The sequence below is a fragment of the Harpia harpyja genome, chromosome 11, assembly GCF_026419915.1.
Source record: "Harpia harpyja isolate bHarHar1 chromosome 11, bHarHar1 primary haplotype, whole genome shotgun sequence".
Taxonomy (NCBI): domain Eukaryota; kingdom Metazoa; phylum Chordata; class Aves; order Accipitriformes; family Accipitridae; genus Harpia; species Harpia harpyja.
In genome coordinates, this window is record NC_068950.1 from 6,241,573 (window position 1) to 6,473,883 (window position 232,311).

General features: G+C 44.8%; 9 protein-coding genes and 1 pseudogene across 23 annotated transcripts; 6 read left to right on the forward strand and 4 right to left on the reverse strand.

Annotated features, from left to right (window-relative positions):
- Positions 1–15,786: 15,786 nt before the first annotated feature.
- On the forward strand, positions 15,787–39,907 carry LOC128148233 (excitatory amino acid transporter 4-like). Of its 9 annotated transcripts, XM_052801812.1 has the most exons (12): positions 22,620–22,797; positions 26,487–26,744; positions 27,619–27,756; positions 28,564–28,768; positions 29,642–29,684; positions 30,300–30,640; positions 32,935–33,168; positions 34,230–34,424; positions 34,878–35,012; positions 36,449–36,552; positions 38,880–38,907; positions 39,582–39,907. In XM_052801812.1, exons 2-11 carry the CDS (start codon positions 26,531–26,533, stop codon positions 38,882–38,884), a joined length of 1,614 nt encoding a protein of 537 aa, XP_052657772.1. In that variant the 5' UTR covers positions 22,620–22,797; positions 26,487–26,530; the 3' UTR covers positions 38,885–38,907; positions 39,582–39,907. The 9 variants fall into 9 exon arrangements, 3 of the variants coding, with proteins under 3 accessions (XP_052657774.1, XP_052657772.1, XP_052657771.1); XR_008237220.1 differs by lacking the exons at positions 22,620–22,797; positions 38,880–38,907 and adding an exon at positions 15,787–15,944 and having other exon boundaries at positions 36,449–37,321; XR_008237223.1 differs by lacking the exons at positions 38,880–38,907; positions 39,582–39,907 and adding an exon at positions 35,651–35,812 and having other exon boundaries at positions 22,617–22,797; positions 36,449–36,537.
- A 4,849-nt stretch (positions 39,908–44,756) lies between these two features.
- Positions 44,757–69,613, forward strand: LONP1 (lon peptidase 1, mitochondrial). The gene is made up of 18 exons (XM_052800950.1): positions 44,757–45,163; positions 47,373–47,461; positions 47,866–47,985; positions 51,686–51,914; positions 52,464–52,525; positions 53,102–53,231; positions 53,619–53,702; positions 55,409–55,629; positions 58,160–58,298; positions 60,431–60,609; positions 61,781–61,868; positions 63,313–63,435; positions 64,194–64,310; positions 64,592–64,732; positions 64,818–64,983; positions 66,008–66,216; positions 67,536–67,700; positions 69,224–69,613. Exons 1-18 carry the CDS (start codon positions 44,774–44,776, stop codon positions 69,386–69,388), a joined length of 2,817 nt encoding a protein of 938 aa, XP_052656910.1. The 5' UTR covers positions 44,757–44,773; the 3' UTR covers positions 69,389–69,613.
- A 1,200-nt stretch (positions 69,614–70,813) lies between these two features.
- RPL36 (ribosomal protein L36) lies at positions 70,814–73,917 on the reverse strand. Its single transcript, XM_052800951.1, has 4 exons — positions 73,796–73,917; positions 73,623–73,717; positions 71,547–71,681; positions 70,814–70,943 (listed from the first exon to the last, which is right to left on the reverse strand). Exons 2-4 carry the CDS (start codon positions 73,713–73,715, stop codon positions 70,854–70,856), a joined length of 318 nt encoding a protein of 105 aa, XP_052656911.1. The 5' UTR covers positions 73,716–73,717; positions 73,796–73,917; the 3' UTR covers positions 70,814–70,853.
- A 15,651-nt stretch (positions 73,918–89,568) lies between these two features.
- LMNB2 (lamin B2) lies at positions 89,569–132,095 on the forward strand. Its single transcript, XM_052800949.1, has 12 exons — positions 89,569–89,876; positions 102,527–102,663; positions 114,246–114,402; positions 115,057–115,182; positions 117,658–117,828; positions 120,673–120,798; positions 120,997–121,217; positions 121,841–122,129; positions 122,874–122,981; positions 123,870–123,989; positions 125,396–125,497; positions 126,748–132,095. Exons 1-12 carry the CDS (start codon positions 89,676–89,678, stop codon positions 126,787–126,789), a joined length of 1,800 nt encoding a protein of 599 aa, XP_052656909.1. The 5' UTR covers positions 89,569–89,675; the 3' UTR covers positions 126,790–132,095.
- Positions 132,096–134,836: 2,741 nt separating this feature from the next.
- On the forward strand, positions 134,837–136,721 carry TIMM13 (translocase of inner mitochondrial membrane 13). Of its 2 annotated transcripts, XR_008237188.1 has the most exons (4): positions 134,837–135,072; positions 135,256–135,324; positions 135,401–135,560; positions 135,655–136,721. XR_008237188.1 is itself a non-coding variant. In XM_052801648.1 (3 exons), exons 1-3 carry the CDS (start codon positions 134,935–134,937, stop codon positions 135,497–135,499), a joined length of 306 nt encoding a protein of 101 aa, XP_052657608.1. In that variant the 5' UTR covers positions 134,838–134,934; the 3' UTR covers positions 135,500–136,166. The 2 variants fall into 2 exon arrangements, 1 of the variants encoding a protein (XP_052657608.1); XM_052801648.1 differs by having other exon boundaries at positions 134,838–135,072; positions 135,401–136,166.
- Positions 136,722–137,173: 452 nt separating this feature from the next.
- Positions 137,174–163,025, reverse strand: TMPRSS9 (transmembrane serine protease 9). Of its 2 annotated transcripts, XM_052801647.1 has the most exons (20): positions 162,972–163,025; positions 154,015–154,166; positions 152,393–152,520; positions 151,859–151,926; positions 151,258–151,433; positions 150,051–150,092; positions 149,604–149,717; positions 148,897–149,068; positions 148,364–148,638; positions 148,060–148,196; positions 146,547–146,865; positions 145,527–145,698; positions 142,714–142,985; positions 141,863–141,999; positions 140,922–141,282; positions 140,711–140,827; positions 139,883–140,054; positions 139,291–139,556; positions 138,597–138,733; positions 137,174–138,103 (listed from the first exon to the last, which is right to left on the reverse strand). In XM_052801647.1, exons 2-20 carry the CDS (start codon positions 154,136–154,138, stop codon positions 137,942–137,944), a joined length of 3,351 nt encoding a protein of 1,116 aa, XP_052657607.1. In that variant the 5' UTR covers positions 154,139–154,166; positions 162,972–163,025; the 3' UTR covers positions 137,174–137,941. The 2 variants fall into 2 exon arrangements, with proteins under 2 accessions (XP_052657607.1, XP_052657606.1); XM_052801646.1 differs by lacking the exon at positions 149,604–149,717.
- Positions 163,026–170,720: 7,695 nt separating this feature from the next.
- Positions 170,721–204,231, reverse strand: SPPL2B (signal peptide peptidase like 2B). 3 transcript variants are annotated; one of them, XR_008237059.1, is made up of 16 exons: positions 204,088–204,230; positions 194,083–194,202; positions 191,511–191,693; positions 190,717–190,806; positions 190,214–190,353; positions 189,243–189,385; positions 188,281–188,377; positions 188,008–188,124; positions 186,415–186,496; positions 185,469–185,543; positions 185,271–185,333; positions 184,109–184,208; positions 183,064–183,141; positions 178,975–179,135; positions 177,480–177,981; positions 170,721–177,073 (listed from the first exon to the last, which is right to left on the reverse strand). XR_008237059.1 is itself a non-coding variant. In XM_052800336.1 (15 exons), the coding sequence occupies exons 1-15, from the start codon at positions 204,142–204,144 to the stop codon at positions 177,694–177,696; spliced, it is 1,794 nt and encodes a 597-aa protein (XP_052656296.1). In that variant the 5' UTR covers positions 204,145–204,230; the 3' UTR covers positions 170,721–177,693. The 3 variants fall into 3 exon arrangements, 2 of the variants coding, with proteins under 2 accessions (XP_052656296.1, XP_052656297.1); XM_052800336.1 differs by having other exon boundaries at positions 170,721–177,981; XM_052800337.1 differs by lacking the exon at positions 170,721–177,073 and having other exon boundaries at positions 177,747–177,981; positions 178,907–179,135; positions 204,088–204,231.
- A 24-nt stretch (positions 204,232–204,255) lies between these two features.
- LSM7 (LSM7 homolog, U6 small nuclear RNA and mRNA degradation associated) lies at positions 204,256–209,314 on the forward strand. Its single transcript, XM_052800342.1, has 4 exons — positions 204,256–204,356; positions 204,728–204,818; positions 206,983–207,054; positions 208,222–209,314. The coding sequence occupies exons 1-4, from the start codon at positions 204,312–204,314 to the stop codon at positions 208,362–208,364; spliced, it is 351 nt and encodes a 116-aa protein (XP_052656302.1). The 5' UTR covers positions 204,256–204,311; the 3' UTR covers positions 208,365–209,314.
- Positions 209,315–209,371: 57 nt separating this feature from the next.
- On the forward strand, positions 209,372–214,609 carry LOC128147612 (kelch-like protein 23). Of its 3 annotated transcripts, none has more exons than XM_052800341.1 (4): positions 209,372–209,409; positions 212,013–212,637; positions 213,378–213,789; positions 214,011–214,609. In XM_052800341.1, the coding sequence occupies exons 1-4, from the start codon at positions 209,392–209,394 to the stop codon at positions 214,321–214,323; spliced, it is 1,368 nt and encodes a 455-aa protein (XP_052656301.1). In that variant the 5' UTR covers positions 209,372–209,391; the 3' UTR covers positions 214,324–214,609. The 3 variants fall into 3 exon arrangements, with proteins under 3 accessions (XP_052656301.1, XP_052656300.1, XP_052656298.1); XM_052800340.1 differs by lacking the exon at positions 209,372–209,409 and adding an exon at positions 209,439–211,805; XM_052800338.1 differs by lacking the exon at positions 209,372–209,409 and having other exon boundaries at positions 209,439–212,637.
- A 1,907-nt stretch (positions 214,610–216,516) lies between these two features.
- Positions 216,517–229,371, reverse strand: LOC128148197 (ceramide synthase 4-like; annotated as a pseudogene).
- Between the last annotated feature and the right edge of the window lie 2,940 nt (positions 229,372–232,311).

Sequence of the window (232,311 nt, forward strand, 5' to 3'; positions counted from 1 at the left end):
TACCTGTTTATCTGAGTCTGTTTTCTTCTGCATCACGTCTGCTGGGTGCCATCTTGGATTAAAGGAAGGTCAGTCACCCTTTTTCCAAGCTAAGTACTAGCATGCAGACTCGCACTGATGAAGTGCTGGGGTGGATGACACAAGTTTTCAGTTGCGAGTGTTATGCGGAGGAGGCAACTGTCTCTGTACAACAAAAAGAGTTTCCTGAAAGACAAAAACATGGATTTTGATGTAAACAAGGCCCAAAAGAACACACTTTTGCTGATCTTTTTTAATGAAAAACTTTCAGAACTTTTAAAGGTCAGTATAAACATGACCAAAATGTACTATCAGCCTCCTTCCTCAGTTTTGCAAAACAACCTTACACTGAGTTTCACAGCAATATTCTGTCCAAATCCAGTATCAGTCTCCACTAGCTAAACTTTTCTTGCTTTAAACCAGTAGAAGTGAGCATCTTTTACAAAGGGTATTCAGATCATTGTTGCCATTCTGCTTGATAAGGATGGTGAGGCACAAATAGGTCCTTCAGTAAGGTATTTATTATTTTGGCAGGGAAAAAAAAGAAAAACCATTTATCTATAAAGCTGTTTCTCAAAGGCATATTACAATAAAGGTAATTTCTCTGTTGAAACAGTGCTGGCGTCTTAGACCATTCTTGCATTTTTCTAAGGTGATCATTCACTGTAGGTATGGAAATGATCATTCTTACCCAAGGAGAAAAGGAACATTTGCTGAAAAGCATTTATACATGCAGCACCCTGTGATACTGTGCATGGGAATTTGTGCTGTGGCTGCTGGTTGCAGAGCCCATGTTTACACAGTTGTACAGGACACTCTGCTGGAGGTCAGATATACTGTCTGTCTCCACTGATGACCTGCTGCACAGCAAGACCTTTCTAGAAGGATCCCACCATAGCCTTCAGTGAGGACCTTGTGGTGCCAAGGCAGCCTGAGTTAAGGGAAGTGGTCAATCTCTTGAAAGAAAAATAAGCAACACTCTCATACATTGGTAAGTGGGATATATAAGCACCACATAATGTAGCATCACCTAAGCTGTCCGGGATTGCATTCCCAGTAAGGTAGTGCATCTGCAAGATGCCACACAGCACCATGTAAGAGCAAACACATGGTGAGCAGCTCTGCAGCTGGATCAGCCTGGGCCCGCAGACATGGTAGCAAGAATGGCGTTGGTGCCATCCCCATGCTGCAAGTCACAACCGTAGTGTTCAGGGCTCGGGATGGAGTTCATTTGGCCTTTCCCAGGGACCCCCATGCGCTCTGAGAAGATCCTCCTGTGTTTTGACTTTGCAAATGGTTCATTATTAATAGCAGAGAGCATTATTATCAGCTGTAGTCAATTTTATCCCCAGGACAAGTTCCGTCTCCCTCAGCTCTCAGCATTGCAAGACCTGACTTCAGGCTTCCTGGCTCCTTTCTGCTTCTCCCCTCCAGCAACTCCTGCTGCCGTCAGCCACCATTGCCCAACATCTCCTAGCAGCAAGTGAGTGGGATCTGAGCCCTGCCAGCCATCTGCTATCGCTGTGCTGCTATCTGTGCATAGCGCTCAGCTGGGAGATATCCATTCACCACCACAGCTTGTCCTGGCCCTGGCTCCCAGCCTGGCCCTGGGCAGCGGCCGGGTGCTGGAGGGGTGGCAGAGGGCCTCGCACATGGGGGCCAGCAGAAGTCACAGGCACAAGAAGGAATAAGGAGCAAGCTGTGGATGTGACGCTTGTGGCTAACTGCTCCTCTCCAAAGGATTTCTTTCCATCTTCAGAAGCTTGGTGCCTGGCTTTACTCTGCAGTTGGGAGTTTGCAGATGCTGTCATTCAACCTGAGCAGGCAGACATTGGTTCCTGAGCCAATTTGGGCTCTCCCCTGCCTCCTGAACCCTCCCCAGGCTTTACTCTACATCTACAGCGTGAAGGTATGGTGAGAACCCTGTAAAGGTAATACTCAGATTGCTGCTCAATTTTGCATAAAGACTTTGTTATTCATACAGGAGATCCCAAATGTGGGCAGGACTCCTGATCCAGGGAAGCATTAAAGGTGCTAAGGGACTTGCAAAGACCAGGAAATACTCCTTCTTATTTCTGGTTTACAGAGATTTTGTGTGATTTCCCATTGTCACAGGAATAGGTGATGAGGGTGTGGGATATCTCTAATATAATTTGTTCTTACAAAGTTTACACAAATCCAGGTTTTGTGAACAGAACCTCACACACTTCTAACCAAGAAGCAGCTTTGCTTTGGGGCTTCATGTAAATAAAGGCATGATATTGACTGTGTCACTTCACTCGGTCTAGTCTTTCACATTTTCTACCACAGCTATGCAAGATACGCATTTTAACCAGAACTCAAGAATTAATTTTTGTGCTAGATGCCTGGAAATGTTGGTTAGACTGAGCAAGCATCACTTCTTTAAATTTCAGTCTCTCTTCTGATACCGTATTTTAAATTAGCTGACCTGGAAAGTACTAACAGATCTCCCCCATCAACTCTTTTTTGAGGTAATGTTTTGAACATGTGGATGAAACTTATATATGCATCTAAAAACCTGTCTAAGGGGAAGCATATCATGGAATTGAAGCCTTATTAAATAACCTTGTTACTGAGTACCTAAGTAAAATCCTTCAGAGAGCGCTTCTTGCCTGTGCCTCGCTCCCCTTCAGCATCAAGAGCATGTTACTGCTGCAAGGTGGACGTTTGGTCCCTTGGATAATTGTGGACCCGCTTGCTCTGCATTTCCTTGTGCCTCCCATGATCAGAAGCAGCGGGGTGCCTTGTGACCATTAGCAAGTGAGACACGCCATGTTTTAGGAGTGTTAGGGGGAAAAGTCTGAATAAAGTTTATTTCTTTATTTGCTGCTTAAATCCATAGGTTTCTGTATTATTTCATTGCATAGTACTGCAAGAAAACCAGCAACAGTACATTCAAAGTGTGAAGCATAGTTTCCAGGATTTACAGCTGTGTAATTCCCATGAGATTTATTCCCATTGGTTAGCACTGGGTGTATGCTGGTGACCTGAGCGACATTGTAGCATGCGGCTTTCTGCCCAGACACTTGCAGGCTTTTCTCACCTCCTAACAGGGGATTAAACAAACCTACAGCAAGCACAGCCGCAAATTCAGAAGGTAAGAGCGTGTGTGTGCGTGTGAATGCACCAAGAAGAGGGAAAATGTGCACAAATAAGGCAGAGGGAGAGATGGGGGCTGGGAGCACATGAAAGCTTTCAGATCCTCAGCCAGTTGGGATTCCTTCAGTGTTGAAAGGGTAGCATTTATCAGCATTACCTTATCTTTCACAGTCTTCAAGTAAGAAGAGACCGTTGTAAATTGTTTGACCAATTTTACACAAGTTAGCAAGTTTTTAGTTTATCTGGGGCAAGGAGAGGTTGAAGAGGTGCAAGGAGTGAAAGCATCAGAGGAACTCGTTGCTGGTGCTCAGCTTAGCCAGAGCTGGAGGAGAGGTCGGGTCTGCTGGCGTCCCCATTCTGGAGCCTCACTCTTCATGTCACTCTGTATTGACTGTCAGTGCTAAAAAGAAACATTATAAAGCAGAGCAAAGTAGGCAGGACGCTGTTCCAGGGCTACTTCTTATCACAGTGCTAAAAGAGGGCTGAGCAGATAGCGCAGGTATCCTGGCAAATATGACACAATTCATGGGAGCAAAGCAGAGCAGCAGCCTGGTGAGGAGATAAACACACCGCTGGCAAGGTTTGCTTCCCAAGCACTTCAGCGTGGTCTGCTGCGACGAAGAGGAGTGGAATTTTCCAACTGATTAGTCAGACTGCATGTGCCATGCTCCTGGCTCCCCACCGTGGCTGCTTGCGGATGCCCGTTTAGCTGCAGGCTATGAACTGTGAGATTTCTCAGGGGCTTCTCCTAGGTCAGGAACAATCACTGGAAAAGTAGATCAGAGAGCTCACAGAGGAGGTGGCCTGATAAGCTGGGAACGTGCCTTCCCTTTGGCTCAGTTTCTGTAATGAGCTGTGAGACAGTTTGCGTTGCCTCTGTTGACAGCGTGCAGCCAGCACCACTCCAAGCTTCTCTGTGCAAGGACTTGGGCCCTGCGTGCCTGCCTGAGCTCAGCCTGACACCCACAGGCATGTGGGGCCACCGCTTCACCCGTCTGCTTTATGATCCATGATAGGGGATGGGGAGAAAAGTCCCTCTCTGGGAACTCGGCAAGGACACTGAGTTAGAGGCAGAAGGGATCCCTTACATGGCTATGCTGCGTGCTGGCAGGGCACAGCCAGCTCAGAGCACCCTCCACACGTACGTAGACCTTCTGAATCACAGCCCGGTACTGTGTGTGCATGCTGCCTGCATGCGCCAGGGAGACCCAGGCATCAAATCCGTGCAGTCTCAGTGGGTGAAGGATGCCCAGCAGATCCTACTGTAGCACCAAATGGGGCAAAACTATCACTGAGACACCAGCTCTGGAGAAATGTTTGAAGGGAAGGCCATACTTGCCCCTGAAATGGTTCAAAGTGATCAAAGATGTAACAGGAGGGGAAAAGCTTATGAAGCTCAACCTATTCAACTGTTAATCTGAAAGATGATTTATTGACTTAAGACTTCATTAATGTATTTACACCTATAAAAGAGTGATCTGGCAGAGATCTTGCTGACTGGACAAGATCCAAAGATAGGCGGATAGCTAAATACAATTTTGATATAAGATACCACTCTCTGACTACAAAGGCAGATAGGCAAAGAGATGCATTTAATATCACCTGCAGTCCTTAAGAGGAGATTCTGTATCTTTCTGATACCAGCTTCCAGGAGATGCTCCACAGTGGGGAAGATGAGAATATTCCTGCTGGATCTGGGAACCTTTGAGTTCTCCACCTGGGGGTCTTACAGCAAGGGTCTATCCCAAGGTGAACAGATGTTTTGTCAAATTAGGAGCCTAAGAAACATGACAGAAGGGTGTCATAAAAAGAGTGAAATAAAGTCTCTCAAGAAGAGAGAGGTAGAGTGTGCTTTTCCTAGAGAGAACTTGAGAGAATGAAAGACAAAGTCCATCAGGAGTGGCTGAAAGCAGCTGGTTTTAGAGGATTCTGCAATTCAGTGAAGGAAAGCCAAGGGTGTAGATTTCCTCTAGAGCCCTGCTTTCTCTGAAGTCCTGTAGTTTTGAATTCTTCTCCTTCCAGAAAGCCACTGAGTAACTGGATAGACTCCCAATGGAAAGCAAATTGCAAAGTCAGACCCCAGAAGTCAACGCAGCACTTGGGTCTGTAGTCTTAAGATCTCACTTGGGAGGAGGAACCACATGAATCTACACTGAGGGAAGCGATGATTTGAGGGGGCATCTGGAAGAAACTTGGAGGTGCTGCTGTCCCAGTGACTGCTGCAGGGTCATCCACCTTGACTAAGCTTTTCATGTGCCAGATCTCATTTGCATTTTAGCCTCTAAGACTGTGTCTGCAGGTGCTGTATACATGAGTGTTTGCATATCCACATTGATTAAGCTACAGCCTCTTGGTGTGTCAATGACAGTATTACCATTAACATTAGTAAGTTCATTTCAGCTCCTCTACAGCAGCAGCTGACTGCTTCTTCCTAATTATCATGCATAATTTCCAGGGTCAGGTAGACCCAGGCTTATATAATTTGCCTGGAATTGTGGTGAATTCATCGCCACCAGAAGAGAGTAATGCAGGTTCAGAATTTTTTCTAAATAGTATATTCTACTTAAAAGAAAATTAATTAACACAGGGCTATTCCTGTCCTGAAAAAGGAGGTCAGACTAGATGATCACAATTGGTCCCTTTTGTCCTTGTAATACATATACACACATACAGCGTTGGGAGCGTTGGAGAAGAGCAGAACGCTAATGGTAATACCAGGCAGAGAATGCCAAAGAAAATGGGCCAAGTTAAATTTGGACAAATATATCATCAGAGCAGCAGAAGTAAAGCATTTCCATCCTGTTTTCCCAGCTCAGAGAAGGCAGACTTAGCCCACAGTAGTATCAGAGAAAGCTAATTGAAGCAACAGTAGGGCTTTTCGACTTTCTCCAGTTTGTACAACTCACTAATACAGGATGCCCAAAAGAAAGTCACATGCTGGTGTTGGAAAGCCATGCAAGCCATTCCCCTGAAGTAATTAATTGCCAGTTCAGACATTTCAGGTTATTAATATGAAGCAGGGTGTACATGAAGGTGCTGTATCGCAGTGTCTCATGCGCCGAAACAAACCACACTCATAACAAATAATAATTGTGTCCACTAGTGTTTAGAGAACTGCTGCTGCTGCCAAGAAGTATTGTTTAATATTTTTGTATTGCTTGACTACATAAAAATGGCAGTCAAACGATATGGTATACCCTACATGCAGCTCTGCAGCTTCCTCTCAACACAGCTGCTCTTTCAGTTTTGGCCTTCCTGCTACCACGGCTGTCCTATGGGATGCCATTACCCTGCGCTGAAGATTAAATTTCCCCCTCCATGGCTTCCCAGGGACCTGCTAACATCACTCAAGCCAGAGGCTGTTCCACAGTGACTGCTTCCAACCTGTGTTTCCTGAGAGCCCAACTCTTATTCTGAAATTTGGTGGGATTCCCTTCTCCCCAGCCATTCTTGGTTGCCCCATCATCACTCAGCTGTGGTGGCAGGGAGGCTGGGGAGCTGGGGAAGAACAGCAGGAAAGAGCTGCTGTGGAGGGAACAGAGCAGAGAAAGAGCAAAATGAGAAAAACTCTGTAAAGGTGAATATCCCAGGCTCACTAGAGGTAAGCCTGGGGGCAGCATGGCAATGTTTGAGGGACAGCGTGCTAGCGACATGCTTCACTCTGCTGTCTCAGTGGAGGCAGGGGATGGAGTTCCATGTGGCAGCAAAGATGCAAGGGTTATTGATGTGTTAGAAACCATGGAAGCGCCTGAGAACAGTCACATAGGAATTAGGGCTTCTCCCTGCAAAAGGTGGTGGGATCAAAAGACCAACTGGAGTGCATCTACACCAACGCACACAGCATGGGCAACAAACAGGAGGAGCTGGAAGCCATTGTGCAGCAGGAAAACTATGATATAGTTGCCATCATGGAAACATGGTGGGATGACTTGCACAACTGGAGTGCTGCAATGGATGGTTTTAAACTCTTCAGAAGGGATAGGCAAGGAAGGAGAGGCGGTGGGGTAGCCCTGTATGTTAGGGAGTGTTTTGATTGTCTAGAGCTTAATGATGGTGATGATACGGTTGAGCGTTTATGGGTAAGAATCAGGGGAAGGCAGGTATGATAGTGGGAGCCTGTTATAGACCACCCAACCAGGATGAAGAGGCAGATAAAACATTCTATAAGCGGCTGGGAGAAGTCTCAGAATCGCTAGCCCTTGTTCTCGTGGGGGACTTCAACTTACTGGATGTCTGCTGGAAATACAATACAGCACAGAAGAAACAGTCTAGGAGGTTTCTGGAGTGTGTGGAAGATGACTTCCTAACACAGCTGGTGAGTGAGCCAGCTAGGGACGGTGCCCCACTGGACCTGTTGTTTGTGAACAGAGAAGGACTTGTGGGTGATGGGATGGTTGGAGGCCATCTTGGGGATAGTGATCAGGAAATGGCAGAGTTTTCGATTCTCTGAGAAGTAAGGAGTGGGGTCAGCAGAACTGCCACCCTGGACTTCTGGAGGACAGACTTTGGCCTGTTGAGGGGCCTGGTTGACAGAGTCCCTTGGGAGGCAGTCCTGAAGGGCAAAGGAGTCCAGGAAGGCTGGACATTCTTCAAGAAGAAAATCTTAAAGGCACAGGAGCAGGCCATTCCCATGTGCCGAAAGACGAGCTAGCAGGGAAGACCAGCCTGGCTGAACAGGGAGCTTTGGCTGGAACTCAGGAAAAAAAGGAGAGTTTATGACCTTTGGAAGAAGGGGCAAACAACTCAGGAGGACTACAAGGATGTCATGAGGTTATGCAGGGAGAAAATTAGACGTGCCAAAGCCCAACTAGAACTTAATCTGGCTACTGCTGTAAAAGACAATAAAAAATATTTCTAAAAATACATTAGCAACAAAAGGAGGGCTAAGGAGAATCTCCATCCTTTATTGGATGCAGGGGAAACATAGGTGACAAAGGATGAACAAAAGGCTGAGGTACTTAATGCCTTCTTTGCCTCAGTCTTTAATAGTAAGACCAGTTGTTCTGCAGGTACGCAGCCCCCAGAGCTGGAAGACAGGGATGGGGAGTAGAATAAAACCACCATAATCCAAGGGGAAATGGTTAGCAACCTGATACACCACTTAGACGCACACAAGTCCATGGGGCTGGATGGGATCCACCCAAGGGTACTGAGGGAGCTGATGGAAGTGCTCACCAAGACACTTTCAATCATTTATCAGCAGTCCTGGCTAACCAGGGAGGTCCCAGTTGACTGGAGGTTAGCAAATGGGACGCCCATCTACAAGAAGGGCTGGAAGGAGGATCCAGGGAACTATAGACCTGTCAGTCTGACCTTGGTGCTGGAGAAGGTTATGGAGCAGATCATCCCAAGTGCCATCATGTGGCATGTACCGGACAACCAGGTGATCAGGCCCAATCAGCATGGGTTTATGAAACGGCAGGTCCTGCTTGACCAACCTGATCTCCTTCTGTGACAGGGTGACCCACTTAGTGGATGAGGGAAAGGCTGTGGTTGCTGTCTACCTAGACTTTAGTAAAGCCTTTGACACCATTTCCCACAGTGTTCTCCTGGAGAAACTGGCTGCTCATGGCTTGGACGTGTGTATGCTTCACTGGGTAAAAAACTGGCTGGGTGGCCGGGCCCAAAGAGTTGTGGTGAACGGATTTAAATCCAGTTGGCGGCCAGTCACAAGTGGTGCTCCCCAGGGCCAGTTTTGGGGCCAGCTCTCTTTAATATCTTTATTAATGATCCGGATGAGAGGATTGAGTGCACCCTCAGCAAGTTTGCAGGTGACACCAAGTTGGGAGGCAGGGTCGATCTGCTTGAGGGTAGGAAGGCTCTACAGAGAGATCTGGACAGGCTGGATCAATGGGCCGAGGTCAACTGTATGAGGTTCAACAAGGCCAAGTGCCGGGTCCTGCACTTCGGTCACGGCAACCCCACGCAGCGCTACAGGCTTGGGGAAGAGTGGCTGGAAAGCTGCCCGGCAGAGAAAGACCTGGGGGTGCTGGTTGACAGCCGGCTGAATATGAGCCAGCAGTGTGCCCGGGTGGCCAAGAAGGCCAATCGCATCCTGGCCTGTATCAGAAACTGTGTGGCCAGCAGGAACAGGGAGGTGATTGTTCCCCTGTACTGGGCACTGGTGAGGCCGCACCTCGAGTCCTGTGTTCAGTTTTGGGCCCCTCACTACAGGAAAGACATGGAGGTGCTGAAGCGTGTCCAGAGAAGGGCAACCAAGTTGGTGAGGGGCCTGGAGCACAAGTCTTATGAGGAGCGGCTGAGGGAGCTGGGGTTGTTTAGCTTGGAGAAAAGGAGGCTGAGGGGAGACCTTATCACTCTCCACAACTACCTGAAAGGAGGTTGTAGCGAGGTGGGGGTCGGTCTCTTTTCCTTGGTAACAAGCGATAGGACAAGAGGAAACAGCCTCGAGTTGTGCCAGAGGAGGTTTAGACTGGACATTAGGAAAAATTTCTTTACTGAAAGGGTTGTCAGGGATTGGAACAGGCTGCCCAGGGAAGTGGTTGAGTCACCATCCCTGGAGGTATTTAAAAGATATAGATGTGGTGCTTAGGGACATGGTTTAGTGGGGGACTTGGCAGTGTTAGGTTAACAGTTGGACTTGGTGATCTTAAAGGTCTTTCCCAGCCTAAACAATTCTATGATTCTATCCCCAGAAAAGATCCTGGACCATGGAAGAAACCACCTCAGATTTGAGCCTCACTATTTGAAAAGCATCACTCAGAAGGAATGGAGTGGGATCAAAGGCAGGAGATGAAGAGATAAGAACAGATCACACTAATTTCATTCTATTACGGGCATTCAGATAACCTGCCAGTCTGAATTACCTCTTGCTGAGCAGATAGTAGTTTTCAGAAATAAGGGTGTGGAGAAAGGGACAGGGAATGGCCCAGCGATCATATCTACCCTGGCTTCTCCCCCCTCATGGTGCAGCTGTGGCAAGGCACATCCATCTTGTGTTGTATTGAACACTGCCCTTCTCCACAGCAGGAAATATTCTCATTGAATGAATTTGCATGTTAGAGTTTCGGTAAGAAATAGTATCTTTGTAAGGGAAATCCCTGGGAGTGATGCCATCCCTCATTCTGGCAGGATGTGTTTCATAGTGCTTCAAATGGTGTATGAAGATGGGCCCTGAGAAATGCTTCTACGTGCTGTGACTTCACTTGTGAGGTTGCGGTACGCATCTGTCCCCAGAGCAGCCAGAGCAATTGGGCGCATCTGGAATTCAGCTGTCAAAACTTGTGAGTAAGTGACTGTGAGAGAACTGCCTAGTGCAAAAAGAAGCATCTCATAGTATGTGTAAAAGAGTTGGTCAATAGCTAAAATGCCAGTAGGGCATAGAATCGACAGCTCTGGTACCCTGCTTTTGTGACTGATCTACTGCAGAAGCAGAAAGTGATTTTCTGTCCATCTCAACAAAGAACACAAACTCTGTGCTAATATACAAACAGGCAGCTGATGGCTGTTAGCATCTGTGCTGAAACTCTACTGCACACAGAAACTGGAACAGTGAACAGGGAGAGAGCTGCAAAACCTGGGAGTATGAGAACTGGGGAAGCTGTTTGTGCTGTACAAAGCACAGCCAAGCACAGACTGCAGGAGACAGAGCAGTGGTGGGAAGAAAGGATAGACGCAGTCTGCTCATGGGAAAAAAGAAATGAAAAAACAGTGCCACATTGCCGTTAGAACTGTCTCTGTGCTGCACAAACCATGGAAGAAAGCTGCATTCCCAAGTCATGGGTGAAATATAAAATAGGGTAGAGTTAAATGTACAAATACAATAAGGCAAGCCAAAAAAAAGGTCTTTAGAAAGAACTCGTTTATGGCATGAAACTTAAATCAAGCCTCTTTCAAATACATTGGGCAGAAAAACTGCTAGGCAGTTTGTAGTGCCAGTAGGAAAGTATGGGGCTGGAAGGAAGTGTCAGAGGTGGATTAGGGCAGGGAAGAAAAGCTAAATGACTCCTCACACCTATTGTCATGCTGGGGGAATCCGGGTGAGTTTCCACCAGGGAGGGAGCAGGGGATTCATTCTCCAGTGGAAGCGTCAGTAAAATTTGTTAAACACTTTGACAAAATGATGTTTTTAAGACTTCAGGCATCACCAGAGCAACCACCTTAGGCATCTGCAGTTTGCCCTGGCTGGGCCTGTATAGTGATATACAAAGATTTATAAAAAAATGGTACAAAACAAATCACACAAACTCCTGAAGCACAACTGCCCCCTAGAAGTGTGCAGCACAAGTTCCCTGTGCACCTGGTAGAAGCAGGGAACATGAGCTGCGATTCAAAATAGCTGAAACGTCTCAATCACATACACTCTTAGCAGAACCAAGGAGAAAATGAGGGCCCTTTTGAACAACAGAAACTTCAGGAGTTTGCCTCATTCATCAGTTGAAGCGACGCAGTCAAAAATTTAGGGTAATAATTTTTGTCATTGGATATACCATTTTTTAACTATCACTTTCTTTGTTTCGTTGTCCCATCAGAAATTCTAACCAAAATGTCCCGGTAGGTGCCATCAGTGAGAACTACCTCACATGCTCTTTCTCTTTTAGCCCTCCTGGTCCTGTTCTCCTTGGCCTTTGCTCTCTCTCCAGGCTGCATCAAGGATGATGCACCATAGCAGCTCGGCTACAGGGGGACACTGCAGAGTATCATGAGAGTTGCAGTCTATCCAAGGAGGTAAAAAAATTATCATGAGAGGCACTCACATTAAGAAATATTACAGCTCAGGTAGGAGTAGATGTACATCAGTCTGATCCAAAACATTTATTTACATTTCTGAATTTCCCTGAACTTCATGTGTTACAAGAGTTGAAATTTTGACTTTTTATTCCAAAATAGGGCAAAAATAAATGTTGAAATATTGGCATTTCCCATAGGAAGGAAATTCCATTATTTGAGCAGCTCTATGAAACACAGAGGAGATTCATTTGCAGAAACTCTGCTAACTTGGAATGAAGGTCACAGCTGCATAATTGGACTCTGCTCCCTGGGCCAAGCCAGCAGTGCAGGATACAAAATTAGTGCCAACCCCCAAATTAAGGTTACTGTAACAAGGAGAACAAGGCTACAGAATTGCAAAATCCAGGAAAGGAAGGGTTGAAGGATTGCTTAACATACAAGAAAATCACATCTTTCCCCACCACAATTAGCAACTGGGAATATCCCAGTAGCTTTCTGCACTCCAGCAGAAAACATCCATGTTCCTATGACACGTCCAGGTAAGGATGGTTCACATACATCCTCCCAGTCACCCGCATGTTCAGGTGACAGGGCTGCGCACACTTATACCTGCGATTCATTACAGCATGCTCCTTAATGTGGTTTTTTTTTTTCAGTAGTTCAGACAAATTAAGGCCTTTCAAAAGGCTAATGCAGTAAGTGCTTATTGGAAGACAGTGAAACCATGGGATGGTGGACACAGCCATCTGCTTGGGTTTTTCTAACCCAGCCCTGCAATGCCTCATCCAGGTTGTGTATAACAAACTGAATTTGCCATAGCTGCATGCTAACAGAGATTCATGTGTGGGTTTTTTCCTTATCATTACATTATAAATCAACCCTTAGCCCATCTTTAGGTGTTTTGCTTTTTAAAGATCCAATAGATAATCAATATCTTTCTTAAAAAACAAAGAGATGATAAACAAGTAGCTGTTCTACTGGACCTGCAAACCTCTCTTTTAGACACACAAACACTCTGTAAAAAACTGTCTCAAGAGTCCTTTGCCCAGAACTTCACTTGTTTAGGACTGAGGTCTTTCCAAGTTGGGCAGAGATACAGACTGAGGGCATGTTTAAAGAGGGAGTGGGTGAAAAACTGCCCTGTCCTTATGTAACATTTTTAGTCTACTTGTGAGATTAGCATAAATAATTTTGAAAGGTTCTTTCTGGAGAGAATCACCGGGGAGCTAATTTGGGAAAGCTATTCCAGGCTGTTTACCAACAAGCCCTTCCTTTATCTTCAAACGGCTGTGCAAGGATAGCATCAGAAGACCCTTTATAAGGTGCCTAAGGGACATGAGGCGCAGTTGTCATATCTTTTCTCATTGCCTCTCACAAGACTGACATTGTGAGTTTCCTTTTTACCCGTTGTTGATAACTTATGGTTATCACGTGGCCTCTGTGTGATGTGGATGATCAAGTCTGCCTGGCACTCGCAGAAAGAGGAGAGACCTGGGGGAGTTAGGTCACCGTGGGGTTTGTTCCCCAAGGACTGCTCCACCCTGGAAAGTCTTTGCCTGGGCATCAGGCATCTCCATCCCAAGGGAGCAGAGCTCTTCACCTCCTCCATAGCTTCAGACTGCTGCTCTGTGTCCTATTTAATAACTTGAAGGTGTCTGGAACTTGCCACAGGTGCAAGTCAAAATGAAACATGGAAAACGTTGCTGAAGGAGAAGGTTTAAGGCATTTGTCACTGTGAATTTATGGCTAAAAAAGTCCTAGGGGTATAAACCGGGGGATTAAAAAACTGGGTAGGAATTAGTACAGATTCTAGGAGCCAAGCTGGACTTCAGGCATAGAAAGTGGAGAAGGACAATTATTTACTGGTAGCCAACCATTTCTCCCTGAGGTAGATTCAGGGAGAAATGTGCAGCGGTCGGTCGAGGGATGGCCAAGTGCGTGGCAGCTCTGCCCCTCTCTGGGTAGTGTCAGAAATGCACTTGTCCAGGAAAAGAGCTCTCTCTGCTGCAGGTCACCCGAGCCTCCAGCAAACAGCTAAGAGTGAAGTCAGGTACCCTTCTGTAAGAAAAGCTGCTGGCTAAGCCACTGAGAGAAGCAAGGGAACAAGGAATCAGAGATGTCCTTTCTCTGGGACTGCCCCACCGGCAGCCGGTGTTGTGGACCCAGCAGAAGAGGCAAAGGAGATCAGCTGTGTACCGGGCTGCGCTGCCACGATCTGCCTCCTTTTCCCTCTGTGGCTGGACTGGCTCTCAGCCACGTTTCTGCAGGAGTGTTTTGGATAAATGGTGCAGGCAGAGCGCCGTAGTCTATTCGCTATAACCAGAGACATTAATTTTGGAATAAAATTATCTTCTTGAGTAGCCCATTCCAATATGTGCTTTGCTGGAAAGGTGACTGAAACTTTGCAAGGTACAGGGCTTGGGTTTCCAGTCCCCAGCTGACACTTGCATGACTGAGACCTCACTGAACTTGTACAGCCTTCAATAGGAAGATTAGTGACATTTCTTCCATTTACATGTGAGCAACCGAGTCGCGTGAAGACCAAGCAATTTGTCGGTTGCAGACAGTGTGTCCTTGTTTCCTGATGCGGTAATGGCCTGTGTCCATGCTGATTTGGCAGATGGAGCAAGTTAAAACAAGGGAGAATGACAGAGATAGTCAAGACCCCAGGCTCCAAATGGCCCATCCAGCAAAGTCCCATCTAATCACCATCCTGATTTACGGTTGGACTCAATGATCTTAAAGGTCTTTTCCAACCTAAATGATGCTATGATTCTATGATTAATGTCTGCAAAAAGCCAGTTGGTGTTGGGACCTGGTCTCTGTAACCTGGGCTGAAGAGGTCTAGCTCTCCTCCTCCCACAGAGTCTGATGGGGACATAGGGATTGGGGGGATTTCAGTTCCACGACTCTCTGTCAGATTAACCTGACACTTTGGCTTTGACCTACCCCTTGCTGGATGAGTTCAAACTCTGTGGCAAGTTCTAGCTGCAGACACAATGCATCGCTGTTAGTATGCTGAAGCTGGAGCATGCAGCAAAGCCTCTGTGCTGGTGCCACCTGAATTAAGGAGAAGGCTACTCTCAGGAAACAACTGTTATGTCCCCTGTGAGTCATGCAGAAACAGAGGTGCTGTTGTAACCTTGGTGCTGGGGCTTGTTTTTTGGACATAATTTTTCACTCTGCCCCATTCAGAGGCCAGCATGGGCTGTGTGGTGCTCACACCTGCAACCTGACTTGTGTTTTTAGCATAGTGCGTTAATGGAAATTTTGAAATGCAGGACTTCTATCAAAGAAACTGCAGCAGGAATCAATATTTAAAAGACCAGTGAGTAAAGACAGTGGAAGTTTTGCCTGCTTCCTTGCAAGCAGAGTCTGGCTCCCTGACAGACTGTATTGCTAACGTATTTCCTTTGCACACTCAATGAAATGATTCCTCCTTGTGACTTGCCTAATATACCAATGGGAAATTACAGTGATTCAGCTGAGGCACAGACACATGTCCCTACCCCTCGGACAAACCATAGGGGTATGTCTGGATCTCTGAGGTCTTGCTTACACAGACTGGACTTGTGAAGGACCTGCTCATTCAGGGTATCCAGCTGTTGCTGCTGGATGGATTTCTGCATGCAGCCACCCTCGTGGAAGGAACAGGCTGAGGGACAGGAGTGGGATGGGGATGAGGTCTGGTTCTCATTTAACAGCTTGCCCTGCTCTCTGTTACGGCTAACTCTCTTTGCAGCTTATGTGAGGAGGCAGAAGAGAGCGCAAAAACACTGGTAGTGTTAAATCCAGTATGGGCTGTATGCAACATCATGGTGACAGGTGCTTTCTGTCCTCTCGTCTCCTGCAATCATCGAAGATTTTTTCAGTCTCCTCCTACATGCCACTCCCCCACCCCCGACTGCCATGTATCCTGAGCATATTACAGTCTTCCTTTCCTCTCTCAGGAGGTACTGCTCAGAGCTCTCTGCTAATGCTGTACCTTTCTAAGGAGAAAATCCTGCATCCTGCCTTTGAGCTTAAAGAATTAAAGAACGAAACAACTCAGAATAATCCCCCAAGACGAAAAAGACCCGCTGCCCTTCCTGCTTGACAACCGGCACTTGTTCCAGGTGAGTGGTTTTGTCAGCAAATCTGAATGCATGAATAAGAGCAGTGCCAGGTCCAGGGGCTGAAGCAGGACAGGAGGATGGCAGGAGATTTCCCTGAGCATATGCATGAGAGAGCAACAGGGATAGCTCTCACCCTGCTTTAGGAGAGGGGACTGCCCAGAGGGGAGTGCTTTAGAAGTGGGACTGTATGTTCTGGGCTGGGGTGAAATGCCTGGTGGACAGCTAGAGAGAGACAACCTTATCAGAGGACCTTAGCATGAGTAGGGAGCAATGGGGAGAGCAGCACTTGTCCTCCGAGTATTGGACTTAGGCCCCAAACCAGCTGACCAGCTGGTGATCACTTTGTCACTCTAGAGCTTAGCTGGGCTGAAATTCCTGCCTGTTGCAGATTCCTCTCCCCTTAGCTGGTGCTCTCTTACAGAGATGGGTCAGTGGCTGGACCCTGGGCAGATCCGTTCTCCTCCTGGGTCCATTGTGGTGGTAGCAGTTGGCTGGGAGGGAGCTGGCTGCCAGGTAGCGAGTGGAAAACGCAGATGCCCTAGCACTTCACTGAGTAGAAAGCCCTGCCAGGGGCTGCTATAGCAACACAAAGATGGCTGAGTTCACCCCAGTTGGGCTTGTGAATGGAAATTTTCAGCATAGGCACTTTGGGTGCCTTGCTTTCAGCTTGTACTGCCCTTCCCAAGGGCAAGCAATGGGCCAGGCTGCAAAGGATCCAACAGCATAAGGGCTGAGGATGCCTCCAGGCAGGGGGTCTCTGAGGTCTCTCTATCCTGGTCCTCAGGACTGAAAAAACCCAGCTAACAGCACAGTGGCTGGATTCAATGCTCCTGACCACAGACAGTGAGCTACTGATGGGGGAAAGTGAGGTGGGAGCGGAGACATCCACTCGTCCTTTGCCATCCTTGCAAAGATGGTCCTTGCAAAGCACCTGTTTTACTCACCTGGTGGTGGAGGGGCTGGAGCTTCCTACTCTGAAGTGCCAACGATCTGCCCAAAAGCAAATAGGTCTTGATAGCTGCTAACTGCAATTGTCAGGCCACTGAGCAGAGTCCTGAGGGTGAAGCATGGCCCTGCCTGCCTTCCCTTGAACAGCCAGGCACATCCCTTCCTCGCAAGCACTGAGCCTTCCCTCCCTCCACGCAAGGATGGGCTATTTAACTTCTGCCCTCTCACTAGGCGACCCAACACCAGAAGCTGTCCACCTTGGAAAGACTAGTACAATTTTCTCAGTGACCCCATGCCTTGCCCCTCTGTGTCTGCCTAGCTTGTGCAAAGCTCTTCCCAACCCCTCTCCTCCTGCAGAGATTCCTCCTTTTTCTCCCCCTTAGGGTGCTTCCCTGCTGCTACCTGTGAAGACTTCCCTCCTTGAAAATCCTGCTGGTTTTGATATTGAGCATAATAGCAGAGTTTCCTTGGAGACAAGAGAAGCAGTGGGCTCAAAAGTGCTGAATATTTCACAGTCTCTGCCTGGCTTTCAGCAACGAAAAAAAACAAGAGAGTTGCATTAGTAGAGGGAAGAGGGAGCCTGGGGTAACCATTGTTGAGGGGGGGATGCCTGCCTCTGACATGCTTTCCCAGTGTCATCCCTTTAGCAGCAAGGCTTACCTGAGTGCCACACTCTGTGCCCATGGCAGTGGTGTGACAGTACATGTTGTACTAAACATCGCTGCTTTGGGATTTTATTGCCACTTTTCCCCCAGTCCCTGGAGGCTGGTAAACCTGGGAGAGACTTTGCGGTGGGCATTTCTAATTTGGCTAACTTCTGTTAGTCCCAGGAGTAAAACTGACTAATTAGATTAACCCCTTGTGTGTTCTTCTACGCAGATATCAGCAATAGTGGGACAATGATGTAAAGCACCAGCATTTCAATCACTGTCTCATCCATTTGTTCTGAGTAGTGACAGCTGGATTTGTCCCAGCCAAGAGCCTGAACCCTCTGTAGACTGGAGCTCTCCTCTGCTGTGTTGGCCACACAGTTTTTTGCCTTCCTTAGGGTTGGTTATGTGATAATCGGCTGACATCTCTTGGACACGATAACAATCAGAAAGCCATGCAAGTGCGCTATATGCAGGCAGAGGGAGCAGGGCATGGGCCGACTGCTGATGCTCTGCCTCATGAGAGAACAAAATGCAGGGCAAGAAGGCAGATTAAGTCGTCACTTGAACTTTTCATTTACTTTTTCCAACCCCGCACACCATGGCAAAAGTGCCCTATAATGCCATATCCTGCCAATGGGCAGGACCTTCCTTGTTCCAGAGGAGTATCTCACAGTGGAACCACTTGACCAATAGCTCCCCCTCTGCTGAGACACCCCTGGGGTCCTCATGATCTGTCCGACAACCACAAACAGCACTTGGCCATTTCTATGAAGTAGCATTTTCTTGTTTATCTTTCAGTGTGGTGCAAGAGTGCTGTGCAGGGGTTAGGGGGTGAGAGAAGAGTGGGGAACCAGACTGTGGCCGTGTACTAATTATACATGTAAATCAGCTCCAGGACACTGCCAGGGACAGGGTGTGTCAGTGCTGTCTGAAAAGTCCTGTAAAGCCTTGTCTCACAGGACATCAGCAGAAGGTGGAGGGATCACAGCATGGCTGAGGTTGGCAGGGACCTCTGGAGGTCATCTAGTCCAACGCCCCCTGCTCAAAGCAGAGTCAACCACAGCTGGTTGCTCAGGACCACGTCCAGTCAGCTTTTGAATTTCTCCAAGGAGGGAGACCCCACAACATCTCTGGGCAATCTGCTCCAGTGTTCAGTCTGCCTTACAGTTAAAAAGCCTTTCCTTATGCTTCAGAAGAATTTCCTGGTACTTCAATTCATGTCCACCACCTCTCATCTGGTCACTGGGCAGCACTGAGAAGGGTCTGGCACTGTCTTCTTTACACCCTCCCTTCAGGTATACATTGATAAGATCCCGCTGAGCCTTCTCTCTTCCAGGCTGAACAGTCCCAGCTCTCTCAGCCTCTCCTTGTCTGACAGATGCTCCAGTCCCCTCATCATCTTCATGGCCCTTCCTCGGACTCTCCAGTATGTCCATGTCTCTTGTACTGAGGAGCCCAGACCTGGACACAGCACACCAGGTGTGGCCTCACCAGTGCTGAGCAGAGGGGAAGGATCACCTCCTTTGACCTGCTGGCCACAAACAGAGCAGAGTTTCTGGACCCTGGTGCTGGTCCCACCTGGGACCTCCAGGCTGCACTGTTGTTAGTGGTTTGCAAGCATTTAGTTTCATCTGGACCATGTAAAGTAGTCAAATGCATTTCCTTTCCACCAAGCACAGCCTAACCCTGACTGTTGCCTGAACAAAACCAGACCAAAGATCTTCTGCATTTTCCCCTCATGCTCAGAAAGTTTGCAGCCCCATGACCCCAGAGGCTGCTGCATGTGACTGGAGTGAGGGCAGAGCTGTGCACAGGCATGGAGTAGGTTTATTTTCCGTAGGCTTAAATGTAGTTTCTGTTCCGGTTGTGAAGGAGTGCTAAGGCATGTGAAGCTCTGTTTGGACAGTGAGTTTCCCCTGCTGGTTACAAACATAACAGTGAAATGGGTTCTCTGGGCAGCACAAACTCTGTCTGTTCTCCCTGGCAGAAACTCAGAAACTGCCACACAGAACTGACCTTCTCTGGCCAGCACCACTGCCCTGACCTCTTGGGAGCTGTTTTCCACATGGAACTGGGCCCTCTCTCACCTGTGTAGCTCTGCATAAGCAGATGCAGCCCAGCTCCCCCCACAATCCTGCCCTCAGGTGCAGCCCTACAGATGTATAGCATTGGGCACTACACTGCACCAAACCTCAGTTTTAGACACCATTCCCATAGGGCTCTGCAGGGCTACCCCAGACACCATGAAACAGGTAGACAGAAAGTCTACATGCCTGCCCAGTGCACAGACCAGATTTATGGCTCATGCATTCCTGCGGAAAGACTCCCCTTAACCCCTGCTGACAGTCTGACACGTGCACAGCTCAGGAGGAACTTGCTTGTGGGCTCCCATGGATGCAAACTGCCTCAATACAGAAGTACAAAATCTTTCATCACATGAAAAAAAACCCCAAGAAGTACTTACAGCCTGCTTCTTGATGCTGCTGTTCGAATAACTGAGTGTAGGAACATTTCAGTGATGGCAGCTCTATAACAGTCAAACATCAGTTTCTGAAGCTCAGCCTGCACAAAAAACAAAGTAAGAAGAAAATGAAGGCTTTCACAATTGCTTTCTTAGCATGTGAGATAAATGCAAAATTCCTTCAGCAAACAAGTTAAATTTTTCCCCAATAATTTCATTTTTTTCTGTTGTTGTGACATAGCAATATTTAAGATGAGCATATGGGTTTCTGAATACTAAAAAAAAAAAAGAAAAAACCAGTTTTGAGCATTTCATGTTGCAACATGAAAGCTGTATTATTCCCCACAAGCATAATTCATGCCTGGGCACTTCCACTTTATTGCAAGACAAAGTCTGAAATGTCAACACTACACCCTCAGGGGTCAACTCCAAATATCTGGCCTCCAAGAAAGCCTTGTCAGGGAGCAGCATGGGCTCGTAGCTCCCAAAGGGACTGGGAGCCAAGCACAAATAGGTGGCGGCAGGGCAGGGTCTGGCCAGCAAGGACATAGCCACATGGTGTCGGAGCAAGTCAAGCAGGGCAGGCCTGGGGATGCCACTTATCCTCTCAGAGGTGGAGTATGCTCTATATTTGTAGGTCATCATACGACTGTTTTCTTTTCTGTCCCCTAATTTCTTCCATAATAATTTCTAACACTGTTTTGCTGTCAGCCTGTGCTTTCATGTGATATTTCCAATATCTTTTTGAATCACTAGAGTATACATTTAAGAGTTATCCTTCCTGTGTTTACTGCTTTTCACTTATTCGCAGAGCAGTTCATCTTCCACGTCACTTGTGAGCAGATTAATAGCTCTGCGCTCTGCAGAGTTTCTTATTGGACCTCACAACTGAAATCTCTCTATTGGCATAAATAGCCATGAAATTCTGCCCATTTTGGTTTTGTCTGTCACCACGAGTGATCATAAGGGAATCTTCCCTTTCATCCCATGAGATATCCATTGCTTTCATATGGGATCCTTGCCAAAATTTTTTTTTTTAAATCTGGTTGATCTGACACTGAGGTTATATCCTTACTGATGTGGTTTTTTCTTCAATTAGATGCATTTGAAGATCGTCTTTTACTTCTACTGCTCTCCCTAGTTCTCAATTTTAACAAGCTGGCCTTTTCTCTGGGTGAGGGGCATGGATAAGGATGTGGGGGGCTGTGTGCCTTTAAAAAGTCTGTAGTCAAAGCATACAGTCAAGATAATATTTCAAGAAGTTTCTCTGCTGTGTGCAATATTTTACTCTCAGTTTCTAAGTTTGGAGCTGTTCAGTTCCTGGTGTTTCAGGGGATGAGACTCTCCCCATGTGCCACCAGGCTGCAGCGGGATGATGGATGCAGAGCAGAGAGCTCAGCCCATCTCCCAGGGCTGTTCCATCACTGTCCTTACCACCACGGTGGATGGGCAGACTCAGGTTTGTGCCTAGCATTCCCCATTGTGCAAATCTCAGACAAACTTGCAAAAAACCACTCAGTAGGTTGTAGCATATGGGCATATTTGCATCCCCTTGTCACAGATCTGAGAAGAGCTAGGATACCCTTCGGAAAACGAAATTATTTTCATGTCCTGACATTGCTTATGTCCTTTTTACGATAAAGCGGTATTTAAGGACAAGGGTGCATGTGGGGGCCAAAAGTATGCAATTTGTGACAAGGGGATGCAAATCTGCCCTGACGCTACCACACTTAGCCCTCCAGCGAAACTGCCTCCTGGCGAGTGTGCAATGGCTAGCTCCTCTTTCCCTTCAGCCAGGATTTTATTACCTTCTGTCTTTAAAAAATGCTCATGGGAAGGTGCTGCACACTGGATGGTTTCAGCTTTTTTGATGTTGGCTGCTTTAGCAGAGACAAGGCATAAAGAGGAGAGGTGTTCTTCAACATACAGTACAAGTTGGAACAGATACATCTCAGCTGATTCAGAGATTTCCTGTTTCCTAGCTCTTTATAGGGCCTTAAGCACTATTGCCATCCTCCCCCCATGTTGGAAATCTTCTCTGTGTAGATGGGAAGATAACAACACAAAAATCTGCAAAGAGCAAGACAAAAAAATATAGTGCAAAAGTCTTCCTTCCCCATTTTTTACTTTCACCATCTTCTGACTGATGTCACTAAAATAGCCAAAATTCCACTGTTTATGTGAAACCTCATTGCCAGGAACTAGGCATTAGTTTTGCAACACTGAACTTTCTTGCAAAATATCCTGTGCTTCCTGGTCCAACCTTGAAGTTACCTCCAAAAATGCGGTCCCTGAGTGTTTCTGGCAGAGTGGAGCCTGGAGAAGCAGCCATAAATAGGAGAACCTTCACCAAGAGAGCCAAGCCACCTTCTTCCTCAGAAGAAGGAAAATCCAAACCATTGACAGACTGTTAATCTGCAAGAGTATTTTGATGACTTACTGTGGCAGTCTGAGAACTTCCAGCTGATGCAATAGAAAATATTTATGCAATTTCAGGCAAGCGATGCAGAGGGAATGTGCTGTGGAGGGGGCCGCTGTATTGCAAAATATGCAGATGGAGAAAGGGAGCAAGTCAGCAAGAGGGTGGGGACATCACAGGAGCAAGTTCTGCTGGTGAGTTCCTTCTGTGCAATAAGTTGTGCTCTGAGAAGGCTGCTGAGCACATGGAGGAACATGGGATCTAATGACTAATCCTGAACTTTCCCATATCAAAATAGAAATTTCATTTTGTTTGCACAAGAATACATTTTCCAGTGCATGTGGATGGGGAGACATCTGGAGAAAAGAGCAGGTGAGTGTGGGTTCTGCTCCCACCTTCCCCGTACAGGAATTCATGCCGTTGCGGTGGTATGGTCCAACTCTAAGAAAGAGAAGGTTTGGAGGAGAGGTGAGTCTCCATTTCCATAGTCCTGGTTCAACGCGGGTCTCCTCAGGTCACCATAGGGAATGGGAAGCCTGGTTTGCATGTAGCAAGCCCGTGATGGGTGATTTCAGAGCCATCAGAGCGACTGTTTTCACTTCACTAAAGAGATGGGAACTTTGCATGTCAAAGTAAGGTAGCACTTCACCTTACCAAGGTGTGCTGGGTTGTTTGATGAAGCGTGAGTGGTTTGGGAGTAAGAAAGAGAGTCTTTGGGGTTTGAAACTTTCTTTGATGGTTCTGCTTTTAGAAGTGATTGCTGGGTGATAATCCATTCTGCTGTAGGAAGTTGCACCGCATCCCTGCTGACTGGAAGCTAGCCAATGTTATTCCAATCTACAAAAAGGAAAACCCAGGGAATTACAGACCTGGGAGTCTAACCTCAGTTCCTGGAAAAATTATGGAGAAGATTATACTGAGTACTACTGAAAGGCATTTAAAGGATAATGCAATAATCAGGCACAGTCAACATGGGTTCACAAAGGAAAATTATATCCTTCTACAATAAGGTCTCCCACCCAGTGGATGAAGGGAAGGCAGTGGATGTAGTTTTTCTGGATTTTAGTAAGGCTTTTGATACTGTCCCTCACAGCATCCTTCTGGACAAGTTGTCCAGCTGTGGGGTGAGCAGGTTCATGGTGCACTGGCTGAAGAACTAGCTGGATGGCAGAGCTCAAAGGGTTGCAGTGAATGGGGCTACATCTGGCTGGCCAGTGTTCCTCAGGGCTCAATCCTAGGGCCAGAGCTGTTCAATATTTTAATCAATGATCTGGATGCAGGAGTTGAATGCCCCATTAGCAAGCTGCTGACGATACCAAACTGGGAGGTGCTGTTGACTTTTTTGAGGGACAAGGGGCCTTGCAGAGGGATCTAGATAGAGTCGAGCATTGGGCCACATCCCAGCATTCATGGGATGAAATTGAACCATATCCTGGGGTACATCAAACACAGCATAACCAGCTGGTCAAGAGAGGTTATTTTTGGTGTTGGTGCAGCCTCACCTGGAGTACTGTGTGCAGTGCTGGGTCCCACCATTTGAGAAGGACATGAAGGTCCTTGAATGTGTCCAGAGGAGGGCCACAATGCTGGTGATGGGGCTGGAAGGCATGTCCTATGAGGAGGGGCTAAGGACTTTGGGCTTGTGTAGTTTGGAGAAAAGGAGGCTGAGGGGTGACCTCGTTGCTCTCTGCAGCTTCCTGGGGAGGAGACATGGAGAAGGAGGTACTGATCTCTTCTCCCTGGGATGCAGTGGTAGGACGCGTGGGAATGGTTCAAAGCTGTGCCAGGGGAGGTTCAGGCTTGACATTAGGGAGCATTTCTTTACCAAGAGGGTATTCAAACACTGGAACAGGCTTCCTCGAGAGGTGGTCGATGCCCCATGCCTGTCAGTGTTTGAGAGACATTTGGATAATGCTCTTAATAACACGCTTTAACTTGGTCAGCACTGAATTGGTCAGGCAGTTGGACTAGATGATCGTTGTAGGTCCTTTCTAACTGAAAGAGTCTATTCTATTCTATTCTATCCCTCCAGCCGCTGACAGTGCAGACAATTACTTTTCTCACCATAAGGGCAGTAAGCTCTGGGACAGACTTCTGGAAATCCTGCAGACAAAAGAATATAAGATGGATCACAAAAGGGATTATTCAGTGAGTCTGTGATAGTAAAGGGTGAGATCTGAGAGGTGTCCTCTTCCTTGTAGGGCCAGTGATGCCAGTAACTGGCAAGACAGGAGGATACGAGATGTGTGAAAGTCCTGGCTCATTGGAACCCGACAGCTAATAATTTTGTTTGTCCAACTCTGTATCTGGGAGGCTACTAAATAAATAATACAAGTCTATTCTGGGCCACAGGGGATTGAATCCACAGTTTCTTAAACTACTGTGGAGTTCAGGAGGCACAAACTTAATGAACTGAAGCAATATGTACTTTGCAGGTTTTTTTCTCTCATATGTGGCTGTGAAAAGTAGGACTGGCAGTGAAAAGGAGGAAGACAGGCAAAGTTTTCACCTAGTCTGATGTATATTGGCTCCATCAACAGATAATAGCAAGGCGGTGTAATAAGAAAGGGAATGCGTGGTCAAGCTGGAATCAGCAGACCAAAATCCACAGAATGCTGTTTGCTAGTCCAAAAGCTTGGGTGACCACAGCAGCACTGTAAGTTTCCTGCAGCAAAAGCCCAGAATCTTTGCCAGTGGTCTTCACACATCTTAGCCTTGGGAGGGCTTAGAGTGACTTGGCTGGGCCACCTCAGGTGTCTCTCCACTGCTCTGAACCTCATGAAGGCATTAGCATCTGTGCAAACAAATCTTCTATCAGAATGGAGGTTTTCCTCCATCTGTCTGTTGGAAATGACCTTGAATGTTGTACCATGAACCAATTCCTCTTTAAGGTGATGTCTTCAGTTCATGATAGGCATTTATCTGGGTCCAAATGGCAGACACTAGATGTGTACTTTATAGAGAATGTAATCCCAGCTGTGATGGTTTCTTTGACTTAAATTTAGGATTGCAAATGACTTGCAACACCAAAGAAAGGTCTTTCAGCACCTGCTGATGTGCTAAGGTGACTTTGTTCTTCTTTGGTTTCTTCTAGTCTTGTATTATCTTTGCAAACTCCTGGGAACAAGAATCATTTTCAGACCTTGTATCTGTCAAGGCACAGTGACAGTAGGAAAACGGCACCTGCATAGTTGGGCAATAATCCTCCTAATGATAAGAACTGTTGGATTGCTGGTGCCTTCCAGCACTTGAGTGGACTGCTATGCCTGTGTAGCCCCCTTGTTCTTTTGTTCTGAGGAATATGGGAATAATAGTAAAAAATAAACAGTTAAAGAACAGTAGGCTGCTCCAGGTCTTGCAGCCTGGTAATGGTAATGGAGCAGAACTGGTTCTTTATTTACCTCTTTGGAGTAGGTTTGAACTCAACCTTAGTATTTGTGAAGACAGGACAGCAAGTTAACCCCATCAGCGGAGTTTGACAAGAGATACTACTTGAAAGTCCTGTTGTGCTTCAAAGGAAAATCAGTAAAGCATTATTCTCAGGCTGCACAGAAGGCAAAGGGATTATGTTCCTTTCTGCAGAAACAGCCGGTGCCACTTGCTGTCATGGGGATAGCAGCTTTGGTAGGGGCCTGTCCTTCTAGGAGGTATGTCAGAAGTGTTGTTTGCTGCTTGGTCTTGTTTGGAACTGTTTGTGTACAGGAACTGGTTTTATTGCCAAATGATAAAAAGTCATTCCTGTCCAAACTGATAAAACTCCTGCGAACAAGCCTGGGTGGCTGTGGAGCCTTTTCTGTCTGCCCAGGCCACCACAAGCCACTCCTCAGTGCAGGCTGTGTGCTACAGAGGCCAGAGCCTCTCCAGAGACACCAGAGCAGTTGTGACAAGACCCTGGCAGCCCTCTAGATGCCTTGCCCCAGGGTCTGCTCCTTGCAGAGCAGCAGAGGAGCTCATTAATCAACACTAAACCTGCTTAGGGCCCCAGGGAAATGACCTAAAAATGAAGACAAGGTGCGGGTGCTGCAGCTTATGCTTTCCTGCCTGTGCTTCTCCCTGCCCAGCGTAGGCAGAGCCGTGCCTTGGGGACTGAGCAGCTGTGCTGACCATGAGCGAGCAGAGCCATGTCAACAGCCTGTTCCTCAACGAGGACGCAGCCAAGCGGCTCAATGCCGAGAGTCGGGTGCAGCGCTTACGGCAGGCGGTGCAGAAGCGGGCAGCACGGGCCAAGAAGCGGATGCACAGCATCACTGCCGACAGCGCTAAAAGCTTCTTCAGGAGAAATGCCTTCGTCCTCTTCACCATTGCTGCAGTCTTATTAGGTATGGAGCTGGTGGCAACACTGGGCACCATTTATAAATGTGGGGAAAAGTTTGTTTATTCTACAAAGATTTTATTTTATCATAACGATTTGGCTGGGAAGGTGAAGCTGATGAGCTGACAGCTCAAAGTGCTGTTCACATCAGGAGTACCTTTGTATGCAAGAGCAACAGACCTTGCAGAGGGTGCGTGTGAAGAAGTCCTTGTTGATCCTTTCTGGCTGCAGCTTACAAACAGCCTACAACAGAAAGGGTTTGATGATCCAGCTCTACCTAACCTCAAAAAAATCATCCAGATTTTTTCAGAGGCTTCTTGTGAGTGCAGCTACAGGCATAAGGGCTCTTCAGATTCAGCCCACAGCTTTAGCCTGACAGGACCAGAAGGGTAACTGATGCAAAGGGCTGTGATACAATGCAAACTAAATCTGCCCAGCAGCGAGTGGATTGTCCCTAGCTTTTGGTCCAGGCTATATGTCTCTAACTCACTGGCTGAACTCAGCTTTAAGAAGTGGGGGGACAAAGTCTCTGAACTGTGTAGTCACACTTAGGTTAGGCTGGCAGATCATATCTCTGGTCACAGCATTTTTGTGTTCATGAACTTCCTGGGAACAGACCCTGAAGGAGCAGCAGACAGAGCAACGAGGAAACCTGTGGTTTAGCACAAGGCTCATGTGCATATAAATATGTCAGAGGGAGAGAGAGAGCATACAGTAAAAACTGGATCATAGCCTTTTAGAAAAAGAAAGAGCATTTGCTCCTTTGGGGAGAGGAGGAGCTGAAAGGAGATGAGAAAGAGAAAAGCCACACTGTAGGACTGAGGGACAGACCACTGGATCACACTGTCCCATTTCCATTCTCATCCCTTGCTGATCCACAGGGATCATCCTGGCATTTTCCCTTCGGCCGTACCAGCTGACCTATCGCCAGATCAAGTATTTCTCCTTCCCCGGCGAGCTGCTGATGCGTATGCTCCAGATGTTGGTTCTTCCTCTCATTGTCTCTAGCTTGATTACAGGTGAGGATGCTTTCTGCTGCTTTCAGCCAAGGCAATAATCAGCAAAGACAGATGCTAGCTATTGTTGGAGTACTCCTTTGTGCCCCAGCTGGAGGTGCTTGGATTAGCTTGGCTAATAGTGACAAGCCTGAACCTACAGCTGTAGTGAACATGATTTGCACTCCTACTCCTGCTGGCTCAGTAGTGGGGAAGAGAAGCAGAAGGCCTTGTGCTTTCTCGGAAGACTGGGGAGGACACAATGTGGTGTTTCCAATGCCCAACACTTGAGCACTAACAAGGATTTCATCCTATGTAACCTCAAACATCAACAAGTTTGTTGCCCAACTCAGCTTCAGGTTTCCTCCAGCCTAGGGAAGGTTAATTCGTGTCAGTCCAAAAGAGCTGGAGTTGATCACTGACTGGAGAGCTTGTTTCATCTAGGTCTTCATAGAAGACATGCCAGCCATCCAAGCTTTCAGACAGCAGAAGGTACTGCAAGGCATTCCACCTGCTGAAACATCCCACCAGTGGGGACTTAAAGGCCCAGTGCACTGAGAGGGGATTATTTCCCTTCTGAGAGCTTTAGGAGCTGCTCAAATGCAGCCTAAGACCAGTGCTATGCTTCTTCGTAACCACAAGCCACATTCTCCCATATTGACATCACCCCGGAGCTCCAAAGTCTGCCCCTTGTATGTTGTGCTTCCTAGAGACCCCAGCTCCCTGTCCAACTCACACATGTGCCCTGCACACTTTGAATCTTTCTCAGGCTTTCCCCTTCCTTCTAAGACAATAGACCTTCTCACCTTGTGTCTCTATGTGACTCCCCAGGAATGGCCTCGCTGGATGGCAGAGCCTCAGGGAAGATGGGGATGCGGGCTGTCGTCTACTACATGGTGACCACAATCATAGCAGTCTTCATTGGCATCCTCATGGTGATCATCATCCACCCAGGAAAAGGATCTAAGGACAAGCTTCACCGAGAAGGCAGAATTGAGCAGGTGCAGACCACAGATGCCTTCATGGACTTGGTGAGGTAGGTGAACAAGATGGTATCATGTTGAGACCATATCAGTGAGATTACATTCCTCCACGGAATGTCTTTTGGAAGTGTCACCTAGCTTTAGGCATACACTCCTAGGGAAAGAGTTTATGGCTGAGTCTTGCCCAGCCTACTACTTCTAGCTTAGTCTAGCTAACTGGCTTTGCCACTCTGAGATTGAGTGCTTGACCTAGAGCTCTGTAGTGCAGCTCTTCTGTTAGAGGTATTAATGCAAGAGGCCAAGGCGTGCTCAGCAAAACAAGTAATGAAAACTGTCCTTCAGAAATTCACCCAGAAAAGGCTACTCCAAATATCCATCTTCACCGATCCAAGGAAATCAAGGAAGTGGTTCCTGAGACATTGTCTCTCCCTCCCTTGCTGTGACCTTACACAGTGAATTGCAAAGCTGTACCATCTCAAGTGGTATGAAGCTATGTTTCTGAGGTACAAGGTAACAGAGCTCAAAGGACACCGGTAGACATGAGACTGAGAGCAGGGCAGTATATTAAAAATTGTAATATGGTATTGTTTCAAGGTTCGGTTGGGTTTGATGATGCTTTTACAATGGACCCATATCCCAGTGCTGTATGTATGTAGTCTCCTTCCACATACCTGAAATACAACTTTCTGAAAAGATGTGGCAGGAGTCTGAAAAGATGCAGGAGAGTGCCTGGCTCCAGATCAGCATATTCCCATCTTCTGTCTGTCAGTCAAACAGAAATGGCCCATCTGCTCTGTAGCCTGAGCTGGCATTGTGAGAGTTGTGACCTGAGACACTGCTCCAGGACAGAGGCATTGGCCAGGAAGCCCATGTTTTCTTGCTACTCAAACAGGACAATAACTCTTTCCTTGTTTTATCTACTGCAGGAATATGTTCCCGCCCAACCTGGTAGAAGCCTGCTTCAAACAGGTATGAAATCCTGCCTAGCCTATAACTTCCCTTTGCGCCCTGTGCCCTAGACCATGGTCCAACCTACTTCTCTGAGGGATGGAACAGCAATTGCTCTATACTGCCTTCACGCTTCCCCAAATCTGACTGCTCCAGGACGCATTGCAGTCATTAGTCTGTATTATATTATCCCCCACGAAAGCTTTTCAAGCTGTCTGTAGATGGAGGCTTCAACCTCTGCCTCATCCCACACTCAGAGTCAGGAAGGGTTTGTGTGATCTCAGGTAGCAGTCTTGGACTGGCAGTGAAATGGGAGCAGATTCTCCAAGTATATTTCACTTCTGTAGTGCTACTGCCCTTGGAAACAGCATAAAGGGTTATCAGAGAAGCCAGAATACCTCTGTCCTAGGGATTTGAGATGCTCCAATGGTCTCTTTTGACCTTCAGCTCTATGAACTTTTTGATGAAATCACTAAGCTAGGGAGCTTGAGAACAGGCAAGGCAAGTTTCCCACACAGGTCAGCAGGAACTTGCAGTACTCTCCTTTCTTTAGGAAGGGATGCAAGAGCCTAGCATGTTGTCCTGAGCTCCTGAACCAGCACTTGTGAGTGTATCTGATAATCTGTGTCTTTTCAGTACAAGACGCAGTACAGCACCAGGGTCTTCACCAGAACCGTCCTCCACAGCACCAATGTCACAGCAGGTGTGACAACCACTCAGATCCCTGTGCCTGAGAACTTCACCAGCATCCTGGAGAACGTCACTCATGCCCTGGGGACCATCTCCGAGGTGCTGACCTTTGAAGAAGTCATTCCCATCCCGGGCTCAGCCAATGGGGTGAACGCGCTGGGGCTGGTAGTGTTCTCCATGTGCTTCGGTTTGGTGATCGGCAGCATGAAGCAGAAGGGACGGGCCCTGCGGGAGTTCTTTAACTGCCTCAACGAAGCCATCATGAGGCTGGTGGCCATTATCATCTGGTGAGGAGCACGGCCGGTTGGAGCAGGAGGTCTGCAGGTGCAGTTTCTACTGACCTGATGAGAGTGGGGTAGCTTTAAGGATGACATGCACAGGAAAAGCAGATGGGCACAGCTCTCCTTTGGCTCCATCAGGCTGGAGGGAAAAGTCTGGATGGGATATTTGTTCACATTTCATTTCCTGTTTTTTGTTTTTACCTTAGAAGTATCAGGTACACCAGGACTTGCTTTCCTTGAGGCTGCTGGAAACATCCTTGGAAGACCACAGAGCTGGAGTGGAAGATCTCTTAGCCTTACCAACAGGGGTAGGGTGTGAGGCTTTCCCACCAAAAGCTTTCCTTCCAGCTGTGTTCCAGGAGTCTGACTTAGCTATGAAGCACAACAACCTATTGCCACTTTCCTGCTACTCAGGGTGGCATCTGTATGCATAAGCTCTGAGAGCTGAGCTGGGTTGACAAGGTCAACTCAAAGTTACTCCCTTTCAATATGAGGTTGCCCAGATCCCGACTCCTCTAGAGCTCAGCTGCTTGTTGCTTTCTGTGTAAGGCTGCCTGTGCTACGTGGTCCAGATAAACACGGCATTGCTGAGATGAGTCTTCTCTAGAAGGCAGCATTTTACCAAATCTTGTTACTTTAAGCTCTTTACCCATCTAGGGCTCAAGGTCTAAATAGCAGTTTGTGGTAGGTACCACGAGACAGGAGAGATGTGGGGCTGGCAGAATACATGGAAATGTCTGACAGGGAAGGGATCTGTCAGCCCCGCACTCCCTCCCATTTTAGACCACTCCAGCTTCCTTTCCCTGATTTTCTAGTCACAGAATGTATCTCAGAACAGCATCCTCAGCATAGGGGGACAGGCCTTACACAGAAAAACACAAAGGGAAAGAACAACCCTGAGCTCATAGCAGAGTGTTGGGGAGCCCCAGCCCCTCTGGGATCTTTTCCTCCACGGATGAGCCAGAACTTGGGGCCTTGCTTTTTTAAGAAGAGATAAGAGTTGCCCGAGGGCACAGAAGGGAGAACACAAGCACAGTGGAACAAGTAGACCTGCACACTATTCCCAGAGACAATTTCAAGGTGCCTTCAACATCCCCTCCTCAGCTCCCCCTTACAGTGAAAGAAGGCAGGGCATTGATGTATAGAACATTGGTTACACTCAGGAAACTGCCTGTGCGCATACAGTAGGTACTGTCTGGAGAGACCTCCTGACTTACAAAATCCAGCTGGTATAGGAGGTAGGACTGTCAGCTGCAGCCCAGCACTCCTTCCTGAAGCCACAGTCTGCAGAGCATCTCCCAGGAGCTTGTTTTTCCTAGGGACATCTGGTCACTAGCTGCAGCCAAGGATGTCTTCTAAGAGGAAGGTCAGAGGAAATGAAATATTTGTGAAATCCTTTCCTGAAACTTTTCCAAACCTCCCAGGCTAAGTTGGAGTTCGGCATGTGGACCTCTGAGCCTTGTGCATGAATTGCATGTGAGCTCCTGAGCTGTAGAGGCCCAGCCCTGAGAGGTGTGGCCGTGGAGCTGGGATTTTCCTTGGTCCAGTTATTTGTCCATGTTTAGTTTAGTGCCCATGATATTCTCCATGTCTGTGTTATGGCTTCCTTTCTGTGGAGCCTCACTGCTGCTCATGAGATGCATTGTTATGGAGGGGAAAAAAAACCATAAGGAATATAAAGGATAGCAGTGTACCTCAAAATGGGTTTTTATATAAGCCATGGCTGCTTTCACAGGTGTTGGTGTGCCTAGTCCTTGCTCCACCAGATGTGGATTCCCTATACGTTCCTATTCCCTAAATGTGAACATCTGAAGATAGCAAGGCTGATATCCCAGAGCCTATAGGACACTATTTCTTTTACTCCCCAATTGCCTGTTTATCCTGTACTTCCCTGTGCCTCTCAGTAAAAAAAATACTCTCAGCACAAGGTCTGTTAGGAAAGGAGGGGACTCTGAAGACTCGTCTATGTAACCTCCCCTATCAATTCTACAAGAAGTGTTGTAGAAACATGTAGGGAACCCAGAAGGAGGAGGAAACCTCCACCAGTGCCCAGGCTGTACACACAACAGTGCTGGGGTCCCTGACAATGCAACAAGAGCTGTTTTTTGACCATGTGGTGAACAAGTGCCAGCTCTCTCCAGGTTTCCAGAAAAGAAACCAGAAGTATCATCCAACAATTAGGCTCAATGAGCACTTCTGGTATGCTGTCTTATTGGGGATTTGTCCAGACAGCATGCATTAAAGCTGGTGTGAAAGTGTGAGTGCCAGTTCTGAGCATTGCCCTTGTGTTTCTGCCACAGGTACGCTCCAGTTGGAATCATGTTTTTAATTGCTGGCAAAATCCTGGAGATGGATGACCTAGCAGTGATGGGAGGTCAGCTGGGGATGTACACGCTCACTGTCATCGTTGGACTCCTCATTCATGCCCTCTGCATCCTGCCACTGCTTTACTTCATCGTCACTCACAGAAACCCCTGGGTATTCATTGCAGGGCTTCTGCAGGCCCTCATCACAGCCCTGGGCACCTCCTCAAGGTACGATGGCTACATAGGAATAGGGTTGGGGCTGGTGTGGATACTCTGGGGCTGCTTCTTAGCACTCCATTGCCCTCAGTGCAGCACTGTGGTCTCACAATTTCTAGCACTAGCAGCTTTTGCACTGGTCCAGCCAAGCTCATCTGAGAGTGGAAAGATTCCCATTCTCCTGCTCAGGAGCCCTAATCATGTGGCCACCTCTAACCATCAGTGCGTGGCCTGTATTCTTCCTTACCAAACATGGTGGTGACTCTGCTTGCAGCACTGAAATGCTGAGCTCAGGACAAATATCAAATCCCACTAAATTGCAGCATTATGCCACATGCACATACCTCACACGCATGTACTCACACATTTGCACATTTCTCTCTCCCAAGCACAAATACTGTATGCAGCTGGCATTAAACTCACCGGAGGCCTGGACAAAGGCATAAACACCCATATGTTCAATGACTCCCACTGCCATGCAACACAGCCAAAGCAAGGGATTTTAGGTAGCTGTCGTTTCACTAGATGCCATGTTTCTTGCTATATTCATTTCCTGGCAAGCACATAACAGTCTTTCCCACATGCGTTCTCATACTGAAACACACAGCATTTTTCCTGCTCATGTTCTCTTTCAGAAACAATTCTCTGCTTTCTCTGCGAGATATATTCTCTCACATGTGTTATTCTTGTCTTATGCACTGAGGGGGGTGAGAAAGGGCTCAAGTTTTTTAAATAGCTGGAAAAGGAGTTTTGGTCTTGAGGCTCTGTCCTATGTACCCTGAATCCTCCAGCATCACCTTCTTTTGGTGTTATACCAGCATCATCAGCCTCAGGGTTACACAGCCCCTGTCCCAGCCCCCTGAGGAAAGCCATGTCTGAATGTGCAACTGCAGCGTGCACCATATCTGAGGAAGCCTTGCTTAGACTGTTCTTTCTCCTAGCAGCTTCTGGCCTCTGGCTCACATGGCAGGGTGAAAAAGCAGGTGGGTAAGGTCATAAACCAGGCAGAGGCTTAGTCCCTCTTTCAAAGCCAGCATATACCGAATTCATGTTATTTTGTAAATTCCTTTCAGCTCAGCGACTCTACCCATCACCTTCAAGTGCCTGGAAGAAAATAATGGTGTGGACAGGCGCATCACGAGGTTTGTTCTGCCTGTGGGAGCTACAATTAACATGGATGGCACTGCTCTGTACGAGGCCCTTGCAGCCATCTTTATTGCACAAGTCAACAACTATGAACTTGACTTCGGGCAGATCATCACAATAAGGTGACTTTTGAAAGAGTTTTGGGACTACAGGAAGGGTTTCAGTTTTGTTGTCTTATCTGAAGTGTGGTCAGGTTCCTCTTTTGCTCAGAAGATACAATGAGAAAAAAAAAGTATGGAAAAGAAGGGTGCACTACACCTCTAGGTATAGAAGAACACATGATTTGGGCACCACAATTTTGAGGCTCCACTTGAGGCCTTATTGCATTTCCAGGTCTGGGCCATCCCTTAGCTAAAGCTGCAGTGTGCAGTCTGTTATGGATGGGTGCCTGGCAGGTGGGAGCTTGGCTGCTGTGTTGATGTCCCATGTGTCACCATCCTGCTTGGTGATCAGGGCAGAAAGGCTGCCAAGGTGTTTTGTAGACTATGAGTCTGAGCTACTTCCTGACATTTTTGCAAATGCGACTACCTCTTTTCTTCCCTTTGCTGATAGCTGTGCTTTCCTGTTCCCTCCAGCATCACTGCCACAGCAGCCAGCATTGGAGCTGCAGGTATTCCCCAAGCAGGACTGGTGACAATGGTTATAGTGTTGACATCAGTGGGGCTGCCTACTGAAGACATTACGCTGATCATCGCTGTGGACTGGTTTCTGTAAGTTCTCTGCTCAGCAGCATGCACTGCTGTGCGCTCCCTGCCAATGCTTACAGAGTTCACCTGTACTCCCAATGTCTCTGCTAAAAGCAGTCTCAGTAACCTGTATCATTAAGCTTAAAACACACCTGTATCCATGAGACCTCTGCACAGTAGCACATTCTGCCCATGCTGGAGACTTCACCACGTACTTTCATGACCCAAGGCATCAGAGGTCACTTGCAGATCAGCCTGGTCACCAGGCAGAATGTCCTTAGTTTGCTTTATCTTAAAAGGCACCTAGAAACTATCTCCAGAATGATAGGGGCAGGTTGTGCCAATAATAAGCAAATTCACACTGCAGAGTGATGGTTCTGTGCTACCAAACATGGAAAGTGGGATCAGACTGGGCTGTACAAAGTTGAGGAGTGTTTAGATGGGTGCAGCTAGACAGCTACTTTGCCCCATTTCAGCTTTCTTTCCTTTTTAAACCTTGGGACAAGTGATTTCACAGGAGTGCTCTTAGGAACTAGGTTGAAGAATGCATTTGTGCACAGTCCTCGCTCTCTCAGTCTTCTCAAACAGAACAAAATCCCGACTCAGGGACACACTGTCAGTGCTTCCTCTGTTCTTCTGTATCTTGTATTGCTGGTTTGTAGCCAAAGCAGCCGAAGTCTGCTCCCAGCCATGGCTGAGCAGTTGGAAACAGAGTCTTACCCAACACCTCCACTTCTCCTGTGAACTGTGCATAAGAACAGACTTGGCTGGAAAAAGCCCTGCCTCCTAAGATGCCAGGTTACCTCTTGTACTGACCCAGAAAGGTTGGTTTCAATCAGGTACCAAAAGTCTTATCTGTTGTTACCGCTGAAGTATATGATGGATTGCTGGACTGGTGATAGCTTCAGCTCTTACATACAGTTGTGGTTGTGGAGAATATCTCATTGCAAAGAGTGTTTTAGATTTGCTATTTTGCACAAAGAATCTGGCGCCTTGTCTTAGTGTATACTGTCCATCCTGAGGAAATTTGGCTCCACAGCAGCACTAAGTCATAGGTTTGCACCAGAATTTCTGCACTTCTTGTAAAACAAAATGCAGCTCAAGTGTAACAGAAGTAGCGAGGCTCATCTGAGTCTGCAGAAAGGCCTTAGCAGCCCTTTGGAAAGCAAACTGTCCATGTGGAACCACAATAACATTTCTCTCATTTTGTGGCAAGTCCAAAATTTTCAGTGAGAAACTAGGAATGCAATAGAGCAGGAATGAATGTGAAGCCTGTGCTCAGGGCTATCAATCAAGGAAGGCTTTCTGGGAGTTATTTTCCTGTCAGTGTTGAAGTGTCAATTATTAGAGTGACTTAAAAAGTAGAAAAAGTTTCATTGAAGATGTTTCTTGAAATAATCTTCATCCCCTTAGCTGTTGCTAAGAAGCTATATTTCGTATTTTTCTCTCTGATTTTTCAGGGACCGCCTTAGAACAACCACCAATGTCCTGGGGGATTCTCTGGGGGCTGGCATTGTGGAGCATCTCTCCCGGCGTGAGCTGGATGCGCAGGACTGCGAACTTGGTAATTCTGTGATAGAGGAGAAAGAGCAGCTCTCCCACCTGGTTTGCCCACAGAGTGACATCCACAGGCACCCCAGGAGTGAGACAGCACTGTGAAACTGGGCAGCAGAATGCAGATTAATGCTATAAAAGCCAAGACTTGAAACAGAAGTCCATAGTAGAGGACAGAGAAAGATCCACTCTCCAAGATGCACACTTTTCTCCCCACCTCTGCCACACGCAGTCTTCCCTGATCCCGTTTCTCCCCCATCTCTTTCTGACTGGCATTAAAGAGGAGGAAATTAAACTGCAAAGAAAGTTTTATTCCACAGAAGCCTGATTTAGTCATTCTTATGGTGTCCAAGAGTTATACCTGAGTAAAGAAGACTCAGTCAATGAGCTGGACTAGGAGCTCGTTCGTTTCTGAGCTAAAGTATGAGCACAGCTAAGTGGCAAGGTGGGTCGGGGACACCAAAACCTGTGGGCTGGCACCAAAATGTTGCCATGATGACTCCGCCCTGCAGGATACAGCTGCAAAGCCTTCACTTGGTCAGTGGCTTCCCCCAAGCACATAAAGCTTTTAGCATTGGCCATTTGGAGATCTCTGGAGAGCCCCAGCACTCCTGTTCAAGCTCTTCACTGCCAAGAGTGTTTATCATAAACACAGTGTCCTCCTTGCTCACAGTCCTGGTGTTTGCACAGATATGCGGATGACGCTTCCTGAGAGCTTCTCACTCCTCCAGCAACCCTTCTGGCTGCAGATACTGGAGTCACCCAGCTCCTGAAGGAATGTGAGACCATACAGCAGGGACAGGGCTTACTGTGCTGGCTGGTAGCACAAATAGGGGTCAATAGGCTTTTCAGTAGTGCAAGCTGCTAAAGGACTGTGAAAGCAGCGAACAATTAAAGAATTTATTATCTCCATTATGCAGCCTCTGAAACAGGTCTCCCCTCTACCAAACTCTGCCAAACACCAGTTAACTTCATTTCTCTTTAGCAAGCTGTTCTCCTCTTGGTGAAACCAGAAGGGGAAATGCAAAGTTTAAGAACAGTTTGCCCACCTGAGCAGCTGGGTGGTACCTCCATGCCAGGAATGACTCCCTGCTACCCCAGATTTGCTCAGAAAACGGTTTCACTCCTCATTATAAGACTCCTAAGGGAACTGTTCCTTTGCTCATCTTTGGCTATTTTCAGAAGTTACTTCCCTTCAGTCACATTGCTCCAGACTGTGCTTCCAAATACCTCTGTCTTTCTACAGCTCCTTATCTTTTATAGGCAGTACCCAGTCACTTCTCAGCACTTGTACAAGTTTGCCAGACACTAAACTTATAAATGCAGGATAAATTTCTCAGTTCCTACCAAATGGAGCTCAGCTTCTGTTTAACACACTTGGACATAAGCCCACACAACATCCAAAACATCTCAAGAGGCTCGAGCAAGAAGTAGAGACCTGCTTCATCCATGCTCTATCCCCTTTCCCTGGCGTGGCCAGGAACACAGCCTGTATCTCTCACTCCAGTGAACAGGACCAACAGGGCTTGCTCCATAGTATCCTGGTCCATGAACATCCAGTAAATGACTAGACACAAACAGGAGGATGTAAAGGATCCACAGTTCTTGGGCTACTACAGTGTAGCTGTCCTGCTTTAGAAATGGCTAAGCTCAGAAACAGCAGCAAGCAACTTCCTGTTGCACAGCCGATCTATCTAACCTGGGTAGCTTTTACTTGAGATCTGCTCATTATTCCAAACCCAGTATATCCCTTAAACCCCTCTACCCTGGCTTTCCATACTGATTCTTTTCATCCAGAAGGCCTAGCCATAAACTCAGAGGTGCACCTAAGTGGACCTCAGAGGCATCATCTGGAGTCAACTTTGCCAACCACAACTGCACAAGTGCCCATGCTTAGCTCCCAAGCACTAACAAAGCTTCCTAAAACACATTTCTGGAGATGTCCAAAGCCAGATCCTGAGGCTCTTTTTGGTCCTTCAGGAATTGCAGGATCATATATTGGTGCTGCCACATTCCACATCCTGTGGGCAGAGTATTCTATTTTTATGGGCTGGGCGATTGTTGGGAATCTGAGACAAATGGACAAATGCATCTCACATAAAAGTGGATAATAGAGCAGGGTAAATAGAAATGTATTGTAGCTCCATTTAGTAGTATTTGGTTCCAGACCCTAAGGCAGCAGGCTGTTTCCTGACTGTGGGAGGCAGGTTGCTTATCCTGACAAGAGATCTGCTCTAGCAGGGGGCAAGTGAGCAGGATAACAAATTATCCTCCTCTTTGCAGCATTTTTTTATCTTGTATGAATACAATTATAATGTCTGCTCTTCTCCTTTCTAGACTAAACAGACCCTGTATACCCTCACAGGTAATAATCATTCATGTTCCTCTCCTCTGGACTTTTTCCTCGCTGTTCCACATCTTTCTTAAAGTGGAGTAGCTAAAACTTGACACAACAATCCAACTAAAGATTTATTAGTGCTGAGCACTGAGGAAAGAATATTTCATGCACATTAAGATTTAGATCTTAGTCTCAAGTTGCCACAGTTTAACAGCATGCTGTGCATCAGCTGATCAGGATAACTGCCCATGATGCATACATACAAGGAATTCAAGTCTGTTCATCTTACCTTAAATCTTAGTGAGGTTAGACTCTTACTTTGATGAGACGGCTGTATCTAAAGACTGGATCTTAATCAAAGAGTTTTAAGATACTCTGCAGTAGCTTGTATCTATAGTGGGCTAAGACAGCACTAGCTTATCATTAACACAGCTCAGCTGATGTGAGTCTAAACCTTCATAAAGAACAGAACTGCTTATAAAACCCAATAAAGTGCCTTATTTTTTCACAACAGCATGATAGCATTGACTCCTCCACTCCAGTGGTAATACATGATAATTCGTACATTACTTTAAGCAGAACTCCTGCCTAGCCAGTAATTTCCCAGCCTGTGTTTGTGCAGTTGATTATTGTTACCTAAGTACAGTAATTTATATTTGTCCATACTGAACTGCATCTTTTTTTTTCTTTTTTTTTTCCAGACTATTTGTCCAACTTTTCAAGAAAGCATTGAATTCTAATCCTGAAGAGACTTCCTGTATATAAAGGGCAAACTGATGGATGAATTGGAAGAAAAGATTGTTGGATTGAACTCTAGCTCAAATGGGAATTAATTCTGGGAAGTCCTATGGCTTGGGTTATACAGACAGCCAAACTAGATGATCATAAGGGTCCCTTCTGGCTTTATAATATATGCACGTGCTTTCTGGTTTAGAGATATTGCAAAGGGTCCTTCCAGCCTGATCATTTTTAAAAGGTGTCTGGAAGGATCCTAATGATACTTTAATAAAACTCAGCAGGAGTCTAACCTGTTTTCAGTTGCTGTTAGCAGACATGTGAACATATCACAAAAGGGGCTCTCCATACCACATTGCATCAACATGATCTCAGATGTTCCCACAAAGTAGTACACTCCAAGCCTTGACATTTGTGATTTCCTGCTTTCAACACAAGATTAACGGAGCACAAACAAGTAGAGGCCTCATTTTCAAATACTACAAATGAGTCTCCCATGGGGAATTTCAGAATTCAGCTGATAGTTTTTAGCTCTGGTGTTTATCCATGTCATTAAGCAGTTTATGACTGGGATTATCTATCTGCTTACGGTACCCAAACAGTAAAGTATTGTCAGGAATTTGCATATATATATATATATTACATATATATATATGTAATATATATATATATTCACCTCTGTATATATATATGAAAGGGGCACATGTGCACAAACATACATATACACAGAGGGGTTTTTTTTTTTTGCTAATCCAAGAAGGAAAGGCAATACTAAACTCTCACTCTGTAAAGCTGCATACTTCATTTTGATGGCCACCTTGATTTACCCAACTAATCCCATCCTTAAAAAACCAGAGAATATTTTACTTTATTCCAGTAATAAGTCTTCCAAAGCAAGGTTTACCAGGAAGGAGCATAGTGCATGCTGATTTGAAGTTGTACCTGCTGGTGATATAAAGAGAACTTCTCAATGCATAGACAAAATTCTCCACTTTGTCTTTGACTTCCCAGCGCATATCCCAAGGACCCACATCCCCACTGCATCTGACTTGGCAAGGAGGCAGGCTTTAAGAGCTCAGCCAAGAATACAGAAGTGTTTGTACTCCTTCCAAACCCAACACTGACCTTGTACTAACTCAGCCTTCAAAACTGGATAACTGAAATTATTAAATCATTTTATCAACTGTCTTTTTAAATTACCAGATATTTGAGAGTTTATGCAGTCTTTTCTTTACTGCAGTCTTGCTGCTTCTACTTGCAGAAACTTTCCAGGTTTCTCCTATTTGCAAACAGATTTATTCCTAATGATTAGATGGGCAACATTTGGGATGAAATAGAGAGCTATCTCAATGCATACATAAATGAGGAGCTCTTGGATTAGGACACATCTCTTCAAAATTAATTTTAAGAGCGAAAATCCATGAAAAATATGGATTTTCGGATGATAGGCCATGTGTCACATTACGTATGTGATATGTGCACATTGTTTCAGGAGTCAGATCTGCCCATGAAAACTGCCCTGAAATTGTATGTACTTCTTTTCCTCTGCCCAAGGAAGAAAGAGATAGCTGGAAATCAGTGCTGTACAGTGTGTTCATAGCATTCTGACAGTTTGACTATGTTAATTCCCAAGGGCTTTTTTCTTCATGCTGTGAGTTTCAGTGTTAATAAAGATAGTTTGCATATTTGAAAAATAAAGGGAATTTTTTCCACGATGTTTTTTTCTATTTTTTTTTCCTCAGGACCATGACTTACAAAGTTAGGGACATTACTTTTAGCATTATGTATTACACTTCCTTATCTCCATGTGCCTATGTCATGGGTCAAATACCAAATTCATATTTTTACAAGGCCTTTCCCAAAAGCTTTTTCTTTGATGCCATCTTTTGCATATGTCCATGTCATGGTTTAACCCCAGCTGGCAACTAAGCACCACACAGCTGGCTGCTCACTCACTCCCCCCATGTCGGGATGTGGGAGAGAATCAGATGAGTAGAAGTGAGAAAACTCATGGGTTGAGATAAAGACAGTTTAATAGGTAAAGCAAAACCCATGCATGCAAGGAAAGCAAAATAAGGAATTCATTCACCACGTCCCATCGGCTGGCAGGTGTTCAGCCTTCTGCAGGAAAGCAGGGCTCCATCACTCATAATGGTTACTTGGGAAGACACAACGCCACAACTCCAAATGTCCCCCCGCCTCCTTCTTCTTCGCCCAGCTTTATATGCTGAGCATGACATCATATGGAATGGAATATCCCTGTCACAGCTGTATGCCCTCCCAACTTCTTATGCACCCCTAGCAATAACAAAAACATCTCTGTATTATCAGCACTGTTTTCAGCACAAATCCAAAACATAGCCCTATACCAGCTACACGAAGAAAATTAACTCTATCCCAGCCAAAACCAGCACATTCTCCGCCCCTAATTCCATAACATTTACATCATGCTCAGGTCCCACACTATCCAATACAACCTCATTAACCACCACCCCCTCTTCCCATCCTTTGATATAATACACAGATATCATTCCCTTAGTCTACGGACCACCCCTATAAAATGTCTTTAAAATGTCCACAAATGTCCACAAAATGTCCACTGAGTTCATTTAGTCCATGACTTTGGGCTCCATCTGTTATGGTGGTCACTCAGGACGGGATAGATGGTGTGTTGCATAGAGTTATGGGGCACCAAATCCAGTTTAGGTCAGGTCACCGCTGCACTTGCACAGCTTCTTATAAGGCTTGTCCTCCATTGTTTTGGGTGGTTCCTGCTATAGTAATTCCTCTAACAGGCAACTCAAATCATGGGTTACAACAATTTAAAGGTATTTCCATTACAATCTCTACCCCTGGTCCCTTCGGGCCAGGTTATAGGGAGTAACATTACAATGAACTCCTCCTCTTGCTCCTAGCCTGGCTAGGACTTATCCACAGACTGCAGTCCCTTAGGGTTGTAGCTGCTCCAAGTGGAGCCTTATCTATGAGCCACAGTCTCATCAGGAGTATACCTACCTGCTGTGGCATAGACATATCCACAGCCACAGTCACTTTGAGGTGCACTTGTTTCAGTGTGGCCTTATCCATGGGCCACAATGCCTTCAGAGATACACCTGCTCCAGTGTACCGGCAAAGCTGCATGAAGCTTGCTTCACATACACAGCACACAAGCACGTACTTCCATCTATGAAATCCACCCCAAACAAAGGTTGTATGGAAGACGTCTCTGAGGCTTAAACAATAATGAGTTTACATCACTCGCTGAAACATTGCATTAATGACGTGGTATTTGAGCAAAGTGAAAGCTGTTAGTTCTTCTCCCCTTGATATCCCTTTTTTTTCTCTTCTGTTCCCTAAGGGACAGGAACTGAGGTGAGTAACACGGCTGATGGGGCAAGGTCATCACCAGTCAGGGCCCAGGCCCACAGTACCCAAGAAAGGCAAGCAGCACAGACTCAGAGATGATGGCCAGGTCCAGCCAAGAGTCCAGACCATAAGACAATAGCATGGTGATGAAGCAGGTCTGAGGTAGGGGCCCTAAGTGAGGCTACCCAGGGCCATTAAGGCCTATTAGTGCACTTGGGGTGCATATGCAATCAAGTCCACACCTCCTGTCCTCCCAGCCATGCAGACTCTCCTGTGTGGTACAGGTAGTTTGGTTGAGGGATCTCTGAAGATCATCTAGTCAAAGCCCTCTGCTCAAAGCAGGGTCAACCAGAGCAGGTTGCTCAGGACTTTGTCCAGCTGAATTTTGAACATCTCCAAGGATGTAGGTTCCACAGCCTCCTGGGCAACCTGTTCCAGTGTTCAATCACTCTCACAGTAAAGAAGCTTTTCTTTGTTTAAATAGAATTTCTTGTATTTCAATTTGTGCCCATTGCGTCTTGTCCTTTCACCAGATACCACTGAGACAAGTCTCAAGGCTCCCTTGAATCTTTAAATTTCATTTAATCTTTCAACAGGCTGGAGAAATGGGCTGTCAGGAACCTCATGAAGTTCAGCAAAAAGAGATGCAAAGTCCTGCACCTGGGGAGGAATAACTCCATGCACCAGTACATGCTGAGGGCCACCCAGCTGGAAAGCAGCTTTGCAGAAAAGGACCTGGAAGTCCTGGTAGACACCAAGTTGAACACAAGACAGCAATGTGCTTTTGCCACAAAGGCGGCTAATGGGGGCTGCATTAGAAGGAGTGTTGCCAGCAGGTCAGAGAAGGTGATCCTTCCCCTCTGCTCGGCACTGGTGAGGCCACACCTGGTGTGCTGTGTCCAGTTCTGGGCTCCTCAGTACACGAGACATGGACATACTGGAGAGTCCAAGGAAGGGCCATGAAGATGATGAAGGGACTGGAGCATCTCCCATGAGGAAAGGCTGAGAGAGCTGGGACTGTTCAGCCTGGAGAAGAGAAGGTTCAAGGGGATCTTACCAATGTATATAAATACCTGAAGGGAGGGTGTAAAGAAGATGGAGCCAGGCTCTTCTCAGTAGAGCCCAGCGACAGGACAAGAGGCAACAGGCACAAACACAGGAGGTTACCTCTTAACACAAGGATACACTTTTTTACTGTGAGGGTGACTGAGCACTGGCACAGGTTGCCCAGAGAGGTTGTGGGGGTCTCCTTTCCTGGAGGTATTCAAAAGCTGCCTGGACATGGTCCTGGGCAACTGGCTCTAGGTGACCACTGAGGTCTTGGCCTACTGAGGAAAAGGATGGTGCAGTGGCCGAAGACACAATCACGGGATCCCCCGAGCAGGGCCCTTTCTCCAGTGGGAGCTGCTTTCATTTTTGGCTTTTTGGCTGCACACGCCTTTCCCTCCACGACTCTCCACTCGTTTCACCCGGGATGGTTCGGCTTCTGCACACCTGCTACCCCCAGCTGGGGAGCAGAGAGGCTCACCGGTGGCCGGGCTGACACAACGGCCGCGGTGAGGAGGCACCTCAGGAGGGCGCGGGCACTCGGCCGCCGTCCGTCCCCTCAGAAATCCCGCCCAGCCCCCGCCGCGCTCCCGCCCGCTCGGCCGGCGCCGGGGCGCGAACCCGCGACCCCCAGGTGAGCTCGGACGTGCGCGCCGCCACGCGCCCCTCGGCAAGGCGGGCCCTGGCGCTGCCGGCGCTTGCGCGCCGCGGCGGAGGAAGTGTCGCAGGCGCGCGCGCCGGCAGCATGGCGGCCGCCCGCTGCTTGCGGCTGTGCGGGCGCTGGCGGCCGGCGCTGCTGGGACCCGCGCGGCGCCGCCTCTTGGCGGCCGCCTCCTCCGCGGCCCCCCCGGCCCCGCTGGGCTCGGGGCCGCCGGCCCGCGCCGCCTTCAGCGTTGGCCCGCGATGGCACCAGCGGAGCCCCGGCGGTCTGGCGGGGGGCGACGCGCTGGAGGGCGGCGGCGGCGGCGGCGAGGACGGTAGCGGCGGTGGCGGCGGCGGCGGGGCGGACGCTGGCGGGGCCGGGCCGGTCATGACGGCGCTGACGCCCCTGCTCGTCCCGGAGCATTTCCCCAACGTCCCCCTCATCGCCGTGACGCGCAACCCCGTCTTCCCGCGCTTCATCAAGATCATCGAGGTGAGGGGCTGCCGAGCCCGGCCCGGCCCGGCCCGGCGGGGCGGCCCCGGGGCCGGGCGTTCGCTCTCGCCGCCCCGGCCGGCTCGGCTGGAAGGAGCGAGCCGACCGCCGCCAGGGGTGTCGGGGCCGTGGGGCGGGCGACGGCTCCGGGGCGGTTTTACAGCGGGTTGCCGAGCGTGGCTTTGCCTGGCCTTGGCTGAGAGCCCTTGAAGAGGGGCGGCAGCCCTTCGGCCGGGGTTTTCTGGTGGGCGGTGTAACCGTCCTTGACCATGCGCACAGGTGCATGAGCTATAGCCTCCCAGATTCTGGTAGTGCCAGGGCTGCTTGTCTCCTCAAAGCCACACTCTTCGTCTCTTCAGGTTTCTTTTAATCGTAGAGCGCTGAGGAGGGTGGAAAGGTGTGTAACACTCTACAGCCTTCTGCTTCTTAGTGTTTATTTCTAACTGTATAGCCTGCCCATACTGGAATAGTAGTTTGTTTTGGGATGGTTACAGACTTCGGGTTTCCTAAGTATTGCATCAGTCAGTAATGCTTCTAACGGGCAAGGGCAGTGATTCGTGCAGAAAGTCTTTCAGAGTTTGCTGTCTTCTTTGTGTTCTTTTGCTGAAGGTTAAGCAAATGTGTCCTTGGTTTAGCTTCGTGGGCTTGTGTCATAGCACCGAGAACAGTATTTGTGAAGGCAGTAAACTGTGAGCTGCAAGAAGAAAGCATGAATTCAGTATAGAACAACACTGCTACGGTGGGAGAGTGTGCTGAGAGATGGGGATGGTAATCTCAAAATTTCAGAGTGTGATCTTTCCCCTCTGCGCCCCTATATGTATATTTAAGAGCCATAAATTTGATCTTTAGTATGTGACTTGAGCTTACAGACCAGAAATACTTTTCCCTCCTGAAATGCAGCCATTTTGGAACAAGTACTCATATATTTGCGCCTCACTAATATTTTACCAATCTGATTTTGGAGTAAAGGTAACAAGAACTGAAGCAATATTTTCCTGTTCCAGTAGTGTTATTTATCATAATGTTATTTCTACTGTGGTATTTTTCTGCATGTCCCAATCTAATATGTGAAACTTTCAGTGTCTTCATAGATGTGTTGGGGGAAGGAGAAGATTTTATACTGTTATGATCTTTGGGCATGCAATCCTATGACACTTTTACGTACAAGTCATTAATTTCAATGCATAGGTCAACAGTGTCTTACATTAAGGTAACTGTTAAGTGCTCTCTCTTATCCTGCGAATTCATTGTCCTGCCATTTAATACTTGATTTCCTGACAATGTGAAGTCTCTATAGTGAATATGGAATTACTAATTTTCTTCTCTCTGTTAATGTCTGTGACACTGGCAAGCATAGTTTTGCTAGACATTGTGCAAAATTAAAATAGGTATGCCAAGATTAGAATAGGCCAACAACAGTGGTACTGCTCACGCTGCTCTATCAAGACTATGGTGTTTATTCTCAAAAGTGTTGAGCAATGCAGCTTATGTCCATCACTTTGAAAGAAGACTCAGTGGTCAGTAGTGTGACTTTGTGCAACAGTAAAATTTACGAGGAGGTATTTTCTCGGTCACTGAGGGTTCAGCCTGCTGTGATAACAGTTACAGTGGTGCTGGGAGATCTGCCAGGGGCAGATGTGTGGCATCCAGAGAGCAGAGGAGAATAAGAAAGTAAAACAGGGAGAAATACTGGCTGGGACTCAAAGCAGGGACTCAGGTAGTCTGGTGGGAGTAGGAGAGCAATTGAGCAGAGGGGGCTTTGGAGAAGAGGGTTTAAGCTAGGGTGGGTGGGCAGAATTCAGGCAATTGATAGGGAAGATTGGACTAGCTCCTCAGTAGGAGTGGAGAGCTGGGACATACAGGTATGGAAGGGGAAGGAAACAGTGATAGCAACAGAAACTCTTACAAAGTGTTGTTCAAGTGACTGAGAGGTTTCTTGCTCCTAAGACTTGTACAGATTAGGCCTAGTTTCTCCCCCAGCCTTCGAGCTTTTCTTAGGTATTCAGTGACTTGTTTTAAATACTCAAGTTTCATGCTTCTCTAATATTCTGCTTCCATATCACTGTCCCCTAATGAGGGCAAGAATAGAAAAATCCAAGATTAGACTTTATAATTCTGTTATAGGGTTTCACCATGCCTGGCCTTACACATTGAGGGTGCAAAGCTTATGGAAAATCCATCTCTGACTTCATACCTATTGTTGTCCTAGGTAAAAAATAAGAAGCTGGTTGAGCTGCTGAGGAGGAAAGTTCGTCTTGCCCAGCCTTATGCTGGTGTTTTTCTTAAAAAGGATGATAAGTAAGTTGTTTCTCTTGATCTTTTTAAAAATAAGCTATTTTTGTGACTAGGCTGCATTTACACTAAAAGCTATGATCTCAAATTCCCTGCCTTGGATAGTATTACAGAAATTGCATATAGGCTTGGACCATCCTCTTACTATGACAGTTTTCATTGCCACCACCAGCACTGCTAGGAGCTTGAGTCTTGTTTTAGAAAAGGCTGTTATTATTTGGGAGGGAGATGAACCATCCAGGTAGTTGGGTGATTTGGAAGGGGGCTACATGGTGGTAACAGTGGGGATGAAGTGTTTTAACTCCTGAGTCCAGTTTAAAGTTCTGCAACCAGTGGTTGTTTCTTTTTTTTTTAATATTACCTGCTTTCTCAAGATTCTGAATATCTACTCCAATTTTTTTCCTCAACAGCAATGAATCTGATGTGGTGGAAGATCTGAATGAAATCTACCAGATGGGAACTTTTGTACAGATCCATGAAATGCAGGACCTTGGAGACAAGTTGCGTATGATAGTCATGGGACACCGAAGGTAATTCCTTGTACTTCCACTGCATCTCACCAGCCTTTTTTATGAACAGATATATCCCTTTATTGTTTTCACTACATATATGCAATTTTGTACACAACTTGCGTATGGCAAGCTTTTGCTTTGTTACCACAATGTATCCTGATAGTGCTCTGGTGCTCCAGCCCCAATATTCTGTGTATTATTGCAGATGCAACAGGTTAGTCACAAAAAGGAGTAGCTAGTGCCTATCATTGTCATAAATTGTCATGTGATGCAAGCAAACATTCGTAAAGCTGAAGTTTGGCAGTTTCTTTGACAAGTACAGCAAGGTTTAGTAATGGTGAAAAAAATTCTCTGGCACTAATTCAAGCCAGTATTTTTGCTTTTTTAAAGAAAAAAAAAAAGGCGTTCCAGAACTGTAATTATGTCTTGTCCCAGAACTGAATTGAAGAGAATAGGATTATTTTGGGGAATATAGGTGTAGCTATTTGTGTGAAGTATTTTGACCTAAGACAATATAAAATTGTGGTTTTAAAAGTGTCAAATAATTAATTTCCATTATAAAGGAAAATACAAGGACAGAAACATGGCGGGGGAGACAGATTCAGGGTGGGTTTTGCTTTGAAGCATTGCTTTTTTACTCCCACTTGCTTTGCTTCAGTTGCATTTGTTCTGGACAGCAAAGAATGGGCAGTACTTCTTGAAGCTGAATTGGTGTGAGTTTGTAAGTCAACTCCTTTCCAAATGAAGTCTTAGACCTCCTGCTGCATTATCAAAGCACAACCTTGTTTGATTAGATTTTGGAAATAGGCAGCTATTGGGTTTAGTTTACTTGGAATAGAAATATTTCACTATAACTTGGAAGGTGTTGGAAATTGGTCTTTATTTATTTGATTGGGACACAGAACACTGGTAAGTCATGTCCATAGGAACCACACTGGGTATCAGATCTGAGAAGCATGCATTTACAGGATGAAAATATAGAAAGGAAACTCTTATATCAGCAGCCAAAATAATGAAATATGGTGTCCTGCAGGTGTGGGTCCTCTCATTTCTAAATCCCTCCCTTGGCTCTCCCCATAAACAGCAGCTTCTGTAGTCAATCTGGAGCTATTTACATGCTGACTGGCCTGCTGGCTGCCGCCAAACTCTGGGAAAGGCTGTCGATGTTATTTTCCTAGACTCCAGCAAGGCCTTTGACACTGTCTCTCATGGCATACTCCTTGAGAAACTGGCGTCTCGTGGCCTGGCTAAGTGCACTCTTCACTGGGTGAAAAACTGGCTGGATGGCCGAGCCCAGAGGGTCGTGGTGAATGGGGTGAAATCCAGTTGGCGGCGGGTCACGAGTGGTGTTCCCCAGGGCTCGGTGTTGGGCCCTGTTCTGTTTAATATCTTTATTGATGATTTGGATGAGGGGATTGAGTGCACCCTCAGCAAGTTTGCAGACGACACCAAGTTGGGAGGCAGGGTCGATCTGCTTGAGGGTAGGGAGGCTCTACAAAGAGATCTGGACAGGCTGGATCGATGGGCTGAGGCCAATTGTATGAAGTTTAACACGGCCAAGTGCCGGGTCCTGCACTTCGGTCACGGCAACCCCATGCAGCGCTACAGGCTTGGGGAAGAGTGGCTGGAAAGCTGCCTGGCAGAGAAAGACCTGGGGGTGCTGGTTGACAGCCGGCTGAATATGAGCCAGCAGTGTGCCCAGGTGGCCAAGAAGGCCAATCGCATCCTAGCCTGTATCAGGAACAGTGTGGCCAACAGGAACAGGGAGGTGGTTGTTCCCCTGTACTCGGCACTGGTGAGGCCGCACCTCGAGTCCTGTGTTCAGTTTTGGGCCCCTCACTACAGGAAAGACATTGAGCTGCTTGAGCGTGTCCAGAGAAGGGCAACCAAGTTGGTGAGGGGCCTGGAGCACAAGTCTTATGAGGAGCGGCTGAGGGAACTGGGGCTGTTTAGTCTGGAGAAGAGGAGGCTGAGGGGAGACCTTATCGCTCTCTACAACTACCTGAAAGGGGGTTGTAGTGAGGTGGGTGTTGGTCTCTTCTGTCAGGTGTCTGGAGATAGGACAAGAGGAAATGGCCTCAAGTTGAGGCAAGGGAGATTTAGGTTAGATATTAGGAAAAATTTTTTTACTGAGAGGGTTGTCAAACATTGGAATGGGCTGCCCAGGGAGGTGGTTGAGTCACCATCCCTGGAGGTATTCAAAAAGCGAGTGGACAGGGTACTCCAGGGCATGGTTTAGGGGGCATGGTTAATGGTTGGACTTGATGATCTTGAAGGTCTTTTCCAACCGAAATGATTCTATGATTCCAGTTGCACTGCAAGGGGATGTTCTTCTACCCAGGAACTGATTTCCACCACCAGCAACCCCATCCTCCAGAAAACGTTTTTGAACTTAATTGTTTGTGACTCTATTCTGTTGACAAGAGTAGTCAAAAGTTGCTAGTGGCAGACAGTTGGAGTAGTTGAGGAGGTCTTATTTTTTGAAGGAGATCACATGGAAAATAAGACCTACACCCTGTGCATAATTGCAATTATCCCGTGAGCTGGGAGTCTGCTACACCACAAGATTTTTTTGGACTCCATATTCACAGCCTAGAAAGACAACTTTGTCAAAGGCTATTGCAGTTCCTGAGTGTTTGTCTAGCACTCATCTTTGGTGGGGAAACCTTTTAAGCCAGTGGAGGGGGCAAGATTTGGATCCCTTTCTGGAGAACTGTAGGTCATAATCTGTATTGAAAACATCTGACATGAGGTTCTATGCACAGCAGGCAAAATTCAGAGAAGTTTAAAAACAGTAACAGGGAAACTAGTTTTTTTGGAAGGTGATTATGCTGTGTGATCTAGCCTGTCCCTTTTAGGGATTAATACTCAATTAATTGTTGTGGAATATATTGTGGGTTTGATCTCTTTAAAAATCATAATCTAGGAAATCTCTTTGTGTAATAGACTAAAATTTCAAATGTCTAGGTATGGAATGACTTCAAGGTCCATTATACACATGGTATATAATTAGTATTACAGTAGATAATGCAGCAGATGTGGTTTAAAGCAGAGAGACTGATTGTTGAGAATCAGAAAACTGAAAAAGCAGACATTATATTCAGAATTAAAGTGAAACAGTGAACTTGCTTTTCACGAGAGACAGGAAGAGGGTATGAATCCACATCAGAGTTACTGGTTCATGTAGCTAGAGAAACTAGCTCCTGAGCAGACATACTAACCGTGATGCTTTATTAATTGTTCTGCCCTTGTGCTGCAACTTGTCACTGAGAAGTGTGCATGTGTATATTCACCAACGTTATTTAGATTATTTTTCTTTTAATCATTAGAAATCTGGTTTTGTAGTTCTGCAAAAAAGCTAACACAGTTTATGATAAAGGTGCTGTCAGCTGCCCTTGGCCTCTCATTCACGCACCAATAGGCTAATTCAATGGTCAGTTAACTTTTTTGTGTGGCAACTTACTCATTGTAAATTTACTTAGTAAGTCCTATCAGTATCTACCACTTTATTATTACTGTTTTACTAAATCAAGCCTTATTTTGACAAAATGAACCAAAAGCTAAACCTTGTCAAAACACGTACAATCAGTCACCTTTGTCAAAGTTTGAAATTTTGATTTACTCAAAATACAATTTAGACTCTTTCCTTTTCATGCTGAAGAGCTGAAATCACATAACAGAGGGCAGTTGACTGTAGCTGGTTTCTTCTGGCTTTCAGGATTCGTATAAGCAAGCAACTAGAGGTTGAGCCTGAGGAGCCTGAGAACAAACAGAAAATTAGAAGGAAACAGAAGCGCTCTAAGAAAGAGGCTGAAGAGGAGCCTGGAGCAAAGGACCAACCTGTGGAAGTGGTACTAGATCCTGTAGCTGCTTCCTCGCAGGAAGTGCTCATGGTAGAAGTAGAGAATGTGGTTCATGAAGATTTTCAGATTACAGAAGAGGTTAAAGTGAGTGAATTAATCATACAACCCTGGACTTGTCCTGTAGAGTTGCACCTACATTTCATGCTTAAAAGGAAGAGTTCTAAAATCGGGCTTTAATTTCAGGCTTCAGAAACCAGCTCCTTCTCACAGTCACAGAGGGGATTATATGAAAATAATGATTTTTCATTACAACAGCTCAATTCCTTAGAATTGGTCACTTCAAAAAGTTGCTGAATGAGGAGGTTGGGCTGTGCTTAAATCTGTGTAATATCCTCTATCAAACTGCTCCAAGGTGACTTGAGTGGTCAACCTGATCATATCTTCTGGCCAAGAACCAGTTAAGTTTTGTGCATGCAGGAAGCCAGCCTATAGCCGTTCTTACATTTCCTTGCCTCCCAGGAGGAATAACTGCCCCAACACCAAGTACCGTTACAGCACACTGTTGCAGATGGGTGACCAGGGGTTGTAGTTCTGTGCTCCCATGCTGGAGAGGTTGGGGAATGTCATGTTTGTACTGAGGCCTTGTCTGTCCTTTTCCAGTCTTTGTTGATTAAATTTTTATTGTGTTTATAGGCACTTACTGCAGAAATTGTCAAAACAATCCGGGATATCATTGCCTTGAACCCCTTGTACAGGTATGTTTTCCCGTGCTGTCCTGCTTTGGGAGCATCGTGTTCTCAGGTTGGAGTATGCCTTGTCCTTTTGCTGTAATGAAGAAGAGATATTTGATGAATTGTCACCTAGAATTTTGTCTTGGGATGTAAGATTTATTATCCATTGTTGGAAACAGAGGGGAAGTTGTGAAAACCTGATGTGAAACTTAAAATACAAGGTAGGATGATAAGTCCTATGGCAGGTGATCTGGGTCTAAGTGAAGGTCATTGCAATAAGTGTCATGGTCTGATCCATGTAATATGAGCATAGTAAGAGTCTTAGCATCCTAACACAAAAAATGTTACATAACTTTTAAGAGAGCTTTTCATATATTTGGTTTTATTTATCAGCAATCGTTCCTTTCATCGAGTGATTGATGTGTTTGTTACTGAGTACTGGCTTAGTCAAATTTTTAAAAAAAGAGTTATTTTGCTATGAAACTGAGCCGTGTTTAATTTCTTTACTCTGTCATAACAAGTAAATCACTCCATAAGGGTACTCCCTTGTGAATGTAAAAGTTCACAGAGCATTTTGGGTTTTATTATCATTTTTTTCAGAGAGTCTGTACTTCAGATGATGCAGGCTGGACAACGTGTGGTAGATAACCCTATCTATCTGAGTGACATGGGTGCAGCACTAACAGGGGCAGAGTCGCACGAACTTCAAGACATCTTGGAAGAAACCAGCGTAAGATGAAGCTTTTAACTAAAGCTATGCTAACTGAATCAAAAGTATGTCTGTTATACGTTCTTTACCAGCCTCAGTACAGGGACTTCAGTGCTATGTTTGATGATAGATTAATACCAGTGACTAGGTTCCTGTTGAACAATATAGTAAGTCATTAATAACTTGACTTAAGGGAAAGGCTGGATGCTCTGCATCTTTGGTGGCAAATCATTTTCTTTTGCACATTGGTTGCATGCTGTGGAATTGCTACACGTTTCATCTTTCCACATCTGCAGGTGCTGGAGAGTTCTCCCAGACAACCTGTTGGAGCTTTTTATTCTCCCTTTCTCACTGGGAGTTGACAAGAATATTGTGTCTGAAAACTCATTTTGTGTCTATCTTTTCCAGATTCCCAAACGGCTTTACAAAGCCCTGTCCCTTCTAAAGAAGGAGTATGAGCTGAGCAAACTTCAGCAGCGTCTTGGAAGGGAGGTAAGTTTTCCAAGTAGCACATACCTTGTATGTATTTATATCATGTCCACCACTGTGATGCTTAGTATGGCCAGTGATGAATTTTAAAGCAAGACAATGGTACACACTGTAAAGGGAGGTCATTTTAGAGTTAAGATTTTATGTTCTTCTTCCATTAGAAATGCGACTTTTCATGCACATTGTAAAAGTAACAAGACGTGAGGCTATAGCATCTGCTGTTAAATTGTGTCCAGGTTGTAATTTCATGCAAGCAGGTAAATCCTAGAGGACTGCAGTTTACCAAACATCTATGTAAAAATACACAGCATCATACTGTATATAGCACATAATAGTGTAAATAGCACAATGTTATTTTAAAAGACCCTCTGCTAACCACTGTGAACTGCAGTAGTTCCAGACTGTTTTAAGTTTTAATCAGAATACAATAACTGCATCAAAATGGTAACAAAGTATAAGTAGTACAAAGATTTGTGTATACTGAGCTAAAAGTTCCTGGGTTTATTAACTCCCAATAATTGGGGCTTTTAAAATTCATGTTAAGTGCAAAATGCTTTTGGACTGGGGTAGGAATTGTTGGAGACTTCTTAAGCAAATTGGACACATGCAGTCTGTGGGTCCAGATGGGATGCATCCAAGGATACTGAGAGGGCTTATCAATGTCATTTTGTTGCCTCAATCATTTTTAAAACACTGTGGTGATTGGGGAGGTTCCTGCTAAGTGAAAAAAGGTAAATGCTGTGCCCATCTTCAAGAAGGAGAATCAGGGAGACTACAGACATGTCGGCCTGCCCTCAATCCCTGGGAAGATTATGAGGAAAATCCTCCTGGAAGCCCTGTACAGGCAAATGAAGGAGGACATGATTTGGAAGAGCCAGAAGGGATTTTTCCAAGAGCAAACTGTGCCTCATCAACCTTCTTGACTTCTCTAATAAGAAGGCCTAGAGCACAAAGGGAGAACAATGACTGTTGTATACCTTGACATTAGCAAGCCTTTGTTGTGGTCAGCCATAGTATTCTTACAACCAAATTAGGATGTTACAGACTGGAAGGAAGTAGTATAAGGTGGGTGAAAAAATTGGCTAGACTACTGGGCAGAAAAGGTTATGATCGACACTGTAAAGTCTAACTGCAACTAGCTACTAGTGGTCCCCCTCAGGGAGTCAGTAAGAACCTCCTCAAGTTCAGCAAAGAGAAATTCATAATCCCACACCTGGGTTGGAATAACCCAGTGCAACAGGAGAGGCTGGGTGCCAACCAAATAGAAAATAGCTTTGCAGAAAAGGACTTTGAGGCCCTGATGTACAGGAAGCTGACCGTGAATTAGCAGTCTGTCCTTGTGGCAAGGAAGGCCAGCTGCATACTGGGCTCTATTTGCAGTTGGGTAGACAGCAGGTCAAGAGAAGTGGTTATTCCCCTCTATTTGGTGCTAGGGAGATCACGTCTGGCTTACTCTGCCCAGCTTTTGGTCTCCCCAGCGTAAACAAAACATTGAAGTACTGAATCATGGCCAGTGGAGGCCACTGAGATGTGGAGGGAGTTAGAGTATGTCACAGAGTCATTTTTTATATTAGAACATGCTGCAAATTATTTCCAAGTAGTATTTTCAGTTGCTGAGAAGGTCATAACGGAGAAGTATTTGGAAGTATTTCATGTTCGATGGGTTGTACCAGGAACAGAATAGTTACTGTATTTGTTGCTTTGTCTAGGTTGAAGAGAAGATCAAGCAAACACATCGCAAATATCTTCTCCAAGAGCAATTGAAGATCATTAAGAAAGAGCTAGGTCTGGAAAAAGAGGACAAGGATGCTATAGAAGAGAAATTCCGTGAGCGACTAAAGGAGCTGGTAGTGCCAAAACATGTCATGGATGTGATTGATGAAGAGTTGAACAAGTTGGGCTTGCTGGATAATCACTCCTCAGAATTCAAGTGAGTGCATGACTGTGTCCTCTGCTGTCAGGGTTAGTTGGGAGAATGAGAGAAATCAATACAATTCTGTGAAGCTCTTACCTTAATAGTTTCTTTTCTCTTTTTGTCATAGTTGTTTTCCCTGAATGTAGCATGTGATCACATCCTAGCTATAGGATTGTTCTCCAAATCTCCTGTTTTATCGTAGTTTATCTCTGTGGACTTCCGGAGGGCAAACTTTGGCCTGTTCAGGACACTGGTTGAGAGAGTCCCTTGGGAGACAGTCCTGAAGGGCAAAGGGGTCCAGGAAGGCTGGACCATTCTTCAGGAAGGAAGTCTTAAAGGCTCAGGAGCAGGCTATTCCCATGCGCTGCAAGATCAACCGTTGGGGAAGACGACTGGCCTGGCTGAACAGGGAGCTTTTGTTGGGACTCAGGAAAAAAAGGAGAGCTTACCATCTTTGGAAGAAAGGGCAGGCAGCTCAGGAAGAGTACAGGGATCTTGTTAGGTCATGCAGAGAGAAAATTAGAAAGGCAAAAGCTCAGCTAGAACTCAATCTGGCCACTGTCGTAAGAGTATATCTGGCCTGTATCAGAGATAGTGTGGCCAGCAGGAGCAGGGAAGTGATTGTCCCCCTGTACTCAGCATTGGTGAGGCTGCACCTTGAGTACTATGTTCAGTTTTGGGCCCCTCGCTACAGGAAAGACATTGAGTTGCTGGAGCGTGTCCATAGAAGGACAACAAAGCTGGTGAAGGGCCTGGAGCACAAGTCTTATGAGGAGCAGCTGAGGGAACTGGAATTGTTTAGTCTGGAGAAAAGGAGGCTGAGGGGAGACCTTATCGTGCTGAAAGGAGGTTGTAGCGAGGTGAGCGTTGGTCTCCTCTTCCAAGTAACAAGTGATAGGACGAGAGGAAATGGCCTCAAGTTGCGCCAGGGGAGGTTTAGATTGGATATTAGAAAAAATTTCTTTACTGAAAGGTTTATCAAGCATTGGAACAGGCTGCCCAGGAAAGTGGTGGAGTCACCATCCCTGGAGGTGTTTAAAACACATGTAGACATGGCACTTCAGGACATGGTTTAGTGGGCATGGTTTAGTGGCGTTGGGTTGACAGTTGGACTCGGATGATCTTAAAGGTCTTTTCCAACCTAAACGATTCTGTGATTCTTTTGATCGTTTTAGGTCTTCTCTTGCAGCCTAACGCTGTAGATAGGAACTGTGCAGTCCGTTCCACCTCAAGAAATGTGCAGTGATTCCTTCAGCCCTGAATTTTGGCTCTTCTCTCTTGTACTTAAGTGTTTTCATTAGATGTGAGAGAAGAGAAGCTAGTTGTTAACACATGACATTGGCTAAGCTACCTGAGGTGGTCCTTGAAGTGTTGGGGCAGGGCTGGAATTGCAAAGGAGTGATTAGCTTTTGCCACATAATCCATGACAGATTGTCAGAACCTGAGCTTTCTTTGAATGTTTGTCTGTTGGGGTGGTTTGTGCTACAGCAGTCAGTGTAGTCATCAGCAGTTTAATGTCCTGGATCTTTATTCAGAATTCTTCTTCATGGATTCTTTATTCTAGAATAAAGTATCTTTTATGGAGTAAAAGACTGTGTTTGAGAGCAGACGTGATTTGGATGAGAAACATCTTGATAATCATACACGAGGAGGAGGAGGGAAGAAGCTAGGAAGGACACACTGGGCTTCACAGCCAGCATAGTACCTTTCCCTCCAAGTAGTAACAGTGGTAGGAAGTTTGCAAAGGAAGTACTTGGGAGAAAAAAGCCAAAGCTCTTGGTGTGGCAATTGCCCTAGAGTGAATCCTGGGACCAGCCAGCCAAGCACGAGGAGGCTGTGCTTCTCTGTGTTCATGACTGCGCACAATTTACTGTTTAGTGCATCTTGCAGACCTCCCTGTACATTTGAATCGCTGATCTGGGTGTGCAGTTTTAGAACAGATGAGTGCTGCTTTTACACACTTGTGTTCTCAGTAGCAGTCTGTTTAAACTGATTATCTCTACTGTTAGCTTCCGCACGAACATCCTTATCCCCCAGTCTTAAATCTTTCTCTGTCATGTTGTACATCCAGCTGTGTTTCCCTGCTTCTGAGCCAGGAATCTTTCTTTCTTTACGTTTTCTTGGTCCACTGCGGAAACAAGAGGAAACTGGTTTTCTACCTTTTAAGTTTCATGACCTGATCCAAACAGTTGACAGTAGTGCAGAGCTTACAAACAATCCTGCTCATCTTCAGACAGGAACCAGCCCAAGACCAAAAAATCATACAGGGAATTTGTGTGCAGAAATCTAGGTCTTTGCATGGTATGTTGGAGGTTCTTTGTCTTGGGAAAGCAAAAGCTGTGAAAAAAAGCTTTGATTTTGGAGGGGGGCAGGGATGGATGGACAAGGGAATGAAGACCATAACGAAAGGTTAGCAATGGCTGCCCAGATAATGACAGGTATAGTTCATATCTGACTTGTTCTGGATGAGATTATTTTGGAAGGCAGTGGAGGAAGTCGTGAGCTGGTTGTTGTCAAATCACTCTCACTTGTGTATTTCTTTTAGTGTTACACGGAACTACTTGGACTGGCTGACTTCCATCCCGTGGGGTAAGTGTAGTGAGGAGAACCTGGAGCTGACCAGAGCCCGAGCAGTTCTGGAGGAGGATCATTATGGAATGGATGATGTCAAGAAGCGAATTCTGGTAAGGCAGGAATAGGCAGTGTGTCCCATTTGACACTCTGCTTAGCGTTGAGCATTTTGCATGTGTTTCACATTGCAGCTCTCCATTGAATTGTGTTAATTCATGGATCAAACAGAAAGCTGCATGAAAGAACAGAATGTTCTGATGTTCACTTAATGTCTTTAATTACTTGAGGCAATGAAGGTCATATTCTGATTTTGAACTGCAATATACTGTTCTGCTACTTAATGCTGAGCAAGTGAGGAAGTGTGCAAGGGAAGCAGTCTCTGAATTTTAATCAATTTGTTCAGAGACTATTAAAATTGTTCTGCTTGACTGGCAAAGGTACTGCCTTTCCAAAACATACTGAACCTCTACTCAACTCTAAAATTAAGAGGGTGTAAGTTAACTAAGATGCATGTTTGCCTCACAACCTTTACCTATCCCTCAGAGTTGTGTTCAATGCTGAAGGGTTTATAGTCTGTGCAATACAGCCCTCATAATAAGCAGACAGGGTAGTTTTCAGTGTTGCCTTGTTCCACAACTTGTGTCACTTTTGCCTGAGGATGTCCTGCCTGTGCTTACTGTGGTTAGGGAAGCTATTTTAGATAAGACTAGATACTTGCAACAGGTTGCAGCGACTTCAGTGACTTTCTGTGGGAACTGCCTTCATTTCCAGGGGACAGGAATAGGCTTCTCCTTGTAGCCAGCTAACGCATTCAAGCAGTGAAAGACAATCCCAGTGCTGGCAGGATTTGTATCATACTGGGCAAGTGCATGAAAGTGCCCAGGGGAGGGGAGACCGGTGCAGTAACTGACTTTGCATTAACAAATCGTGGCGAGAGCTTAGCAGATTTGGTGAAGCTGTTGAGTGTAGCTAGCCTTCAACTGGGGCATTTCCTTCCAAAGAGTGTAATAAGGCAGTTTCTCTTACTGTTCCCACATGCTATATGTAGCAGAGCTTTGTGTTACCTTGGGGACAGCACTTAGGCCTCTTCAGTAATTATTGTGCACAGAAGCCATATAGGCATCTCCTAAGGTAACAGTACGATGTCATTTATATATAATGAATGGTAAATTCTTAGACATCCTGGAATTCTGCTTTTATTAAATTGTTTTGTTCCAGTCTCTTCTAGAAAAAGATAAAGGTTGTGAAGTATCTCCTCGCTGACAGCCAAAGGGGGCTTCTTTCCCTAGTAGTGCCCAAGACTTGTGACTAAATCCCTCTATCTGATTTATTGTTCTGAATGATTTGTGGTAAGGCTGTTGTTGAACACTTGCAAGCAGATAACCCCTTTTGAGTATCAGTCTCTTAGGTTGCTTGTCAGCACTATTCATGCTGACTAGGCCCAGCCTTTATACAGAAATAGATAGAGTTGCATCATACAGGTCTGTGGCTTTGATTATTGATGTGATTAATTCAACACACAGGAGATTCCCCAGTTGTAGCAATGCAAGCAAGGTTGATGATTTTAAGGTACTGAGAAATACCTACACAGGTTTGAGCCTTCATTAGATTAGTGCTATTGTCCTTGTATAGTATTGCTGTGGAGTTCAGTGCTGTAGAGGGAAGAGATCAAGGCTCATCTTTGCTAAATAGTTGGCTTGTTACAGGGGAATCACATCTCTGCTCACTTGCACAGTGATTTTGTCACTGTAAGCACATGAGCAGTTGAGACTTCAGTTCTGAACCATGATCTTTTCATTTCTCAACTGCTGAGTGTTATTTGAGGGTTGCCTAGCATAGGGGTGTGAAAAGATGCAAGCTTAACTTGGCAAAGAAGTGGTACAGTAGGAGATGATCACTTGTAGGTTTAGAGACTCAGGTGAGAACTAGGGAAGCTGGGAGAAGAACTAGAAGTCTGTCTTCCCACTCCAAGACAGTGGAGAGAGAGCGAGACTACTTCTCCTGGTGAGATGAGTACAGAGCACAAAACCCAGGGACAACCAAGTGTGTAAATAACCAGAGGGAAAAGAGGTGCACCAGTACAGTATCCTTACTTAGCTTCTCCCTTTGCCCTCCCCAACAAATTTGAGGACCAGTTTTGTATGTGATGCTCATTTTGTAATCATTGCTTGACCTGATAACAAATGTGTTTTGGTGTTGCTGCAGTTGCCCTTTGTTCACTACTGGTGTTTCGTCTGTTCTGCAGGAATTTATAGCAGTCAGCCAGCTGCGAGGATCCACCCAAGGGAAGATCCTGTGTTTTTATGGACCCCCTGGGGTCGGCAAAACCAGCATTGCCCGCTCCATTGCCAGAGCCCTAAACAGAGAGTACTTCCGCTTCAGTGTTGGAGGGATGACTGATGTAGCAGAAATAAAAGGACACAGGTCAGTGTAACTTGAGCAGTTTCTCTATCCAGCAATTTTTACTAATGTTGTCAAAATAGGAACCTAACTGAAGTTGGACTATGTCTGTAATTTTCATCTCTGTTCTGCCAACCCTTGCTGACAGGAGTTGGGATATAGGAAGAGGTGAAAAGGATAGCAAAGGGCAGAGTTTGGAACATAATCATATTCTAAGTGCAGTCACTTCCTGCTTCTTTTGTATGCTTATGGGAGGTCTTTGAAAAACTGCATGAGCTACCCAAAAGCATTGGACTGATGCCAAATGCTAATTCATGTCTGTCTATAAATGCCAGCGCTAGGGAATGGTGACAGTTTGGACAGGGCCATTCACATGTTCAGGTGTGATTGAGACTTGGTTTCTGAATAACAAGGAGCGAGGTGCTGCATGAGGAAAACTTGGGAACAAGAATATTCATGGGGAGAACAAGATGACGTGAATACAAAAATCAGTAGATCAGACCCTGCCACAGGTTTATTTTCCTTCCACATACACCTTAAAACAAAACTAGCAGTGTTTTCAAACTAGTAAGAGTAGCTGTTCTGTGGTGTTAATTGAACTTGTGAGGTTCTGCCCTATATGATGCAGAAGCAAAGGCTTTTATATACTTCTCAGGGTGTTCTCTGCTCTGTGTTTCTTGGCATTCACTCTGTTGTTACTCTCTTGTTCTGCTTCTGCATGTTGCTGGATGCCGGTTCCCTCTAGCAGAAAGATTGTGTTTTGCTGTTAGCAGTTTGTTCCTTCAGTGTATCTTTTGATTTACACTGATCTTCTGTTTTTTGTCCCTATCAAGTGAGGGAATGCAACGTTCCCTTTTCTAATGTTTCTTTACCCAAAACCCAAGAAGTCACTATTCAAACATCTCTGTTCTCAGCCGTACCTCTTTGCTTCCCTCTAATATAAAAGTGGTTAAAACTAAAGATAAAAACTGCAGTCCAGGAGTATTCTGCCAAAATGCATGTCTGATCTCTACTAGAAACAGACTAGATGGGTCTTGTTGGTTTGTATGGTGATAGAGAATCTTTTTGATATATGTAGAAGAAATAGAGACTTGCTTCCCAGCAGGATATACCTGTTCCATCAGCTGCATGCTCTGTTGTCTGATGTGTGCTGTAGTTTACAGTGTTTCCCTAAATACAGTCTCTGGTAAAACAGGAGGACATATGTTGGAGCCATGCCAGGAAAAATCATCCAGTGTCTGAAGAAGACCAAGACAGAGAATCCACTTATACTGATCGATGAGGTGATGTACCTGGTCTTTCTTCTAGTTTTTGCTCTTAAAAACATGTATCAATTCTTGACCCCAATAGGAAAGGTGAAGCAGTAACTCTCCTAAAAATCCCAGGGTTTTTTTATTTAAATGAGGCTGGGCTCTCAAGTTCTTTGGATGACAGTGATACCGTAGACCCTTTGTTTTCTCTTCCTATAACGGACTTCAGCTTTAATATCTCAGTTGTGCCCTTCTCATTAAATTGTAGCTATTTGGATTGCAAGGATCCTAATGGAGCTGGCTGGATATTCAGAGGCTTCAGTAGCTCTTGTGTTCCTACCTAGGTGTGGGAACATCATTGTGTAAAAAAACATTATTGCTTATGTGATTATTAGAAAGAGTCACTCTCTCAGCACATCTAAAGCAAGACTGTAAGGAGTAGATGCTTACAGTCAATTTGTGGTCTGATCTGAGAATAAAGTGAGTCAGGGCTACCAGCCTACTGCTTTGTGGAAAAGCAAATAAGGACAGGATATAATGGCAGGTGTTCAGAACAGACGAAAGGTCTCTCTAGCCTCCTTGTGTGCCATGCCTGGGAAAGACCAGCAGCACCTGCCTTGGGAATGGTATGGGGGACCAAGAAACTGGGTAATGAGTCGCAGTGTAATGTAACCAACGAGTATCCTGATTAAAAAGGTAATGAAAGCTGTAGGTCATGGCACTTTTACTTAAGTGGTGTTGGTGAGAAGCCTTGCGTTTGCTGTATTAGCAAATTGCATTATGTTCACCTAGTTAACACTACTCTTTAGGGAGAAAAAGCAGTGGAGAGTGGCCCTGTTGTGACCTCTCCTTCTGAGGGACATGAACGTGCTGAAAGAGACAACAACCTTGGACATGGTCCCAGGCAGCCAGCTCTTAAGTGGCCCTGCTTGAGCAGTGGGGTTGGACAAGATGACCTCCAAGTCCCTACCAGCCTCACTCAGCCTATGATTCTGTGAAAGCAGCAAAGGTCACTAGCTGAGCTGTGATGAGTGGCTGTGTATAGGCACTTTGCACTTTGGGCAGAGTAAGGAGAGTGTCTTAGCTTACCTGTTAGGGAAGTGGTACAAGCTAGCACCCTGTAGTCCTCCCACTGTGGAATAAGTATTTTGGTCTGTGAATACAGCTTATCTTAGCCTAACATGTAGTAGCCCACTAATCCATGATAACTCACTTGCTTTTGATTGTATGCACATTCCCTGAGACTTCACAGTGCTTCTCTACAACACTGTTAGTCCTGTGTCTTGTCAGGTGTGTCATGAGCTCACACGGTAGGATAGTGGGGACTTGGGTGAATGCACAGAAAACTGATAGACTGGTGGTGGCTGTTTATGAACAAACACATGAAGATTTTCAGATGGAGCCTGGAAAGAATCTTTGAGTGAGAATTTATTGTGGTGAGAAACTTTTTAGAGTATTTAAAGTTCTTCTCCCATAGGTGGATAAAATAGGAAGAGGATATCAAGGGGATCCATCCTCAGCCCTTCTAGAGCTGTTGGACCCAGAACAGAACTCTAACTTCTTGGATCATTACCTTGATGTTCCTGTGGATTTATCAAAGGTATTTCTCTCTTCTGCAGAGGTTGTAGAGCTGGAATTTATGAATGTGTATCAATGCAGAGATTTCCTGTCCATGAAAAGATGTTGATATTTTAGTCAGTTGGAAAGTCAGACAGGTGGGATTGAGACACGAGTGGTATAGTTTTGTCTTTGCAGGAGTTGGCTTTAACTGAAGTGTCTGTACGTGCTTAACAGAACACAATGACCAGCGTATGTCCTATAGCCCTAACTCCCTGTAGAGCTAGGGACACAAAGATGTGTGGTATCAGGTAGAAAAGGCAGGAGCTTTTCTTCTACATAATGATTGGCAGAGTTGCTATAAAGTGAGGTAGCCTCATGCTGCTGTCAAGCTTTTGAAATTGGTTGTCTTTGCACACTGTTGCACTTCTTGTGCAGCTTACATTAATTGCAGAATTGATGGATTAGAAATATATATATATAATTTGGTCACTTCTGTGCTAACTTCGTAGAAGGTAGAAATAACTTAGAAGTGAGACCTAGATCTCCCTAGGCAAATAGTTTCCTGGTCCATATCGGACCATTCCGATTCCACAGTTTGTGCTGTGTGTATTTCTAAACATTTATTTTGGGGGTAAGGAACATCCTACTACATAGTTCTAAAATCCAAACCCTTTCCTGTAATAAAAACTAGATTCCACAGAGATGATCTTGCTCCAGCCCTTCAGGCAGAGGAACTATTGTTTGGAGTAAAGCAGCAGGTTAATGAAAATGCTTAATAGGATCTTGTAATACTTCCAGGTACTTTTTATTTGTACTGCCAATGTAACAGAAACCATTCCAGAGCCACTGCGGGACAGAATGGAAGTGATCAATGTATCGGGATACGTAGCAGAAGAGAAACTTGCAATTGCAGAGGTAAGAGAAACCACTGGTGTGCTGTGAATTACATCTGATAAAATTTTTTTGGCAGATTCAGGCTTACATATTTACAACCATGTCCAAAAAAAATTAGGCACATTGCATTTTGGACAGAGTTCCTCTGATTTGAACAGCCAGTTAAAGTAACGCGGGTGTTCCTTAGGCTGTGGACTCCAGAAAATGGCATTGAGCTAACAGTAGAATGAAGTTGAGTGAATTGGGACCACCAGGCTTTTGTCACAAATACTAACAGAAGTGTGGGGGATTATTTCTTTCAGAGGTACTTGGTCCCTCAAGCACGAGTTCTGTGTGGCTTGGATGAAAACAAAGCCAAAATCACATCAGATGTCCTGACTGTTCTCATCAAGCAGTACTGCAGAGAGAGTGGGGTGAGGAATCTGCAGAAACAAGTAGAAAAGGTGAGGGAAAGTTGTGTGTAACCATGACCACTGTGCTTCAGCCTTCTCAGCTTTTTCTACAGAAACAAATTACTGTCTCACTCAGGTATTGAGGAAATCTGCCTATAAAATTGTGAGTGGAGAAGCAGAGATGGTCCAAGTAACACCTGAAAACCTGCAGGACTTCGTAGGAAAGCCAATCTTCACTGTGGATCGCATGTATGAAACCACTCCTCCAGGAGTGGTGATGGGTCTGGCCTGGACAGCTATGGGTGAGACAGAATGACTTTTGGGTTAATGTCTACACTTCCGTATAATTTTCAGAAATTGGATGTGATAGTCAAACTGAATTTTCCCTGCTGAGTCCAGTGAAGTTCTTCCACTGGCACCAGTAAAATTAACTTCTGTGGCTTTTTAGATCCTGACTACTTCTTCTTGAAGAAAGGACCCTTTCTTATTCCCTTACCCAGGCTCATTTTAGCTTCAGGCTAGCATGTTTTCTCTTTATATTCCATATCCCGTATGAACCGCCCTGCCTACATTAGGAACAGCAATAACTAAAAGCACAAGCCTTTTCAGAGAGGACAAGACCTTGTCTGCTTCCTTAACAGCAGGAGGTGCCGTTCTGACTTATGGCACAGCTGAGGCATGCTATACCTCTTCAGTGATGTTGCACCGCTGACTTGGCTTTCCATGTCAAGGGCAGATACAGGTATTCTAGCACTCTGTTGGGGTGGGTGCAGTTGGCTAGTTTACCATTCATTGGATTACTCCCCTAGTAACTTGGGGGCTTATATGCACCACAGTATGGAAATACAGCACACAGCAAAGGATATGACCCCTGCATACCCTAATTGACCTTGGGTAGAACTAAAGTAGTTAAGAGGGAAATTATCAGTGTGGTGGAGAGGTTGAATAGCTGTCTTAATACTGGAAGGCTGAACTGGCTAGAAGGGTGTTACGGTATGAGCTCATCTTACTTTTTAGTTATGAAGAGCCTGAAACCATTACAAGAACTGATTAATTCCACTAAGTAGGGGTTGCATCCATATTGGTGGAGAGTGAAGTCCAAAAGAGCAATGAATGGAGACTGTCAGTGCAGTGCTGTTGAGATTCCTAGCTAGCCTTCCTGAAGGGATTCAGAGAGCAGGTTTCAACTGCTCTTTACCCAAGAGCTAGTGTCTCATCGGAGAGCCCCAGTTCCAAATTCCTGACATTGCTTCTGCATCACCAAAACCTCCTGGTTTGATTTTTCCTTTAACTTTTCTCAGGATGTTGTTTTTCTCTTCTTCTTAGGAGGTTCCACTCTGTTTGTTGAAACATCCCTGAGGCGACCCAAAGACAAGGAGAACAAGGATGGGTCCCTTGAAGTAACAGGGCAACTGGGAGATGTAATGAAAGAGAGTGCCAAAATAGCTTACACGTTTGCAAGAGCCTTTCTGATGCAGAAGGACCCCAACAATGACTTTCTCATGTCTTCCCATATCCACTTGCATGTGCCAGAGGTAAACTGATGCAGAATTCACAGAGCATGCATAGCAGCTAGGCTGGTTTGCTCCGCCTAGACATGAAGCTGGAAAGCACTTCATTTGTCCATATGTTGTGCAGAATGCCCTTTTAGCAGTAAAACCTAGAAAAGACAACACTTTCCTCAGGATCTTGTGAAAGCATTCTTAGGAGCTATGTTTCCATTCCTTTCTGCAGCAAGCATGTGGCAAGAATACAGGGGCTTGGATAATGCTGTAAGGAATCCTAGACTTTTGTTGTAGCTGTTTGGCCCTGCCGTGCTGGTGGGGAAACCATGGCATAGAGATAAGCAATTTGAATAAAAGCTTGCATGCAGCTACAAGGAAACCAAAGTTTAGGTCTCTCTTACCAGGCCTTCACAAAGGCTTCAGGTCATTTACACTTAACTGAAAATACTACTCTTGGCCTCTGTACCATGGTTTCCAGTCCATATAATGGCAGTGATTGCGTTTTCCCAGTGTTTGGGACTGAAAATAAATGCTCACAATGCTCAGAGGGGCTCATACACTGTAACAGGCTTTGGGCAGGTGCATTACCTTAGACAGGTTTTGCATTATGATTGTGCCCAAGCTTTGCTTCTGACCTATTGCATGCTTTAACCTAGTCCACAGTCTCCTTGTCGCAGCTTGCTCTGTGTCTGTCCAAGTACTTCATGTTATCTGTGTGTTCATTTCCTGGAGGATCAGAAAACATCAGACATTATCTTTGCCTCTAATCCCTCTCAAACATTCATTTCTTCTGCTCTTACCTCAAAGATCTGTTTGGTCTCAGATAAATCCAGACTTGTAACTAGTTTAGGCCTGGATTTTGTTGGGTTTTCTAAACTGAATGATCTTCTCTGCCTTGAATGATTTTCAGTATTGTCCTCCACTATTTTGTAACTCTTGATGCTCACTTCCCTTGTGATGCTGACCTCTGTTCCTTGTTTCCATGGTTGACTTAAGTCAACAAAAAGCTTCAAAGCATTCATGCTCTGTTTTTTTGCTCATGTTGCTTATTCAAAGTCCTGAGCTTGATGAGTATTGTGGTGGCATTGGGCTAGAAACCAAACTGTAGACTCATGGACTATTCCTCACGAATAAGGTGAGGATTGACATAGTTGTTAATAGATCAGCCAATTCAAATAGCAGGATTCCATCAGTGACACTTTGCAAAAAACCTTCATGAGACCCCATGAAATTGGGGCCATGTTCAAACAGCAGTGACAAAGGTAGCATCTGGCTTTGCTACTCCTTGAATGAGCTAAAGGTAGGGGGTTTGTGCTTTTTTTTTTTTTTTTTTTTTTTTTTTTAAACAGGGAGCAACACCGAAGGATGGACCAAGTGCAGGATGTACTATAGTAACAGCTTTGCTATCGCTGGCCATGAATTGCCCAGTGAGGCAGAACGTGGCCATGACTGGAGAGGTGTCATTAACTGGAAAAATTCTTCCTGTTGGTGGAATCAAGGAGAAAACTATTGCGGTAAGAGCTCTTCTCTTGTCTCTGTGCCATCTTCTGTGGGAGAGAGCCCTGGACTGGGCTCAGCAGTGATTGGGACACCCGGAGTGATTGCTCCTGTAGTGGGAGAGGCAGTGATTCAATACACACTGTGGAAAAGCCTGCTGGGGGAACATGGGGATCTTGCCTGTGTCTCTGGCTGTGAGGAAGGAGATGGGACCCCAGGCTTTGTGCCAGGGCATCTGTGTTGATCTAGTTACTAGACTGGTAGAATTAAGGGTAGAAGGTATCATCTGGCTGTTAAAGCTGTCTTCTCTAACACAGACTGGCATGGTCCAATAATCTGTGCTGGGTTGAAGTACCTGTTTAAGCAGGGCATCCAGTGTAGATTTGACGGTGTCCCTAAGGTATCGTCCTTAACATTAAGGCTGTGTTGCCTAGTTCCAGCTTGAATTTGTCTGACTTAAATTTTCACATAGATATCCCTATGTTTTTCTGGTTTTAGATGGAAGGAACTTTTAATGTCTTGCATTTTCCCCTGTGAAGTTTGTTTGTTTTAGTAAGCTATACAGATCGAGTTCTCTGAAGCACTCTTGCAAGCACTGGATTTATAGTGGTGCTTGTTTTTTTGGTTTCAACTGTTTGCAGTTTTCAGAATTCTTTTCCAAGCATTGCATATCTCTCTGTACTTTTCATCTGCACAGCTCTTGCCTACATAAGCCTTGCATCACACACATTTTTGTGTCTTCAAGAATGGTATTAGCTCTTTCAGTAGCCTGTTGATCTGGGGCTTCACATTAGTGTTCTGTCCCCAAATCTGTTTGGGCTACAGCCTTGTGCAATGGGATTCCTTTTCCTCATGTGGCTTTAAAATGGGCGATTCTGCATTTTGTTCTGTGGTAGTCATTAAAGAAGGACTAACATGTGGTAGGGATGTCTGTGGCACTGATGACTGGCTGCACTTGCGCGAGTGCGAGTGGCCACACAGGGATAAATGCAGGATCACCCACAAAGGGAGTGGGTACAAACCTGCCACTTCATGAGTGGGCTCCACTTTCTGTCCTCCTTCCAATGCAGATGTCCATATCAAAAGGTTCTGTAGAAAGGTGCTATGGGCCATGCATGTTGATGTGGTAGGTTGGTCCGATAAGCTGTTTCTAATTCCTCCTTTGATTCTACGGTTTATCCTCACCCAAGTTGGAAAAGACTTTTGAATTGTTCTAAACAATCCCCCAATGTGCTGACACAGCCCTTCTAAAATACCTGCTGCCACTTCAGCTGTCCCTGCTGAAGTGTCCCAGCTGTCCCAGCTGAGAAGGTGGGACTAGAGGGTGTGTGTTTTGGGGGGCCTGGGGAGATCTAGAACATGATCCATCCTTAGTGACATCTGCTGTAAGTAATGCCCTTGCTGCTCTCCAAAGTAAAGCCAGATCATGCTCCTAAATAACTGTTCTTGTTCTTGGTTTCTAAAGCGGGAAGAGTGTGTTTCTAGTAGTTTGATGGATTTCTAGGACTCAACAAACTGCATAACTTTCTTTTCCCCATAGGCGAAGAGGGCAGGTGTTAACTGCATCATTCTGCCATCAGAGAATAAAAAGGATTATTACGACCTTGCTGGATTCATTACAGAAGGACTAGAAGTGCATTTTGTTGAGCACTACAAAGAGGTATTTGATATAGCATTTTCAAAGCTGGATTCCACTGGAGGATGACATTCAACAACTTGATGGCTGGAAGGTGGTCTGTCCCTTAATGCTCAGCCCCCACCCAGAAATGGGGTGACCTGGGGCAATCCTGAAGTGGGACATAGAGCTATTGCTGCTGCGCAGCTGCTGAAATGAATTATGGCTTTGCTAGAATAAAGTATTTCTCACTCTTTAATATTGAATTATGATCCACATTAAGTATTTCCAATAAAATTGTGAAATTTTACCTAAGGAATGTGCATGTTACCTGCTACCAGCAGTGGAGCTAGTCTAGTCTTTTCTAATTAAAGATGTTTCAGTCACTTCACTGTAATTCTAAACAACGCTTATGCAAAAACATTTAACTCTACAGAGCTAGGGCTATGATTGACATAGTGTTCCTGATGTGCCGGTAGATGAGTAGCTCTCAGAAGCCTCTCCCTGTCTCGGCTTATAAGCCTGTACTAGGCTGGAGGGGAAACTCTGAAATTTTAGGACAGTTCAGCAGAGCTAGCACATTCAGCTCCTGAGGGACATGGTTCTCCAGATTAAATCACAGGTCAATACCATCAGAAACAACTCCAGGCTTAAAGAGAGCAGGCACAGACAGAAGAGCCATGTGCTCAGTAGCAGCAGGTAGCACTGCACTCTACCATAGCCTATATTTGCTGCTGCAGCAGCAGCTGTATTATGTTCACCGAGTGAAAAAAGGAACTAAATGTCAGCATGACTGTTGTACATCAGTGAGCACAGGCTTGGGCCACACAACTTGAGTACTTCATCTTGAGGCAAATACTAGAAAAACTGAATTTAAATAGGGGGAGAGGAGTTACATGAAGTCTACTTGAAAGGCATGTCCTTGTGCAGGAAGAACAGCACTCATCCTGTCTCGCAGCAAGGTAGCCCTCAGTGGAGAATAAAGAATCATCCCACTGAAATTCAGGGAGCTCTTACTGAATGCAATTTTCCACGATTTGATAACATACTGCAGAAAGTAGGGCACAAATGGAGGGTACACAGGGAAACGCATGAGCAAGAAAAGCTGCACAAGGAACAGGATGAAGTGCCATGGGGAAGGAGTGCAAAGTTACTACTATTTTCAACAGCAATTTTCGTCCACTGACTTCTCTCCTACCAGCATCTAGGTTTGGAGATGGACTGGGAGGGGGAGGTATCGCAGCCTTCACAAGCTTTAGCTATTGCAGAGGCTTCCACATTCTGAGAAAGGCTAGCTCCGCAAGGTCTGGAGGAGGAGGATTCCCCCTCTAGAACGTACCACAGGCTAGTACCAGCAACTCTAATATTGGCAACTCCAGCAGCAGGTAAAATAGAATAGCAATGCAAGTTCTGGATTACTGCAGTTCAGGGCCTTGTCAGCACAGTTCCTCAGCAGCCCCAGGAGCACCCCATTCCTACAGGCTGAAGCAGATGTGCCATCAAGTCACTACACTGTTTTTGTGAGAAAGGACTTTATTGTTACAGCCTGTACAACTTAATCCTTCTTTGCAGCAGCTTTCCTCATGGCTGCCAGGACGTTACTGAGTTCTTCCCGCTTTCGCTTGGCCCGAATGTGAGTGCCAACCTGCAGGGCAGAGAGCAGTGCAGTCAGCATTCATCCCAGCAGAGGACAGCTAACACTTCTTGGCTGCTTCACGCATTCACTGAAGGCTGCTTTACTCAAAAAGCAGGCAGGATGGTAAAGTTCTGGTAAACATGGACTCAAACCCCATCTACCTTGACCGGCCAGCCAGGAACTACATACCATCACATCTCAGTAGTAGTTCTACTCAATTATTTTGGGAAAGGTAGAAGCTGCTTTCAGCTCTCATGGCTGCCCTCAATGAACTCCATTTCAAGTTACCTGGTTAATGGTACCCAACCTCTGTCAGTATTGCCCTCCTCTTCCCCAGACCAGATTTGCAAATAACGCAAAAATAGCAAAGCAAGTCTGGCTTCGTGTAGCTCGGGGCCTTTTTGGCAAAGTACCTTTATGTCCTTCTCCTGCTCTCCCACCCAACCCAAGGAACATTCCCTCCACTCCCTCAGATTAGACCAGTACCTTCCCAAACAACTGAGAAAATAAGAGACTTAATTAAAAAGCAAAGTATCCCTAGTGAAGGACAGAAAACAAAGTTAACAATAGCAGAGTTTTTCCCAGCCTCGTTAAGATGGCAGATTGACCTACCCTTTTCTTTATGAACTTCAGAGCACGTTTATCTTTGGAAACTTTCAGCAATTCCATAGCACGTCTCTCATAGGGTGCAAAGCCGCAGACTTCCCTGATCATGTCTCGCACAAACTTGGTGTGTTTGGTCAGGCGCTATAAGAAGGGGGGGAGGGAAAAACATGTATGGATCACAACGAATGCAAGTGCTGCTTTACTCAGACAGGACCACAAAGGGTTGTGGCAAACTCTGGGCTAAGGCCCCCAAACCAGCTTATACTATTAGCATGTCCCAAGAAAGTACGATCCCCCGGTAGGTGCTACGCAGCGCAGTGATCGCGACAAGACCTGCTAATCTCTTTTCATTTTAGCCACAGTACTGGGTATTTTGCACATTTGCATGCACCAACATTTTTTAAAAAAGCAGGACCATTAGATAGCCAGGGTTTGCATTGCTACACATCTCAGACACCACGTCTAGACACAGCATTTAATCAAATGGGATAAAAGATGCAAACTGCATTAATCTCTTGTATTAACACACACGTTCATTAAACCTGGATAACTCCCAGTATTTGTCATTATGGGGCAGTTTTGTGGGGTACACCTGTTGTAACCAAGAGAACCAGACTAGGAGGGACTTCAGAAGTCACCCAGCCTATTTTCTATTTCACTGTGTGCTGGTTTTGGCTGGGATAGAGTTAATTTTCTTCATAGTAGCTAGTATGGGACTATGTTTTGGATTTGTGCTGAAAACAGTGTTGATGATAACACAGGCATGTTTTCGTTATTGCTAAGCAGTGCTTACACAGCATCAACACCTTTTCTGCTTCACACCAGCAAGTAGGCTGGGGGTGCACAAGAAGCTGTGAGGCGACACAGCTGGTACAGCTGACCCCAGCTGACCCAAGGGATGTTCCATACCATATGATGTCATGCTCAGCATATAAAGCTGGGGGAAGAAGAAGGAGGGGGGGACGTTTGGAATAATGGCGTTTGTCGTCCAAGTAACAGTTATGCATGATGGAGCCCTGCTTTCCTGGAGATGGCTGAACACCTGCCTGCCAATGGGAAGTGGTGAACGAATTCCTTGGTTTGCTTTGCTTTGCTTGTGTGCACACCTTTTGTTTTACTTATTAAACTGTCTTTATCTCAACCCATGAGTTTTCTCACTTTTACTTTTCTGATTCCGTCATCCATCTCACAGGGGGGGAGTGAGAGAGCGGCTGTGTGGTGCTTAGTTGCTGGCTGGGGTTAAACCACAACAAACTGCTAATTCAATTTAAGCTGTGGTTGAAACGCATCTATCTTATTCTTCCATTACAGACTGCTCTACTGCCAATTCTCCTATAACCAGCTCTTTCACTCCACACCCACCTTCCCAGATTCAATACTCTCCATAATTTAATCCCCTGCTCCATGTGTAACATCACCAGCTTTCTAAACCCTTTAAGCACTGTTTCCTGCAGGTCTTCTGTTGTTCCCAGTCACTGCAGTTCAGGGCCGAAGAGGGCTCTGCACCCCTGAGACCACGAAAGGAGAAGACCCACAAAGCACGTACTTCTGCAACCCACCAGAAAGACACGTTCAACTCCTACACCGACTGCTGCTGTAGGCAGACACCCACCCTGCACTGAGACAGTCTAGGCCTCCAGTTAGGTCTTAGACTGCTGGTTGCAGCCTTCACGGGCCCACCGCCCCTCCCAGCCCCGCACTGACAAGCCTACCACGGCCACGCCATCACCAGGTGCTGCGTGGGTTCGGAGCCTTCCCGTCTCTCCTCGGCAGCCGGAGAAGGAGCCGAGCTGCAGCACTGCACCTCTCCCTGACCGCGGTCCTGAGCTGCTGCGAACCGCAGCTCATCCCTTTCAGCCGGCCTGCCTCTCACCGCCGGGGAACGGGGACGGAGGCGGATCGGCGAGCCTTCGCCGGCGGCGCCCGGTTCCACGCCAGACGCGCCACAGCAAGACGAGGCGCGCACCCCAGCAGTAGCAGGCCCCTACCCGCAACCTCCGCCAGCCGGCAGGCTCCGGAGGGGCAGCGGACCTGCGCCGGTGCCGGCAGGCCCGGCCGGACCCTCGCTCGCCTCATACTCACCCCGCGGCGGCGGCACTGCCTGGGCTTGGACACGTTCTTCGTCACCTTGTAGCCCTTGTTGAGGCCAACGGCCATGGGGTAGCGGATCGCCATGCCTGCGGGGAGAGAGCGGTCAGCCCCGCCGCGGATGGCCGCGGATCCCCGGCCGCGGATCCCCGGGCCCCGGCCCTCACCTGCAGCTCCGCTGATGGCGCCGCACCGGAAGGAGGGAGCACCCGCAGAACGCTGGGAGAGCGCCTCTTCCGGCCCACCCACGCGGGGCCGAGGGCGCTCTATCTGGCGCCGTGACCACAGACGCGAGCCGGGAGGGCGCCCCCTGGGGGCGGGCGGTGCCCTCGCCGCCGCCGGCGGAGGGACCGAAGGCCGCGACCGCGCGCGGCGTCCCTGGCCTGTGGGGATCCCGGCGACACGGGGGGATCCCGGCGACACGGGGGGGTCCCGGCGACACGGGGGGGGGCCCGACGGAGCCTCGGGCTCAGTATCGGATGGGACAGACGGGGCCAAAGCCAGGACGGGCCTGGGCGGTGGGGGGTCCTCAGACGCCCGCCCCCAGCGCGGGAAGGACCTTACGGTTTGGCCACGTTTGACAGACAAAAGAAACAGGTTAAACGATTTTGTTGACATGAAGAAGGTTGCGATTTTCTTGCCCGGACAAATCCTTACCTCTGAAAAGGAGCTGAGGTGAACGTGCTGTTCAACCCAAAGAACTGTTTCCTGCTGTCAACGGCAATTCCATTTGATTTCTTAAAATTGAAAATACTTAACTGAAAATATAAATTTAATTGAAAATATAAATTTAATTGAAAAATTGAAGATCTTGAGTTTTTAAACAAATTACAGAATTTTACATCTTGCTGTTAGACACACCAGAGAACTAGTCTTCGCAGGACTTGTTCCTGCCGTACCAGGGCAGTTGTCCCAGCTAACACACAAAGTCTCGATGGACTCTGTCACCCACCTCAGGGCACAAATTCAAGCAGTGAGGAATATTCATCCCTTAGATCATAAAACAGGTCTCGCTCTAATGCTTTTCTCCACAGGAGGGCAGAATATGGACAGACACTTGCAGGGTGAAGGTGACTGTCCTACACAGACAAAAGGAACCCCCAATCTGCTCCCTTCTAACATTCCTGAAAGTCAAGCAAAAAAAATTAGGGATGCCAATTTGTTATTTGCACCTCTAAAATCAACCCAAGTTTGATATCATCTTTACTGATGAGAACTATCATATGGGGCAGCTAATGGTCCTGCCATCCCCAAGCTCTGGTTTTCTTGCAGGAGAAGCTGCCACACACCCCAGGCTGGAGAAGGAGGTGTCACCTTTCCTGCCACTGCCGTTGTGCATGGAGCTATCTTAAGGTGGCTGCTTACATCAGCTCTGGGTATGCAGAAGAAGGGGATCCTACCTGCTTCGTCTCTGTGACCACCACCAGGTACGGTCGCCCTGAAATAAACACTTGCCCAGAGGAGGAGGCTGCTGCTTTCTGCTGCTTGGGCTGTGAGCACAAACCACCCAGCAGAGCGTGCTGCAGACACGGGGCTCTTCCCCAACTCGCCCTGGCTATTGCTATGTTCCACTCATGACACTTTCTTTTCCACTCAATGTGCAAACACATAGATGTACAGTTTCCAAACTCTCTTTAGGTTGCTCCTCATTTTACCTTCCTATTCTTCATTGAATGCCTGCAAAACACTGCCTTTCCCCCAAGAAAAGGTTCTTTCAGACCCTTTGCCTCCCATCATTGCCTTCACAAGTCCCTATTAGAAAATCCAGTTTTTCAGTTTCCAGAAGCTTTTGCCCCATTCCGACAGTGGTAAATGCCTTCTCCCACATTCCCAGCATTTGCAAATGGTTTGCATCTCATCTGAATTTCCCCCTTTCTTTGTATTCTGCATTAAGTCCCCATGCTCTTTGCCTTATTACTTTCCCAGAACTGTTATGAGTCAAGACCCCAACAGGTGGGCATGGGAGGGAGAAAAAAGGGAGATAAGGTAAAGGAAACCACCTGATTGAGGCTGAATCAGAAGCCCCAGGTTGGGACTGACTGGCTCTTCTGAGAAGGACATGGGGGTCCTGGCAGACAATAGGCTGAACGTCTGCAGTGTGTCCTGGCTGTGGTGAACATGCTGGGCTTTATTAACAGAAGTGCACCTGGTAGATTAAAGGAAGTGATTGTTCCCTTTACTCAGCACTCATTAGATCACATCTGGAGTACTTTGTCTAGGTTCAGGCCTCACAGTGTAAGAAAAATGTTGATAAACTAGATTGAGTTCAGAGGGGGGCCATGAAGATGTTTGAGGCCTGGAGAACATGTCCTGTGAGGAGTGGTGGAAGGAATGAGGCTTTTTCAGCCTAGAGGAGAAGCAGAAGTGAGCTGAGGTAGATATGAAGCAGCCACCTGAATTTCTGATTAACCAATGGAGAAGAACGAGTATGAGAACGATCCACTCCGGTGTGCCAGAAGTCGAGCAAGTACAGCAGGAGGCCAGACTGGTTGAATGGGGAATTCTGGATTGAGTTTAAATGCAAAAATGCAGAGCATGGAAGATGGAAGCAGCATCGAACTACCCAAGAGACATACACAAACATCGCATGGACATGCAGGGGCAGAACTGGAAAAGCCAGAGTTCAGCTGGACTCGGCTGGAGACCAAAGGAAGAAGGAAAAGTTTAGCACGTGAACACCTTGCCCTTCTCTTATCTGCTCCAGGTTTATAAAGAGAGCGCCATTCTCTGCCACAAGACAGATGAGGCTCATCTTAGTGTCCCTCCTCTTTTCCAAGTATAGAATCAGCACAATCCATGGTCTACCTCACAGAGGCACAGGATGCACCGCTGAATGATGATGCTTTAGATCCCATCGTCTTCTGAAGCTGAAGCTCATCCTGCTCACTGCAGAGGTACGGGCCAAGGCAGGCAGCCAAGTCAGGTCCAAACTCATCTCAACCCGCTTATTTCATTGCATCCCTCTTTCAGGCAGCCCCCTGCATGCTGTCATGGCCAAAAAGCCACACACACTTTCTGAGATCCACCACTTGCAACCATGGAAAGGCAGAGGTCCCTTCCCTCCTGCTAGGGGAGCCAGAATTCCCAGAGGGTCACTGTGGAGCCTATACCCACCAACAAGCTGTTGTGTAACATCACATTAAAGATGTTCTCACAGGATGCACTCCCATAGCTGGCACAATGGTGGAGGCCCTTTACCCAGTAATTCCAAGCATGAACTTAACCACCTCCCTGGAAGTGAGGAGGACAGTCAGGAAGCTGTAGCCTGCTGCTGTCCAGCATAGCTCCACCTTCCTCTCTTACCCCTCCTTGGCCAAGGCCTTGCAAGATGCAGGTGTTTGCATTTGCCAAGATCCAGCCATGTTTTTCTGCCAGATGTCTTCTAGCAAGCGACGTGGGTCACCCTGCAAGCCAGCAGACCCAGGTAGGCTGGTAGGGCTGGGCATTGGGAAGGCAAGCAGAAGACAGGCTCAGCCTCATGCCTAAATCCAGGCTACTTTAAATTCAGAGGCTACTGTCTTATGTTAATTAACAAAAATATGCATAGCAGCCAATGTGAAAGCACTTCAGCACCAGTCCCATAGGTAGCCAGAGGCCTCCCCTTTGAGCTGAGACCTTGTTGCTCTCAGTGCACTGGTTTCTTCTGGAAATGCCCCTTCCCCAGTGCATCCTGGCTGTCCTACTAGAGGCTTCTGGACCTCAAACACCTGAAAGGCCCACTCACTTCTGCAAGGTTCGAGGCTGTTTGGTTCTGCACTGAGGTCTGCTCTGTGCTTCATTAGCTCAACTTCACATGTTCATGCAGGGTGTTTCCACACGTGATGGAGCCTCAGTGTCTTCCAGGAAATAATTACTCACAACAGCAACCAGCAAAAATCCCTGCACAGCGTTCATCATATGCAATATTTCTGCAACTGAGGACCAGTCAAGGATGGAAATACCCCCATGCTCTGAAAAGCTCTGAAAAGAGGATGTGGGAACAGCATAAGTGATAACATCTCTCTCTGCCAGCTAAGAAGTGGCTGTGGCTGTTAGACACAGAAGCTTGTGATTATGAGCAAGGCCCCTCTCACAGACATGCAGTGCTATGCTGGCACTGCTTGGGCACTTAGTAGTAGTTGCCACCAATGCTCCACTGTGCTCTTTTGAGGGGGCAGGAGAGAGCTAGGGAAGGGGTCCGTCCAGCCTCTCTGGGTGAGATGCTGGTGGTGGAGGAGTCCTTGTGTCCCTGTGTAACAGGGCTGTTCAGGGAGCAATCAGAGCCAAACCGAGGTGGCCTTTCCTTGCTTAAGCTTCTTGGGACGGAAGTGAAGGTTGCTGCAGAGTCCCCACTACCTCTTTTAATAAAAACAACCTTCTCCCACTGGAATGACTCTGCTGCCTTTGGATGCTTTGTCTCTCTCCTACGTAGTGTTTGCCAAGCTAGCCTCAGCACAGGGGAACGTGCTGCATCAGTCTAAGCCCAGCCAGGCTAACCTCTGGCTGCCTTCTGCCGGACAGTTACCGTGTTGCTCACTGTATCTCTCACGTAGTTTTAAAGCGCTGCTTTGAGGCAATCAGAGACTCTAACCACTTTCTTTGGTGGTGGTTTATTAGTTACGTTTAAGCATATTATTAAACAAAACACTGCTTTGCACATCATAGGGCAATTTTCACATTCATCCTTCGTTCTTCCAGCTGAAGTAGTTTGAAACTGACTTTAAAGAAAACTCTGGTCTTGGTAAGTAAACTGGGGTCCAGACAATACCCCCCAGAAGTATTTGGTAACTTGCAAGACTTTCCACAGCAGAAACCAACAGCCTCTACCACCAAAACCAGGAGAGGAAACAGTAGGCTAAATCCTTCTCCTACATCACCCCATAAGCAAAGGCACCAGCGGCTCCACTGAAGCCATGGTATCCCCTCTGATGCAGCACGTGTGCATGGGCATACAGACACGCACAGGGAAGCCACGAAAACTGCACTCCTGAGAGAGGAAAGGCAGACGACCCTGCAGCAGTTCCCCTATCATTATGTGTAACATCAATGAACAGGGAAGGATACGTGTATTTCTAATGTTATGTTTTGTGCAAAGGCTTCTTTTATAGCACAGGCTCACTGCTAAAACTGTCACCCATGCTGCCACAGACTGGCATCTGTTCCCAAGTCCACCTGCTCCAGGAAGAATTGGAAAACAACCCCTGCCTGTTCCTTGGAGCTTCTGCTGAATGATGGTTTTCATCCACCTGGCCAGTCCAACTGCCTGCTCTGCCTGAGCAGAGGCACCATCTGCAGCTGCGAGTTCAGGCAGGCTGCTTCCATCTGCTGAAGGAAAGGATTTAACCCTTCTGAGGCTGCACTGGGGCTTACAACGCTTGGATTTTACAGTCTGGGCTAATCTAATTCACCTCTGTTGCCATGCAATGGAATGCCTTAATTTTGTATCCACTTCTGCAATTATAGGTGCTTCAGCTTTGCTCTTCCTTGTAAGTTGCTCATCACTTCCAAGTGAAAAGGATGTTTGGGTAAATATATTATATTATTTCTGTCACTGAGAAGCATATTTCCTGCCTTCTTGTAGGGGACCACATAGAGAACCTCATTTTCTCCTGCAGCCGCTGTGCTGGTGTATCACATGCTGCTTCCCCGCTGTGCCAGCGCACCTTTCAGTAGAACCACAGTGACTCACCTTCCTTCCCTACCTGCTGCTGTTGCTGGGGTTGGAAAGGGTTCACCCTTATCAGGAGGGAAAGGCCATTTACAGCCCTACGGAATTCCCTCAGAATTAGCCACTTTGGACAAATGCAACCACCATTTGCGTTACTGCTGCCTTTTACAAGACAGCCAATGTTCTGCAATGGCCGAATGCCATATAGATATGCATGGCTTCCATGGAGATGAGCCCATGCCCCAGTCCCTTGGTGGGCCACCTGAGTGTCACTGCAGGCATAAGGGAGAAGGCTGGATGGTGTGGTTGGGGCAGCGAGGGTGCATTGCCCCTTTGGGCAGCGCTGGGAGGCCAGATGAGCTCGGCCCAATTGTCATTCTGTGCTGGTGGGATCTTGGGCTGAGAGGATGATGGTCCCATGGATGGTCCCAGCCATGAGAAGCCTCCTGGAGGGAGGCAGAAGCCCAGACTGGCATCTCAGTGGAGCCTGTGAGGAGCTCGAGGTTCAGATGGATGTTTGGAACTGGCTCTCGTTTCTAGTTCAGTGCGTACTTGGCCCTCCATGGCTCTCCTTTGCCTGGGCATGCTGTTCTGGACTGGGAGGAGCGCTGCTCCAGGCCCAGGGTGCAGCTCTTGCCTGTGCAGTAACAGGGCACAGGAGAAGGGGCTGCCAACACGGGAGCCTGCGGGGAGGCCCTTGGGGTGCCGAGGACCTGGCTGTTGAAGAGAAGGTTGAAGGGGAAGGAGGGGTGAGATGCTCAGTTTGTGGAATGGACAAGAGACATGGGCAGCAGTCACAGCCAGCAAATGGGACGATTGCTACGAACCGCTGTGCCCTGTGCAGGTGGATGCGTGTAGGTGCTGCAGGGGAAGGAGGCATGTCCCAAGCTGCAGAGTGCCTGTGTGAAGGATCCTTCACCACTCTGGCATAGGCTTTCCCGCAGCCCTGAGGTGACCTGTGCATTTACCCGAGCAGGCCCTGGTGCTTCTCGTAAGAGAAGCAAACTGGCACTATCTGTGGTTGGACACTACCTACCCAGACCTGGTCTCACTAAGCAAGGGCACGTCTCTTACCCACCCCAAGAGGGCTTTGACCGGCATGCCCCATTGGAGGCGAGAAGGACTCCCCAGCACAGAGCCTCCCCTTCATTTCTCCAGTGACACCATTCCAGAGGAGCAGCTGCGTGTGAGCTGGCTCTCAGCTGTGCTGTCTGCTTGCACTGTATGCCACCAGACAGCTACGAAGCGTTTTTACATGACTGATCTCATGACACAGTATGTTCAGCAAAGGCTTTGAGCTCTAACATTTCCCAGTCCTTGCTTGCATGGATGGGTTACCTGCCCACTCTTTATCCTTGGAGGCTGGGGACATCTGCAGAGTCTGGGGCATACCTGTGACCTCCTGCAGGGCAGGGAGCAGCCACTGGTCACCAAGGCCCTCAGGCCAAAGGAAGCCAGAAAAGCAGCAAGAATGATGCAAGGGTTGAGGAAGATGGGGGGACTGCAAAGGGGAGGTCCTTCCCAAAGTGAGTTATTTCGGAAGAAGACCCACCAAGAGGCCAAGGATTGCAGGGACAACCCTACAAGACTGTTTCCTGAGAAGAAGGGACTAATGGGGGTATCTACCTTCCAAGGAGGTGTCGGTCCTTCCTTGTAAGTATGCCAACACTAGAGTCCTGTAGAAAGCAAACATTGCTATTTCTTTTACATAAGAAGGCATTTTTGACAAGAACGAACAGGAAAATTGGTCATGAATTGGTTGGTGTGGCCAGGGTGCTGCCTGTTGTTGACACCAAAGGAGAAATGTGCAGGGCGGGAAGGAGAAAACTATTTGAATGAAAAAGCAAACAGAATTCAAGAGATTTGTGTAAAGAGAGAGCAAAGGCAAAGGGCTAAGCAGTCATAGCACCCATGGGTGGCCCATATAAATGTAGATTCTTCACACAGGATTTTCTCCTTGTGGGAGTCGTGCTTTCTGGTCATGCAGCCAAAGATGTCCTGAGGTTGGCTGAGCAGCTCTGGGCACCTGAGGTGCCCAGTCACTACACTGGAAGGACTCCCAGCTCCTTGCAGAGTGTAGGGCGGAGGTATTCTCCGCTCTGGCCTTAAGCCAGTCCTGCAGACCCAGCCCCTGCCACTGGGAAACTGGGTGGGGTGGCCACTGAACCAGAACCACTGAGTGAGGTATGATCAAAATATATTTGCTTAGCAGGAGGGGTATAGTGGGTGGATAGTGATTTCTATTCTGCAACACACAGACATGACAGGCTTGCACACACCGGAGCTTCTCTGCCTCCAAACCAGTTCAGACCAGCACGATACCGGCACAGGAAAGAGGATGCACACTTCCAGCATGCTGACTCCTGCAAGTGGCAGTTTATCTACACGATGTGGCGTTCCCCTACATGGATGCATCACTGACTTAACTCTTTACTGCTTTTTAAATTGTCAGTATAAGCTGCCAATGGCCTCACTAACCACGTAACCCCACACCAATCTCTCTGCCTTCCTACGTACCTGAGGTCATTTAGCAGTTCACAGTTTCCTAGCACTCATCGGCCTCCAACTCCAAACGTGTTATAAAAACGCAAACCCAGCAACAGTTGTGTAACGGTTTGTCAACTGCTTTTTTATTATCCAGCAGATACCAGATTAATCTCACTGGTTAAAGCTGAGCAGAGTCCAGGTCTCACGCATCAGGCAGGTGTTTTCAGGTAGACCACTCTCCAAGACAACCACCAAAGTGGTGCTAGACCCTAAGTAGGCATTAAGAACATATCCGCATGTGCCACGGGGGTTGCACACATCTGCACTGGGCTGTGTACGCTACAGCAGGGGGATTATGCCTGGGGCTAGCATCTCCGTTAATGGTGTGAGTAAATCCCCAGAGACTGATGAAGCCCTGAATCATTTATGATGGCAGTATCGCAGACCCCTTCAGAGAACCTGTCCACACTACTGGGAGTGACAGAGGTGGACACCTTGCAGGTAAACTGAGGCAATCTTTCCTGATGTACTGAGGGAGAACTGGCCGGGTCTCTTTGGTGCATGGGAAGAACTGTCAGCTAGTGAATTCATGTCATTTATTAGTTCTCTGCAGGTTGGGAAGCTCAATGCTTTGAACTCACCAGTTATTCCTCTGGATTCCATGGAGTTATGTATAATCTCTTGCACTTGAGGGAGCTCAGAGGTTCAGTCAGAGCAGGCCCAGCTTTGAAATTCCTGCACTTGGGCGGATTACCCACTGAGAAATGACATCTCTCCAGCTCCCACTGTGTAATGGCCCCAACCTTTCCAGTGGGCAAAACTGCATGCAACTCTGTCCACACTGCACCACACAGGGAAAAGCTGAAACTGATTTTCCTTTTACATGCAAGATTTCTGTAGACACTGTAAAACAATAAAGCCTACAAAGCTATGATAGTCTGATAGCCAGAAATGGAGTTTAGCAGTGTTGAGGTAGCCTGCAAATATCTCCATCAACCTAAAGCTTCTCCTCATTTGCTGTAGCTCCTGCTCATTTACTCCATCCAAGCAAATCTCTTTCACAGCTGCCCAAAACATCTGATTCTTGCACCTACCCACCCACACCCACCCACAGTGCGCTGGTGGTAGAGAAAGAAATGATGCGGTGCTGCTGGCCTTCAAAATTCAGTACCTAGCACAGGCTGCAGGAGAGCGGGGCAGGGCAAGGTATCTCCTGGTTTGTACAGTCAGGTACCAAACTCAAGACAGCGAATGGCTTCCTGTTGTAGGTTCATGGTTAGTCGGAGCTGTCCCTCATGTTAAGGGCATGCAGCTCCAACACAAGTGCTAACTGAGCCTGTGCCCCCGGCTGGCACTTTACTGTTGTTACCAGCTGGGGACTGGAAAAATGTTTTCCAATGAGACAGATGCATTGATAGGACCTGAAAGCCAGGTCCACCGAGCTACTCCATGAAGCTCAAGACATACAGACATTACCTAAGTAATCTTCACAGTCATCTTGATTTTGTCACAAAACTTGATAAATTATCCTTTGTAAAATACTTTTGAGATCTTGGGTGGAGTGTGCTTTGGAATTGCAGAAAGCATTCCTTTCATCTCCTTTATTAATCATGTAATATGCACAAGAGAGATTGATCCCATGCACATACCTCTTGATGTCCATAGACCTGTCTTCTCCCCTCTCACATACGTTTTACTCTGTAAACTTCACCTTCGACAGAGGCTTTGTCTTAAGGAATCTCAGCACTCCCAGATGTATGCAGCATTTCTCATGTTACAGTGCACAATGGGCTAATTATCTTTCAAAGGGGAGCCAAATGTTTCTGCTTTCACCTTTCTTTGCTAAAAACTGAGCTCCTAACACACTGGGGGTTTGTTTGTTTAACAGAATAAAATTGAAATCTTAACCCATCTCCAGTAAGAGCATGACAGAGGCTGACCCAGCCTGGCCAGACATGAGTACATAACAGGTTACTGCAGCTGCTGGAGGAAAATATGTAAATAGCTCTATGGTGATGGGCACCGAGCCAGCTGCAGTTGGTCTGCGGATTTGAAAATTAGGCGCCAAATGGTTGTTTTGAAAAAAACACTGGGTTTGTTTTCATTAGCTTGGAGATCAGTGCCAGGTTTTATATAATAACAGTGCGGGGATGTGAGCACTGCATACTCCCCTCCCACAGCTCCACTGGAGTAGCAATGATTCAAGTGATTCTCAGAGCAGAGCTGGGATTGCTTCTGGCTGATAAAGCAAGCTTTGTGAACTCAGAGGAACTGTATTTCAGAGCCAGTCCCCACCCTCCTCCACTACACTCTGCAAACTGCCAAATGGCTAAAAGATTAGGGGCTTGCTTGTGTTATGAGGGAACCTGAACTCCATGGAGCGCTGAGAACCTGGGGCTACCCTGACAGGCTGCATAGGAGTCTTTTATCTTGGGATCCCTGAAAGTATAACTAGAATAAAATTCAGTTCTGTATGTGAAAGTCAAAACTCATAATGTTAGAGATTATTGGCCCAATATTTCATTAAAGGTGATATGAATAACCCTTTCCTTCATCTTAGATTCATTTTGCTATTTAACTATATAAATAGCAGCTACTTATGCACACGAACACCTGTGGCTCCATCTCCACAGACTCCAGGGCTGCCAGCAGCCTGACTAGAAGGAAATGGTGATATTGTTCCTACCTGGCCACCTCATCTGTTTTCAGTGGTGTTTTCCCAGTATTTTATTGCCAAGAAGTCTGTCTTCCTATTACTTTGGAAGAATTCCTGAGCTATGGGGAAGCCAGTGAGGGGAAGACTCAGTAGCTAATACTACACTGAAGGCTGTGGTGTATCACACACTACAACACTTCCTTTGCCTGATAAAGGCTGTAAATGAAGTGTACTGTAGAAAGCCTCTCCATTGCTCTTGTGTTACAGACATGGCTCTTTTTAGCATGTGGTATTATAAGCAAATCACTGGGTGGAAAAGTGACGAAGGGGAATTGTGGAAAGTTGAGGAGCCCTGAGCACTGATCCCCCCAGCTTCTTCCTTTGCCACTTTGCTGTTGAGATGAGGGGGAAAATATGAGAGGGTTTTTTTAATGAAATTCTCATTTCTTTTTGGTCACATGAGACCAGGGTCTGATTCCAGTACAAGAGTCTAAAGGGCCACCCAGGCCCTCCTGACCGTGAAAGTCACTCACCTTCCTGCCACAAAGGAGTGAATAATCCCAAGCACAGACCTGAATTCTCCTCCTCAGGCTTGGTTAATGCTTCCCCCAGTGTGATACAGGTTGAATTCTGCCTCAGTAAGGAGGTGAATGCTGTAGCAGAAGAATATTATTGTTCAAGGCTCCTGCCAATCATTATATGTCTGGAATTAGAAATAAATACACCCTCTACACATTACAGCATAGTGTCTTGTCTTGAAAAAAATCCTTGTTCTACATACAGTCTGCTGTCTGTCTGCTTTAATCCCACAACTGTGCACTGTGTTCCTCTTTGCTCTTTTTTACATGTTTCTTAGCAAACTTTCTCAGAGCAGATGAAGAAGATCTCATCCATGACACATGACATACTATTAATTTTCTCTACTTCCTTTGGTGCTTCCTGTCCTGACACTGCTGGAAGCAATTTTATTCAATGAAAGCTGAAATTCTGCAGCAGAAATCTGTGGTGAGGTACGAGTGCTTCTTCCAGACTTGCAGTCATTGCTAGCAATGTTTTAAGCACTAATGCTGGATTGAATTTGGACTGATAGGAAAATGTTCTGTGCTATATGTACAATATGCCCCTTCCTGAAATTAATGAAAATATCTGAGACAATCGATTAAACATTGACAGGCTGTTCAGAGTGAGATAAGGAATATGAGGCAGAGGGGAACTTAGGTGAGTACAGAGAAGACAGAAATAATCCTGCTATTAAACACATACAAACAATAAAGTGTAGAATGAGAAAGGGGAGGGCATGGCAGCAGCTGCTGGAAAACTAAAGCAGTTGAGGCAACAAATAGCAGTGGAAATCCTGCATCCCCAAATCTGTGAAAATGTCAGAGTCATTATGAAATCCCAGACAGCATCAGAAAACATGTTACACCCAACTGTACAGGAAACTGGTCAACAACTGAGAAGATGCTTTGCATCAAAGGATACGCAAGGTTTTCCTCTGTCTTTATTACATACTGTAAGTAATCTCTTCATTTATCTGATAGGAGAAGCACTCCAGTGCTAGGCAGAGCCTATTACTGCTGTCTGTGTTCTCTGACATCCCAAAAATTTATTCTTACCCTACCCAGTCAGATATGTTGCAAGTACCTTTAAGCTAGAGCTCCAACACTGAGCCCACGGCACTTCCAAGTTTCTGACTTTTTATCAGGGTGGAACCTGTACATGCACCAGCTTTCTCCTGTGCTCTGCTTTCCACAAAAAGTAAACCTGTGGGAGTGGGTGAGGCAGGAGCCTTGATGTGCTCCGAACAGGTTGCCAATCTGAAAAGCCCAGGGAATGCAGCCCCAGGGATTGCCATGGCCCTCTGCCACCCCAGTCAGGTAAGGCTGACACATCCCTAGATCGTCCCTTTGTTAAACACTGAATGATTGTGTCCTGGGCTAACAAATCAATTCTACCTTCTGAAAGCACAGAGGGAGTTTATTATAAAATTGTTGTGGGTAGCACTGAACTGTCACGGTCCTTAATGAAAAATGAACTGCTAAATATTGAGAGACAAATGACAGCACTGACTCTGGTTCAATACTAACCTGTATCATCAGAGTGATCCAAGAGGACCCCTATTTGAACAGATGCCAATTCCACGACTAAAGCATGCATTGTACTCCCTGTAAAACACAGTTGTCTAGTGGGCTCTCAGCTTTTGCACTTCCCCTCCTCCCTTGATGCTTTCCTCTCCCCATCCCACCCCCAAACTGTTCTCTTCTTTTTCGCAGAGGTAGGAAAAGTGAACATACGTGTCCAGTTAACAAGGAGGGGAGACCAGTGCCAAGGTTGAAAGTGTGCAAGTGTTCTGGTTACTGCTAAAGAAAGGCACCTTCTAAAAAATGTGGAAAATATTAGGTATTATTGAGGCGTATTTCAGGAAGTATATTTAGAAAAAAATATTTTACTGCAACACAGTTGATATCAGCACTATGAAAATAACTGGTAACATTAGAAAGCACCCCCCCCAAACCCTTGAAACATTCAAAGTTTCTAAGCCATTATCTAAAAAATCTGAAAGAAAAAATAATGGGGGAGTTTGGGCTAAACTCCATGAACAAAGGGGATTGACATCTGGATTACATTATCAATCAAAATTAGGCAAAAGGTTTAAAAGAATTTCCAAAATATGACAGATGTGCAGAATATCACATCAAATCACAAGAGAAGACATGAGCTAACCCAAAAATGCTTACACAGAGGCTTTCAGCATTCCTTAAATATTTTTTTCTGGCTTAACGTAACCGAAGTTTATAACTGGTCTTCCACGAATTTGCTGGTGTTGGAAACTGCATGTTGAGAGAGAAAAAGTTCAATCTAAGTGCATGGCTCGATGCTCACAGGCACTTTTTTGCTTCGCTCGGGAGAAGGTGGCGATGTTTGAAATGATACAGATTGCGCACAGGCAGCTCCGGCAAGAGGCACAGGGCTGGGGGCTGGAGCCGATCCAGGAGCAGTTGGTTTACAGTTTGCAGACAGGCGCCAAAATTCAAAAAACGCACTGTACTTCAAATCCAGAGACGCGGATGAAAACAATGAGGAAGGAGGCGGCCCCAAGGGCTGCTGGGCTGTCCTTGGTGTAGCTCCCTGCCCGGAGCAGGCTAATGGAGCAGGATCTGACCGCCCTGCTGAGGAAAGAGGCCACAGCACTCTGGGATTTGTAGTCTCTTCTTTCTGCTTCCTTTTCCAGAAAATTCAAGTCAAAACCAACTTGGCTTCAGTCAGAACGCTGAGTTTCACACTGAGCTGTATAACATATTATCAGATCTCACTGATAAAGATCTGATAACTGTGACCTTCAAATATGGACGTTGTGTAAATGCCTACAGAAAGGGCACATGCAGTGATATATAGGCTTACTTTCATTTTAGCTATCACCCATAAACTCCCTCCAAGTAACCCACTGATACCCCCAGCTTTGCAGACTCCATGTGGAAATCCCTGTGCTCAGCTCTCTGTAGGAGATAGAGGTGAAGGAGCAGTCAATACTGTCCTAGGAGAGATGATGCCTAAGCCAGCTGGGATGAGCACTCTGTTAAGCCATGACAACTCTTTTCATATTGGATGCATATTTTGAAACAAATGCATTCAGGTGAAAACCTACTAGTTACATGGGTCAGCTGCTAAAGATATGCAGTGTTGCAAGAGGGACTTAGAGCTCTTTGGCATCAAGGGTATTGAGTATCCAGAATTCCTGGATTTATTCTGAGTTTTTCCAGTTTGAGGTGTGCTCGATATAAGGATCCGAGATCCTCTAATGAGGATTGTCTAGGTTGTGTTTTGAGGATAAAGCCATTTGCACCTATTTGTTCAGCCTGGCTCAGTAAGTTTCTTTTCATGTATCGCATGCAGTATATTCTTGCTCTCTTTCCTGTTTCTCTGTCTAGATCTGTCCTTCTTCTCATGCAGAGCCCTTCTTTGCATTATGCTCATGCTGCTTTTTTTCTTTGCTGTCCATGTATATGGACAACAGATTTTTAATGTTTTTTCTACTTCTCAGGCAGAAAATCTCACTTTTCTCAGCCTTCCCTGGTAGCCGAAAGGCACAATGGCAGTAAGAGCTTTTCAGCCTCCAAAGTTTTGGGACATGAGGAATTAGCTTATGGGAATGGTCATCCACTTTATACTGGCTAATGCACAAGAACTGACAGAAGTTGGGGCATATTCAGTAAAAATATGTTTTGGGAAAAATAATAATCCAAACCTTTAGGAAGGGACAACTTCTCAGTGGATTTTAGTTTGTACAAAACTTGGCTGTATTCTCTGGGACTGCAAAAGGATTTCAGGATAGGTTCCTTCTCGAATGGTCTGATCGGAGACTGGGAGGCATTGCAACCTCCCAGTAAAACTTTGACATTTCTAAAATCTACAAAACAGCACTCCTAAAAATTCACCCTTGGAAATAGCTGATCAGTATTTTTTCTGAGACTCTCCACCCCCAATTTCAGCAAAGAGCAGGTCCCTGGCCTATAAAACTTCAGCGCTAACAGCAAAGCATGGCAAATTCATAAACAGCTCAAAACAGGATTATGTAACAATGCCTTAGATAACTAGTGTGGAAATGTATCTGGTAAGTGAAATACGACACAGGTTTCAATACAATTGTGGCAATGAGCAGCACAACATCACTTCTGATCGGCGGGATGGCGGTCGATGTTTCAGGTGGGTTTGGTGAGCGCGGGGCGTGATGGACGGAAGGCCCCGGGAGCTCCTGGCAGGGTGGGGTGCGTGCTGTGGAGGGGGGACCCGTGGGGTGACCCGCACCCACCAACACCCGAACGGCTGCTGGGGCTGTGAGCAGGACCGGGAGCAGCCGCCGACAGCTGAGGAGCACGTGAGGAACAATCCTGGTCAGTAGCTCTGGTCCTTCCAGGTTTTATTGAAAAAAAAAAAAAATCTTGCCTTCAAGACTGGCCCCTCGCTCCCTGCGCTTTAGTCGCTCTCACGGCCGCCTAATTTTGTCTTTTAATACGCGGCACAAGCTACACTTCTGGACGAAAAGCAGACTCGGGCTCGCCGCGCGTCCCGCAACGCACAAAATGGAGGGCGGCCGGGACTGCACCTCCCAGCGCGCCCTGCGGCGCGGCGCCGAGACTTCATTTCCCAGGCGGCGCGGCGGCGGGGGAGGCGATGTCCGCCATCTTACCGCTCCCTCCTCCCCCGGTGCGGCTGGATTGAATGAGCCCGCTGCCCGCCTGCCCGCGAATTGAGCGCCATGTCAGGCACCCCGAGCCGCGGCACCCCCGGCGGGACCCCGCTGTCGCCGACTCGCATCTCCCGCCTGCAGGAGAAGGAGGAGCTGCGGCAGCTCAATGACCGCCTGGCGATTTATATCGACCGTGTGCGGGCGCTGGAGCTGGAGAATGACCGGCTGCTGCTGAAGATCTCCGAGAAAGAGGAGGTCACCACCCGGGAGGTACGGCCCGAGGCGGCCTGCTGGCCTTCGCCCGCGGCTCTGGGGCGGGAGGGCGAGCGGCGGCGGCCCGTTGGAGGCGTTTGCGCCGCTCCGTCCCGGGCCGAAGGTCCGCGGCCCAGGGCTTCGGCCGACCCGTTCCCGCGCGGCGCCTCCGCCCGCCCAGCGCGGGGCGCGCTGTGGCGGCTCCGCGCGGCCGCGGGCTCGGCGGCGCCATGCGCGTCCCGCCGCGCCGTTCCCGCCTGGCCCTGGCGGCGGGGCGAGGGTCGCCTCGGGGCAGGGAGTTCTGGCAGTGCCCGGCCGTGGGGCTCGGGGCTGAGGGCGAGAGCTGGGGGGGGGCCGGGCGGAGTTGTGTGTGTGTGGGGGGGGTGGAGATCCAGTTCCCGCCTGTTTCTGTGTGGTCCCTCGGGGGCTTGTCAGGAGCTCTCTGGCCGCGACGTTGGGCAAAGAGGCTGCCGGTAACACGTTAAAGGTGGCTTAGGCCGGGATCGTCACCCAGTGAAAAATCGACACCTGGAAGGACCTCGGTGGCGGGAGCGGGCCGGCGTGGCTGGCGGCGGCCGGCCGTGCCGGGAAGCGGCTCTGGGCGGCGGGGCGGGCGCGGCGCTCCTCTGGCGGTAGGGTGGCGGTTGAAGTCGCACGGTCCCCTTCAAGTTTCCTCCGTGTAGGGCTTGCAGCACTGAATACCGTTCTCGGGGTCCTCTGAGTCTGCGTGTAGGTCTCACCCGCTGCGGGCTGGTTCTCTGCTGTAGTTTGTAGTCTGTCCCCTGTGCAGGCTGAGCCTTCTCGGTGTGCTGGACCCCATGCTGAGCATATGCGTCCTGTGAATTGTACCAACCTGCGTGTTACTTTTTCTTTACGGTCCCTATCCTGACGGCTGATGTGATGAGATGAAAAATTTAAAGGGTTTAGACTAACTTTGCTTCTCACCAGAGGAAATCTTTCTTAGTCCCCGCAAATGCTAGGAATCAAATCCTTGTAGTGTGAGCTACTCTGATCTGCCTCCTGTGATCTTGGAGGCAAAACTGGTTGATCCTTTTTCCTAAGCCATGTTTTGCTTTTCCCTCTTCTGTTGTATCTGCTTTCCCCCAGGACTCTCCTTCCTATATGGAGGAAGGATGTAGTCAGTGACACAGCTGGGGACAGTCCCACCCATCCTGTACCAGTCCAAACCCCCTCTATTTCATCTGTTGGAGGCAATCTACAAAGGTGTCCCACCTCTGAGATGAAGTTAAACTTCTGTGGAAAGCCTGAAGATAACAGCCTTTACTGTAACTTGTGTGATGCAATGGATTGCTATGCCACTGTGTAGGCTCCCCCCACCCCCTTAAGGGTCTGGTTTGATGATGCTAGGGGTGGTAGGAGGAGGGTTTGAATTAATTTAGTTTAAGCAGACCAGATATGATAGTGTCTTGTTTGGGGAGTGGTTGGCCTACCTGCAATCAGTGTACATCTGGGACTGAAGTACCTTTAAAGTCCCTTTATACCACTTAATGATATAACTTTAATGTTTTCAAAGTAACTAGATATTTCTAAACATAAAACGTGGCTACAGCACTTGTCCTGTGTGAAATCATGCTATAAACAACATAACCATGTCTGGTTCAGGGAGCTTCTAAGTTGTAGATTGCTGGAGGCTAGAAGGAGTATGTGTTTTAAATGTAAGAGGCAGAATGTAATTCTATTGACAGCACACATGTAACAAGAGTAAGAACAGGACAAGCAGGCAACATAGATATAATCTCATTATATTTTTTAATATGAACATAAACCAACTCATAATAGCAGTTCTGTGTGTTATCATTTCTGGAAAAATACTCTGATGCAGTAGTGGGAAAATAAACTTGAGGATTTTGATACAAATATTTTGCTTACTTTGCTCTTGAGCTTTCCTTCTTAACTTTTCTTCTAGACTTCAAAAAAGTCCTAATTTTTAGGAAAAACTTTGTCAGGATTCCTCAAGCTGCTCTTTGACACTTCAGAGACAATATAAGATGCTTCAGCTAGTCTCTGGACCACATTTGTTAAATGCTTCCTCCATTGCTTTAAGACAGCTTATTTATTCTTTACATATGTCCAGAAAAGGAGACTTTGTAGTCTTATTGTTTTGATGCAGTATAGTGGACTGGTTTAGGACTCTGGGAGCAGTAAAACTTAAGATGACTGTCACATTTTCGGTTTACTGGAATGGGAGAATCCTGTCCTTTCACTTTCAGGACCAATCTAGTAAACTGGATTTTCTGCTGACAGTTCAGTTTCCTGTTACACTGTTAGAATTTTTGTTCATGAAATGATTAGGCTTAGCATGAAATAAGATATCAATTAAAAATAAACACTCCAAACCCCACAAAAAGCCAAGCAAACCCCAAAGCAACTCTAACTTCTGTGTAGAAGCACGGTTAAGTGTAGTCCAGTGATATTGGCTTACTGTGCTGGCTACATCATCATATCTTTATATTAGCTCTACATGCTTAAAATAGACTATTTTCTTTTCCCAGGGTGTTCAAGATGAAAATTCCCCTTGGTTATCCTCAACTGTGTGTAAATTTGACTCAGATTTTTAAAAAAATTTTTTTTTTTTAGCTGTCTAAATATTCTAATATTTTTGGCTTATCTCTGGTAGTGGCAGGGAACACCATCTGCCACTGTGGTAGATGGAATGATGCATGTTGTGGGATGGCAAGCAGGAGTGACTGCTCACCAGTGGGCTCTATGTTAACACCTGAGACTTTTGCCTTGAGAGCAGGTGATGGGTCCATAATCTAAGGCAAATGGGAGGTTGAGGATTGCTATGGCAAGCAGTAGACAAGAGCATTTATCATGAGAGAGTTTTGTCCATTGCTTGTCACTCCAGTAGCCCACAGTGACCATGTTTGAGAAAGGGGCTGGGGTGGGACCATTACTGACATCCCCTCCCCTCATCCCTGTATGCATGGGAACAAAGGGTTGGCATTTCTGATCTTCTTCTCAAAGCTCTGGTTTAGGGGAATATCTTCTAGATGAGAGAAGGTCTGCTGATGCTGTTCAGGCAAGGACCATAGTCACTGTTCTGCCAGAGGCTCTTTAATCTTTAGCTGATCAGGATGTTCTTTTTTCCTTGTTGTTTTAATCACCAATCTGCAGAAGATAGAAGAAAGCAGCCACTTTCTCCTCCTCTGTTGGGCAATCTCCTTAGTTTTACAGACCACGGCTGCATCATGGCCTTGGAACAAAATAACTCCTGTAGCTCTTTTTGAGGAACACAGGGCTGCCACCTCTTAGCAGTAGAGATAAGGAACTTTGCAGAACTTGAGATTCATCATTAGCCCTCTACTAATTATAGCCCTTTTCTCTGCTTTTCCTAACCCTGTCTAATGCTGTTCTACCTTTACTTGTTTGCAACAGGCCTCTAGAGAAGTAAAAATGTATACAGTAAGCCCTCAGAAAAATACAAAAAAATATTTTGCCTCTGTAGCTGGGGGAACCTATAATTGTCCTCATTCTTTGTTTGCTGTCTTGCATGAATCCCGTTGTGTAGCTTAGCTTATGACAGAAGAGAAATTTAGCTCATCCCCTTGTTTGTCTGCCTCCCTAGTGTATGACTGATGCTATTCTCACTGTGTTGGGGTCACTACTACAATAACCTAATTTGTGAGGCTGGGAGGGGGAATACTGGAAGGGCTAAGAGGAAGAGAGTCCTAGAGCTCTCCTCAATTCCCTTTCTACTAACTCCCTGCCCTCCCCTGCAGTGCTTATGATTGCAGCCTTCTAGAAAAGATGTTTTGATGGGCATGGGAGGGGTTGTTACATTGTTCTAAGGACATCCCACTGTTCTCACCCACAGAAAGAGGTAGGGGAAAAAAAAAAAGATAAGATCCCTGGGAGGCTCACCCACTGACAGCAATTGCCCTTGTGAGAAAAGCAGTATCTACAAGGGGTACCCTCTTCACCTATGTCTTTCACAGCTCTGTGGGTGTGATTGCAGGTGGCTGCAATCTCGTATGTCACAGCCATCAGAACTTTCACTGTGGTCTCACCTGGTTTCCACTTACCTGCCAGTACTGCAGCTACTGTGCCCTTCATGTGCACTGTGTGTAGTAACCAGAGCTACTGTCGTGACCAGGGTATGTAGGTCTGGTGTTGCCTAGTTGGCATCTGCAAAATACATGTTCAGATGCTCCTGTGGATGGTGGGTCACTCAAGAGTTGTAGCCCCCAAGACATGGGGTTAAATGGTCTTCTAGCACTATAGACATCATCTGGGAGGTGATATGCAACACGCATCTTCATTGTTCTTGAGAATTTGACTGATGGTCTTGGCAAGTCTGAGCCAAGGCTTACTGTCAGTCCACAACTGGTTGAATAAGAACATACGGAGCCACACCTGGTGGGAATACACTTATGTTTTGCACGGTAATGAGATTAACGGTTGTCGTGGTTTAACGATGTGAGCAGCCGCTCACTCACTCCACCCCCCACAGTGGGATGGGAGAGAGAATTGGAAAAAAAAAAAAAAGGTAACACTCGTGGGTTGAGATAAGGACAGTTTAATACAACAGAAAGGAAGAAACTAATAATGATAATAATAACAATAATAAAATGACAATAATAATAATAAAAGGATTGGAATATACAAGTGAATGCACAATGCAATTGCTCACCACCCGCTGACCAATGCCCAGTTAGTCCCCGAGCGGCGATCCCCCCATCCCCACTCCCCCCAGTTTATATACTAGATGTGACATCACATGCTATGGAATACCTGTTGGCCTCTTTGGGTCAGCTGCCCTGGCTGTGTGCCCTCCCAACTTCTTGTGCCCCTCCAGCCTTCTTGCTGGCTGGGCATGAGAAGCTGAAAAATCCTTGACTTTAGACTAAACATTACTTAGCAATAACTGGAAACAGTGTGTTATCAACATTCTTCTCATACTGAACCCAAAACATAACACTATACCAGCTACTAGGAAGGCAATTGACTATCCCAGCCAAAACCAGGACAATGTTTCATCATCAAATTTGTCTGGATTCACTTGTGGTTGGACAGGCATGCTTCTTGCCTAGCATGTAGGTTAATTGCCTTCTTGGCATGTTCCCTGTGTCTTCATTGAGTGATGTCCTGCAGCTTTTCTCAAGTGATTGCTGTGGGAGGGTCTGTGTTCATGTGTCTATCCTTGAACTGCTGCACAGGGGGCTTTGTTGAGTGCTCCTAGCCCAGGTTGGTAGGTTAAAGAGCATCCAGCAGTCCTGCCTGCCTTTCAGACTGTGGTATGGAAACATCTCTGTTTTATTGTTCTCCACATGCTCCCTTTCCTTGTCCCCTGTGTTGCCCAATTACAAACTTGCAGGCTCTTTTGCCAGCAAAAGAGGAAAAAAAGTGAAAGCACATTCATAGTGCTATTTGTAGGGTGTCCAACTCGGGTCTGTGCAGGAAGAGTTAGGCTTGGGTGCACATTGACAGGTAGTGGATCAGGCTGCAGCCTGTTTTCTGGTTCCTGCTGAACTCCATTTTGAGGTTTTATCTTTATTTATTTCTTCCATTGCCTTCAGATGGGGGGACAACACACTACGTTTTCAGAGTGGAGGGACCCATTTGCTGGCCTAACTTGTTATCTGGGGAGGTTTGCTGCTTCCCGGGGGCTTCCATTGTGGACATTGTAGAGAGGCTACTGAGGCTTACTTGTCTGTATGACTATTATCCCTGGTGCTCTTCCATGTAGGCACCAGCAATACTGGCAGGGGTGATCTGAAAAGTATCAAACGTGACTGCATGGCTCTGGATGATTGTTAATGGCATGGGGGCCTAGGGGGTGTGGGGAGGGGGAAGGGTTTGAGGATGGCTGAGCAGGTCTTGCAGAACAACTCTGGATTGCACAACTGCTGTTGGCAGCAGGATTTTGGTTTCTATGGCCATGGAACCGCCTTTCAGGATTGAAGACTGCTTCAAAGAGACAGGATCCACCTGGCTAAGCAGGGCAAATGTATCTTTGCCAACAGGGCTGATCAGCCTGCTAAGAAGAACTTTAAACTGGGAATGATGAGGCAGGGAGAGATTCCTCTCAGGTAAGATCAGGTGAGGAAGTGGTGGATGGGGTAAACAAGCAAAAGGCCTGGGGTTACGTGAACAGAAGAGAAAGCAACAGAAAAAGGATTAAATGGAAACACCCCAAGCATAGGTGCATAAAGAAGGAAGTGCCTACAGGACAGCCTTATGGGGAAAGCCCTCCTGCCCTTCCTGGGGAATCATCATGCTTGGGTGCCTCTCTGAAATGCCTGTAACACTAATATGTGCAGCATGGAGAACAAATGGGGAATGAGAAGTCTGTGGGCAGTTACAGAACTGTGACCTCATTGGGATCAGGGATGGCTCACATGACTAGAGTGGTATGATGGATGGATACAAGCTTTTCAGGAAGGTGAGGAGGGGGAGTTGCTGTTTACGTGAGAGAGCAGTGGGAATGCCTGGAGCTCTGCCTGAGGACAGGTTATGAGCTAGCTGAGAGCTTGTTGGTCAGGATTAGTGGGCAGACCAAGATGGGTGACATTGTGGTATGTGTCTGCTACTGACTTGATCAAGAAGAAGAGGTAAACAAGGCCTCCTTTAGTCAACTGGAAGAAGCCTCATATGCCCTTGTCTTTGTGCTCTGCTGGACCTAATACTTAATAATAAGGAAGAACTGGTCAGGGATGTTAAGGTCAGGGCAGTGACTATGAGATGGTGGAGTTCGGGATCTTTAGAGGATGGAGCAGAGCAAAAAGCAGGACCACAACCCTGGATATTGGGAGAGTAGACTAGCCTCTTCAGGGCTCTGCTTGGAAGAATCCCATGGGTTACAGCCCTGGAGAGAAAAGGGGTCCATGAGAGCTGAGTTGATATTCAAGGATAACCTCTTCCAAGCTCACGAGTCGTCCATCCCAACAATCAGGAAATGGAACAAAGGTGGCAGGAGACCCGTATGGATGAGCAAGGAGGTCCTGACTAAACTCGGATATAAGGAAGGCTGATGTACTCAATGCCTTCTTGTGGTCAGACCAGCCTTCAGGAATCCCAGGCCCCTGAGACCAGAGGGAAAGTCTGGAGCAAGGAAGACTTACTCTTGGTAGAGGAGGATCAGGATAGGGAACATCTAAACAAACTGGACATAATTCCATGGGACCTGATGGGTTGGACCCGTGAGTGCTGAGGGAACTGGCTGATATAGTTGTGAGGCCACTCTCAGTTATCTTTGAAAGATTGTGATGATTAGGAGAGGTTCCTGAAGACTGGAAGAAAGCTAATGTCATCTTCAGGAGGGGCAAGAAGGAAGATCCAGGGAACTACAGGCCAATCAACCACACCTCAGTTCCTGGAAGGTGATGTCTCTGTGTCTTTTTTTCTTCTTCATGCCTGCTTGGACTCTGCATGGCCTCTGTAGGGGCCTTTCATGGAGGATGTTGTTCAAGCCTTTTGGGAGTCCAGGCAGACTGACTTAGCTCCATCTTCCCTTTCTGAATGCTTGTTGACTTTTCAAACCCTTGTTCATGTGCTTGTTCCCTTGTCCACTGCTTCCCTTTAAAGAAAGCCATACTGTGTGACTGTTTTTTCTCCACTATATTGTGCTTATACGTGTACCCGCTACTTCTCTTCTTTTGTTTACCGGATCTGTCATGAATACCTGCTCACTGGTTGACTGAGCAAGTCCAGTAGGTTGCAAAACTTTTATTTTACACAAGTAATATTGATTCTTTATCAGTATGACTCTTAGTTGTGTGCCCTGTAATTCTTCTTCAGGTCAATGTCTACTGTACAGGCAGGGACGTCAGAGTTTAGTGACAAGTAGTTTCTGTTTTAGAAACTTGTATCGCATGAGCCATCTTCTAATTTTCTAGTACAAAGTGAACTCTAAATGAGAGCTTAAATAACATACTGATTGATTTAGTTCAAAAAGTGGGCTTTAGAAAGCTGTTAATACTTTCTAAACGTGATGGTTTGTTACTGCTTGTTTTGTTGATCTGTTCTATGATACTTTCAACTGATGGTTAAGTGCAGAAATCTCTTGAAGATTTCTCTAGTGCAAATATAAGTAAAAAAGAAAACACCAGAGGGTATGTTTTCACTGCATTATTTTAGGTGGTGGTTCTACATAAACTAATCGACTTACGGCCATAGACTCTCATGTATGCCTTTTTCATGAGCAGAGCAAGAGTAATTACTTTCTATGCCATTCATGAGTTGTTCTTCAAACTTTATTTTTTGGCTTGCCATGTTGTATTGTGATTAACAGAAGTCACAATCAATTTTATTTTTCTCATCTGTACATGACCAGCTTTTTGAAGAATGCTTTACTATGTCTCATATCCTTGTTTTGATTATCTTAAAATATTTTGTATATGTAGTCTTTTTAGCCTATGATGATGTGTTTATACAATATCTTGCTTTCTAGAAGGATTTTATTATTAACTGCTTTTTGTACTTGTTTTAACAAATACCTCAGTGTTCCGTAATTGCCATGCTGAAACAATTGCAAGTCTTAGATTTTATTTTTTTTTTTTTTTTTCTCTCTTCTTCTTTTGGCTTCTCTTGCTTCTGCAAGGATGCTGAAACCAAGTCAACTGAGGTTCTTGACAGTATCTTGGTAAATCCGTTCCTGTGTGCTGCTGAGAACCAGGTGAAGAGTTGCTTTCTCTCTTGTGGCTTCCTGGATTAGCCACTCCATGGCGCTCACTACTTAGCATATGAAAATATAGCTCAGGTATCACCTCCTGGATTACAGCTTGGGCTAATTGAAACCTGTTAGAATTGCTGCATTTTCTGCCTCTCGGATTTCCTGTAATGTCCCAGTTTTCCTTTGTAGCTGATGGTCAATAATCACTCTGTAAATCAATGTTGTTTCTGTGTTCTGAATACTGCTTGCAGTTCTCTTAACCCATTTTAAAACATCTAGAGCCTGGAAAAATTGTGTAAGCAAAAGGTGACAAAGATAAGCAGAGTGGCAGACTAATTTCTGACCAGGAGCAAATCTGGAAAAGAGATGAGAAGAAACCTGAGGTCTCATAAATCATGAGTCCAAACAAAGACATTTGTTCAGGAAGCAAATATGCGGCACTTCTCACAACACAAAAGCTAAAGGCATGAAATGAAATTATCAAGCAGTAGGTCTTAATCCACCAGTTGTGCTTGTATGATGCTCTCTGATGTTGTGGAAACCAAAAGCTAAAGAGATTTACAAAAGGATTAGACAAATTAACAGTATTGGTGACTACTGGGTTTTGGTGCCTGGAAGCAATTTTTGGCTCAGGATTTTTTTTTTTTTTTAAATTTTCAGAAGCTGGGAGTATATGTGAGTGAAGAATCATTGTATGTTTGCCTCGTTCTCTGTACTTGTTCCCTTCACCATTTGCTACCAGCTGCTCTTCTTACTGCCTTACACTGGAAGGATTGGCATAGGCTTCAAAGATGAGTTTGTATCTTTGTCTCCTGGTCCCCACATCTGAGAATGGGTTGTGGTAACCCAGGCAAAATGATGAGAAACAACAAATGAAGGAAGGAATTTGAATTGATAGATTCTACTGATAGAAGATGGCAAAAAATGGAAGACATAGACAGGTTATCTCTTGCCTCCAGTATTCTTTGGGAGTGTTCAAGGACAGGTAGACAGTGTCTGGTGGCACTCTGCTCAGAAGTATGGTGAGACAAAGAACCAGAGGCAGGCTTCACAGTTGCCAGATACATTTGTTCAACTTCTGTTGTTGCTGTGGATACTGGCTGTTGTTCCTATTGACTTTTTTTTTTTTTGGTCCAGAAGGGGTATGTGAGGCTTATCCCAGGAGGTCCTGCTTTAGTTTAGCAGCATCTTTTTAAGAATGGCTGGAAGTGTCACTGTACTAGAGACCAAACTGAGTAGCAGATGTAAAGTGATTAAAAAAGGGAGTGGGCAGAAGAGTGTCTGTAGAGTCAAAACAAAGCAAAATCATATGTGTACACAGAACAGAGGCACTTTTGGGACTGTACTTCTCTGGAGATTTTCAGAGAGTCAGTAGACTAAGTTAAGACTAAGTTACGTTCCTTCCACCAGAACAGAGTTTGAGGGATGACGGTTTCAGGGAACAGAAACACTTTCCAGAATTTCTCTCAGTGCTGGGGTAGAAGGGTGCTTTCAACGAGTAACTGTCTTGGGCTAGAGTATTGTCAGGCACATAATACCAGAATAGTTCAGCTGAGCTGGCACTACTTGCTTTCCTTTGAGTCTACTGCTGCATTTGGTTCTCTCTTCTCTGCTTGACCAGTGCTGAAAATAAACAGGATCTTATTTTTTATGATCTAGAAAGACCATCTTGAACTGTCCTCCAGTTCAGTTTGATCATCTAAAACTTTTATCAGTGTTAGCATGAATCCATATTCTCTTTGCCTCCTGTTGTTAGAGTTCTGGTGAGGTTGGCTTTTTGTTGGGTTTTAGGGTTTTTGTGTCTGTGGTGGTGTTTGGTTTTTGTGGTGGTTTTTTTTTTACCCCCCCCCCCCGACTGAAGGTGTTACAGCTCCCAGCTGTCTGCTGCCTCCCTGTGCTGAAATCTGTGTGTCCTTATGTCTCCGTTATTTCTGTCTGCTTAGTGCATTAGCTTAAAATTCTAGTGGAAGTGCTTTTTGACTAACACTTTGGATTGTGAATTGGACCTGTGTGTTTCCTTATGTTTGTTACTGGAGTAAGAGCAGAGAAGAGGTTAACATGCTGCAGGAGAAAAATACATACTAAGCTACCACAACTGGTTATGCCGTGAATGAATCCGTCCTTTCTAATTAAGAAGCACAATCTCTGGTTATCTTTTTACCAACAGGTTCTGAAATGGCTTTCATCATGCAATTTATCATGCAATTTTTAGTTCCATCTAGCTATTTCTCTACACAGGAATTGTATTAAGTGTTTATTCTCTGTTCAGAATATTGTTGTTTTGGTGGTGTTAAACTCTGTATTGTCTGTAACGCCTCAAAAGCATAAATTATTTTCTGCCTGTTGTATCACACCAGCAACACCTTTTTGTGACAGTATTCGCAAAAACCTAGGGAAAAAGGCTTTCTTCCTTAGTACCTTGACGTGCAATTCCAGTTTATGCCCTGGAATACTGGGAAGGGATTTGTCCTTGTGTCCTGCACTGTGATTTAGTGTGTCTCTCTGAACCTGCAGGGATACAGCCCCAAGTTCCTGGTAGATGTCCTAGGGCAAGGATTTTAGCATATTTAAGAGTTGAAGGGCAGATCGTCTAAAGAAGGGCCAGCATTAGAGAAGGAGTGTTGCAGGTGTAGTACCTGATGGTGCAGAATCAGTGCTTGACCTTTGGGCAATTGTATTTTATATTGCAATTTGCAAATACTGTAGTTTCACTCAAGGATCATCCATAATGAAAGGCTTTACAGACTTAAAGTCTCCAATTTTTTTTCTTGGCATTGTAGAGTGCTGTATGAAAGAGTTTAGCATAGTCATGGTACACTTCTTTGTAGAACTTCCTAAATTTTGTAACTGATAACATAGAGTTGTGTTGGCTTGTGCTGTAGACAGCCTCTGGCTATCGGCTATGGAGAAGAAACAAAACAAGTTGAATAAAGCTTGAAAGAATTAATTCTATAAAGAAAAGAAGTAAGATTGCATGGATAGACAGCCAAGTTGTTTCTGGTATGTGGTATACTTGTAAACTAAGGCTTCTCAGCCCTCATACTGTCATTTTAGTTAATTTCAGAAGTTTTATGAGAATATAGTCTATCAGGAACTTAATTATATCCTGACTGCTTTTAATCAGTCTTTTTGAAGACCAGATGGTTGAGTCTGTCATTGGTGCCACTCCGATGTTGAAATAGGCGCTCCTAGAAATAGCACAGTTTGCTTTCTTGTTTCTACGTTTTCTTAGGAAATTTCTCTTCCTAAAGTTGGTACATTCTGCTTTTGGCTCTTCTCACTCCCTGATTGCTCTGTTTCTGAATTTACATTAGTAATAGTTGTTCTGGTATTCTTTCATAGAAGCAATAGCAGCAATCTTATATGGTCTTGACATTTTAGCTATCTGATATACCTTTCAAATAATCTTGAATTCTAAAAAAAATAAAGGTCTGGAAGACTTTGAGGTGCCTTGCTGCAGTCTGAATGGCTGATTATGTAATATGTTGAGTTGGGACAGGGAGAGGTCTGTAGATCCTTGTCCTCTGAGGTAGGGGACAGGAGTGGAAGCTCATCTGAGCTGTTCACATTTCTGTAGTTCATCTAGTTTCAGATTCTTTTTAGCTTTGTAGAGCAAGAGCAGCAGAGTCAAATTGGACTTTGGACCTGTATTCCACAAAAGAAGTCTTTAAGTGTTTAAAAAAATCTCCCAAAGCAGCAGTATTGGAAATGAAGGCAAATAATTTAAGATGGGATTGTAGGGTGTACTAATCTGCTTCAGTACCTCTTTGGAAGACTTGCACACTTCAAATGTAGTATGTTTTGTTATGTCCTACTGGGAATAAAAATTAAATCTTGTCTTTGAGACTAGATCGCGTCTAATTGTAGGTGCATATTAATTGAAAATGTTCAATATAGAACATTCTTAAACAACAGAAATCATATCATACACCCTTTTTTCAAAGAAAGCTATGTGAAACCTGGTGCTGTGTTTCACTTCTTTGATAGTTAGTCTTTGGGGTGTTCTTATATCTGAATGCTTTTTTCCCCTTAGGTGAGTGGAATCAAGAGTCTCTATGAGTCTGAACTGGCTGATGCTCGAAGAGTTCTGGATGAAACTGCCAAAGAGAGGGCTAGGTTACAAATTGAAATAGGAAAACTGAGAGCGGAACTTGAGGAGTTCAATAAAAGGTAAGGGAAGTTCTCCATGGCATTTTTTTTTTTTTTTTATCAGAACGGGCAGTGGGAATGATACTATCGATGCTTCTTAAAAATGCATTTTGGAAGCACTGAGGTCAATGAGAAGACACAGGCTTGTCAGAGGGAAATTCCTCAGCTTTCTGGTACAGCTAGTCAGAGCAGATAATCTGACCAGTATATACCCAAATGTATTTGTTCATATAACATTAATATACTGTGATTTGAGCAATTCAGGCATCTAGAGGCTGAAACAATTGGTTGTGCCTGCTTCTGTCCTGTTGTACCTCTCCTTATGTGAGCATGCACGTGTGCAGCTGGTTGGTCAACTAGATTGAGAAACTGATTTAGATTAGAGTTGACCTATCCAAGGAAGGTTAGTTTTTAAACATTATCAGTTTTACTGTCTGGTTCACTGCATTGAATGATGGCAGAAATAAAGGAAAATGAAAAGGGTGACCCTGAGCAATTTGGGAATATGGAAGCAGTGTTGCCTTGAAAACACATGAAGCTACAATGTAAGTGTGCTGGAAAAAAAAACTTGTATCAACTACGTTTTTAAAACTGCTGTTCAGTCTGCATCAAAGAGAATTGGCCTAATAAACTGGCTACTGAAGCCAAGTGTAATTCATTATTTCTATTCCCACTAGGGAGTTTTTGTAATCAAACAGAGTTGAAACTTCATTTAAAAATTAATATATGTGGTGGCAAAATTATTTTATTGCTTCTGATTGAATTTTGGTACCTATTTTAGTAGATAAGATTTGGGAGTTACAGATTTTTGCTGAGCATGTCAGTATGTACATCACCTGTATATGAACAGTATTGGCCATAAAATTACTTCTAATCCAGCAGTGCCAGTAGAGGCCTACTGTAAGTCTCCCATCTCCCTTCATTTGCATCTAAGTGGTTATAAAAGGAATGAAGTGTTTCTCTCCCTCGTTTTTTTTTTTTTCTGACTAGCTAGTTGATTTATGATGAAGTATTTCTTGTTTTCTCTGTAAACTTTGCTATATCACTGGATCTTAATTTTCTGTGCTGGGCCCTCTTGTTAAAGTCAGCCTTTGGAGGTATTTTGTGGACTTTGCCCCCAAAATAACTGTCCAAATACGAAATAGCTATAGTGTAAGCATCTCTATTTGAGTAAGTCACTGTAAAGCCTATTGAACTTGGTGCACAGTTCATACCAGAAGATATGCCTGCATGTGGTCAGGAAACCTGTGCGCTAAAATTTACGGACTCAGTTAGTTTTTTGGTTTTCTGAGGCAAACTAAATATGAGGAAAATATATCTGGTTTTCTGTCTGATCTTGCAGTTTATAGGAGTAGAATTTAATTCTTCCTTGGCTCGAAAGTTTCTTCTACCAGATTGCTTCCAGTCCCTTGAGATGCTTGAAATGTACTTGGAGTGTTCTCAGGGTGCCTGGCTTGGGCCATGTGAAAAGTTATGCTTGTGATGTGGCCAGATTTTAAATGTGATTCTTGCAAACGCAGCTTTTAAAAGTCTGTTTGCCAGGTTTGCACAATGTCCACTTGACACCTAGCTCATGACTGAAGTCCTCCCTGCCCATGCTGACAGTCAGATGGTGCTTCTTGTAGGCCAGTCTTGCTTCAGTGCTTTGAGAACTGTGTATAGTGGAAGAGTAGGTTAGTGTGTAATTTTATGTTGACTATGACTACCTCAGTCTCTCTCTCAAGCTCATGACAGAGAGGCTTAAGGATGCCAGCACAGTCTGGCCAGGAGGGATCCCAGACATTGCCACTTCATTGTTTGCTTGGAATAGGTTGGGTTGCTGGGACAGGAGATGTTCTTGAGACATCTCTCCTCTAGTCTCCCGTGTGAGAAGAAAAGGGGTAGTTGGAGTAGCCAGAGTAGAAGAAAACATTAGCTTGAAAGGATATCTGGGAAATGTTTCCTCAGTATTAGACTGAACTGAATTTTAGTTGCTGAGCCACAGGCTAGCAGCGCTTTTCTAGCTATAGGATTCGAATATAGCTAACCTACTGCTTCAAGAGTTGACTTCCCCTTTCTTTTTTCTCCTAAAGCCTGGGTTTGTGACCATGGAAAGCCCTGAAGGCACTGACTGTGCTCCAGGGAGGCCACAGGGTGTGGTTGGGTCTGGTGACATCAGGCCTAGTTTGTGTCCAAAGGAGCCTGAGGCTTACCCTGCTCTTAGTTTGTTCCTGAGGCTGTCTACTTGCACAACTCCAATGGATTTGGGAAGCAGCTGACCAACCTGCAGCAAGACCCTTGGTTGGTACACAAGGATTTGTGGTGGGGCCTATGGTTTAGGAAAGAATGTGGTTTGTCTGTCAGTGTACTGGACTTCAGAGCAAGCACTTATGCTTAGGTCTTTCTGCAACTTGTTCAGATACTGACAAATGATACTACCCCGGTATTCTGTGTGAGTACAAATTCAAGTCTTGGGGTTTGGATGCCCTGGCACATATTTTGGTTATGTCGGATTTTTTTTTACTTACTTACCATGTTACTGATGTTCTAACATTTTCTGGTTTTTTTAGTGCTTGGGATAATTGGACATCATCTTGCCTAGTAAGTCAACAAGAAGCATCCCAAGGCATTTTCTAGAGCAGTTTGTATTAGATTGGACCAAAGGTCCATCTAGCCTGGTAATCTATCCAGAGGCTTCTAGAGAAGAGTATAAGAACAGAGCATGCATAACAACGCTTCTCTGGAATACTCTTCCAGTCTTCAGTGATTCCCTTCAGCTAAGGGACTTCCTGAGGTCCAGCTGGATGCTGTGTAGTAAGCCTTCATGGGTTTTCATTTCATAGTGTGACCAGTATCCCGTGACCATCTGTAGTGTTCTTAGACTTAGCAAGGGGATTCTGAGCTTACCTACATTTTGCATGAAGAAAAACATGTTTTTGAATGTCCCAGCCCAGTTCTGTTTGTTCATTTGTCTCCTAATTTTTGTGTTCTCCTTCTTCATATCTCCTAAGATTTTCTGTTTAATGATGTCCTTTTTCAAGTGGAAACATCTTAGTTGCTTCTACAGAAGCTGCTCTGTGCCTTCAGTCAACACTTTACCTCCCCTCTCTCTTATTTTTCCCATTTTCATGTATCCTCTTGGGGACAAAGGCTGCAGAACTGGAACTTCAGCCAGTATTCAAGATGTGGTTGTACTGTAACAGTGTTCAATGTCTCGTTCTGTATTTTATTTAATAGTAATTTCTTAAATACAGTTGCATTTTGAGTGCTCCTGAGCTGCTGATGTGTGAAGAAGGGTAAGCTGCAGGTAGTCTTTTACATCAGACTCGGAGATGTCTCCCAAGGCCCCTCTGAGCTGCATGGGTGCTACAGAACCTAGAGTGTTTTGTGGTAACCAGATCTGCCATGGCCTTTTTGGGCAGAGGTAAGGTAAGGCCCTCAAAGAGCCCTGCTATGAAGGGTTCTTACTCCTGCTTACCCCCCTTACCTTCTCTTTACAAAAGCCAAACTGACTCTGAATCTCCAATATGCCTGCTACTTCTCTTCATTGATGCCTTTGTCTAATTCTACCCGTACAAATATCAGGGTCTGAGTTTCTCCATTTGAAAAATTGGTATTTCATTCGTCATTTTCCTTCTTTTAACATATTGTCATTCTGGTCAGGTCCTGCTGAAGCTCCCTTACCTCCAGGCTGGTCAGACTTGGTTCTGTCAGCCTCTTTTAACAGGGCATGTACTCCAACTCTCTGACCACCCTGGTGGTCTCTGCTGAACTTGCTCCAATTTATCAACATCTTTATTGCATGGGGGGGTCCATAACTGGATGCAGTAATGGACACAGAAGTGATCTGCCGAATGCTGATCAGAAGGGGATAATCGCTTCCTGTGATTTACCAGCCATGTTCCTATTAATACAGTCCAGGATACCTTTAGCTGCCTTCGCTTCTGTGCCCTGCTGGTTCATAGAATGGTTTGGGTTCAAAGGGACTTCTAAAGGTCATCTAGGCCAATGCCCCTGCAATAAGCAGGGACATCTTCAACTAGATCAGGTTGCTCACAGCTTGTCTAACCTGACTGTGAATGTTTCCAGGGATGGGGCAAAAAATTTCTTCCTTATATGTAGCCTGAATCTACCCTCTTTCAGTTCAAAGCCATTACCCCTTGTCCTATTGCTACAGGCCCTACTAAAAGCTCTGTCCCTATCTTTCTTATAAGCCCCCTTTAAGTATTCAAAGGCTGCAATAAGGCCTCCCTGGAGCCTTCTCTCCTCCAAGCTGAACAACCCCAACTCTCTCAGCCTGTCCTCCTAGGAGAGGCTCTGATCCATCCCTCTGATCATTTTTGTGGTCCTCTGCTGGACCCACTCCATGTCTTTCCTGTGCTGAGGGCTCCAGAGCTGGATGCAGTACTGCAGGTGGGGTCGCACCAGAGCAGAGTAGAGGGGCAGAATCACCTCCCTCGACCTACTGGCCATGCTTCTTTTTATGCAGCTCAGGATACAGACGGCTTTCTGGGCTGCGAGTGCACATTGCCGATTCATGTCCAGCTTTTCATCCACCAGTACCCCCAAGTCCTTCTCCACCGGGCTGCTCTCAAGCCTTTCATCCCTCAGCCTGTATTGATACCGGGGGTTGCCCCAACCCAGGTGCAAGACTTTGCACTTGGCCTTGTTGAACCTCATGAAGTTCACATGCTCCCACTTTCTGAGCTTGTCCAGGTCTTTTTGGATGGCATCCTATCCCTCAGGTGTGTCAACCACACCTCTCAACTTGTTGTCACCTGCAAACTTGCTGAGGGTGTGCTTGATCCCACTGTCTATGTCACTGATGAAGATATTAAACAGTACTGGTCCCAATACAGACCCCTGAGGGACACCACTTGTCACTGATCTCCAACCAGACATTGAGCCGTTGACTACCCTCTGGATGCGACCATCCAACCAATTCCTCATCCACCGAACAGTCCATCCATGAAATTAATCTCTCTCCAGTTTAGAGAGAAGGATGTTGTGGGGGACTCTGTCAAAGGCCTTACAGAAGTCCAGACAGATGACATCTATAGCTCTTCCCTTGTCCACTGATGTAGTCACTCCATCATAGAAGGCCACTAGGTTGGTCAGGCAAGACTTGCCCTTGGTGAAGCCATGCTGGCTGTCTTGAATCACCCCCCTGTCCAACATGTGCCTTAGCATAGCTTCTAGGAGGATCTGTTCTGTGATCTTCCCAGGCTCAGAGGTGAGCCTGACAGGTCGGTAGTTCCCAGGGTCCTTCTTTCTACCCTTTTTAAAAATGGGTGCAATGTTTCCCTTTTTCCAGTCACTGGGGACTTTACTTGACTACCATGACTTTTCAAATATGGTGGAGAGTGGCTTGGCAGCTACATCAGCCAGTTCCCTCAGGACTCTGGGATGCATCTCGTCAGGTCCCATAGACTTATGTATGTTCAGATTCCTCAGGTGGTCATGAACCTGATTTTCTCTTATAGTGGGAGGGACTTTGCTTCCCCAGTCCCTGTCTTGCAGTCCATCCACTCCAGAGGTGTGGGAATAGAGGTTACCAGTGAAGACTGAGGCAAAAAAGTTGTTGAGTACCTCAGCCTTCTTGTCTGTTGTTACCAGTTTCCCAGTCCTGTTGATCGGGGCGGGGGGGGTACACTTTCTTCGACCTTCCTCTTCTGGCTGACATACTTATAGAAGCCCTTCCTATTATTCCTTGTGTCCCTTGCCAAGTTCAGCTCCAGCTGCACCTTGGCCTTCCTGACCCTGTCCCTACACAACTGGACAGTGTCCCTATACTCTTCCCAGGATACCTGTCCCTACTTCCACTGCCTGTACATTTCCTTCTTGTCCTTTCGTTTGACCAGCAGGTCTCAACTCATCCATGCCAGTCTCCTGCCTTCATTTCCTGACTTCTTAGACCTGGGGATCGAGAGCTCTTGTGCTCTATGGAAAGCATCCTTAAAGATTTGCCAGCTCTGTTCTGCTCCCTTGTCCATGAGGACAGTTTCCCAGAGAGTGCTATTGACTAACTCCTTGAACAGCTGGAAGTTTGCTTTCCTAAAATTTACGGTCCTGATTTTACTCTGCTCTTCAGCTGATCCATATCCCTCAGGACTGCAAACTCCACCAGTGCATGATCACTGCAGCCCAGGCTGCCTCTAATCATGACATCACCAATTAGCTCACTTGCATTGGTGACCATCAGGTCCGGTATCGCATCTCCTCTGATAGGGCTGTCTTTTATCTGGCTTAAGAAGTTACCCTCAATGCACTCCAGGAGTCTCCTGGATTGCCTGCAGCTCACCATGCTACTTTTCCAGCAAATGTCGGGGTGGTTGAAGTCCCCCAGCAGGACAAGAGCCTGCGAGCACGATGCCTCCTGTAGCTGGAGTAAGAAGGCTTCATCAGTAGCTCCCCTTGATCCGGCGGCCTGTAGTAAATACCAACCTCAAGGTTCCCTTTGTTGCCTCTGTTTCTAATTCTTACCCATAAGCTTTCAACCTGCTTGTAGTTATTCTTCAGAGACAGCTCTTCACAATCTATCCATTTCTTGATGTAGAGGGCAACCCCTCTGCCCCCTCCTTCCTCACCTGTCCCTTCTCAACAGCCTGTAGCCATTGATAACCGCGCTCCAGACACGGAATTCATCCCACCAAGTTTCAGTAATGGCAACTAGGTTGTAGCTTTCTAGCGGCATGGTGGCTTCCAAGTCCTCCTGTTTGTTGCCCACGCTGCGTGCATTGGTGTAGAGGTACTTCACCTGGGCTGTTGGCCATGTCACCTTCTTAGAGGAACACACCTTAATGCCCTTGAGGTATTTCACCTGTGTTTCCCTGTTGGGTCCTGTTACCTCAGGAGCCCCTGGCTCATCTCCGTAAGACTTCCAGAGTGCTCCAGTGTACCCGGCATGTCTCAGAGCAACAGGCTGAAGGCCCTTGCTGGCACCCCGTCCCTCTAACCTTGGCGTGTCATCCCACAGCTTGTTATCGGCAAGCCTGATATTATCTCCTTCCCCCTTAAAGTCTAGTTTAAGTCATGTTCAACTGTAATTTCTTTAGAGGGCGCTTTGTCATAGAGTTAAACTAGTTTTGGTTCCAAATTACGGATTCATCTGCAGAAGATAGGGAGGAGTTGTTTGTTAAGATGTTAGCATCCATATACATTTCAATTCAGTTTGCAAATGAATAAAGGGATATATGATTTCCTGACATTACAAGTAGGATTCAGATGGCTGAACAATGTCTCTTGTACTGTAGACATTGTCAGTTATCCTGTGCTATGGTATGAACCTCCCACAGGCCCTTTTTGTGTGATGTGTGCCAGTACAACGTGGATGTTGCAGATATCCCAGATGAAGCATCTAAATCTTATCTTAACTAAACTTAAAAGGGTTTCCTGTGAGGGACGTCTTCTGGGAAAATATCTTAATTTTCCAATCATTGCCTTCATTGTTGTTATAAAACTGCCTGTGTTTTTTATTTGTTTTTGTGTTTGGGGGGGGGGTTCGAGGGTGAGTTGGGGGGGGTTTTGGTCTTATTCACAATACACATATTTGTCATTATCCTTTACCATGTTATTTGATCAGCAGTCAAGTTACAATCAATGATCAGGTTTCAAATGTAAATTAAGAAACAGAAACCACGCTGAAGTAGGGGCCTTCACACTGCTTGGGACAATTATTTTGCAATGAAACCTAGTAGATGGAATTGTATGTGTTTGTTATTTACAGCTTTTACTTTTGTTGCAAGATGCCAGTAAAATAAGAAAGAAACATCCTGAAAAGAAATTGAACATCAGACTTTGGGGGGGGAGGAGCGCCTTTTTTTTTTTTTTTTTTTTTTTTTCTTCTAATTTGAAAAACCAACCAACCTAAACATGTGTGGTGTGATTGATACTCTAGAGGGAAGGGGTGCCATCCAGAAGGACCTTGACAGGCTAGAGAGGTGGGCCTGTGCAAACCTCATGAAGTTCAACGAGGCCAAGTGTAAGGTCCTGCACCTGGGTTGGGGCAATCCCAAACATGGATACAGGCTGGGCAATGAGTGGATTGAGAGCAGCCCTGCAGAGAAGGACTTAGGGGTATTGGTGGATGAAAAACTGAATATGAGCTGGCAATATGTGCTAGCAGCCCAGGAAGCTGATCGCATCCTGGGCTGCATCAAAAGAAGTGTAGCCAGCAGGTTGAGGGAGGTGATTCTCCCCCTCAGCTCTGGTGAGACCCCACCTGCAGTCCTGCATTCAGCTCTGGAGCCCCCAGCATAAGAAGGACATGGACCTGTTGGAGCAGGTCCAGAGGAGGGACATGAAGATGATCAGAGGGCTGGAGAACCTCTCCTATGAGGACAGGCTGAGAGAGTTGGGGTTTTTCAGCCTGGAGAAGAAAAGGCTCTGGGGAGGTCTTATAGCAGCCTTCCAGTACCCTAAAGGGGGCCTACAGGAAAGATGGGGAGGGACTCTATCAGGGAGCGTAGTGATAGGATGAAGGGTAACAGTTTTAAACTGAAAGAGGGTAGATTTAGATTAGATATTAGGAAGAAATTCTTTACCGTGAGGGTGGTGAGACGCTGGAACAGGTTGCCCGGAGAAGTTGTGGATGCCCCATCCCTGGAAGTGTTCAAGGCCAGGTTGGATGGGGCTTTGAGCACCCTGATCTAGTGGAAGGTGTCGCTGCCCATGGGAGAGGTGTTGGAACTAGATGATCTTGAAGGGACCTTCCAACCCAAACCATTCTAGGATTCTATGTATTTTACAACATGTACAATGCATACATGTATGTACAATTAGTACCTTGAACACAACTCATGAATTTAGAATTTTTTCTATTGAGCCAAGTTTCTAACTAGGTTCATAAAGCAGTTGGATAGTTTCACTTTATAAAAAGTGAAATATTTTTAGGATGTTCTTAGCACTGTTTATATGATATAAGGAACAGCTTAACTTTTTAGTTTAAAGATGTTTGTATCAGGAGTAGGGACATATTTTTAAATCTAGGATTAAAATATTGTAAAAATAAACATTCTGATATCATTCTGAAGCAAGTATGGTTCTTTCCTATATGTTATACAACAGCTTCCAGTGCTTTTGTGTGCATCTTTATCTGCTTGACAAAACTTTTGACTGCTTGACAGAGGGAGGGGATGAGTGGAGGAGGTATAGATGGGAACATTTAATTTACTAGTGAGGTGCACAAGACTGCTGAACCAGACCTGTGTAGTGATCAGGGTGCATTCAGTCATAGCAGAAGTAACTTTGATGGCCTGGTTAAGGAAAGTCTCCTGTCCTGATGTTCATGAAATGTCTGTTCATATCTTTACCAGTGTCACAGGTCCCCAGGTCAAGCAAAGCCTGGAGGTAGATGCATGTAGGCCTCATCCATCCGCTGCTTTTAGCGGTATTCCTGCTTGAGCTGCAAGATCCCAGCTCTGAGTTGTGTGACTGTCTTGCTGCGGCTTCCTCTGCCTGCTACCCCACATGGTCACTGAAATATTTCCCTTGAGCAAACTTGGCTGCCTTCTGGAAAAAAGAGCTCTAAAGAGTTACCCTAACCTGGTGTCTTCAAAGAACGTTGGCACACCTCAACAGGCACATTGACTGCTGTTTGTAACTTCCAGGCATCTCGGAGACCCCCAAAAGCAGGTTGCACCTTTGTAAAAACTTCTGTCAATTTTTTGCATGAAGACAATAAACCGGGCTGAAGTTATACATACAAATAAAAATGTGAATGAAGGCAGCTTGGAGTGTCTTCCAGTGTCAGTGTTCATGAAGGAGCAGAAGTTACTTAACACTGTCAGGAATTCTTTATGGTGCTTTGTCAAGCTGTACGTTGAACGCTTCTGTTCATTCCCGTCTCCCTGGGAATACTTGCATGCTGCCTGGTTTCTGCGGGTGGGAGGAATCTATGGGCTGTGTAAGCATACACTGCTGATCATACTTGGTGTGAAGTGGCATTTGACCTTTAGGTACTGCACAGACAGAAGGTTTCCAGATCTGATTGTCTGACACACATGCGTAATGGCTTGTTTTACTATGCGACACATGTGATGCAGGGGCATGTGTCTGGAGTCTATTTTGAAGACTTTCTAGTTGCTGCTAAATAACTGTCTTTTAAGTAGAAGTCATGTTTTGTCTGTATGTCTCCTGCAAGCTGCTGAGCTTGAAGACACTGCACATATGTTGCAGAACAGGATTCACAGTGACAGATTGGATAAATGATTAAGAAAAATTGGTTACAGTTAAAGGAAAACAAATTCCAAGACCTACACCAAGGAATGCAGAGAAAACACATGAGCCTCATAGCTAGAGCATATTACAAAATAAGTGTGTCTGTTTATTCTGTAGTTAGAAAAAGATGCACATCATGCTGAAGCATGTAAAGAAATACTGTCTGTAGGGCACACCAATAGCCCATAAAGCAGGATTTTTGTAAAATAATTCTGGGCACTGCGTTTTGTTAGAGTTATGGGCAAATTTGAAATTCAAGAGGACAGTACAAGTGATCAGAAGTTTGGGAACCAAGACTCAGGATTTGAGCAGGGGTGCAAAGTTTGTATAATCTAGAGCAGTGGTTTTTAGCTTTATTTTCCTTTGCAAATGTTTTTTCCATGTTTGGAGTTGCAGATGAAATAGAGAGCTTTTTAAAGCCTATAGGTAGTAGGACTCCTCTTCAGAGTTATTTCTGCAGGCCCTTAAAAACAGCTCACTTGACCATAGGTTGAAAACTTCAGATTTATAGAAGAGAAGTTTGAGGAAAGGGATGGAGAAAAATGAATTTGAAGATGGTTTAAGAGAAGAAGACAAAAAGTCATTCCCTGCATTCTTAGTGGTGTGAGACTAGAGTAGTGAGCTTAAACTGCAGCAAGGAAGGATTACTTCACATAAAACAGTTTTCTAATAACATAACGACATACACCTAGAGAAGCTGCAGAAAGTCAGTATGTTAGAAGAAAAGGTAGACAAATACTTGGTGGGCACGAGGAAGATGACCTTGATGATTTCTGTGAGTTGGATATAACAGCTGAAATAATCATATTTAAAGTGACGAGAGTTGCTTTGCTCATAATGAATACTGCTGAAGACATACTGGTTTATTCCTGAAAAGTGACCACATTTCCATGGTGGATTACTTTACTACTTTGTGTGGGAATACATCCTAGAGAATGGGCTTGGCCATGTCAAGTACAAAACACTGGGGTTGCTTATGGGCATCTTTGGGAGATGCATATGCTCTGCTTCTTGGGGGCTGTAGTCCAAAGTGATAGATCTCAGCAATTAATGTGCTGTGCAGCACTGAGATGAACAAATACGCTTTACGCCTTGTGTGTAAAGCAGCTTTATTGTCATCTCTTAGCTGTCAGAGTTGCCTTCTTGTTTTTCGCTTGCCTGCCCATGATGTATGTTCTTCTTTATTAGGCAATGCATTTAGAACACATTGGTACAAGCTGTGAGTTTCAAGAAGTGTTTATGATTACTTTTATTAGCCGCATTTGCAGGTTACTCTAGGAGCCACCTAGTGATACACTAACCCTAATAAAATGTGTATAAAACCAAAATATCTGTAGTTGTAACCAGGACATGCTCAAGATGTGTGTGCAGCCACGTATAAATATAATTAACTTTTGTTTTTTCAGCTACAAGAAGAAAGATGCAGATTTGTCTGTGGCTCAGGGTCGCATTAAGGATCTTGAAGTGCTGTTCCACAGAAGCGAAGCAGAACTCAATACTGTCCTCAATGAGAAACGCAGTCTGGAAGCAGAGGTGGCCGATTTGCGTGCCCAACTTGCTAAGGTATGGCAGTGAATGCTTCCTTGCTTTAGCACAGGAGAGGCTGCATATTGTGAAATTTGTTATTTTTCTTTGCAATTAGTTTATAGTCTGAACTTCATTGATGCAGCTTGCTTACTGCTGAAGCTTTGCCTGCCACTCTTGGATATGAAACTAAATTGTAAGAAATTTCTGTAAAACAACTAAAGCAACATGGTGTTTTAGAAATTTTGCTAGTCAAAAGCTTTTATTTAAACATTTCTGGTAAGTATTTCTATATTCATGAGATATCAGGTTACTAAATGTTGTCCTTTGTAAGGTCCTGCATAATTTTAAACTTATGCTGGAGTACGCAGTGGGGACTATGCTAGCAAGAAAAAGAACATGCAACATATTGTGCTTGAGGAATTAAAAATCCTTAGCTCCATTATACTGTATTGAAATAATACTATGTTTTAAATAACTGGTATACAAACATGAAAGCTTGTTTTAAATATTTGTAAGCGCACACACTTTTTTTCTTTTTTGTTGTTTTTTTAGGAAAATCAGTGGCTTGACATTAGATTTGTTGTTGTGAATAATTGGTCCAAAGATGTCAAATGAAGACCATAAAGGGATTATGGATGGAAAATAGGGATCCAGACAAAATTAAATCTTTTCTTTAAAATTCTTTACTAGGCTGAAGATGGTCATGCTGTGGCTAAGAAGCAGTTGGAGAAGGAGACACTTATGCGTGTGGACCTGGAGAATCGGTGCCAGAGCTTGCAAGAGGATCTGGATTTCAGGAAAAATGTGTTTGAGGAGGTATTATCAACCTAGTAATCTTATAGTCTGAGGTTTATGTAGCTTTTATTCAAACTGACTATAAGCAATTACTAACTAGTCCAGGTAGGGAAAATCAGTATTATCGTTGCTATAAATGGATTGAGTAATAAAATAGTTAAACGTTTTGCAAGAGTTACATGGTAAATCAGTGGCGGAGCTGGCATGAGAGCCAAGTGACAAGGGTATTGTTCCATGGGCAGGTGAGCTAATGTAGCAGCTGACTGCTGTGGGAAAGGAAGAGTCTTGTTCCCTCTCTCTGGACCTGGTTGCATGGCCCTGCTCCTTACTTGAACCAACTTTGGTGATTGTTGGACATGACTATAACCTGTTTTCATTGACAAGAACGGTATGCAATTACCTTGCTTTTTGGAGGGGTAGTTTTCTGCCTGTTTAGCGAGTTGAGTTGGCTCATGGTGGTTCTAGTAAGGCCCAAAGTTTTTATAAAGTAAATAGTGGGAATGCACAGGTGGCTATTAGGAAAGGGAAGCGTGACCTTCTCTCTGTACCAGATGAAAAGTGTTACATCAGTTTATTCCATCTTGGGAAAACCAACTTGGACCTTTGGTTCTTCTGCAAGCTCATTCAATTAGTGGCTGCTGAGCAATTGCTACATGCTTCTGCCCTCCATCTCACCTATGCTAGCTGTGATGTTTGGCTCACCATGTACCAAGCCATATCAGCCTGATTAACTAGTAAAATACTTAAGGTTTTTTTGTTGAGTTTCATTTTTGCTAGCTTAGTGGCTGAGTTATGTCTTACCACGGAATCAAATGAGTGCCCAGGCTGGATTAAGGGATGACGCAGGGCTGTGTGGCTAAGGACAGGGGCTGGACCAGGGCAAAGAAACCAACCAGGTAGGTTACCCTGAGTTGTACTGACCATTGTCTCACTTCCATGCCCTGGAGTAGTTGGATTGCTGCACAGGACTGCAATGACAGACCCTTGCTTGGTTGTAGGGCCTTAAAATAACTTTGCTTCCTGAGGAGAATTGTGTTGCTACTGACTAAAGGTGAAGGTAAATGAGACAGCAGAAGCTAATCTTAAAGCTTGCTATGCTGAAGTGGGGGTGTTCCTTTAGCCATCCCTGTAGCTCTTCGATCCTTGTATGAACCAATTCAACACATGAAGGAAAAAAGGAACTGGTTTCCTTTAGGTTAGTGAATTCATTTGGTTCACTAAAGGATCCAAAGCTCCATTAGAGTTAGAACATCGTGATTGGGAGTGTGGCAAGTGCTTATTCTAGTGGTGTTGAACTGCTAGATCAGCTCATCCCTTCACCTGATACTTTGTAGTCCCCCATGATATTTTTGCGGCCACGGGGTGGGGGGTCATTGTCTACACTTATGAGAGACTGCTGCTTGATAGTTTTCTTGGTGTAAAAATTCACCACAGAAGGGAAAGCTTCTTCTACATCACATCAGGGCACATTGCTGTGAGTAGGAGGGCATGTTTCTAAGAGTCTCTCTTTAGATGTATAGCATTTCTGCAAAGCAACTAGTGAAGTCACTCTGAATTTGTGTAAGTCTGCTATGACTCTAGTGTAGGCATGCAAAGTGAGCCTTGCTTCACTTGCCTGGTATTCCTTCTCATGGCTTTGCTGCTACCTTCAGGCCTCCTCCCAGTACTCAGAACTGCTCCCTTGTTGTTTGTCCTGCCCTGAAGGGAGAAATCGTTTGTTTCTCATGCCGTGCATTCAGACCTGGCCAGGTCTCTGTAGGGCTCAACATGAATAAGTGCATGAGTAAGTCTTACCTCACTAGTTTGGGACCAGTGTTCTAGGCACAGAGAACTCGTACTTCTCTAAAAATGAAAATTTCTTAGTACAAACTCTGACCAGAAAAAATCGTATTTGTGTCTTCAGGATTGTTTGGGTTGCTGCTTTATTACTAACATAATCAAAATCTAATGAGTAGAGGTCATCCAGTATATAGAAAAACAAAGATCTGCATATGTTTAAAAGTGAAATTTGAAGATGCAGTTTTTCTTCTATAATGATTATTTTTTCAAGATATATAATGATCACAAAAGGTGTTCATTTTTATCTGACTCCTTGTAGACTGCTATTGTAATGTAGGGATGTATATTGAGAAGGAAAGGGTTTGTAGTGCAGCACATGGAATCCCTCTTTGCTATGTAAAAATTAATGTTTTCTTCTCTCCCCCCCTTTTGACTTTTGTAGCATAAACCAGGTCCTTATTTAACCTGTATATGGATATTTCTAAACCTGTTTTTTAAGTCAGATCACTTTTAAGAATTGTATCCTGCCAAATGAGAACGGTAACTTGCATCTGTTAGTACGTGCAGCAATTCTTAGGCTTAAATGCCTTTAGTACTGCAGCTCCTATACACTAAATAATTAGTACTGAAATAGTTAATTGTTGTCTGAATGTAATTGCTTGTACTGTTTACCCTAAAGTGGGAATTTGTCCCCTTTTTTTCTGTGTGTGTGTGTAGGAAATAAGGGAAACAAGAAGACGACATGAACATCGTTTGGTTGAGGTGGACACTACTCGCCAACAGGAGTACGAATCCAAAATGACTCAGGCTCTGGAGGATCTGCGAAATCAACATGAGGAGCAAGTCAAACTGTACAAAATGGAGCTTGAGCAGACCTATCAGGCTAAGGTAATGACTGCTATCCACAGCACTGTCTGACAGGAAGTCCAGTTGGTGAGATAAAACCATTTCCATCAGCCCTACTGTCTTTAAGGAGACAAATAATTATAAATTGAAGAAGCTTTGTCCCAGTGTTCAAATGCCTCCTCTGGTGCTTGTGCGCAGATGCTTTTACAGGGAGGTTGCAGCCAGAGGTAATAGCTAGGAACAGCTTTAGCGAAGAAATGCCAGTTTGTGAGAAAACACAGGGAACTGTTGGTCACTGCAGAGGGGGCAGTGGGAATAGTGGATGTCACACAATAGCTGATTAGACAATGTCTTCTGCTCTAAGGGAGTTTTTTTCTACATGTCAGTAGATCCAGTTCTTCCTCCAAAATGGAGATGGTGGAGGAGGCTTGCAATAGGTGCAATATATTGGCTCTAGGAAGCTGGAGGGATGGGTGGGAGAGCTTGGGGAATGGGTGCATTTCAATATGGGCTTTTGCCTGGATGCAGTGAGCTTGCAAACTAGTAGGCACATACTGAGAAGGGCTCCATGTCCAAGGTTGCACTGTCATTTTACTCCTACTGTGGCCTTTACAATGTTCTTACTAGCCCCAATACTCTTTGAAATGTGCGTAAGCCTTATCACATTTCAATGATGTAAGTTAGTTCTGGATTGGAAAATTACTAGATGCAGTTGTGGTTTCATTGGTGGCCGGGAAACTTCAGGCAAGGTATTGGACCTTTCCTGACCAGCTTTGGTGATGAAAACCATGGTATATAAATGGGCAATTACAGAATCATGGAATGGTTTGGATTGCATGGGACCTTTCAAGGTCATCTAGTCCAACCCCCTGCAATGGGCAGGGTTGTCTCCAACTAGATCAGGTTGCTCGGAGCCCGTCTAACCTGACCCTGAATGTTTCCAGGGATGGGGCATTGACCACCTCTCTGGGCAACCTGTGCCAGTGTTCCACCACCCTCGTCGTAAAAAATTTCTTCCTTATATGTAGCCTGAATCTACCCTCTTTCAGTTTAAAGCATTACCCCTTGTCCTATTGCTACAGGCCCTACTAAAAAGCATGTCCCCATCTTTCTTACAAGCCCCCCTTAAGTATTCAAAGGCTGCAATAAGGCCTCCCTGGAGCCTTCTCTCCTCCAAGCTGAACAACCCCAACTCTCTCAGCCTGTCCTCCTAGGAGAGGCTCTGATCCACCCCTCTGATCGTTTCTGTGGTCCTCCTCCTCTGGACCTGCTCCATGTCTTTCCTGTGCTGAGGGCTCCAGAGCTGGACACAGTACTGCAGGTGGGGGTCTCACCCCTAGAGCAGAGTAGAGGGGAAATGTGAACATAGGAGTAATTTAATCCAGGAGAATGCTTCTTAAACCTATTTGCACTCTTTTGGTCTATCTGCCCGTTGTCGTGGATGAGTGGAATGCACCTCATCAAAAGAGAGAAGCAGCAATATTGTTTTATTGAGGTAAACCAATAATTTGACAGAGTCCAGTAAGTTCGATGGAATCTAACAAAGTTTAACAGCGGTTTGACAAGGTTTAGTAAGTTTGATGGCAAGGTTCACCTTATTAATTACTGCATGGAAGGAACATGCAAAGGAAGATTGCATTAGAATGATTCATGCAGAGACTGGAGACTCAAAGAGTAGGGAGAACCCTCCCGTTGAGTCACGAGGTTCAGAGTGGACCCCCTTGCTTTCTAAACTCTCTTTTGGAGCCTAGGTGCGTGTGGATCCAATTTTAGTCTCAGACTTGGTCAATGGTTTATGTCTAATGGAATTATCCATACAATGTTTTCAATAGGATTGAATAGCTACATGAATTAGTAATATTTCATAGTATTAATTCAGCATGCTATCAGTCACTGGATCTGTCATGTGTAAGGGATCTCTCTGTCTTAGGTAAGGAAGGATCTCTTAGTCTCAGGTAGGGAATCTCTAACCTTGAGAGGCATCCCTGGTCAAGGGGAGAGTCACCTGGTGTGCAGTCCAGCTGCCATTCAGGGAGAGCTCAAATTGGGCCCATCCTGATGGTAATATTTACAGGATGAAGTAGTTGGCTGCTAGTCAATAGTATAGACAAGATAGATGTCTTCATTTTAGCTCTGATATCCTGTTCTGTACTTTGGTTATCTTGGACTTTTTGGTTTCGAAACCACCTTTCAAAATATTTTTCAAGACACCTTCACTCCCTTGTACGTGAGGCAGGGGCTTTCCAGCTAGCAAGTTCATCCCAAGGATGTGAGGCCTGTTGCTCCTTAGTCAGCCTGAACCAAAGTACAGCTAGGAGTCAAGTGTATCTATCACACCTGTGCAAATACTGAGTTAGCAAATCCCAGTTCATCCAGCAGTGGAGACATGGGAGGAGTAGCAGCTTTGATAGTAAGCATCAAAATACTGTCTCTGGCTTAGGAAGTCCCTGAGTTGCAAATGGCCAGCTGAGACATAATACCCATGAAATATTTTATTGAGGTTAGTCCCTGGGCATCCAGGGAACTGTTAGACCAGGATGTGAACTAGGTAGCCTTCTCTGATCCAGTGTGATTGTTCTTATGACAAACAGGCAGATAGTGTGAACACATGAACCTCCGTTTTTGGAAACTATAAGGCTGCTTGTGTAACGGAAAGGCTAATAGACTATTTTTTTTAATAGCATAAGCAAATCCTGTAGGGATAGGACTGAAATAGATTTTCCTGGTCCTTAGGGCATTTCCTTCATGTTATGGAATTCTTATCTTAAACTTACCAGATTCCCATCTAAAATTATTTAACGTGAAATAGCTTCTATTTTTTACCAAAAGGATATTTGCAGGATATCTAACTCAATGCAAGTGACTTATATAAAACTTGCCTTCCAGCTGGAGAATGCCAAACTGTCCTCTGACCAAAATGACAAAGCTGCCGGTGCAGCTCGAGAGGAGTTGAAGGAAGCTCGCATGAGAATAGAAGCTCTCAGCTACCAGCTTTCTGGCCTTCAGAAACAGGTAAAGGGAATAAATTTTCTTTCATCTCTAAAACAGAGCACTGTATTGTTTGTATATATTAACATTTCTGTCCCTTCATATTTTCTGAATTTTACGGAGAGAAATCTTTGTGTTCATTTGGGAGGGAGATGAATTTTTAACTTTTTTACTGTACCCACATAGATGCCAACTGGGTTTTCCATTGTGGTGTCTACCTAGGCTAGTGCAGCAGAAGATCGCATTCGTGAATTGGAGGAAATGATGGCTGGTGAGCGGGAAAAGTTTAGGAAGATGCTAGATGCAAAGGAGAGGGAAATGACAGAAATGAGGGACCAGATGCAGCAGCAGCTTACAGAATACCAAGAACTGCTTGATGTTAAATTAGCACTGGACATGGAGATCAGTGCTTACCGAAAACTCCTGGAAGGAGAAGAGGAAAGGTACGTATAGATTCCACATTCTTTTCTTAGGACTAGCAGGTGTTATTTTCATTTCTTATCCTTTTTTTTTTTTTTTTTTTAAATAACCATTTGTGCAGGAATGCCCAGATTTTGTTTCACTGAAGTCATATTGGCTTCACACCACAATGTGTTGCATGGAACACTTGCAAGTGTTTTCATCTGAACCCTGTCTTTATTTTGGTTTTTATAATGGTCTCAGGGTACAGTGGAATATATCATTCTGTGCTTGACATTCATCTCCTCTTTTTATTTAAGTGCTTATACTTCTGCATTTTCCTGTTTTTAAATGATGTGATTTTAAATGATGTGGCCCAAGAATAGTGTGTTTAGCAGTAGATATACTGGAGGGGAGTGTTAAGTGATCTGTGTTGCTCTCATGAGCACTGCTTTCCATGTCACATAATCATGCTATCAGAAAATTTCTCAGGGATGGGTAGCCCCCCCCACCTTCTGTTCTAAGCAGTCCTCCCAACACACACAGTGAGGCTGCTTTCAGCCTTGGGGCATATTACAGTCTGGTTACTGAGCATATTGTAGCATTATTGCTTTGCGTGTAGTTCCTTGGATGAGTTTAATTAAAATGCTTGCTTCGTTGTGTTAAGGTTGAAGCTCTCTCCAAGTCCCTCCCGTGTTACAGTCTCTCGGGCTACCTCCAGCAGTAGCAGTAGCAGTACTTCACTTGTTCGCTCTTCCCGAGGCAAGAGAAAACGTATTGAAGCAGAGGAGCTTTCAGGCAGTGGAACAAGTGGAATTGGCACTGGAAGTATTAGCGGCAGCAGTAGTAGCAGTAGCTTCCAAATGTCCCAGCAAGCTTCAGCTACAGGAAGTATCAGCATAGAAGAGATAGACCTGGAGGGCAAATATGTTCAACTGAAGAACAACTCGGAGAAGGTAAGAGTCAGCAGAACTCCTAGAAAACAAGGAGGAGGAGCTAAATTGAAATGTTACACAGCATTTTGTAGCACAAGTAGGTGGAGTCACTTGGAGAGCAGGAGCAACATCTCAAGGTGCAGCATCCTGCAATAATTAACAGGGGCATTTGAAAGTTGAATCATAGAATCATAGAATCATTTCGGTTGGAAAAGACCTTCGAGATCGAGTCCAACCATTAACCATGCCCCCTAAACCATGCCCTGGAGTACCCTGTCCACTCGCTTTTTGAATACCTCCAGGGATGGTGAATCAACCACTTCCCTGGGCAGCCCATTCCAATGTTTGACAACCCTCTCAGTAAAAAAATTTTTCCTAATATCTAACCTAAATCTCCCTTGCATGTTACAGTGTACTAGCATGAGTGTAATGTTTGCTGCAGGAAGAGAACATAGTTTGTGTCCCAGATGTCTAAACAAGTGTGCTGGTACCTTGCTCATGTAAATAGCCTTTCTGGCTCTAGCAAAACTTTTTTGTGTGCAATTTGTATCTTTGTAAATTTTGCTGAATGACCTCATGGGATTTACATTTTAGACTATTCACGGGTATAGAAAAATACTTTCAGGTTAGAATGCAGATGTCTAACAACCATGTAAATAAATTTATATTCACATTATTTTAATAACAAAGAGACCTAGAGAAAGCTCTGATGCCTGTTTGCTCTGTTTTGCTCACCCTAAATAACTTTATGACTCTCTCCATTAGGATCAGTCTTTGGGTAACTGGAGACTGAAAAGACAAATTGGAGATGGAGAAGAAATTGCTTACAAGTTTACTCCTAAGTATGTCCTCAGAGCTGGGCAGACCGTAACAGTAAGTTATACTTAGAGTATGTCAACAACATACTCTTTTTTTGATGCTGTGGCAGTTGTAAATCTGACGTTTGGTACAGCCTGATTTGGTGTACAACTTTTGGTTTCTTGGATCTCACTTAAGAGGAGCAGGATTTCAGCTATAAAAATGCAGAACAGAAATTGAATTTCTATATTAGCACTTAAGTATTTAAGACCATTCCAGGCCCAGAGAAAGTTGAAGAAAAAGGTATTTTGGGGGGTGGGTCAAGGGCTGTTTGTTTTCAAACACCTTTGCCCAGGTTTGGAACACTAATCCTGCTCAACCTCTTAATAAAATAAATAACATTTCAGAGCATTTGTTCAGTCTAGTAGACTTGAGTTAAGACTAGACGTTCTCAGCCTTAACTGTAGTAGAACAGCTGCTTTTCTATAATTTTGTATTTTATTTTCCATCTGCAACAGATTTTATTTCAGAGGAAAAAAATGGCTTTCTTTTATCAGTTCCAGCTATTTCTACCTAAGTATCAATTGCTCCGATACATATAAAAGATTGAATTGATAAAATACAGCTTGCAGCGTATGTCTTGACTCCATACAGTATAGTCATTGAGACAGTGGTAGGAGAAATATGTATATTTCTCAGAAATAAATTCAGAAAAGAATTGATGACTGCAGTATTAGACAATTTTTTTAATCTTTTGTTTTGTTTTATGGCTAGTGTTACTTTTTGTTGTAGACTGAGAATAATATCTTACTACAGGTAATGGTGTAGGTAAAAGCAGGGTAAAAGTGCCATTGGAATTCAGAAACAACTGGTATGTAGAGAGGAGTAGGAGAATTAGGGGGTTCTGTGTATTTAAAATAAAATGTGCGTAAGTAGCTAATTACAGAATGTCTTTCTCACTAGATTTGGGGTGCAGATGCAGGTGTATCTCATAGCCCCCCTTCTGTTCTCGTGTGGAAGAATCAAGGCAGCTGGGGCACTGGAGGAAATATCCGCACATACCTCGTAAACTCTGAAGGAGAGGTAGGCTGTGTCTGTAGAAAAAAGGCTGTGGGTGGGGTTATCTCCCAAACTCTTTAATTTTGGGGGGTGGGGAATGGCAATGAAATCCTGATTTTAAGATGTCCCTAATTGTCTTCTAAAATAAGACAGTTTATAACACTGAAATAATTAAATATCTGTAAGTATCTCTGAGATTTCTGGGAAATTTTGGAAAACTGTGATGATCATCCTGATTACATCCATAGACTTTTTTTTTTTCCTATTTTAGAAAAATAACCTGCTAGTAGGATTTTTGTTTGGAATTTGAGTATGTATTTTCAGAATAGACAAAGAAAAAAAACATTGCTGGCAATTCAAAGTTACATTATGTAGTACCTACAATATTCTGGGGTGCAGTGTAGGAAGATAGCTGTCCTTGCAATGTTGGAAGTATATCAGGAGTTTTCATTTGGCACAGGTTCCTGTCTATTCTGCATTGTCCTACATCTGCCCACAACTGATTTTTTTTAAAACCATGCCTGCAGAAAACTTGCAAGGGAGGATTGTGCTTTGGCCGTTATTCATAAATATGCCATTATCCCAGTGATCTGATAGAAATAGGAAAGTAAAACAGACCACAGTTGTATCAGTTTTCATGCTGCCTTTCTTGTTGGCAATTCTGTGGAAGCACTTTGTGCAGGAAGAGCAGCACAAGACAAGGTAGGAGGGAGGGTAATTTGTACAAGTAGAAAGCTAAGTGGCTTAGTATTCAAATAGAAACAGTTAAACTAGTGTCTGAAAAAATTTCAAATCCATGTCTGTTACCACTGTGGTTACCTTTAGTATCCCCACTTAGAAGCGTATGTTTAGCGTGACTTTTTCCACAAGTAGAAATTTGCATATATGATTTCAAGGGTGTAAGTGTACAGAAGAATTTCTTACTACTAAGAAGTGTTAAAAATAATTCAGTAATAAAGGAAGCTTCCTGGGGTTTTAGAATTCTTTTTGGTCCCTGGTTTGGAAGACTGTCCTGATAATTGATATATGCAATTAATATAGAATATTTAGTAGAAATTAGGAATATTCTTAATGCTGTGTAATCATACTGAGAAACTTTAGTTTCTCATGGTATATTCAGACAACTCCTAGCTGAGTCTGCTGTAAGCTTGTATAAAATGGACTAATGACCTCGGCTGCTTCCTCTCAGATCCCTAGGTAATGAAAGAAAATTCCTGAAGCTAAATTACATTACCATGCCTTTTAGTGGATAGAAATAGGAATGTTGTTGTGGTTTGCAGGATATTACCAGTATTTGCTTGCAGAGCTAATGTTAAATCTAGGGCAAGTTGCTTTAAACCCTCCAAAATTTAATAGGGGTATTATATTGATGGTATAGCAAAAACTTGAGAGACACTACTGGCCATCTCCTTATCTGTCATTTTGTGTAGGAAGTTGCAGTGAGAAGTGTTACTAAATCAGTAGTCGTGCGAGAGAACGAAGAGGAAGAGGATGAAGCAGAGTTTGGAGAGGAAGACCTTTTCAACCAACAGGTAATAAGATGCGGACCAGATGTTTAAATTGTGCCTCATTGGCTAGATTAATCAGGCATAAGACTTAGGGGGTTGCCTTCAACTTTTGCTAGCTCTGAGCTTCCTGGTCCATTTCTCCAACGGATGCTTGCAGAGGATGATTTCAGAATGGCTTGCAACCCTGCAGCATTGCTACAATGCACAGAGAGTAAAATGTGAGTGATTCTTCCAGGAATTGCTGCTTGAATCAGTAGTGGTACAGCTCAAGCAGTGGCTAACGTCAGGTCAGGATGGCAGGGTATCTATGGAAGCATGCAACAGATCACAGATTTACAGCACTGCAATGACATAGACTATTTTTAGGGTTAGTAAGATTAGTTTTAGCAGTCGGTGTTCCTCCCATTCCAGTATTTGCTTCTTTATAAAAAAGAGTCTGTGGGATTCTTGCTGTAAGCAGAATATAACCATTGGGTATAACCATTGGGAAATACAACCACTAAAAACCAGGAAAGAGGGAGTGCTTCTGTTGCTGCAAGCTTCAGCTTATTGGTTTATTTCTGATAGTATATACCTGCTACATCTGAAATAAACTTGGCTTTTCTTAATAATACCACCTGTATGTTTTCATAACCCTTACTTAAGTACTGTGAAATAACTGACCAGCAGTTGGCAGAGTGAAAAGGAGAAAGATACTTCATACAGGTGATAGCAGAAAATATTTAAAATTTATTTCAAACTCAAGCGATTTGTTCTCCTGATCAGTGACCATTAGTAGCTCTTTTCACAAAGAACTCATTCTGTGCAGGCTTGAAGTTGAGTTCTGAAAGTTTTTTTTGGTCTCCAGGAGATTGAGCAGTGTATTTGTAGTATAAAGCAACTGAAACAGAAACTTTTTTTTTTACCCAAAGAAGGAGCTACGCAGCATAGATCTCCATCAAATGGAAACATCCTTTGAAATAAAGGAAGGAACTTCCTGTTCTAAAGCTAATGACATCATGATTTTAATTTGTCATCTGCATCAGTGTTGAAAGTATGGAGATTATAACCACTCAACCCACCATAGAAAACCAGAACTAGAGTAGCAGTGTCTTAATCCTGGCAGTGGACTGTGACGTGTGCTATGCGCTATGCTTTCTCTATAGTTTTGATGTTCCCCGAGTGTAACTAAACTACAAAAATATGCTTTTAACAACTGATATGATAACCAGAGTCTAGGCTTACAATATGAAAAGCTAGTAAGATTGAGTTCAACTATGTCTGTCTTATTTTAGGGGGATCCCAGAACAACCTCTAGAGGATGCTCAGTGATGTGAAGAAAGAAAAAAGAAACTATTACTTGCTATTTTTTTTTTCATTTATTTCCTTTTATTTTTGCTGTTTTTTTCCCTCCAGAGCCACTGAAAACTATTTTTATATGCATCATCTGATTTCTTTGAAGCTTATTCCTTGGTACCTTTTTATAAAAAAAATTCAAAAAAAAAAACCTTTACTGAACAAAACTGCCAGAATTTTTAATAGATTTCTTTATTTTTCCCTCTTTGTTGAAACACTATATTGGAATACAGTATTTTTCCCCATACAGAGTTTAAAGTCTTATGTACAAACCTGCAGCAGAAAAGAAATTTTTAGCTAAAATGGGATGAGACTCCTTGAGTATATGGTAAATCTATAATTGCATAAATAACCAGGATAACTTAAAAAAAAAAAAAGTTTCAGAAGCGTGTTCATCTGCACGTCCCCAGGAGAGATTCACAGTAGTGTTTCCTCCATACTTTAAGAAACGGTAGTATCTTGCCTGGTATCCTCAGCAGTGCCCAGCTTAGGAAAATTAGACCCCAAGTTCATGAAGAATGCTACTCCACCAATGGAAGTAACAAAGGGAAGCTGCATTTTAGACATTCTTGGCTGAGGACCATGGCATCTTGTCCTACTCCAGGGTTTGACAGCCTAGTGGTAAAAACATCTGAGTCTGTCAACACCTTAGCTCCATATCATTATTTCAGAAGATGGAGAATAATAGGTTCTGCTTACTGAATATATACACCATCTTAAGGTATGGAAGTGTCAAAACCAGAGGTTTAGCTGTTTTGTTTTCAGGGGATTTTTACATTGTCACAAATGAGACCTTATTAAATCATGGATGCAAGTTGTGATATACAGTATTTATGATGTTAAGCATCATGATTTAATGCTTTTGACATATCTAGCATTAAACAGAATGATTAAGATTTTAGATGTTAAAAATATTTTCACTTTTGGCAATGATAAATATTGGGGATTTTAAAGGTTATCCTGTGTAAATGTTGACTTTTAAAATCAGAGCTAGATGCAGCTTGTTCATACTTCTCTTATATTCAAAGGGGTATTGTCAGATATCTTAAGGAGCAGTATTTGCAAAATACTACAGAAATAGTTTAATGACTTTTTAAAAAAGTTAAAAGGAACTGCTGCTGTTCAGGACATAAGCATTACTTTGCAATGTTCAAATGCTCAAAGTAAAGTGTAAGAGTGAGTGAAGGGAGAATGATGCTTTTTATAAAAAATGCTTTGTATGAGTAGCAGGTGATTTTTATTTCAGTATGATGCATTTCATACCTGACAATGTCCTTTTAGCTTAAGGTTTCTTCTGCTGCATTTCTGTGAAGATAACTCTGACTCCCATAAGGCTTAGTATTCATATAGTAGTGCATCTTTAAGCACTAGGAAAAATACTTGACTGCTCCAAAGAATGTATTGGCTACTGTACAAGCAAATGTTTTTTCCATTGATTATTAGTTTGGATACAAAATTTGGATACCGTTTGATGCCAGCATAGAATCCTGTTTTTACCTGCACTCTTGAACTCTGATCTTGTCATTCAAATAGTTTAGACTCATCAAACAAGCTACAAGGTTTGGATGTTTTCGGTGGCTTTTGGACATTATGTTCTCTGAACAGTATTGTGACTGACAGATGTAACCTAGAAAGTCAGTATAGTGGCTTTGACTGATGGCTTTGTAATGCAAGCAGGGTGGGAACAAATGGGGTTTTTTTAGGCTTCTGGATTTATTTTGCCATTTAAAAATAAATCAAAGATGCTACTTTTCTCTATTTGAGTGGGATGTCTGAATTACTGAATAGAAATTTAGAATTATGTTTTTAGTCCGTTATCAGAAGATCCATTACAAAAAAGCAGTTTGAAGATTTGGCTATTCGGGCTAATGGGATAACATTTTTGATGTACTTGGCCGTTTTTCTAACGTAATTTTCCCACTCTGCTTGAGTAGAAGGTTAAATATGTAGTAAATCATGTCTATCTCTCTGTAAAATGTATCTAGTGAAATTATGTTTCTCAGACATACTGTTATCAATTACCTTTTCTAAATTTGTTGTTATGCAAATGAATGCAATCAATGTGAAAGTGTTTTTGCAATGCACCTTCCAACCACTGGATAGCATTTCCCTTTCTGACCCACAGCTTCTATAATATACTTACGTAATGTTTAAGGGCTTTTTGCTTTTTTTCTAAGGATCTGTATTTATTTTTTTTTTACATTGGCCAGTTTTCAGATTGCTTATTCCTCTTTAAGATTGTCCTGTAAATGTAAGATTGTTCTGTGATCTTAAATACTAAAGCAATGAGTGTGTAGTTAATTTGCATTTTTTCTGTGATATTTTTTTTTTTCCTCTGTAAAGAATGGGCTAGGAAAGGCAGCTTGAATGAGGAAAAACCTCTTGCTACTTGAGCCATAGTTTTCTTAACAGCTACTGTATGGGGAATGTATCTTCTTGTAGCCTTAAGGACTGGTGCTTGCAGATCTTCTGTGATGAGCATTGTGCCCTTCAGTAAGTCAGCAGAATTTGTCCTTAGATTTGGAACTGTGTCCTTTTAACTTTGGAAACAGTTTATTTTATTCTTCAGTATCAGTTTAGGTATAAACAGGTGTTTATATAAAACAGTGATTGACATAGTGGGAAAAGCTGAATGCCAACAGTCTAAATCTGGGTGATTCTGTTGCCACAGTGCTTCTAAAAGGCTACTAAAAATATGAGAATTCCTAGCTGTAAATTACAAGACACAGAAAAACTACTGTATTCCACTTACCTTCTTCTTGTGTGTGCGTCTTCTCTAGATGCCATCCTTTCCTCTTGCTTTTGCTGCTGAGCTTCAGTGTAACAGCACTATCCCTTTAAAGTTGGTGTTCCATACTGGGAGGATTTTTGGCTTTACCAAACCAAAAAGAATTGTTTCTTTCTTTTTTTTTTTTTTTTTCTGTCTCTCAAGGATTTTTTTTTTCTTCAGGATAATTAAAGCTTTTTGTTTAAATAAAATCCAGTGTCCCCTTGCCCTCTTTTCCTATTTGATCCTGTATGTGAACCATTCTTGAAGAAACTGGAGGATAGTCAGCATTTCTACTCCAGTGTCTGATATCAGGTGTAGACCTTGAAGGAGAAATAGATTTGACTTGTCAGGAGAAAACTGATTTTAAGGCTTCTCTGATTAGGGAAATTAACCAGTACAGCTTTTATCAAAGTAGTTACTTGAGTGTAACTACCTGTATGGATGTTCTTATTCAAGAAAAATAACCAAGCAACTTTATTCTGGATGAAACAGTAAAAATGATTCATAAATGATTCTCACTGGTTAAGACGGAGAAGGAATAACGGCATAACTGCAGCAGAATAGTTAAGCCAATCATTTCATTGTGTAGATCATAACATAATTTCATATAAAATGATAAATGCATACTACCTACTCCTAAGTTCGTACCATGTGAAAATGTGTGTGTCAGACCACGTCCATCCGTCTGCAGAAGTGCCGGTAACGTGGCGTCCTGCAGACTGAGATACGGTTACAGAGAGCCTCTGACATTTCATGCCACTTCTTTCTTCCTTGCTTCTGTATTTGTTACTTTATCTGTTGTGTTGCAGTGACTTATTCCAAGTAATAGAGTGGCTATGATTCCTTTGTTGCTGCACAGCTTTATTTCCCAGTCTACTTAGGTTAGTTCAGGACTCTAGATTTTCCCTGACAAAAACAATAGTTTACACTGATGGATTGATCACTTGCTTTCAGCACCATTTTGCCATTAGATGGGAGTTGGCTGGCATATTTTGTGTTTGTAGCAGGAACCAAAAGTCTCAGGAAGAAAATAAACATCTGCTTCCCATGACCTGCAATGTAAAAGCCAGACGAGCTTGTCTGCAGCTTGCATTAGTCATGAAAATAGTATTGCAGCATGAAGCAGACTGTACTGTGAAAGGAGATCACTTAATGTGCATGTTTATCCTTGAGCAACAGGACACCTCATGTTGAGTTCAGGGATCTTACTTTTTTTTATACTCTCTTTTTTCTTCTTTTCAGTGGTCATCCTGTATAAAGGCCCTTTAACTGCAACCTGAACAGAGGTTAGTTAGAAGAGGCTTGTAGAAACCCTCTCTACACCCCAGAACATTTGAGAATCTGTTTCTTTTGTATGCATCAGAAAGATTTTGATGCTGTATGAAAACATGAGTGCTGTTTTATATCTCTTGTAGCCACTTCTCTCACTTCCTCACTGTTAAGCCATTCTGTCTCTTCTTTCTGTATCTTCTTTTGAAAGTCTTACCTCTAAACAAAGGCATATCCATATTTGATACTGGATTTTATTGCCACTGTTGGGTCCAAACCCTGTGTGAGCAGGAAACAAAGCCTTGTTGTAAACCAGTGAGTGGAAGGTGAGATAGTGATTGCATTTTTCAAAGCATTGTTTTAGCTGAATGTCAAGACAAATTATATTGGAGAGTTTCTTTTCTCACTTAAAATGGCCTGGGAAACAGAATTTTTATTTGCCCTTCAATATGCTTAGCTTTAAACCAGTTTAAAATAATTTAAAAGTGGTTTGTTTTTTTTAATACAAGACCATATTTACATGCAATTATTACTTGTAAACATAATGCCTTTCTTGAAATGCTAAGGTCTAGAGAGTGAAAAAGATGCTTAATATTGAAAGACTCTGTTCAGAGTAGCACAAGCAGTGAATCGACTTGGAGTTCAGGAAAATAAAATGTGTTCTATTGAACTTCCAAAATTTTCTAGTTAGCTTTTAATGAAGTGATGATTCCGTGTTGATAAGATAGATGTTATTGTGTGTTACAGCTACCCAGATCATCATTACACTAAAATTACAAGCAATAAGCTATTTTAAACAAGTTTAAGCCAAAATGCTTTCCATTTGGGCACAAAATACAGTTGAACTCTATTTTCATAACAGTGATGCCTTGTGACTTGAACTGTGATTTTATTTTTTTATTTTTATTTTTTAACACAATCTTTATTTGGATAGCTCTGGTTCTAGGTCACTGGTCAGTTTAACTGACCACCTCCGGTCAGCTGCTGCAGATGAGTTTTTGGAAGGTTGAAGTTTTTAAGGAATTGTGGAAAAGGTTGCAAATTGAAATACAAAGACAAAGTTAGGAAAATGTTCACATGGAACTTACAAAAACTACATAATGATCTAGACTTTATCATTTCAAAGTGGGTTTTTTTCTTTTTAGAATATGCATGCCAAATGTCTTGTCTTTTTCAATGATTTGTAATATACATTTTATGACTGGAAACTTTTTGTACAACACACTCAAATAAATGTTTTGCATTTTGCTTCCTTCTTTCATTTAACCAACACAGAGGCCACGTGGGCCGTTTGAGATGATTCATCCCAGGGGACCTTCCTGTGTGTAGAGAGATAGGGGACAATGAGCTATCTGCACTCCTAAAAGAGGTCAGCTGAATTGTGTGGCGTGCTCCAGAAGCAAACGAATGCTTTTCTTTAAACTGTACTCAGACACAGTGCTCACGGAAAGTGCTGTCCCCTCTGATGAATAGCACTGCTCGCAAGAAAAGCAGAGGGCAGAACTTGAGTAGCTGGAGCAGATAAACAAATGTCCCCTTCCTTTCTTGTCACCCTACTTACCTCTACAGCCCCTGCACTGAAGGGATTGTTTCCATTTAGCCCACTTGATCCTGACTTGAGAGAACAAGAGCAGATACTGAGCCCCAGCAGAGATTGCTTCTTAGGAACTAGGAAATGGGCAGAAGCATTGCTCTGAGTTGCCATGTTCGTTGCTAGCCTAGCTCAATTTTCAGTCCACTTCTTTTCACTAGTCTGTACTCACTATAAAATTGTACCATTGCCAGCTACCACATCTTTAGCACTAGTTGATGATAATTCTGTGAGGTGTAGGAATGGTTTCTTTTTCTAATGGACAGACCCACAGACAGGACAATACGGTTTACAATATTCTGTCTTCTGAGTGTGGGCTCTAGCTAGTGAAGATGAGAGTAGTTTTGGCTCTAGCTCTGATGTAATGCTCCATTCCTTGTCTCATAGAGATAAGCACCGATCTCCTTTCTGCACATAACATCTACTCCTGAAAAAAGCTCCGTAGCTGTGTGGTCTCCCATGTGCTTCTACCAACTCCCACAGCATTCTTACATTCTTACTTAATGGGGGATATACCATCCTGGAATCAATGCGGGCTTTGAGGGTATGAGCCTCTTACTTGAGTCATCTAAGGCAGAGGGAACCATCGTCATATCCTCAAAGAGAAAATTCACTAGGGAGTTGCTCTGTGGAGGGAGCCCATATCATAATGCTCGTATTTCATATCAGGATGTAGTTATGCAGCATTTTTCTCTGTGGTAAACCCAGTTTAAGTCCCTTCCCCTTGCCTCAGTGTGTGGGGCTGCACTTAAAACATGATACTCAAATGCTGTGCTGTATTTAACCAGCAAAACGTCACAGGTCTGGCAGACGCTCCAGCCCAATGCCCAGCCACCCGCATTCTGGAGGGATGGGTGGGAGAGCTTGGGGAATGGGTGCATTTCAATATGGGCTTTTGCCTGGATGCAGTGAGCTTGCAAACTAGTAGGCACATACTGAGAAGGGCTCCATGTCCAAGGTTGCACTGTCATTTTACTCCTACTGTGGCCTTTACAATGTTCTTACTAGCCCCAATACTCTTTGAAATGTGCGTAAGCCTTATCACATTTCAATGATGTAAGTTAGTTCTGGATTGGAAAATTACTAGATGCAGTTGTGGTTTCATTGGTGGCCGGGAAACTTCAGGCAAGGTATTGGACCTTTCCTGACCAGCTTTGGTGATGAAAACCATGGTATATAAATGGGCAATTACAGAATCATGGAATGGTTTGGATTGCATGGGACCTTTCAAGGTCATCTAGTCCAACCCCCTGCAATGGGCAGGGTTGTCTCCAACTAGATCAGGTTGCTCGGAGCCCGTCTAACCTGACCCTGAATGTTTCCAGGGATGGGGCATTGACCACCTCTCTGGGCAACCTGTGCCAGTGTTCCACCACCCTCGTCGTAAAAAATTTCTTCCTTATATGTAGCCTGAATCTACCCTCTTTCAGTTTAAAGCATTACCCCTTGTCCTATTGCTACAGGCCCTACTAAAAAGCATGTCCCCATCTTTCTTACAAGCCCCCCTTAAGTATTCAAAGGCTGCAATAAGGCCTCCCTGGAGCCTTCTCTCCTCCAAGCTGAACAACCCCAACTCTCTCAGCCTGTCCTCCTAGGAGAGGCTCTGATCCACCCCTCTGATCGTTTCTGTGGTCCTCCTCCTCTGGACCTGCTCCATGTCTTTCCTGTGCTGAGGGCTCCAGAGCTGGACACAGTACTGCAGGTGGGGGTCTCACCCCTAGAGCAGAGTAGAGGGGAAATGTGAACATAGGAGTAATTTAATCCAGGAGAATGCTTCTTAAACCTATTTGCACTCTTTTGGTCTATCTGCCCGTTGTCGTGGATGAGTGGAATGCACCTCATCAAAAGAGAGAAGCAGCAATATTGTTTTATTGAGGTAAACCAATAATTTGACAGAGTCCAGTAAGTTCGATGGAATCTAACAAAGTTTAACAGCGGTTTGACAAGGTTTAGTAAGTTTGATGGCAAGGTTCACCTTATTAATTACTGCATGGAAGGAACCATTCGCACTGCTGGGGAACACGAAGCTGGGGAGTTACTTGGCGGTCCGGGAAACCAGCCCCCGCAAAGCTGCCCCGGTGCACTACCACTGCAAGCCCTGCAGGCGCGTTTCCCGCCCCAGGACTTACCATCTTTCTCAGGGCCACCTCCACCACAGCCGCTGGTGACACCAAAACTCATCCCCACATGGGACATCGGCCTCTGCCCTCGCCCCGGCGGCGTCCCCGGGCGCCTCAGGTGCAGGCGCGGGGCACCGCGGCGAGCAGGCCGGCCTCCGGGGGCCGCGGCCCGCCCTCGCCGCCCCGGCTCCGGCTCCAGCTCCGGCTCCGCTGAGGCGACACCTGAGGGGAGCGCGGCGCGGTGCACTCCGGGAGCGGCGAGGCGGGCTGGCGGCCGCCCCGCCCGGCGGGCGCGGTGCACGCTGGGAGCCGTAGTCCCGGCGAGCCGCCATTTCGCCGGCAGCGTGGGGGCCGCCGCCCGCGGTGACTTTGCGGCATGGAGAGCGGCTTCGGCTCCGACTTCGGCTCCGACTTCGGCTCCGGGGGTGGCGGTGGCGGGAAGCTGGACCCGGGGCTCATCATGGAGCAGGTGAAGGTGCAGATCGCCGTGGCCAACGCACAGGAGCTCTTGCAGGTCAGGAGGGGCCATGGGGGGGGGGCGGGCGGGGGCTGCCCTGCGGCCTGGGGGAGCCCGGCCCTGCTGCTGCCCCTCAGCAGTGCGGGGACGGGGGACGCGATGGCGGCGGGAGCTGCCGGCCCGGCGCGGCGGCTGGCCCCGGCCGGGGCCCGCGGCCCCTCTCACGACCTCTCTCCGCAGCGCATGACGGACAAGTGCTTTCGGAAGTGCATCGGGAAGCCCGGCGGTGCGCTCGACAACTCGGAGCAGGTGAGCGCGGCCGGGGAGACGCGGGGACCCGCGGGCCACCCCGCGGGGCGACCGCTGAGGGCTCTCTGTCCCGCAGAAGTGCATCGCCATGTGCATGGACCGGTACATGGACGCCTGGAACACGGTTTCCCGAGCCTACAACTCTCGGCTGCAGCGGGAGAGAGCCAACATGTGATGCGCCCCGGCTCCTGGACCGGGGAGGGACCACGTGGGGAAGAGACGAGCGGCCAGTCCAGGTGGTTGGGGTGAAATCCTGCTGCCTTTCCAGCCCCTGCCGTGGCAGAGCAATAAACCCTCGCTGAACCTTTTGCATCCATTGGCTTTTATTAGCACCAGCCCCAGGAGCAAGTGAATTTTCCAGCCTTGAGAGCCACCGTGAGCTGCTTGGTTTGCTTCATGCCCTTCCCAACGGTCCGGACTGGCCAAGGCATATATAGCAGCTTATTAATGCCTGCTGAAAGGGCTGCGAGAGGCAAGGAGCCTTCTGTGGAAAAGGGGGGCCAAGCCAGCAACACAGTCCCCTTGCCCAGGAAGCAAGCATGGACCCAGCCATCAGGTAGTTACCCAGTCCCTTTTCATCAGTGGAAAAGCAGCCGTAAGATGCTCCACGTGCCACACTTGGCTCTTTCTTCCCTTGTATTTGTATAGCTGTGTGTGGGGCTCACTTTTGGGGTCGCAGGCTTTGACTCAGCTCGAGCAGTGTGTTGGGGGGGCGGGGGTGCTCTTACTAGGTTTGCAGCACAGCCTTGCAAATAGTTGTACAAGCACAGCTGGGGATGAAAAGGGTTGGGAAGTACTTAGGTTGATTTCTTTATAGAATAAAACGTGTTGTGTGGCTGTGATGTTCTGTAACTTCTGGTTTGGCTCTGGCATGGACATTCCATCTTGCAGCCTACCTTCTAGGCCTCATTTTTTTTGAGGAAGGAGCATTTCTGCAACAGAGGACTTAGGTCTGCTTTGGGGCTGAGCTTTGTATTGTTCTCAGCTTACACACCTCTCCTGCAAAGGTCAGTTTATGCTGTGTCAGCAGTGTGCACAGCAGCTGAAAGAGGAGAGTGTTGGAGGTTAAAAGCACCCATGCCCCTCTAGTGAGATTTTTGAAATCCCTTCTTTTGAAGCTCTTCTATATTTTATAAAATATTTCACTGTTTGCTGGGGCAGGGAGAGAGACTGGAAGGACGGTGTCTCCTTACCTGCTAGGACATTCAAAGGGATGTGGGAGAACCTGATTTCATTTAATCTCCCAATGTGGTAGCCTCTATGAAGGGACTAAAGTGTTCTCACACAAGGTAAACTATTAGGAGATAACTGGATATTTGGACTAATTGAAACTGAACTGGAGTTTCCCGTCCATATTGGGCAGAATGACTACTTGAAAATAAAGTGCTTTCCAGCCACGTTTTCTTAGGAGCTTTTTTACTTTTCTTTATGGCTGTATGAATTTTGTGGTACTGGCTGTGCAGCAGTCTCGTCTCATGGATGGGGGCATCCTACAAGTGTTCCAGCCATGGATCTGAACCCATCTTGAGCTGAGCCATGCCTGGAAGCACGTCTTCCACCTTGCTAGTGCTCTAGCTGGGAAAGTGGTGGATCTTACTGCCAGCTGGGTTGGGAAAGAAGAAACCTCTTGCTATACCAAAATGCAGAGCTTAAGTGCCAAAGACTAGGAAGGGGTTTGGGGTACTAGCTGCTGTTCTGTTTTGGTGGTTGAATCTACGAGGAGATGTCTAAAAGTCTGCTTAAGATTTGACACGTGAGATCGGCAGCAGTTTTTTCTTGTGAACAGAGGTGTGTCTGTGTGCCTTATGCTGGCTAGTGGGACCTGACTTCCCACTGAAGACGTTGTATCCTTGGGCCACTATCTCAGCACTTTGAAATTTTCCCACCTAGCTTAACCAGAACAGTGGTCTGTGTGGCTATGCCTCAATCTTTGTCAATTTAACTACCAGTTCCCTTATGCAAAGGGACCTGGGAGCTTGGGGGGGGTGTGAGAAGCCTGTCCTGATTCTCTAATACAGATGAGGGCCTGTGTGGTCCAAGTGTTTCAGTCCTACCTTCTCTTGTGATCAAATGGTGGGCCAGGGGATCATCACTGAGCTTACTAGTACCAAGCATTGAGTGGAAACAGTAGCATACCCTTTCCAAAAGCCATTGCACAACATAACAGCTCCATCAAGGCAGTGAGGTCTGAGGCTTCTGCAAGGGCATAACTCAGCTGGGGCAAAGTTCACTTGTCTCTTGGCTTGGCTTTGGAATGACACCTCATAGACAGAGGTCAGCCAAACTACATGAATCTCTGGCAGTGCTTCAGGCACCTCTCCAACTAGAAAGGCCACATTTTAATGCGAAGGATGTTTGGCCAGGTCTTAAGATGGGACAGGCCTCATTTATTTATAGAAAATGTCTAGAATTGTACCTGTCTATGCCAAGCAGTTATCAAATGCCCTGGTGTCACAACTGCAGTGGGTCACACAACACTGGCATTTGCTTAATACCTGCAGGCCATCTTCACCACTTTGCAGCATCAAAAAAAAATGTACAATAGCTGAGGGGTTAGTGCATCCTCTGGCAATTACTCCTCTCATTCATCACCTTCCCTGAGTGGTGAACTCCAGCTTCAGAGCTTGAGGTTCTGCGCAATCCAGCCTTGGACAGCTGTGACTTTAGTGTAGACACCAGGGAAGTGTGGCCTGGCACAGCCATAGCCCCAGCTTGTGATTCCTGCTAGAAACCACTTTCCTGAGGGTTCTTTACATGCCAGGGGCCCACCTGCATCACCCTGCAGAGAAAGGAAAAGGGTCCTGTATCAAGCCAAAGAGGCAGCCCAGCCCCGCCAGCTGTGAGATGTTCTTTCTCTCTGGGACATTGGAGCATTTGCTGTCTTGTTCCCCACCTTCCCAGGAGCCTGCTTGCAAGCTGGAGGACTGCTCAGTGATGTACTTGCATGCACAATCTGAGGTTGGGGTTCTAGAACATGGCAGAATATGTTTGGAGGCACAATAGGGTCATGAAACGCGCTCCATGGTATCCCTGTGGTCTCTTGCTTGGCATTACCTCTCTGCATGTTTCCCTGACCTGTCACAGGTTGGTGGGGCAAGCAAAATGAAGTGTATGCAGGATGGACTTGGATAATGGCAACAGCCAGTGGAGATGGATGGACAGACAGCTGAGCTAGGGGAGGCAGGGCAAGGCCATCCAGAGAGAATATAGCCCGGGGACTTTGCACAAGTTTGCTCTGTCCCAGCCACAGCATTTGCTGCTCTCGCACTCACTGAACAACTGTCGACGGTGCCGTGTGGGAAACCGGCACACACCATCCTGCTGCTGATCTGGACAGGGTAGAACTTTTTGCAGGCCTGGTCTCCGATGATGTTCACTGCTGCTTTTTGCAGATGCTTTGACATGACACCTGAGAAGGCAAGTATCACTGTTAGCTTGGTGCAGAGCACGTGAGAAGCAGCAGCATGTGTAGGAGTAGGGTCTCTGCAGCCTTACTTGCTTGCCAATGGGAGCGACCTGCACTGGGAGCGACCTGCACTGGGACAGTGAATCAGGCCTGGTTCCTCCCCAGCAGAGCAAGCACAGGAAGGTCCCTTTGGCGTGTAGTTTGTCAGGCAGCTCAGCTGACCAGACAGAAATGGTATCAGGGTGGTCCTTGTACTGCAGGAGCACAGCTGGAGCAGCTGCTACAGGGATGGGGAGCACAGTGGCTGGCATGCAGGAAGCTTGGGAAGGCTGCAAGAGGGCAGAGGTGTAACCAAATGGAGGAGGAGTACAGTGCATGACTGCTGGGAAGGAAATTGTGGTGACACCAGGCCTTGCCCAGGTTGGTATCCCCTGCAGGGTCCAGCCTGGCATGGGGAGTGCTTGGGGCAGTGGAGTGGGAATTGTATGTGTTTGGGCTCACAGGGTAGGTGGCACTTAGCTTGGCCATCATGGATGTGAGGGAGCCCTCTCAGCCAGTACCTCCTTCCTTCGTGGAGCCCCAGCCTGTGATGAAGCATCTGGCTCCTTCGTGGAAGATATGTGAATTGTCTGGGAGACATATAGGTTTGATCGTGTTGCTGAACTTGATGGGCATGTTCAGCTCTAGCAGTGCCACATCGTAGTCCAGGCTATAGACGTTGTAAAAAGGGTGCTTGTAGATACGGAATATTTTCTCCACTTTGCCATCGATGCCACTCAGGAAGAGTGTTCCTAGAAAGGCCACCCACATTTTGGGGTCACTGTAACTGCAGAAAGAGAGCAAACCTGGCTGTTAGGAGCATGGCCCCACAAGGAGGGCCATTCCTCCAGTTGTGGGGTGGGATGCACTATGGCCACACCTTGTGAGGCCAGGACCCCTGTCTCCATCACACTGTGGACAGGCCCAGGCTTTGCTCCACTCCTTCCTCTTCATGCTTACCTGTAGGGGCACATCTGTAGCAGGGAGCGCGTGCTTCCAGTGAGGCACAGCGTCCCAGCCATGGTGCTGGACTGCGAGGAAGCGGAAGGGCTGGTGGGCTGACGGGAGTGAGGCCAAGAGCCAGCTGGCTTCACTAGCCCATCTCAGACTTACATATCGAAGCAGTGAGCTGCAGAGAGCAGCCATCGGTCAGCAATGAGGACAGCCCCACACTTGTGCTCCTTCTGCCGAAGCCAGAGACTGACTTGCCAGGGCCATTCTCCTTGAGCCGCAGTGCTGCCACCCACGATCTTGCTGAAGGCCAGAGCAGTTGTTAAGCCACAGTCTGGGACAGAAGAAGAGGCACCATGGTTTTAAGTAACCATAAGTGAAAGGGATATCTGCCCTCCTTCCATAGCCCGTGCCATGGGGCAGCCTTCTGGGGAGACATTCGCAGGGCAGTAGGATGTGATGAATTTCATTCACCAATCTGAGGTGAGGCTGGGCAGACATGGTATGGTTTGGGAACTTTTACTTGTTACCACAGATCACACCTTCCAGGGATGTGATATGTGAGGAGGGGATGTTTGGATGGACTGGCTGAGCTGTCACACAGCAAGCAATGTGCAGTCCAAGGAGCAGTCCCAGGGATGACAGGACATCTTCTGGGCTGCCCTGTTGTGCAGAGCTGTCTTGCCATCTTGTACTAGCAGACTGACTGGCCAGAAGGCCTGTGTGCTGGGAAATGTGTTCTAATGTTTATAGCAGAGGAGAAGAGGCCACATTTTCTGGCAGAAAATTTGGACCCTGCTCATCCAGCTTCACCTTGTTATAGACTCTGGCAGACCAAGTAGGACCTGGACCACAAGGGACTGGCCCAGACCCCCAGTGTACAACGTGGGGCCCAAGACAGCCCATGTGAAGTTGGTGGGTTGCATTGGAGAGTCTGGGTAATGTAGAATAAGGCTGGGCGGCAGTCACAGGCTGCAAAGCAGTACTCACCGCAGTTGTGCTCATCAAAGCCGTTGCTGCAGTCGACAATGCCATCACATTCGGGATTTTCTTTTCCAATACAGACCTTGCTGGAACACTTGAAGGTGAGGCTAGTACAAGGCACCACTGGAAGGCAATAACCCATGGCCTGCTCAGTACCCTCTGTTCTGGGGCTGGAGGTCTCCCACCAACATGTCAATAAATCTATCATCAATTTTACCTGGGGTTTGGGTGGGCTTGGCAGGCTCAGTGGTTTCCAGAGCTGTGGAGGTTTCTTTGATGGTTGTGATTGTCTTCATCCCCAGGGTGGTTCTGTTGATTGGACTTGCAGGTGTTGTGCTGGGCTGGCAAGTAAGGATGGCTGCAGTAGAAGTTCTCGTGATGGCTGAACTGGAAGGGGTGCCTGTGCCAGGACTGGGCAACTGTGAGATGGTATCCAGGATCCAGTCTTTGAGTTTGGTAATTCTGGAGTACACACCAGGTTTCGTAGCCTGGGCGCAACCAATTCCCCAGCTCACGATGCCAGCCAGATAAAACACTCCTGGGGTCATCTCACAGGCCAAGGGTCCACCTGAATCTCCCTGAGGAGGAAGCAAGGCAATGGCTGCTCAGCCCAGTCTCCCCAAGACAGGTCTACATGGAGCTGCCCCTCAGCCACATTGGGACGACTTAGCTAGCCCCAAACTCTTCTTTCTCCAGCCCTGTAGGGCTGTCTGCTGCTATGCAGTGTGTGTGCAAGATATGAGTGTGCAGAGGCTGAAACTGCGGTCAATGGCTCAACCTGGCTGCACAGATACAAGTAGCATTTGTCATGAAAGTTAATAGCTCCTGACAATACCTTTCCACAAATGAAGGACAGCCACCACCACCTACCACGTCTCACTGCCACAGGAGGAGACCTGCTTCATCCAGGACTCCACTCTGGCCAGACAGAGCGGTGGGTTATTGGTTTAAGTCAAGTCATGCTCAACTTGATGGAGCTGTATTTACTTTTCTAAAGCTCCAAGGCAGTGGCGTGGGTTTTTTGAGCTAAGGGTACATGTGGATTACAGCCTGGCCACAGCAGCTCAGTAAATATATCCCAAGGATGTGCTGAGGCTGTGAGTTAGCCCAGCTTTCTGGAGCAATCCACAGAGGAGCAGAGAAATCCCAGACTCTTACCTGGCATGAGTCTATCTTCCCCTCTAGGAAGCCAGCACAGATCATTCGGTCAGTGAGGGAGAAGTTGTAGAGGAAGTTGCAGGTCTTCTGGTCTATGATGCCCACAGAGGCTTTCTGTAGGATCTCAGGCTTGGTGACTGCATGAAAACCATGACATTAGTGAGTCCAGCAAAGGGAACTGGGAACTAATGGCTTTTAGACTGACCCAACACGTATTTCAGGAAAACAGGCTCTAATCCCACACAGGAGTTGAATCCCATATGAGCTACTCTCAGCAGCCTTGAAGCTCCTGGCTCACCCCAGGGTGTAGTTTCATACCTGTGGAAAGGCTACTGCACACAGGCAGCAAGTTTCTGTTGTCCTGACAGCTTGTGGGCTCCTGGTCAACAGTTACAGGGACAGTAGGGCTTTGGTAGCACATGCGCCACCCTCAGGCCTTCTCCCTACAATGGGATCTTTGCTTTTTCTAATTGCTTGGAACATCTTTGCAGCTGAGCGTGGTTGCTGAGGCTGACATACTGTCCTGCCAGAGCTACAGCAGATCACTGAGGCAATGCCCTACTCTTGCTTAACATGGGAGAACTCCTGAGGGGACCCCAGCTGGTTTCTACTGGTTCCTGCCAAGCTGCTCTCTTCGTTTTCTTGTTTGCTGCTGGCTCCTAAATAACTGCGATTTAAGGTAGTGCCCTATGTGCCCTTATTCTTGCGTTTCTGTCAGTTCCTGACTGTCCCTGTTACTGTCCCCTGTCCTGTATGCTCCCAGGACTGTCTGGGTGGCAGTGGCACAGGCTTTACTGCTGGGTCTTGTCACTGCTCCAAAGCAAATCAACTGGTAATGCATTACTACTTACCATTCCCTTCTTGGAGGTTACCCCACCCAGAAATTATGCATTTCTTGCCAACAGGAAACTTCTGCACAGCAAGTGGGAGACAGACAGGCTGGATGTATTTGCTGAAGACAAGAGGTCTTGCCAGCTCAAGTATAGCCACATCAAAGTCCAGAATAATAGGGTTGAAGAGGGGATGCTGGATCACTCTTGTTACATTGACTTTCACTGCATTCCCATCTGTTCCATTTAGTGATGTTGTTCCCACATAGGCTTCGATCTCTTCTGGATTTGTCCTGCAAATACATAATCCTAAACATGCATGCTCACACACATATGCCTAGCATGAATTCTGACATTTAAATTGCAGACAACTTTAAATGATCAGTGTTTGAAACCTTACTTTACCAAAGGAGACCCCAGCACACAGAAGAGTAGCTCTGCTAAGTCAGGCCCAAAGAACTGTTTCCAGCAGTGCCACCTGTTTGATGTCTCCTGAAGAGCAGGTACACATGTAGTAATCCTCTCCTCACCTCCGGAAATTTGTTATTTCAGGATTGTTCTGGCACACGGATGGTGTCTCTATATTCAGTAGGTCTTGATGGATATGGGGTTTTGTTTGGATTTTTCTAGAGCTGTGTTTTATTCTTTTTTTTTTTTTTAAACCCCATATGAATTTTAAACATTCGGTTTAATGACATGTATGAACTGCTTCCTTTTGATTGTTTTCCACCTGCTCTTGGTGGTTATTTGATAACTCAGAGAAACAGTAAGAAGGCATTCCCTAAACACTTCCTCTGTACCCTTCGTAATTGTGTAGTCCCTATCACACACTCCCTTCCCACCCAGTTGTCTCTTTACCCAAGTCTAGTCTGATCTATTTTGTCATGTTTGTTATGGATGCTGTTCCACACCCAGTTCATCCTTGTGTCTTGTGTTAGCCTTTTTACAATGTTATTCTAGCACTGCATGCAATGTTTGAGAAGTCGGAATGCTGTGGATTACCAGCAACATACTGGTAATCTCAGTTGTTTTTCTAATAATTACTAGCATTCACTTGCTCTTTAATTGTCACTGAACACAGAACTGGTGTTCTCATGGCAATATCCACAGTATTTCTGACCTCTTTTTCTGAATGGTAAAAGCTGATGGAGACCCATCATCATCTGCAGGCAGATAGCACTGCTTTTTTGCTATGTGCATCACTTATCATAGAATCATTTAGGTTGGAAAAGACCTTTAAAAGATCATCGAGTCCAAGCGTCAACCATGCCTACTAAACCATGTCCTGAAGTGCCTTGTCTACACATTTTTGAACACCTCCAGGGATGGTGACTCAACCACTTCCCTGGGCAGCCTGTTCCAATCCCTGACAACCCTTTCAGTAAAGAAATTTTTCCTAATGTCCAGTCTAAACCTCCTCTGGCACAACGCGAGGCTGTTTCCTCTTGTCCTATCTCCAGCCACCTGACAGAAGAGAGCAGCACCCACCTCGCTACAACCCCCTTTCAGGTAGTTGTAGAGAGCGATAAGGTCTCCCCTCAGCCTCCTCTTCTCCAGACTAAACAGCCCCAGCTCCCTCAGCCGCTCCTCATAAGACTTGTGCTCCAGGCCCTTCACCAGCTTGGTTGCCCTTCTCTGGACACGCTCCAGCCCCTCCATGTCTTTCCTGTAGTGAGGGGCCCAAAACTGAACACAGGACTCGAGGTGCGGCCTCACCAGTGCCCAGTACAGGGGGATGATCACCTCCCTGTTCCTGCTGGCCACACTATTTCTGATACAGGCCCGGATGCCATTGGCCTTCTTGGCCACCTGGGCACACTGCTGGCTCATATTCAGCCGGCTGTCGACCAGCACCCCCAGGTCCTTTTCTGCCGGGCAGCTTTCCAGCCACTCTTCCCCAAGCCTGTAGCGCTGCATGGGGTTGCTGTGACCGAAGTGCAGGACCCGGCACTTGGCCTTGTTGAACCTCATACAGTTGACCTCAGCCCATCGATCCAGCCTGTCCAGATCCCTCTGTAGAGCCTCCCTACCCTCGAGCAGATCGACCCTCCCTCCCAACTTGGTGTTGTCTGCAAACTTGCTGAGGGTGCACTCAATCCCCTCATCCAAATCATCGATAAAGATATTAAACAGAACTGGCCTCAATACTGAGCCCTCAGGAATGCCACTTGTGACCCGCTGCCAACTGGATTTAACTCCATTCACCACAACTCTCTGGGCTCGTCCATCCAGCCAGTTTTTACCCACACTTTTTTTTTTTACTTCACGCTTGTCTACCTTGCATTTCACTTGCTGCAGGTTGTCTTGAAACTCTTCATAGTTAGTCCCCCACCTTTTCTGCCTTCAGGAATTTTTATTCTTGACAAACATTATCCTCTTGCTACTCATTTCTTTATCTGGGTTATTTATAAATCTGGGCTTGGGCTCTTGCTGTTTAACAGAACTATGCAGGATTGAACTGACCATCCTCCCTTTAACAGCTGACCATGTGTCTCTATTTCCTATATTATAGCCAATTTTTAAGGTTAAATTTCTTGAAGAAACTCTCTTGTGGCACCTGTCCTTTTCCACCCCTGTTGCATGTGTTCTCCTTGCTCCCTGCCCAGGCTACTTTAACCTTTCCCTGCCTCATCCCAGCCTCCCCACAACACCCTTTTACTATGAATCTCTAGCTATAACAAAAATTAATGATGTCCAGTGTCTGTTCTTGTTTTTCCCCAGTGACTCCAGTGCCACAGCTATGGGTTTGGCTACACGGCTGTGTAAAGCTGCACAGCTTTATGCTGGTGGGCAGGTGAGCTGGAACAGCAGTGCTAGCAGGGATAGGCTCTTACTCATTGAAGCAGTGAGCTGCTGACAGCAGCCAGCGGTCCCCAATGACGGTGGCTCCACAGAAATGGCTTGAGTCTTCTTTCAGGCTGACTTGCCAGGGGATCTCTCCTCTGGAAGCATCTGTTCCTCCCACAATCTTGCTGGGTTTAGAGAACCCAGGTCGTCCTCCACACTCTGAACAAAAGCCAAAGCATGACTTGTGAGTACTCCTAGCAGAAGACAAGTGAGGAGAGAATTTTGCTCTCTCTAACCAGTGAGCGTGAGCAGGGACAGGTCAGGGCTGAAGTGTGAGGCATCTGCCCAAGCCCTGCCTGCTGATCGTGGCGGTCCCTGATGGTGGCCGTGCACAGCTCTACATGGGCTTTCACCCTAACTGCTGCTCTGCATCTTGCCCTTGGCAAGTCCTTAATCCTGTGCCTTTCTCAAAGGCAGAGTAACCAGCAGCTCTGTGCCTCTTAGCCTTGCCATTCCAGATAAAAAGTTAATCCTAAATTTAGAAAAATACCCTACATCTGTATCTCCCTGCAGAGCTGCTGGGAGGGCTCCTTGGAGCTGACAGGTCATCCTATAGACACCTGCCCTCCTTCCCTTCAGGGAGAAGACGCATGCTGCTATGAAGTTGCAGCCATCAATTTTGAACTACTGGAAGATCCTTAGGTGGCAAACAAAAGTGAGCAGTCGACAGGTTAAACAGTGTCAGATGCTGCTGTGTCTCAGTACCCTGTCCTGGGCCTGCTGGTGCAGACCAGTTACACAGACAGCAGACAAAATTACACATTCAGCTGCATAAGCAAAGGAGGAACTCATCTGCACAGGTACTGAGTGACTTTGCCAGGCTGCTCTGGGTGAGCCGGGGTAGCCAGATAATGTAACTTGTGCCTTGGCCCTTAGCACTTAGGCAAGGGTTGTGTGGGTCACCCTACTGAAGGTCATTTCAGCTCAGCAGAAGAACAAACCTGACATTTGGACCTGTACCAGCCATTCTTCCTGCCAAGGTGCACCCACCCTGTAGGTGCTCATACCTTGTGGTCTTGATGCAGTCACTGGGTTGCTGGCAGCTGGGGCTGGTGAAGTGGTGGGGATTGCTCCGGTAGTGGTGGTGTTTATCTTTTCAGAGCCGACCATGTTGTTATTAGTACTGGTGTGTTTTAGAGGGACAGTATGGGCTATGGAGGTGGGGAAGGCAGAAATAGCATCCAAGATCCAGTTTCTGAGTTTGGTAACCCGTGTGTAAACCCCGGGCCGCCTGGCTTCAGCACATCCAATTCCCCAACTCACAATTCCTGCCAGGAAAAACTTGCCGGATGGTTCTTGGCAAACCAGGGGCCCACCAGAGTCACCCTGCAAGAGAAGCCAGATGGTGAGCTTTCACTGGGGACGCTCCAAGCTTGCCCTGGCCACCCTCAGCATACCTCTGCCAGACTGCGTCTCTCTGTCCCTGTGTATCCCAGCTCACCTCTGCTTAGTTGCTCCAGCCTAGCAGTGAGTGAAGCATCTCCTGTGCTGGCCTTTGGGTGCTCCTCTGTGTCCTCTCTTAAGCAGTAGCATTGTGCCCTTGATATGCCAGAAGAGCACAAGGCCATCCTCCCTAAAATCTAGGGTAAGCATTTCTACTGGTTTAATCATTTGTTAAACTGCTGCTCTTAAAGGTTAAGCCCAGCAGCCCCTAAACAGCCAGATGATGGGTGTTCATTGCATGATATGCAACCCAGGGAGACCATGCTAATCTTTGCATGTTTTCTTGATTTGGCCTATGGTTTCCTGGTCAATTCTTTGGTGTTGGGGGGCCATGAGTGTTGCTGATGTAGGACATGTGGTGTCTGTGATGCTGGCAGTGCCTTCTGGGGGTTGGATTGCTATAGGTGAGTAATGAATAACCAGATGGGTCACGTTCATCATCCAACCTTGAATCTTCCATTCTTGGCCCCTTCTCTGGTGTTTGTGCTGCACTTGGTGCAGAAATGTGAAGCACTACCACCAAAGAAGTGCAGTTTTGCTCAGCTGGTGGCTGTGGCTATGAAGGGCCCTGCCAAATCACAGGGACAGCCATGGAAATCACAGTCCTTCTCTCACAACACATTGTGAAAGGCAGGATTTTCTCCAGCTGACCACTTGCAATTCCAGGCTGGATAAAAGCTAACTAGGGATAACACCAAGTTGTTCACCAACAACTGTTGTGTATGTTTTCGTTTCCACTGCTGCCCTTTGCCATCTGGATTTTGATCTGAGGACCTGCCAGGTACATTGGTAGTGCTAGCCCTGATTACAGCTCAGGAAGTAGAGAAAAGTAGTTAAATAGCCAAAAGAGCCACTTAAACAGCAGTGCCCTGCTCTAAGCACTAGAGAACATATCCTCATTTTTGTCTTCTGCAGTCCCTGCAGATCCATGCTTGGTTCCAAGGCATGGCCTCAAACCTTGCAGGGGGAACCATGACCGTGGTGTCAGATCCTGCCTCTTGAAGTGCTGCTTGGTGCATATTGGGAGGGAAAAGACTCGTGCAGGGAGGTGTGCCGGCTTCCCTGGGCAAAGCTTACCTGGCAGGAGTCGATTTTCCCCTCCAGGTAGCCAGCACACAGCATCCTGTCTGTGAGGACATGGCTGTAGAGGCTGGAGCACAGCGCCTGGTCCAGCAGCTCCACTGTTGCTTTCTGCAGGAACTCAGGTTTCACCACTAAACGAGAAAGATGCAACCGTGAGCTCACCACAGGGAGCCTTGCATGGGACCAGCTGCCCATGCTACAGCTCAGCCCAGCTGGCCAGAACATGGCCTGAGTTCCCTTCCCTGATGCCTCCTGCACCGCTCACGCCCCACCATGCCTCCTGCCATGCTTTGCTTACAGAAATCCTCCTTGAGGTAGCCCCAGCCAGAGATAAGGCACTTCTTGCTGGTGGGGAAGTGATGCCCAGCGCCTGGCAGGCACACGGGCTGGATGTACGTAGTGAAGGTCACAGGTCTCTTCAGCTCCAGCACGGCCACATCATAGTCAGCTGTGTCAGGATTGTAGAGGGGGTGTGGGATGATGCGTGCGATGTCCATTTTCACTGTGCTGCTGTCTGAGCCTCTGAGGGAGGTGGTCCCCGTGTAAGCTGCCCACATGGCTGGGTCCTGAAACCTGGAAGAGAGACAGCAGGGACCGTGTGACCCTGCAGCCACAGCATCGCCCTGCAAACCAGAGCCGCCAGTTGCAGGCGATGCTGCCTCCTGACCATCCTGCCATCCCAGTGGACAAGAGCTCCCCGTGGCTTAATCTGATAGAGGAAGGAAACCAGGCATGATGGGGCAGTGTGGTACAGCGGGAGCTTGAGCCAGAAGATACGGCAGCTTTTGGAAACGGGGGGGGGGGGGGCAAGCTAGCGTGGCTAGAGCTTACTCAGTAAAGCAGTGAGCAGCAGACACCAGCCACTTCTCTGTGAGGACTGCAGCACCGCAGAAGTGCTCGTTGTTCTCTCGCAGGCTGACTTGCCATGGGAACTCCCCTCTGGATGCCTCTGAGCCTCCAACTATCCTGCTGGCAGTCTGCATGGCAGGGCGGCTCCCGCAGTCTGAAAGGGAGGAGAGAGCCAGTGCATCAGGATCCTGCCGGCTATGCCCCACCAAAGTGCTCTTGGGGACAAGTGGGAAAAGTTGCTTTGGCTTCATGCATGCTCCCACCACATGCTCAAGCAGCAGGACTTTGCCAGGGATGTCACAGGGCAGACTTTAACCTGCAGGCTTGGAAGAGAGCACTGCAAAGCACTGGCCCATCACAGCATCCTCCCTGAAACTCTTCTAAAGCAAGAAATTCTGGAGATAAATATCTTGGCTAGTTCCACAAGCTCAGCCACTGCCTTATGGTCTGCTCCCAGCAGCTCGTGGGCATGTGGCGCTTGCCCAGCATGCCAGCCCACCAGGAAGGTAGGCCTTGTCATGACTCTTTGAAGTTGGTGGCGGGACCAAGGTGTTTCTAGGGTACAATTCCCCTCATCCTCATGCAGACATCTACTATTGGCCTATGTCTTTGGCTCTCTTCAGTGCCCAGAAGCCCAGTGGGTTGTGGCCTGTCCCCCATGTCTAGGAGACCTGCTGCAAGAGACTCACCACAGCCCCTTTCATCAGGGGCATCGGCACAGTCTTTTTGGCCATCGCATTCAGGGTTTTCTTTCCACACACGCTGGGTATTGCAGCAAGTGAACATGTCTCCAGGGCAGCTCCCTGGGGACAGCAAGGCTCGAGTCGCTTGTGTCTTCTGCAGCCCTCCCAGCAATGAACCCCCAGCTTCCCTAGGGGCAGCCACCACAGTGTCCTTGTCCCTCTGCTCCCTGGCAGTGCCGGAGTCCCTGCGGGATGGAGCCGGGAGCAGAGCTGCAGCCCTTGTTGCAGCAAAGTGGTGCAGGGCCCTGGACCACCAGGTTATGAACGAGATGGGGTACAAACACCTCTTGTATCTGCAGCCAGGCCACTGGTGAGGAGAAGGCTACAGGTCAGGCTGCAGAGTGCAGCCGAGGGAGCTGGGGCAGATGGCTCTACCTGCTGCCTGGCTCTTACCTGATTTCAGTCCAGGTCTGTAGGGAGAAACCTCACTGGGACCTGTGACGAAGTGGAAAGAATGGGGATCAGTGAGGGCATCCCAGTCGGGTGCACAGGAGCTGCATGTTCCCATGGACTGTGCTGCTCCCGGGCCAGGGCTGGCAGAGGCTTTGCTTCATCTTTTCCTCCTGCCTGGCAGTCACTTTTCCTGCCCCACGGCCAGCAATGAGCTCCTGGCCTTGAGCTCACCGGGACCCTTCTTCACTTTGCTCCACCATGGGCACAGTGCGCAGTGGAGGAACAGCCGTCTACAGCCCTGCAGGCTTTTGGGGTGATCCCAGGTGCAGGGAGAAATTCCCAAGAGCTGTGGCACTGAGCTGCCTCCCAGGAGCAGACTCCAAGGCTGAAGCTGTGCAGGGCTGTTGCCTAAAGCCAAGGGGTGTCTGTGCACCCTCCATTTGGGCTGCACCACGCTCCCAAAGGTCCAGGGACCCTGCCCATCATTGCAGGGAGTGCAGAGGGAGCTGCAGAGGAACCCACACCTTCGTGTTTTCCAGGCATATGTTTTTTTTAATCCCCTGGACCTGGAGTCCTACGGTCACATGCAACTCCACAGTCACTGATGGAAAGGAGAATTTCTAGTCAGGTGGTTTCAGAGAATTATTAAAATATGAGAAATATCTACCTAAGCAGGAATTATTGCTACAACTCTGAGGACTGCCTAAGGGCTGCTGTACACTTGTAGGTACAGTCAACCCAGCAATTAACCTCCTGAAGCTTGATCTCTTGTCCCTCAGGCTGGTTCCAGGTGCTGCAAGAAAAGCCAAAGAAGCTGCAATTTATGCTTTAGGCTCTGTTGGTGCAGGGCAGAGAGCAGCAGGACAGCATTAGCATTGGAGGGGGACCTGGGGACTCCCCCACAAATGTCTGTTGAGCAACCGCCAAGATCTAGGCATGTTTCTGCTGCTGTCTTGTGAAGCTGGTAGCACCTGGGAGCCAGGCAGAGCATCTTTTGTTGGTTTGCTTCAGTGCCTGGCAGCACCTCCATTTCTAACATTGCTGCTGGGCACGAAGCCTTGACTGGACATCCAGAGCTAAAGCCTTGTGGCAGTTTGGCTATCATCTGAGACACAGTTTGTGGTTTTGCTAGTGTGACCTTTGGTGCTAGCAGCACCAGCACAAGGCACCTTGCTCTGGCTGCCCAGCAGTTGCAGGAGGAGCATACCTGTAAGAGAAGCTGAGGATATCGTCCCGTAGGCAGCCAGGGAGAGACCCTGCTTGTGCAGAGCAGCTGCCAGCCCGTGCCTGAGCGCTTCCTTCTCCATGGTAGAGCTCAGGGGCTGGGAATCCTGGGGGGCAAAGCGGAGGCGAAAGTGGACGATCACGCTTGAATTTCCATTCCTGCTGGAAGACAGAGAAGTAATGGGTACATTGGCTCTGTGGTCAGTACAAGGGACAGGCTCTTGTGCTAGCTGCCTACAGGGAACTCGAGGGAAACAAAACTAATTCTTAATAATTTAAGATGCAAGTTTCTCTGGAGATGTGCTCTGGTTGAAATGGTCATTTGCATTTTTTTCTTTGGCGCAGAGTTCAGCTTTGGTTGAACAAAGCTGTTTTCCTCTGCCTTTCTGACTGCATTTCCAAATGGAAGAATCCAGAACATTGGTGCGAACCCAGAAGAAAATCCAGCCTTGACCAAAAAGCACTTTCTCTTTGTACTAGTTTTGAACAAGAACACAGGTGTGAGCTCACCTTCTTGGTGGAGTTTGTCAGAATGCCCTGAAACATGAGCTGCACAGTCTGCAGAGAGACCTGCCTACACTCACCTGTAGCCCAGGATGGTGCAACCAGTGCAGCTCCAGTCCAGCTGGGAGTCCTGGAAACTGGACAGAAACTGCAAAGCAAAGAACGATGATCACACACTTACTGGGCAGAAGATCCCAGGGAGGTGGGACTAGGTGATGCATGGGATTTTGCAGGGAGCTGGAGCTAGCTGAAGCATCATCTCTTGTCTCTAGGCAGCAGGAGCACCTGTGTCCAGCTCATGTGTAACCCTTTTCCCACCCTGGCTCAGGGCACAAGGCAGCACATCCTTTCTTTATGCCTTCCTACCACCTCTCTTGTGAAAGGAACAGACCTGAGCACACATTTCCTACTCTGCAAATGTCTCTTAGGGCCCTGACGGGGCCTCTCAAAGTGCAGCTCAGCCCTGTGGTATACCCTGCTGATGTTTAAGAAATTCCTGTTTTCCTCCTGCCCTTGGCATCCAGATTCTCCTGAATGAGGACAGTTTAGCTGGGCCCTGGGAAGCTGCCACAGTCTTTCCCAAGTCTTCTCCTGCCAAGCCCAGATCAACTCACCAGCCTCTCAAGAGCAGGCGTCAGCACCCTGTAGTAATCCGAGTTCTCCATCTGTAAGCTGCTATTGAATGCGATTCCTTGCAGCTCCACTGTGTGCTCAAAGCTGGTCTCTCCCGCAGGATGACAGGCTGCCAGAGAGGGAAGGTGTCTGTCAGGGGTACAAAGGACACACGGAGGTTTGGGGCCATGGCTGGACCCAGCTTTCCTCGCTGTTCGCTTTGGAACATGGGTCTCATCATGTCCTTTAGACCCCCCTGGTCTAAGCAGCTTGACTGTCCCTGACCACCCCTGGTTGCCTTGGGGGTGCCCCATGGCCGTGCTGGGCTACCCTGCACACATGCAATAGGCAAATCTAATTTGAACTTGAAAAAGGTGGATTTTTGTCAAGCCTGAGACAAAAGTTCATGGTCAGATGGGTACAACCTGGCAGTGCAATCCCAGATTGGCCCCATCCTTGCAGGAACAGGCTGGGGAAAGGCATGCTGGGTACCAAAGCCAGCTTAGAAAGTGGTACTGTACAGTAGAGCTGTGCTGGTGGGATGTCAGTCATGTCAGCCTGGGGTCCACACCAGGGGGCTGGCCTGAGGTGGCATCTAGCCATGGGACACCAGAGGCAGCAGGAGGGAGGTGGGAGAGGCAAGGAGACAGTGGTCATGCTCTTGAGTGGGACAGTAAAACAGGCAATGGTCAGTGGCTACTAGAGGTTGTGACAGGAGATGGCTGGGGCGGCAACGTACAGTGACACAAAATTTGAGAGTCACAGGGAGAGATTAGAGGAGAGGAATAGAGGATACATGTCATGCAACACTGAAGATAAAGCGCTTTAAAGTCAGACATTCAGAACATGAGTTGTCTAGAGCCCTTGCAGTTTGTGTGTATATATGGGGAGAGCTGACCACATTTTGTCCTCAGCAGAAGGCTTTTGAGGGTTTTTGCTGTGAGGACCATGAGCTGTTGTCATGGTGTAACCCCAGGAGGTAACTAAGCACCACGCAGCCGCTCACTCACTCCCCCCACCCCCCCACCCCGCAGTGGGTTAGGGTTAGGGGAGAGAATCAGGAAAAAAAAGTGAAACTCATGGATTGAGATAAGCACATTTTAACAGAACAGAAAGGAAGACACTAATAATGATAATAATAACAATAACAAAATGACAGTAATAATGAAAGGATTGGAATATACAAAACAAGTGATGCACAAAGCAGTTGCTCACCACTCGCTGACCGATGCCCAGTTAGTTCCCAAGCCGCGATCCCCCCCAAGCCAACTCCCCCCAGCTTATATACTAGACATGACGTCACATGGTATGGAATATCCCTCTGGCCAGTTTGGGTCAGCTGCCCTGGCTGTGTGCCCTCCCAACTTCTTATGCCCCTCCAGCCTTCTTGCTGTCTGGGCATGAGAAGCTGAAAAATCCTTGACTTAGTCTAAACACTACTCAGCAACAACTGAAAGCATCAGTATGTTATCAACATTCTTCTCATACTGAACCCAAAACATAACACTATACCAGCAACTAGAAGGAAAATTAACTCTATCTCAGCTGAAACCAGGACAGCTTTGCAAGCCATTTCTTTTCTGGAGCAGATAAACTGAAAGAACGTACCCAGCTTCGCACTTACCCAGCAGGATCCCCAGGTAGAGAGCTGTCACGCTGCCCACCACGGCAGCAGCAACAGTTACCTTCCAGCAGCTGGCCCTCAGTCCTCTTCTCTGGGTGCCTAGCACTGCCTTTATCTGGTCCATGATTTCTGAGCAGCTCTACAGATGGCGTCTGTGATTAAAAAGAGGAGGAGGAAAAGGACAAGACTGGGATGAAATGTGACATGCCAGCTATGGTTACCCCAGGAGCTCCAAGCAGTGCCTTATCACAAGAAGTAGAAGGATGGATACACAGTCCATCCCCTGAATATGCCTTAGGCTACAGTCAGGAGATTTTACTAATACGTCCAGGTTGTAGGACCTGAACACATCAACCATGGTGGCCCCTCCCTGCCTGGTTCCCCTTCCCTTTCTTCCTAGGAGGCTACCACTGAGCATGGCCGTGTCCATTGTGAGTACAAACCAGCCTGATGCCTCCATCTCCATGCTCCGCACGGGCGCTTTTGGTGACACAAGCTCTGGGTGAGCGGTGAACCAGTGTCCCAGCATCACAGGCCCTGCCTTGGGGTCCAACTAGGACAGCACACAGTACCTGCTCTTCAGCAGGCAGTCCCCCAGGTTTGCTTTAGCAGCAGGGTTTCAAGGTCCTACCGCCTATGATGCCAGGGTGAACTGATACACCAGCTCATAGCAAGGGGTGAGTATGGACCGGGCTTGGCATTTTGGCTTGCTCTTTCTGCCTCAGACATCACCCTTAGCAAAGATCCTAAAACTGACCAGTGTCACTAGCAAATGCTTTGGTGCTGCTCAGGAGTCACAGAGCTGCAGTAGTAGGTGGAACAGTTAAGTTGGAAAGTACAACATTTATCTCAGAGTAATCTTAGAGGCCTGCAAATAACAAGACTAGACTGCAGTCATATCCTTAAATATGAAACTCTGCAGTCTGAATAGGCAGCTATGGAGAGAGACCTGCCTGGGAGTCTGTCTAGTAAATGTACCAAAGCCAATTGGTATTGGAAACCCTTAAGAATCATTGGCTGCTTCTACTGGACCATTCTGACCTGACTACTGAAATCCTGACACTAGGCTACTTATATCCCCGTAGTATACATTATGTGGATTAAAACTAGCTAAGTAATAAACCTCACCCTGTAGTTGTTTATGAGGCAGGTTCCAGGGTGAGGTTTCATATATAGCCGAATGCTATTCCATATTTTTGCAAGAATTGTGAAGGAAATACAAAATTACCATCAGTAAATTCAGTGGATGACAAAACTCACCACAGTGTTTAGCAGAGAGCTCCCAGTGCCTAGTGATGCAGAGCAATTAATATGTGTTTTAATTACAGCTATGCGGCTATCCTGATGGGTGGTTTCTCCTTTCCTGTGGTCAGCACTGGCACTGGTGCTTCCAGTATTTTGCTTCGAGTGGTACAAACATCCTGCACTGGAACCAAAGCCCCTTCATGTGATCTTTCCTGCCTCCTGAGATCAACTCAGTGGCCTCTGCTAGGCTTGTTCCAGTATGTCAATGCTTTTCATGCACTGAAGATACTCAGATGGGATACAGTACTCTGAATGTGATCTCAAAAATGCCAAAAACGGGGCACTTACTTACCTTGTTTTTCTGTCTGCACTCTTGCTAGTACAAGCCAGCCTGTGGTTGTCCTTCTTTTGCACGTCATCAACAGCTGGATATCGGTAGGAATGAAACAGCCTGGAATATCCTGCTTTATCTACAGTCATTCGATCAGCCATACTTCAGTCATGTTAGTTTTTGCAAGAAGCCTAACAAGACAAGAAGGGGCACTGATTTCCTCTGGCCCTAAAATGTGTTACTGGATTAATATTCCTCCCTCACAGGTAGGAAGAAAACACACAACCCTTCCCTTCAGACTGGCACACAGAAGTCTATCTAAGACAATTTGGTTGGTCAGAGTTGAAATACATGGAAGTCCAGCCTTCTTGGCCGAAGGTCCAAAGTTCCTCAGCTTCAGAGTGAGTTTTCTGAGGACTCAATCTCTAGCTGCTGGGAAACTTCAGATTTACAGGTCACACCAGAAGAATCTTGGTAAGGCAAATGAATTCCTCAAACTTACTCTGCCTAGATATCGACAGCTTCAAGAACATGAAACCCACTCAGCTTTTCCTTCCTCAGTCCCAAATTCTGTCCTGCTGAGGGACATCTTGTCTGGTCACTTCTGCACCAGCCATCCTACCAGTTCAGGAGATGCTGTGAGTGGTTGGGCTGCAACAACAGCTATTTACTGATGCTATAAATCAGGCTGTGACTTCAGCAAACGGGAAGCTGCAGACGAACTGCCTTTTCTAATGCAAATGTATCTAGCAATGAAAGAGAAAGAGGGAAGAAAGGGACCCAGGACACAGGGAGCAGCAGCACTGTTTCAGAAGAGCTTTTCAGTGTTTTCCAAGAGACGTCAGCAGCTCTTTAAACTGAAGCTTCTAGATAAGAAATTTTAAAAGGTCACTTCTTTGTGAGGTGACAGAGAGAAAGGGGAGAGGAAGAGAGAGTCTGTCCAAGATGCCTCTTTTTTTCTAACAGACCTCCCAATATTCTTTTCCAGCTGTAACTGAGCCTGGCAGAGATAGGCACTTTGGGCCCCTGTGTTTTGCTAACAGTATCTCCATTTGACAATCCAGCTCTGGCTAAGAGGAGACAGGTAGGAAACATTTTTTTCCAGTGGTCCTAGTGACCTGAATACATACAGATGAGCGATCCTTCCTCAGCTCTTTCAATAGGTTTTGGAGTCACCAGCTCTCTTGCAGTATGCTGAATGTGGAAGCTCAAAAATCTAGTCCAGATATGCTGACCAGTGCAACAGTGGTCTTACTACCAATGGACTTCAAAGGTAGGACAACCACATCTGAGAAAAAAATTAACACCACAGACAAAATTGGTTATGGCTGGGTGTTATTTTGGCAATAGAAGTTAGATTGAACTAATCTTGGCTGCATATAAAAAGTCATACTAGAATAACAGGTACCTGGGACCCTAGAAAGAAGTTAATATTATTGATTGCACTGGCATTTGAACTGGAAAAAATAGAGTATTTAGAGACAGACAGAGAAGCCTTCTACTTCCCAAAACAATCAAAACTTGTCTTCTTTGCTCTCCCTTTTAGCATAAGGAAAGTTTATTTTCTTTTGGTGTGAGTGGTGCAAGTTAAAAATGAATTAAAAACACATGTAAATGGAAGGCCCATCTTGCAAGAGCAAAATAGAGATTGGAATTTTTTTTAGTGAAAGAAGATAAGGACCGCCTATAAATACATAATGGAGATGAGTAGCAAGGAGCTATATACATTGAAAAACATCGTTGCATAAAATCAGATGAGTGAAAAGTAAATTTTGTTGGTGGGGGCAGAAATTAGGAGAGTATTAACAGTCAGAGGAGCATGAGTTTCCGGTAGGAATGTTGAGAAGAAAAAGCACATTTATGTTTTTTTGACAGATTATAAATTGTAAGCAGTTGTAAAACATGATGCCTCTGATAGCAGGTTGGGGGGGGAACTTGGTGATCTAAGAGTATTTCCAGTCCTATTTTAGTGGGGTTTCTTCTCACTGCTCCATTTTAGCAGAGAAGGCATGTTAGATGTGCTACAGTCAACAAGAGCTGTCCTGTGAAAATAACCATCTCTGGCTGTCCCTAAGGATCTGCTGAGATTCCTGGGAGATGGCCACCATCTCTGCTCCTCTGCTTCCTGGCAGCTCACGGTTTGTTTTCTCCATGGGAGTCTGGATTTTGCTCCAGGGCAGCCTTGCGTCATTCCATCGGATTTCCTTGGAAGAGGTATTTTATTTCTCAACTGGTTCAGATGATAGGGAAATTTCAAAATGTAAAGTGGAATGGTACAAATATCCATTTATCCGTAATATTTCTTTTAATTAGCCAAACTGTCATTAACACCCGCTCTTCTCGTCAAGAAGGACAAGAAAGTAGCACGTGTGTGTGTGAGCACGCATGTGCATGTGTGAGCACATGTGTGAGCACTCGTGCAGCATGTCAGGGGCACATCACGTGCAGGAGCAATGAGGGGACAAGGCAGGGCCACAGGAGGGAGATCCTGGGTGTCTGTCCATCCATTGGGCACAGATCACAGTCTCCCCGTGGCAGGGGTCTCTGTTTCAGTCTGGTGAGCCCCATGGCATGCACATCTGTAAGACTGGTCCAGAGCACACAACTGTTCAGCACAAATTGTGGTGGTTCCTGGTTTTGGGTAGAAACTAGCTTCTTGCAAAATGTGACAGCACCTGAGATTGAAGAGCGATGGTGACCTCGCAGCACTCTGCTGATGGCTACCCAGCAAAAGGGCTTGTTTTTTCTTTGTTTACCTCCATGTTCCCCAGTCTCTTATCTTCCACTACTTGGTATTTCTCTTCCTTTGCTTCTGCTATGTCTTTCCCTTCCTGTTTTCACCTCCTGAGGCCTTCCCTTCTGCCTTCCCAGCCCTCTCCAGCTCTTCATGCTTAGTCTCTCTCCCTTCAGAACAGAAATGCACACACCCCTGTCTCACACTGCTTTGCCCCAGGCTCCCTCCTGCTCTTCTGCAGCTTCTCCTGTTCCCAGCCTGCCAGCCCCTAGCAGCAGCCCTCCACCATGAGGACACGAGCCAAGCCTCTCCTCTGATCTGTTGACCAGAGGAAAGAAACAGGGAAAGAAACACAGGGAAGAAACAGTGGTACCTGTGTCTTCAAAAGTCAACTTCATTTACAGATAACAAATGCGAGAAAACCCTAATGTCCCCAGGTGGCAGAGTTCAGGCTGCTTTGGAGCCTTCGTGCTGCATTTCTGTATTCTAGCATGTTTGGATGGTGTTCTCCAACATTATGATTATAAAGGGCAGCCGATATGCTGCAACCATTTGAATAACCAAGCGTTAATAAAACATTTGCTTTATACCACATTAAGTTGGTACCACTACAGGGTAGTCTGGCTCTCAGCACAGCAATACAGTGTCTGCTGAGCCTTCAGACATAAGGGTTGTAAAACTGCCTCATGGTCTAAGGTCATGCCTGTAAGTCCTCACCCAGACAGAGCCTTTGCAAAATGCTGGCATTGGTATGAAAAATATGTGACTTGCTCAAGGCAGACAACAAGATCAGCAGCAGATCCACCTGCAACCTCAGGAAGTAATGAGCATTTGGTCAAAGGTGAGTGAAGGACTAATGATTTTATCCCCGAGATAAGACTTGTGGCACTTCAGAGGAGGAATGCAGCAGAAGCAGAATCAGCTTTCTCCAGAGGGAGAAAGCCCAAAATGAAAAAAGTAGACTCCAACGTGCCTCACTTAGTGGGTTCACCATTCAAATCACAGGCACCAGAACCACAAACCACATCTGAGCCACCAAACCATGAGCTTGAACAGAAGAGAGAAAATGGTCACTTGTGGTAAGTGAAAGCAGAAGCATGACCAGACGAGATGAAGAGATATGGGTGTGCAAACAGGTCTGCTGGCAGAGCCTGGTGGCGAGAACAGCAAAACTCAAATATCTCAGTTAAAATGGGGTCAAGCCTTGTGATTTTTTTCCTTACAGCTGGGAATTTAATTGTATGCAAACGGGGCTCAGCAATTTGTGGCAGCAGCTACTGATAGACGGTAGAATATTTTCCTCAGGGAATGGATTTATAACCAGAGGTATCTGTTGGGTGGTGGTGCAATGCCAGGATGTGTCAGCCTGGAAAGGCCAAGAACCATGTGCCAGTTCCCCCTTAGGGCTTGAGGGCACCCCAGGGCTGCACCGTGAGTGGGGCTCCAGAGAAGGAAGGGAGTATTGGAATAAAACTTGCTTCCTAGTGAGCCCATATGTCTTCCCTTAAATCTTCTGATGACATGATGATATGCCATGAAAAAAAGCCTGTGCCGAAACAGCAGCCAGCTGGTAGAACACATAAAGAAAGGACAGAGCTGCTCAGCATCACACCAGCTGGAGCAGACGGTACCTTCATAAGCAAGACAAACCGGCCACATCATCAGCAGACACAGTCAAGCCAGGTTTGGCTAACATGGCCTTTTTGTTTCAGGTGGCATGAGCATCTCCTGCCACCAGACTGGTTCCTTGAACCACTCAACACTGTATTTCTCTAATCCTTTTGCTTTAACTCATGTCCAACTTCTGTAACCAACTGGACATGTGGAGCTGTGCAGGTCCCCCACCTCTCAGTAGGTTAACGTTTAGTGGGGTTGTGCTGCATTTGAAAGGCTATACCCTACTTCCAAGCAGAAAGAAACACTGTCACCTAAGGGGCTGCAGACCCTGGGCTGAGGACACATCTTTCCTATTGAGGTAAGTGAGCAAAGAGCCCCCAGCACTGTCAGCCTCCAGGCCACAAGCAGCCTGCAAGTGAACAAATCTGTTCCGGGTGTTACCAGTCCCTGCCATTCAGTTTAGTAACTGATCCCGAATGCCTGCTCCCTTGCAGCACTCCTCTTGGAGGTTCATCTGGTTCAGCTGTAGTCCTGCTCTCAGCAAGCCCAATGACATTGTGCAGGCCTTGTTTATTTTCCCTCTTGGATTTCAAATGTCTCTCAATTTACAAGTAAGAAGATCCTCTCCCTGCCTGCCAGCTCTGCAGTCTCAGCTGGGACATGACAGACAGGCTGAGCTCCCTGGTGCTTGTATTATCACTGGTAACAAAGGCTCTAACATCATTTCCACCTTGGAAACACTCAGCTCCAAGCTCTCCCTTTGGTAACAGAGTACGGGGCAGATTTGTACCTGCAATTACTTTTTAAACTTTTAGCCATGGATTACACAGTAAATAAAGGCTGCCTTCCTTCCCCCCAACTGTGCTGGCTTGACAACTCGGTACAGATAGTAAATACTGAATACACATGGGGAGTATCCAGTAAGCAAGGAAGTGCAATTTTTGTCCAGTTACTTTTCACAATAGAAGCACTATATAATTTGATACTTTTCAGCTCATGAATGGCCAAGAAAAACTCACATGCTTAACTCTGGCATTTCCTTTAGTGACAATCATCCTCCTCCTTTGGACACTGTGTCTGGCCCATTGCAAAGGCTGTGGGAGAAATCTTGGTCCTGATGAAGTTGGTGGACATACTGGGACCAGAGGTTCTTGGAGGAACAGGGGCTAAAGTAGGTGTCTTCATTTTGCAGATAATCACATTTTATTCTTTCTTACCAACTTAAATACGTTAGAAGGAATGTGTAAATTACATTTTTTTGTACCTAGCTTCAGCCATTATTACAGTTTGACAGGTAGGCATTAACGTTCATGGGCACAAAACCCCCATGCTACCCTGAAACCAGTCATCTGCAATGCATGCTCCCTCAAAGGAAGAATTCACATAGAGAAACCAGCCAGTGATGAAAGATATCAGTCAAGCAGAGAAATTGCAGCATCCGAGTCGATGGGATTTTTGTCATTGACTTCAGAGGCTGCAGAATAAAACTCGACACATATCAATACAGGATAGTGTCATCTGCTAAACTCAAGTGCTGAGGCTGTGTGACCATGTACAGCTTCAGTCAGCCCCTCCTGCCGGAGGGGACCATCCCCAAGCACAGGCCATAGGACGCTGGCACACACCGACTGCTCAAACCCTGCACTGGCCTGTGCTGCCTTGCTTGGCACCTTCACCCACGGGGACCTCCCTTGAGCAGGACACAGGGCGATATGCCTGAAATGTCTGCAGGGCAGCCTCAGGACTGGAAGACAAGTGGGTGCAAAGCAGCATGACAGCACTCTCAAGCCCTTTCCTTCATTTGTGGGAACAAAGCACCATCCAGCTGCAGAAACGTTTCCTTTAGCTCAAATGGTGCTGCTATTCCAAGCCCATGGAGGTTGCTACAAGATTTCTCTAATGCCAAGGTCAAAACTGCTCACAGCCATGGCTGTGCCACTAGCATATTTCATACAGTGATAATATTGCTTATTTTAGCATTTAGGTCTGCATTATTGCTAAAGCTGCGCTGCTTATTTCCCATTAAGTACCCTCAATTTTCTTTCTAGAATATTTCATAATTTGCTATAACATTTAAATAATGTAGATGATTCTTTGCGTTTGGTTTCCAGAATGTTAAAGAAACTAAGACATTCGTCCTTAACCAGTACTTTCAGAGAAAAGGGTCCAGAGATCACTTTCCACCAAGGCTCATCCATTAGATCACACATTTGGTGTAACTGAAGATAGGCTGGTTAACAGACAAAAGATGAAGTGTCCTACAGAAATATAACCTGCAGGGCACAACTGGCAGAAGTGTCAAACTTCCACAGACATTCAATGGGGACCCCATTTCTGTGGCCAGTGTTGGTTCCTTTGGTCTGAGGAACAGAACAAATCCCCTCCAGCATCACCAATTCATCTGTGCAAAGTGCTCCCGACCTCCCTCGAACCATTTTAGAGTCACATGGAATCGAAAAACACTTAAGAAGCACTCCAGGATCACATAAGGGAAATGATTTAGCCATAAGGGACTAAAAAGGAAGCCCTGAAGTTATTTGCATCTATTAGTTGAAATAAAAGCTTAGATGTTTCCTCTAACAGGCAATAAATTCATAAACAAGCAGTTTCCTTAGAGCCAGCAAAGCAAGAGGAATTTCCCCAAGCACGGAGGGGAAATTCAGCCGGGAGGACCACTTTCAAATTCCCACTTGGCTGGAAATCGAGTGCAGGCAGCAAACCCTGCTGGAAAAGCGAGGAGGAGGGATTGCCCGAGCCCTCCAGCCGGCCGTCCCCAAAGCGGGCTGCAGGAGGGATGGATCGCTGTGCCTGCGCTGCCCACGTTTGCCGCGCTGTAAATTTGGGTTGGGTGCTGTGTGCAGGCGTGGGACCACGGCGGGGGGGCAAGAAACACCCGTGGTGGTCATGGTGGGACCACGGGTGGGTGCAGTTATCAGAGCAGGTGCAGGTTTTTCTCTTCCCACCCGAGCCAAGAGAGCCCGACTCCTTGAAGGAAATGAAAAGGACTGTTGAGAAAGAGCAGGAACTCACCCGATTTGCTTTTCCCGTTGCCACCAAGGTGTTTTTCCCTAGAAACCTTCTCCCTCCGGAGCCGTGCCTCCTGTGAGCTCGCTTCCCGCAGGGACTGCCCGGCCACACCGGCCGCGGGAGACGCGGACGAGAGGGAGGGGGAGAGGGAGGGAGGGAGGCACACGGGGAGTTTGCATACGGAGCTTAAAGGCACAGGCTGAGAAGCAGAAACGATTCACCCTGAAAAGCTGGTTTGTATCTTCACTGGGCGTTGGGTTTAAGCACTTTTTTTTTTTCCTCCCTAGCTGCCTGCGTTGGAAACTCGAGCAGAGATGCCCCAGCTCTTGCCTCTCCCCAGCACGTAGTACAGTTTCTGCAGTTCACTGTATAACTCCCGTTCACTTCAGTAGCGTTCCACCAGCAGGACAGAAAGCAAAACTGCTGCCTGAAGTGCTGGTGATTCATGCCAGCTGCACTGAATTCACTCCACTCACCAGAACTTGTCAGTACCCCCCCAGTAAAACCGTGTGGGTGAGCGGTTAACAAGCACTGTCCCATGCACGCAGAAAACAGTCAAGTGAAGCACTTTTACAAAAAAACCCACTCATTTTCTCAGTCAGACACCCATAGCCCTTACAGTCCATCCTCTGTTTATCATCATAACAATATCCGCATGAGCAAAATGGCCTAACTGCTGCACAGGGACAGGCAAGGATTATCTAGCATCACACACCCCTACAGCAGAGGCCAAAACTGGACAGGGTTCTTTGTGCTGGAGTTGATGTTTGAGCCCACGAATGAGCCTTCCGCCATCTCGAAAAGATGAAAAACACATGAAAAACTGAAAACTCATTTTGCTTTAATCTGAATTTTTGCCTGCTGCTTGACAGTCAGCTTTCACCCAATGGCCAATTCTGATCCCAAGTAGCTTCAACATTAATGGAAAACTTTAGCAGTTAGCGTGTTTAAAGAGCAAAGCAAGGAAAGAATGGAACATTCTTAAATTATAAAATGATCTTAGAGACTTCTCTGAAGTTGGTTTTGATAAGAGCTTATTCTTTCATTCCTAACATCTGCTATCCCACAGGTCTCTCCAGACCAAGCAGCAACCACCGAAAACTGTTTTAGGTTTCCTCCTGAGCACCAGTAATGAAGACTTGGCTGGTTAAAATTCCTCCTGCAGGTTGAAAGAACCAGGAAAATGCAGCAGTCTCTGAATATAAACACATTTGGCTGCAAGTGAGCCAATGAATGCCACAAATAGCTCCTGTCCTTACTGACGGACTGCATGTACCGTACGTACATCCCCGTGAAAGAGCTGAGCAGAAGACTGATATGCTCCTAAAAGTTCAGCAGATAAAGAACAACCTGCACATATCTTTGCGGGTCTGGGGAAGACAAAACTGCTTGACCAAACCCCAAAAGCAATAAGGGGAGGAGGGGAGATATGGCTGCAATAAGAGAAGAAACCAGCAAAATCTAGTAGGTGCATTAGTGGTAGAATAGGTTAAAAATGAGGAGTAGCAGTAGCAGTCTCTGCACTCCCGCCGAAGGGGCTAGGAGCAAACACACAAACATTAAGCGAGAAGGCAATCACTATGAATGTGGTCACTGGCAACCAAACTCACCAAACTCAACGGGGGCAAGTTGGGTCCACTCTGCTCATTGCAGGTTTGCTGCACATGCTATTACAGTGTACAGATAAAATAAACACTGTGCTAAAGCAACATAATACTCAAAATTCAACACAACAATTGGGAAAACATCATGATGCACCAGGAGGATTTAAACACCTTTAACAGTATTTAGCTGGTTTGCCACATTACACGTTGGAGTGCTGAGAAATGCTTTGCACAGGATACATAACTATTTCAATGGCCAAAAATTTCTGGGTGCAAAGTACACAGCAAGGAGGGCTTTACATGAAAGGATTTCAAAGACTATTTGTTTCATTCTGCTTCCTGGGAAAGGCTTTTTACTGAGGGCATGGGAAAAACAAAGGTGAGATTTAATGGTTGTGTCTCCTGGTTCTCTTCCTGTGATACAACAGATAAGAAATGGAACAGGGACAGAAAATAACAGCTTATGGCAACTTATCAGAAATTAAGAGTTATTTTATTATCAGAACCCCATTCTGATACATCAAGGATGGGCATCACACACTCTGCAGCACCAGCCCCAAGCCACATTTTCAGTGCAGATTTCCTTTTTTCATTTTCTTTTTCTGCACTGGGAAGAGACATTTCTTATACCTGAAGGGAACAACAAAAGTATCTGTTGATTTGATTTCATTTTAAATCTTGATTTCAGAGCAATAAACCAATCCAAATAGAAAAGAGTGTAGGAAAGGAAGAAATACTCATATATAACTTTATGAGGAAATTTGAGAAAAAAAAGATTTTTTTCCATAAAATCTAATTCTGCAGTAGTGATTTTTATAAATACAGAAAACTGATGGTTATACAGCTTTTTCCTGCTAGACGTTCCCCCTTTTTTTTCCACAGAAATATTATAGAAATACTGATTGACTTGTTTACTTCTTACTAATGAAAGTTATTTGAACTTTTATAGAATTATTTTTAGTGTATGGCAGCTACTGAACAACTCTGTAATGGCCACAGCTTTGTGTCCCTTTGCTAACCTCCATCCTAGGTAAGGTACAAAATAAATATACTCTTGATATGGACTTCTGGAGGTCTCTAAACCAACTTCCCACTTGGAATAGGACTATCACCCTAGTCACTGTAGTAGATACTGTGGATCTTTTTGCCAGCTTTAAAGAGCTACTGCCTATGGCTAACATAACAGTAATAAGGAAATAGAGTGCAGTAGGCAGGACAAAAGAAACCTCCTGAAGGTCAACAAGACAAAAATTCTGCCCCTGGGATGGGCTAACCCCATGCCAGACAGTCCATGCAGCTCCTTAACGCTCTCTGCCTTACTAGTCCATCCCCATGTTGGGAGGCAAACAGATCTGGGAAGAGGCACCAGGCCAAGGCTTGCTGCTTAGGTGGTGTTTCCTTGTATCCTCCAGGGAAAAGAGGATTTCCCCTGCCCCACACAGAGGAAAACATGGAACATTTGAACAGCTGGACTAAATAGCTATGCACTAGCAGAGGACGCATACATACTTGGCCATGATGAGGCTAAAGACCATAAGAACATTTTGATGGATACCTGGGAGGCCATTTGCCCTCCTAACTTTTTTTTCCTAAAGCATCTAGATTTTTTATGGAAACCTTTTATGCAAGAACTAGTGACAGCTGTCCTGATCTGATGCATCAACCCAAAAATAAGATATAACAGTAGATTACTGCTTCTGCTCCACTGCAGTTAACCAGTGAGGTGAAAGTGAAAAAAGCAGTCCTTTAAAAATATCTGAGAAGATTGGAAGGTTCCCCTCGGCTAGAGCCAGGGGTTGTTTTGGACTTGCTCAGGAGCACCTGCTGGCAACAGGATGATTCCTAGGAGCTACTGGAGACCCATAGCACACCACATCCCAAAGCTGCATCTCTCTCCAAGTAACTCTTTTACTGAAAGCAGTAAGCAAGGGTGATGCAGACAGTCAAGTCTGTCTCGGAGGTGATACTGAAGAGAAGGAATGTGGAGACTGACAACCCATGAATATGAGAATTGTATTTAATCAGAAAAGCCTGAGATCAAAATGCAAAATACTGTATTTGCCTGAATACAATTCCCACAAAAAGAAAAATACCACAGATTCATACCTAATATTATGCTTAAAGGCTAAAGAAGTTCAGAGCTTTGTATTTTCACTCATCATAGCTATTTTTCTGTTCCGGTTACTTTCTTCCACCTCCTACTACACAACAGCACTGGGCCTGTGAATGCTGGAAATCTGGGCTGCTGCAGTTCATTATGGTGAGTGAAAAGCTCTCTCTTATCTGATATGTATGATATGCAATCTTCATTCCCTTCTAAAACAGAAAAAAAAATTAAAATAATTTGGGATACGTGGCAAGAGCTATGGAACTTGTTACACGTGAGCTGTGAGTATACAACTCAAGTGTGTCTTTCAGTTGTGGTACAGCTGGGGATCAAGGCTGTCCCTGTGTGCACAGCCAGTGCAGCTAAGTCATCAAGTCCCTAGGTGGTCCAGGAACTCCCCACTTAATCATCTGCACAGGTGAGATAATGAACTAATTTGAGACAAGGAACTGACTTGAAACTAGGCAATTGACTGAAAATCTTCACAAGAAAGTATTTGAGCAATTGGTGCAGGAGGTCTCCAGGTGGGAATTTCGGTGTGCCCTGAAGACAATCTTCAGGCAGTACCTGTGCATAGACCAATTCCTGTGCTTAATGAGCCATCAGCCTGGGTGGAGAATCCAGCCTTCCCTTCCAGAGACTCTGCCAGGGGTTTCTTGCTGCAAAACTGAGCAAGTTGTACATAGGTAAGATGCTTGTAAATAGTTGTTCCGTAGATGCAGAAATAGTCACGTAGGACAGATCTTTAGTAAATATGTGAGATAGTTGGGAGATGCTTTGAATGTAATTAAGATAATCAATAGTGATAGATCATGCAGATGTGGTACTAGTGGTAGAACCATGGGCCAGCTCTACTGTAAGAATTCAGCAGAACAGCACTTTAGGGTCTCACCTGATTTAAATCCCCCCCCATTAGAGCATTAGTCTGTGCCAAGACCAGTAATTTAGGTTTGGGTTGGGTTTTTTGTTTTAAAACAAATGCTGTGTCCATGTCTATGCAATGGATATAGTAATATAGAAGTCACACAACTTGTTCATTATGCTAATTTTGTTCTACTACACAGGTGTATGTTTAAATCTAGAATACTAGTTACTGTTTCAACTAATATAGGATGAGGTTTAGAAGACCTTAGGATGAGCTTTGTGGCCAGACTGTATTTTACTATTTACTACCCTTTATTTAACACAAAACCAGTCTTTCTGGTTTTGAACCCTCTTTCTTTGAATGGAAGTAGCTGTCTCTTGATTCCCCAGCAACAGCCCAAAGAGAAAGGCTGTCTCGCTGCTGCAACTTTTTTTTTTTTTTTTTTTTTTAAAGCCAGGCAACACAAGAAATGTCTCAATTTTTGTCTTCCTGGCTGTATTTGCATATCTAAAAGTGATATGCAGGGCATACTGAAAACCATGGGCACAAAACCACAGAGTGGAAACATACCTGTTTTCAGTTTGTACCATTCTTGGATACATCCATGACTTCCCCTGTAATTCAATAGAAATTTACTATTTTTAAAAAAGAGGGACTGTTAGTAACCACCTTCCTTCCCAAGCAATAGCACTACAACACGCAACAGATTTGTCAAAACTGATTGTATCAGTACAACCATCACATCAGGGTTATAAAAGCAGGGAAAAGAGATGACTTGCATGGACTGCTTGGTGATGTGAAACACTGTTTCTTGTATTGAGTCTTGTGCATTACCCCAAAACTTGAAAAGCCATGGGCAAGTTTTAAGAATTTTGCGTGGAATCCAGCCCAAGATGGAAGCTGTGCAGAGCGATCTTTAAAATCACAAGAGATATTTTATCGCATCCTGGTGCAAACAAAAAGAAGTAAACAACTGGATTTCAAATGTAAAGGTGATACAAAATAGCAAAATTCTGTTCAAAAATTAAGTATCTTTATTTTACAGTTTTAGAAAACTTTTACAGCTTTGAACTAAAACAGGTTAAAAGAAAGTAAATTCCAGTGTTTTTTGAAAGCAAAACAGAAGAAAAAAAACCCACTGCAATTTCAGTTGACCGGTCATTTTCAATTTTGTTTTGTTTCAACATATCTATGTATGCCTTCAATAGGCTTAATTACTCTATGAAAAATTCACTCTGCAGAAACCCTTGGGCTATTTCTCATCTCTTGTCCTAAGATTCTGTTCCCCCCACAGTTAATTTTGAAGTAGGATTTTTCCCATGTTACACCACAGAAAGAAAAAGCAAATCTACATTTGGTCACTGGAAATGCTATGTATTACAATGTATTTACAAATATAAAAAAATATATATTATGATATGCTGTGCAATTGGATACAAGACTGTAATTCAGTCGGGGGAGGGCTGATATCAAAACCATGAAGAGCTATATAGACATAGGGTGGAAAGAACCCACCCAGACTGAATTGAAAATCTGATGCACGTATTACAATAAGACCTACAGTTTTGGAAAAACAGAAATGTTTACCAAAAAGGTCTTTTACTACTTGGAAATGACATTGCTTTTTCTCTTGGTCTTCGCAATGGCTCTATCCTATTGTGAGCACAGGAAGATGTAAGTAAAGTGATATATTCAGTTCTTTGTTATTACTTGCAAAAAATAACAACAAAAAAATCTTGCTTGTACCATAGATATAAGATACTTATATCATAGATAAAAGTCACAAAATCACCGATTTATCTATCCTTGTAGATACCATGCACCAATTTTGCAAGTCATCACCTAGCAAATACTACACCTTCGACAGTCTGTGTGAAAGGAGAGTTACCCTCTTCACACAAGGGTTTCTACAATTCAGCAATCCAGTGAATTAGAACTATGAAAACTAATAGTGTATGTGATTAACTGACTAACTGACAAGGTAAATGAAATGCAAGATAAAAATCAGGAGAGGATATTCATTTTATAAGCATCCCTGACACAGCTGTTGATGACTAACTACATCCTTAAAGAGAACTAAATCCCTCATTCTTTACATCCCAGCTGCACTTCATTTCCACAGCTTCAGTTTGTTTGGCAATAGTAGCCCCTGTGCAGGAAAAATACTTGAATTGAGTTTTCACACAAGTCTTCCTACACCAGCCAACTTTCTTAGCTGGTTTTTTTTGAGTTGTTAGTGGTTTGGTTGTGTGTTGATGTTTGGGTTGGTTTTGGTTTGGTGTTTGGTTGGGGGTTTTTTTGGTTTTTTTTCTTTTTTTGTTTTTTTTTTAATTAAGGGGCCAAACTGCGTAGAAGATCTTAATAGCAAAAATATATCATAGGTTTTGGATCACAAGAAAATCCTTCCTTCAGCACCATATGAAATGAGCTTAAATTTTATTCCTCACGTGTACATATGAAGAGTTAAACGTGTGCATTTGCAAGCGCTAAAATTAACAACCCTTAGAGTTTGCACTCTCCATAACACTAGCCTATATACTATTATTTGAACATTACAAAGTCCTTCCACAGACATCAGATATTTAAAACTGTTCTACTTATAATGTTACCTCCCAGGAATAAACTTCCTCACTAAAAGCAGCTACTATCAAGCACCCAAGAAACTAGCATTAAGCAAATAGGTATCTTACTCTCATCTCATAAATCCTCTTTATACTGCTCTAAGTTTTTGTCTCCAACCTCATATCTGATCCATGTCCAAAGCACCACTAATTCAGTTTTAGTAAAGTAACACTAGCATCATTCAAATGGGAATTGCACATTGCTAGGATGTTATTAGAGCCCCAGTTCCTCCAGCACTGGATGGAGAAACTGAAGGAACATGGTTAAAAATAATGAGCAGACCATCCATGGTCAGGGCTGTAAATCCTATTTTTCTTTAAACAGTTAGGTTTTGCTTTCATATGTTGCCAGACTGGAAGTACTGGAGCTCATATTTACTGTCAGTGACTTCTAGGATCAAAAAGATTACTTTTTAGTGTTAAAAAGTGACACCCACCCTGTGATGAATGCAACACACAATCCAGGCATCAGGCTAGGCTATGGTGACCAGTTCCCAGTTGCACACTTTTCCGACAGCGCTAGAGTGCACTATGAAACAGAGATTTCTTTTTGCTCTCCCACAGCCTGTGCTGGCTCTATGAAAGTTTGAGAATCAAAAGGTTGTCGGAGAGGACAAGTGACAAAGCATGAGTTGAAGACAAACAGGCAATAGATGTTCACACCAGCACATGCAGACCATTGCCATTAACTGGCAATTAGAGAGAAATAAGGCTACCTTCCTCACAGAGGCTTGCTGCCATGTTAGAGTCTCTGGTAACATCTATGACACACTCAATTTTTTTAAGTCTCTACTGCCAGCTATGAAAAAAACAGATTCTGACCCAAACCATATTGAACTGCACCACTGCGGGTTTTTTTGGCAAGCTAAACCTGAACCACTGTTCTGAAGTTTTTGTTCAATGTGAAATGGAACAGTCAGAGCAGAATAATAAAAAGAAATGTACTGGTTTATTGCTGTGGAAAATGCATGCCAAGGATCGTGCTCCTCCCAAAACATCACCAGCTTCCTACCATCCCAGCCATTTAAAGCTTGGATCCACAATGGAGAAGTGGCAGGTTTATGGCATTTTCCTGACTACACCTATACCTTTAAGATGAAAAGAGCTATATCTAGCCTTAACAAACTTCCAGCTTAAGGAAAAAGTTATTGGATAGGAAACAGTATCAGCTATGACTCTTGTGTACAATCCAAAACTGAAGGGCTGGTCCCCTGGAAGGACCACTGAACTAACTGCACAGACTGAACAAGGTATTGCTGTTCATAAAGAGCATCACAGTCTCAGTACTGGAAATCTTTCAGCAGTTCATGACTATCAGGTGTTGTTTATCTGCTACTGCAAGGCACCCTACCAGCTCAAGTCACTAATTTTTTTTAGGAGCTAGGATGAGCTTGTTTACTTTGAGACCATGTCTCTGCATATTTTCAGCTGACCAACATTTACATTATACACCCAAAGAAAGTTCACAACATACAGTGCATGTGCATCAGCAGGAAGCAGTCCTCAACCTAAAATTTCTAGCCTACAGATCATCTCAAAGATTTCTCAGAGATAAACACCTGGATGAAATTTGCCATCTGGATCTAAACTTGCATGCTAACATGCAGGAAAATATTGTGAGAAACTTGATAAACTGTAATGCCACCTTCAGCAAAGGAAGGTGGCTCCAAATTATGCCAGGAGCCTGTGCACTTGTAACCCTTGGCTACCAGCAGATCAACAACAGGACCAACAGTTGCAATATTCCCAACAGCTGCTGGGAAAACAGAACCGAAACTGAGTCACTGCATCACACAAAGTCAAGTCCTCTACTAGTTCCTGAATTTATAGATGACTGTGCACAATATACTAGTTCCCAACTGAAGAAAATCCAATTTAAGCACATTATTTATCATCTATCACTAACCTACAAATGGCAAAACCTCATCTTTACTCCACATAATTTGAATATTTACCTGCAAAACTGGAAGAGGAAAAGGTAAAGGTGAAACACTCACAGAAGAGCACATAATTGATAAATGCAGAAGATACAAAGGATCAGTGAAGAGACAATACTCTTGTGCCAGTGCCAAAGGAAGCTTCTGGTAGCACACAAGGCTGTCCTGTTCCAAAAACGTTCCAGGGTGCCAGAAACATTCAATGCAATTCAACAAATTAAACGTACTTTTAAAAAAAATAGAAAGAGCAGTAGAAAGAGCACTGCATCTGTTTAACGTGTGCTTTGATGTTGTTTCTTTCCAGAGGATTTATGTGGAAAATATCTTTAAATTAGCAAAACAAAACCAAAAGTCTTTGTAATACAAGATCTGAATTGTCAGTCACAATGCTTGCAAAACTCCATTACAGTGCTCATAAAATGAGTGCTATGTGATAAAGTTCACGCTATGATGGCATTAAATTATAAAAAGCCTGACCCTCAGACTACGAGAGGACTAAAGCGGGCCAGGGCTTGTTCAGTGGCCCCTAACGCAAGTGCAATGACATGGCTCTTGTCTATCTGGTTAAATTCTTTACTCTCAGAACAAGAGAACAAGATGAGCTCAGCAATAGTATGCATTGGAAATAGCCCTACCCCATAGAGGTTTACATATGCTTCCCATGGCTAACCACTTAAATTGTTAGCCATACTCAGAGATTTTTCTACCACCAGCCCCAAAATTCCCTTACTATAATTTAAGTCTATTAATTCTAATGCCACCCCTACTTGAAAAAGAAAAAAAAAATTTCTTTGTTTTTCCACTTTGCAGTAGCATTTCAGATTTTTGGATATTTGTCATATATGCCCTTAGGTCTTTTCTTTGTAGTAGTTGTTTTGGACGTCTCTGGAGTAAATTCTTCCACTGGCATTCTTTTTCAGTGTCTCCTCATGCTTTCTGAGCCACCTTCACTTTTTTTCTTATCCTTTCCCTCTCCATCCTACCTAGCACCATTGGCATAGAGCCTAAACTGAAAAGGCAAAGAGCTTGGTAGTGCAACTCTGTGCTTCACGTCCTGCCAGCCAGCTGGGAAGCCACACTCTAGATAAAATACCTGAAGATTAATCTTGCCTTGTTGCTGATGTTTTCTGGACCTCTGATCATAGTTCCTGTTCTCTTCTGGACTCTCTAATAATAATGTCCTCATTTTCCTGAAGATGTAGCCCTTACAGATTTTATTTTAAAATGTCAGAGATTATATTTGTCATGGAAACAGGCACCATCTCTGCAGGCTTTGGACAAATATTTGGATCTGCTGGTATGTCTATATTTCAAGCACTTACTTGTGTCAATGTGATGCGTGTCAAGTGTCAATATGCACTAGCTGCACATTACTGCTTAGCCAGCTTATTTACCCATGAATGTACTACAAATAACATGTCAAACGATGAAAGCATATACAAAATACTGTTTTGTTAATTGATACTCCACAAAGTTGCCATTAAAAAGAAATATTACAGGGCTTTACATCCTAAACAGCCAGCATAGTGCAAGAGACCAGAAATATATGCACTACCCAACCATGGGGCTAAAGAGAAGACAAGAACAAAACTGCAGGATCTTGCACAAAAATAGCAGCATGTAAGAATTTACTTCAAGGCAACACTGTTACTGAACACTTTTTTTTTTTTTTTTTTTTTGTAATTGCCTAGGCAGGAAAAGTTCTACAAACTGTAGGGTGAGATATCCTGGAGATACTGAGCATATATATGGACCAAAGTATTGCGTTTTGAAAGAGCTTTCAAAGCAAGAACCTATAGGAGAACATCAAGACTCACAAGGCATTCTTAACAGAAGGCATACTGAGGGCTACTGTAAGAAAAGAACAGCTTCTGAAGGAAAAGCTTGACTGATTATCTGAGATCAAGACATCCCATAAAGAGTTCAAGAAATTTGGTATGGTCAATATAAAAGAAGGAGGAAAAAAAAAAAAAGAAATCAACAGTTTTCTAAATGAAGCTTTCTATTAGACATGTTAATAAACCTATTGGAAAATATGCTGTGCTGCAGATTTTGTGTCTTCTGGCATTTGTCCAAGCTTAGAGAAAACATTAAATATTTTCACAAGTATAATTCTTACATATGTGGATGTGCTCTTTTTTACTGCCACTGGTAAAAACAGAATATATTTTTGAATATTTTGTTTCTGTTTCTTTTTTAAATATTTCATTTAAAATGCTCTTCATTTGTGACAAGAAAAAGAAATATCCCCAAAATTAAAAGAGGGTTTGGGATACTTCTCCCTTACTCATCACTCAAAGTCTTTCAGGTTGCATTCTACCTTCAGCTACATTTGTGCAGCCCTTCAGGAGGACACACTCAAAACCAAACACTTGGTCCAACACACTGATATTTAGTAATTTCAGACCCCGAAAAGAATCTGATCCTCACTACTGTGATCCAGAGAGTTTTTTGGGTTGTGGGGGTTTTTTTAATTTTTTTTTAGTGGGGTTGGTTATTGTTGTTTTGATTTTTGGTTTTGTTTGGTGTGTTTGTTTTTTTTTTTTTTTTTTTTTACTAAAACAACTGCTTCCCCTGAACATATACAATTTTTCACAAATAGAATCCTTATTATTGGTTTTTTAGATAGTTAGCTAATGGCTTAGTATGTGAAACGTAAACAAGAAGCACATCAACATTACTTTTAACATTACTTTCATTACTTTGAGCGTTTTAACTCAAGTTTGGTGTGGGATATATATCTGCAATCATCAAATAAAATCAGAGTCAGCTACACTGAACATATCTTCACATTTTCCTATACAACATTAAGTTTTACATTAAGGTGGTCAGGGAGGTTTTTGAAAAACAAAAAGCCAGAGCCTTGGTTTTTGATGGAAGTGATTGAACTGCCCAAGATCAGGGTCCGAACAGTCACAGCCAAACTGGTGCACCAGGGTCACCTGATTTGTACAGTACTGGAATAGTCAAAGTATGTAACTCATTGCCAGTTTACATACTTTAACTGAAGATATTGCATTGAGTAGCTATTGTTTTTTTTTCCTGCATTGATCTTTGTAGTTTGGAGAAAAAACCACACAAAACCAAACCACACCACACTTAAAAATAGGTGGAAAGCCTCCAGAAACATAAGGTGAAGCACGTGCTCCAAGCAGACCTATCTAGAATACAATGTGAGCAAAGCAACTGTTAAATGCCTACAAGTTAAGTGTTATGAATTCTTCCATTTTAATTGAGTTATAAACAATTTGAGAAATAAACTGTTTCCTAACCCACAACATGAGAACAAATGTTAAAATACACTTTCAAGTAGATGATAAAACTTAATGCTTCATCATCAGAAAGCTACTGGCTTTTAAGTATATACAAAGCTATTCTAAATAACATTATGACTGAAAGACAATCAAGGCAAAAAACCATAGAACTTTGAGTCAGTCTCCAAACTTGTTTTCTTGCTATTTGTCAAGTTCATTATTTAAACACAAGATTGTTTTCTTAATTTAATATACGTACTTATACAATGGCTTAAATTAAGGCATAATCCAGCTGGCTGAAGTTTTCAATAAAATGTCTCTGTTGCTTTTTATTAGTAATAATTGGTTCCGATTACTGCTGGCAAAAGTAACATAGTCCATTAAAGAGGAGGTTGAAAAACAGTTCTCTTTAGTACTACCATCTTCCATTAGGGTGATTTGTAAATTAAAGGTAGTGCAGGCCTTTGGACTCAGGAAGCCTTTCAAGAAACTCACCATTAAATCAACTTACCAGACAGTGCTTGAGGCTTTAAGCAGAAGCTGGTAAAACTCTGAAGCCATAGTGTGGTTTTACAGAAAGCCTTTCACATTCTAGAGAAAGAATACTATCCACCCAATGTGAACCAGATTAAAACAGAAGTTATCATCCAAAAAGCACAGGGCAAACTTTTGGAAGACCTAGCCAAAAAGACAATGGCTGAAATTTAAGAGACAGACAGACATTAAAAGAGAGAGCTTCAGAATTCAACTCAACATGCCAACTGGAGACTCTTAATTTAAAAGCATTGCCTCTGATTGCGTCACTGTGATGATACTTTTGTAAATGACATTTCAGGCTCTCAAATACTCTTAAGAGTATTTCTTCCATGCAATTTGGAACCATATTCTAGGATCCTAGAATACTTCCATTTTCTATTTCAGTTTTAATGGGAAGTGTTTGAGGCTTTCTGGGATTGTCATTTAAGTGTAAAACAGACAACTTTGATAAAACCAAATGTTCTTAGATGGAATAAATAATATGCAAATCACATCATCCCTCTATGTGTACTAAAGTTGATGCATAAAAGACTCAATCGTGTTATACAGGAAAACACACAATTTCAGGAATACTAAGTAAGACCAGCTGCACCCCAAAGAGTTTTAAATTCATACATTTAGTCCTTCACAATGTCATGTAGCAAGAGGTGCAAAATAATAGACTAGATCACAGCCTCATTCCAGAACCTGACAGGCCATGCTTTGGCTCCTCTTGTGACAAAGACAAAACATGACTGAGGCAGTTGAGTAGTTACTGAGCAGCAAGTAGCTTTAAACCACAACTGACTATAGCACCATATGTGCTCCCTTGGGAATGAAAACAGCAGATTACTTTCTTCAGAATTAGAAACCACAACTATATTCCTTAAATGAATAACAAGTAGAAGCTCAAAACCACAAACATATGAACTTTTACTGCTTTACTTTAACATTTTCCCAATGAAAATACTGCCTATTAAGCTTAGCATAGTGCTACTACCTATTTTCTTACTTATTTGGCTTGTATTTTATTTCTAAAACATTAAACATTCTTAATATGCTTTTGCTTCCAGACAGTGTTCTGTGACAAACACTGTTTATCTTCAAAGACAGCCCCTAGAGTTCACATGAGTGCTTAGAAAGCTTCCTGTAGCTCCGTTCATCCTGCCTTTTAAACTAGACTAGTAGCCAACCCAGGTACCTGGAAGTAAAAACAAAGACAAAAAAGTTAAGAGATGCATTTAATGCACCACGGTAGTATAAATCCTTTCAGAGGCTGGTAATTTAACCATTCTCTGCATTTCCTGAATGTCAGTTTATACTAAAGCATTCCCTTGGATCAATGGCTTTGACAAGTAGGGAAAAGTAAAGTAAAAGGTGACAATAGGGAAAGTGCTAAAAAAACCTATGATGTTTCTCTCAACTAAGCATTGTAGCAGACTTGTTCAATGCTTTTCCTCCACATTAACCTACACTATGCTAAAGCAGCAAAATAGCCACACAAGCACAGAGTACTGTGTAAATAAATACTCTTAATACTACCCCGGTAAAATGAAAATGGAATGGTCAAAGGCATTCACTATTAAAATGATCATTGAAATCCATACATCAGAACCCTTGTAGAGCACCATATTTCAGAAAGATGTTTGAAGTGTATAGCTGTACCAAAGCTGGAGGCAGAACATTCATTGTTGGATTTGATGATCAGACTCCCAGTGAGGTTCCTCAGTGAATGCAAACACTACTAAACCAGTCCTAAATACATACTGGTTTTATATGGATATGTTTGTGAGGGAAAATAAGGAGTTCTTATCACATCATTTATTCCAGCTGTTTTTGCTCTCCATTTAGGCATTTGCTTTCAAGGTCGTCCTTATTCTGACCAGCTGGTTCCTCGCTCTGCGTGACTGAAATCTCTGACTGGTCCATCTTTGTGTCAGTATCAGCCAGCTCCTCTGCAGCTGAGGTGGGGCCATGCAGCTCCTTCACATGGAGGGTAGGATTGGTCATTTGCTCTGTGTCTTGTTGAGAGGCTGGTACATTGCTATCTTTGGGAAGCTCAGGGCAGTTGGCAGGAGCTATCACCAAGGGAGGCTGAGGTAGGTCTTTCTGTAAATAGAAGATCACAGTCAGAATGATGGAAAGCAAGAACTACCATGTCCAGTTATTAGGAGTCATGGTCATGCAAGATGAAGATTAAAGGTCCACCATCTCTATTCTTCTCCAGTACGGGACACATGCATACACCCTGTCTTTGTGTTTTATAGTACACAAGGGGATTTTTCTTCCAGAAATGTGTTTAATTGCTTTCTGCCTGATTGTTCCTTGTCAATTTTAGATGCGCTCTGCTGATTACGCAGCAACAGGCAAACAGCACTTTGGCACTTCATCATTCTCTGGTTTTGCCCACCTTTACTATCAGTGTACAACAACTGGCAACTTTTCCATCACATTTCAGATGATCTCAAATATTTTTCCAACAATTAAATTCAGTTCTCTAGAGGAAAGTTGTGAAGGTTATCACAAATAGTTGAATAACAAAACTCATGGGGGGAACCTCTAACTTGATAGATTTGCCCTTCAAGTAATTATTCAAATCTATAATCATGCATCATGATAGAAATTATTCCTTTTGGAATCAAATTAATTTCACTTCTACCACAGTGAAACAAAGTGATAATTTACTATACTGAGCTAGATTTCTAACTTCATAAGCTGTAGGCTATTGAAAAAATATGAAGAAAAATATTTTTAAGGATATATTTTATGTAATACTATAAAACATTACATTTTATATATTTAATATTTTACCCATAATAAATAATAATACTTTCAACAGAGATCAAAAGAGTAAAATTATGGCAGAATCAAGAAGGATAGACAAGGTCTACTTTAATTTTCATTAGCCAGTTTAAGTGGTCATAGACATTAAAAAAGGAAAATGTTACTGAGGCAAAAAAGTATGTAAAAAAAGCAAACAAGCAAAACAAAAATCTTTGGTTTTGTTTGATAATACTGCAATATTTTACTCAACTTTAATTCTAGTTAGGTTTTTATAATATTAGTATTTCTTGAAGACACTCATATCAAACTGGTATTCACCGCAAAGCCGCTGCCCGTCCAGAACATTGCAAGCTCCTTTCTCCAAAGAGCCACAGCAAAGCTTGTGAGAAGAGTACAGGGCACCAAGTAGAGGAGAGCGGGCTGGCCCATCTGCATCAATGCCAAGGCAACAAAGGTCACAAGGAGGCCTATGCCATATGCTGGAAGGAAACAAAACGAGCAAAACCCAGTTATTCAGATACAGCTCTGCTCAAGAACAACTAAATAATTAGCTAGATGAGCATTCTAACAGAAACTTTTTTCAAGTAGTATGTAAAACAACATCTCCAGAATTTTTTCATGCCTCTTTAGACACAATGTATTATACACACAATGTAAGCTTGGAATAGTGCTTTACTTAGAGATACTACAGACTTTCTACCCATAATAACATGTCGTGAAAGTAGTGTGATCGGCCTAGTCCACGCTGTGCAATTAAATCATTACCTTAAGCAGTTTGAGAAAGGCAAAACAAACAAGTGAAATTTTGTGCCGCGTATTTACGAATTCAGATACAGACAATTATTTTGACCATTATAACATGTGCTTCTTGTTTGGCTTGGCTTTGGCTGTTTCTTACCATCCTGCAGCACCCCTAAAAAACCTGCAAAAAAACCAACAATCCAGCTGTATGTTATAATTTGTTATTACTTTCTATTTAATTTCTGCATATATTCTGCAAAAATTATTACATCAAACAGAAGCAGCTAGGATCTCATAACGTAATTAATTTCAATTACACTTTCAGAACAATGAAGCTAAAACCAACTGATTTTTATTCAGGAACTAGATGAAGAAGGATATTGAGGTGCTGGAGAGTGTCCAAAGAAGAGCAACGAAGCTGGTGAAGGGTCTAGAGAACAAGATTTATGAGGAGCGGCTGAGGGAACTGGGGTTGTTTGGCCTGGAGAAAAGGAAGCTTGGGAGAGTCCTCATCGCTCTCTACAACTACCTGAAAGGAGGTTGTAGCGAGGTGGGGGTCGGTCTCTTTTCCTTGGTAACAAGCAATAGGACAAGAGGAAACAGCCTCAAGTTGCACTAGGGGAGGTTTGGATTGGAAAAATTTCTTCACTGAAAGGTTTATCAAGCATTGGAACAGGCTGCCCAGGAAAGTGGTTGAGTCACCATCCCTGGAGGTATTTAAAAGACATGTAGATGTAGTGCTTAGGGACATGGTTTTGTGGGGGACTTGCGTGACAGATGCACTCCCTGCCCCCCTCCCCTTAACCAAACTAGCAGTAGTTTGGTACAGGCTCCAAAAGAGGTAAAGGCCTGAGCCGTAGCCAGGCAAGTCCTCTAGGAAATCCACAAAAGGAGCAGAGAGACACAGTGAGCACTGATCATGCAATTAACACATGAATAGCAGGTGGTTTTTCCAAGCCTCATTTATTGAGGAACAAAGAAAATTGTGGGTACAAGGAGTCTCTTGCATACCTCTCCCATGGTATGCAATTTGACTATGAGCCAACCAACCGCTTTATCCCATACATATGGCAGCCTAAGTGAGCCTTCTTTGAGCTCTCCCTGCTAGACAGCATGGCTGCATGGTGGTGATCTCCCCTTGAGTTCAGACACCTCTTGGGGTTACTCCTCTAAGCAATGAGATCCTTTTACCAATGCCAGATTGTTGGATGAGCCCAATTTGAGTTCTCCCTGGACATCAACTGGACTGCATGCCAGGCAACTCTCCCCTTGAGCAGGGACACCTCTCAGTGTTAAGAGATATTAGTAGTTTAGCTTAAATAAGTAAGTTTTAAAATAGAATGAACCACTTAGAGGTATAACATTGTGTGATTTAGTATGCTGTTTGCTTAGCTTTACTTAGCATGAGTAACTAGATTTGCTGAAGCCTTAGGCCTCAAGCTGTAAACTTTCACCTAGATTTGCTGAACTTACTGAACTTGTACCTACTCAAGCAAAACAAGGTCTCCAGAGCCAGCGCAAACCAGGAGATAAGGAGGCTACAACTGTCAACAGCACCTGCAACCTGACAAGATAACAGCCTGTCTGGAGACAGTGAAGGAATCCAATAAGGGGTCAGAAGATCTCAGACCAGAATCACTACTGGAGTGTGAAGAATGCGTGAGGGGCAGGTGAATAGTCTGTAAGGGTATAATTGCCCAGGGACTTCTTTGTTCAGGTCCCACCCTGGAGGCACCCAGCTCAAGCCAATCCTGCTGCTGTACCACTCTATAAAATTATTTATTTTTTTAAAATTTGATGCCTGAGTCTCTGCTTCAGGAAACCTAGGGTTCTATGGAGCAAACTAACATCGCACTCCTGCATGGAAGGCACTTCTTTAACATCAAGGTTTGAGATTACTTACCTGAGACTAAGAGACCCCTTATTTGCAACAGAACCTCAGTAAGTGACTGATAGCATGCTGAATGAATGTCTAATGAAATCCATGTAGCTAATTCCATTAGCCATAAACTGTTAGCCAAGTCTGGGACTAAGTCTGGATCCAGCCGCACCTAGACTCCTCTCTGAAATGGAGTTTAGAAAGCAAGAGGGTCCACTCTGAACCTCATGACTCAATGGGAGGGTCTCCCTTACCTTTTTGCATCTCTGGTCTCTCTGTAAATCAATTGATTCTAACTTGATTTTCCTTTTTATGTTTCTTCCATGTAGTAAGTAATAGTGAATCTTGCCATCAAATTCTGTTAAGTTGCACTTTTACAAATTTATGTTAAAATCACTTTTGCTAATACCTTTGACAGTGATTCTTTAAGTGATCTAAAACACTCGTCTGTGACAACTTGGTAGTGCTAGCTTTACAGTTGGACTTGATGATCTTAAGGGTCTTTTCCAACCTAAACAATTCTATGATTAGAATACTTGATAACTTTTTGCAATTCTTCCAAAGTGTTTTTTTCAGGGCACATTATGTTATTACTGAGAGTTCCTTATATCTAGTTGAAACATTTCTTCTTGTGACTTAAGTCCATTGCCTCACATCTTATCCTTGTGCACCCGTAAGAAAAGTCTGTCTTTCTTCTCTGCATCCTCACATTAGGTAGCTGTGGACAACAACAGAAAGTCCTCTTTGCCTTCTCTTCTTTTAAAATCATGTGCTCCAGCCCTCAGCCATCTTGATGGCCTCCACCAGATTTACTCCCGTATGTCAGTCTGTCTTGCACCAGGGATCCTGGTTAAGGCTCAGTCTTAACTGCCAAATTGAGGGGAATAATCACTTCTCTCATACTGCTGACTCAATCTTGCTAACACAACCCTGTACATGGTTAGTGTTCATTGCTGCAATAGTACACTGCTGACTCTTCATCGGTACAATATTTTTCTATCAATTTCTGTAAATGTGTTTTGAAAGTACCAGGTAAGACAACAGTTTCATTTAAGTATATACAAGAGGAAATTATGTAAGATTTGGTACATTGAAATAAAAGCATCTCTCTAACCCTGCTATAAGTCTCCAAGAACCCAGCTATGTTTTCAAAAGAATTTCTAAAGCAGATTTTCATGAAAATTTTTCATGACATTAACTGCAAGCATCTTAAGTCTTTGCTAGCATAAATACTTTGTAACAAAGCCAACAGAAATCTGTAGGATCCTATTCATCAGTTGTCTTTTAAGTCCATGGCGTGTAACTCTGTGGATTCTACATACTAAAGTAAAACTAATTTAGAGGTGTTACAGCCACCATAATACAACTCGTTGCATCATAGGTCACAGATTTTTAGAATACACAAAAAGTTAAGAACAAAGTCAAAGGAAGACATGCCTAACCTGAATTCTCATATGCAATAAACTCAAAGATTCATGAATCAAGAAACCAGAATGAGTAGCTAAGCATGTATAAAGATAGTGTAGATGTAAGGGTTATAGTGAGACAAGCCGTGGTAACAAGAAGCTCCCCTTATATACGGCAGACAAAACAGCTCAGGAAAATAACATAAGATAACTTGGTGATGGAAGCTCTAGCCTCAAAAGTACTTAGCTAAAATATTTGTTTAATAATAAAAGGAGGAGTAGAATAAAAACACCCAAACTACGTAATAGAAGATCAATGGTACACTTTTAAAGGGAGCAACCCCTGTAGGTATTGTGTTCAGGTGTCACACTTATACGTACCTATTGTGCAGGCTACAAAATAGACTCTGGACGACTGCACCTGAATATCAAATCTATGGCAATAGGCTACTAGTAAGCCTAGGAAAGGAAAGAACAATTACAACATGCTTTCAACCATTCACACATTAAAATACTCAAACCCATCAAATTATCTAGGAACTTAAGATTTTTTTTTTTTTCCCCCTCAACATTTACTTAAACACAGGGTTGCCCAAGTACTATGACAGCATCACTCAGGAGGCTGCACAGCTTACAAAATAGTTACATGATAACACAAGCTCAGTACAACAGAATCACTCCGATAATAAAATTAACATCTACAAATACACAGATCCTAGATACAAAATGTCATCCCATCCCTAATAAACAGCTGTAAAAATACAGTGTTCACAACAAGAATGAGAGTAAGTTCATCCCTTCCAGCTCCTAGTAAAGACAGTAGAAATTTATTGTTAATAACTATGCCTGTTATAGGTCACGGGGAGGAGGGGCACGGACAGGGATGACACAGTTCATAGTTCCCAAAATATAAGAAAATAAACAAATGATTTCTCAGAAGAAATCTGACAATCAGAAGATGCATACTTGTTTTCACCTGCAGTGGTGCCAGGCATACTTTCACATACTATCTAAAGTCAAATTTGAGAGAAGGTGTGGTAGAAACACTGGATGTTGCATGACTGACAAAATTAGGAAGTTTTGAGTGGTCAGGTACGTGTGTACTCAAATAATATGCAAATGGACAAATAATTTCCTCTATTAAAGATGTTTTATACTATAAAATTAGTTGCTAAATCAACTCTTGAGATTTCTCTACATTTGACATTACGGCATGTGAAACTGAACCGTAAGATTAATTTAATGCATTTAATTTCTTATGGTAAAAGTGAATAGTGCAGAAAAAAACCCCATAAAAGATATACGTATAAATTTATCAGCTTTATAGTAGTCAAATCAAACTTCCCACTTGAAGCGGAAGTACAAGCAGAATGAACTAATATGAGTGTGCAACAAGTAAAATTCTTAACATGCTAAACAAAAATACCTGGAACTAAAATGTCTCCAAATCCTAGGAGAGAAAAAGGCCTGTCACACAGAGCCAATGGTGAAGAGTTCAGTCGTGGAACCTTCAGGACCATTGGGAGCTTGGAACGAGAGAGACACATGCCTTATGAAAAGCTGTTTTCTCTACATACTGACACCATCTACCAGAACTTGTTCCTGTTGTACTGAAACCGTAGACTTCAAATACAGCAAATGTATCTTTTTTAATATTATAGATCCTTAAAATCTTTTATTAATATTACTGACAACAAAATGTATTTGAGATAGGAGTGATGAAATACTTTCTAAATCAAACAGCTAAGACAACTCCCCGTGACAGACATCTCAAAACACTGTATTAATTTCAAAGTCCTCACATGCAACAGGGTACACCAACTCTGCTTTAACTGCAGGAACATAAAAAATTTAGGTAAACTGCTACATGCATAAGAAATAACCATTTCTATTTCAATCTGCTGGTTGCAATGAAAGTCTCAAAAGAGTAAAGACTTGAATAATTTTAAAGACTTTTTTCCCCCCAAGCTTTCCTATTTATGACATAATTTGCAACATTGAGGGACAGTACGGCAAAGTTCATTGCAAACATGTATTCTCTTTAATACAGTACATTAAAGAATCACATCATGTTGTACAGCTCGGTGCATACAGCTGGCTCCTGTCAAACAGTACAGAACTATACCAACTTCTGTTTTCTTTCTGTCTCCAATTCGTGTTTCTCTCCTTTGCCTATAGCCTCAGCTTTTCATAAAGCAATTATCAAAACAGGGAAGGAGGGGGAAGAGACAGACTGATCATATAAGTTTTATCTCTTTAGGTAAAAATGGATATGCTTCATTAGCAATAAAAGTTCTATTTACAAACATGGTCATGTTTTTGCGAAGCTGAGCTAATGAGCTGCCTTGTACTCAAACCCTCTTAAAGCAAGATAAGATAAGACCAAAGCTCTTGTGATGAACCACTAAAAGTCTGCCTTGCCCCCCATGTTTGGTGTAGTTTTCCAGAGAGCTAAGGAGTGCTTATTTCCACATTAAATTCTTTTCGGACTGGCATCCCCATTTCAGCTTTGTGGTCTTTGAATTTTAGAGAAGTTGAAAATGTAATAGCTGGAAGTTAGTGCTGTATTTTCAGACTGCATACAGTACCTTTTCATGAGTGGCAGAATCAGACGGGCCTGCAGCCACCTCTACCATTATACTCTCCCCAGTCTAAAGAAAAAAAGGGGAAAATTTGTAAGTCAGCACTTCACTCACCAGGTCTGGGATCATTTAGGAACACACAGAGAAACAGGTCATTACAGTTTGCTCTGTGACCAGCAGGCGCTAGAGAAATACTTTACTTACCTTTGTTAGAAAAGGTGTGATAAATACAAAGAATACATCATACACAAAAAGAACCAGGAGGAGCAAGGTACAACCCTGAAGGAAGAGACAATATACTTGGTATTTACATACTGTGCATTAGGAAACAGCAAAGAATTAATAATTAGCAACTTAAGACTATGCAAGGCAAAAGCTAACAAGCACTAAAACAAGTCACCACGTATTTTTCTTAACTCCTAAATATTTTAGATGGAGGAATCGGGTCTCACATGCACCATATAAAAGAAAGTAATTCTTGGGCACAAAATTACATGTTAGTCCCTAAAATTTTTTATCACGTAAAATCTGGAAATGGTGCTGTTTCAATTTGTTAGGAAATATTAAGAAGATCTGCATTTCCTCTGGAGGATGCTAGGCATAGCTTGAAACAGTATCCACATTACTTTGGCCAGTCTGTACAAAGAAACAAATTTATAGGTGAAGGTAACTTGAAGCAGAGTTTGAAGAGCTGCCTAAGGGGCAACTAAATGACTGATACTGATTTTCATCTTAGGATACTGAATAAGTTCTGGAAGATTTGAAAAAAACACCAGAATGATGCATCAATTGTGTGTCAAACTTGAAAACAAAACAAAACCCAACCACCCCCCCGCCCCCCCCAAACCAAACCACAACAAAAAAACCCCAAAACACAAACCAACCCCCCACCCCGCCAAAACCCACAAGTGAGTGTGTGGTGTGCGATTTACTATTAGTCAACACTCTGCAGAACTTCAAGTTACCAAACACCATGCATAACAATCACATGCCACTTCTTGGTCTACAGTATACTCATTACATCACTCTCTTCCAAGCTACCTATGAACACAAGCGCATTTCCAAGCCAATGTACTCCATTAGAAGTGGCTCCTCTGTTCAGCTATATACAGGCAAACATCCTCTTTTTACAACTGTTTAACTTTCATACCTTAAATGTAGGCAGGCGAATTGTTTTCAACATGTAAAGACAGAAAGCGATTCCTAAAGCATCTTGCAGAACCCAGGCCCACCTAAAGAAAGAGGAGAGCAACTTTTTCACAGGAAACAATAGGAAAGCCATATCAAGCCTTGTCCTCAGTAAGGACCCGCTTGGGACAAAAAAACTTTATTAAAAGTACTTGCTTGAAATCAACATTGCTGTCAGCATGGATTCACAAATGGGAAGTTGTGCTTGATCAACCTGAAAACCTCCTACAGTGAAATGACTGATTTGGTAGATGAGGGAAGAGCAGTGGGAGTATTGTCTATCTAGACTTCAGTAAGGCTTTCCCACTGAGAATCTCCCATAAGATCCTCATAGAGAAACTGAGGAAGTGTAGGCCGGATAAGCAGACACTGAGGTGGATTGAAAACTGGCTGAATGAGGTCAGTGAGTACCAAAATAGGAAGTGCTGGGGTCCTTTAGCCTGTGTATATGTGTACACCCTTGTGTGCTGAGGGAAGCCTACAGTTGGGGCTATTTCTTGATTGTGTTTTGCAAGTTAGGTATAGAAGCACCAATGCTCTTTGCTTTATTCTTGATCGCTAGGATCAAAGAAGTAGGATTTGAGATACAAAACACTAAGGCTTCCCCAAAATCACTAAAGTGTACATGCAGATGAGAGATTATGCTGTTGTGATCAATACCTGAGCACTTGCTGATGGAGCTTTGTGCAGGAGACGCTCAGGTCCACTCCATCTTTGAGGTAGAAAATGGATTTCCTAGTCCTAAATATCCCAGGTTGGAATAGCTCTATAGTACTTCTGTACTCCTCAGTCTGACACTTATTTCTCTAAAAAGGTGTTTCAAAGCTGATGCTTCCTGGATTTATGAGTTCTGTCAGTGAATGATCCACAAACTTAACACAGAAAACTGACCCCACAAAGGCAGTAACAGGCATCCAAGGCACAAGCAAGACATCTTTGGTACCATCAGCAGAAACACAAGCCAGCATTTCAGTTCCAACACAGAATCCCCGACAGAGGGACTAAGGAGATGAACACATGTACATATATGGGGAAACCTGAGCATCTGGGAGTGAGGTAAGGGGTAAAAAAAACCAAACAAAAACAAACCACCACAACAAAAAACTAACTAAAGTGATAAGAACATGCTATAATTAGGTACTGCAGCAATACTGGACATGGAATTATTTACTCATACCAGTCAGCTGAGAGAAACTAAAGATCTGACGAGCTTCACAGCTCTTACTCTCTCTGAGAAAACACACACGCAGACCATGAAGTAGTAAGTTAGACAACTTGTGTCCAACTTTCTATACCACTTCTGAAAAAGCTGTCTTAAGCCAAAGATCAGAATATGGACTGGGACTCAGAAATTCAAGCTTAACAAGAGACAGTTTTCTGTAACTTAAACCAACAAGACTAAGATGAAGTACATAAGGAACAACTTCTGCCCAGGTCTCTAGTTTCTTTCCTGTCACTCCTAAATTCAGGATAAGTTTAGGCTTCTACAGATGTCAGTTATTTATACTATAAAGCATATTACATTTCTAGCACAGAAAATAAAGCGTACACTTACTGATCTTCATTTCTGAAGATTCCCCAGACTATGCTGACAGAGATACAAAGTATTGCCAATAGCAACATCCGGACCTGTGGACGCTTGTGAAAATAAGGCAAGTTGTTGTCTGGGATTCTGAAAATGAAACACAACAAAGCTACCGTTGTCTATGTAGTTACACTCCTCCTTTATAAATGTTTTTAAGTATGAAATCACCTTGTAAATCCCATACCTACCCTACATTATAAAAACTTAATTTTGCCTATTAAAGATTTAGAACTTGCCACGTACCTACACTTTCCCAAAGGGAATCTTCTTACAAAGGGAGACAGACAACTGTAAAGACCAATTGAGGCAGCCAGGCAGAATATTCCTATGATAACATAGACTGAGAAAGAAAAAGCAGTAAGTCCAAGTAGGATAAGTTAAGAGATGCTTTTTTTCATATCCTGGCTGAATAAAGAACAGGCAATCAAAAAACCTGAATGAGAAACAAGGCTTACATTTCACCAGTAAACGTTGAATTCAGAGATTCAAATGACTGTTAATTAAATTTATGCTCTTTAACTATCTAATTCTAGCTCATTTTACTCAGGTGTACTTTATGCAATAGTTACTTCAACAAATCAAAACCTCTGTGCTAATATTTTAAAAATCATTAAATCATAAGCCTAAAAAGGCAATTTATGGTGAAGTGTTTATCTTCTCATTATGAGTATAGATAAGCATTATAAGGGAACTCACTTAGCAGCAAAATGAATTAATACAGATGGGATGAATCTTTCAGAACTTCCTCAGAAATATGAGGACTGAAGTTCCAGTGCATTAGGCTCTCATGCTCTTCTGTCAATCAATTTGATAAGTGATCAGTAGAAACTTATAATCTTTATAAAGATAAAAAAATTGATCCTGGATCCCTTAACTTAACTTCAAATTGAACAATAATAGAAAGACAAATATAGGTTTGAGAACACCTTTGACAAAAAATAAAAGGTGGAAGACATTAAGTCTGTATCTACTTAATAGGCTTCAACATTTGAAAAGCTCTATGGTCACCTAATCCAACCTCACTAAAAGCAGGTATAGAAATCTACTTGGTGGGTTTTCTTACAGGGTTTTGAATCATGTTGGGATGAAGAAACATGGCAGAAGACAGCCATTTCATAATTATTTTCACAGTAAAAATGTTCTTTAAACTATGGCAGCCTTGTGATATTGAAGATGTATCAATACAAATACAACTTTAAGAGTACCTAAGTGGTCATAGAAGAAATAAAGGAGGACCAGCATTGAGCAGCACATCACTACAAATACACAGATCATTATTGGAGTCACATCAACTGTTTCATCATCATGTTTCTCTGCCCCATCATCACGTTTGTGCTTCATGTACCGCCTGAAAGAGTAACATGGCTATAATCAGTCCATTCCTTCTGCAACAAAGTATATAAAGGGCACTGAATCTTCAGGGAGAACTACATGGGGTTGGAAAACATGACAACACCAATGCCTGCATTGATTTCCACTCAAGTCGGTGGAACTCCACATTTTGCATGGATGTATGAACATCAGACATAACACAATGCATAAAACAATAACTACTGCATTAGTTTATCAAGAGTACTATTCCTCATTCACTAGGAACTCAACAGAATCCTGAAAATTACTGCAGAATAATTTGTTGACTTCCAAAGAAATCCTAAAGTCAGGTTGTATATATATAAAGTAAATGTTAAAAGTAAGTGTGTCACAGACAACCTCCTCTGCCCAACTCCACCTACTGGCAAAAAGTAACCATAAAATTTCAATAAAAGATTCATAATAAACATAGTATATGTTAGCCACCTACTCAGTTTGTTTTGCACTATACTAGTAAAAACATTTTTTTTTTTTTTATATTTTTATGGTGGATTTTTGCAAAAGCCCAAATAGGAAGCCTATTACTATCCAATTTTCCTTCTGAACTTCTCAAATGCTTGGCTTTTTGACAAGGCAAAACACTAAACTGCTACATGCAAATTACATTCTAATAATTTCATACAGTGACAAAGCCAATACCAGGCTCAGGGCCTTTCAAATGTCACATCAGCATTTTTCCATTCTGGTTATATAGACAGTCTCTAAATCTCATTAGGAGAGCTACCAGGTGATCTTTAGATAAATACCATTTTTTTTTCCTGTGAGAAATACAAGAAAACCGACATACTGCATTCCAGTTACTCACTTTTTCACATCTCTGCTTCCTGCCCAGTAGCCTCCAATTGCAACAGTCCCCACAGCCATGACAAATATAATCACCATGTTATAGTCTAGCACAGGCTCATTTGGTGCGTACATTGCCCCTTTCACTGAGCTGCCGAAACTCTGCGGAGGTAAGTACAAGTTATGAAGAACTTCCAAAAAGCTACCTTAGCAATGGTTCAGTTATTTAGTTTACACTAAGCAACCTCAGAATCAAACTTTATTATAAATACTTAAGAGCAATCTATTGGCTCTACTATTAGTGATATTTATTTCCAGCCCCAGACTCCATTTTGATCTTATTCTGAAAATGAGAAATAACCTCCCAAGAGATTCACTTTTTTTTTTTTCAAAACATAATAATGCAATCTTCAGGAATACAACTCTCTACAGATTCAAAGCTCTTAAGATGGACTTCAAATACTGTTGAGCAGTGACTCATTTAAAGGAGATAATATAAATTGGAGCATTTAGTATCAAGTTTACCTTGCCAATATCTAACATATCAGTATAGCTGAGCAGAGCCACAGGAATATCAATCTCTTCATATTGACTCCTGTTACCCCCAGGAGGAACCTGAAAGACAGTTCAGACCAGGTAAGAACATCCATTTCTGCAAATACTTCTACTACTTCAAAAGGGTTGAAGTTGCAAGTTCTGTTTCTGTTAACTTGGAAAATATTCTAGAAAGGAACGTAATGACAGCAAAAACTCAAAGTCAAAATGTATGCCTGTTTCCAGTAAAATATAAGTCATTAAAGACTGTAACAGCAAAATGCAGCAACCAAACTTCAAGCAGTATCTTTTGCACATCAGGGTCATGGTTTTATGACTGATGTGTGCCTCTAGTATTGACTACAGTATTCAAAACTACTAATTTTACAAAACATACACTGGTGATGCTCCAGCTGAATCTAAAGCACTAGATTAACTGTGCTCTAAATCTCATTGAAGGTAGTAGTACGAGTCAAGAAACCAACCTCCTTCTTTGATTCCAGTATTTCATATGACATAAGGATAATTCTGAGCCCTTGACTTGAAAGTTACGTGGGCTTTACGCAGCACTCCTCCTACTTAAATGAGCACCTCCTCCTGTTTCATTAATCCTTCCTTCAGATTATTTCCACACACCACTATGCAATGTACATATACGCATAAACACACACACATATATTATTTATTTTAAAGAGGAGCATCAGTCACCAGCAATGAGCACTGAAGACAAGACAATATCTAACATCAGAGGAGTATCAGCAATATAGAAAGACAGAAGGACTTACCAGTCTCTCTCTACTAACGATCAGCAGCCCACGAGCTCCATTTATCTGAGCAAGCCTCACTTTCTCATAGAAGGTGCAATTCCCTCGCATCACCATGGGGATTTGGTTATTAAATCCCCCATCAGGTACATCAGAAGGAGAACACAAAACAGATGCTGTCTGATCCTGCAGTTGCAAGAGTGACTGAAAAGAAAGAAAATAGTTAAATACATATATATAAAATACAATTATAAAAGAAGTCAAGAGCAGAAACCACAGAGTATCTAAAGGGTAGTTGAGAACTTTCAAGTAATGGAGTGATATTCTCAGAGAAACTTGAAAGTTGGAACAATGCATCACTCTAGTACGTAGAGTCCTGCCTTGCTTCACCTTTTAGTACAAAATTCCGCTGGTAGTAAAATTTGGGTTATGATCTGCACTTGCAGTGTTTTCTTCAGCACTGTTGCTATTCTGATGCATGTATCCAGGATGCAGGAAGAGTACAGCAAAGTCTTATAATTGCTAGGGTGGCACAGAGTGGCAGGCTGAGATTACGTAGCGTATGAACAGCTAGAAACACAAACACAAGCTAAGGTAAAGTACAAAAGCACAGGCAACAAAAATAAACTCCATTTTGAAACCAAGCACATGCAGTTAGCTGAGATTTTGGATCCTAAGCACCTGGATACTGGATTCTAAGCTGCTTCTCTCACTGCTTGCAATTCAGAGATGTTGCAGGCCTGCCTCAACTCCTTAGTTTTGGCCCTTCTCAGACCCAAAGACATCTGCTCTGGTATGTTTCCACAGGAACAGCCCAAAGACACTTCAAGGTTTTAGAAATAACACCATCACAAATTGTTCCTTGCAAAACCTAAACAGCAATGAGCATCTTTGCCCAGTTTTATTTGCAAGTCACCTGAAAAATGCAATTACCTACCAAATAACTGGTTCTTGGTGTGAACTGTGCTAACAGAAGCAGGTCACAGCCCCAGTCTTGCTAGGAGTTGAGCTGTTAGGTTTGAGAAGTGTTACGGTAAAGTTTTAACCTGAAAAGCTGACACAAGTAACACTTTGTATTAGAAATCCACAGGTACATGATACAATATCAGATACCTGTATAACTGACTCTACTGTTTTAGGAGGGAAAGCTAAGGGTCAAGCTGTCAGTAGCTCCAAGCTTATTCAGAAAAGTGCCGTCTCCAGCCTGGCTCCTACTACAGAGATAGTAAAATGTCTCTACACACACTTCCTGGTTGTCCAGGTTTCAGGAAAGCTTATCAGCTCTATCAGAGCACAACACAATCAGAGTGAGCTCGGGCTGGTGGACTGCATCACCTCAGTTAATAAATTGTGTACTGCTGGAGTACTGGAGGGGAGGAGGAGGAGGGAGAATGTGAAAGAAGGGAAAGGCAGAGGGAGATCTGAGGAAGGAAACAGGGATAGGCAAGGGACATAGCACAGGCAACCCAAGTGCTCTGTGGAAGGCAGATCAGAACCTGTTCAATGCTTCAGTTTCAGTTCAGAGCAAGCTATTCTGGATGACATTAGCTCCTGCAGAGCTACTGAAATATGTCTCCAGTGAATTTTTATGAGACTGGTTGAAACAAGATGTCTATAGTACAGTCCCCAACTCTCACAAATCCTAGAGTCTAGAATGCTAGAGACTCTGTGGGAAGCCTGCCTGGATCCAGTTGAACAAGACCCTAAGCCTCTCAAACCAGCTTCATGCACTTCTGTGTTCCCTCTTCTGCTGTTGAAGCAAAGGGATACAGTGTGTACACGTGCTGACTTCACATCACACAGAGTCAGGTCAAGTGCAAGAGTTTGTTAGCTGGGTCTACACAAGGCAAAGGCAGCTGCAGCATCTGAGCTATTTATGTATCTAGGGAGCAATCGGCAGTTGTGATAAACCTACCATGGGTTATTAAAAGTTGATTATACATTGATAAGGAACATTAATAATTCTGTGTAGCACTCAACTGGTAGATTAAGGAATACAATGAATAAAATTAACAGAATATCAGTCAGCTACTCCACATCTTCCCCTATTAGTAGCTCATTCAAAGCGTACTTGCTGATTTCATCATTCAGTGACAGTAACTTTTTCTCACAGAATAGAGTGAAGAATTGACTCAGCTGTCAGCTCATACAGCTTTGGATAATGCAGCAAAAGCTCGACACAGTTTGTGACTACTTATTCTTACGCTTGACAGAACTGTGAACCACTGAGAAGGCACTAAAAGTCACAGTTCAGTATATCAGCAAGGCCATGTGGTATCTTTTTGTATCACACTGACATACAAAAACTCCTTTCCAAACACAGGTGAGTGCCATTTTCGTTTAATTGATCACGTTGTGCAAAAGGAAGATTTTTGTTTTGAACCAGAAATAGTCATTACCTCTGCATACTGCCTGGAAAAGAATATTGCCATCATAGCACTGCCTAGGGTGATCTTAAAAGATAAAAATATTTTCTAAGTAGAGCAAAGCAGTTGCTTCAAATTCTACTAATCCAAGTTAGAAATTAAAAGTTTCCCTGTAACAAAGCCATTTTTGAATACATTCTTCTGTCATTGCTTGGCTAGGTACTTACAGCTTTACCCAGATCATGTGGCAAATGAGCCCACTGAGAGTTGAAGAGGATACAGTAGTCTTTTCCTTTGCTGCTCCCCTTCTCTGACAGGACATGTACCATCCCATACTCACAGTACACCTGAAAACATAAGAAAAATTTCACTACAAGAATTTTAGGTCACATGAAATAGCAGAAGTGATGGGCATAACTTGCTGTTGACTAGCCTCCTTTGTATTTTAAAGAAAAATAAAAGATTCTACAAAGTTTCAGTATCTGTGCAGGGAGTATAGTGGAATTTGTTATTATTTCCATCATACTTCAGACAAAGGCTTCAGATACATTAGGCAGATTCCCTCCTACACAGCAACTGGTCAAAGAATCAAATGAAGCCTCACTAAATGTTATTGGAAGTGTTTTAAAAAAATGAACAACAACGACCCCAAACAACACAGCTAGAACGGTGCATATATGTATATAACCAGAGCAATAGAAAGAAGCTGGACTACTGCAGAACAGATAAGAGAGCTAGAATAAGAGGCCTGGCCCCTACCACCTCCTGAAAGTACAGCCTGAAGCAATGATCAATTCCAGACTCACACTGCTCCAAAACTCAGCCTTGGACACCTTTGCTGTAGGTCTGACACAACCCCACAGCATCATCAGCTCTCTTTTTATGTCCTAGGTAGCACACGTAGATTTTGAAGACTATACACTGCATATACTTTTCACTGCTTCAGTGACCAGCAGTCAAAACTCACAACTATATTTGCTACAAGTAGTGAAGATTACATATCTAAGAGTCATAATGACAGGCCTGTACTGGGTCTGGCTAGGATGGAGTTAATTTTCTTCATAGCAGCTGGTATGGTGCTGTGTTTTAGATCTGTGACCAAAACAATGCTGACAAACAAATGTTTTAACTATTGCTGAACAGTGTTTGCAGGTATCAAGGCTTTCTCTGTTTCTCACTCTGTGCCTCCAGTGAACAGACCGGGGGGGTGCACAAGAGGTTGGGACACAACCAGGCAGATGACTAAACAAAGAGATATTCCATGCCATATAATGCTATGCTCAGCAACAACAAGTGAAAAGAGGGTTTTTTTTTAAGGAGGTTAGCCATCTTTTGCTCAGGAGCTGGCTGGGCATTGGTCTACCTGTGGGAGGTGGTGAGTAATTGCCTTTGCATCACTTGTTTTGTTTTCTTTCTTCTTCTACCTCTCCTTTGCTTATTAAACAATTTTTATCCCAAGCCACAAGTTTTCTGGCTTTTACTCTTCCGTTCTTCTTTCCTGTCTCACTGAGGGTGGGAGGGGAAGTGAGTGAGCAACTGTGTAGTGCTTAGCTGCCTACCAGGGTTAACCCACAACAAGGTCATAGAGGCAGAACATGACAGTTTCACTCCAGTTGCTTATAGCTAAAATCCCTTAACTTGAATAACGAATCACGAGCTTTGGCCACCTTTAACTTGATGGTCAGCCTCTGGAACAGAGCTGAGTTGCAGTGGAAGGACCATCTGAATTCTACACCCAAGTACAGCCCAGGCTACCTACAGTCCTGAGCTGAAGAACTAGGAACACTACACTCAAAGCTCTGAGTGCACCTCATGCACAGTTAGTCACAGACAAGTTTTCAAACGTAACCTGGCCTACCATTCTTCACTCAAAGCTCTCTTAAAACTATTACTAATTCCTCAAAGCTTCAAAAGGTACAAAAAAAAAAAAAAATAGACTCCACACGAAGCTCAAGTCTTCACCTAATCAAGGCATGCTTGTGGTATAAGTTATTTCCAGTTGACATGCAGCCTGGTTTCAGTTTGGAGCTACATCAGCTTTTATGGGAGCTGCCACTGGGAGCAGCCCATGGTAGCAAGAATAATCCTACTTGGCTTAATCATGGAAACATCACAATTCTTCTGAAGAACTCCAGGAAACTGAAGTAACAAGCCAGATACTGTAGGAATTTGGAGAAAGAGAACAAGGACTGCAGAGAAAAGTAAACACAGTAACATGCAGAGAAAAGTAAACACAGTAACATGCACCAAATACACCAGTTTAAGGCATCTTCTCAATTGTGATACACTGTAAGTAGTCTGTTTATTCAGCTAAGCATTCCAACCACATCTAACCGCAAAAAGTGCTCCTTTTAACACAAATATTTTCAGCTTCCCATCCCTGCAAAATATTACATAGCAAACATAGTCATTTCCTCACTATTTTGGTTATGTCAGATGTTATCAGGCTATCCTCCAGCTAAATTGAAAGACCTAGGGGCTAGCATAGGGTGACTGGTCATCACAAGCAGGTACTAGCAAACACTTCCTTATTACAGAGTTATTGACCCATCTTCTTATTCTTCACTATGACCTCTCTTCTTTTAAATGTTTCTTCCCCTCGTTCTCTGCGTATAGTGACACAATTTTGTGAGTACCAGATACAACCCTCATCTTCCACCCAAAAAGCCAGACCAAAACCACCTATAAGACCATACATAGACCCTGCAAAAGTAACTATTTTTATGGAGTTGATGCACTTGTCTGCTTGTACACCAAGTCCTAGTAGATATTCACCCAGGCAACCAGAAATCAGGAAGACAAAGCAACTGTGGAAGTATAGGCAACTTCCCGACCACTAGTGGTGGTTTTATTTAACTTTAATTAGTTATATTAATTAATTCTCATATTAACTGAACCAAAATAACTGTAAATCCTCCCCACCCTCAGAAATGATTGAAGAAACACAAAGTATATAATGAACTGTTACTGTTCTTGCAGTCTAAAGGCTCTGATACAAATCCTCCTTCCCATTTCTAAGTGGCAAATAGGTACCTCCTGTTGCTTCACTCTCTAACAATAGGGTCTTTGCCTTGCTGGAACGAGAAGGCATGCAGAATTTAATTTTAACATCATCCAAGTCACCATTAAGTTCTATGGGACACTTCTATGCTCTTCAGGGCAGCAACAATGGGGTTGCAGGCACTGTCTTGGGAGTAGTGTCAGGCACCATCTCCACTAGTTGTAAAAGTGTAAGTTTAAGAACCCTTTCCTTCATGCAAAATACTAAACATCAGCTCCTTGGTACCAAGCCTGCTCACATGCATTCTGTGACCCATCTGATCAAGTTTGAATACCACCACATTAAGAATTCAATTATTCAATTTAAGATTAAGATCTGACCATTGCACAGCTGCTGCAGAAAGCTTTAAATGCTTCAGATAAAAAAAAAAAAATCCAGATACAAAAGAAATGCTCAGAAAGCAGGACAAAAAATAACTTTTGAGGTTGTTTTGGTTTGGGTTTTTTTTTTCCCCTCTTTAAATTCAATTATACAAGTCCAGATCAATGCTTCGTTTTGAAGAAGGAGAGTCTTGCTGATCTTTAAATACCACTTCAGAGCCTCACAGTCCTCTTACAGAGCAACTTCAATGTTTAAGTCGTGCTGTCTGTTAATAGACTATAAAAAGACAATGCTGATTATATCTGTACTTTGGCTTCATGTGAGCTATTAGATAGTCAGGAAAAATTTGACCACATATTAAATGTAGCATTCTCAAAACGCTATTTTAGCCCAGTGATTTGGAAATCCAGTGCTTAGGAATACTAAACATCGTTAATGTAACTGGATTCTTCCTATTATCACTTCTGTGTTCCAAGAGCATTTGCTTCATATTGTAAGGGGAAGTTTCTCCATTCTATTGGCATTTTAATGAGAACTCTCAATAACCCTTACTAACACTTAGCACTTTGTTTTAAAAAAAAAATCTGAAACACGTACAATAACTGACCTGGCTCTCACTTTTAGTCACACATTTTCTTTCTGGAGGAACACTGCCCATTCATTAGTGACCCCAGGACACAGGATGAGCAGACACCATCAGTTCAGCACCACCAACAGCAGCAGGTTCAGAAAAAAACCAAATAACCGTCCCCCACCCCCAAACACCCCCCCCCTGCAACTATCTTATCTTTCTACCATCCCCCTTACTGTCCTCTACCCACAGACCCAACCCCTTCCTTCCCATTCTTCATTGTCTCTTTCTCCTGTCCAGCACTTAAACAAAACTGAAGGCATTGACTGAAGACATGTTTAATTGCTCTATTGCTCAGATTTAGTCTTCCCCGAGCAAATCACTTGGTGCCTACCAGAACTGATGAAACCTTGCTCTCACGAGAAACACAAGGTAATATCCCTAACCATCACTGCTACTGAATTAGACAGAAAGTTGTGACAGACTGACCTGTACATCTAGCTTAACACTCATAAGCTAAACAGACTAATGATTTGATAATTATACAGTTACACTCCCACAAATACATCTTACACATTTGTTTCTCCAGGTAGCAGCTGAGAAACAAGATGCTAAAGATGACTGGAGGCAGCAGCGAAGTTGTGTCTTAACATGTTTGTTCAAAAATCCACTAAAAGAATCCATCATTCTCATTTCTCCCTCTTTACTTCAAACCCCACTACACAGTAGTTACCCTGCACCCCCAGGAGACACTCAGGGTAAAAAGATGCTTTTTGGAACACTTCAAAGAATCGTCCTTTAAACATAAACAATCTCCACACTGTCTGGAGGATAAATGATGCCATTCTACTGCAAGATGTCAGCAAAGCAGTAAAGAAACATCATCCTAAAAATACACAGGAGGTAGAGATTTTTATATTTAGCCCTTTTGTATAGATTTGGTCTTCGATAACTCATGCAGCAACTTTTTACTTTTTTTTTTTTTTTTTTAACAACATCAGTGTTCATTAAGTGCTCTAAAATCTATTACATTTGTCCTGAAGTGTGCTGGGCATGGCAGGTTACACTGTTTATTTCAGTGCAGATTAAAGCATCTTCAGCAAAGTGCAAGTTTACAAGATACAGCTATTTGTGGAGGAAGGGAGACACTACTGTGCATATGCGGCGAGGAAAAAATGTGTTTAGCAAAAACCCCAACTATTTGTCATGGTGGACTTTAACTCATATCTCAGCTATCCAACCATAGCACCTAAAACCCTTTCAACAAAAGGAAGAAGTATTGAAAAATAATCCATTATTATTACCTTGAATTTTACTCTCAAGAGTAACAAGCCACAGAGATCCAAACACAGACAAAAAGACCAGTACAAAAGTGTTTCCTGCTTATTGTTATAGGATCTGACTGGGCTTAAAAAAAAAAATAAATTTAGTACCGCAGTTTTGAATATTACGTGTACAACCGCCTCCAAAATCATCAGGCAGTTTTGCAGGAGCTAGCTACCTGTAATTGAACAGCTTTACGCATTTGAGAAACAATCAACCTCTACAGTTAAAAGTTTTACATTTATAAAATATATTCTATACATCTTTAAAACAAGAGAATAAGTATAGGGTGTATTGCTACATTTCCATTTAGATAACCATTACTGGAACTCAGTAATAATCCCCAATGGCACACTGAAGACAGTAATAACAATTATGCTTTCTGAGCAACTTAATAGATGTTCTTTAAAGAAATATTAAGGGAGTAAAAGGTTCCTAATGCGAAGTGCTCAAAACATTTTAGAAGCTATGTGTGTTTTTGTGCTAAAAGCCAAGTAAAAAATCTAGGATGAGAGGAATTAAATGGAACATGAGCAGGGCTAAAAGCAAAAGAGGGTATACAGAGTTTTAGAAAGTCCATACAGAATGTGGATTAACAAACATTTTTACAAAGCAATTATCACTTAGCATCAAAGCATAGTTCCGAAGTCTGTTAACAGCCATTACAAGTTTGTTCTTATCCTCCCACCTAAGTAAAGCCACAGGCATCAGAGTTTCTTCTTTCACTACCATAAGGCTTTGATGCTTCCAGTTTTGTTTTTATGTCATTAGGTATCAGACAACAGAAGTAAGTTCAAAGCAGTGCAGCTGATACACTGGGATGGTGGCAACATTTATGATGGTTCTTACTTCCTAGAAATCACTCCATATCCTAGATTAACCCATGAGAAAATGCAATCTCCTGTGAAGATCCTATACAATGCTCCTACAGTCCCCAAGGGCTGTTTTCCAAGTGTTTGGATATCAAGCCCAGCCTTTTTCAAACACTGACAGAAAAACAACAGCTGTTGTGACAATAAGTGTATTATGGTACTTGCCTCTTACATATGATTTAGAAAGCACTACAACAAGCTTCAATAAGAATGGGCTTCCGGGCCTCAAAAAGCAGAAGTAGCTTCTCCCAGTTCAGTAGGGAATTATCTATTTTCCCTATATGAATAAGGGGAGAGCATTTGTATTTAAACATTGTTACCAATCAGGCATCCATATTCAACAACAGTGCCAGGTCACAAGCAAGACCTCTGCAAAGCTGGAAATCTGCTAGAATCACAGCTTTATGAAGACTGTTGTATAATTAACACAAAGCAAAGTGTTTTATATAAAGCTGCAAAACAAGGAAAAGGTTTTCACACAACAGAAGCATAAAGTCTGACAGTACAACTTAACAGGCAACTGAGCCAATCTAATTGTGGCATTAGAAGAACATGCTTGTTTGCTCTGAACCTCATCAGACCCATGGTTTATTTAATGCATTAAAAGAACAGAACACTCTCCATTTTTTTGCTAAGTGAGGTTTTTTTGTTATGCTGGTGAATTAATGCAGCTCAGAGACAAGCACTGGGGCTTGCAAGTTAAATGATGAAAGAAGGTGGAGAGGAGGAATTCAGCTCACCTGTATTTCAAGAAACTGCAATGTGAGCGATTGAGCCAACTTAGTGGCTCATTCTTGTTTGTTCCTCCCTGCCTCTGTCCCAAAACTCACCTGGATGCCCCATACAATTTTTCCAGTTTCATTAGCTCTATCAGCTGATTTGGTCACCTGAATCTCAGGGAGATTTATCAGACACCAGGAGCTGTGTTCCTTGAAGAAGGAATGAATGAGCTATGCCTACTCTTACAGCACGTATCATGCAAGACACATAGCAGAGTTCCCAAGAGCTGGAGTATGCTCTTTCCTATGAACTGCACCAATCAATTTGGAGACCACCAACAGCAAAACTACACACAAAGAAAACATCCCTTCAACAAGCACCGTACAGTGGAGAGAGTTTCATATTCACAATGCAACAATTCCATGAGACTAAATTGTCAACCACTACCTTAATCCAGAATTTCAGACAGTCTTTTCAACTCTTCAGACCTACATCATAGAGCACTCTGATTTTAAATACAGTTTCTGTATCACCTCAATTCAATATTCTGCTGAAAGCTAGTATAGTGAAGACCAGCTAGATCCAACATGCTCACTGCAGATCATGTTACTATATTCTTCATCAGACAAAGGCTCACGTATATCTGCTATTGTTACAGGACAACTGAGAAGTAGCAATGCCATGAAGGAATGGTTAGAATGAGAGGGAAGTTAAATGAAAAGTGAGGACTCAGAAACCAAAGCAAGGTCTAAGTGCAGATTGTACTTGGATCTATAAGATCACACCCCTTTTTAGGTGTTCCCAGATGAGGGCCCAGATTTGGGAGAGCCATACTTCACTAGCCAAGTGTCATGGTTTAACCCCAGCCAGCAACTAAGCACCACGCAGCTGCTCACTCACCTCCCCCCCACCCAGCAGGATGGGGGAGAAAATCAGGAAAAGAAGTAAAACTCGTGGGTTGAGATAAGAACAGTTTAACAGAACAGAAAAGAAGAAACTAATAACGATAATACTAATAAAATGACAACAGTAATAATAAAAGGATTGGAATATACAAATGATGCGCAGTGCAATTGCTCACCACCCACCGATCGACACCCAGTTAGTCCCCGAGCAGTGATCCCCCTGCCCCCACTGCCCCCAGTTTATATACTAGATGTTACATCACATGGTATGGAATACCCCGCTGGCCACTTTGGGTCAGCTGCCCTGGCTGTGTGCCCTCCCAACTTCTTGTGCCCCTCCAGCTTTCTTGCTGGCTGGGCATCAGAAGCTGAAAAATCCTTGACTTTAGACTAAACATTACTTAGCAGCAACTGAAAACATCAGTGTGTTATCAACATTCTTCTCATATCTAACTCAAAAACATAGCACTATACCAGCTACTAGGAAGGCAATTAACTCTATCCCAGCTGAAACCAGGACACCAAGCTGTTCCTTCTCCCTGTATAAATCAGAGTTTAAAAGCAAACGTGGACACTACCTCCCCCTGCCCAGGGGGAAAAAAAAAAAAAATCCTATTATCCTATCTCAAGGAGGGAGATAGAGATATATTCCAAATAAGCCCAACAGCACTAGGACAAGAGTAAGTCACTGATAATGAGTACAGCTGGTGCACAGCAAATGCACACAACAGCTCATTATGAGAGCTGCCAGCTTTGTTCCCCAGAATAACCCCATCCATCAGTCACTGGCGTAACATGGTAGTACAAGTGCATCAGAGCACTCCTCTCTGCCTCGAGATGAGGATGATGTACTACCTAAAACCATACCGACAAACGCAAGTACAAGAAATGTAAAAGTATTGCAAAATACGAGGTATTCAAACAAATTTTAAATGAGCCAGCTTGGCTAACAGAAACATATTGACAGTATACAGTAAATTCACTTTTTGCTGCAGCAGAAGGACTGTTTCAGCACTCTGGCCAGCCTGTTCAAAGCTTGCTCAAGCATGTTAGCACTGTTCCACTGCACAGACATATTAAATGACTTGCTTGACTTACACAAGGGAAGTATGCTGCGATGCATGGAGCTGAAGCCAAGATCTCCCAAGTATCCACTTACTCAGACTATCTCACCTGCTGTCCTTTCACACTGTGATGTGCTCGCCATTTCTCAACTGATGGTTCAAACTGACTCCATGCTAGTTCTCGACCCATTCTTATATCTTATTAATTTGTGGGGCCTACACTGGCACTACCAGTCCACTTGAAGCATTAACAGAGATGCCAAAATGCACAGGGCACGTGTGGAATAAGGAAGGGATGATACAGGAAAAGATGATGGAGGAAAAGAAAAAAGGGGATGATGCAGAAATAAAAAAGAACTTAACTGGCAGCCAGAGCATTCTGTAACTGAAAATCACTGGCAAGGAATCAGTAAGGAGACAGGTATGGGAAAAGCGAAAAATTAGACTGTCGCGTTAAAATGTTACATCAATAATACCCAAGAAGACATAGTACCCTCCAAATTACCTAACAAACCATTAAGAACTTTAAATGACACTTCAACATTTTCAGAACACAAAACACCTGAACTTAAAATACAAAAGCTATGTACCATGCAATGCAATACCTAAAAATCCACTCCCTCCCGTATCAGGATTACATGCCTAGTTTGTCGCACCCTTAAAAATGTATCCCACAAAACTTATTAGTACTCTAAGTCACAAGAATGCAAGACTCAAGACAGGCTATGGGGTCAGGTTCAGCACAAATCTCCTTTCTTTCCTGCTAACTGCTTTCTCAGAGTGACTTTGTCAGTCTGGATGAACCCAAAGCCAAGAGCCATCCCTGCTGTGAAGATCCCAGCCCCAACCCCAACTGTTGGCCTGCACACCCTTCCCGAAGGGCTGCCTGGAGAAGGCTGCTGGCCCGAGAGGGACCCAACTACGGGGAATACGCTGTTAACTACAAAAAGAAGAAAAATAAACCACCGCAAACCCAAACCAAACCCAAACATACGTAAATACTGCTAAATCACGAAGGACACACAACATAGATGTGGGGAGGCGGCCTGGGGTACGAATGATGCCGTCTTCTTTCCTCCAGAAAAAGCGGGCCGCAACTTGGTCATTAACACTCTGCAGCCCCCCCCCCCCCGCCAGGGAGGGCTGCGGCACCCTCCTCCTGCTGCCGGGCAGCCCAGGTTCTGCTCTGGGCCACTACTAGCCACGAAAGGCGACTCTCAGACCGAGAAACACCGTCCGACCAGGCGAGGCCACCAGCATCACAGACCCCGCCAGGGCCCTCGGGCCAGCTTTGCCCGTCACCGCTCTCTGCCCGGCTGCTGCCCCCCATCCCACCAGGGCTCCCCGCCAGGGTGCGGGGCCCAAGGAGCTCCCAGGGCCGGTGCAGCCCCTCACCTGCGGCAAAAAACACAAGAGCAGCCCGACGCGGAGCCAGGCCCGCCGCGCCGCCATCCCGGTCCAGCTGCGCCGCCGCCCGCTTTGTTTCCGAGCGGGGCCGGGTCGGACCCCTTCCGCACCGGGTAACCTAGCAACTCCGCCCCGGAAGTCCCGCCCCGCGCCCGTGAGCTACTAATGGGCTTCGCCGAGGTCTAACGTCACTTCTGGCAGCGGCGAATGAAATGGCGAGCGTCGGCGGAGGTGGCGGCGGCGCGGGCAAGATGGCGGTGAGAAGTGGGGTTTCTGCGGGTGTGCGGCCTTATGTGAGGAGGCGAGCGGGCCCCGGAGCGTCTCTCGCTGATCGTTGGCGGCCCAGGGGTGGGCCTGGCCCGGCCCCTGGGGGGGGTTTATGGCCGCGTGTGCCGCGGCGGTGCCGTAGAGGCCCGCCCGTCCTGTGCTGCCGGCCCGCTGCCGTGCTAGTCGGCTCTGTCCTCTTGCTCTTCTTTCGCGTGGAGCTCTGTCTTGGGGCGGTTTCCGTAGCCGTATTATAAACAGCACAATAAATAGAAATGTTATGGAGGATATATGTAATCGGGGGGAAGGGTGGGGCAGGGGAGGGTTCTTTCTAATTCAGATTGTCTTTGCTCCTCGCCTTTAGGACAAGGAGAAGAAGAAGAAGGAGAGTATTTTGGACCTCTCCAAGTACATCGACAAAACAATCCGAGTGAAATTCCAGGGTGGGAGAGAAGGTAAGCCAGCGGTCAGCCCCGGGCCGGGGATGAGGCATGCGCCTCTGCAGCATGAAGCTTACTTTGTGTTTTGGTGTTTTGACTCGGTCTTTGCTTGTCGGCTTTTGTCTCCTGTGTTGCTTTCAAGGAAAGACGATGAGTAGCAGGTGCTTTTATTTGTTACTGTTTGCAGTTACCGGTGCGACGCTTATTTCCTTTAACTTTTCCATTAATCCCCTGGCTGCAGTTTTATCTTTGTTTCATCCGTGCACCTTTTTTTCATCTTCTTTTATTAGTTGTCTTCAACTGTCTTGTTTCTTCTGGCTGTTTTTTCACATTGCAAGGGTGCACTTAAAGCAGCAAAGAAACATTTATGGGTGTTACTGTTGTCCGAAAAGCAGATTTGTCACCTGGTGTGTGACGAGCCAATAATCACACACTCGGGAGAGACATTATTTATTTAATATTTGTGCAAAGATGGGTGCTATGTGGTAATTCTACAAAGCTAGCATACCCTGCAGTTAAGCAAGCAATTTATACAGTTTTAGATTCACCCACTTAGTTTCCAAAGTCCTTCCCCAAAATCATTATTGGTAGTTGCTTATCTGCCACCATTTCTATTGGGCTAAGGTTTTTCTCCGCTTCAAGTTAAAAGTACAGTGTTCTTTTATTCTACAACACATGCTCAAGGAGGTGGGGTGGGGGTAAGTTTTTAGGTCTTGAATTGAGTCGGTGGTCTTGATCTTCCACCTGCTGCCTTTACTTTTCCCCTAGTTCATGCTGCTTTGGCAATCATCTGGCCTTCGGTGCCTTCCGGAGCAGGATGTTTCCTTTTCATCAGCCTTTAGTTCCTTCTTCAAGGGTATACTTGCTGGCAAAGCCTGCATCATTTATACAAAGTAACCAGGCCTACATAGTGAAACTACTGAGTAATGGTCCTCCTTAAAGGACAATGCATCGTGTTTAACCCTAAACTGAGCTGTATCACCACAGTTAGGCCATAACATTTGACTACATTACGATTAATACACCTGTCATCCCTTTCATCTCTTAACATACTAAATGTGCCTGGAGTTCATTGATTGTTTCAATATATTTCACCATGTCTTTTCATCGCTTTCGAGGGTTTTACATCGTTGTTCCCTGCTCCCCCTTACTTGCTCCCTCACTGTATCTACAGCTATCCATCCCAATGCAGCTTATAGTGCCACCTGCAGACTACTTGTATGCTGTGTGGGAGATGCTCGGCAGAAGTTTTTGCAAAGCAAACTTGGTTTGCTTTTAAAAATGTCTTTTAAAACTCCACTGGGACCTGCTGCTTGCGAGGTTTTGGAAGTTACTTGGATGCCTTACTGATAAGTGTGGGTTTTGGGGGGGTTTGGGTTTTTTTTGTAGTTTTTGGGCAGTTGACAATTCCATTGAATCTATTGGTTTAGATTTTCTTCTCAAAAAATTCATGCCAAGTTCCTTTATGATCTTCATAGAACACCTGGGATTGTAAGAGTCTCTTCTTTGATTTGGGCTTTTAGCAGTGATAGTAATGCTGGTAATCAACAAGTATTTTTCAACTTGGGAGATCATTCTGTGTAGTCTTGCGATCTATTTAGTGACCAGTCTTGTGGAATTGTACTCTTTTGGGACAAAGTGCTTGTCTGTCTGCAGTGCATTCCTGTGAAGGCAGTGCTTATGCTAAAGGGATTATATTCTAGGAGGGCACCCAGAAGATGGGTTTTCTGAGGAAAACAGGAAAACACTTCAAAATTTTATCTTGCCTCATTTTTTGCCATATCCCTTCGCTAAGGGTATTTATTTGTTTTGGGGGTTGTTTTTTTTGTTTGGGGGTTGGTTTTTTTGTCGTGTGACTTGTATTTATTTGTTATGCTGAAGTCTTCTCAAAATGCCTCTGAAATTGCCTGAAAACAAAAATGTTAGTGTCTTGAAGAGCATTTTGAAGAATTGGTTGAAAAACTTGTAAGTTTCAATTGGTACAAAGCAAATGGGGTTCTTGTGCATTTGCACTTTGATAAAGAAGGCACTGTTTATTCTCTCTGGTCTCATTTGCTTGATAGCCTTGCTTGAAGGAGGGAACAGAGCTGGAGAACTGAATCTGACCTTCATGAAATCTTGTGTTGCTGTATACCTGGTTTTGGTCTCTAATCATTGTTTTGTGTGTGGTCTTCAATAGCAAGTGGTGTCTTGAAAGGATTTGACCCTCTTCTGAACCTTGTGCTAGACGGTACCATTGAATATATGCGAGGTAAGTAATATGCTATCTGTGTAAATCCTTTTTTCTGCTCACGCCCCCCCCCCCGAATAATTTTCTTAATAGAAATCTTACAGCTCTGTGAGTGAATAACCATAAACTGCGGGTTGACATCAAACTGAGACACGTTCATGATAAGTTGTAAAGAAAGGGATAACAGAAGTTAGATTAAGCATATTCACTGTATTAGAACATTCTTGGTAGTCCTTGCTTGAGCTCCTCTATAACTCATTTGCTGCTTTTGTCCTCTAAAGCTTGAATAAAGTAGTGTGTCTCTCTTCAGATAAGGCAACTGCCTTTGCCTTTATTTATACTGCTGGAGGGTTGCTGTTTTGCTCAAAGGAGGAAAAGCATCTCAGCAAGAACTAGTATCTTACTGTCTTAAACTCTACTGTAAATGCACACTTTGCATTTCTGTGGAACTAAAGCCTTCTATAGCTTCTTAGATCTAATAGAGCTGTAGGGCTTTTTTTCTTATTTGTTTCTTTTTCCCATCCAAGGATAAATATTCCCATTTCCCTTTCTCCTCTCTGAAACAAAACTTATCATATGATAGGTCAGTGTTTTTGAAGAGTATTGCCTGCTTACAAGGAAGCACCTGAAGCTTTAATTTTGTTCTCAGAAGGTAGTTTTAAAAGATGAGCGTAGTGCACTTTTGTTGAATATATTGACTTCTCGAGGAGGGTAGAATTGGCTATTGTTAAGTGTTTGTCCCCATCCACAGCCTTGTTTGGCTTGGTCTGGGAATGGACCAGTGCATTCTGAAGTCAGGGTCTTTTTCTGATTTGCATTGATCCCAAAATGTTTGTTTATAATGGCATTTGAAATAGGGTCAGGAGCTTTTTTAATCACTTGTATGTATGCCTTTGGTTAGATGAATGAAAGGACCTTTGAATTCTTTAAAAGATATGTGTTCTGCTTTGCATACAAAGCGAAGTTCTTTATTGCTCACTGTAGCATGTGCTACTTTTGAAAATTAGTAAATCAATAATGTCTTGGAAGACATCAGGTATTACTGCTGCATCACTTTTATAGTCCATGTGTTCAATAAAACAGTGCAGAGATGCCTGGAAAAAACCTGTACGTCTGTGCCTTTTGAAGTTGATGGAATTTGGCTTCTATTCCTTATGTTGCCATTGTAACTGTGGGTCCCTTTTTCAGATCCAGATGATCAATACAAATTAACAGAAGACACACGTCAGCTGGGACTTGTGGTCTGCAGAGGGACTTCTGTGGTTCTTATTTGTCCACAGGATGGAATGGAAGCTATTCCAAACCCTTTCATTCAGCAGCAAGATGGCTAATGCTTTCTTTGGATTGTCTCTGAAGACTTCAAGGGTGCAAATCATTGGAGAAAACTATCAGTGTGAGAGAAGCTTCCTGTTTTGGGGGAGGAGTTTGAATGTGTATTTGTTAGTGTGAAAGAATGGTCAACTTTTATTTTTGTGGCTTTCGATAAATGATGAGAGGATGGGGCATGGTGTGTAAGAAGTAAGTTCTGTTTGTTTGTTTGTTTTTTTTCCCCCTCCTGCAAATAAGTAACTACATTGTTTAGAGCTGACAGGAGAGAATATATTGTCATGGTATTGTCTGAGACCCTCTTGATCTTGTGAGTTTTCAAACAACCACATAAAATTAGTAAAGAATGCCCTGAATATTGGTTATATTATTTACATTTTTAAATACATTAAAAATGTACTTAATCTAAATTAATCTAAAGCCTAAATACATTAGAACATGTTTTTCTTCCTCTTAGATGTCAGTACTCAGCTGGGAAGCATTGTGTTGTAATCTTCCCCGCTGTTGAGTTCAGTCTCTTTTGCCTGCTTGCTCCAGCACATGCAGGAAAATTACTTTCCTTGTATAGTACCTTGTCATCACCTTTTCAAGCTGTGTTGCTAAGATCTTTTCTAGCACTTGTTCCAGATCTTGTGGGCTGTGGTCTGTGTATCAGAAGGCTCACATATTTCTACCGAAGGACTGGACTAACTTCTAGGATGATTCTTGGCTCAGTGACATGAACCTTACAGAAGTATCTATTTGATACTTGGAATTTTAGGGGAAGAATATTTAAGATCCTAATGTTCAATTGTAGGCAGTATCTGGAAATACTGCATATTTTTATATTGTAGCTATCTACTTGTGGTTCTGCTTGTTATAACTTGATTTGTAAGTAAACATTTTTATTTCTTTTATACTGCAGAAACAGCAAGATTTGAGGAGTTTTGAGTGAATAAATACAAATTAATCTGTTCCTGAATGTCTGGTTTTTTTAGTCTGGAAAAAGTGCTCTACAGCTGACATTGCAGTTCTCCACAGCTGTAAATCTAAATGAAATTTGTTCAGGAGGTATGTAAACATACATGTCACAAAAAATCAGGAGGGACCAGATCAGAAGCTGTGCTTTGCTCTAAGACAGGAAATCAATGAGAAATGATTAAGAGCATCTGGTCCCTTTTCTGAGGACTTGTGCATTTCTGTTAGGCATTTTAAAGACTGTCTAGTAGAGGTTATGTGCCTGTAAGCTGTATGTAACCTGCTTCTGCCACCTGCTTTTCCTGAGGACCCTTTGTGAGGAGGATGTGGCAGAGTAAATTGTTTTGGTGGCAGCAGCAGTCTTGTTCCTAGAGGTTGTCAAGAAAACGTGCCAAGGACAGGTTGTGTTGGCTGTTCATTTTGGCAACAGCACCATACTCCCATTCATAACCTTTCCTGCGTCAGCTCTGAAATGGATGGGAACTTGAAGTAAACAAATTCCAGTTCAGTGTGTCGGACTTCTCCAGGAGGCTATGAAACTAGGAACTAGTTGTCTTGTGTGGCATATTGCCTGTGTAAACTTCAGTGCTTCTGGATTTTAATGTCCTAGGAGCTCACTCTTTGAGTGCTTCACAGAGCTGTCTGTAGAGTCATGCTCCTTCCAACATAATTTTTTTCTAACACCACAAAGCTTGTTCTTCATGCAATTGCACAATTCCAAAAGAGTCTCCTTATTTAGAGTGTTTGGAGCAGAATTTGCTCACCATCAGCCCGAGTAGAGTCTTGAACCGTCCCTTAGGTGGGAGAGAGATTGCTGGTGGTTGATACCAATAACATGCTGCACCATCTCTGCACTCTCTTGTTTTCTGAGTGTAGTGTCAGAAACAGACCTGTTGAAGCTCTCTTCAGTAGATTGCAGGCTCTAGATGCAGAGGGTACAGAGATCTGCCTAAAGTCATGTGTCAAGTGCATAAACTCTGGCAATGGGCATGTTTCCAGTATTTCCTGCTCAGTTAATAGGTTGCTCAGTCTTCATTGCAAGATACATGGCTGTCCTTTTCTGCAGTGCAGACTTCTGGGTTATATTTGGGAGTCAAGTACCTGAAAATAAGAATATAAAAATGATGGGGGACAAACTTTTTAGCAGGGCCTGTTGTGGTAGCACAATGGGTAATGTTTTTAAACTAAAAGAGGGTGGATTCAGGCTAGATGTAAGGAAGAAATTTTTTACAATGAGGGTGGTAGCCCAGAGAGGTGATAGATGCCCCATCCCTGGAAATGTTCAAGGTCAGGTTGGATGTGGCTCTGGGCAACATGATCTAGTTGAAGGTGTCCCTGTTCATTGCAGGGGGGTTGAACTAGACCTATAAAGGTCCTTTCCAACCCAAACTATTCTGTGATTCTATTCTGTGATTCTATAGCTGAATTTTAAATGTGTATATGCTTTTCTATTGGATTAATTCTTAAATGTGACTGTTTATAAAGCCATTTGTAACAGCAGTTTTGCAGAAGCCTCTTCCAGAAATGCAGGGGAGAACCTCCAGGGAAAAAAGGTGCTCAGATAGCACTATTCTGCTTGCTGAACTCCACCAAGAAATGGGACTGAGTCTTGCTGGGATGGGCTCTTTGGGATAAGGGGCCCTAGTTCAAGGTCACTATGCAAATCTCTCCACCTAATAGCTTGGTCTAAACACTTTGGAGGAATTCACTGTGTGGAATCAGTGAGCTGTTGCTTGTACTATTGACTATATCTGTTCAGTGCATTGAGATTGAGGATGACCAAATATGTGACAGCCATCTGGGTTTGAATGGGGGCTCATTCCTTCCCCCATCTCTTAGTAAAGTATAAAGTTAAATATATACTAAATACTGCAAGCAATCTGGAATTTGATACTAAACTTGAACTGATGAAGGATATGGCTTTGGGGAAATCAGTGTTTTTTCCCAGAAGTCTCGAGCTTTCCTCTGTTTTTGATCCGCAGAAGTGAAAAGTATTGTAATGGATACTTTTTTCCAAATGGGTTCAATGTTATTCAACTTCTTGATATTTAGTCGGTGCTTAGGAAGGTTTTCATTGTTTCTCCTCTTTCCTCCTCATAGTCCAGGCTCTTTGCTTGGCTAACAGCTCCGCTAATTCACTATCATCTTACCTGGCTAAGGTAGATGCCAATTAAATCTGCGTTTTTTTGGTTATACAGCTCTCCTGCTATTGCTGCTGTGAAAGCAGCAGGAAAGACTGAAGAGCAAAGCGGGAGGGCAGAAAACATACTCTATTTTTAGGACAAGATTGGCTTATCTTGTATTTATACTAGCTAGGGGGATAATGTTTCCAGAGACCTCACATGAGTAAAGGCTGCATAAGGATTGAATTAATTTTAACTGCCTGGCAGTCAACAAGCATGGAGCCTGCACAAGAACCAGAGGAGCTGGGACCTCAGACAGAAATGATTGCAGACGCAATTCTTGAGGTTGGAGAGAGACTCTTTCAGGTCAGCCGTAGGGTGCTTTCAGTACACAGTCGTTATTTTGAAGCCATGTTTTTTGGGGGAGCGAGAGAGAGCTATGAACACCACATAGTGATCAGAGGGATTGATGCAGTGCCTTTTCAGGCACTACTTGAGTTCACTCACACAGCCCAAGTGCTTATAGGTCAAGAAAATGTGACCAGCTTACTGGAAACAGCTGATTTTTTTCAGTTTGACAGGGTGAAACTGTTGTGTGAGAAATTTCTGGAGAGAGAGCTGCATGTTTCCAACTGCCTGGGCCTGATGACCTACTCGCAGCAATTTGCCTTTATGGAGCTGTATGCGTCTGCTATGAATGTGGCTCTCACTCACTGGGGGGATGTGATGTGCCAGGAAGAATTTAAGGCACTACCCAAAGAAATGCTGATGCAGCTCCTAAAAAGCGATGACCTCTTCGTTTCGCGAGAAGATGTGGTTTTTGACAGTATTATGAGGTGGATAATGGAGGACCCAGCAACGAGAGAAGACGACTTTCTGGATTTGGTGGGCGAAGTCAGGGTCACTTTCCTGAGTTTGTCCTTCCTTGATACCTTGGTGAAACGCAGCAAGTACCCTGGAGAGATGGATACCTTTTCCAGAATAATAAAGAAGTTAGACAGCTGTCCTCCACCCAGCTGGCAAAATACAGAACTGTGTCCTTATGCTAGTCGGAGCTATGACACCTTATATGTCCTGGGAGGAAAGCATGACAAGGAACAGCAAGAATTATTTCTCTTTCAACCTAAAACGGGGACCTGGCAGGCTTGTTCTCCACTGCAGCGCAGGAACCTCACCCAATATGCAGTGGCAGCAGTAGGTAACTTACAGAGAAGTGGGACTGAGCAAATGCAAACAGAAGTTGAGGCTTAGAGACCCAAATGCAGGGAGTTCAGCTGCTTCTCCTGTAAAACTGTTGTTCAGCGTTGCCAAAACGTCATTCATACTTGTGCTCATACTCGTTCAAAGAGTGATTTTTGTTTTCCTTAGTCCTGGGAGAATGTTAGACAAGGCTGAATATTTCTTTTCATACAGCAGAAACTATTGAACTCCTTACATTAGCTCTATGTGGAGTGAGTCTAATGACTTCACTGTAAGCAGTGTATTTTTTTGGCCTTCTCTTCCATGGTGGTTTTGACAGATGGTGACTTCTGATTTATAGTTCCCATTAAGTTAAACTTATGCATGGATGTTGTGAAATCTTCATGCTTGGAGACTTTCAAGATGGTGCAGTACCATGGCTTCCCTTATTTAGTGTTGGTGATAGTCCTGTTTCAAGTGGGAGTTTGGATGTGAGATCCCCAGAGGTTCTTTCCAAACAGTGTTTCCATAATTCTGTTCAAGAGTGGGAGCAGACTTGGAAGGACTTACTGCATCCTGTAGGCGCAGCATATCTGTGCAGATGAGGAATCAAATACTGCAGACTGATACAAAGAGCAGTAATTTTCTCTGCTCATCTTGCACCTCATTGGTACAGCCCAGGAAGAAATGGGAACCCTAGTTCTCAGGAGCAATTTTCAGCCTTCATGTGACTGATACTTTTCTCTGCTGTCTTTCCAGGGAGCTTCCTTTTTGTGACAGGAGGGTATTTCCGGGATGAGTTTGTGTGGTATAGTGTGGATTGGGTGCTTATCTACAATTGCTTGGACAATAGCTGGCTGGAAGGGCCTGCCATGAAGAAGTCCCGCAATAGCCATTGTGCAGTAGGAGCAGGGCTCTACCTGTATGTACTTGGAGGGAACACAGATGAAGGGATAATCCCAGCAGTGGAGCGCATGGCTTTGATGGAGTCAGAGTGGGAAAGCATGAGTCCTATGGCTCAACCTGTGGAGAGAGGAGATGCGGTCAGTGTGGGAACCAGGATCTATGTGGTCTGTGGTCTGGATGAAAATGGACATGTATATGATGGAGTGCAAAGGCTGAACACAGAGACGGACAGCTGGGATGTCATCTCATTCTCCCCGCTTCCAAGGTAAGAAATAATCTTCTGGGACCTAGCAGGAGAAGAAAGGTTCTAGCTTTGGTCTTGCTCCAAGAAGAGGTTGGACTGGAGAAATCCAGAAGTCCTGTCCACTGACATTTCTGTGATTCTCTGTTTAAATGGGACTCTTGATATGAGGACCAAGGTCACACTGAATATTTCAGTGGCCAGATCTTTCTATTGATTCTGATCAAGGGTTTCTTCCCTCCTAGGTATGACCTCTGCATCACATCACTGAATGGTGCTCTGTACACCATAGGAGGGGGAGCTTTTCGATTTGATGTGGAGACAGATGAATGGACCCAGGTGGATGAGGAATGCTTGACCCAGAAGTTCTTCATGGGATGCAGCACTGTGAATGGACGAATTTATCTCCTTGGACAGAGGAAGGGGAACAGTGCCCTCCCCATTGTAGTCCTCTTTGATCCCTACATTGATATGTGCCAGGTCATAGATAACAAACTCCCTTGCCCCCTTCCTATTCATGGATGTGTGTCTGTGCGAAGATTTGATACATGGGCATGAGCAATGCCAGATCCAGCTTATCCAAAAAGTCATGTGCTTTACAGCTGATGGGAATTAGATTGCATCAAGTTTGGTCTGTGAATTTTTTTAATTTTGAAAATAGATCTGTTCCTTCATAACTTTGTCTTTTTTTTCTACCTGGCAACTGAACTTGAAGCAAAAGCCAGTGAAACCTTTGTGTCTACACAAAGGTTGCAGGTCGTTATTGGAAATAGTGGTCAGCATTGTTATGGTACATAAACTCCTCGGGGTTGATGCTAAATAAAGGGCTGCTCTGACCTTTAAACTCTGTGTCTCTCTGTCCTTTGAACAGCTGGGAGAGACAGGAAAGTCATTGCATCAGTGTTAGAAAACTTGTAGGAGTAAAATAATAAATCAAATCTGTGTCAAGGGAATCTTCAGCAGGATGTATGAGCTCTTAGTGCTGTAGGACAGAGCAAAAAAAAAAACCCAACAACCAACCACTGCGGTCAAGCCATACCCAGTATCAGTATCATTTTAGCCTGAAATAAGCAAGTTTCCTAGGTTATGTAATTATGCCTAAAATTACCTTTATTCCAGGCTGGAGAGCACCACAGAAGGAGAGAGGCTGTTCTGGATTTATGTATTCAGGAATGTGATGATAACCATTTGCAAACTGGGGCACTTACTTGAGTCTTGCTTCAGTTTCCCTAGTCCCCTTTGGGTCCATTGCTGTAAGGACCCAGAATAAAAATCCCCATCCCAAAGCACTGAAATGAGGGTGCAAGGAGCAGGGACCTGCACGTAGCCTTAATTAAAGACTGCGTATGAGGAAGAGGGTTTGATGGGCAGGACTAGGGACTTAGCGCTGCAGGAGGGGATAGATAGATCTGTAAGGGAGCTCAGGCCTCCCAAGGATGGAGCAGCTGAGAGAATGGCTGCCACACGACTCTGCTTGACGGGACAAGAAGGGGAGAGTGCAACAGCAGCGACATGGGAGGTTGCACTACAAGCATTACTGTCACCTGTTGGTTGTTTGATGTGATGCAGCAACATGGAAAGGAAAATGTACTTAAGAGAGTTCCTGAGCTGAATGATTATCATCTCCAGAGAATGGGAGAGGCCTTAAAAACCCAAAGGTGTTGGTTAAAAGCAACCCTACCACTGAGAACTACGTCAGGGTGCCAGGAGCTACTCTAGGCCTGCCAATGTGGAGCCCTCTCAATCCAGGCTGGCTTGGCTCTAGTCCATCTGTCAGACTCCAGCCAGGCTGCGGCATTGCCAGCTCCCTGAGGTGAGAGCAGAATTGGTGCTTCCCCTGTGATGGAGCTGGCAGCAATGAAAAGCGGGGCCTGTTCTTTGAGTCCAATGGCCAGCTGTACTCTTGTGCCCTGGAGGCTATATAAGTCTTTTAAAAGCTGAGATTCTCCTGTATGATTTGGGTCTTTAAAAGAAAGCATCATCCTTGAGGGACAGGGTGAAATAATTCATGGGCAAACCCTTACACCAGGTATCCTAATGAAGGGTCTTGCACTCCCAGCAAAGTACAGCTAGTCGGGGCTAGGCAACAGGCATCCTTCTCAAGGCTGGCGTCCCACAGAGATAGGTTGCTGGCTGCCTTTCAGCATTGCTTCCTGCAGATCTGAATGTCAAAGTCCTTCAAGGGAATGCTGGCTCAGTTCCTTCTGCCTTTCTCTCGCACGTCTTTCCTGCCTTTTTTTTTTATATTTTGCCTTGCATAGGTCAGATGTGGGAGATGGACCACGGTACTTCACAGCAGTGTCTTATAGTTGCACCATCCTTCATTCTCCACCTCTTTGCATTTTTCAGAAGCAGTTTCCCCTAGTATTTTTGTAAAATGTGTCAGATCCCTTGGAAGCATCCTCAAAGCCTGCATAGAAAAGGTGTTTTAAAGACAGTGTTTTCAGGTTTCTGTGTATTGTTTACAGACATAAATGTATGTAGATTTGTCTCTCCTCTGCATTTTCTGAGCTTTTGAGTTGGCAGTGATGTCAGACCTCCAGCAAGTTTCTGAGAAGATTTTCCTACTGACATAAGACCTGATATTCTAAAGAACTTCGGTATCATGCAAAATCTAGGTGAAACAGACTCTTTGGTTTAGGTGTAATCCATTTTCACATCAACTTTCAATTTTATGTTCTACTATAAATTCTGAAAATGACATCAGATACAATATATTACAAGGTGAAAAGTCACCCAACCCCTAAACTACCCCATTAAAATGTTAGTATTGTAACACTCTTATTTTCTGATTTTGAAAATGAAACCTCAACAAAATGAATATATCCCCATGGGAAGTTTCCATTTAGACTAAATTATAATTTCTGGTGGAAAAGTGTGCATTTGGAAGCATTTCAGTTGCTTTCAATTTTAGGAGTCTTCTCCCAGAGTAGACATTCAGTTAGCAAAATCTTTTAGACACAGGAGCTATTTTGTATAATTCATACAGCAAACACAGCCTGTATCAGTTGGCCAGGACTTATTTGTAGAAATGGTTTATTCTTCCCCAAAGCCCGACCATTTTATACTATACAACTGAAAACTTAGTTGCCACTTAAGCTAGTGTCTTTCACATTCAAGTCCTTTCATGAGGTGGCTGGCAATGACTGCCAGTATCTTCTGAAATTGCAAGTCAGTTAAATCTTCAGCGGTTGTAATTTATTATCTCATGAACCTTTGGGAAGGTTTTGAGATAACCACAGTTAGGTGTCATAACTTCAGCAGCTTGTTCAACCCCTCTTCTCCTGTTTACAGTGAGACTTTGGCTGGTAGGCCTTTTTTTTTTCCTGGATAAATCATAGAGTAGTAGTAAAAGAATGGTCCAAATGGGAGAAGTGAAGAAAACATCTCCTGAAGTGACTTAACTGCCTGTAAACACTATAATGAAATTACTTCCATCTAGACATTGGATGATGCCTCAGGCAGACCACTGTGAAGCCATCTGTGAGCCTGTCTGGCCTCTCCCCCCAGGGTCCCATTCAGCCTCCCTGCTTTTAAGAGTCTGCCCAGCTCTTGGTGTTTTGCAGCAAGACCTGCATTACTCTCTGTTGTTTGCCAGATCCTCTGCTTCACTCCTGTCACTTTCCTCAGTGTCACTTCTGGCATCTTTTATTTTCTGTAGGAAAGACACACAATTTAAATGAGCTGTAAAACCTATATCATGGTATATATTAGAAGGGACTAGTCCTGTTTTCTTGCACAGCACTGGTGTGTTAACCTGACAGCTAAAATAAAATAACGGGTGTGATCATGTCCTTAAAGCCAGTGCTGAAATTGGCCCTGCATTATTGGGAGGTTGATGTAAACTGCCAGAGGTTGACTTTGTTACAGTTTCACCTAACTTTTGAATGCCTTTTTTTGTCACCCTAATAATGTTCTTGTAATGTGACCTTCTGAAAATTAGTTAGTATTTATTCTAACTATTATATAGTTATTCTGCATATTTTCCTGTGCAGTTTATTACTGTCGAAGCTCTGAAAGTCAGCACGTATTTGTCCAGTGAGCATATTGACTGATCTCCTCATTTTCAATCATCTACACGCTTGATGAGAGTCTGCCTCATCATTTCCTCCAGAAAACCTGTTTTTTCTTTTAATTTAGCTTCAGTGAAGGGGTAGTTCAAGGTAAGCTGAAGACATAACACCAACACTGTTGTGGGTTTTTTTCTGGCCACAGATCCCCAAAGCCTTCACAAATCTGCTCAGAGGCTACCAAGATGCCATCTGCTTAAGTTAGCAAGGCAAGCCATGGAACTGGCATCTCTCATGACAAGGTTTCTTCCAATGATCCCTATACGAACTCTGGCATGCATCAAAAGCCTTTGGAATGCACCCAAAACTCAGAGGTGCAAATACACAGCGTGCTATCTACCAGGCTTACCTGATTGCTCCTTCCTTACTCCACTTTGGACATAACAACAGGTTCCTATTCTCCCAAATTGCATGCTGAGAAGCTGTTAGGAAGTGAGGAGAAAGGACCGTGGATAGTCCCATGTCACTAGGACACAGCTACAAACTAGAAGTGAGCTGCTGCTCTGACCTGTGTGAGCAAAGGTATCCACACAACTCCCAATGCGTGACTTCAGAAGAGCTCAGGCTGTTTGTTGGGCAGTCCTATTTCTCCAACCCCTTCCCTGCAGGCATGCAGGAGTCGCCAGGGAGCTCATGGTCTCTCGAGTAGTGGTGGCACAGAGGACCCAAAGATTTTTCGTACCACACCATGGAGGATGACACCGAAGATCACCTGGATGATTAGATAGGACCAGAAGATGTGTAACAACTGCAGGACCATCAGGAAAGCATTTATCAGACAGCTTATGAGGAAAAACTGAAATTTTTTCACAAAGCAATAGTATGTGCTGTGGGAAAGAGAGAGGGAGAGACAAATCAGCAGACACAAGACTAACGAGGCCAAGTATCTTCAGACTTACAAGGATCAAGTGTCTTTCTGGGCAACTACTTGGCTCACGTGTCCCCAGGGCAGAGCTGAGCTGTGCTAGGACTGCACCATCAGGCTTCACACTCTGCCCAGCTCTCGCAGAGAATGTCCCAGGTCCCAGAGGACCTGCAGAAACTCTATTAAAATCACCAACAATGCAATAGTCTTTGCAGACAGATTGGTTATCGGCAACCTGCAATGCTTCCCAGAAGAAGCAGGAACTAACAGCATTTCTCCTAAAATAAGTCTGGAGAGAAGCAATGGACAAAAATTAGACCATAAGGGGACCTGGCCACTGGCACTTAGATAAAATTATAAATGAATTTTTTAACTGAAGTTAGGGGAGAGTTGACGGTACAGATAAGCAGTTGGGCAGGGCATTATTTTTGGCAGAAGTCACAGAAATCTCTTATGAGTTACGGGGACAGAAAGGAGGAAAGCACTGGTTTGGAAATGGAGAGCAGAGAGAACAGAGAGCAGTTCAGCACAGGAAAGAAATGATGAATGCTAGTATGTGTCCTCCTCCGCAAGTTATCTAAGACATGAAATCTAAGACATATTGGAAGCTAGGAAACACTGTGGGATATAGTGTGTATTTGCTCTGCTCTTGCCTTCCTAGACATCTGCTTCTTGCTGCTGATGCAGACAGGTGCTGATCTAGATGGACGCCTGGTCTGACCTGGGACATCTGTTATCTTCTTTGTCCTTCTGTTATGATACAGCAGGTTGAGATGTTGGGGCTTGACTTTTCGCAGTGGAGACAACTGAAGTCATGGTTATTCTAGTTTCTTTCTCAGGAAAGTTGCTGCAAGCTTTTACTGCTTTTCTCTCTAAGGGAGCCATTTCACCACCAGAATCTGGGACTTGCTATGCAAAGTCAGCCTAACAGGCATCCAAACTAAAAGGCAGCAGGACCAAAATTCAAAACTCAGCATCTTTAGTGCTGCTAGGGAGCCAGGGCAGGAACAGAGGACAGCAATGCAGACTTGTCCCTATGTGTGTATAACATAAAATTTAAAAATTCTTCTGAGTTTAATAAATGAAATGTTTGGTTTTGAAAGAAAACAGAAACCTTAGACTATAATGCAAATGTTGTGGAATGAGTTTCTGGGCAGTTACCTAGGATCGGCTTTTCCAGGCGACTTGGCAGTGGTAAAAAAAAGGGAACAATTTCAGCATAGTTAAAGGGCTGGGAGTGTGGTCAGGTGTGTGGAGGCAAAAGCCCTTCTCCAAGACTGGTGCCTCTGCATGGCTTCTGGAGGTATCATTGCTGATACTCTCCCAGCATGTTGAGTATCCTACCTCCTGAATCCTTAGCTTGTACTCATGATTTTCTTGTTTTATTTCAAATAGATGGTGAGTCACCTTAAATTACTATGCCATTCTTTCTATATTAATTTTATCTTAATAGAGTTATAAGCAGGCCTTTCTTAGTCTGCTAAGAAAATCTTGGGAAATTCTAACCAGTACAGTTTGCACCTGCATTCTCTTGTAGGACCCAGTGTTTGCAACAGAAGGAGGCCACTTTTTACACACTGGAAGAGTCACACCAGGTCTTGAGCAGGAGTAGAGGAGAAGAAGGATTACCCTCAGACTGTGGTGGGGATGGCATTAAGAGGATGGAAAAAGACAGTCCTAAAACATTTCCAGTGCCACAATAGCTCATGAGAAGTCAGCTGCTGTGGCTGCATGTAAGCATGTCATCACAGCATGAGAGAGCTCCAGGTGGGAGAGGCAGTGAGTGTGTGGGTATAGAGGGGCAGAGGCTGTGGCTCTAGATTAATTAATACAGTTAATTAATTAATATAGTTAAAACCCTGGGGTTTTTTTCTTGGGTTCCTCAGTTCCAGTTGGATTAATCTTTGAGCCTACCTGTAGTGTCCTTTTCCCTGCCTTTCCTCCCCTCAGCATGGAGGGTCATCTCTCCAGAAGCTCAAATAGTGCGTAACACCCATGTTCAGAGAACATTAAAATGTAACTCACATTAACGGGAAAATGACAAGCCAAGAGATGATGAAAACCACTAAAGACGCAGACCCGCTTCCATTTCATGTAATGGAGCATCTTGGCAAGCTGTAGAGAGACAAATTGCCATATGTCCTGTGTTCTCCTTCGAGGGGGCTGAAGGATTTCCCATACCCTACAAGGGTTACCAGGCTTGTGGGGCTGTGTGCCAGTCCCCATGCACTAGCTTACTTTTCCCCAAGAGCAGTAAATCTGATACTTCCTAAATGCAGGCACTATAGTACAGGTGTGGCCCACTTGTGTGGGCCACCGCATCCACATACATCGTGTAGTAAGGCACACAGTTCCCAGTGCTACCCACAGACACGAGCACAGATCTGCATTTCTGGGTGAGGGTAACGCACCTCTAAAATATAATATCGGAGGCATCATGACCAGCATGACTATCATCCCAAACTGTATAAGATTGGCACAGTAGGAGACAAAGATCGAAGTGATGGTGGCAATGTGGTGGATAATCTGTTCTTTAAAGCCCTGGCATGAGAAGAGGGATTGCGTGTCAGTCTTACCTTGACCTGGTGCATCAGTACTCCCCACCGTGCTACAGCTCTCTGAGGTCCTGCACAATCCCAAGAAGAATGAATATCTTTGTGCCCAGTTTATGGAAACCTGGATAAATACCAGTGAGGTACACAGAGGTGCAAACATGCTAGAAAAGAGGTTTTATAAATTTTCCATGATTCAATCTGCCCTTACAAAGTTCATTTCGTAACACCCCATATTTTCTTCCCAGATCCCTCCACTGTGTATAGAAGAGCTTTTTGTAATGACAGTAGATTGCCCTTGGCCTGGGGCAGGTCCTATCCACTAGCCATAACAGAGGCAGCTCTTCAACCTCCCTATACTGCCCATGGAGAGGGACCAATGGAAATGGGCTGGAGATACAGCAGGGGAGGGGGGGAACATGCCTTCTCACATGCTTTATGCAAAGAGAGGACCTTGCTGGGTGGTTCATGCCTGCATGGACAAATCTGTATGTGCAAAAAGTCAATGCTTTGGGGTGTGAGAGGATGACTCCTGAGTGCTCTGTGGAGGGATTGGGAAGGGCAACTCTGGCTCTCGCCCCAGGAGGCTCACCGCCAGGCAGTGGGTTCCTGCTTCTTCTGGGAAGCATTGCACGTGTCCAATAACAGATCTGTCTACAAAGACTGTTGCAGTGTTGGTAATTTTAACACAGTTTCTGCAGGTCCTCTGGGACCTGGGACATGCTTTGCAAGAGCTGGGCAGAGTTCATCTCTGGGGAAAAGCATGAAGTCTCTGAAGAGAGATGTCATCATCAAATTAAACAATCAAATGAAGCTGAGGTTCAACCGCACAGCTCTGTGCAGTCTCCACTGCAGAATGAGGCGAGGGCAATGGTGGATGCTGGATCCACGGGTCCCAGGAGGTCACCTCATCCCTTACTGCAAAAGCCACATGTGCATCTACAGGATCTTCATCACAACAGCCCAACTCCCTCCCATCAGGAGGACACAGCCCTCTAGTTCAGGCAGCACCTGAGACCAGAGCTGGGAAGGGCCATGATGCCATGTCCCCCCCAGCGGCTGTCCCTTGGCCAGGCGTGGGGACCCCCTGTCAACCCCCAGCACTTCCCCAGCCTAGAAGGCAGGAAGACCACACCGCACATGAGTGGGACCCAGCATAAAGTGCAATTGTGGGATACAAGAGCTGCAGGGAGCTCGTGTTCTCAGGGGTCTTCACAGCAGCATGCGTGCCTTGTCCTTTGCACCCCTGGGGAGCTAACAGCAGGAGGGGAGAGCCTCATGGCGGGTGCCGACCAAGCCAGCAGATTGCGGTCGTGCTGCTGTCACTCACCTTCCTGTTTTGTCAAAGGGCAGGGTGGCCACCAGTTAGCAGTAGGAGAGCTCCAGCAGGTAGAACCAGCCCAATGCGGGCAGGAGAGGCTGCGAGACAAGCGACAGGCAGCGTGACACCCCTGCCTAGCCCTGGGGGATGGGAGAGGGGAAAGGTCTTCCTGGGCAAAGCCCCTTCATTCAACCCGTGTTTGGGACAACAGGGCTTGGTCATGCCTAAAGTTTCATGTTCCCTGTGACTGAACCATTTGCTGATGCACTGTCAAGCCTGGTCCAAAGCCAGGACCAGCCTTGGCCAGCCTGCAGAGGGACTGAGAGGAGCTGGCGTCTCCCCTCTGCAGGGGGTTGGACATCTCTCATCTCCATGCCTGGTTTGAGAGATTGAGGGATGTCCTGATCACCTGGTCCCTTTTGTGGCCACACACATGGAGCCACTTCCAGCCAGGCTTGGGTTACAGAGAAACTCATTGAGAAGAGGTGCCTGTTCAGGGCGGAGACTCTCTGTCCGCTATCATATGGAGCACCTATGAGGAGCTTGTCAAGAAGACAGAGCCAAGCTGTTTGCCATGGTGCGAGGATGAGAGACAGCAGGCATAAGTTGAAACAAGAGAGGTGGACGTAAGGAGAATCTTTTTCATCATGAGGGCAGTCAAACAGTGGAATAGGTTGTCCAGAGAGGTTGTGCTGTCTCCATCGCTGAAGGTTTTCAAAACTAGACTGGAGAAGGCCCTGGGTAACCTGACCTGATCTCACAGGAGGTTGGACAAGAGACCTCCTGGTCCCCCTTCCAATATGAGTTATCCTGTGATTCCCTGTACTTGCTGCTCACCTGTTGTGGAAATCTCAGCCAGCACACGGTGTGGTCCCAAAACCAGGGCTTCTGTGCAGAGAGAAGGCAGCAGTAAGAACCCATAGCCTTTTAATGACATGTAATGACCACATGAAGAAGTACTTCAAGAAGTCAGTGTGCCCATGCTAGATCCAATCTGCCTTTGAGCTTTGGAAAAAGTGGTTGGCAAAATGCATTTATCATTAGTGAATGCACAGGATTTCACACAGAGGGTCTCGATACACAGTGGGCAGCAGCCACAGTCAGGACAGGGTCTGCTCTTGGCTGATATGCAAGGGCTGTGTGTGGGTATTAGAGGGGAATCACTTACACAATGATCTAAGACAAGGAGAAAACCATGATAACATCACTGCCACCTAGCCATGTCCACCCAGGGAAAGGGGGACTGTTCTGCTGGATGAGGATTGGGGATGGTTCTGCTCCATGCCCCTGAATTTGTCCTTCTTTGGCTTTGGACCCATAGTCATGGCCACACGTGATCTTTGGATGGGCTCTTTGAAATGGCCCGGGACCATCAGCCTCATTTGCCACAAATGAGGAATCCTTGAAAGGTGTCACTCCACAGCATCACCCTGCTCATGTACTTACGTCACACAGGAGAGCCAGCCCAGGGAAGAATGAGGTGAAATAGAATGTAAATCTCCAGCTAAAACAGAAAAAACAAGGAATTAAGACTTCCTCTAGAGTTGGAATAGATCCCCACGCTGTGCCCAGGATGCTGCAAAGCCCACCTATGCTTGTTTGGACGGGGATTTGCAGAACCTCAGCTCTGTTGCACATGCATGCATGTGCTGTTAAGGCAACAAACAGGGTATCCACAGCCTACCCAGGCTCTGCTGCGGTCCACACTGTGCCCAGATTCCTGGTGTACTCCACCAGCATTAAACAGGATGCAGCATGGCTACCAAGACGCCTCTATCTCCTTTTGTTATGTAGGTGTTTGTAGATCACCTAAGCAAATGCTTATATACTACAGCCTGTGGAAGGCACCTAATTTTTTCCCAGTGATGGCACAGGAATACCAGGGGCTTTATTACTTTCCTCAGAAATGCTGCAGTGTGGAACACTGAATAATTTATTTTTCAGAGGGGGAGGGAGAGTAGATCTCATACCTGACGGGGGCCTTTGTGTACATACAGCATTAAACCTCAAGCTGAGAACCAGAGATAACCTGATTCTTTGGATTAAGACACTCGGTGACTCCTCTCTCCGTTCTGACTCCATGTATTACTGAGATATGCAGGGAGTTTTCATATCAGAGAGCAAATATCTTGAAGAAAAGGAATGCTATGAAGATTTCAGTGCTTTCTGGTGTTTTTCAGTTTTTATCTCCCTCTGTTCATGGCTTGCACTGCCTACTAACTGTACTTCATGGATTTATTTTATGCCCGACAATCCACGCTGAGAATATTTAAAAATTTAATTTTGTATCATGATAATCTTGAAAAGAAGTTTGATGCATTTTGCAAATGGCATTGGTGCTCAAAATCCCTCCAGCATCTGAGATTTAAACCTAATCTCCATCAACGTCAGTGGACCCTTTTGAGGCAACTTTAACTTTTTTTAAAGTGGAAAGGAAGGAAGGATGAAGCTGGCAGTGCTGCATGGTGGCTCTGTCACCAGGGCATGCAGTGGTGGGACCCAGCCTCCTGGTACAAAGCCTCCTTTCACAGCCACAGCTGGCAGTGGGCTCCTCTGGGAGTGTTTGGGGCTAAGGACAGGGCAGGGGATGGCGGTAGTGTGCAGACCTTGTTTGAGGTCTCCATCACCAAAAGCCTCTGCTGGCCCACCTACCTGGCCTCACAGAACTTCTTCAGCAGCCTGGGCCGCTCCTGGGCCCACCGGTGCCAGAACCAGGTCTCCACCTTTTTGACCGGCAGGTCACTTTGCTTGGCCAGTGAAATCAGGTCCCCCCAGAAAAAAGAGCAGGGAAGCAGGACTTAGCCTTCCTAAGGCTGGCTGTCCCCACATGGGTGGAAGAGCTCTCCTCCTGCAGGCTGCCGCTGTGGGGCCATGTTTCCCCAAAGAACAATTTTTTTCCAAAGAAAGGTGTATCAGTGCTATTTGCGTTTGTGAACTCCCAAATAATTTTTGCCATTTAAAAACTCCCATTCAGCTGTATCTAAGTGCAGATTCAGAAATAAGCACAGGCTCTCCCTGGTTCAATTTTGCCAGCTGTACACAACGGGATTCAATGTCTTTGCTATAAGAGTCTAAATACATTGTTTTTCCACCTCTGATGCAATTTTGACTGATAATTATCAGCTACAGATAGCAAACTTGAAGATAAAGGAAGATGATAAAGAAACAAGCACATAGTTCACTCAGTAATGGGCAAAAAACCCATCCAGCTGTTTGAGTGACTGTACATTCACAGGCTAAAAAGCATCATTTCCAACATGCTCTATTTTATGCATGAATTCCAAATAAAACTACCTAGCCTTAAGATTTATAAACTGATTAAAATGAATGTAAAGATGAGCTCATGAGCATTTTTAAATTAATCTGCCCAAACTTCATACAAATTTAAGTAAAAAAATACTTTTAAAATCCATGCATCAGTGTGAGTCATAATCCAGGCCCAAAGAATTGTGGTGAATGGAGTTAAATCCAGTTGGCTGCCAGTCACAAGTGGTGCTCCCCAGGGCTCAGTGTTGGGACCGGTTCTGTTTAATATTTTTGTCAATGATCTGGATCAGGGGATTGAGTGCACCCTCAGTCAGTTTGGAGACAACACCAAGCTGGGTGGAAGTCTTGATTTGCTTGAGGGTAAGAAGGCTCTACAGAGGGATCTGGACAGGCTGGATCGATGGGCTGAGGTCAATTGTATGAGGTTCAACAAGGCTCAGTGCTGGGTCCTGCATGTGCATCACAACCCCATGCAGCACTACAGGCTGGGGGAAAGAGTGCCTGGGAAGCTGCCCAGCAGAAAAGGACCTGGGGGTATTGGTCAACAGCTGGCTGAAGATGAGCCAGCAGTGTGCCCAGGTGGCCAAGGAGGCCACGAGCATCCTGGCCTGTATCAGAAATAGTGTGGCCAGCAGGAACAGGGAGGTGGTTGTTCCCCTGTACTGGGCACTGGTGAGGCCGCACCTCGAGTCCTGTGTTCAGTTTTGGGCCCCTCACTACAGGAAAGACATTGAGGTGCTGGAGCGTGTCCAGAGAAGGGCAACCAAGTTGGTGAGGGGCCTGGAGCACAAGTCTTATGAGGAGCGGCTGAGGGATCTGGAATTGTTTAGTCTGGAGAAAAGGAGGCTGAGGGGAGACCTTATCGCTCTCTACAACTACCTGAAAGGAGGTTGTAGTGAGGTGGGTGCTGGTCTCTTCTGTCAAGTAACTAGTGATAGGATGAGAGGAAATGGCCTCAACTTGTGCCAAAGGAGGTTTAGACTGGACATTAGGAAAAATTTCTTCACTGAAAGGTTTATCAAGCATTGGAACAGGCTGCCCAGGGAAGTGGTGGAGTCACCATCCCTGGAGGTATTTAAAAGACATGTAGACGTGGAGCTTAGGGATGTGGTTTAGTGGTGGACTTGGCAGTGTTAGGTTTATGGTTGGACTCAATGACTTTCAGAGTCTCCTCCAACTTAGATGATTCTATGATTCTGAAGGACTTGTAGTTCTGCTAAAAATAATGAGCCTTATCCATAGACAAAGGGGATAATGGCTGCCTCCTTACCAGAGCCAGCAGTTCTTGTACTGCCTGCTGTATTCAATATGCAGCAGGTCAGGGGGTGCTGGAATTGCAGCTGTTGAACACATTGGAAGATGCTTAAATTTCTGCTTACATATCTTCTTCCACGGAAAGGTGGTTAGCAGCAACTGCCTTGCCTGTGAGGCTGGTTTGGTTGGGCTGGGGTATCCGGAGAGAAGGTTTCGCTTGTCTGAGCTCTCAGGACACTGGGACGCTCATCTCCTTTGGGGTCCTGCCTAGCAGAATGTAGAAGCCTTCCAGCATGGCACTGGGCTGAACTTTGGGCCTCAGCTTGTCACTCACACCCAACCTCCTGCCCAAGGGCAGAGCTATGGTTCTGCAAGAGGAAAGAGAGTTCAGCCAGGAGAGGATGTGTGTGCCTGTGCTGCAAGCCAGGGTCAGCCAACAGCAAGATCCTACCAGTGCTGTATCCTGTGCATGGATGCACTGCACCAGGGGTCCAGCACTGCCCTGGGTGCTCACACACCCAGCCCAAGGGGTCCAGCACTACCCCAGCTACACATGCACAGTCCAAGGGAACCAGTACTGCTCCAGGGGTACACACGAAGCCCACTGCCTCTGTCAGGTCAATGCTCTTTCTGGAGAGGCACAACAGCACCAAAGCAAAGGTGAGAAATGCTGGAGGTGCAGTGGAGACAACAATAACAGCTACAAAGTAAGCAATAAGTAATTCTTCTGCTGAGGCTCCGAGATGCCTTGCATTTCTCTGCGTTGGGGTGCATGCTGGTCCCCTTTACAACGTTCCCAAGCTGTCCAGACTGCGCCATGAAACCAGTCTGCAAGTGTCTGAGTGTCCCATGTGCTCTGTGCCAAGGGTACCCAACCGCTGGCTGCAGCAGGAGACAAGCACAGAGCACATGGTGATATGGTGATTCCTGCAGAAAACACTAGCTTTGCAGGAAACCCCAGCAAGGCTCTGGTGGGAGGCACTGGTTTCTAAAATCTCATTGTTTCTAGGAAGCCAAGCAAGTGCAACATCTTTCAGAGAAGACCTGATGACCCTGGAATTAATTCTGGCTTTTCCTACAGCACCTGTCTGCCACAGCTTCTCACATGGCTGTGCGCAGCAGGCACAAGCCAGCTGTCCAGGGACATGGGCCAGTGCTCCCCCAGCTCCTCTAGGCCACAGGAGGAAGCCTATGTCCCAGCTGAGGGCGGTTTTGCTGAGCACAGCCTTGCCGCTTCATGACCCCCTGCCCAAAATCCTGCTCTGCCTGGCAGGGAAGCATCTTGGCAGGTTTGCCTACGCTAGCAGACTGCCCCACTTTAACTCACCAGCTCCCCAATTTCCTGTGCGTGAGGGTTGGTCTGTACCTCCCCACGTGTCAGTCTCTGTGTTCCTGGAAAAGGGCCCCTAAGCCCAGCCTGAATCCATCTCCTGTGCTGAGCCTTGTGTACCTGCCTCGTTTCCAGCCGGGAGTCCTGCCAGTCGGCCCTCAGGCTCCCCCGGGGAGTACCATTTCCCTCAGCCAGGTGAATGCCCACAGCTAGGGCATTGGAGTATCCCTGACTGAACTGGGGATCTCATGCTGGGAGGAGAGAGCAGGGCAAAGCTGGGCAAGGAGGAGCGGTATGAGCAAAGCGGTCCCACAATGAGCTCCAGGAGCCATGGTCATCCCCTCCTTCTGCCTCTGTGCTGAGAGCGGGGGCTCACATAGCACCTTTGGGAGCATCCGCTAGGATCAGGCTGAGCCCTGGCTCAGCTGGGCGCTCCCAACACTGACGTACCCAGCAAACCCCTTATCTGTGTTGCAAGCTCCCACTTGGACTCTCTCCAGAGGGACCCTCCACCCACAGTTGAGGTGTGACTGAGTGACGGGCTTGTCTTTTCACACTGCTGGTACAGGTTTTGCTACGGGCACAGGAGAGAGGGAAGGCAGAGCAAAGAGCTGCCACACAAATACGATATGCCACAAAAAGCAGAGAGATTCAGTATTCTTGGGGACAATCCCCTGTCCACTTTGTAGTGGTCAGGAAGCAGGTAAGGATTAGTCCGGAGCAACCCTGCAAGACACTGGTGGCAACCAGCACAGGAGAAACCAGATTTGCTGCACTCACCTTTCGAAGATGCATCGGACAATGGTCAGGAGCAGGGCACCAGGCATGCAGAGCAAGAGGTCCTGAGGCTGTGGGTACTGTATGTCTGCAGACTTCTTCATGTCTTCCCAGGTAGCTCCAGGTGGCAGCCAGTATTCATGGTGCCAGAACCCCTCTGACAGTCCCATCCTGGTCAAGGTGGTGGGCAAAGAAAGCAGACGCTCCAGGATTCAGCAAGCAGATAGCAGCAAGTCATAAAACTCAGGACTCCTAAATCAGGATTCCAGCTCAACAGCTCATCATTCAGACTCCCCACCTCTCACTCAATCCCATGAATATGACTTCAGACTAGTTGAAATAGCATCACTTGTTCTGACCTGCCTGTGAGCTTGGAGGTGGGGTAAGATGTCCTAGTACAAGAAAGTAATTTAGTAGGTGTCAAGGAGGTGGCTAACTTCAATTACACTCTGCTGCACAGACAACTGAAGTCCCTACCTGGTGACAATAACAGCAGGGGCTTTTCTCTTGCCCCTTCTTTCTACCAGCCTTTTCCTTCTCAGGCTGTAAAGCCCTCACCTATTAATCAGCTCTGATATCTGGCAGAAAGTGTGGACGGAGGTCCCAGGTGAGATTGGCCACAGCCATTAAGATCTTCTGGCACCCTCAGGGCCCCAACAGTCACAATTTTGGTTCCTCCATCTTGTCCAGCAACATCCCATATCCTATCTGCATTTTGAACCATCACATACTGAGCACTAAGTTGATATACCGCTCCCCAAACTATTCTGAAGTGCTAACACTCAGCCCAGCAATTCATGAGACCTTCTCACATGCACCACATTGCTCTCCTCCATAGTTTCAGCTGTGTTTTATCACTCAGTCCCTCAGTACCATAAACCCTTCTGCAACCGATTGCAATCAGTCTGCATCACCATCATGAGTAACTTTCATTATCAGCCAATTTTGCCATCTGCCTTTCCCTCCCCCTTTTTGGGGCACCTGCAACAATACATAGCTGCAAAAAACCCCTGTTGTCTCTCACGGTAACCTCAGGTGGATTTCTCAGGTGGTGAGGGACCTTTCTGAATGCCTTTGCAAAGCTGAGTAGGTAACAGGTTCTCTCGTCTGCATGTGCCCACCGACTCTTTGGGATAACTCCAGCAGAGCGAGACATAATTTCCTCATGTACAACCCACGGGGACTCTTTCCTACAATATTATGTTCATATGTGTTTCCACAAATTCCATAATTTATTACACTTTCTACCAGCCTGACCAGACTGGACGTCAGACTACAGGTGACTGTAGCTCCTCACATTCGCACTTGGAACCTTCTTAAATTTTTCTGATAACGAGCTGATTTGAAACAAAAAATGGCATTCCACAGTTCAACTCCTTCTAGTATGAGTTTCCTCTTGACATTTGAGTGAATGCCACCCAGGTTTGAAGGTTTGTTATTAATCAGTTAGTCTGTTTGCTATGTAACATCTTCTCACCCATCAGCTTGAGATGGATCCTCTTGGGAAGTAGCCTCAGCAAGATGTCAGGTATTGGACCCCCTCTGATCTTCTAAGCAGCGAAGTCATATGTAAGGCAGCTCATTGAATTTTTTGGCTCTAGCCTGATTTGTCTCAGTGTTCTTACTATATGCTTTGATTATCTATGACTCCTGCAGTCTTTCCAATGTTTCAGAGATTGGTATTGCCTTTCAAGTTGTTTCTCAAGATATTTCTTGGCCTGCTTTATTGCATGTTCACATTTATCTGCCAACGTTACAGGTCCTTCCACTTTCCTTGTTTAGACACGACTTCAGCTTTTTGAACAAAGCCTTGCTGTTTCTTAGGGACGCCCTTACCTGCAGGCAGTGCCTGCTGTACGTGTGTGTGAATGAGAAAAGCAATGTCTTTCAAAGTGTGGCCATCCAAGTAAACATTCCCTTGGGCGTACATGTTCTAAATGAAAAAATGTGGTGGATGCACATCCCTGATGTTTCGCGAGTGTGTGCAGGGGGAAGGGAACAACTGTGCCAAACTGCTCTTAAAACAAGATCCAAACCAGCACTAGATGTCCAGATCTACTGGAGTCAGCAGATTCATGTCACCCATAATTTTGGGCTAGGATGGCCAGATGCCAGCCTGGGGACCATGTTTTGCCAGTCCTCAATTCGCCCACCACACAGCAGCCTGGGAGCACCAGTAAATGTTCTTTTTTTCATAGCTCACCTGGAGCTGGACACCTCATCTCCCACAGTTGCTTGATAACATTAAGTGATGCACACACTGTGTGATGCACGCCTCTTCTGTGCACATGGGGTGATAAAGATACAGGGGAAATAATAGATACAGATTATGCTGTGCTACCCAGTGCTTCATCTGCTCCGCTGGGCTTTTCAGCAGACAAATGACAGTCTTGCTGCAGGTTTTCTACAACAGCTTCTCTGTGCTGGGGGCTGTGATGCCCTTAGTGTGGAGGGTGTTGATACACTAAATTAATAAATATTATTATAGCACTCATAAGCTTTCCAACACTGGAGCAGATGTAAAGAGAGAAGGTGGAGCAATGCGGGGAGGAGGCTGATTACACACAGAGCTTCTTAAAGAAGCTGCCTTAGCAAGCTGATGGCAAGAAAACAAATTTGGCAGTTGATCTGCCCCAGTGACTCATCACTGTCATGCTCAGTTCCTCAGCTAAAAGCAGCACTCAGTAGTTCTTAATTGTCCAACAGCTCTCCTGAATGCTTGATGTATCCTTTCACAAGAACCACATTTGCCTCCTAATGAGCTTATCTCAATCTTCAGGACTACAGCAAAGTCCTGAGGATAAAATTCAGCAGGCATCAACATATGTCTGCACTGGCTCCACAGTGAATTGTGCAGTCTCTGGGAGGCATTCTGCTTCTCAGGCGAGAGGTGCTGTGATTTTACAACAGGGATCTTTCCTAGCCTTCTAAAACCTCATGAAAAAGAATAGTCATTAATTTCTCTCCTCCTATCCTTGCAAGTCCAAAGCATCTCCCTGGTGCTGCAATCTTGGACTTGCCACTGCCCTGGCAGTACCAAGTAACCTGGTCTGCCCCTAGGTCTAATGCAGGGGTGCCCCAAAGTGTCCCTTTTTCCAGGGCCAAACACA

Excerpts from the sequence above, each read along its gene's own strand:
- LOC128148233 (XM_052801811.1), top strand. The coding sequence starts at position 26,531 with ATGAGCGAGCAGAGCCATGTCAACAGCCTGTTCCTCAACGAGGACGCA. Across the intron at positions 26,745-27,618 it reads CATTGCTGCAGTCTTATTAG|GGATCATCCTGGCATTTTCC; the intron begins GTATGGAGCTGG and ends GCTGATCCACAG. Across the intron at positions 30,641-32,934 it reads CTGGTGGCCATTATCATCTG|GTACGCTCCAGTTGGAATCA; the intron begins GTGAGGAGCACG and ends TTTCTGCCACAG.
- LONP1 (XM_052800950.1), top strand. The coding sequence starts at position 44,774 with ATGGCGGCCGCCCGCTGCTTGCGGCTGTGCGGGCGCTGGCGGCCGGCG. Across the intron at positions 51,915-52,463 it reads AGATTACAGAAGAGGTTAAA|GCACTTACTGCAGAAATTGT; the intron begins GTGAGTGAATTA and ends TTGTGTTTATAG. Across the intron at positions 63,436-64,193 it reads TTCCTGTGGATTTATCAAAG|GTACTTTTTATTTGTACTGC; the intron begins GTATTTCTCTCT and ends TAATACTTCCAG.
- RPL36 (XM_052800951.1), bottom strand. The coding sequence starts at position 73,715 with ATGGCGATCCGCTACCCCATGGCCGTTGGCCTCAACAAGGGCTACAAG. Across the intron at positions 71,682-73,622 it reads GGCAGTGCCGCCGCCGCGGG|CGCCTGACCAAACACACCAA; the intron begins GTGAGTATGAGG and ends CCCTTCTTATAG. Across the intron at positions 70,944-71,546 it reads TGAAGTTCATAAAGAAAAGG|GTTGGCACTCACATTCGGGC; the intron begins GTAGGTCAATCT and ends TCTGCCCTGCAG.
- LMNB2 (XM_052800949.1), top strand. The coding sequence starts at position 89,676 with ATGTCAGGCACCCCGAGCCGCGGCACCCCCGGCGGGACCCCGCTGTCG. Across the intron at positions 89,877-102,526 it reads AGGAGGTCACCACCCGGGAG|GTGAGTGGAATCAAGAGTCT; the intron begins GTACGGCCCGAG and ends TTTTCCCCTTAG. Across the intron at positions 102,664-114,245 it reads CTTGAGGAGTTCAATAAAAG|CTACAAGAAGAAAGATGCAG; the intron begins GTAAGGGAAGTT and ends TTGTTTTTTCAG.
- TIMM13 (XM_052801648.1), top strand. The coding sequence starts at position 134,935 with ATGGAGAGCGGCTTCGGCTCCGACTTCGGCTCCGACTTCGGCTCCGGG. Across the intron at positions 135,073-135,255 it reads ACGCACAGGAGCTCTTGCAG|CGCATGACGGACAAGTGCTT; the intron begins GTCAGGAGGGGC and ends CTCTCTCCGCAG. Across the intron at positions 135,325-135,400 it reads CGCTCGACAACTCGGAGCAG|AAGTGCATCGCCATGTGCAT; the intron begins GTGAGCGCGGCC and ends TCTGTCCCGCAG.
- TMPRSS9 (XM_052801647.1), bottom strand. The coding sequence starts at position 154,138 with ATGGACCAGATAAAGGCAGTGCTAGGCACCCAGAGAAGAGGACTGAGG. Across the intron at positions 142,986-145,526 it reads GCAGCTCACTGCTTCAATGA|GACAAATCCAGAAGAGATCG; the intron begins GTAAGAGCCTAT and ends ATGTATTTGCAG. Across the intron at positions 138,104-138,596 it reads GCACCGTCGACAGTTGTTCA|GGTGATGCAGGTGGGCCCCT; the intron begins GTGAGTGCGAGA and ends CTTTCTCTGCAG.
- SPPL2B (XM_052800336.1), bottom strand. The coding sequence starts at position 204,144 with ATGGCGGCGCGGCGGGCCTGGCTCCGCGTCGGGCTGCTCTTGTGTTTT. Across the intron at positions 188,378-189,242 it reads TTTCTTCTATGACCACTTAG|TCTATGTTATCATAGGAATA; the intron begins GTACTCTTAAAG and ends TTTCTTTCTCAG. Across the intron at positions 177,982-178,974 it reads GGACGGGCAGCGGCTTTGCG|AAAGACCTACCTCAGCCTCC; the intron begins GTGAATACCAGT and ends TTCTATTTACAG.
- LSM7 (XM_052800342.1), top strand. The coding sequence starts at position 204,312 with ATGGCGAGCGTCGGCGGAGGTGGCGGCGGCGCGGGCAAGATGGCG. Across the intron at positions 204,357-204,727 it reads GCGGCGCGGGCAAGATGGCG|GACAAGGAGAAGAAGAAGAA; the intron begins GTGAGAAGTGGG and ends CCTCGCCTTTAG. Across the intron at positions 207,055-208,221 it reads TACCATTGAATATATGCGAG|ATCCAGATGATCAATACAAA; the intron begins GTAAGTAATATG and ends TCCCTTTTTCAG.
- LOC128147612 (XM_052800338.1), top strand. The coding sequence starts at position 211,659 with ATGAGTAAAGGCTGCATAAGGATTGAATTAATTTTAACTGCCTGGCAG. Across the intron at positions 212,638-213,377 it reads ATATGCAGTGGCAGCAGTAG|GGAGCTTCCTTTTTGTGACA; the intron begins GTAACTTACAGA and ends CTGTCTTTCCAG. Across the intron at positions 213,790-214,010 it reads TCATTCTCCCCGCTTCCAAG|GTATGACCTCTGCATCACAT; the intron begins GTAAGAAATAAT and ends CTTCCCTCCTAG.